Here is a 288,358-nt window from a genome sequence, read left to right as displayed (position 1 = left end):
TAGGGCATAGGTTCCTGTTTTTCAACAACATTACTGGCATCACCAGTAGGGCATAGGTTCTCATTTTCAACAACATTACTGGCATCACTAGTAGGGCATAGGTTCTCGTTTTCAACAACATTGCTGTCATCACTAGTAGGGCATAGGTTCTCGTGTTCAACATTACTGGCATCACTGGTAGGGCATAGGGTCTCGTTTCCAACATCATTACTGGCATCACAGGTAGGGTAACGGGTCTCACTAGGAGCAACATTACTGGCATCAATGGCATGGTCGAAAATGTTGCTGGTCCCATTTCTGGTAACACTAGGTATTATGGCAAATTCGTGGAAGTGATAGTGTGGTTTACCATGGCCTCGGGGGCAGGGTTGGCAAGGGGGTTCCCTCCGAGGTATACAGTGGTGGGTGGGGGGGATGGTGTATATTGGGTTCTATTGAAGACCCTGTTCATCTGATCGACCTGGTTAGCAGCAGGCTCACAATATTCTCATGGTTTCGAGGTATGGTGGGCCCATTAGTGCTTGGTAGGTGGTTGAGTTGGGTCATGATTTTATACAAGAAGCAGTAGTTATTGGTAACTACTTTTTAGGCTACTCTTGCAGTGTTGCAGAGAAAGGTTGTCAGATAGTAGCACAAGCCAAAAGAAGTGATCTGTTAAACAATCATCACAAAAAATCAGATAATAGTGCCATTAGATTTATCACGAAGTACAATAATCAAGCAGGAGCAATAATAACAATATTATCTAAACATTGGCTTTTACTATTGACTGATGAAGATTTTAATAAGGTGTCAGATACTTCTCCTCACATTAATTTCTCTAAAGCTCCTATCTTGAAGGATAAATAGCTCCTAGTCTACCACATATAGCATTAAGGCAAATTAATTGACTATCTCAAATTAAGACTCCGAATGGGTTTTATACATGTAATACTCGTATAATGTGTGATCACGCTATGGACTGTGATCAGTTGAAATATGAATATGAATTTTAAAAATTAAAGATTCAGTAGATCATATTCTGTTTAACATTCATTATCCGAGGGTTCATTTTCACCTGAATAGCCCACATCACTGTGATCAATGACCAACCATCCTTAAGAGTGATTATTCGCTTTCTTAATGAAATACGAAATTCTGGTGTTCTTTCTGCAACTTTTTTTCTGCCATTTCTATAGAACCCTTTATCCTTGTAATGGCAAGAGTTTCTAGATTGAATGAAGGCTCTGCCTTTTGAGTTGCTTATTGGTGTGCTATACCAATGTCACCTGCTCTCAAATGTGAGTTTCGGGCATGTCTTTTTGGGGCCAATTCATAGAATTCGGCGCACAAGTGGCGCACGCGGCTGGCGCACAGTGTGCGCGTGCGGTAGTCTGCGCCAGCCGCGTGCGCCGAAACACATTTCCGCGCACAGCGTATTCATGGATTCCAGCCACCAAAACCAGCCGTGGCGCACAGTGGCGCAGCGACCTTGCAGCAGCGCCAGTTACGCCCCCAAGAACGCCTTCCGCGCAGGGAAAAGCCATCAAAATCCCCAATCCAGCGCAAAGGGCTGCGCTAACCCTGTACCAGCACGGCAAGCGGGCTACGTGTATTACAGGGGTTCACGTGAAGTTTCACACGCGATTTCAGCAGGGTACATGGATTTCAGGGGTGCGCGGGAAGTACCACACGCGAATAGCCTGGGCGCGTGTATTTCAAGGGTGCGCGGGAATTTCCACACGCGAATAGCCTGGGCGCGTGTATTCCAGGGGTTCGCGGGAAGTTTCACACGCGATTTCAGCAGGGTACGTGTATTTCAGGGGTGCGCGGGAAGTTCCACACGCGAATAGCCTGGGCGCGTGTATTTCAGGGGTGCGCGGGAAGTTCCACACGCGAATAGCCTGGGCGCGTGTATTTCAGGGGTGCGCGGGAAGTTCCACACGCGAATAGCCTGGGCGCGTGTATTTCAGGGGTTCGCGGGAATTTCCACACGCGAATAGCCTGGGCGCGTGTATTCCAGGGGTTCGCGGGAAGTTTCACACGCGATTTCAGCAGGGTACATGTATTTCAGGGGTGCGCGGGAAGTTCCACACGCGAATAGCCTGGGCGCGTGTATTTCAGGGGTGCGCGGGAAGTTCCACACCCGAATAGCCTGGGCGCGTGTATTTCAGGGGTGCGCGGGAAGTTCCACACGCGAATAGCCTGGGCGCGTGTATTCCAGGGGTTCGCGGGAAGTTTCACACGCGATTTCAGCAGGGTACGTGTATTTCAGGGGTGCGCGGGAAGTTCCACACGCGAATAGCCTGGGCGCGTGTATTTCAGGGGTGCGCGGGAAGTTCCACACGCGAATAGCCTGGGCGCGTGTATTTCAGGGGTGCGCGGGAAGTTCCACACGCGAATAGCCTGGGCGCGTGTATTTCAGGGGTTCGCGGGAATTTCCACACGCGAATAGCCTGGGCGCGTGTATTCCAGGGGTTCGCGGGAAGTTTCACACGCGATTTCAGCAGGGTACATGTATTTCAGGGGTGCGCGGGAAGTTCCACACGCAAATAGCCTGGGCGCGTGTATTTCAGGGGTGCGCGTGAAGTTCCACACGCGAATAGCCTGGGCGCGTGTATTTCAGGGGTGCGCGGGAAGTTTTACACGCGATTTCAGCAGGGTACGTGTATTTCAGGGGTGCCGGGGAGTCCTACATGTGATTTGACAGTGTGGGTCCTCCCAGGTGTTCCCTGTACACCCTCCACGGCCCCTGCAGGCAGCCCACACCAAAGGGGACTACCCTGCATCCCTGGTCATGTCCCGCAGGCAGCCCACCCAACATGGGATGCCCCCCAGCAAAGGCACATGTCTCCTTGAACTAATGAACACCAACTCATGTCCCCCACCACCCCCACCCCCCAGCACTGTGGGGCACCTGCCAGCAGGCCCCCACCCATGTCCAACTCATGTCCCCCACCCCCCCCACCCCCCAGCACTGTGGGGCACCTGCCACCAGGCCCCCACCCATGTCCAACTCATGTCCCCCACCACCCCCACCCCCCAGCACTGTGGGGCACCTGCCAGCAGGCCCCCACCCATGTCCAACTCATGTCCCCCACCCCCCCCACCCCCCAGCACTGTGGGGCACCTGCCACCAGGCCCCCACCCATGTCCAACTCATGTCCCCCACCACCCCCACCCCCCAGCAGTGCAGGGGCACCCACCACCAGGCCCCCACCCATGTCTCCCACCACCCCCACCCCCCCAGTCACCAGGGGCAGCCTCCACCAGGCCCCCACCCATGTCTCCCACCACCCCCACCCCCCCCAGTCACCATGGCCAGCCTCCACCAGGTCCTCACAATCCCCAACACACATGCACGTCAGCGTGTAATACGAGGAAAGGGCCATGCGCGTAGTGGAAACTGCACGTCCGCGTGTAATACGAGGAAAGGGCCTATGCGCGTAAGTGACGTGACGCACGCAGGTGTTACCCTCATTGCACGTGATGACAGAACACACGTGGATTTCCACCAATCGCGTGTGAAAGTTCCCGGCACCCCGGAACACACGTACCCAGGCCACTTGCGTGTACGCACACTCCCCTCCAATCACACGCGATGACACTCGGACCGTATCCGAACACGGGAAACACGCGCACGGCAAAAGACGTGCACAGGCGTCAACGCGTCTGCCACACGAAGGCAGGCGGAAGCGTCCCCGCGCACAGCATAAAAGTGCGCGCAAACAACAAACGCGTATATACAGCTACGATGAATGCCCCATTTGTCGCTGCACTGATCGTGGGACACCGCAGGAGGAGGAGAATAGCCAGGGCACGCATTTTCGCACCACGGACAAGCCTTTTTGGGATGCCTGACGACCAGGTCTATGGCAGGTATAGGTTTCCACCCCATATCATCCTAGACCTGGTCAGGGAGTGGGAAGATGACCTCACATCCCCCACCCTTTGCTCCCAAGCATTGAGCCCCTTGGAGAAGGTGCTCAATGTCCTGCATTTTCTGGCCACTGGGTCATTTCAGCGGACCACTGCCATAGTGGGGGGGGTCTCACAGGCCACGCAGTCACGCTGCCTACACCAGGTACTGGCAATCATGACAGCGCGCCCCTCAGTCCGCAGGCACATATACATGCCCAGAACACCCGCAGAAAGGCAGGCCGTTGTCCTGGATTTTTTCAGGGTGGCACACTTCCCCAAAGTGCTCGGTGCCATAGATTGCACCCATGTGGCCCTACGTCCACCTAGGGCCATTGAGCACATCTACCGAAACCGCAAGCACTGGCATTCCATCAATGTACAGGTGGTATGTGATGCAAAGGGAATCATCACCTCTGTCTATGCAAACTACCCTGGCTCCACCCATGACAGTTTCATATACAGAATGTCCGCCCTGAGCCGGGCCCTGGAAGCTGGGCAGCATGGCGACACATGGCTCCTAGGTCAGTACAAATGCCCTTGCACATGCATGCAAGTCACACACAGACAAATATCCATACCCTAATTATCTCAACTATTATCATCTCCCCAGGGGACAGTGCCTACCCTCTGAGCAACCACATGATGACGCCAATCCGGAACCCCACCACACCACCCCAGGTAAGATACAACGCCGCCCATATTGCAACCAGGGGCATAGTGGAGCGCACATTCGGAGTGCTCAAGTCACGTTTCCGCTCCCTTGACCACTCTGGCGGGCAACTACTCTATGCACCACCAGTAGTGTGCAGGATCATTGTGGCAGCATGTGTCCTGCACAATGTTGCAACACGGCAGGGCGTCCCGGTGGACATGGTGGTGCCCCCACATCCCCAACCACAGGCGCTGCCCATGGGAGGGGACAGGGCACGTGGCGAGGAAGCCCGGACCCAGCTTGTGGCCACATTTTTCACCTAAACTCCCACCCCTGCGGAGTGCACACAGGCCTGGCACATACCAGGTGACAATCGATGATGACAAAGAGACAGTCAACTGTCACAACCTTACCACCCTGAGATAGTTGCCATGGAAGTGCCACATCGTCTGCATCCCTAGCTACTTAAACACAAGCTATCCTGTGTGACCAAAAGGCACACATATGACATATGACATGATATGGGCCATACACAAGTATTCCAAGGCGCAATGAGGCAGGGAGGGGGGAACAAGGGAACACAGAGAACGGTACTACTAGGCCAGGTGTCATTGGGATCGTGCAAGTGCAGGGGTAGGGGGAATGGGAAAAGTGCAAGGGGAAGGGTGGGGGGGAGTCCAGTACAGGGGAAGTAGCCCGAAAAAATAATACATAGGTCACCTGGTGGCAACTACAAAGGTGAGTGCAGTCAAGTGCTGGGAAGGGAGGGCTGTAGGGATAGAGAGACAGTACTGCAGTGCAGGGGTTGCCAGGGAGGCAGTGCAAGTGGAGAGTGGCTGGGCCAGGGACCAAGGTCGGTGAGAGTGGCCCAGTTGCAGCTCCTGTGCAGTTCCAGTGGAGAATTCTACAAGGGAGAGGCAGAGAGTAAGCAGAAGCAAAGAGGAAGGACATGAGGTGCATCCAGAACTGGAGATGATTCCCCTCAAGTTCAAGCCAGGCCGGAAGTCTGTTCCAGGGGGAGGGCCCTGCTGCGGAGAGAAATCTACCCCCAGCTAGTTGCTCTGAGAAGCGGATGACACGGACATGCAAGGTGTGCATCACACACACCTGCACACCAGGCCATGGCCATCACTGTCATGTCACACAAACCCTCCCAAACATCAACATGTCATGGCACGCAATACCCATACACCAATGCAGTAACGATAAGGTACACATTGCCATGTCCTAAATGCACAGTGGCATCGGACACTGCTGCCTGACCCGGAATCAGATGAAATGACAGACCAACAACCTCCCACCCAAAATAAGTCATTTCAAAATGCATTACAACAGTCGTAGACGTAATATCACAATGAATGCCTGTCTACATGCACATCATGCATTGCTAAATCAACACTGCAGCTCATGTGTGCAGTGTCCTACTCCTGCATCACACTGCTCAGCGCACAGCACAGTGAACAGCCATTGTGTGTGATGCACACCCTGAGCATCAAATCTAAGTGACAGACCACGTCAAACATCAAATCAGGCATGTACTGGATCCATGATCGGTCACAGAACATGTGCTGCCGGGACACAGTGGGCACCAGAAGGCAAACAGTGTACATGTGTATATGCAAGGGTGGGAGTACATGTAGTGCATCAGAGTGCAAGTGTGTGGTTCTGCAAGGACATGCACTCCACATATGCATGTGCACTCAAGTGACCATCAGTGTTCCCTACACATCACAAGTGAACATCCACCATGTGTACACCCCAGCATGTCAAACCTCAACTATCCCCTCGCACCTGAAAGGAAAACACAACACATGAACAGGCATTGATCAGCAGAACACAACATGTACATGGGATACCACCATTACTATGTCAGAGTTCCCATCACACTGCAGGGCAAGGCAACAATCAACAACAACCCCCCCCTCCCTCACAAATGACCATGACCCACTGAACAACTGCACCTGGGTCATGGAGCCCCCAAACCTCAATTCCACCTGGCCACAGGATCACCTTTACCCTTCGTCATCATCTCCCACCTTGTGTGTAAAAAGATGCCTGAACCCCCTGAATACACACTCATTTCCGAAACACAAAATCCAAGGCATAAAAACGAACCCAAACACCCTCCAGTAGATGACTTGACGTAGCAGTACCTCACAAAGGCCAAGTACTACCACAATGATGCAACAACCAAGGTAGCACAGCAAAACAATGTCACGACAGGATGTGAGACATGTGTGGTACATGACATCGGATGATGCACCATGAATGGATGTGTACTGTCACAGGTCCCCTGTACAGGCGCGGGAGTGCCACGAAACAACCACCCCCACCATGTCCCGGGTGCCTGCAAGGTCAAACTCACACAGGTCCCTGAGACCCTGGTGGGGAAGGAGGTTCAGGGATATGCAGTCGGGACAGGTGTTGACACACTGGATGACTGGAATGAGCGGCAGGAGAGGGGAGGTGGAATGACACATGAAACTAGGGAATGCACGAAAATGTACAACCTGCATGAACACATACACAATCCAAACAGACTTGGACATCATTGTCATGGCCTTCTGTAGTCCAGGCTCAGGAGTGGTACGAACCCACCACCCCCTCTAGGGTTTTGGCGCCTGCAAGTTCGGGGCTTACACAGGCATCCGCAACCCCAGTGGGGAAAGAGGGTCAGGGAACGTTGCTTGGATAGGCACGGGAAGCAGGAACACCGGGTAGAGGGTACAGGTTTCAAAATTGCATAGGATCACGGGTGATTAGGGAGAAAATAACATACCAAATAGAACCACACATACATCCATGCATCAGTACACTCCCCAGCAAGCCTATGCAGAGCAGTTTGTAAGAAAAACAACAAGACACTTAGCTCTGGTTTTGAGTGCTGGCCTCCTGCCTGCGCACTCTCAGGTCCGGTTACAGGAGCACTGCAATGCTGCAAAGAGAGACACAGTCAACAACCTGTACGTGCCAATTGCACAAAAACACAACACCAAACATGCCCCATAGCAACAGACTACTCTACAAACAGACAATCTGTGGTTGATGCTTCGTACCCATATATAACATCACCCCTGTGACGGGTCATACACAGTCAATGCAGTAAGGCAGCCGCTGCTGGGTGCGTGGAAAATGGAACACCAATGTGTCACAATTCACACAACATGCAATGTTCCCTGGGTAAGCAGACAGACCCATATTGCAAGCCATGACTACAGAGCAAGTTGTGTACCACCATGACCGAAACAAAGTTGGCAGTGCATTTATCATGAAGTACGTGGAAAAGACATGCACTGCACCCGAGTATGTCCCTTGCTGCATGTCCCTGTGAGCTGCCCCTTTCCATGTCTCGGAAGGCTACATGGTTGATACAAGTGGCTCAATGGACCTTGGTGTACCGGAGGGTATGTGCCACTGCCCCTGCATGTGTCCCAGACAACCCTACTATCAGCAGCCATCAGTCCACAAACACATCTGAGCTGCATTGTGTGCTTCAACACCAATATTCGTCTAAGCTCACCCTCAGTGCTGTGACTAAGCCTGCATGTGCAACTCGCCTGGTGCAAGCTGTGCTGTGTCGTGGCCCCCCTGTGATGCTCACCTTGCCTGGAGTTCCTTGGAACATGTCAGCAGTACTAGGATGTGGGTCTGCAATCACTGTGCCTCTGCTCCTGCACACATGTGCATGTGGGCACCAACAAACGGGTCCAGAATTCCGTCGTCCAATGGGACATGTCTGCTGGCAAAGGTGCTCTGGAGGCTCATCCCCCTGCAGAAAGGGCATGTAACACATGATTAATGCTTCAAAGTAATCTGTGTGTGTCTCATCAGGCATCTCATTACTGGACCATGTCAGAGAGTCACATCACAAATCACACCATCAGTCCGTCTTTCACCTACAAAGTGTGGAACACTATCTACAGCATGAATAGCAACACGCACATGTACAGGAAAGAAATGAAACATACTACGCAATGCATAGCAATCAATGTCCACATTAATCATGATACACCCCATCTAGCAAAAGCTGAACAGTGGACAATGACACCTAAATCATCCCCACTAGGGGTGTCAACACAAGTCACACAGCACCAGACATGCCACAGATATGACAGTCCAATGCCCTTGTGTAAAATGCTGTAACACCGAACCATCCTTGCGAGCCCATGGATAAGGGAGGCAGGAGTGGCATATGTGAGTCAAGGAACCCAAGCAGCAAACACATACACAAGACAACCATGAAGGGCCCAGCTGGAACAGACAGTGGATGCCTTCAAAAGCCACAAAGCACCGCACCGTCACATGAAAGCACAATAGACTAGCAATTTTAAACTAACTCAACTATTAACTAATTACACTAACTATGGAAAACCTACATTACCTATTTAAACTAACTATCAAACAGAAACTTAACTAACTAAACTAGAAGAAAAATCAAAAATGGCCACATACGACCCGGGGGGGAGGGGAGGCACCCAGGAGGGGGGAGGTACAGGGTGCTGCTCAACATCCACATGCGATGATGCTGAGCCAAAAAAAAATACCTCCATGGGCTCAACGCCTGCACAGCACGACCTATGTGGGAGATAGATGGTCGTCCGAGTCTGGCTCATCCTGGAAAGGAGGACGTGGCACAGTAGCCTGGCCACGCCTAGCCGCAGCTTGCCCCTCGTCGGCAGCAAGTCTGCCGGACGGGTGAGCCTGGTTCTGTGTGGCGATGTGACGTAGGTCTGCATGCAGAACCTCCCGTGATACACGTGCTTCCTCTTGCAAGGTAGCACATGTAACACGGAGTTCCTTCTGCAAGGCCTGGCTTGACAACCGCTGCACCTCCCGGCAAGCCTGTAGCTCAGCCGAGATGGTACACTCAAGCTGTGCAAACCGCTCCTCTGCTCGCTGCCTCTGGGACATCATAAGGACACCCAGAGTGGATCTGAGGGAAGCATACTCCTCCCTCAAGGCATCCATGTGCGCCTCTGCGTGAGCAGCAATTGCTTGACGCAGAGACGACATTTCAGCCTGGCGTGCCCTGTCTGAGGCCGCCATGCCCAGCCTGAGCGAGCGGGCCGTGGACCGTGCCGCCTGCTGCTGGAGAAGCACCTGCCTAGCAGGGGGGAGCACAGATCGGGCCACACGCTCCATGCTCTCAGCGATGTTCTCCATTGCTGCCCCCTGCCGTTCGGAATTGGCAGTCATGTCTTGCTCCCACTCAGTATACAGCGGTTGCGCGCGGCGACCGCGTTGCCGGGCTTGACCCCTGCGGGACCCAAGGACCGGGGGTCCTCGCTGTGTTGGCACCGCCTGCGGCTGCACGACTACATGCCCCCGTCGACGTGATGTCCCAGGCACATCAGTGACTGGTGTGGAGGGTGACCCTGCGTCCCGATCCACCACGGGCGGAGGAACCAAGACTGTCTGATCCCTCAGTGCAGGTGTCGCAGACAGAGGAGTGTCCACATCAGAATCACTCACCCCTGACACATGGACTTGATGGTCATCCAACTCAACATGGACGTCAGAGTCGTCATCAAGGCTGGACTCATAGGCAGCCAGAGACAAGATGGACTGCAGCACTTGGGGGTTTTCGTGGCCTACCACCCCACGACCCACACTAGTGCCGGGTTGATGTGGCGTTACCAACCCTGTGTCTGGCATGACAACACCATCCTCAGCCTCCATTGCGTCATCACCTGAAAAATAGAGGGGAAAAGGTCAATACACATGTCAGAAGCACACGACACACACACACACCGACAGCAAAGGCATCAGGCAGACATGTGACACACAACATATGACCTGGCATGCATGCTGGGTCTACTTTGAATAGCTTCTGTGATCAGACCTGTTGAAAGGTGGCAGTTTCCATGGAAGTGGGTCTATGCAGTGCAGAAAATGTGTACGCCACTCACTACCTACATGTACAAGCACTACATGGTGTGTGCCAGGAAATGTGAAGGCAGTGCAATGTCAAAATCAGACATCACGTGCATTGTGCATTCAATGTGTACCATGTCCAGTAGCCAAGCACCCCTCCACCCCAGTACCAAAGCAGGGATGCCTATCATGGTATCAAAAGGCTGACCATACACCTGTGTATTGACAGGCAGTGTTGACTGGCATCAACAGCTTCATGTGATTCAAATGACTACACTGCAAATGATGCTGGGACAGTGGGCAGGACACATGATGGAAACTCCGGAGGCCGCCCACGTGTGAAGAAGACACAACAAGAGTTGGACAGAGTCATTGGCCATTGAACAGGCTGAGGCCTGTGAGCCACACAGATTGTCAGAGCCTAAACATGTGTGCAACGCAAGACTGAGGCACAGTTGACATGGGAAGGCTGATGAGATGGCAGGCAATGTATGTAACCAAGGACTGATATTACAGTGATCATCCAGTCAAGGACACATAGGGGCATGCGTGCAATGCACATGGAGCATGAATGGGCACTCATGTCCCTGCGGGACATCTGACCCATGCACAGTACAAGTGAGATACCCTGCATCGAGTACTAAGGCTGTACGACATGGCATATGTCTGGCAGATTCTACGCTGGAAGTTAGCATCTACACAGGACACATGGACAAGAAACTACACATTGGCAAGATTGGATCAGACCAGTGCAAAGGTGGAACTGGGGTGCAGAGTGGCGGAGGAGGGGCAAGGGAGCATGCCTACATGGAGTCCCGCATGCAGGCAGAGGTGACATGCATGACGTTAGCATTGCATTAATTACACATCAGAACCATGTACACGTCACATGTAGCAGCAATCATGCACAACACATCCCACAAGTGAACCACACACGTCCTCAACAAACACGCATCAACACTCACTGGACTGGGCATCGAAGTCCAGCTTCTCTCCCACTCCTTCGACCAATTCAGGTGGTATGAACTCCGCAACGAGAGCCTCATGCGGAGTGAGTTCTTCCTCCTCTGGTGCAGGCCCACCGCCAGTCACCAGAGTCAAGTTGTAATTTGAGGCACGCTTGGCCTTAGTGCTGCGCTTGATGTCATTCCAACGCTTTTTGCACTCCTGCGCCGTGCGCACCTCATGGCCGAATGAACTGACATGTTCCGCAACATGCTTCCAGTGGGTGTCACGTTGGGCAGCCGTGGTCTGACTATTGGCACCCACTAGCATGTCACGGCTGTGTCCCCGCACGTAGTCCACGAGGAAGTCCAGTTCCTGCTTACAGAAAGGCTTCTTCCTCGACGTGCAGGAGGTCGTGGCTGTGTGTGGGGTCGCAGCCTGTGCTGCAGGTGCAACCTTCCTCCTCTTGGACTGTGGCGCAGACCCTGGCTGGCTAATGCCGCCCTGACCAGCATGGCCAGTGGGTTCGGTGGATTGAGCCAAGGGAGTGGCAGGTGGAGGGATGACCAGAAGCCTGACTTGTGTCAGTGGCAGCTGGGTGCCCACTAATGGACCCTGCGCAGCAACATCAGCTGTGGCAGGGTGCTTGGCCGCAACGGTCCTGGTTGGCAGGCTCACAACCGGGGTGCTGTTGGGTGCATCTGCCCCTGCACTTGCCAACACCCGGCTGTTCGGGGCAGCAGATGACATGACTGCCCCAGGGACACGTGTCTTGGTCTGAGCAGCCCAGCGTGCCCCTATGGTTTCCCCCCTGGCCTGTTGGAGATCTACCAAGGGCTCTTCAAGTGCCAACGCAGCCTGCGCTGGCAGACCCTGAGCCTGGGTGGCGGTGTCCACAGCTGCACCTGCAGCTACCACCACCCTTGGGCCCGTGGCAGTCGATGGAACGGACTGCCGGGTCATATGGGTGCCAGTGCCAGATGCAGGAGCTGCATCCCCCGGAACCACAGGAGGTGGTGGCATGGCTGCACCGACACATGGCACAACATTGTGCTCAAGTGGCGCACCCCTGCCTCTTCCCCCTCTGTGGCTGCCCTGGACACCCTGGAGTCCCCCTACTCCCTGGTCACCACGGCCACGTCCCCGACCACGCCCGCCACGAGGAGTACGCCCAGCTGAGGTGCCCCTCACCTTGGGTGGCCTCCCAACCATGGCACAGATGTAGTAGTGCTGGCACAGATGGAGTGGTGCCAATGGGAGGTGTTCACCACAATTGACCTGGGCAATTGGGGTGAAGGGGGTGGGAAGCAAGATGTTAACAGCCCCCCTGCACCTGCAAGGCTGTATGTGACCCCGGTGATGTGGTGACGGGTCACGCAACGCTCAGGCACCCCAAAACTGCAGTAAAACCGTGCACGCAACCCTGCAGCCTACGTGCGTGGATTGGACCTCCCGCAGTACGCGGTGGCACCCAGTAACACGAATAACGCGTACGCGTGGGACACGCAGGCTACTATGACATCAAAAATGGGTGCGATACACAGGGGCACCCGCAGTGGGAAAAAGAGCGTGTGTGACTCACCGTCTGACTAGCGCGATGCAGAAAAACACGCGTAGCCAATACCCCCGCCAAAAGAAGAGATACGTCCTTGAGAGCTGTGAAGTTGTGATGGCGCACGAAACAACAGGAAGCAGCAACACACGTCGGTCTCCACGAAAGGCACGTACAGCGAACTGCTGGGCCCGCTCACCTTTAACCCGTGCTGAGGGAAACGCACGCGCGCGTCACGTCACTTACGCGCATAGGCTCTTTCCTCGTATTACACGCGGACGTGCAGTTTCCATGCGCGCTTACGCGCATTGGCTTTCCTCGTATGCGCGCTTACGCGCATGGCCCTTTCCTCGTATTACACGCTGACGTGCATGTGTGTTGGGGATTGTGAGGACCTGGTGGAGGCTGCCCCTGGTGGCTGGGGGTGCAGGGTCACATGCAGTGGGGGGGAGTAGTGCAAGTTGACATGTGGGTTGGCTGGTGGGCATGGGCATGGTGGGTGGGGTGCCTGCATGACATGTGCTGGGTAGGCCCCTGTGGTGTGAGCCACCTGCAGGGGCCGTGGAGGGTGTAGAGGGTACACCTGGGAGGACCCACACGTGCAATTCAAGTGTGCTGCTCCCCGCGCACCCCTGTAATACACGTACCCTGTTGATATGCGCACACCTGTAATACACGTACCCTGATGGAATTGCGTGTGTAACTTCCCGCGCACCCCCGAGATACACATACCCCGCTCAATCGCGTGTGTCACTTCCCGCGCTCCCCAGAAATAAGCGTAGCCCGCTCCCCCAGGCCCGATCGCGTGAGGAACTTCACGCGCACCCCTGAAATACACGTAGTCCGCTCCCCCAGGCCCGATCGCGTGAGAAAGTTCACGCGAACCCCTGAAATACACGTAGTCCGCTCCCCCAGGCCCGATCGCGTGAGAAAGTTCACGCGAACCCCTGAAATACACGTAGCCCGCTCCCCCAGGCCCGATCGCGTGAGAAAGTTCACGCGAACCCCTGAAATACACGTAGCCCGCTCCCCCAGGCCCGATCGCGTGAGAAAGTTCACGCGAACCCCTGAAATACACGTAGCCCGCTCCCCCAGGCCCGATCACGTGAGAAAGTTCACACGAACCCCTGAAATACACGTAGCCCGCTCCCCCAGGCCCGATCGCGTGAGAAAGTTCACGCGCACCCCTGAAATACACGTAGCCCGCTCCCCCAGGCCCGATCGCGTGAGAAAGTTCACGCGAACCCCTGAAATACACGTAGCCCGCTCCCCCAGGCCCGATCGCGTGAGAAAGTTCACGCGAACCCCTGAAATACACGTAGCCCGCTCCCCCAGGCCCGATCGCGTGAGAAAGTTCACGCGAACCCCTGAAATACACGTAGCCCGCTCCCCCAGGCCCCGAACCCCTGAAATACACGTAGCCCGCTCCCCCAGGCCCGATCGCGTGAGAAAGTTCACGCGAACCCCTGAAATACACGTAGCCCGCTCCCCCAGGCCCGATCGCGTGAGAAAGTTCACGCGAACCCCTGAAATACACGTAGCCCGCTCCCCCAGGCCCGATCGCGTGAGGAAGTTCACGCGAACCCCTGAAATACACGTATCCCGCTCCCCCAGGCCCGATCGCGTGTGTAACTTCCCGCGCAACCCCAAAATACACGTGCCCCGCTCGCACAATTGCTTTATGTTGCCACTTTTGTAATGCGCAGGGACGCTACCGCCTGCCTTCGTGTGGCGGACGTGTATCGGCTTGTGCGTGTCTTTCACTGTGCGTGGCTTTGCCCTATTCGGTTCCATGAATACGTGTGGTTCGGGTGCGTGTGGGCGTTCCCTCTGCTTCCCTGCAGTACATCCCCAGTTACGCCCTTGTTTTCGCAAGTTGTTCCCCATTCCGCGCGTTACGCCCTGTGTTCCGCCCACTTTCTAGTGTATGCGCAGAGGTTGTGCGCTTTCACTGTGCGCGTCGCGCACGTCTTTCGGGATGTTGCAGTGACGTGTGCGCCATGCACGGGTTTGGCGCACATCCCGAGGAAGACACGCGCAGGGACTTCCATGTATCGCACGCGTGCGCGTGCGCCTCTTTTTTTCCGCTTGCGCCTGCTTGCGCCTCCTTGCGCCTGCTTGCGCGTAGATTTTCGGCGCACGTTTGTTCCATGAATCGGCCCCTTTATGTCTTTATAATATTTCATAGCTACCTTGGCTTGCACGTCTTTCTCAGGGAGTATTCCATTGTTGTTTTGTTTATATTGTGTATGTCGAATGCAAACTTGTCTGAACATCAGCTCTGATAACATTGGTTGGTTGTGCTATGGGGCACGTTGCTATAGTTTGTAGCAGCTGGTGCAATAGCTGCTGGTTGAGTATTTTGGTGATGCAAGCGACCTGTATGGATCTCTTCAGATTACTCATAAAACATTCTACAGTTCTATTTGATTATGGCCAAAGTGGCATGACACACTGATGTTAAAACCCTAAGTATTCAGCCAATAATTTGAAATCTTGACTTGTAAATGCTGGATCGTTGTCTTACTTAGTGAGTTTTGGCACTCCATAAGCAGACAATATTTTGTCGAGCACATGGATGACAGTAGAGGCAGCTGAGTAGGTTATAATTTGCAGTTGAGGATATCCAGAATAATCATCTATTACGACTAGGCTATATATTCGAAATGAGTGAGGTCAAAGAAATCAATCACAACCTTTTCCCCTATTGCTTGAGGCAGTGTAGTCATTTGCAGGGATTCAGGGAAAGTGCTTGGTGTGATGCGTTCTAGATCACACTGCTCTTGAGAGTGGGATCGATGATGGAACCCAGCTGGGAAAACATGATTTTTTCCTGAGAAGTCTTTGATAGACACTGCTCCTCTGTGTCTTTTGTGGACAATATCCACTACTTTCTACCGCAGCAATGATGTGAACTATCTTTATTGTTATTTAGCAGTATGGTAGAGGTAGCCAAGAAGAAGCATTTGCAGGCAATGTTGATCAATGCCTGACATTTCCTTTGCCAAACTCTTGGCATGTTTCCATTTGACTGATTTGAGGCACTTCATGATAGTGTGTAATGTGGGATCTTTTTCCATATGACGTTCAATGCCCTTTAGTGATAGCAGTTCTAATTTGCTTGTTCAACGATGTAAATGATATAGCTGTCAGTTACAGACACTGGGCCTCATCACGACCTCGGCGGTAACCCTTAAATCCGGCGGTAGCGCTATTACCGCCGGATTTAAGGGTCCGCCGAATCAGGGCTTCAGCGGATTCCAACCCAGCTCTGAGCTGGTGTGAAATCCGCCGAGAATTCGCGCTAATACCGCCAGCGGGAAATCCGCCGGCGGTATGAGCGCGAAATTTCCCCACTGTGCCCAATGGGGAATGGGGCATTCCCGAATGGGCTCAATGGGGAATGGGGACTTCCAAGTCCGCCCAACTCGTGATCCCGCACTATTAGCGCCGGGGGCTATGGCGGTCGCGCTAATAGCCCCCGCGCTAATAGCGCCAGCCCTACCGCCGAGGGCGTGATGAGGCAGACTGTCAGGTAACTTGGGGGTAAAGGGTAGCTAGACAGGAAATAACTAGATTGGCATCCTTCCCTGCTTTGTGTAATACATTGAATGTATAGTGCTCTAGGCTCAGTCTTGCTATTTGCAGAGGCATACACGCTTTGGGATTTCTTCAAATTTGTGAGAACTTGGTGATCAATTACAACTGTGAAATATCTTCAACATAAAAAAAACAGGTAAAGATGTTCACAAACTATGTGAAACCATGACTACTGCTCTTCAGAAGTACATGGTTGAGTAGTGAATAAAACTCAAACTCAGCCTCACACTACTACTAAACCAGCAGTGTTCCCCATAATAAAGTTAAAACAGGCCCAGTCCGACAGGTATATGTCCTTCATCTCTTTGAAGTTATTTGGCTCGATGACAGGCTTCAGTGTTCAGGAGGGATGGGAGCCAACCTATAAGCAGACCAAAAAATAGTACTGTGTACCAAAAAATAAAAGAGTGTCCAACCAAAGTTCTAGAAAAATAGGATACTTTAATTAAACTAACAATACACAGAAATAATACAAATATCAATGACCCACCCCTGTAAGAGAAAACAAAGAGAATGCAGGCTTTGGGATAATGGGGAACACAGAGTTTGTACAGGCAAACAGGCAAACAGTTTCTGATGCAAATTTTGCAATTCGAAGTATTATCTCAAAAAGGTGAGGAGTTGGGTCTTAAATATCACTAAGTACTTTTCAAGCAGGCCAACATTACAGAACCAGTATCTGCACCTTTATTGTTGCTTTACAGGCTCTTCTGTGAACCAGAGTTGAGTTGGGGACCATCAGTGAAGAGATCCGACATCAATGGCCTGGGGCCAAAGAAGCTGGAAACAAGGCAGGTGAGGTTAAATCAGGGATGCTAGAAGACTCAGCAGGTCTCAGATGCAGAGACATCTGAGCTTTGACTTCAACATCGAGTGAAACTCAGAGCCAGGGCTCACTTCCTTGGTTCTTTGGTTGTTGGGGGTCCCTGTCCTGGGTCTGCATGGCCAGGGTGAATCCTTTCTTCTGAACTTCCCAATCTAGGATGGTCTTAGAGACCACTGTCACAATCAGTGAGCTGGTTCCTGGGTATCAGTTGTCTAAACCGCAGTAGGCCTTGTCAATCCAGCAGAGCGTCCCAAATGTTCCTCAAGGATTGTTGTAGGAAAATGCTTGACCTTTTCTTGCAGGTCTCTGTCTTCACTTCTATGGCAGAGGGCTTTGGAACAGACTCCACTCTCAACCGAGTTCCAGGTGAAATCCTTCTTCAAATGTCAAAAACAGATTCAACTAAGAGAAGTCCTGCCCCCTCTTATATAGGCAAAAGTCCACAGTGGATTGGTTCCATTATGGCTTTCTGTAAGGGGTCCAATCCTGAATGCTCTCAGGATTCACCTTACCTTGTGGTGTTGTACCCAGAGTGCTTTGACTGTAGGAAATGGGGTGCTCTACCTAAATCCAAGTTGGTGTAACCCCTCACAAGCTGAACATTCCTCTCAAGGGCAACCCTATTCCACCCCCTTCCTCTGTCTGTTTACAACAAAGGGTCTCTGTGTTGTAATACTGTGGTGTGACTCTCCTTGGCTTGGCAGACCCTATCCCTTGAAGCACTGACCCTCTCCCTACCCCTTGAGGGCAGAAGCTGTCATCCTGGGAGATGACAATCCTTTCTTAGGAAAGACAAATGCTTCTGCTGGGCCCAAGCCCAGAAAATCTGTTTTGGGAGAATCAGAATCCTAGACAGTGAATATACAGAATGCCCTGGCCTGGAAGGTCACAATCAATCAAGCTGATAATAAAATTAAATCAATAGATTTTGGCCAATATTATTGTAGATTCCCAGAGATCCCCATGCCATAGCCAGACATAGCTTATTGTTAGATTTATCATCTGCCATCAAATCCTGGGACCCACAAGTATACGATTTAATTTAGGCTGTGGATTGCTCATAGTTGAAGGCAGATCCTGACATGCTGGGCTTTTGGTTCCAACAGTTACTGGCAGGAATGCACATGCCACTTTGTGACTGTCATATTATCAACCACACGGAAGCTGCTGAGAGGTGTAAGTAGACAAGCTCAGCAAGCTCGCTTGTGTGCATTATGCTTTTCTATTATGGAAGATTATGAAAGGGGGTATGGTTAGCTGAGCACATATTCAGAGAGTGTGCTAACTGCATATTATTATTACTAAAAAAGCTCAGTATGTTACACCCTGGTGAAGCCACAAATAAAGTACCTCTGACACCAGTCTACTCCCTAAAACCATTTTAGGGTCATATGGTTACTCACCCTTGGGATTGGGAGCCTTATGGGCAACCCAATACCATGTACCGAAGGCAAAAGGGGTTGTAATGGAAGGGGGACTTCAGTAGAAGTCCCTCTGTCCACCAAAAACAAGTGAGTGATAAAAATAAATAGATCTGAAAAAAGCAAAATATTGGGGGGTCCTAAACAGTATCCTTAGAATCCCCAAAAATAGGATTTGTTTCTTATATTCATCATGCCATAAGTCTTTAGATTAGAAAACCCACTAGAACTGAAAAAACAATAGTCACATTGAAAAAGGAGGGGACAAAAGTGAATGTGCCTCATTACGGGTCCAGCGGTAACCCTGTAGGTGCTACCGGTGGGTTGCCGCCAGACCCGTTATATTTTACCGGCACCTGACTTCCTGGTTCCACTGGCTCATTACGAGTCCAGAAGCCAGGGAAGTCAGGCGCCGGCAAATTGTAAGTCCCCATTCCCATAGAGTCCTATGGAACTCTATGGGAGTGGGGACATGGAAGCACCGGCACCGTTAGCAATGGTGCCAGTGCTTCCGTGAACAGTCTGCCTATAGTGGCCGCAGCGCCCGGCAGGGTCAGACCTGTCAGGCACAGTGGCCACGGCAGGCAGACTCTGAGTTTGCCAATCCAGAAACAAGGGTGCCGGTGAGCTTACCGGCACGCTTGTTTCTGGACCGGCAAGCTCATAATGAAGCCCAATGTGTCTCCAGAAGATAGTAACATTGGGAACACATGAGCTAAAATGGGCCAATTTGATTTTACTGTGCCAGCAGGGTGGGGTTCCAACAAATAAACAGCTCTTTCAGAGCCATTCCGCTTCTCTCACAGTATGGGTCTACAATCTAGCATTTGGTGGCTCCAAAAAGTACATGTGTGGGCACACGTTGCATTGCAACTTTTCTCTTATAGCACAATTTCTACCAGTAGGTGGCCTTTTTGTGCTTGGTACTGTAAAAGAGGTGGAAGGGGTGGAGTTGTTATGAAAATTAGAGAGACATGATGCAAAACCTGACATGGTAATGCATGCAGATCAGAAGTACGTGACCTCGTTGGCCAATCAGTTTCTAGGTGTTCTGAGGCTTGTGGGGTTTTTGTTGTCAGAGGGGAGACTGTGATTTTGTTATCCTGCTTGATCACTCGCTAATTAATTTTGCTCTGCCAGCTCAGAAGGGCCATGGTGGTAGGTAGAGTGGATAACAGGAAGAATCAGAACAAAATTCATAAGCAAACCACGTGCACATCTTCCAAAATCAGAGACACTCTCCTGACCTTCTTCACACTCCCTCCTCCTACATTTTACACTCTGCCTACTCTACTGTCATCCTCTGCCTCTATCTCCCACTTTAGTCACACTAATACTGACAAAGTTCTATCTCTACTGATGAAGACTACCCCTCTTGTGCCCCATCAGACCCTCTTGCTCCTCAGTTAGTCAAGCCTATTGCCCCTTTAGTCGCCTCTCACCTCAGTGATCTCAACTTGTCTTTCGACTCCGCTTGCTTTACCTCAGTTTAAAAATAAAAAAGCAGGGGCTGAACCAAACCTGCCTGCTAACATTTGTCCTGTCTCTCTCGTTCACACTACTCTAAAGTGCTCAAAAGGGTTGTGTTCAACCGACTTACCAATTTCTTAGGCATGCACATCCCTCGAGACCTCCTACAAGCAGGTTTCTGCTTCTGTCACTCTACGGAAACTGCTCTCATGAAGGTGTCCAACTTGATTGCCTCTGCTAAACACTCCAACCTATCCTCTATCCTAGTTCTCCTTGACCTGTATGCTGCCTTTGACACTGTTGATGGCTCTGATCTCATTAATACTCTCTTCCTTCTTGGGATGCATCGTTGAGCCCTTGCCTGGATTGAATCCTACCTTGCACCTACCTCATCAATTCTCTGTCTCCTGGAGAAATAATACCTCTCAACTCACTCGTCTCACCGTTGGTGTTCCACAAGGCTCTGTCTTGTGTCCGCTCAACTTTACAGTCTACACCTCTGCTCATGAGGCACTAATCTCCTCCTTTGGCTTCTTGTACCAACTCTTCATGGATGACACCCAAATCTTCTTCTCCTTTCCTGAACTCTCATCTAATGTCAATCAAAATTTCCAACTGCTTTTCTGCCATTAAATATTGGATGGCTTTCCACTCTCTGATGTTAAACTCTACCAAAATATGTGTGGTCTTCTCCCCTGCCAAAACCTCTCTCTTATCTCTTTCTCTGCTTATCCAGTTCCCACATGACACTCTCCACTACTCTTCTTCAGCTAGAAACCGCAGCATTTTCTATGATCTTTCTCAGACATTCTCTACTTTCCTCTCCAAAACTTGAACAGCAGCTCGCCTCAACCTTCTAAATATTAGGAAAATCATGCACCTCCTTCTTTTCAACACCGCCAAGTATCTCTTAACCACTCTTGTCTTCTCTAAACTGACTACTGTGCCAGCATCCTCTTGGGTCTCCCCAACAATGCTTTCTGTTCTCTCAACAAGATCATTAACTTCGCTACCGGGACTCTCTTTGAGCTCCCTCCCTTCGCACCTACTTCCTTGTAATTTGACCCAGCTGGATGGCTGGCTATGCAAAACAGGGTCAGATTAACATTTCTTTTCATTCACAAATCTATCCACGGTAAGGCACCACTGTATCTATCCTCCTCTATCCAACTCCACCACCCATCTTGTAATCTCTGCTCTACCTTCTCTACTACCCTTGTGACTCCTCACCCTCCCTGTGCTTGCTCTGGCTTCCATTCTTTCTTTCTTCTTGCTCAACTTGCATTTTATTTTACATTTATAAAGCGCTCACACAGCCCGCAGGCATCGAGGCGCTGTTACAGGAATTGTTTGTTTTTCTTAGTTGCTTGTCTTAGTTACGTATTTATAACACACTTAAACACCAAGAGGTTTCTAAGCGCGGACCCGGGGATCGAACCTGTTGTTGCTTCATGTCTTTTGCTTCCAAGACGCCACGCCGCTGCTGAGCTATCCTCCCAGGAAATGAAATTCACTTCCCCGGACATCTGAGAAACAGAAACAGTCCACACACATTTGTTTTAAACCAAATTTAAAGCCTATCTCCTCGCATCCGAGTTACCCTCTTAACCTCTTTCTCATCTGCCTGCTAGCTAACATTTTTCCCTCGCCTCTATAACCTGCCTCTGTCCCTCTCTTCCTCTGCTTCTATTCTAGCACTTCACCCATAATGGTTGCATCCCGAGCACAGCTGGCCGTACCACATACCTGCAGCATTAAAAAATGGCCAATGTTGGTTGTCCTTAATTTATGTATGCCCACTTATGTATTGTCCCCAGTAACTGTTCCATTTACTCCCCTCCACAACCTGATCAGAAAGTCCCTCAAACTCAGCCCATTGCAAGAAGCTCACTGCTTCTCATCAAATTTGATTTCCTATCTAGTGTATGTTCTTTTGTGATCAAAAGAGCATTGATCCTCCTGTATATGAATAAAGAAATAAATAATAAATACATCTAAAAATGTATTAAAACAATACTCTCATTATGAGGTCAGCAGACATTTCCCCAATGATTGCCATTGTAGTAATGATTGTAACTATGAACTACAGTTTTTGAAATCCTCCTGCAAGTTAGCAGCAATATAAGATGGTCTACATTCTTTTTCTTCTTTTTTAAATCTATTTTCACCCTCTTTTCATGAAAGGTTATTTATAACGGGCTTAATACATAGAAGTTTCTAAGCGTGGACCCGGGAATCGAACCTGTGTTGCTCTGTCTTGCTTCCAAGGTGAGCATGTTGCCCCTGAGCTATCCTCCCGAGAATATCCTCTTTTTAAAGACTGAAATAGATTGTATCAATTGGAAAGGGATGAGGACATTAGTATCACAGCCTCAAGCAATCCCCACAACATAATTCTTTACCATTATGTGGAGGGAAGTGCTTGTGCTCCCCTAATCATAAGGGAAAAACGTTCAAAAATTGTTGAGCTTTTACAATTAATTCCACTGCTTGGTTGGAGGTAAAATATGTTGTTATGGGATATTTGACCTCATAATCCAGTGGGATTAACGTCACAAGTTAATCAGAGGAACACTCCATGTGGTAAATACCCCTTATCTCATATTTGGCTGTCAGCAAAAACAGTCAGTGTTTGTAAATAGTGCCTGTTTTAGCCGAACTCATAATAAGGGCCCTAGTAGGAAATGTTGGAGGTTTTGTCTATTACCTAACTTGGCAGTATTTTAGTATCGTGGTATATTGGCAGTAAATTGGCACTATCTTATTTTGGTGGTAAATCAGTGAAGAGCATATTCATAACTCTGCCCTATATGATAAGACAAACTTCCCCATTTTATAACTCTGCCCTATACTAGGGTTGACTGTAGTCATCCACCCAGGCTTAGCACATTTAGAGGGAACCCGGTAAGATCATAAATGATTTCATAGATTGTGTATAAATTGTGCTAATGATTTATCTACATCATTAGCTTACGGCCTTGAAGGGCCCCATTCAGCCCAGGCATGCATGGCTGAATGCACTCGTACAACAAACCAGCTTTCTAACTTGTATATATATTTTTCCCTTTTGCCTCCTTTTTACCTCCGGCGGTACATGCTTTTCTTTACCACTGTGGTGTAGACACTAGAAAATCTTCTAATTACCTCCCCTAAGCCCAAGAGAAGTCAACAGTGATATAAAAGAAACATTACACCAAAACAAATTTCACCCACTTTTATGTGTGTGTATTTTAAGGACATGCTATTATTGCAATAAAATCAGAATTAATTTCACAACAAACCATTTGTTACATCTTACCAATATATTGCACTGCCATGGTTTTCTAAGAGACAAAGAAATAAACATGCATTGCACAACTTTTTCTTATTTTTGTTAGTTCAGACTGTGCTAAAGAAAACCACTCAATTATTCAATTGAAATTACTGATACATTTCCGTCTAAATGAACACAGATAATTTACAGTCATTCTGCACTCTCCTCAGTTCTACTTGACTTACATGAGAGTTCGAAGTGTCTGTGTCTTATCTGCACGGCTCCTTTTTCACTCCTCCCTGTCTGCGATTAAATGGTCCAATCACTGCACAGTCACTGGCACTTGCAAAAGCTGACCTTAGACCCCCAGCTGACTTCAATGGCAGAAATGCAGCCTTTGAATCCTCTCAGCAACCGTCCGCAAATAGCACCCAGCAGAAGAGCAGGAAAAGATTCCAGCCCTTCAGTTCACCCCCTATCAATCAAGACCAAAGCAGCCTCTTTTCTGACGTGTCTCAGCAACTCCTAGGCTCCTGATTCCACTGTCCAATCACTTACGAGAGCATGTATGTGTATCAACTTATTTTCTGCGCAGACAAAGAGCCCTCAGAACACAGAAAGACATCCATTAATTTTTTGGCAGTGCATATTTCTCCTCTATGGAGCGAAAAGAGAGAAAAAAAACAAGACAGAATTTCCTTCCGTGTTCCTACACAACATTATGATAGCTGAGTCTGATTCAGTGCCTCTTCTAAAAACTAACGCACCATTTTTAAAGGTTACCTGTGGCACTTCTAATCGCTTCTACTTGCTCACCAGACCATACTTTTGATCACTCATGGTATGAAATGTATACTACCTTTTGTGTCATCATGTTCCGTGCATCATCAATCTGTCTGTGTCCAATGTGTCTGCTAATATGCAAAATAACTGTACTTTTAAGATTATTACCTTACTTGCACGGTTTGTTTTATCTTCATTGCATCTAGTGTATTCAACTAGTCTCAACTCGCTCAAGTCTTCTCAGCTCATGCTTTGGGTGGCAAGGTTTCATTTGGTTGACATGCACAAACTGCTCTGTCACCGTCTCACCCTTCTTCTTGATAATTTTATACACTACCGGGGATATTTTATCCACAATTTCAAACAATCCTTGCCATGCCGCAAGAAATTTCTAATTTTTATGTTTCTTCTTCCCAGAGTGATATTTGTACAGCTGAACACCTATTTTGTAATCTTTTACAGATGTCTTTCTATCATAATAGGTCTTTGCACTTTCAGCAGCTCTTTCCAGATTCTGCTGTACACATGCAAATGCATGTTGCAAGTGCTTCCTCAATTCCTCTACATATTCGTGAACTGTGGCTGCACTCACAAGTGTTTGCTCGTGTGTCCTGTACAATAAATGTTGTGGCAGCACCATTTTTCTTCCTGTCAATACTTCATGAGGGCTCATGCCTGTTGCTTTAGCAGGAGTCGACCTTATGGCCATTAATCCCAACTGGAACCTGCCTCAGCCACAAACTTCTTTAGTATCTCTACTATCTATCTATTGCTTCTTTCTACATTCCCTGATGAAGATGCCCTATATGATATATGCAATTTCCTCTTTACTCACAATATCTGCCACAACTTGCTCATCAAGGCACTAGTGAAATGGCTTCCCCTGTCTTATTTTATCCTTTGGGGTAACCCGAACCTTGAAAATATATGATTTACCAACAATGTGGCTGCTGTTGGTGCACAAATGCACTCCACCCACTTCAACATTAGACATACCACAGTTAACAAATATCTATTTTCCCTGGCCAATTTTTTTACAGGCCCAACATAGGCGATTTGCAAATCTGACCGTGGAAGGGTTAAACCTCTTTTCATCAATGGAGCACTATGCATTGGTGAAGCAGGTTTAAATTGTGCACATACCAGCCACCTCCTGGTGTAAAGTTCCACATCTTCGGACATATGCGGCCAGTAAGCATAGTCCTTCAATATTTCTAAAGTTGTTTGTGAACCCCTGTGTCCTGCAGTTATTGCATAATGCGTGTGGTGTAGCATTAGCCCTCTGAATGAAAGAGGCACCACCCACTGTGTCTGATCTGTTACAGATTCTCTAATCATCAAACCACCCTTTAGCTTAATTCTCTTTTTGTTCTTTAACAGCACTCTCAGCTCTTCCTTTCCTTTGCAATCATCTTCAGATATAGGACTTTTTTCTGGATCTATCGATGCTTGTAAAGGATACCTAACACTAGGTCTTCTTTTTGTGCTTCAATCAGGTCTTGATCTGGTGTACATTAGCTCCATTGTACCACAGGCTATTCAAACTCCTTTGGAGATTTTTTAGCATGTAACTGCATCCACCTGTATTTCACCAATTAGGTGTTCAATGGGGAATAATTCTCCCATTACAGCCCCAATCATGGATAATTGATCTGCTTTGTAATTTCCCTCCTTATCCTCTCCTGGTGTCTTTAAATGACCACAAATTTTCCTCCAGTGTATTATTAAACCATTCTTTGACACAAATGTATCTATAGCTTGGATAATTTCCCCATGTTTGAGGGGCTTTTTGTTATATTTGAGCATACCCTTTGCCTTCCAGCCAGGTAAATACTCCACGAAACTGTTTCGTGCATAATCAGAATCAGTAACTAGGATAATGTCTTTGAATTTATTTTCAACTGCGGTAACAAGTGCCTTATACATGGCAGCTAACTCTGCTATTTGGCTACTCCTGGCTCCATTTCACATCCCTATACTAGGAATGTCTTCACAGTTTATACAGACATTTCCTATCCCTGCCACCAGTTGCTTTTCAGTATAATTTTCTATATGGTACGCACATCCATCTACATACACTGTTGGCAAATCTTTGCACACATTTTCATTAAAAGCTTTGTGTGGTGATTGTTCGAATTCATTCAAACTGGGCTCTATTCCTATTTCATCAAAAGTACATTCAGCTGCACAATCATGCAAATCTGTTATCCCCTGAGCAATTGGGCTCTTTTTATTCTGTCCATATCATACTTCCAGAGGGAATCCCTGAAATGCCAATGTCAAGGAAGTGATTCTGGACTGAGCTAGATTACCTGATCTAATCCTTTTACTTTGTAAAAATTGCAAAGGTTGATGATTTGTTTCAACAATCACTTTTTCTCCCTGAATAATAGGACAGAAATGCTGCAATGCCCATACAGTAGTCAGAAGAGCCTTTTCACATTCACTGAATTTAGTTTCAACTTGAGATAACGCCTTGTTTGCATAGGTGATAGTTTTATGATTTAAACCATACTTTTGAGATAACACAGCTGACATACACTGTTCAGTGAATCCTATTTCTCCAAAGAAATCTTGATTCTTTATGGGATAGGCTAAGCATGGCGCCTTCATAAGACATTCTTTCAATTTCTCCACTGCCTCAGACTGCTCTTTTTCCCATTTCCAAGGTACATCCTGCTTCAACAATTTAGTTAAGGGTTGAGTGATCTTGGCATAACTTCCTGTTATATCCTGTCATCCCTAGTAGGCTTTTTAGACCTTTCATGTTAGTAGGATTTTTCTATTTCTGTATTGTTTCCACCTTTTTCTTCTGTGGATTCAATCCATGCTCAGTCACCTCATGGCCTAAGAAGTTTACTTTCTTTTTGCACCATTGGGCCTTTTGTAAGCATACTTTGGCTCCTGCTTTCTGTAATTGGCCAAGTACATGTCTAATCTCATCAAAATGACATTTCAGACTTTCATTTTCAGAACAGTATCTACATAGACTATGGTTCCCCTTTCAGCCGCATCTGGGAGTGCTTTTCTCAATAATATGCCAAATCTGCTCCCACTATTAACATAGCCAAATGTTGTTCTGGACCATGCGTATTGCATTTTATCAAATGAAAATGCGAATAAGTTCTGGTTGTCTTCAGCCAATGGCACACACTAGTGCCCAGATGTAAGGTCTAATGTGGTTAACACTTTTGATCCATGAACCTGTGTGAGAACTTGATCAATAAATGGGAGCAGCCATCTAGACACTGGTACTCTTTTATTTAATTCCCTCAGGTCTGTACACAGACGCCATTGACCATTTGGTTTTAATACGCCCAAAAAGGGAGTGTTTGAGGTACCATGAATGGGTCTTATAATTCCTTTGGATTCTACATTTTTAATTATCTCTGCTAGTGACTCCAAGCATGCCAGTGGTAACCAATATTGACGCACACATACCGGATTTCTACCATATCCCTCTGGTAATGTGGCAACATGCAAATCATTTAGGCCGCAATCATATGCGTCCTTGGCAAAAACCTCCTTAAATTTCATAAATATTTGTTCAATTAATTTGTGTCCTCTTCACTACCACACGCATCTGCTGACAGAATCTGTTCCTCTACCATTTTTGAAAATTCAGGAAAATCTTCCAATGGAGGAACCTCTGTGCTTTCTTCTAGTCGTGTGGCTGTATCTCTTTGTAGAGTTGCTACCTTTAAGTATGTTAAGGATTGCAATCAGGCACACTCCCGGGTCTCGAATAGCATGTAATGATATGATATGATAGTTTATTTATATAGCGCCTATAAACAATGTGTTTCAAAGCACTTCAAGGCAAGGGAGGGAACAAAGGAAAATACAACAACATTTGTACAGGACATAAACAGTAAGGATGTGTGTGAAATTAACTATCGTACTTGGCCTGACAACATTTCAGATAGTGCAAGTGCTAAGACATAGATAAGGAAGGGAGGGGGAGAGTGGGAAGGAAATGTTAACAGACAGGCGACTACCGTACTAGGCCTGATGACATTTCTGGTAGAGCTATAGGAAAACAAAAGGTGAGGAAGAAAGGTGCAGAAAGGGAGGGGAGGAACAAAACAAGCGACTATTGTATTAGGCCTGACAACATTTCAGATAGTGCTGGGGGGGGGGGAACAGTAAGGGGATGGGAGCGAAAGACGAGGTTGCTATCATACTAGGTCCAGGGACAATTCTGATAGAGTAAATGCACAAAGGAAATACTTATGTATTATGTCTATAGGTTCAATATTCTGTGTGATATACCACTCATATCACACCCGTCTCAAAATACCCCCAGGCCACAGTGGACCAGGAATCAGGCTGATTTATAAAGGTAAATATTAATTTATTTATTTAATATTCATGTAAACACAAATTTGAATATATATATATGGGGCAGTAATCACTAAGTGGGGACAATACCATTCAGAAAATAAGTAAAGCAATTGAATTCACTTTGAAGCAGCACAGAAGATAAAACACAGGGAAAAGACATTTTTGGCTTGTGATAAGATGGCATTTAAGTTAAGATTCCTCCTGCCAAGTTCTTAATTCACAAATGAGCAATTCTACACAGATGTAAGTGAGCAGCAGGTATTCAGGATTGAAAGAACAATGTCTAGAGTTTAAATATAGTCTTCCCTCCCCAAACAAGAGAGAAAAAGTATTTTTGGAACTTTGACCCTTTTAATATGACAGTTGAAAATGGCTTTGTGAAAAAATGAAAAGTGTGCAAAAATGCCTAAATTGACACAAATTCCTATGGGAGCAATACTAAACAAGCTCTAACAAACATAAGCTACAATATAATCAACAGTTCACACTTTAGATCAGAATGGGAGTTAAGAAACACTTTGAATGGAAAAAGACACGTTTAAAACTTTTGCAAAATGTGAATTATTGGCAAAATTTCACTATGCGATTTTTACTATAAATACACTGTTCCAAAATTTGTTTTTGGTTGTGAATGTAGCTACAGGTCTTAGGTTTAACTGAGAGTTGAAATTAAGTCTCTAGCTATAAAATTGAAGAAGGTATGGAAGTTTTTAGTGAGAGGCGTTTTTGAAAAATAGGATAGAGAAAAGCAGCAGTTTGGTTCTGAAAATGACAGATTGGGTTTATTTAAACTATATTAATGACTATGAAAACTCTTCATGCATGATACTCTGGTTTCCGTTCTGTATGGGAATTACTTTATTTAATCCAAATCACTAATGGTCTATGGTTTCATGAAACAAAATGGGAAAAACCAGTGCAAGAATGGTTCTGACAATGTTAGGGTTCTGAAGTTAAAGATGGGATAGGTTGAGATTAGGATAGGACAATGCAAATATACCATGGGTCACTATGTTTCCTGTTGATACTTACAGTCCACTGTAAAATAAAATTGGACCGTCAGGGTCTGGTCATCATATTGTGTCTACTGGCAGCAGGGCACTTCTGGCGGGATTTGATCAGCTGTGCGGTTATGGTCAATTTGGCTGGCACCTAAGACTGGATTTGGATTGGATTGGCCCTTCTCAAATCAGGGCTAATTGTAGTTCTCCACAATTATACTTTCTGTCATGTGTGTCCAGTCATGGGTTAAATCCCCAGCCCGTTGTAGTATACTGCTTGTCTGCAAGTGTGTGGACACACATGACAGAAAGTATAATTGTGGAGAACTACAATTAGCCCTGATTTGAGAAAGACGGTGGATCTGTCGAAACACGTGTGATCAATCACAGAGGGCACTCTTATTTGAAGAAAAGAACAATTAAATCCATTAACATTGAAAAATTGAGAAAACGGCTACTTGTCTTTTTTCTCAAAGGTATATGGGCGCATGGGTAATATGTTTTAAGTAACCATCTGGAATCACTTTGTAAGTCAGAAAAAAGATGAAGAATTCTGGAACAAAGCACTGTGCGGAAATCAGGATTTGGTCAGGAAACAGTGTGTCTATGTGTGGTGAAGTTCCTATATTTATCCTGCCAAGAGACATCACAAAGTTTATGGTAGGGGCAGAATTTCAAAATACACCCGTACGGCTGTGAGTGGTCAAACTCCATCCATCTTCCTAGAGGGGTGAGGGCAGGAGCCCCCCCATGCCAGAAGCGGATCCTGTGCAGCAAGGCAAGCTGCTGCCTCAACGGAGAAGGGCCTGCCTGACCCTGTCTCCATACTGTGCCTGACTCGCGCATGCCGGGCGCTGCGCGGCACGACAACGAGGCTGAACCTCGTTATCACTCGATTTGCTTCGCCGGTAGGCGGAGTCGCCGGTGGCCAGCCACGAAGGCCACACAAAGGCCCTGTTTGGCGCCCAAGTCCTCCACTCCATCCATCTTCCTAGAGGGGTGAGGGCAGGAGCCCCCCCATGCCAGAAGCGGATCCTGTGCAGCAAGGCAAGCTGCTGCCTCAACGGAGAAGGGCCTGCCTGACACTGTCTCCATACTGTGCCTGACTCGCGCATGCCGGGCGCTGCGCGGCACGACAACGAGGCTGAACCTTGTTATCACTCGATTTGCTTCGCCGGTAGGCGGAGTCGCCGGTGGCCAGCCACGAAGGCCACACAAAGGCCCTGTTTGGCGCCCAAGTCCTCCACTCCATCCATCTTCCTAGAGGGGTGAGGGCAGGAGCAGCCCCATGCCAGAAGCGGATCCTGTGCAGCAAGGCAATCTGCTGCCTCAACGGAGAAGGGCCTGCCTGACCCTGTCTCCATACTGTGCCTGACTCGCGCATGCCGGGCGCTGCGCGGCACGACAACGAGGCTGAACCTCGTTATCACTCGATTTGCTTCGCCGGTAGGCGGAGTCGCAGGTGGCCAGCCACGAAGGCCACACAAAGGCCCTGTTTGGCACCCAAGTCCTCCACTCCATCCATCTTCCTAGAGGGGTGAGGGCAGGAGCCCCCCCATGCCAGAAGCGGATCCTGTGCAGCAAGGCAAGCTGCTGCCTCAACGGAGAAGGGCCTGCCTGACCCTGTCTCCATACTGTGCCTGACTCGCGCATGCCGGGCGCTGCGCGGCACGACAACGAGGCTGAACCTCGTTATCACTCGATTTGCTTCGCCGGTAGGCGGAGTCGCCGGTGGCCAGCCACGAAGGCCACACAAAGGCCCTGTTTGGCGCCCAAGTCCTCCACTCCATCCATCTTCCTAGAGGGGTGAGGGCAGGAGCCCCCCCATGCCAGAAGCGGATCCTGTGCAGCAAGGCAAGCTGCTGCCTCAACGGAGAAGGGCCTGCCTGACCCTGTCTCCATACTGTGCCTGACTCGCGCATGCCGGGCGCTGCGCGGCACGACAACGAGGCTGAACCTCGTTATCACTCGATTTGCTTCGCCGGTAGGCGGAGTCGCCGGTGGCCAGCCACGAAGGCCACACAAAGGCCCTGTTTGGCGCCTGTTCGGTGCATGTGAGGGAGGTGCGGTCTGCACCATTCTACCGCAGGAACTGTAACCTCTCCAATGATGGGCCTCCAACACTACGGTAAGCCTCTGGGCTCTACTATGCAATATTAACAGGAACATTCAAACGCAAAATGTCCTCATGTTGAACTCTGATTCGTCATTGCCACCACCATTGCTGACTAAGTGCCATTCTATAACCCCTGTCGCTCTGTACTGAGCTGAGCATAATTAACCTTGCCTACTATCCCGTTGCTTATAAGCACGAGACTCACCTCTCAAAAATGGCCACTATGCCTAGGTGCCCGTTTGCCAGCTGCCACCCAGGCCCTCCCATTAGGTGCCTCAGACTGCGTGCCCGCACGCTAGAGTCCACCCTCAGCACCCAGCCCACCCCCACTAGTACCCGAAATGAACGTCTATGCTCCCGTACTATGCCCCCCACTATAGGTGCAAACAGGGCCAGGATCATCCGCCCAACTGCCAAGCTCACAGCCACTATAGCTACCCACAATATAGTTGTCAATGAATCAGCTCACCCCATTCCAAATTATATTCATTCTATATCAAATGTGATCCCACATGTGTCCACCACTACCGAAAATGATGTCCCCAATGCAAAATCTGTGATATGCAATTCTTCTGCCCCCACCTTGAATGCTATTGTGCCAAATGTTATTCCACATGTGCCCACCACTACCGAAAATGATGTCCCCAATGCAAAATCTGTGATATGCAATTCTTCTGCCCCCACCTTGAATGCTATTGTGCCAAATGTTATTCCACATGTGCCCACCACTACCGTAAATGATGTCCCCAATGTAAAATCTGTGATATGCAATTCTTCTGCCCCCACCTTGAATGCTATTGTGTCAAATGTTATTCCACATGTGCCCACCACTACCGTAAATGATGTCCCCAATGCAAAATCTGTGATATGCAATTCTTCTGACCCCACCTTGAATGCTATTGTGCCAAATGTGATTCCACATGTGTCCACCACCACGGGAAAATCAGCACTGTGCAACTCTTCTACCACCCCAGGCGTAACCACGCCCACCCCTGCACCCACTCTCCCCGTGGACCCCCCCCTAGCCGTTACAGAACCCCATCTCAAATGCGCCATGATCAACGCTAGGTCAATCAATGCCCATGCTCTGGACATCCATGACCTCATCACCACCCATGACCTTGATCTACTCATGATCTCAGAAACCTGGCTTCACGAGGCCTCCGGCCCCGCGCTCTCCCTTGCACTGCCCTCTGGGTATTCCATCACTAGGCAGGATCGACTCTCTAAAGGGGGAGGTGTAGCAATCATTGCCAAAGACGCCCTCTCGATTAGAAAGGTAGAGAAATCCCTACACAACAACAGCGACTACCTCCAAATCAAAATCAACATCTCTCCCCATTGTACCATTACCATTCACACTGTCTACCGCCCTCCAGGCCCAACAGGAGACTTTCAAGCCTCTCTCACCCACCTCCTCTCCGACAACCTCAAAAAACACACAAAAGCCATTCTCCTTGGGGACGTCAACCTAGGCCTCCTGGACAGCAAGGACTCAGCAGCCAAATCCCTTGACTCAGCCCTCAGGGCACTAGGATACAAAAACACCATCTTCTGCCCAACTCACACCCAGGGCAGAACTCTCGACTGGATTGCACAGCATAACTGCCCACTCATCATCACTGGAAACTCTCCCACCCCCTGGTCCGACCACCACATCATCACCTTTAGCATCCCTACCACCAGCCCCTCCACTCCCGCACCACAACCCCTGCCTCCTTGCCTCGCAAGAAGCTCCCGTCAGCTCACTAAGGAAAGGATACTGCCCTTCCTCCAAGGCCCAGCCTTCAGACCACCTTTTTCCACAGACCCAGAAACCCTCGCAACAGCCTATGATGTTGCCATCAAAGCAGCTATCAACTCCATTGCACCACTCAAACCCCGGAAATCCAAACCAACTACCCACTCTAACTCCTGGTTCACCCCGGACCTTCTCATACTCCGCAATGAGAAAAAGGCTGCACTTACGCAATGGCTAACATCCCACTCCGACGAAGATAAGCTGATCTTTAAAACCCGCTCCACCATATACAAAAAGGCAATCACCCTAGCAAAGTCCAAATCCTTTGAATCCAGAATCTCAGAAGCCCAATCTAGCTCAAAAGAAATCTTCGCCATCTTCAGGGAGCTGGAGACACCCACCCCCGCCCCCCAGAACTTCACCAAAGACAAAGCCTGGTGCGACGAAATACAAACGGCCATGCAGACCAAATTGAAGACTCTCCAAAGCAAAATACTGGCTACCAAACTAGCCCTACCTAATACACACATCCCTGTCCCACCACCAGCCTCGGACCCCCCCCAACCTTTTTCCTTCAAACCCATACAAGAAAAAGATATCATCAACATAATGAGGAATATCAAACCCTCTAACTGTAAAGGGGATGCTTGCCCAGCCACCATCATCAAGGACTGTACTGAAGCGCTTGCTCCCTTCCTGACAGCCTTTGTCAATGCGTCCTTTGCCACAGGGAAAGTCCCCGCTTCCCTCAAGGAAGCCTGGGTCCGCCCTCTCTTAAAAAAACCAACTCTTGACCCAACATCCCCTAACAACTACAGACCTATCACCACTGTCCCTTTCCTCCTCAAAATATTGGACAAAGCAGCCTACCTGCAGGTCCAGCACTTCATTGAAGAGAACAAACTCCTGGGACGCCGTCAATCTGGCTTCCGCCCCAGACACGGGACGGATACCGCCTTACTTGACCTGAAAAACCAGATGGACGATGCCAGAGACATGGGCAAACCAACACTTCTCCTACTTCTTGACTTATCCGCGGCTTTCGATCTTGTTGATCACGACGTCCTTTGCCACCACCTCTCCTCCACTGCCAAGTTCTCCCCTGACGCCACTGCATGGATCACTTCCTTCCTACAAGACAGAACCATGCAAGTATTCTCGGACCTAGCCTCCGCCTCACCCTCCTTCATACTCTGCGGCGTGCCCCAAGGCTCCTGCCTTTCTCCCACCCTTTACAACATCTTCACACGGCTCCTCTTCCTCATCCTCGACGCTATGGGTATCTCATACACTAACTATGCTGACGATACCCAGATCCTCCTTACCCTCACTGGCAACTACGACACTGACTCCTTGACCCTTAACAACCTCTACAACACCATTCAAGCCTGGATGGCAGACAATGGACTATGCCTCAATTCCGATAAGACTGAACTCCTCCTGGTAGGCTCCACCGACACACTAAGAAATCTAGACTCCCAATTCAGTCACTTCACCATCGACACCATCAAAATACCTGTCTCTGACTCAGTCAAAACCCTTGGAGTCTATTTGGATTCCAACCTATCCATGGAGAGACAAGTCAATGCAATAGCCTCCTCAGCTGCATATCACGCTAAACTAATCAACGCAGTCAGGCCCTTTCTCTCCAAAGAGAACTGCACAAACATAGCCAGAGCCATCACTGGCTCCAGGCTAGACTACTGCAACGTACTCTTCCTAGGAACCTCCAACAAAAATCTGGAAAGGTTACAAGTCATACAGAACAGTGCTCTCCGTGCAGCCCAAGGCATTGCTAAAAGAGAACACATCTCGGAGGCCAGAAAACTAGCCCACTGGCTCCCAATTAAGGAAAGAATCGTCTTCAAAGCTCTTACACTGACCCACAAGTGCATTCACCTCACTGCTCCCGCTTACCTCTCCGAAAGGATCCACCCTGTCTCCTCCACAAGGCCAACCAGATCACCCTATACCAACATGCTCTATGTGCCACTAGTAAAAAGAGCCAGAGCGGGGGGTTCCAGCTTCCCATATCTTGCACCCACACACTGGAATGCCCTACCCCCCACTATCCGAGGTGAGGCCTCCCTCATCGCCTTCCGTAAAGCTATGAAAACCATCCTCTTCACATAAGGTCCCTCACATCAGCATGAATACTATACATTTTGACCCACTGCATAAGCTGGAATGTAATGACCAATCGCAGAAGCTGTAAGTATTGTATTATGTCTGTAATACTTATAATGTACCAACAACTGCTACCATTCCTGTACCTCTGTAACTAAGCTCTCACAAGTAACAGCGCCTCAATGCCCGTGGGCTGCTTGCGCGCTATATAAATCTAAATAAAATAAATAAATAAAAGGCACTTGCCTTGTTCTGGTTAGAAGTCAGAAAAGAGCTGTCATCTTTATGATGGGATTTAGGAACTCCCACATTGATTTGAACCACAATTTAACTTTTGCTATAATTATGCCCTTTCTTAAAATCGGACACATACATTGTATATTTGTTGAGTTATCCTTACCTCCAATTCCCATCTCTGTGAGAGCTGTCTTTGTCGTTCTCTGGAATTTTATCAATTTTAATCATAACAGTTTGGCCTAACAATTTTGAATTCAATACATATCTGGGTGATTATCACTAGAGCATGATTATACAATATTAGACTTGCAGCATTAATAATTTGCTACAATTAGGGTTTTCATGTAACTTTGGTTCCTTATGTAGTACAGGGTTCACTGACGTCTTCAAGGCAAGGGCATAAAATTAGATTTACAACTACCAATTTTTAGATTTGTCCTCCTTCATGGGGAAAAGTTAAAGGTTTTCAAAACGTAATCGCAAATAGGCATTTTAAACAACCGATATCTTTTCAGTTTTTTTTACTTTCATTCAACTGGTAACAGCTGTCACATTCCTTTGATCAGGGTGGGGTGAAGAGGGAAGTTTGCTGCCATTGTCCTTGGCTGAGCCAGAGACGAAAGTCTGATGAGTTCATTGTTGTCAATGTGCGAGAACCTCCAGCATCAATTAAGCCTTCCTGTAGCAGCCTAGTGTCAACATGAATTGTCATCTTTCCAAGGTTGGGCACTGTCAAATCAGAATTAACCAGTTAACTCCAAACTGGGTTACTTTAAGATTCACTAAACAGAGTTTATATGCGATGGAGACAATTGAAGGAATTAAGCCCTTCACAAAAATTGCTTTCACACAGGTGAATTTTGCAATGTGTTCATGGAAAAACACATTTAAACTGAGTCTTTTACATCAGAGTTTCCTTTGCAGCATACACATCTACTCAGCACCATTTCCGTCCTTGAGTGCTGGAAATTGTCTGTAGTCTGCAAATAAGTATAAACCCTTTGCTTGGAGTTTTCTCTGCACAGCTGAAATTATTATATGTTGCCCCTTTTAATCAAACTTTTCCTGTGGAACTGAAAGAAACTGTTGCTGGACTGGTTTTTCATGAAATACTTTCTTAGCTGCTGTCAGTCAGTGAGGCCCAGTTTCTCTGACCACACTGGATGATCTGTGATTTCAGCACACTTTTAATTTCAATGGTTCACTTAGAAAATGACTGAATTTAGCACCAAAACAGCACTTTGAAGGTTGCATTTGGTTGGGGAAGCTGCATTTTAAAAGGCATTTTTGGTTTTTAGCCCACTTCTGTGGCCTTGCTTCATGTTACATGTAACAGCACCCACTGGCATTCTCCTGCAGTGAGTTCTGTTTTTTACCCCAACTTTGACTGTGTGTGGCAGGGGTGTGCAGCCTTTTGTGATGGTGAACCATGCACAGTTTTGCAGATTTTTCTGTGCACAGGGTTTAGCGCTTTCATTTTTGGCTGATTCTTTCCCCATTGGCAAAGGGGTGTAGTGGGACGCATCAGCATGGGTAAAAGTATCCCTCAAAGCCCCCCCTACTTTGGCTTGACTTCCAGTCGTGGGAAAGTCAGACACTTGGGATTTTTCTTTCTGTCCATGTGAAGAAAATCTGGTTGCTTCTCCCGTCAGCGATTGATGTAACACGCTCTCCTCGCCGGTTCTGGTTGGGATGGGAAGATACTCCCGTCTTCTCCTCTGCTATCTTTTCCAGTGTGGAGCGACACTCCTGATCTCTTGGATTTTTCCTCCTGAGTCCCCGAGGAGGTCCTCCTTGGTGATTAGGTGGATTTAGTGCAATACTTGAAAACAGAACAAAACGTGGTTATAAGAAAATGTCCCACTACTGTTCCCAGGGGGTTTTCAGCAGTGGGATAGACACATGCATTCCATAACAATTGACAATATTTCCTGCATGTATTCAATGACAATTTTAACAATTTCCTCACATGTCATCAATGACAATTTAATAATTTCCCTAGGCATCTGGATTATCTCCCTCTCGGTGTCCGGTAGGCTCTTCTATTTGCCGCAAAGTATGCCTGGGATGGCAACTCTTTAGCTGGTTTATGTGGACCCACTTGCCTTCCCCTTCTGTCAAATTTCCCTTGGGGATGCGGATTTTGTAGGCAACTGGTGAGATTCTGTCCACAATTTCAAACGGTCCCCACCAGCTAGGCAGAAATTTGCGATCCTTGGCTTGGTTCCTTTGGAAATTGTACAAGTAGACCATTTCTCCTACTTGATATTCCTTTTTGGTTTTCTTAAGGTCATAGTGGGTCTTCATACTGTCTGCAGATCTTTCTAGATTCCGCTGAGCATACGCAAAAGCATGTTGAAGGTGTTTACTCAGATTCTCAACGTACTCATGAGTTGTGGAGGCATTTATCAAGGTCTGCTCCTGGGTTTTGTAGAGCAGATGCTAGGGTAACACCATCCTTCATCCAGTCATCAGCTCAAATGGAGACATTTTTGTTGCAGAAGAACGGGGAGATCTGATGGCCATCAGGAAAAGTGGCAATCGAATATCCCAACTTGGCCCAGAGTCTGCCACAAACTTTTTTAATATGCTCACAATGGTTTTATTGTACCTCTCAACTCCACCACTAGAGAACTGCCAGTACGCAATGTGTAATTTCCTTTTTACCCCAAGTACCTCCGACATCTTTGTCATCATTTTGCTGGTGAAGTGACTACCTCAGTCTGACTCAATCCTTTGGCGTAGTCCAAAATGTGAGCAGATGTGATTGATCATCAGGGCAGCTGCTGTTTCTGCCTTGCAATTTCCCTGCCGGGAGACATTCCACCCACTTAGTAAACAAGCATGTTACGGTTAACATGTACTTGTTCCCCCTAGAGGAGCGAATCACAGGCCCGATGAAATCGACTTGCAAATCTGACCAAGGCAGTGTCATCCCCTCTTTTGGAGGGAGCACGGTGTGTGAGTCATGTTGGCTGAAATTGTGCACACACAAGACACCCCTTCAAGTATTGGTTGAGGTCCTGCCCCATGTGTGGCCAGTATGCAACCTCTCACAAGATTTCTAATGTCATATGAAACCCCCAATGACCGGCCGTGGCCACCTCATGGGCGTGACTTAGCATCAGGCTTTGAAATGAGGTAGGGACCACCCACTGGTCCCAGCCAGATATGGATCTCCTTACCAAAAAACTGTCTTGGATTCGGAACATTTTTGGACATTTCATCAACACTCTGAGGTCCTCTTTACCAATGTAATCAGTATCCATCAGGGGGAAACTCTCAGGGTCCTCAATGTGTTGATAACATTTACCAATTATTGGATCCCCTTTTTGAACCGTGATTAAATCAGCATCTGGGGTCTCCTTACTCCACTGGGCAGTTGAGAGTTCATTGTGAGCATTTGTCTGGGACCTACTGATAGCAGTGACCTGGATGTCCCCAACAGGGACTTAATCTCAATTAGATCACCTTGGATGGCTCCGGTTTTGGCCAGCTGATCAGCTAAGTCATTTCCAGTTTTGTCTGGTCCCTCTACTTTAGAATGACCCTTGATCTTTTTCCAGTAGATGGTCATCCTACTAGAGGTGACCAGATCATCAATATTTTGTATTAATTTTCCATGTTTCAGTGGTTTGTTGTTAGCACATAGCATGCCTCTGGTTTTCCAATTAACCATGAGCTCCACGAACCAGTTAAGGACATAATCTGAATCAGTGATTATCGCCAGTTCGTAGAGTTGGTGTTGGACAGCAGTGAGGATGGCTTCATGCACATCCATCAGCTCTGCCACTTGACTACTATGGGGACCGATTTTGTACCCAGCAGAGGGTTCTGGACTTCATTCACCCAGGCATTCCCCACGCCGGCCACTAGCTCCTTTTCCCCATTGTTGTCAACATGGTAGGAGCACCCATCCACATAGACAGTGGGCATTCCCTCACACTTGTCTTCTTCATAGGCTTTGTGTGGGGAATTGAGATACGCCTCCATGTTGTCCTTGATTTTAAGACTTTCGTCCTCGAGACAGTTTTCTCTGGCACAATCATGCAAGTCAGCCAGACCTTGCACGAGGGGACTCTTCTTGTTTTGGCCATATCTGACCTGGTGTGGAGTCTCCACTATGATGTGTTCCCCCTGGATGAACGGACGGTAATTCTTCAATGCCACACCATTGCCAGGAGTGTCTTCTCACAATCGTTGAATTTTTCCTCCACAGAGGATAAAGTCTTACTCACATAGGAGATTACTTTATTGACCATGTCATGCTTTTGGTACAATATTGCGGTCAAGCATGTATTTGAGAACCCTGTCTCCAAGAATAACTCCTTGTTTTTGACAGGGTAAGCTAGTCAAGGAACTTTTGAGAGGCTTCTTTTGAGTTGTCCTACTGCCTCGGCTTGTTTTGGACCCCACTCCCACTTGACCTCCCGTTCAACAGATGGATCAGAGGCTTGTGATCTCTGCGTAATCCTCAATGAACTTTCTGCTATAATTAGTCAGTCCAAGGAGGCTCCTTAGCACACGCAGAGTTGTGGGCTCTTTTAGTTTCAGTAGGGTCTTTTAGTTTCAGGAGTTCTTCTACTTTCTTTTCTTGGGGACAGAAACCCTCAGGAGTTATCTCATGCCCCAAGAAATTGACATGGGTCCTGCACCACTGTGCCTTTTGGAAAGATAGTTTTTCTCCGGCAGCCCTCAACTGTGTCAGAACATAACGGATCTCCGCTATGTATTCCTCCACAGTTGAGCTTTTGATCAGAACATCATCTACATAGGCCAGGTTACCCCTTTCAGCCAAGTCGGGCATGGCCTTATGCAAGAAGATATTAAATTAATTGCCAGAGTTGATGTATCCAAAGGGAGTCCGGGTCCAAGTGTACTGCTGCCCCCGAAGGTAAAGGCCAGCTTTTATTGTTCCTCCCTACTGACAGGTATGGTCTAGTACCCATTGGTTAGGTCAATGGCAGTGTATACCTTTGACCCCTGGATCCGGGCCAACCCTTGGTAAATGTAGGGAAGAGGCCATCAGGAAGTGTGGACCCATTTGTTTAGCTCCCTCAGGTCAGCACAGAGTCTTCAATGGCCGTTTGGTTTAAAAATCCCCAGAACTGGATTATTGGAGGTGCTGTGCACTGGATGAATTAATCCACGGGACTCAAGGTTTTTAATTATTTCTGTGATGGACTACATGGATGTGAGAGGCAAGCGGTATTGCTTCACAAACACTGGAGTCATACCAGGGTCTGTGGGAGTTGTTGTATGGATTTCGGTGCGACCACAGTCATATGAGTCCACCGCAAAGAGATCCTGAAAATCTAAGATTTCACAGGCATCAGCTAGGTTGACTCTCTCTTCAACCATTAGCCTGAAGCCCGGAAAGATTTCTGGTTTGGCTTTCTCAGCGGCCTCCTCCAGTTGGGTGGAGCTGGGTGGAGAAGTCCCTGGTTAAAGTACTGACTTGCACTGATGGCTTTAGGTGGGGAAGGCAGTCCTAGTGGACTTGAAAGATCATCTCATCCCTCTTGAAGTCAAAGGTTGCCTCTTCCTTACCATAGGGGCAGGAAGTGTACACCAGGGAATTCCCCCCATGCTGGGTGAAGATCCTGTCTGGTGTTGTGTCATTGTCGCTATCGCTGTGAAAACAGTCATTGGGGATTGGTCCTATCAGTTAATTACCTAAATCTATGGAAAAATGTCGGTCATCAACCGCCATTCCAGTAGTGGTGCCTGCGCTCAGAGTGATACTGCTATGGTCGCTGTTATCACCACTATTTGAATGGTGCTGTGTTCTCTATTGACTAGTGGTGTTGGGTTTGCCCCCAACCCTTGCTGTTGGAGATGGGCGTTGAGGTGAACATATGCATCAGGGTTTTGCAGTTTCTATCCTCTTTTAATTTTTACTTTAAGTGGGAATAGCCGGGTCCGTTCTGGGATGGTGACTTCCTATCCAATCTGAACTTCAACGGCATATGGCAGCAGTTGAGTTGACCGAAATGCTTTCTCTGGATCATCAAAGTCCATGGGATTACCTGCTAATCAGGACCAGGCTTTGCAGTTTATCATGTCCAAACAAATGGCAAAGTGATTGAGAATGTCACTGACTAAATAAAATGCAGCAGGGACATCTTGCACAACCCAACAGTTATGTAGTATACTTTTGTTTCCTAGAGAAATTTTGAGCATACACCTGCTAGGCAGGAGATGTATAGAATTGGGAGTTTCCAGGTCCATGTACCATTTGTCTATAAATTTAAATGTGGGAATGGCTGGATCTTTTGGGAGTTTTTGGAACATGGCTTCGCTGATGAAGCTCTTACCGTTGTTCACGCACACTAGGGCGAGAGCAGAGTCCTTCCCCTCATTTAACTGGATAGGGATGAACAACTGTTCTCCAATCTTCTGAATGTCAGCTAAACTTTGAGCTGGATTCTCATAATTTTTTTGGACTATGGAAGTGGGATTTTCTGATTGTGAAGTGGTATAGAATTTCAGAGTATTTCCTTCCAGTGTGGAATGCCACTTGAGACTGGAAGGAAGGTTGATTTTCAGAAATAGAGAGGAATTCCCATCACCAGTTTGTTGTCCTACTGCAATTACTGTCATGTCAGGGATTTGGTTGTTTTGAAAGTAGAACTTAATTTTGTCAGGTTTTTGTTCAACCATGTGGCATGTGCCATATAAACTAACATGGTTGACACTATGTTTTAATTTTATTGGTTGGTTAGTCTGGGCCCAGAGGACCTTGTTTACACAGTCTATGAGGGGAGACAGTCTACGCAGGATGTCATTCCCCAGTAAACATGGTGTGCCCTCTGGAGTCACCACTATGACCGGGTGTTTCACCTTGTGACGCCCAATTTTAATTTCTAAATCCGTAGTTCCCTGGACAGGAATTTCATTCCCAGCGAAGTTCTGAAGTTGTCCAGGAAGAGGGGTGATAGGGATCTGGTATCTCTCCCCCCTTTCTGAATTCAGCTGATCAAAGGCTCTTTTTGACAGAAGGGTGGCTTGGGATCCAGTGTCTGCCAGTGCCAAAAATGTACATTGCCCTTGTACTTGGACCGGGGCATAAAATCTTCCCTCCTTCTCCTCAATCGGGCAAAGATAATGTGCATTTTGGGCCGGTGGTGGGTTAATTTCTTGACTCTTGATTCTGACATAGGGGTAGTTTGGGCAGGATTCTGTGTGAGCGCTTGGGGATCTGTAAGAAAAAATATGGCAGTTGGATATTGGCAGAGTTTTGGGCTCCCCCGGTTCTGATTCTGGGCCGCCCACCCTTTTTGGAGGCAGTCCCCAGAATAAGTTTGGGCAAGGTGGCTTTCTAGCTTATCATTCTGGGGTTCAATGATGGGTGATTGTAGCTCAGTCCCCACGTTTACCCAGTCTTGATTAGGATCTCTCGGGACCCATTTTTCTTTGGGAGGAATTCCAACATCCCTGAAGGAGAAGATCCTTTTCCAGAGTCCTCTGAGGACCCCTCTCCTTCAAATTGGAGGACACTAACCTCATCCACAAAATGGGTCTTTTTAGTTCCTTTATTTCTCCTACCTGCCCTCTGTTCCTAAGGTTGCAGACTTTCGGGGGCAGGAGATTTTGGTTCTAGTTCCTGGGTTTCCAGGGGCTTTTCACAAGTGGGGAAGGAAGCTTCCTCTAAGGCTTTGCACTCCCCTACCCCCTGTGCCTCCTCCTTTGGAACCAGTGGGTTATCGGGATTCTCTCCCTGTCATTGCTCTGGAGTACCAGACCCTAGATTTGTGGAGTCCTGAGTCGCCATGTTCATCTGAGGGTTCTGCTGAGCCCTCAACATGTGACCCAGATCCTGTGACAAGTTCTGGACCTGGCGCTCCAGTTGGAACACCTGCTCTGCGTGGATCACGGTAAGGATAACTGTCCCTTCTCCCAAAATACCCTTGGTTGGGATAGTTCTGGTAACCCTCCACCCTTAGCCTCCCCTCTCCCAGATTGGGCTGTCTGGGCTCAGGAAAGTGGGGAAAGAAAAGAGGGTTGTTTTGTGGGTTGAAATGTTCCAGGGGAAGAAGCTCAACCTGGCATTTGGGGGATTACTGCACTCCTGGGGAAAGTTAGGAGGGAAGTTTCCTGGGCGGTGCCTACCTGATTGGATCCCCCCTTGGGCTGGGGGAGTCCACACATAACCCAGGAGGGGTTTGTTGCCCTTGTAACGGGGGCTAATATAACCAGGGGAGTTAGGGGTCCCATTTGTGGGATTACCTCCCTGACTACCTGTTTGGGATTGGCCCAAGGGCCTTCTGATTCTTTGGTTAGAAGATGGATTCTGTACAGGAATATTTTTAGACCCCCCCATCTCCAGATCTAAAATGGGGGCAACCTTCACCTCCGCCACCTTAGCAGCAGCAGGTGTGTTGGCTGGTTTGGGTTTTTTTTTTTTTTTTTGTTCTGTACGGGTTTCTGCACTTCATAAATACGGGTCGACTGTTCAATGACCCAGTCCAGTGATCTCTTCTTGTGTAAGTCCCTCAACAGCTGGGTCATGATGTATTTAGGGAGTGCATGAAAGAAGGTGTTAATGAACTCCCTACTGTCTGTGCACACCCTCCTGGTGGTCTGCGCAAAGGTACATTTTAGTTCTTGCACACATTCTTGTGGGGCCTGATCCTCCCCACACTGCAGATTGTAGGCTGTCTTGCGGGCCTCTTGGGGGTTCCTATGGACAGGAAAATGTTTTAAGATGGCCGCCCTGTAGGTGGACCATCTTGAGTGGTTCTGATCCTCCAGCCCCGCTAAGAAAAGTATCCATCATATGTTCGTATAACTCAAGGTGTTCCCAGCATTTTTGTGATAGGGAGTTATAACACTCCTAATGGCCTTGATCTGTTTCAGGGGATCTTTTAATAGAGCCCTCTTAATTTTGTTGGCCTTTTTGGTCTTAGTCACCCGAGTCCACTCATCCTCTGACTCAGAGGCACTAGTACTGGAGGTGGCTATCTGATCCTCTAGGCTCTCCTTGATTCTGCAAGCTTGGAATGGCTTGCAGAATGTGGGGGCCTAGTTTATTGATGCCTGTGGCACTTAGAAGAGTCTTTGGACTCTCCTTTACTCCCAGTATTGGCTGAGTATCCCCCCCACTGGAAGAGGTCTTTAAGATAGTCTTTTTGGGTTTGGTTTTCTGGAGTTCCCCACCAATTTTGACAAACTCATTCTTTGGTAGGCGGTATTTTTGAGGATCCAATTCCCTGACTCTCCCCTCACAAGAGTCTTCCTGATCAGAGAGGCTAGACCTAATATTTGGGGGTCTGTACAGAGACACCCGTCCATCAATTTCTGGGATGCGGTGATCTGTAAGTCCCATGTTACCTATTCTGCTGAAGTCTACCATCCCCATGGCCCTTGGTTCATATGAGCCAGTGGACATGAAGCTGGCAGAGTCCATGATGCTGAAGGGGTTAGAGTCCCTGATTGCAGTGGTCCTGATGTTATGCTCAGGGGTTTCTCTGTCCCTCCCTACCTCTTCTCTTTCAACCCCTATTCCCTGATGATGTGCCACAATCTGACTCTTTTGCTCCTTTATTAAGGCCTTACTGGTCTCAATGATTTGCTCTTGCATGGATATCTGTTTGTGGAGCCTTTCATTCTTTTCACAGAGGGCCTCATTGTCTCTCTGCGCTTCCTACCTGGATTGGAAATACTGGGCCAATTTCTGCTGCAGGAGACTCACCTCCTGAGTTTTATCATTATTGGTCTGGGTGTTCTTTTCCAGAGCATCCTCCACCCGCCTGGTGCGCTCTAGTAACTTTTCATATTCGTTTTTTACCTCACGGAGCTCCTGGAGGGCCAGCTTTCCTTCCTCTAGCTTGGTTTTTAACTGGCTGACTTCCTGGCCTAAGGCATCCCTCGCCTGACTTAGAGTTCCCCTCTGTTCAGCCAGGTCACCCCTTTGTTTTTTAAATGCATGGGACTTTTGGCGCTCCTCATCAAATTCTGTTTGAGATTCTAAATCTTTAAGAATTAATTTATTGTTTTCCTCTTCCAAGGTTTCTATTTGATTTTGTAAGGTAACTACCTGCTCTGTACAGGCTCTATTAAACTGTACTTGTTGTGCCAGCTTTTTCTGACTCTGTTGTAAAGAGTCAACCCTTTCCTGACAGTCATCTTTCAGTGCCTGAACTTGGGTATCTTGCTCTGCCTTCTCTTGCTGTTGGAGAGCCAGATCTTCTTTTAGTTGTGTCAGATACTGCCTAGCTTCTGTCTCTGATTCTTGGCTCTTCAGTAGCCTTTGCTCTGCAGAGTCTAGATTAGTTTGGATTGTCTCGAGTGTTTCCACTTGCTTCTTTGCCAGAACTATGTTTTATGCATGCTTTTCCTATATTAGTCCTATGTGGAGGTATAGGTAGGCCGCTATTCTGGCAATTTTTGTCTGCTCCTCTTTAGCTTTTGGGGCCATATACAGTTCACTAAGAGCTTGGTGTAATGGGCCCTTATCCTACCATTTATCTAGGTTAATGGCAGTGACCTGTTCTTTGATTTCTTGTAGCCAGCTCTGCTCATTATGTTCTGGCCACTCATCCCTGACAAACAGTTTGTGTAGGGGGTGCTCCCTAGCCATATTAATTTCTACTGGGATCGCCATTTTGGAAATATCAATTTCCTTATGACTTATTTCAGGGTTAATTTACTTTTACAAACAGGCCTGATTTTTGGAGTATTTATTTTGAGAGGTGTTTGTACAGTGTAGCACAGTACACCAACCCAGAAAGGTGTCTGTACCCTGCAGGCTAGTATGCTGTGTTAGACTGTCACGGGTGGTAACTCGAACTCAGAATCACGACACAAGCCCCCAAAATCTGTTAAAGATTTCAATCAGGCACACACAGGGGTCTCGCCTAGCATGTAATGAACAAATGAAATACTTATTTATTATGTCTATAGGTTCAATATTATGAATGATGTACCACTCATATCACACCCATCTCAAAATACCCCCCAGGTCACAGGGGACCAGGAATCAGGCTGATTTATAAACGTAAATATGTATTTATTTATTTATTTAATATTCAAATCAAACACACATTTTGATGTATATATGGGGCAGCAATCACCAACTGGTGACAATACAATTCAGAAAATAAGTAAAGCAATTGAATTCACTTTGAAGCAGCACAGAAGTTAAAACACGGGGAAAAGACAGTTTTGGCTTGTGAAAAGATAGCGTTTAAGTTAAGATTCCCCCTGCCAAGTTCTTAATTCACAAATGAGCAATTCTACACAGATGTAAGTGAGCAGCAGGTATTCAGGAATTAAATAACAATGTCTAGAGTTTGACAATAGTCTTCCCTCCCCAAACAAGAGAGAAAAAGCATTTTTGGAACTTTGACACTTTTAAAATGACAGTTGAAAATGGCTTTGTGAAACAATGAAAAGGGTGCAAAAATGCGTAAATTGATACACAATTCTTATGGGAGCAATACTAAACAGGTTCTCACAAACATAAGCTACAATATAAGCAACAGTACACTCTTTAGAGTTAAGACACACTTTCAATGGAAAATGTGAATTTGCGGCAAAGTTTCACTATGTGATTTTTTATAGAAATGGGTCAAATACACTGTCCGCAATGTGGGTTTTGGTTGTGAATGTAGCGACAGGTATTAGGTTTAACTGAGAGGCTCTAGCTATAAAATTGAAGAAGTTATGGAAGTTTTTAGTGAGAGGCATTTTTGAAAAACAGGACAGAGAAAAGCAGAAATTTGGTTTTGAAAATGACAAATTGGGTTTATTTAAACTATATTAATGACTATGAAAACTCTTCATGTATGGTGATCTGGTTTCCGTTCTGTATGGGAATTACTTTATTTAATCCAAATCACTAATGGGTTATGGTTTAATGAAACAAAATGGGGAAAATCAGTGCAAGAATTGTTTTTGATTGTGAATGTAGCTACAGTCTTAGGTTTAACTGAGAGTTGAAATTAAGTCTCTAGCTATAAAATTTAAGAGGTTATGGAAGTGTTAGTGAGAGGCGTTTTTGAAAAATAGGACGGATAAAAGCAGAAATTCGGTTTTGAAAATGACAAATTGGGTTTATTTAAACTATATTAATGACTATGAAAACTCTTCACGTATGATACTCTGGTTTCCTTTCTGTATGGGAATTACTTTATTTAATCCAAATCACTAATGGGTTATCGTTTAATGAAACAAAATGGGAAAAATCAGTGCAAGAATGGTTCTGTCAATGTTAGGGTTCTGACGTTAAAGATGGGATAGGTTGAGATTAGGATATGACAATGCAAATATACAATGGGTCAGTATGATTCCTGTTGATACTCACAGACCACTGTAAAACAAAATTGGACTGTCAGGGTTCTGGTCATTGGATTGGGTCTACTGGCAGCAGGGCACTTCTGACGGGATTGGATCAGCTGTGCAGTTCTGGTCAATATGGCTGGCACGTCAGACTGGATTTCGATTGGATTGGCCCTTCTGGTCACTGGACCCGGTAGAAAAGTGGGATTGCGAGTTTCAGTAGGCAAGCCTTAATGGTAGCAAGCCAGACTGGATCAGAATTAATTTCCCTAAGGTTTGGGATGGTTGGATCTGGGCCTAGCTGAACAGAGTTCAGCAAATGATGGGCTTTGCTTTTGCCAAGTAATCTGGATCAGGACAAGATGAAGAAGTCAGGAACAAGATGAAGAATTCTGGAACAAAGTGCTGCGCGGAAGTCAGGATGTGGTCAGGAAGCAGTGTGTCTATGTGTGGTGAAGTTCCTATATTTATCCTGCAAAGTGACATCACAAATTTTATGGTAGGGGCAGAATTTCAAGCCACACCCCTAGGGCTGTGAGTGGTCAAAGGCACTTACCTTGTTCTGGTTGGAAGTCAGAAAAGAGCTGTCATCTTTATGATGGGATTTAGGGACTCCCACATTGATTTGAACCACAATTTAACGTTTGCAAAAATGCACATTTCTATAATTTCTATAATTATTCCCTCTACTAAAATCAGACATATACATTATATATTTGTTGAGTTATCTTTACGTCCAATTCCCATCTTTGTGAGAGCTGTCTTTGTCGTTCTTCACAAAAGAACAAATCAAGCTCTTCACAAAAATTGCTTTTACACAGGTGAATTTTGCAATTTCTTCATGGAAAAAACACATTTAAACTGAGTCTTTTACATCAGAGTTTCCTTTGTAGCATACACATCTACTCAGCATCATTTCTGTCCTTGAGTGCTGGAAATTTTCTGTAGTCTGGAAATAAGTATTCAGCCTTTGCTTGGAGTTTTCTCTGCAAAGCTGAAATTATTATATGTTGCCCCTTTTAATCACACGTTTCCCATGGAATTGAAAGAAACTGTTGCTGGACTGGTTTTTCATGAAATACCTTTCTTAGCTGCTGTCAGTCAGTGAAGGCTGGTTTCTCTGACCACACTGGATGCTCTGTGATTTCAGCACACTTTTAATTTCAATGGTTCTCTTGGAAAATGACTGAATTTAGCACCAAAACAGCACTTTGAAGGTTGCAATTGGTCGGAGAAGCTGCATTTTAAAAGGCATTTTCAGTTTTTAGCCCACTTCTGCAGCCTTGTTTCATGTTACATGCAACAGCACCCACTGGTATTCTCCTGCAGTGAGTTCTGTTTTTTACCCCAAATTTGACTGTGTGTGGCAGGTGTGTGCAGCCTTTTGTGATGGTGAACCATGCGCAGTTTTGCAGATTTATCCGCGCACAGGGGTTAGCGCATCCAATTTTGGCTGATTCTTTCCCCATTGGCAAAGGGGTGCAGTGGGGCGCATCAGCATGGGTAAAAATATCCCACACGTATTTTGGAATATCACCCTCCATTTCAATAGACTTATTCTCTGTTTTACCTTCACTTAAATAAAATAATATGCAATTCTCATGGTGACAGAACATTGCCTCATTGGAATAATAAGGATGCACAGATTGAATCTTGAATACCCCTTTAGGTTGACAGTATAACACTAAGGCACAGTACTAGGCCTTCATTTTGTCTCACACTGATCTGATTTTGTGGGGATCTCCCTTCATTGATACTCTTTACCAACTCTTTGGACATGATTGTGGCCTGTTCACCTGTGTCAATTATTGCAAACGTATTGCACTTTTCTTCCACAGTAATGGCAGCATAATACCTGTCCTCAACTTTTTCCAATATACACACAAAGTATGAATTTTTGCTGATTTCAGGACTCACTTTTCTCAGGCCCTTCTCACTTTTTGCCAAACACAGGGGCAAGAGAAAGGATATCTTTCCCTCCTTTTTGCCCACTTCACTTTGATAACCTTTGCCCATCTCCCCCTGTTCAGAAGCCATTTGGAGTGTAGCCACTGTTCGCCCCTCTGTTCAGGGACCATCAGTGTTCACACTGCATTTCTTTGATTGAATATCCTCACAACAACCATGTGTTGACTTGTTATTTTCTTGCTCTGAACATTTATTTATATCTTGTGTGGTTACTGTTCCTTCAGTCTCTTGGAATATGTGTGTCTCAAAGTACTCCTCAGGTGACTGGCTGGTACCCTCCTTTTTAATACTCATTTTTCCTGTTTGCATTTTATAGACGTTTTGAGTGTCTAGGGAGGATGTTTTAACAGTCAAACCGATTCCTCCATCAGTTGTTTTATAATGGCATGTGATGTCTTTTTTGAATCAGTCTTGTTGCTCTTTTGGAGTTTATTTTTTATTTTCTCCTCTCTCCTTTTTATTTGCACAAACTTCGATACCCTTGCCTTATTCTCATTTGTGGTCATCTTCATGTTTAAATCAGCAAGCAGTTTGGGACCGTTACACAAAACTGGTTCATGGAATCCTGTACCTTTATCATTGCAGGTGCCATTAGCATTTAGTCACTTATTATCGTAAGGTACCAGATCGCTCGTGCGACCTTCTTCCCCCTCATTTGATGGCAGGTTTTGAACTGCACAGAGCTTTTCTATTGGTTCAGACAACATTTTAACTTGGGCCTCAAGGCATTGAAATCTGTCAATTTCTCTAGAATCTTCTCTTTGTGGCCTAGGCCGGTACTGGTTATTTTCACCCGGATTGAATCTGTTCAGGTATCTTTCAGGAGATTGATTTCTATTCAAGCTGTTTCTGAACTCTTCATTTATGGGAGGTGGGGAGCGTGGTGTGACCATTCTTTGGTTGTGATCCACTGGTGGTGGTGATTGATTATAGTGGCGTGGGGCATAGTTCATGTTTTGTCTTTCATTTTGTGGGAACTGTCCCCTATGCTGATTTCCATTTTCAAGGAACCGATCCACATATCGTGGTCTGTCCTGATTGCCATATACCATGGTATTGGGGTCAAACCTGCTCTGTGCTCCCAATGCCTGGTAGGGACCATTGTTTCTTTGATCTTGATTTTGTCTCTCATTGTTATTTATGCCTGACATATCGGGCTGGTATCCCATCCTAGGACTGCCTCCTAGGTTCCTAGGACTAATGTAACTCTCTCTATTACTTGGATCATGTGACTGAAACATCAGTGTTTGGGATTGCTGCCTCTGTGGAGCGCCTTTCTGATCAGATGTCATATTATTTCTGGCCTGAGTTTGGGATGATTCATATGACATTTTTGCAGTTCTTCTCTCCATTACCATCGGTGAGGAGTCTTTAGATTTTGATTTTGTTTCTTTAATCCTATCTCCTTCTCCACTATGACAATATATGACTTCATATAGTTTAATGCCTTTCTCTACAATCCATTCCAGTGACTTCTTGCGATCAAACTCGCAAATTAACTGTGATATAATTTCTTTTTGTAAGCCATAAAAGTAGGCTGTCATAAACTTAGTTGAATTAGGACTAAAGCATGCATCAAAGCGAGAGAAGGCTCTTTTTAATTCTTGGAGAAATTGACGAGGTCATACATTTGGCTTTGCTATCATGGTACATGCGGCTTTCTTTCTTTGTATCCTGCAATGATTGATATGGGGAAAACTGATCTCTAAACTCTTTTTCAAATTCTACCCATGACATGTTTTCTTGTTCATTGAAACCACTGATAATGCTCGCAGTAGCAGAATCAAGAGTTAAATGAAAATACTGTCTATATTGTTCCCTGGGTATTTGTAGGGCTTTAAATATATCATGCACTGTTTCCAAGTGGTCCACTATACAACACTCACCTCCCTTTTTGAATGGCTTAATCAAGGTCTTCATTGATTTCATTGTTCTGTTGTTCACTCCTTTTCTTTCCTTTTGTATGGGACTGGTGGTAAACACCAGTGGGTGAGTCAAACCCCCCAAATGTGTTACAACCAGGCCCAGTCACCGGTATAGCCAATGGTACATTATTCCCTCATGTAGTAATGGGGCTAATCTCAATCCCATTGAATGTGGTGCCTTGTTGCTTTTCCTGAGATTTGAAGTTACATATTTGCTGTTCCAAATCTTTGCATTTCTCTATGGAGCCGGTCTGCCTCCTGGCACAGGTAAGTATTTTCATCATCCCTTTTATTTATCACGTCCTGCATTTCACTTATCTGCATTTGGCACTGATTAAATTCCTGTCCCTTTTGTCCCTCTCCTGGAATATCTTAACCATCTCTTGTTCAATAGCCTGGAGCTCACTTTCTTTCTCCATATTGTCCCTCTGGATAGTTTGCATCTCCAAAATGACATCATCTCTATCTTGTCTAATGTCGTTTACCAACCCTTTCAAGTGTTTTAGTTCTTGCTCACTGACTTCAAAATGCTTCCTTCTCTGAGACAGTTGTGTTTCTAATTCATTGCATTTTGATTGCATTTCTTTATGGCATAATTCTAATTCCGATTTTAGATTTTTCTCTTGCTCATCTGCTCTCTCTATATTGCTCCGTAATCTGTTAATTATCTCTGAATTATTTTCCTGCATCTTCAGAGACCGGTTTAAAAGAAACCAGGTCTTGGCACAAAGCCTTATTTAACAATCTTTTTCAAAATTGTTGTCTGCAGCTCTAAATAATCTCAAAAGGCAAGCTTGAATTATACTGTCCTCTTCAGAAATCTTATTCAATGGTTCTTTCTGCAATTCTCCAAAAATGCGGTCACGCCAAAGGATGGCATTGTCTGATGATCACACCCCATGTGCATATAACTTTGCCTCCAGGTATTTTACCAGTTCAGGAAATGTGGCATCAATTTGCTACATAATGATATAATGTGCAGCATGACAATTCCATACAGAATTAGTTCCCTTTAAATGCACGAATGGCTGTGTGGGACACACTTGCCATGCCCAGTAGCTGCTTTAAAGTCAGGTCCCACAGGGCCAACACACCAAATTATGTTGGAGGTTTTGTCTTTGGGCTATTACTTAACTTGGTGGTATTTTAGTATCGTGGTATACTGGCGGTAAATTGGCATTATGTAATTTTGGTGGTAAATCAGTGGTGAGCATATTCATAACTCTGCCCTAAATGATAAGACAAACCTTCCCCATTGTATAACATTGCCCTTTACTAGGGTTGACTGTAGGCATCCACCCAGGTTTAGCACATTTAGAGGGAACCCGGTAAGATCATAAATGATGTCATAGATTGTGGATAAATTGTGCTAATGATTTATCTACATCATTAGCGTATGCCCTGGAAGGGCCCCATTCAGCCCCGGCATGCATGGCTGAATGCGCTCATACAACACACCAGCTTTCTAGCTTGTATACATATGTTTCCCTTTTGCTTCTCATTCCGGCGGTAAATGTTTTTCTTGACCACTGTGGTGTAGACACTAGAAAATCTTCTAATTACCTCCCCTCAGCCCAAGAGAAGTCAACAGAGGTATAAAAGAAACATTATACCAAAACAATTGTCACCCACTTTTATGTGTGTGTATTTTAAGGACATGCTATTATTGCAATAAAATCAGAATTCATTTCACAACAAACCATTTGTTACATCTTACTAATAAATTGCACTGCCATGGTTTCCTAAGAGATAAAGAGATAAACATGCATTGCACAACTGTTTCTTATTTTTGTTAGTTCACACTGTGCTAAAGAATACCATGCAATAATTCAATTGAAATTACTGATATATTTCTGACTAACTGAACACAGATAATTTCCAGTCATTCCACGCTCTCCTCAGTTCTACTTGATTTACATGAGAGTTCGAAATATCTGTGTCTTATCTGTGCGGCTCCTTTTTCACTCCTGCCTGCGATTAAATGTTCCAAGCCCTGCACGTTTACTGGCACGCGCAAAAGCTGACCTTGCACCCCCAGCTGACTTCCATGCTAGGAATACAGCCTTTGAATCCCCTCGGCAACTGGCCGCAAACAGCACCCAGCAGAAGAGCAGCAAAAGAACCCAGCCCTTCAGTTCACCCCCTATTTATTAAAGCTGCCTTTCAATCAAGACCAAAGCTGCCTCTTTTCTGGCGTGTCTCAGCAACTCCTAGGCTCCTTATTCCACTGTCCAATCACTCACGAGAGCATATATGTGTATCAACTTATTTCCTGAGCAGACAAAGAGACCTCAGAACACAGAAAGACAGCCATTCATTTTTTCTACAGTGCATATTTCTCCTCTATGGAGCGAAAAGAGAGAAAAGAAAAACAAGACAGAATTTCCATCCATATTCAACAACATTGCATTGCAATGTTAATAAGGAGAACTAATCAGTTACTGGGGTGTCATTTAATAGGGAAATTAGTTAGTTGATATGCGTTATTTTTCTCAATGCAACTTTACACAGATGGAAATTCTCATAATTTCATATGTCTATAATGGACTTTGAATCCACTGTCTTTTTGTAAACATTTTGCTTTGCCATTGAAGGCCTAATTCACTTTTATAATGACTCCATGTGGCATTTCACCTGCTTTTCATAATTTACCATCTCTTCTCTGCATTTACACTAACCCCACTAAAAAAGTGTTTTCCTGTGATCCCACTTACCCATTTAACTGGCTCTTTTTATTGAAATCACTGTCATCTGCACTCATTTTGCTGGCTTCTTTTAAAGTGACTGCCATAGATCCCTACAGAAAGCAATAGGGAGACAAAACTAATGAGAGACAACATTTTGGCCAATCTGGCTTACTTTTGCGTTGCGTAGTGAAGTTGTCTAGCCTGTCACTCTGTCTAGGTGTGGTGGCAGAGCAGGGTTATGGTCGCAAGGTCAATGGGCAAACAGGAAGGAACCTTTACCAAGGCCCAGGCATAGCTGCCATGTGGGCCTTTGCTTTGCAAATGTAACCCCTAACACCAGCAGCAAGAATGATCTTGCGAAATCTGTGTGATGTTTTGGCATGGAGAGGCAAGACGGAGCTCAGAGTACCCATAAATTACAAATGATCACGTTGTTGTGTCCTTAATGCGGGACCAGTGTTACCATGTCACTTGGAACAGTGACCAAAAGGAGCAAAATTCCACTGAATTGAAAACAAAAGGTCCAGTGAACGGCTTCTACTCCACTCACATGTAGTCCGCTATCTGGCCTATGACAATATCCCTAGGCAATGATGTGATATGATATGGCATTTATAACGTGCCTTTACACAAGTGTTTCAAGGCGTGACGAGGCAAGGGAGGGGGAACAAGGGAAGACATACAGCGATCTTACTAGGCCAGGTGTCATTCAGATCATGCAAGTGCATGGGAAGGGGGAAGGGAAAGTGCGAGTGGGAAGGGAGAGGGGCACGTACATTACATGGGATAGTAGAATAAATAAGATAGTAAAATGGCCAGAAAGGTGGCAAGTACAAAAATGCAGACATAAGTGCTGGTAGGGGGACTGTAAGGGATACAGAAAACAGTCCCCAGCTGGAGGGGTTGCCAGAGAGGCAGTGCAGGTGTGCTACTGGCAGGGCCTGTGCCAGAGATCAGAAGGGTGGCCAGGTAACCAGTGCACTATCAGGCAGGAATTCAGCAGGGGAGGGGGGAGCGAAGGCAGAAGCAAAGAGGAAGGTTTTGATGTGCTTCTGGAACCAGAGATGGTTGTCCTCGATTTTCAGGGACGCAGGAAGGCTGTTCCAGAGGGAGGCCCCTGCAGAAGAGAGAGATCTACCACCAACTCATTGCTTGGAGAAGCAACTGACCCTGAGGGAGTTGGAGGCAGATGAGCGAAGAGCTCGAGAAGGAAGATATTTAGGAAGAGAGAGTTGAAGGCATTGCTGCCTCAGGCCCCAGAAGGCCTTGTGGACAATGCAGAGGGTTTTGAACGTAATCCTCGCAGCCACTGGGAGCCAGTGCAGAGATTTCAGTCCTGGAGAGATACGATCCCTGGGCTTGAGGCCAAGGACAAGTTTTGCAGTCCTGTTCTGGATAAGTTGCAGAGGGCAGAGAGTAGAGGCAGGCAGATTTAGATAGAGACTGTTACAACAGTCCAGCCTAGAGAGAACCAGGGCTCTGGAGACAATGAGCTTCTGGGGGAAGGAGAGGAAAGGAAGAATACCTCTGAGGAGGTGCAGCTGGTAGTGTGACTTCTTAGAGACATCAGAGATGTGAGGAGAGAAGGAAAGTGTGTAGTCGAAGATGACCCTGAAGTTTTTAGCCTTGCAGGTGGGAGCAGGATGAGGGCCAAGGGAGGCCAGCCAGAGAGCTGCAGGGAAGGAGGGAGTGGGTGTGCCAATGAGTAGAATCTCCGTCTTACTGGCATTAAGGCAGAGGTCATTGGCGGCAAACCACTCATGGATAGCAGACAGACAGTCAGAGATGAGGGAGGAGAGAAGGAGGCCAAGGGTAGCCTGAAAATGAGCTGGGTATCATCCGCATAGCATTGAAAATTGGGGAAGAGAGTGGCGATGTGGTGGGCAAGGAGTGCCAGGTATTGGTTGAACAGCCAGGGAGAGAGGTTAGACCCCTGGGGGACACCACAGGTAGAGAAAAAGATATTGTAGAGGAAGGAACCGAGTTGGACCTGAGAGGGTCGGTCAGCGAGGAAAGAGGTCAGCCATGCCAGATCCTGACCAGTGATACCCAGGTTATCACGGAGGCAGTTGAGCAGGATGGCATGGTTGACAGTGTTGAAGGCAGAAGAGAGATCAAGCAAGATGAGGATGCACGGGGTGTTAGAGTCAAGGTTGGAGAGCAGGTCTCCACGGATGTTCAGGAGAGCAGTTTCCATGCTTGCGGCAGCTCTGAAGCAAGACTGGTGGTCATGAAGACAACCACCAGATTCGGTGTGGAGATTAAGCTGGGAGATGGCCAGTTTCTCCAGGAGCTTGCCCAGGAAGGGAGTGATGGAGATTGGGCGATAGTTAGCCGGGCAGGAGGGGTCGGCAGAGGGTTTCTTAAGAAGATGGTGGACAAGGGAGTGCTTCAGGGGGGATGGGAAAACTCTGGTGGCGAAGGAGTGATTACAGAAGTCACCCAGGGCAGGAGCCTGGGAGTCGATGTGGTCCTTGATAGTTTTGGAGGAACAGGGGTGAACCTGTTTTGACGAGACTTTCATAGACCGGACTTGTCTAGAAACCTCATCTGCAGAGAAAAGGGGAAAGGCACAGAAGGCTGCAGGGGGGATGGCTGTAGAAGGGCCAGAGGAAGAGCAGGGAATAGAGGGAGGGAGGCAAGGTGCTCCATGCGCATGTGACACCTTCCACCAATGGGAGGAGTGCAGTGTAATCCTGAATTGGGTTGAGGGGGGAGAGGTAAATCGGGCTTCCGACTCAATACAAGGGACAAACAAACAGACATTTACAAATTCCACAGAATCCAAAATGCAAGGTCTGGAACCCAATCCTCATGCATGTGCACTTCCTCCCTGTGTTCTGGCTTTGAGCCTGTTTGTCATGATGGACAATATGATATGATATTTATAACACGCTTAATATCCAGAGGTTTCTAAGCGCGTACCCGGAATTCGAACCTGTGTTACTCAGTGTCGTCTTGCTTCCAAAGCGAGCAAGCTGCCGCTGATCTTTCCTCCCGAGACAAATATTGTATTCTATTCACATAACTGAAGAACAGACATACGGAAACAAGTAATCTAAAAGGGTGCACCAGGTGCTGGCAATTCCCACATTTCTACATTTTCTTTTCTATTTGTAGGTTGATGGGCGGGACAGGAATTGCCATGACCATGGGTGCGTATTGCCTGTCATGTTTTCTTGTTCAGATTGTACATTCCCACTATTGCCTGGTTTGGGGTAAATGTTATGAGGATATAGTGAGTGGTGGTAAAGAATCACGTCACATGTGCGTAGGTTCATTTGTGGATATTTGTGGTATGGATTTTGGCCATGGAAGAGAGGGGGAGGGTATATTGGCCATAAAGACTGACACTGAGCTGTCTTGGACTGTGATGTTTCATATTTAGGTTGCTTTTGTTTTTCAAAACTTTTTTGTTCTCTCTCGAGAAATGGGTGTAGGCAAAAAGTTAAAATTGTATTTCTGAGGAAATGTAAGTTCTCTTTCTGGTGCGAGGTCACTATCCTGGGGTATGTGCTTTGTGAAACCAGTGATTGACATACCAGTGCCAGGAGGTTGGCACCATCAGTGACACAGGCAGCTTTTAGTATCAGGGAGTGCCTATTGCTCCAGAAGGGGCGCCAAGATTCTGAACGATTAATGGGTGAGCCCTCACAGGGTGGTGAATGGTTTCAGTGAAGAATTAAGAATAATTCTGGTGGGGGGATTCTCTGCAGAAACAACAAAAATATCCAGTACATTTCATGATTCATGGGCAGTCATGCCTGGTGAATATTCTGAGTGGGGTGGCCTAAATATTTTCTCAAATTAGCATGAGCAACCGAGCATGATATGATATGATATGGCATTTATAACATGCCGATACACAAGTGCTTCAAGGCGCAACGAGGCAACGGAGGGGAACAGAAGGATGACAAAGACAACGATCTTACTAGGCCAAGTGACAATGAGATTGCGCAAGTGCAAGGGAGAGGGGAGGGTAAAACTGCCAGGGGAAAGGCAGGAAGGGCAAGTTCCAGACACAGGATCAAAAACAACAAGTAGTGTGGCCAGCAGGTGGCAAGTGTGAGGGTTAAAATTGCAGACAACTTGTGTCTAATGTCACAGTTTATTACACGGCACACACAAGCCTGGGATGTCCTTTCCCTGCAAAGAATGTGGCACACAATAAAACGCTTTTTATTATTTTAGTATACTACAGATTCGTTTTGAGTAGGCCCCCAACCCGTCTCACACCCAACCTCCACAAACACCCTATGTCACAATGGACTAGGAACCAGGCCGGTGTGTATCAATAAGATATTTAATAATTTATTATTTAATGTAATGTCAAGGGAAAATCAACCAATTACAACAGCCACTAATGTTGTAGCAGCCCAAAATGCAATAATCTCTACAAACAACCAGGTTAAGATATACTGTCAGAGTTATTTCCTTTTTTTAATGGCAGAACAGGAAATGCACAATTCAACACAATGATATCATTAGTGTTAAGCACTCCCCCTGCAACACTCAACCCCCCCCCCAAACATCAATAGGACTTGATTCCTTTGAACGGAAGGCAGTGCCAGGGAGTAAGAACACAGGGGGGAAATCGGTTTTGTTGTGGTGCCCACAGAAACAATATGGGGATCCAGCACCAATGGAAGAATGTTTTTTTTTAATTATTTCTTCCAACTGCTAGAAGAAAGAGATGGAAAAACAGAGAATTTGCTTGCTTATGTTTAGAAAGACAGGCAGAGCTTTGAGGGAATACTGATCACCACACAAGGAGAAAAACGATTTTTAGAATATACAGAATACACAAAACATGGGCAATGGTTAAGGAATGTAAATGAAAAATCTTCTGACCACACAATAGGGAAAGAGGAACAGAGTGGAACATTCTTTTTTGGGATGTTAAGCTTAATTTCGATAGAAAAGAAAATGCAAATGGAACTTGTTTTTTTACTGAGGCTGCAAATGACAGGTAGGTTCTGGGAAAGGGGTTACCTCACAAAAGGAAAGTTGGTTTTGGGTTAGGATAGCAAATGCAAAGGGAAACTGCAGTGGCAAATGGCAATTTGTTTAGCAGTGCACAATTTAAACACAGCAACCAAATAGTTTCTCAGATCACAATGGTATGAATTCTTTTGGGCAATACTTTATAACTATATCAATCAACAATAATACTGGGGAAAAGATGGCTGGTTTTGAATTCCTCCAATCCAGATCCCGTGAAATTCAATGGGGGAATTCATTGATTGACTTACAAAAATACCTAGGAAATACACAGACAAATGAGGGGGTTTTCAATGGGGATATGCTAACATACACAGGCAAACAAGAGATGCTTCTATGGGGAGATAACTGAACTACAGGGGAAAACAAAGGATTCATCAATGGGGAGATGACTAAAATGCACTGGCAATTGGGGGTTTTCAATGGGGAATTTTCAATGGGGGAACTATTGGATGCAATGCTACAAGAATGAAGGGCTTATGCAATTTCAGGACTGTTCAAGATTCAGGAAAGCCAGCTGCAGGGGTCTGGTCACTTCACTCTCAAAGATGGTAAGTTTCAGCAGTCTTCTCTCTGTCCTTCTTCTTCTGTCTCCCCAGTTTTTTTGTGTCCTGTCCTAGCGCAGTACCCCTTATATAGCAGAAATGGCATCACTAATTTTACAATCTAGGGCAAGTACCCTGCAATAATCGCTGCCACTAGGATTGGACAGTTACCCTCTCTCGCTCTCCGCCTCGAGTCAGGATTAGCTTAGGGGTTTGGAGCAATATCTCTCTTTTCCCATTTGTCATCATCCTTTTTCTCCTTTCAACTTTTTTGCAAAAACTAGTTATGTATCACAACTTCATAATTGTACTAGCAACTGCCATACTAAACATATTTTCTGTTTTAGCTGCTCATGGAGAATCAGATCAGCTGACTGCCAAATCCATATGATGTAGTATGGCCATGTGTCACATTTTTGTCGTTTTCATAAAATGTACAACAGTTATGAATATGTAAGATATCAAGCACATCCCTAATTTCATTTTCCTCCTTTTCACCAACTCTCACATTTTTAACGTGTTCAGATCAGCCAGAAACCTAGTCTAACTGGCTATTACAGTTCCCAGAGTCACAGGTAGATTCATTTTATGTTCCCAAAACTGCCTGGAAATTACATAAAAAATTGTATCAAAATGAAATCAATCAATCCACAGTATGGTTGCTGTGCAAACTGCCTAAATGAAATTAGTCTTTTAAATTAATTGTGTGTTCCTGTTCAGCAAATGGGAGGGCTACTTACTCCTGCACAGCCATCTGTCACCCTGGGCCAGCCTGTGACCAGAGGTTTTTCGGAATCTCTTTAAAGTTAGTGTGCGCTTTTTGAAATGGGTGCAACAAGGATTCACACCTTTTAGTCATTCTCCAGCCAAGGATGGCTTTCTTTTGAAGTCCCTGATTTACTAGTCAGCAGGTCTGGATCATACTGAATTTTGACGCCTTTGGCAGCACCAAATTTTATTGCGGGGGCATTAGATGGGAGATGTGATATCCAGCTTGAAGTGGAGTTTCCTTTGTGCAGTTTTTCCCACAGCCAGAAACAGGTTTTTCCTGAAGACTAAGGGCCTGATTCACAGAAGCGTTCTATAATGATGCAATACCATAGACAAACGCTCTATAAATCAGCCCCTATGTGTCTCTTCAAATGCCACTGGAGTTTTGTGGGTGAAACATAATATGCATTGCTTTTGCCAAACCACACATCATGTTTTGTTTCCCTGACATTTTTCTGTGAGCAGTGATATTTTTCCCATTTTGACTTCTTAAAGTCGTTTTTATTTGCAAACACTAATGTTGAAAAATCCTGTTTTCCATGTTACAGGATTCCTTGATTCCCCCTTCTTTTGTAAATCAAATTGCTGCTTGTCAATTGATAATGATAGGTATGGCCCTTTCCACGTGGCTCTTTAACTTTACCTGAAACAAAAGCAAAAGCCAGGCCGTTTTTGTTGCAGCGTTTAAATGCCTGCAATTCATGTGAAAAGCAAAAGTAAAATCCAGGCCGTTTCTGTTGCAGCTTTTAAATGTCTGCCATTCAGGTGAAAGGGAGTTCTGTTTGTGGCCTTTAAATGCACCCCACACTAATACGTGCAGTTAAGGGGACTGTAGGGTTTGCAGATACAGACTCAAGTGCAGGGGTTGCCAGGAGGGCAGTGCAGGTGTGCAACTGGGCGGGCAGGTATCTGGACCGAATTCAGAGGGTAGCCAGGTGACCAGTGCAGTAACAAACAGGATATCAGCAGGGGAGAGGAAGAGAGATGGCAGAAGCAAAGAGAAAGGTCTTGAGGTGCTTCTGGAACCAGAGATGGTTCTGCTCAAGTTTCAGAGAAGCAGGGAGGCTGTTCCAGAGGGATGTGCCTGCCGAAGAAAGAGATCTGCCCCCAACTCGCTGCTTGGAGAAGCGACTGCAGCCACTGGGAGCCAATGGAGTGATTTCAGGGCTGGAGAGATATGATCCCTGGGCTTGAAGTCAAGAGCAAGTCTCACTAGATCTCAGTCTTACTGGCATTAAGGCAGAGATCATTGGCGGCACACCAATCCTGGATGGCAGACAGAATATCCGGAATGAGAGAGGGAGAAGAGGAGGCAGAGGAGAGTCTGCACGCGAGCTGAGTGTCATCTGCATAACACAAAGTTGGAGCAGAGAGCAGCAATGCAGTGGGTGAGAGGTGCCAGGTATTGGTTGAACAGCCAGGGAGAAAGATTAGACCCCTGGGGAACACCACAGGTAGAGAGTGAGATAGAAGAGAGGAAGGACCCAAGTTCACCAAGAGCATAGCAAAGGAGCCCAGATTTTTTTTTTTAAATAATGTGTTGCTATTATGCATTTTGCAGCAGTTTGTGACAAAAAAGAGGTAAAAAGCCACACAATTTGCAGTTGGTTCTCCACGCTAATACATAAAGAAATCTAAGAAAGGCCATGTCACAAACAGTACAATAAATAAGAGCACTTTATATTATTTTTGTCAGGCTGCTGCGACATACTATCTATTCCAGTAATGGCCCCTTTAAAGCACATGCATGAGGCTGCTACCACAACCCATATGTTCCAGTAAGAGTCACTTTAAATCACATGCATGAAGCACTTCATGAAGCATTTCATGCATGTGATTTAAAGTGACCATGACGGACATAGATAGGACAACCTATCTATGCCAGTAATGGTCACTTTAAATCACATGCATGGGGTTGCTGACACACAACCTATGTCAGCAGTCTCTGTAATGGATTTAGAGTGACCACCTAATTTATATGGTTGTTCATTGTAATCCCCCTTGCAAAGATGATACTAAAACATCCACACACTCATACCCTCATACCCAGACACACGTGCAAACACACACACACACACACACACACACACACACACTAATTATATTCAAACACACACACTTACCTACAGTCTTCTCTTCTTTAGGCGGGCCAGGGCAAGGCCAGGACACACAGCACACTGGATAAAGGTAGGCATGTGTTGCCAGTCAACCCTGGAAAGTCTTAGATCGGTGGGACATGGCATTGACAATGTGGGTGCAGGTGCATCCCTGTGAGTGGCACGCTGCATTGCACATGTCGGCGTGCCACTCACAGGTTATTTTTTTAAATCAGGGCTGGCGCTCAGTCAGTAGCCCAGGTTTTGCACCGTGATTGGCCCTGAAGTAAGCATAGTGCTACGGGATGTACACCTAATGTGGCTAACGGTGGCAAAAACAAACTAGGGGCGGGGCTATAGCTGTACGAGTTAAGTGTTTACCTCTAACTTGAGACTTCCGGAGCTTTGCAAGTTCGAATCTTGACGGACCTGCCACAGCCCTTTACCCTGAGCATCATTAAACTGAGCAATATCAAATCATAGTATTGAAGGGCTTAAAAGTGAATCCAGAATGGAGCACTACAACAACATAATATTATTATTAGAATTCCAATCACCCTGTTCAGTACTGTATTTATACGACATTTAATTAATAGGTTAGTAACATGCCTACGTGTGATTTGACATTATTTTCAACGTTGCTAGATGGATATTCTGTGTAGCTATTTTCCTAAATTGTGTACCAGATGATTCATGGGTTCAAATCCAGATGCATATTGAATTTTAACCTGCACGGATCACACATTTGTTGTTCTACGTTTTGTATTACATACATATATTTCGTAGACTGGGTCTTTTGTGTGCCATTTCAGCTGCAGTTCCTTAGCTGTCTGATTTAATGTTTGCATATTGTTAGCCAAAGCAGGTGGTAAGCACCAATTACCTTTTCCAATTACTTTTTTGTGTTCTATACAATGCTTTTGCACGTACTTTTTTCGTTTTCTCCTTCTTTTGGGATATACATTGTTCAACAACTATTAATTATTGGATTTTCTAACCCCCTCTCTAAGCACAGTATTCAATGTTTTTTAGTGTGCATAATTTGACCAACTCTGTTTTTTTGCATGTGCTCTGTTTTACACAACTACATTATCAAAGGTGTTTTGTGTGAACAAATAATACCCACTAATTGTTCTCTTTCTTTGTTTTGAAGGGTGCTCTTCGGTAGCCCCGTTTCACAGCAGCCCGAAGGGTTTAACTTGTCTACAACTATCAAATATCCACTGCTTAACTTAACCACGGTTATGGCATTGACTCACTTGAAGAAAGAACACAAGAAGGAAATAAGACACCAATAGTTAGCACATTGACTAAGCACTCCCCCGAATAATCAATCAATCATTGGCTCTTTTTCAGAAATGTAGGCGACTTCTCGAGCCGTTGTTCTGCCGAGAGGTTGTATTTATGAAGTCTAACCGCTTGGGTGAAATGTGCAATATGCTTAGTTCGTGTGAACGACAATGAAGGCATCAGATCCACATAGTGCAGTTGTATAATTTTAGTTCAGTCAACAGCATGGAAGAACAAGCACTGGCAATGCCAACGGTTTGGGCTTTTGTGTAGGCATGGGAATGGCACTTGCCAGGCACAGCCATAGTGGTATAAAATACCTATTGGTGAAAGCAGGTACAAAATGGTGCGAGTACCTGGGCTCTAATAGCAGTGCCTAGTCAAAATGTTGCCTTTGACAATGCTTCTTTGAAACAGGCCTTCAGTGGCTTTTCCAATGCTTGTTTTAACAGGACTTCAGTGAAGGACACACAGAGTTCTTATAAGTCGAGTGGCTGAAGGCAGGCCTGGTAAGACATTTTTATTACACCAGTAGCGAGTTTACAGTTCCAATGAAGTCATTAGCCCCACAGAGTACTTTATTTCTACCACAATATGCAGAGCAGTCCCCAATTCCCACATGCACCCCTCATTTAATACTTGACATCATTTGACCGTTAGCGGCAACAGACGTCCTCGAGCAGTTATGTAGAAATATGTGAACCTGCATGTCGAAACTATATAAACAAATATGCAACCCGTAATTTGTGGCCAACGAATATTTTCATCAGTTTAACACAAATCTGTTTCATCGCCAGCTGACCACCTATTTTAAAATGTACGTCTATATGCAGGTGCCTATTTGTGTAAAACTGCAGCAGTGCACTAAATGCACAAGGTGGGATATACATGTTTTCTTATTGTTACTAATTGTGAACTTCAGGGAGAAATTGTGCATGAAAATAATGTAAAAAAGCAAGAGTATTATTTCAATTGACTATTACGTGAAAGTTGCTACTCATTGTGATCCCAGAACTCATATCCTCGCAGGTCTCTTTAGCTTGTACTAGGAGAACTGTAAACCACATAGATAGCTGGTGTACCAGCCTCCTTCCAAGTTTGTCAAGAGTTGCTACATTCTTCATCATGCTGCTGAGAAAATCATGTGTTTTACCAAATGCCATAAAAAACGAGCTTTGGCAAAGCCAACAGTTTTAGGCTTGCGTTGGATGGGATAGACATTTGCCAGGCACTGCCATAATGGTATTACATAGCCATAAGGAGGTACCAGCTGTAAAATAATGTTAGGACCTGGCCATATGATAGCAGTGTCTGGCAGGTGTCTACCAAATACTTACTATCAAACCAAATATTATATTTTTTCCAATGGTTTTTTTTAACAGGACTTTGGTACAAGGAACAGATGCAAGGAAACACATTCTGTTATAAATCAAGTGGCTGAAGGCTCTGTTGTTTAAGCCATGTGTATTAAAGCAGAAGTATATGTACATCTCCAATTAAGCCATTTGTTCTAAGAAGACTGCTTTGAAATAACACTGTCTGGCTACTTACAGCACAAAGTTTGATGTTAATGCGTAATAGAGCTAGCTCAATGATGGGTTTTTGGTAGTGAATGGTAAGTTGGGGGTGGGAATGGCTATAGGGATTAGCATGGCCATGGCTAATCAATGGGTGAGTAAATAAACAAACAATGTCCACAAGCTGTGTGTCCCTCCTCACATCCCATATCGCCCCTCTCATATTCCAAATCCATAATTTCGGCTTACAGGTGCTGCATGAGAACCACCTAATAGCCAAAACGAATCAGTGGGGTGGCAAATTAGCATAAGGACTGTACAATACCTCCGTAAGTGACATGGGAGGACACAGATACACAGCAACATAATACCAGTCCATTTTAGGATATAGGCGTGTACTTAGCTGAAGCGATTAATTCACTTGATTGGCAGTAGGACATGTTTCTATTGTGCTACGGAGTAATAATCTACTTGCAGTGTTAGATTCCTTTTCATAAATAAAGCTAGCTGGACACCATATGCCTGAAAAGGAGCAACTCAGATCTCTGCAAATTGTCTGCTACCTAAAAGATCTAAAGACATTCCAAAGAAGTCTGCAGGGTAGCCCCTGTTTTTAATCATTCTTAATTCCAACAATGCCCATTGCTGTTATTCCTGATGATAATAAACCTGCATTTCAACAGCAGTCAAACAAAAAGTCATTATACAAATGAAATATGCCTCTTTGAACCGTTCACTTAAAGGCATGGTTTAGTAAAAAATTGTATTGTCCCTACGGGTCGGCCATGTTTTTTTAAGCCTAAGTGGCTCGATTTTAGAAAACTTTCCTATGGACCTTACCCGAGTTTTCGTCCATTAAACGCACGCGAAAACAAGCACCAGGGAGCTGCCATTTTGTGATAATCCTATCATTTCCCCCATCGCCCTGGCTGACCTGCTTTTGCGGCACTAACTCATACCCCCGCGCCTGTCATCAGCAGACTCGTACTGCCCATTTCCCAACGCCAAAGCACGTCTTGTGTCAACATTCGCTGCGCTTCAGCTAATGATGTGTCGCCATGGAAATGGCAGGACGCCTCTTTCCTCAATAAGTATAAACAGACCGTTTCACAACACACAGCAGCAGATTCCCGATTCCATTCCTCTCTCTGTGTTACTTAGAGTATTCTGTGACTCGTTTCTGTGCTCTGGTCAGCTACCTTCGCCGCTTGCAGCCTGTGTGAACACCTGTACCATCTCAGTAAATTATTTTACTTTGTTTACCACACAATGGCTACAATAATGCCCTACATGTACGAGCCTGAGTATACAGAGGAGGAACTACTGGAACGGGAAGCACGTGAAAACGATGGGGATTCGGACAACAGTTGGCAGGACGAATCAACAGTTGAAGAGCCTGGGCCTAGTCGCATGGACGGCGTCTCCACCTGGTGCACATGCAATCGGTGCGAGCTAATGCCGACCGAGGAGGAGAACTGCTGCTGCCGAGAAAACTCGGGATGCCTGTCCTACATTTCGGAAGGCGAGCCACGACCGCAATGCATCACCGAGCTGCCAGACTTCAGGGCAGCCTGCCTCACACGGGCCGTGTTGAGGATAATGATGGTGCTTATGCACGAACTTCGCGCAACTGTTTGTCCTCGTAATCCGAGTAACGAGTAAGTATACTCTGCTTGTCATGCCACTCCTATTTCATGTTCTTCTACTATATCCAAAATTACATCTACATATCATTGTAACGCATGTAAGTCGTTCAATAGTGTGCATTGTCTAGATAGCATTTGTCCGTGTAGAATGCCATTAGTTACAAGAATTGTCATTGACAACAAACATTTATTAAACTTATCTTGGTCATTTAAAAACAGTTTGTTTCATTCCTTTTCACAGGTGGTACAGGCTGGTGGCCTATCGTTCCTTTACATGGTGGCTCCACGGGAGGCTTGGACACCACGTTCGAAGAGTGATACCCGCCTGTGCCGTTCGTGCCATAGAGAAACGTTCCCGAGTGACAGCGGTCAGTACAGGGGATTTTCTCTCGCTGTGCTGCAACCTGACCTGTATAATCTTTAAAGTCTTGTATTTTTGTGTCATGAAAATAAGATACAAAATAAAACACCACATATATTTTAACAACGGTTGTTTTGATTTTTTAAATGAATCAAGTGTGTCTCCATTCAAGGATGGACGTCAGACATCTGTGCTCCGAATGGGTGAAGGTCTGGTCGCTGTGAAGCAGGGTGGTCACTATCTATCTAAGCTAACATAACATATTCTCGATAATGCATGCACTAAATAATGCTTGTTCAAAGTCTTTCAGTAGGTTATGTCTCTATAAAAGTCACACATATATCTATACTAACAATTACCATTGGATTATACAGGCCTAAGGGTCTTGACCACTATAATACACCAGTTGAAGTGTGGGTCTGTGCTCACAAGAATCTCCGGTATGTGGCATTTGTTATTGATAAGCAACGATATACTATCAAAGGCGGTTCGCGCCAGTGGATGAGCGCTGGCATGGGGGGCTGTCAGGGGCGCGAAAGGCCAAGGTGCCAAACTGCATGTACACTTCAAAAGGTATCCCACGCCAAGGGGCCATCGGTCACATGGCCTCCTCAGACCCCGTGTCTCCAGCCAGGCCTCCCCTTGAAGCAGGCCGCCCCCCTGCAATCCACATAAGTGTGTCTCCATTCAGCAGTCTTCCTGTGCCTTATCTGCACGCCCCAGGCCCATCCATCCCACCCCCCTCTATCAAAGGCGGTTCACACCCGGGGATGAGCGCTGGCATGGGGGGCTGTGACGGGCGCAAACGGCCAAGGTGCCAAACTGCATGTATACTTCAAAAGGTATCCCACGCCAAGGGGCCATCGGTCACATGGCCTCCTCAGACCCCATGTCTCCAGCCAGGCCTCCCCTTGAAGCAGGCCGCCCCCCTGCAATCCACATAAGTGTGTATCCATTCAGCAGTCTTCCTGTGCCTTAACTGCATGCCCCAGGCCCATCCATCCCACCCCCCTCTATCAAAGGCGGTTCGCACCCGGGGATGAGCGCTGGCATGGGGGGCTGTGACGGGCACAAACTGCCAAGGTGCCAAACAGCATGTACACTTCAAAAGGTATCCCATGCCTAGGGGCCATAGCTCACATGGCCTCCTCAGACCCTGTGTCTCCAGCCAGGCCTCCCCTTCAAGCAGGCCGCCCCCCTGCAATCCATATAAGTGTGTCTCCATTCAGCAGTCTTCCTGTGCCTTATCTGCATGCCCCAGGCCCATCCATCCCACTCCCCTCTATCAAAGGCGGTTTGCACCCGGGGATGAGCGCTGGCATGGGGGGCTGTGACGGGCGCAAATGGCCAAGGTGCCAAACTGCATGTACACTTCAAAAGGTATCCCACGCCAAGGGGCCATCGGTCACATGGCCTCCTCAGACCCCGTGTCTCCAGCCAGGCCTCCTCTTCAAGCAGGCCGCCCCTCTGCAATCCACATAAGTGTGTCTCCATTCAGCAGTCTTCCTGTGCCTTATCTGCACGCCCCAGGCCCATCCATCCCACCCCCCTCTATCAAAGGCGGTTCGCACCCGGGGATGAGCGCTGGCATGGGGGGCTGTGAGGGTCGCAAACGGCCAAGGTGCCAAACATCATTTACACTTCAAAAGGTATCCCACACCCAGGGGCCATCGCTCACATGGCCTCCTCAGACCCCGTGTCCCCAGCCAGGCCTCCCCTTCAAGCAGGCCGCCCCCCTAAGACCACGACATACATACATCATTCATTCACAAACACACCCCTGTTTCTAATACTTTATAAACCACTTGATATGTCTCATGAGAACATCTTTGTGCTTTGCAAGTCAACTCCTGAACGTGTTACCTGGCAACCACTGAGATCTATGCTAATCTGCTCATCGTCGTGCTATCCGTGAACTTCTGTGACCGCTTAGAGCAAACCCATCAGTGTGCTACCTGTGGCCACCCACCTATTCTCCTGCAACATACTGCTCTGCTTGCTGAATCCAACTGTTTGTTGGTCAAGGTAAGGCCATGTATCCTAGTCATATTTCGCAGATTTTTAAATTTCTATCTATTTGCGAGTAGAGTACACAATAGTGCTATGTTCATTGGTCTCATTGCTATTGACTTGAGTTTCCATGCTATCAATAGATCTATTTATTTTCATCTGTGTCTATTGTCATCGAATTGCATCTTTCGGGGGTCCAGTCTATAATGTAAGCATGTTTCCTTCTCGTGCAAGACAGAACATCCAAGGGATGAGTCACATGTTCAGATTTTAGTCACATCATTTATACATTTCTGCAACCTATGCAAATACTAAGCCGCACATAATGAACTGGTATAGTTCCTGCGACCAAAACAAACCTTGCATTGATCATTGTATGATTCATTTACTTTTGTATCAAATCCTTATTCTTGAAGATGGTATAATAATGTCGATATTTACTTTTCAGATTTATCAACAATGCCTGCCTGTTCGATTAGCGGTTGCCCTTCGAAGACACATGCGAAATCTGAAGGCACTACAATGCATGTATTCCCGAAAACTGTTGATCGAATAAGATACGGTGGAGCTTAGCTGGAAGGGAGGAAAGTATAAATACCGTGTAGTGGTTAAGGACTCCATTCCTGTAGCATTATGGTTGGGTAATGGCCTTCCTGCTCCTAAAATAATTGAGTCTGTCACTAAAGTGAGAGCTCAGGAAGCAGCCAAAGAAGTAGCATATGAGGCTGTGGGCCATGGGGTTCTTAATGCTGGAGAGTGTGAGAGTCTATAGACCCAGGTAGTGCCTGGTCCAAATCACAAGCACATTGAGGTGCCTATTTCTATGCGAAAGGCCTCAATGGACACTCAAGTGCCTACTGCTGTAGCACAGGATCCTGCACTCTCAGAGTTTCCTACTAGTATAGAAAGGAACCAGAGATGGAGGACACAATAGCTTTAGACTGACTCTGGTAGATCTACGAATGCAGGCAGAGGAACAAGCAGAGGGTGTAGCCCATGGTTTGTTCGAGGTCTACTAGGAGAATGTTCTCCTGTAAAGTGACCACAAGAATTCTGAGGCATTTAATGGAGATTAGTTGTTTTCCAGTGCAATATGGGGTACCTTCTGGAGTTAGCTCATGACAGTCCATTGTCTACTGAATTATTAGTGACCAAGACAACTGACTGGTTGTCTGCCTTTTTTTACTGGCCTCAGATATGTGTAAAATCAAGAAATGTGTGCATTCCTGTCATAATTGCCAAGTTTCTGGTATGTCAGGGGGCAACAAAGGCCTCCCTATTTCCACTATCAGTGATTGAGTGTACTTTTTGGAGGTTATGGAAGGATACTATTAGTCTTTTGGATCCCCAAACCACCTCAGAGTATCTGTACATTTTGGTAGTGGAAGGCCTTGCCACACGGTACCATGAAGCAGTTCCCTGAAGGGGTATCAAAGCTACTCTGGCAGCCAAGGCTCTTATAGGGATATTCTTTCATGCAGGGCTCCCCAAAGAAGTCCTTTCTGACATGGGCTCCAACTTGATATCTGCATATATGAAGGTGCTGTGTGAGGAATATGAAGTTACTTATACATCTTCTACAACTTTGCTTCCGCAAATGAATTGACTTGTGGAGAGGTTTAACAAGTCCCAGAAATGTGGATTGGAAGAGCACCTGAGGAGAGAATTGGATGTTCTCCTGCCATGCCTGCTGTACATCTACAGAGAGTTTCTGCTGTAAGAAGTAGGATAAGTCCCTTGGAGTTTGGCCATCCTATAGGGGGCCTTGTAGGTCTGGTACAGGAACGATGGGAAAGTAACCCGGACATCCTAACTATGATATAGTGGGTTATTCACTTGGGTTAAGATCCCGAATGGCCCAGTGCATGAATCCATCTAGCAAAACTGTAAAGGATAGTCAGGAGTTTATGAAACACCAGCATGATCATAAGGCCATGGGACAAAGGATCCTCAGTGGACAGGTGGTCAAGGTACTGGAAACTGTTAAACCCAGTGGATGTCAGGACACGTGCACTTGACCCTATGTGGTTCTGAAGGAGATCAGTGAGGTTAGCTATCTTATTAATACATAGGCTGCAATTCAGACTCATAGGGTCTTTCATGTCAACTGGCTCAAACCACATTACAGCAGGAATGACTTGGCATTGGCACTGGTGACTGATGATAAGTCTGAAGAGGGGACTGATTCCTTTTCAGACTTGCATCATATAGTAGCCCCAAATCGATCCATAGAGGCGGTGGACATCTTCTCTTACCAGACAGAACAGCAATGGCAGGACTCCCAGCAGCTGTGCGCCACATTGCAGGTCTGGTCTCACTGACTCCAGGTCACACAGACTGGTGTGTACATGGCATTGACACAGGACACAGCAAGCCATTGAAAAACAGAATTCCCCAGATGTCTGACAAGGGGAGGGACACCATCAAGGAGTGTGGGATGTTTTTACCCATGCATCCAAGCCCTACCATAAAACTGTGCATTACTGGCATTGAAAACATCATGATGGCCAGAACTCCCCAGAAAGTGCACAGGGAAACATGAAGAATAGGCTGCCACCCATTTTTTCCTATGTTTGTGAGCACAGGAGGGCACTGCCTAAAACCACCATTGGGCTACACACAAAGTAGCCCGAAACCATTGGGAATGGCAATGCTGATTGCCAAAAGCAACCCAGAGCTGTTGGGAATTTGTTTTCTTGATGTCAAAAATTTGCTAAAATCATGGCTCACAAGACCACTCTAAAGATTCAACCTTCTTGTGGGGTGTTCCACATCACCACTCCACTGTAAGGATTCCCATCAAAACAATGTTAAGCAAGGATCATATACTATCAAGTAAAATCCCCTTTTTGAAATGGCGTTAATTCAAGACAACTCCTAAAAAATGGGTGCAGTACCGGCATTGGACACAAACCGGCGCTAGCGGTCTAAACTCTGACAGGAGAACTGTACTTCAGGAGTTGCAAAAGGATCCTGAGCCAGCTGGAAATTTCAAAGCCTTTTGGTTAATTAAAATTCTTAAACACCTGCTGTTCCCAGACGACAGGCTAATTCAATTAACAGTCCAAGAGGCTGGGAAACCTTCTCACCTCAGAACTCCACACAAGAAGGCAGGATATCACATGGCCCTGTTGATTGAGAGGGAGGGGTTTCTCCTCCAGCCTGCAGGACCCAACTCAATAGACTCTTTCCATTGAATAGGAAATGCTGATTTAGGTGTTTACTGTCAACACACTGCTCTGGGAGATGCCAGCAAAGAAGGCCATGTGACCATCTGACTCACCAAGCTTCTGGGGGCGGACCCAAACACTGAAGTGATGTGAATTGAAGGCAAATATATGTTTTATAAGAATACTGATAACTAATTGTAACCAGATGACAGAAATGTACAACTTTGGGATCTTTAAAATGACACATTCACTCCCAGTTCAAAACTAGGCTGGTCGCTCTGTGATGTTCTGAGGCAAAACCCCGCTAATTATTAATACTACAGACACTATGTTTATGCTAGAGACACAGTAAATTACTGGAATAGGTGTAGAGAGATGTGTACATTGTTAGGGAGAATTCTCTGTTTAGGCTGAGTTTCCTAACCTAGTGAGTCCCCCAGCAGCTTTGCTGGATTTCTGGAGTTTGTTTTTTTCCACCCTGCCAAGAGTGAGACTCTTTTTCTCCCACCCTTGGACATGAATGTGTGTAATTCCTTTTAATGTCAATGTGTTCTATGGGCTATGGGGTCATTTACTCCATAGGGTCTCATATGTTTTACTATGTGTGTTACAACGCACCCTCCGTGCCGTAGCACTGGGGCATCCTAGCGGACCTCCATCATAGACTCCATACCCGGGGACTGACTACTGTCTCCTCGGGCATGCAAAGTCACCATTGGCTTTACTAGACCTAAATTTACTAACAGAACTAGTACAAACCATCCTATTGTGGACGTACTAGTAGGGGTAATTCGATTACTCCTGGGTCTGTTATTCTAGGGGCACTGTCCCGTCCCCCCTCGTCGAGTTTTGGCTGGTGGCAGTGGAAACTACTTGTTATATTCGACCCCGAATATAACCCTATGGGATTCTTCCCATTGTTGGAGATTGATACTTTTCCTCGTTAATCTCTAACATACCACCAGTTTACTTATCTTAAATAAGTCTATCGGATGGTATTTTCTGCCAGAACTCGGTTTTTAAAATGGCGTCTGTGTTCGTCTCTGTGACTCCTAAACCAAAGGTTGAGCCCTTTGTTCCACCTTTGGCGGGCTTCTGTACAGAGACCCTCCAAAGTGGTGCCATTCTGTCTGGGTTACCACAGGGGTGTGGGAGGGGGTTTAGGCACCCTGGACTGAGTTGCCTTGCCAACTCCAGTCGCACTCTGGTGTGATTGGCCCAAGTGGTGAGCCACCCCGCTCACCACTTATCGTGTTTTGATTGACAGCTAGGCTGAATGAATGGGGGTTTTCTGCATAAAAGCAGGGCTTTTGGGACTGGATCTTCAGAAGTCGCCACAGGACCTAAGAATCCGATGAGGGTAAAGCTGAGCCGACCTGCAACGACGACACCTCCGGTGGAGCCCTGCGGAACCGACTCACCACTTCCCGACGACAGAGGAGATCTCCCTGCCGGAGAGTCTCTTCCCCTGACTGGTGGGAACAACCAGTCCCCTTTGCTTTTTCTTCGCTCCAGGACGCAGTGGTCGAATTGTCCGTGCAGAGCACCTCGGCAACCGGATAGCCACTACCCCTGTACCGCGACCAAAAGGTGGTGCCTTGTGACGGAGCACTCCGCGGCTGGTCTCTTCCCTGGTGGTGCACCGGACTTCACTTTTCTTCGACGACGAGACCCGACGTGCATCCACCACCAGGAACAACTGCCCCCGCCGGAGCTGTCTCTCCACAAACAAGGTACCGTGTCCGCCTGGCTTCCCTTTCTGCCGGATAGAGTGAGATGTCTTAATCCTCGCCTTTCCATTGGGTCGCCTCCAAGCTTTCTTTAACGTGCTGTTCTGAACTGGTCCAATCTTTCCATAACAATTTACGATACAGACTAGAAGCGCATTTCCACTGAGACACTTTTTGGGACATATCGCCTTGCCTCTCTCCGAGTGGGCCTGGCCTCTGAAATTTGTGATCTGCAGTAGACCCTGCCTTACTTGCCTTGCATTTGTCCGTAAATTATTGGTACATCTAAACAGAAGAATGTACCCTTGCTAGTAATTATTTTCATATTATTTCTTTTTTTTCCACTTGTTTCAAATAATAAATTAATATCTTTGAGAGGTTTCCGAATTATAGAAATCCTAAAGTGGGATCTGCCGCTGTTCTTATATAACCACCCAAATAGTAAAGTAGCTATGTGTTTCAAAGGACAAACATTACGGTGATGCTTCCAGTGTTTGAAAAATAAAATAAGAGGTGACTAATATAATTAAGGAAGAGTACAGGACAGTCACTTTCTACTTCCGAAGGTATCAAAAACATACATTTAAAGAAAACCTGAACACATAATCGGAAGTCAACAAAAATATAATCTCAGCCTAAAATAGAACAAAATACGAATACATCCACATGATACATTTAGGAGGCAACGTTTTTTGTAGAAAGAGATTACAATGTGCATAAGTGTTTTGACACAATTATATACAAAAACCAAAAAAAAAAAACTTTAGAACATTGGATTTATATTCATTTCTTTACATTATAATGACTAAATCATAAAGAAGAGTGCAAGTAGGACATATATGTGATACTGGTTCAGTAGATAAACAAGTATCATAGCCCAATTTCTAGGTATTGTTCAGTAATAGTCCCTTTTTGCAATTGTTAGTTTCAAGCAATTAATGCTGCAGGGTCTTTGGTACAAGATATCTTTTTTATCCTTGCCCTTGGTATTGGTACCAAGTTGATTTCATAACCTGCCTTATTTTTCTCTCCCATCCTAATGAATACTAGAGTGCCATCTAGGTTAAAGCATACACCTCTGTCTGCAAATACGTGATGCCGGTGAACCTAGACTTGTCGAACTATTGTTAGGGGGATTGATCTTTTTCTTCGTATAGTAATTGTGATTGAAGTTGTTTGCCGTATTAGTGCCAGAGTGTTTTCTATAGATGTGTTGTTATAAATAAATAGCTTAATATCTTTACACCGAAGCCCTGTTCCATGTTTGCTTGTTCTACTGTGTAGATTGCCCTATATTGTATACTCCACATACTGCCTAACTCTTCTTGAGGGAAGTCTGACTGCTCAGCCACAGCTACCAAGTGAATCTGTGTGGTACAGACTGCTACCAAGTGGGTTTACTGCCAAACACCTGTAGTCCTAAATCTTTTGCAGTGGTCCCAGAGGGAACTGCACAGGTTTCCGCCTAACACTGGTGCACAGCGGTGGGATTTGTATCGAGTATACAATTTAGAGTGCTTTTCGACACTTTAGGATAACTAACCACAATGCTTAGCACAAAAAAGCAACTTTCAAAAACATGTCTACTATGGAAGCTTACAATCGAGAATCCTTGTCAGGTGAAAATACTGAGAGTTTACGAGCTCTCTGTAGGCAAGAGAATCTTTCTGTAAGAGGCAAGAAGTTAGAACTGATAGCGAGATTGCTGGAAAACGAAAGTCTGGGTACTGGTTCAGAGGAACCAACTTCTCCAGCAGATGTAGATAACAGTGATGGTGTTGATCTAAATCGTAATTCTGACGATAGTGATGAAGAGGCTGAAGAGGAAGGAGAGGCTAACGAAACTGTCTCCCCTGCTCCTCTACCTGCCTTACCAGCTGTACCTACAGGGCCCATACCAGGTCCCACATGTAACCCTGCTTATTTTGAACTTGAAAAAATGAAGCTCGAATTAGAATACAAACGGTTCTTGGCTCAATCTGAAAGAAACCAAGAGCTCGAGTTCAGACGGATGAATGCCCAGGCTGAACATAAGCAAGCTGAGTTAAGGCTCAGGGAAATGGAACTTAATCACGAATTAGAGATGAAAAAGTTGTCTGTGTAAAATGCTTCTCTCTCCTCTGGTTCCTCTAGGAGCTCCAGTCCCAAAAGACCCCGGATGCCGAAGGAATTAGTGGGTATGTATAAACCGAGATTGGATGTGTTGGATTGGTTAAAACTGTTTGAGTACAATCATGGGCTCCAGGTCATCACCGGGAATGATTTACTTCCCTGGTTGTTCTCTAGGCTCCCCCCTATTGCGACTGTTGTGGTAATGGAGTTGGGGGAGGCGGATAAGACGGATTACGAAAGTGTGAAACTAGCTTTGATAGCTAGATTTGGGAAGACCCCTTCCCAGTATCTTAAGAGGTTTAGAACCCTCAAAAATCATGATGGTACCCCTTGGGCTACCTGGGTGAGTGAAGGGTTGAAAAACTTAGAGGGATGGATTAAGGGTTACAAAGTGAACACTTATGAGGGTATGAAGAATCTTTTTATGTTGGAGTCTATTTATGATGCCTATTCTCCTGAGCTCAGGCAGCACTTGGCTGATTCAAAGGAATTGGATTCCCGGAAGCTGGCTAAGGCTGCTGACTTATGGGTTGCCAACAGGGCTACTCATAAGGATTCTGGGGCAACTCAGAAAAAGGATGAGGGAAAACAGCCTAAAAAAGACTCAAAAGAGAATCCGAATAACTCAAATTCCAAAGAGGGCCCCAAACAAAACCAGAAGGGTAAGCCACAAGGAAAACCACAGCAGAATAGTGTGTCTTCTGGTGCCAAACCGGAAGGAGGCCAGAACAAGCCACCATTCCAAAAAGCATTTGGTAAGTGCTTTGTTTGTGGCTCTACTGACCACATGAAAGGAGATCCCAGATGTAAGGGTAAACCTTCAGGGTTCCAACTTGGAAAACCAACCAAAAAGCGCAAAATGTTGACATTTCTTAATCCAAGCTCTTAGAAACATCAGATTTGGAACAGAGACTACCTTATGTGATATATGATGTGTATATGTTATGTCAACCACTTTTGTATCTGGGAAATATGTTTAGTTATGAAAATGATTTTCTAAGGTAAAATCAAAGGGGACTGTTCTTTCTGTATGCCATAAAGATGACACCTGATGATTCACTCTGACACACAACTCTGTTCTCCAGTGAGAGCACAGAAAATTCTTCAACCTATCAGAACCCTTAGTGGGTTGGGCATAGAAGATAGCCTTCACATCCACTTCCCAAAAGACATAAAAAGAGTCACTGGAAGCCGATTTCTGCAGAGCATTTTGACGGACGACTTCACATCCAAACCTCAGAGATCCAGACTGACTCCAGATAGACTACAGAACTTTGAACCAAGAAGGCCTACTGCAAGCAAATGTATTCTCAGCAGGCCTCAAAATCATTTGCAAATTATTCAAACAGCCGGGCGGAGCTGTTTGATTCTGGCCTAGAACCCTGTGCCAGACCCAGAAAGCAGTGCTACATCCAGAATCCATTTGATCCAGACCAGCAGAACCAGAGATCTGTGCAGTGCCGAGGGCCAGACCAGACCGCTGTATCCAGAACCGCAGACCAGACCCAGACCGCTGTGAGCAGAACCGGTGCCTGATTGACCCGCCGAGCAGAGAGAACCGCAGCTAAACCTATTGACCAGATCCGTGACGAGGCCATTCCGTTTAAATTTATAGTGTGAGTATCTCCCCAGAACTGTGCAGAACCAATCTCTTAGTTTAAAATAATCTAATTCAAACTATTTTAACCTATTGAGAACTGCATCATAGGAATCGTGTGTTCATTCTGTCATTTCAAAGCTGCAAAAATGTCATCTGTCATTCTGAGCTTGACTTTTATTTTGAGAATCTACCTTCACAAAATTGTCCGTATATCTTGAACCGTTAGTGATAGAAGCGAGATTTGTTTTAAAGCTGAGATTCTAAGCTTTCCAACAAGCTCTAAACCGACTTGCCACTCGTTATAGTTCCTCCGTAATTGCGCTCGACGCACGCGACTAAATTGCAGCGATATTACATTTTGCTTCATTTCAGCCACGTGTAAAAATATTTGTCTTTTGCTTCCATTACGGAATTCCGTTTTCAACCTGATAACCATCCCTGAATCATTGATAGGGCTGGCCTGAACGGATTTAAAGTCTCTCTCACTCACCCTGAACCTCTAGAGGGAATTAAAAGCATCTTTAGCATATTTTTCACTTCATTGCCACCACATTAAAGTATTTTGGGCCTGTGTTTAAAAATCATCCCTGGTGCTCTCAGCTTGCTGGGGGGGAATTGGAACTTTGTACTGCATTTTTGTTGGTATTCTTGAAGACTGTGTGCTCCCCTTCCATTTCCTTATATTGCATAAAGGGGGGGGAGTGAATTGTCAAAAGAAAAAGTGATCACATTATCTCTTGTTGAAATCATATCAAATTATTTCTGTGTTGCATTCTGTCCCACCTTGCATTTCCTTGAACCATATAAAGCATTCTCTGCTACCTTAGTCCTCTGTTTTCCCCTTGTGACTGTCTTTTTTTAATATAAAGGTTTTGTAGCCTCTGTTCTTATTCATAAGTAACCAAGAACTGTGCTACTGTAGGATTACCTATTGCTGATTGCTGCTCATATTCACAAGTGTGCTATCAATTATCAATTTATTTATAAAAGTGTGATATATATATATTGTTCAATTTTTCAAATAAACCTTTTAATTTGCAAAACAAACCTACTTCTTGGCTCAGTGGGGTCAGGGGGATTCTAAGAGAGGGGTGTTATATAAGGGTTGTCATCCAGAGTAAACGAACTGGACATAAAAATACATCAATAAGGGTTTCCATCAGCTTTCCAGACTAGGCATTGACTTAGCTGTAGTGTTGAATTGAAGCCGTTAACCGAGTGGGGGGCTCGTCTGGTATTCTGGATTAGAACTACCGCTTGTGCAGCTTAATACAGTGTACTAACTGATAGGATCACCACGCTGTGCTACGCTGTGAAAACACCCCTCAAAAAGGAACACTCTCAAGAAACGGTCTGTTTTGCAAAATAAAATACTAACTTCGGTAAGTCAGGAAGGAAATCAAATTCCAGAATGACGACCTTGGTAGATATCAAAATAGCCAGATAACACCTCTTACCTAAGCTATTTGTGAGAGGTGAGTGGGTTCATCAGGACCAGGCGGGCTGGTTGCAGGCAATCGCACCCAAGATCACTGAAACAGGGTCAGATATATGGAAAGATCAGGGTCCCTTACATGTGGCCCTGAGTGAACTATATATGGCCCCTAAGGCCAAGAATGAGCACAACAAGATTGCCAGGGTAGTGGCATATTTATATTTATATATGGTAGCCATACAGGACAAATGTGCTGAAGGCCAAGATCTGGCAAATAGGCAACTGATGGCATTAGAGAAGGCCCAATCTGACCTGGTCTCTTCTGAGCAGAGGCTGCAGAGGAGCAAGGAGTCAGAAAATGATAGTAGGCAGTATATTATTAAAATAAAGGAGGATATGGATATCCTGCAACAGAAAAAGGCTGACCAGGATACCAGATTTCTGGCCTTGCAGAAGGAGTACCAAGAAGGTTTGGACTCCCTACTGCAGAGCCAAAAAAAGCTGGAGCAACAACTAGACTTTAACAGGGCATGCACAGAGCAGGTAGCCACCCTGCAAATCCGACTAGACAGAGAGAAAGAGGAAAGAAATACATTGATTTTGAAAGACCTGGATACCCAGGCAGAGTTTGATCAAGAACGCCAGAAAGCTGGTGCCTTTCAAAGGCAGAGGGACGACCTGGCGGCACAGATGCAGGCTCTTAGTCAGGAAAGGGACACCTTAGGCCAGGAAGTCTGCTAATTAAAATAAAAAATTGAAGGAAATCACCTGGCCCTCCAGGGGCTGGGTGACCTCCAAAAAGAGCATCAGAACTTGTTAGAGCACACCAGGAGGGTGGAAGATGCTCTGGCAAGAAAGGGGCAGGCCAGTAGGGATGGGACTCAGGAGGTAACCCTCTTGCAGCAAAGACTGGCCCAGTATTCCAGGACCAATTAGGAGGCACAGAGAGAGAATGAGGCTCTCTGTCAGCACAATGATAGGCTCCAGCAACAGGTAGCCACGCAGGAGAGACTGATAGAGTCTAGTAAGGCCTTAACTGAGGAACTGAAAGCGCAGACTCTTGCATTGCAACAGGGAGCAGTGGCTGATAGAGATGAAGTTCGCTTGGAAAGGGAAACACCTGAGCATAACCTCAGGAGCCCAAGTACCAGAGGCCTTCATCTCTCCCAGTCCTTGGACTCTGCCACACCCATGTCCCCTGGCGCACATGAGCACAGGGCCACAGGGAGGGCAGATTACTATCCAGCCAAAAGTATGGGCCAGTACCTCCCAGGAATGGATGGCCGGGCATCCGGGTATGGGCACCTAAGCACGGTGCAATTTAGTGGGGAACCCCAGGAGAATAGGCCCACTAAGGGCATCCTGAAAATCTCTGTCCAGTTAGGTCAGTGGGGGTGGGTACCCATCAAATCCCGGCAGCAAGGAGGGATCTGAAGACTCCTCTGAGCGGCCCAGGACACAGGAGACCAGGTCCCCACATTCTGCCAGCCATTCCCAGGCTCGCGGAATCCGGGAGAGCCTGGAATATCAGATGGGCACCTCTGGGAGCAGTGCTACTGAGTCAGAGGATGAATGGACCAGGGTTACCCGAACCAAAAAGGCCAATAAGGCAAAAAGGGCCTTGCTTAAGGACCCTTAAAGTAGATCAAGGCAATAAGGAGTGTCATCACCCCTTATCACAAGAACGCCAAGTATTCTGTTTGGGAACACTTGGAGCTTTATGAGCAAATGATTGAGACTTTCCATTTGAAAGACAGCAGTAGCTGCATTCAGTATGTAAAATAAATGGACATTCTCCCCAGAATACTCCAGTTTCTTTGCGGGGCTGGAGGACCAAAATCATTCAAGATGGTCCACCTACAGGGCGGCCATCTTGAAACATTTTTCTGTTCACAGAAATCCCCGAGAGGCTCGCAAGGCAGCCTACAATTTGCAATGTGGGGAGGATCAGGCCCCACAAGAATTTGTGCAGGAGTTAAAACGTGCTTTTGCGCAGACTACAAAAAGGGTACGCACGGACAGTAAAGAATTTGTTAATACATTTTTCCATGCCTTACCCAAATACATAATGACCCAGCTCGTGAGAGAGTTTCACGAGAAAATATCTTTAGACTGGGTCATTGAGCAAGCCACCCGCATCTATGAGGTGCAGAAACCGGTGGAAAATAAGAATCAGCCCAAAAACCCCAAAACCAACAGCACCCCTGCTGCTGCCAAGGTGGCAGAGGTAAAGGTTGCCCCTGTTTTAGATTTGGAGATGGGGGGCCTAAAAACCTGCCGGCACCAAATAATTCTAAGCACAGAAGGCCCTCGGGCCAGTCACAGACAGGGAGTCAAGGAGGTAGTCCCACAAATGGGGTCCCTCGCTCCCCTGACTATGTAAGTCCCCGCTATAAGGGAAACAGTCCAATCCTGGGCTATGTGTGGACTCCTCCGGCCCAAGGGGGGATCCAACCAAGCGCCCAACCCAGGGAACTTCCCTCCGCACTTCCCCCAGGAGGGCAGAAATTCACCAAATCCTGGGCAGAACTTGTTCCCCAGGTATCCACCCAACTTCCAGCCCCAAAATCATCCATCCATCTTTCCCCACTTTCCTGAGCTCAGACAACCTAATCCGGGAGAGGGGAGGCCAAGGGTGGAGGGGTACCCAAATCTTCCCAACCAGGGGTACTACCAGAGAATGGATAGCTACCCTTCCTGGGATCAGCCCAGGGGAGAAAATAGAACCCCGTATCAGCCTGAGCGGGTTTCCCAACTTGAGCGCCAGGTCCAAAATATGGCACGGGATCTGGGTCACATACTGAGGGCTCAACAGAAACCTCAGATGAGCATGCCACCGCAGAATGCCCCAAACTCTGGGCCTGGTGCTCCAGAACAATGACGGGGGCAGCAACCCGACAACCCACCGGTTCCCAGGGAGGAGGCACAAGGGGAAGGGGGTGTAAAGCCTTGGAGGAAGCTTCCTTCCCCACTTGTAAACAGCCCCTGGAAAACAAGGAACCGGAAACAAAATCTCCTACCCCTGGAAGTCTGCCACCCAAGGAGCAGAGAGGAGGTAGGAGAAACAAAGGACCCAAACAGACCCATTTTGTGGAGGAGGTACAGGTCTTCCAATTTGAGGGAGAGGGATCCTCAGAGGATCCTTGGAAAAGGATCTTCTCCTTCAGAGATGGGGGAATTCCTCCCAAGGAAAAATAAGTCCCAAGGGATTCCAATCCAGACTGGGTAGATGTGGGGATTGAGCTGTCGCCGCCCATCATTCTATCCCAGAACCAACAAGACCGAAAACCCCTGGTTCAAACCCATCCTGGTGACTTCCTCCAAAAAGGGGGGGGGGGCGGCCCAGAACCGGAACCAGGGGAACCCAAAACCGCATCCATAGACTGGGTAGATGTGGGGATTGAGCTGTCGCCGCCCATCATCCTATCCCAGAACCAACAATACCAAAAAACCCTGGTTCAAACCCATCCTGGTGACTGCCTCCAAAAAGGGGGGGGCGGCCCAGAACCGGAACCAGGGGAACCTAAAATCGAATCAATAGACTCGGTAGATGTGGGGATTGAGCTGTTTCCGCCCATCATTCTATCCCAGAACCAACAAGGACGAAAACCCCTGGTTCAAACCCATCCTGGTGACTGCCTCCAAAAAGGGGGGGGGCGGCCCAGAACTGGAACCAGGGGAACCCAAAACCGCATTAATAGACTGGGTAGATGTGGGGATTGAGCTGTCGCCGCCCATCATTCTATCCGAGAACCAACAATACCAAAATCCCATGGGTCAAACCCATCCTGATGACTGCCTCCAAAAAGGGGGGGGCGGCCCAGAACCGGAAACAGGGGAACCCAAAACCATTTCAAGTTGCCAACTTTTTCTTGCAGATTCCCATGACTCTCTACAGAATTCTGCCCAAATCTCTTCTCTCGCAATGTCCAAAACCAGAAAATTAGCCCACCAGTTGTCCAAAAATGTGCATTATCTGTGCCTCCTTGAGGAGAATGAGGGAAGATACTATTCCCTGGTACAAGTACAGGGGCAGGGTACAATTTTGGCACTGGTGGACACTGGATCCCAAGCTACGATTCTGTCCAAAAGGGCCTTTGATGAACTAAATGCAGGAAGGGGGGAGAAATACCAGATTCCTCTCACCTCTCTTCCTGGAAAACTGCAGAACTTTGACGGGAAACGAATTCCCGTCGAGGGGACTGCAGATTTGGACATCAAAATTGGGCGACATAAGGTGAAACACCCGGTCATAGTAGTGACTCCAGAGGGCACCCCTTGTTTACTAGGGAATGACCTCCTGAGAAGGTTGTCACCCCTAATTGATTGCGTAAACAAGGTCCTCTGGACCCAGACCAGCTTACCAATAAAATTAAAACAGAGCGTCAACCATGTTAGTTTAGACGGCACCTGCCACATGGTTGAACAAAAATCTGACCAAGTAGAATTTCACTTCCAGAACAACCAAATTCCAGACGTGACAGTGATAGCAGTAGGACAACAGACTGGTGATGGGGGGTGCTCTCTATTTCTGAAAATCAACCTTCCCTCCAGTTTAAGGTGGTACTCCACACTGGAAGGAAATAATCTGAAACTTTTTACTAATCCACAATCAGAAGCTCCCACTCCTATACCCCAGAAAGAGGTGAAATCAGCTCAGAGTCTGGCTGATGTTCAGCAAATTGGAGAGCAGTTGTTCATACCTGTTCAGTTAAATGATGGGAAGGACTCTGTTCTCGCCCGAGTGTGTGTGAACAACGGTAAGAGCTTCATCAGCGAAGCCATGTTCCGCCAACTCCCAAAAGATCCAGCCATTCCCACATTCAAACTGATAGACAAATGGGAAATGGATCTGGAAACACCCAATTCCAAACATCTCCTGCCAAGCAGGTGTATGCTCAAAATCTCCATTGGCAACAAGAGCATAGTCCATAATTGTTGGGTCGTGCGAGACGTCACTGCCGCCTTTTACTTAGACAGTGATATTGTCAATCGCTTTGCCATTAGTTTGGACCTAATAAACTTCAAAGCTTGGTCCCGATTAGCGGATAATCCCATGGGCTTTCATGATCCAGAAAAAGCATTTAGGTCAGCCCAATTGCGACCTTATGCAGTTGAAATTCAGGTTAAAGAGGAAGTCCCCATCCCAGAAAGGACCCGACAATTCTCCCTGGAAGTGAAAGTTAAAGAGGAAAAAAATTGAAAAACCCTGATGCTTATATTCATCTAAATGCTTCCCTCCAACAGCAAGGGTTAGGGGTAAACCCAACACCATTAGTCAACATAGAACATGACACCATTCCAATAGAGGTGGATAACAGCGACTTAAAGAGTATTACTCTAGCCGCAGGCACCATTATTGGAATGGCGGTTGATGACCGACATTTCTCCATTGATTTAGGAAATTAACTGTTAGGACCAATCCCCAAGGACTGTTTTGACAGTGACAGTGATGACAATACAACACCAGACAGGATCTTTACCCGGCATGGGGGGAACTTCCTGGTGTACACTTCCTGCCCTTATGGCAAGGAAGACGTGACTTGTGACTTCAGATGGAATGAGGTGATTTTCCAGGTCCATGAGGGCTGCCTTTCCCACCTGAAGCCTCCAGTCCAAATCAACACTCTGACCAGGGACTTCTCCACCCAGCTGGAGGAGGCCACTGAGATAGCAAAACCAGAAGTCTTTCCAGGCTTCAGGCAGATGGTGGAAGAGAGAATCAACCTAGCTGATGCCTGCGTGACTCTGGAACAGAAGCAAAAGTTGAAACAAGTTTTCATGGATTTCCAAGATCTCTTTGCGGTAGACTCATATGACTGTGGTCGCACCGACATCCACACAACAACAATTCCCACGGACCCTGGCATGACTCCAGTGTTTGTGAAGCAATATCGCTTGCCTCTCGCATCCATGGAGTCCCTTCCTGAAATAATTTAGAACCTTGAATCCCGGGGAATAATCGTTCCTGTACACAGCACCTTCAATAATCCGGTGCTGGGAATATTGAAGCCAAACGGCCAGTGGAGACTCTGTGCCGACCTTAGGGAGCTCAACAAACGGGTCCATACTTCCGATGGCCTCTGCCCTACATTGACCAAGGGCTGGCCCAGATTCAGGGGTCACAGGTATTCACTGCAATAGACCTGACCAATGGATACTGGACCGTGCCTGTCAGTAGGGAGGACCAATACAAACTGGCTATTACCTTTGGGGGCCAGCAGTACACATGGACCCGGACTCCCTTCAGATACCTCAACTCCGGCAATGAGTTCAACATTTTCCTAGATAAGGCCATGCCCGACCTGGGTGCGAGGGGTAACCTGGCTTATGTAGATGATGTCCTCATCAAAAGTTCATCTGTGGAAGAACACATAGCGGTGATCCGTTATGTTCTGACACAGTTGAGGGACGCCGGAGCAAAACTTTCCTTTCAGAAAGCACAGTGGTGTAGAACCCGTGTTAATTTCTTGGGGCATGAGATTACTCCTCAGGGTCTCTGTCCCCAAGAAAAGAAAGTGGAAGCACTTCAGAAACTGAAGGATCCCACAACTCTGCGGGAACTATGGAGACTCCTTGGACTGACTAATTACAGCAGAAAGTTCATTGAGGGCTACGCAGAGATCACTAGACCCCTGATTCATCTTTTAAAGGGGAGGTTCAAGTGGGAATGGGGTCCAGAACAATCCGAGGCAGTAAGACAACTCAAAAGAAGCCTCTCACAAGTGCCTTGCCTAGCTTACCCTGTCAGAAACAAGGAGTTCTTCCTGGAGACAGGGTTCTCTAATACGTGCTTGATGGCAGTATTAAACCAAAAGCATGACAAGGTCAATAAAGTAATCTCCTATGCGAGCAAAACTTTATCCTCTGTGGAGGAAAAATTCAATGATTGTGAGAAGGCACTCCTGGCAACGGTATGGGCATTGAAGAATTACCGCCCTTTCATCCAGGGGGAACACATCATAGTGAAGACTCCACACCAGCCTCTGCAATATCTCCAAAGTGACAGAATCCGGGCCGGAAATGTGAGTAATTCCCGAATTACTTCCTGGATCCTGTCAATGCAAGGCTTTCCTGTGGATGTCAGATATGGCCAAACAAGAAGAGTCCCCTCGCGCAAGGTCTGGCTGACTTGCATGATTGTGCCAGAGAAAACTGTCTCGAGGACGAAAGTCTGAAAATCAAGGACAACATGGAGGCATACCTTCATTCCCCACACAAAGTATTTGAAGAAGACAAGTGTGAGGGAATGCCCACTGCCTATGTGGATGGAACAATAACAATGTTGACAACAATGAGGAGAAAGAACTGGTGGCCGGCGTAGGGAATGCATGGGTGAATGAGTCCCCAGAACCCTCCGCTGGGTACAAAATTGGTCCCCGAAGTAGTCAGGTGGCAGAATTGATGGCTGTGCATCAGGCCATCCTCACTGCTGTCCAACATCAACTCCACGAGCTGGTCATAATCACAGATTCAGATTATGTACGGAACGGGTTCGTGGAGCACCTGGTTAATTGGAAAACCAGAGGCATGTTATGTGCTAATAACAAACCCCTGAAACATGGGAAATGAATCCAAAATATTGATGATCTGGTCACATTGAATGGGATGACCATCTATTGGAAGACGATGAAGGGTCATTCCAAAGTAGAGGGACCAGACAGAACTGGAAATTACTTAGCTGATCAGCTGGCCAAAACCGGGGCCATCCAAGGGGATCTAATAGAGATTGAGTCCCTGTTGGGGGAAATCCAGGTCACTGCTATCACTAGGTCCCAGACAAATGCTCACAATGATCTTTCAACTGCGCAATGGAGTAAGGAGACCCCAGATGCTGATTTGATTACGGCTCAAAAGGGGGATCCAATAATTGGTAAGTTTTACCAACACATTGAGGACCCTGAGAACTTTCCCCTGACGGATACCGATTACATTGGGATAGAGGACCTTAGAGTGTTGATGAAATGTCCAAAGATGTTCCGAATCCAAGACGGTTTGTTGGTAAGGAAATCCCAAGCTGGCCATGATCAGTGGGTGGTCCCTACCTCATTCCGAAGCCTGATGTTAAGTCACGCCCATGATGCGGCCACCGCCGGTCATAGGGGATTTCATACAACACTTGAAATCTTAAGAGAGTTTGCATACTGGCCACACATGGGGCAGGACCTCGACCAATACCTGAAGGGGTGTCTTGTGTGTGCACAATTTCAGCCGACATCCCTCACACACCGTGCGCCTCTCCAAAAGAGGGGAATAACACTGCCATGGTCAGATTTGCAAATCGACTTCATAGGCCCGTGATTCGCTCCTCTAGGGGAAACAAGTACATGTTGATGGTCACATGCTTGTTTACCAAGTGGGTGGAATGTCTCCCGGCCCCAAACTGCAAGGCAGAAACAGCAGCTGCCCTGATGATCAACCACATCTTTTTGCGTTTTGGTCTACCCCAAAGGATTGAGTCAAGCAGAGGCAGCCATTTTACCAGCGAAGTAATGACTAAGATGTGGGAGATACTGGGGGTGAAAAGGAAGCTACATATTGCTTACCGGCCAGCCTCTTCTGGTGCAGTAGAGAGATACAACAGAACCATTGTGAGCATATTAAAAAAGATTGTGGCAGATTCTGGGCCAAGTTGGGATATCTGATTACCTCTGGTCCTAATGGCCATCAGATCTACCCCTTCATCTGCAACCAAAATGTCACCATTTGAGTTGATGACTGGACGCAAGATGGTGCTTCCCCAGCATTTGCTCTTCAGGACCCAAGAGCAGAAGTTGATCGATGCCTCCACAACTCATGAGTATGTGGAGAATTTGAGGAAACACCTCCAACATGCTTTTGCCTATGATCAGCGGAATCTAGAAAGATCAGCCGAGAGTATGAAAATGCACTATGATTTGAAAACCACCAGGAAGGAATGTAATGTGGGAGACCGGGTCTATCTATACAATTTCCAAAGGAACCAGGCCAAACAGCGAAAGTTTTTGCCGAAATGGAAGGGACCCTTTGAAATTATAGACAAGATCTCCCTAGTTGCATACAAGATCTGCATCCCCAAAGGTAGTTGGGCGGAAGGGGAAGACAAGTGGGTCCATATAAATCAGTTAAAGTGTTGCCATCCCAGGCACACCCTACAGCAACGGGGGGAGTCCTCTGCAATACCAGAGGGGGCCGCTCCAGAGTAAGTCAGTTCCAACTCTAAAATATCCCACATATCAAAAAGATAGTAACGTAATGCAATGTTCCCTGTTATGTCCTGTTTTTAAAATAAGACTGCAAAATGTATCCTGATGTATAAAATGTATCTGTTCGCCACACCATTAATAGTGGTGGAAAAATGTCTAGGAATGTGTATTGCCGCTTTGCTTTATCATCCTAGGAGAGATGAAACCCGGAGACTCACCACGGAAGACGACCTGGAGACCGGGAGCAAAGATCAGAGGGGCCCGGGGTAGCGCCCAATACTCCCATCAGGACCGGCAAGGAGAACCGATCGATCCATCCTCATGGAGGAAAAGATGCTGAACTTTGTCATCTGTGGAATCGAAAGAAGATGAGGCGGACATCCCAGATCTTGCGAGTTCCGTCAGTGAAAGATCAGAATGGCCATCGCAAGATGGGGGGGTTTGTGGGATGTTTTTACCCATGCATCCAAGCCTTACCATAAAACTGTGCATTACTGGCATTGAAAACATCATGATGGCCAGAACTCCCCGGAAAGTGCACAGGGAAACATGAAGAATAGGCTGCCACCCATTTTTGCCTATGTTTGTGAGCACAGGAGGGCACTGCCTAAAACCACCATTGGGCTACACACACAGTAGCCTGAAACCATTGGGAATGGCAATGCTGATTGCCAAAAGCAACCCAGAGCTGTTGGGAATTTGTTTTCTTGATGTCAAAAATGTGCTAAAATCATGGCTCACAAGACCACTCCAAAGATTCAACCTTCTTGTGGGGTGTTCCACATCACTACTCTACTGTAAGGATTCCCATCAAAACAATGTTAAGCAAGGATCATATACTATCAAGTAAAATCCCCTTTTTGAAATGGAGTTAATTCAAGACAACTCCTAAAAAATGGGTGCAGTACCAGCATTGGACACAAACCGGTGCTAGCGGTCTAAACTCTGACAGGAGAACTGTACTTCAGGAGTTGCAAAAGGATCCTGAGCCAGCTGGAAACTTCAACGCCTTTTGGTTAATTAAAATTCTTAAACACCTGCTGTTCCCAGAAGACAGGCTGATTCAATTAACGGTCCAAGAGGCTGGGAAACCTTCTCACCTCAGAACTCCACACCAGAAGGCAGGATATCACATGGCCCTGTTGATTGAGAGGGAGGGTTTTCTCCTCCAGCCTGCAGGACCCAACACAATAGACTCTTTCCATTGAATAGGATATGCTGATTTAGGTATTTACTGTCATCACACTGCTCTGGGAGATGCCAGCAAAGAAGGCCATGTGACAATCTGACTCACCAAGCTTCTGGGGGCAGACCCAAACACTAAAGTGAAGTGAATTGAAGGCAAATATATGTTTTATAAGAATACTGATAACTAATTGTAACCAGATGACAGAAATGTACAACTTTGGGATCTTTAAAATGACCCATTCACTCCCAGTTCAAAACTAGGCTGGTCGCTCTGTGATGTTCTGAGGCAAAACCCCGCTAATTATTAATACTACAGACACTGTGTTTATGCTAGAGACACAGTAAATTACTGGAATAGGTGTAGAGAGATGGTGTACATCTGTGTAATTTTTGGTCAAATTCCAATATTGGAAAACCAACCAAAAGCCACAAAATGTTGTCATTTCTTAATCCAAGCTCTTAGAAACAACAGAGTTGGAACAGAGACTACCTTATGTGATATATGATGTGTGTATGTAATGTCAACCACTTGTGTATCTGGGAAATATGTTTAGTTATGAAAATGATTTTCTAAGGTAAAATCAAAGGGGAGTGTTATTTCTGTATGCCATAAAGATGACACCTGATGACTCACTCTGACACACAACTCTGTTCTCCAGTGAGAGCACAAAAAATTCTTCAACCTATCAGAACCCTTAGTCGGTTGGGCACACCCACTTCACAAAAGACATAAAAAGAGCCACTGGAAGCCAGACAGGAACATTCATTTTCCATTTCTGCAGAGCATTTTGACGGACGACTTCACATCCAGACTCCAGAACTCCAGAGATCCAGACTGACTCCAGATAGAATACAGAACTTTGAACCAAGAAGGCCTACTGCAAGCAAAAGTATTCTCAGCAGGCCTCAAAATCATTTGCAAATTATTCAAACAGCCGGGCGGAGCTGTTTGATTCTGGCCTAGAACCCTGTGCCAGACCCAGAAAGCAGTGCTACATCCAGAATCCATTTGATCCAGACCAGCAGAACCAGAGATCCGTGCAGTGCCGAGGGCCAGACCAGACCGCTGTATCCAGAACCGCAGACCAGACCCAGACCGCTGTGAGCAGAACCGGTGCCTGATTGACCCGCTGAGCAGAGAGAACTGCAGCTAAACCTATTGACCAGATCCGTGACAAGGCCATTCCGTTTAAATTTATAGTGTGAGTATCTCGTCAGAACTGTGCATCTCTTAGTTTAAAATAATCTAATTCAAACTATTTTAAGCTATTGAGAACTGCATCATAGGAATCATGTGTTCATTCTGTCATTTCAAAGCTGCAAAACTGTCATCTGTCATTCTGAGCTTGACTTTTATTTTGAGAATCTACCTTCACAAAATCGTCTGTATCTCTTGAACCGTTAGTGCCACTCCTTATAGTTCCTCCGTAATTGCGCTCGACGCACGCGACTAAATTGCCGCGATTTGACATTTTGCTTCATTTCAGCCAAGTGTAAAAATATTTGTCTTTTGCTTCCATTACGGAATTCCGTTTTCAACCTGATAACCATCCCTGAATCATTGATAGGGCTGGCCTGAACTGATTTAAAGTCTCTCTCACTCACCCTGAACCTCTAGAGGGAATTAAAAGCATCTTTAGCATATTTTTCACTTCATTGCCACCACATTAAAGTATTTTGGGCCTGTGTTTAAAATCCCTGGTGCTCTCAGCTTGCTGGGGGGGGGGGGAATTGGAACTTTGTATTGCATTTTTGTTGGTATTCTTGAAGACTGTGTGCTCTCCTTCCATTTTCTTATATTGCATAAAGGGGGGGGAGTGAATTGTCAAAAGAAAACGTGATCACATTATCTCTTGTTGAAATCATATCAAATTATTTCTGTGTTGCATTCTGTCCCACCTTGCATTTCCTTGAACCATATATAGCATTCTCTGCTACCTTAGTCCTCTGTTCTTATTCATAAGTAACCAAAAACTGTGCTACTGTAGGATTACCTATTGCTGATTACTGCTCATATTCACAAGTGTGCTATCAATTATCAATTTATTTATAAAAGTGTGATATATATATATTGTTTAATTTTTCAAATAAACCTTTTAATTTGCAAAACAAACCTACTTCTTGGCTCAGTGGGGTCAGGGGGATTCTAAGAGAGGGGTGTTATATAAGGGTTGTCATCCAGAGTAAACGAACTGGACATAAAAATACATCAATAAGGGTTTCCATCAGCATCCCAGACTAGGCATTCATTTAGCTGTAGTGTTGAATTGAAGCCGTTAACAGGAGGAAGTCTTCAAGATGTTGGACCTCTGGTTTTGTGAGCCATCCCATAGCCCATGGGCTGGTCCTGGGGTGCTGGTTCCAAAAAAGTCCAGCAATTGGAAAACTGAAGTTTACTTTCACATGGACTACAGATGGATAATTACTGTGACCAAGACATATTCACACCCCACACCTTGTGCAAAACAGATAATGTACAAGTTAGGCACTGCCAATTACATTAGTATTGTGGAGGAAAAATGCAGTTGATAACAAGGGTTTAAAGAATGTAGGTTGATGTGTTAATATAGGTGAATTTATAATGAAAGATGGAAAAGTATACCAAAGTAAGAGAACTAGGCCTTGGATCTGCATACAGACTGTATGTGGTTGGAGAGATTCCTTTTTTAATCATATGTGCTTGCTGTCAGAATGGAGGATCAAAACTTGGCCCTTCACAGAAGTATTTTACTAGCAGGCTAGCTTTCCGCAGCTTTGAAATGCATTTTGCAACATTGCTTTCCTTGCCAGGAGGATGTTTTTGTATTAACGGAAATTGCTTCAACTTACGAGTGACAAGAGTGTACACCTTAATTAATAAATACATTCACATCTGCATTGATATCTCTTAGAGGTGGCAGGATTGACCTTGGAAGACCAAGGCTTGTCACTCTCCTTATAGAAATCTATTTAACTAATTGGAAGGAGTAATGTTGTTGGAAGGGGCTAGGTTAAGACAGCTTCAGGATTGCTTGAGATTGTGTGCTGTCTGTTTCTGTGTTCATTCTATAGTGTTAATGTTAATGTTAATGTTGTTAATGTTAAAGGTTATTTGTACCGTGTACTATCACCAGTGCAGTGCAGTGGTCCCCTGGTGCTCTGGCAGCTCTGAAAAGGGGAAGGGAGGGGGAGTTAGTGGGAATAAGCAGGTAAAGTGCAAGAGAGCAGTGATGTGCTGTTGGCAGCCTCAGCCCGATGGGTCCGTTGGCTGGGCTTGGGGTGTTTTACGGTCGGTAGGCGTTGTGTGCTGTTGTGCGAGTCTATGTGTGGTTTGTTTTGTTGTTGCAGTGTAGTGAAGTTTGTGCTGATTGTTGTGTTGTAGGCTTGTGGTTGCGTTTGGTTAGAGATTGAGAGGTGTATGCAGAGGGGTGAAATTGTTAGTGCTGCTATTAATGATTTACTGAACTAACCTCACTCAAGATTCAAGTGTAGAGTTTGATTTCTTCCACAGATTTGGTGCCGTTAGCCACATTTCCATTGGCTCCATTGGCTCAGAGTGTGCCCCCAGACCACCTGTGTACAAGCTGTTTAAGCAACACCTCTACCCTACTGAAGAAGGTAAAATACTCTCTGTCTGATTCATGGAATTTGTGCGCCGAAAAACAGGGATCTGTGCGCCATTCTGCCCGCAAACCCCCATTTGTTAAACAGGGATTTGCAGGCAGAATGGCATACAAATCCCTGTTTTTCGGCGCACAAATTCCATGAATCAGCTTGTTTATCTCAATGGTGATCTCACTGAGTGGCGCACCTGTGTGTCAGGTAGCTTTTTTGCCAACTGGAGAAGAAACAGCTTTTATTCAGAGGAATGTTTGCTAAAAATGTTTATTTAATTAAATTAAAATTGTTCTTTGTTTGTTTTCAGTATTGTGTCTATCTCTGGGAACTATTATTCTGGGTCAGTTAAAGAGAGCGCTCTTAAAAACCCTCCATGGACAGGATACAGACAGATGTCATTATTAAAAGCACTTGCACCTATGCACAATGTTTAAGGGGTAAATTGTCAGTGTAGGGATTCAGTATTATTGTATGAACGATTTTTGAATGAATGTTAAGAAAAAGAGATCTGTAACACAATTCAAAATCACTGGGCAGCTTTTACCTCTCCTGCAAGTCCCAAAAGATGGTATAACTAGGAACATGGCTGTCCTGTAGGGCCACTGACAGAATATTATTCAGGTGCCAAAAAGTGACAGTATGAAAGAGTTTGGGTCTGTCTGGTTACTTGTTCCACACCTAACTCATATGTGTAGCAAAAGACCTGTTGCTTCGAAAAGTGCGGCTTTGGTGAAGACTTTCAATTCGACTCTCCCTCTCCTAGAAACAAAACCTGATATGGGTTATATGTGTTCCCTTATGTGAGTGTGTCTGTGTTTAACTCTCAACTTTTTCCTCTACCCTATATCTAGATCCCTACTGATATTGACATAAAGGGGGAATATACAGTATCTTGACACTGCTGCGTTGGTTATTGGTTATTGGAAATCTGATGTAATTTAGGATGAACTGCGTCTCAGCACTGCTGTGTGGAAAATGGTTACTGAGCGGTCAAGTTGTGAGTTGTGTCAGGTCTAGTGGTGTCTAAGCGCTATAGCGCAGGTCATGGCGAAAAGAGCAGCACAGACATTAAAGGTTAATTTTTGCCTACCCTTGCGGGAATGGGATCAGGTCATTCAAAGTAAATGGCACTTTCCCCCGAGGGAAGTCCAGCTCTTTTGATGGACACTAATTCTTCGACCAAGACGTACACTTTTCTGGATAATTTAAACTATTTTATATGTAGTGAGGCATAGTATAATTTATTGAGGAAGGTACATTTGCTCTTAAGAGGATTGTTTCCTTTAGACGAATTCTAGAGACGGTATGAGCGTAAGTTCACCAAAAGCAGTGGGAGTCCTTCTTTGACTGGTACAGGGAAGCCACTAAACGGCTTCCATGTACAAGATCAGATTTGTAAATGACAACATTCAGCCCTTCACAACTTGTGGCGAACTCTGAATGTTTTTAGAATTTTTTGAAAAGTTGAAATTGTTTTGCTGGGTTAGCGGCTGCACTTAGGTTCCAAATTCTGAGGCTGATCAGAATGTTGAGAAAACTGTAAAAAAAAAAAAAAGGAATGGGGGAACCCTTCTGTGTGCGCTCTGTTTGTTTTCGATAAGATTTATTTCATACTTTGTTGTAGATAGTGATCCAATTAACCTATCTTGGTTGAAAGTTAGACAAGACACCTTTTGTAGGTTAGCAGTGTCTTTATTTCCAAACCGTTGTTTTAAATTGTGTTCATAACAAAACATCCTCTACATGTGTTTTACTGTCATTGTCATGTTGACAGATCTTCAGGAGGGATAGTCCCATATTAGACTTCAGTTTATACACAGATTTGTGTTATAGCTTTTGTTATGACTTGGAAATTCGTAAATATGTCTTATTTTAAGGTTTGCTTCCTCTCTTAGATGCTTTTTGGTCAATACAAGGTATCTGCTTCCAGTTTGTAGGTGCCTTACTGTGAGGCTCCCACGTTTTTCTGACCCTTTTAGGCAAACCCCTAGACAGTTTAAAGAACTGAAAATAGAATTAATTCCGAGGTTAGTGCTAGTAATGGCGTATTAGAGCAATGACTAGCACCAATACCGGTACCGCCACCGACTTGGTGGTATGGGGACTTACCGGTCTATTCTGACCTTTGCCAGACCGGTAAGTCCCCATTTGAAAAGCCATTCCCCATTCCCATTTGAGCCCCCATTCGGCTCAATGTGAAGGGGGAAGGCGTCAATAACGGTACCGCAAATTGCGGTACCGTTATTGACCCCGGGTCCCATCCATAACGCCTGGTTTTACCAGGACTTAAGGGAGGGACCCGCAAAGGGACCTCGGAATAGGGTGCAAATGGATTACCGGCACCGGTGTCATTACCGGTGCCCGGTATCCCTTTGCGCCCAGGTCGTAATGACCCCCAATGAGTGAATTTAGCCATCCACAAGAACAGAAAAGTTTCCAATAGACTCTATCCTGCACTTCAAGTGGTTCTCACACCAAAAGAACCTCCAGGAGATATTTTAGAGTCCTGTATTCCTGCTATATTGACCCTTGAACCTGATACGTCAACCACAAGCATTTGCATCTGCCCCGGCATCTTCAATGGGTGGGCAGATTCATGGAGAGACCAGATTAATACCTCAGTGAACTGCCAAAATGTAGCCAGTCTACACCTATCAAATCACTGGGAGGCTCTGCATTACAATCAGTTTCATCCATTGATTTGCAATCTCTTAAGCACTATTCCTGCATTTAATGCATCCCCAAACTAATACAGCCCCTCAAACTGATGCTGTAGCACATCCTTTAAGATAGCTTCCTGGGTCAGGTAATGCAACAGCAACTGTGCTTGCACCATGGAGCTCAATCAAATGGTCTGTTTAACATTGTTCAAAGGTTTCTAAAATTTCTGAAGAGCCTGTTATGTTTCGAGGAGAGCTACAGGTTATTGTTTACTGTTACAGTACCACTTGGTCTGATCTCAATCAGTTATTGAAAGCTACCTTTCCCCCCAGCACTCTTACCTTGTATAAGCAGAAACACAATTGGCCATTCCAAGAACCCCTTAGGGAGGCATTGAAATATTTCACTGAGCCACGCCCTCTGAGGCTAGGGAGGTGAGCCCCCTCAGCAAAACCCTTCCTAGGGTTTTGGGAAAGCTGGACCTCACTGGGAGTGACTCTCATTGCCATAAAACACACCCTATACACTCCTTATATCTGAATACATGGTAATAAGAAACACTGAGAGCACATCTATGTGTTTGGCCCAAGCTAACACCAACAATACCTCTGTGTTTGGCTAAAGCTAACCCTGACCATACCTTTATGTGTTTAGCTCTATGTAATACTGCCAATACCTCTATGTGTTTAGCCCAAGGTAACACTGGCAATATCTCTATGTGCTTGGCTCAAGGTGACACTGACAGTGGGTCTCATTACGAGTTTGGAGGTAGCCATGCCTGTAATACAGTTAGGCTACCTCCAAACTTGCGAAAAAATCTGCACCCACGAATGGGCATTACCGGGTTATTCCGAGTTTGGCAGACCCAGTAATTGCCCATTCGCTGGTGCCGGTAATAAGGGACTCACCATCCCCATTCGGCCCCATAGGGCTCAATGGAAATGGAGAGGGTGGTAGCAACGGTACCGTTATTAACAGTACTGTTGCTACCATCAAGTTCTGCATATTATGGTGGTACGGTATCAACGGTGCCGGTAGCGATACCGGTGCCATTGTTGCCTATGCATAATGAGGCCCAGTACCTCTAAGGGCTTGGCTCAAACTAATGATGACAATACAGCTATGTGTTTGGCTGAAGGTAATGCTGGACTTTGTACCTGCTTGACAATCTGTCATGAAAAACACACCCCTTCTCTTTCCAGGAATGAGAATAAAGGGACACTGACCCTTGAATGGAGGAGAAGAATCCCAACGCAGAGACAAGTCTGGGGAGTAAGATCGTCAGCGAGGGAAGGAGCCGCACAAAGCAGTGGAGCCAGCTGCAGCACAGAAGGCATTGAATGCCAGAGTGAGACATGGGACATTCAAAGAGCAAAAGGGCAAAGCCAAAGATGCTGATGCTGTGTGGAGCGGGCAAGACCTGGAAGCGCGGCCATATCCAGGACATGGTGGGCCAGGGGCCTGCAATGCCCTGCCGAACCCAGGCACAAAGGGAGGACTGGGTCCTTGGCTCTCAAACGGAGAACCAGCGAAGAGCAAGAGAGAGCCGACCAGAGTGGAATGCAGAGACTGCCCACATTCCGCGGCAACGAGTGTCGAGCTGTGGACACCGCTGCAGTTGCTTGTGAGATGGAGACTCCCGGGAGCAAGCACCACAACACAGTAGGAATGCGGGTTGCCCAGGTTGGAGGGAGCAGGGAAGAAGAGAGAACAAGTGGGGAAGAGGGAAGGATAGCCCTAACACTATACAAGGATCCAAGGGACAAGAGAAGCCTGAAAGAACGAGATCAGTCAAGGGGGTGCAGCAACCTGAGAATCCCAAGCAGCATAAAACCCCAGAAGGGTCACAGGGACCCAAGAACACTAAGAGAATCAGAGGCCACAAAAGGGTCACAGGGACCCTAGCAAACTAAGTGTTATATTGGTTGAGGAGAAAACAAATGAGCCACAGGGGCTAAACTAGCAGAGTGACATAAACATTCCACGGGAGCACAAGAACACCACACAATTGGTCGAAGTGCGCAGAGATTGACCGAGATGGTGGAAAAGGATATGGGAATCATCTCTCTACATAAAAAAGATTGAAGATGTTGTGCTTGCAGGGTTATGGGGCTATTTTAGACTGAGAGAATCTCTATAGAACTTTTTTTTGATAGACTGACAAGAACTGCTTCCTGTTGAGGGGAACGTTTGTTAATCCTAACATTGGATCAAGACCCAGGATGGATTCTTGGAAAAGAGCAAGACACCTGTATGAAGTTCCAAGAGTGCAGGGCACTGCTTATATTTTCTTTACGTGGCTGTCAAGTTGTAGGCCCAGTTTAGTAGATAGGGTTTGAACCAAGGCCTATTTTTATTTTTGACTGTAGACAAAAATACAAGTTTGATAGGAAGGGAACTACCTTTTAGTAATAGGGTCATGTTGGCATTGTCCCTTTTATTTGAATAAAATTATCTTTCAACATGTCCTCGAGGCCTCCTCCTGGCTTGCCACAAGGGCTACTCCACACAATCCAAGAAATTTGCCCCAAGAAAATAGAGTGATTTTAGATCAATCTGTGCAAACTAAGTGAAGGGGAGAACCGTAACAACCTTTTTGAGAGCCTGAGTTATGTTTGGATCTTTTTTGGTGATCCCTTCACCACCAGCCACATTTTCTGGATTTGTACTGGCGCTGCAGCCCAGGATTGCTGAAGGCCGGCGAATCGGCCAGCACAGGAGTCAGCAAGACCGATGCAGCTCCCTCCCTTATTTTTATTGTCATTTCCAGCACCTCCACAGTCTGCTACATTTAATCCACAATAGGACAGCCAGTGGGCCAGTAATATTTCTGCACCACTGATTCCACTTTATCCTTATGCTCCTTATCTAAACAGTGTTGTTACGGGGAAAATAATGTCTTATTTAGTTGACACCAGATTGTCCTGCCTATGAATTTCCATGTGCCCCCTGTTCAGATGAACTGGTAAATGCAGTAGGTGTTGGGGTTGACTGATACTCCGTCTGGTTACATGCCATATGACTCTCAATTTGGGTCGTATCTCTGAGCATCAAGCATTTCTTTTGAGCCCTTCTGCATAACAACTAATTTATTTCAATTGTATTTATTGTGTAAAATGGATTGTATTATCTATTATTCCCCTGCTGGTATTTATTTAGATCTCCCGGTACATAGGGAATTACTAAAATGTGTTGCAAGGATGTATATGATCTGTCCGCAAATGTTTTGTTCACGGGCAGACTGTCTGCAGTAAAAACTTCTCGGGCAATTTTTGTGTCCCCCTCCATTGTTAAGGATGCGAGCGACACCCCCACAAACTCCGAGGTCGCAGATACCTGAACATGAGAAGCGGGGGAAACCCCTGCAACCCCAGCTCTTCATGTTCAAGTAAGTAGGTCAAAAGGAAAGAAGGTCAAAAGTTACACCTAAAAAGACCTAACGAACAAAAAGTAAACAAACAAATTGGGTAATTCCGTGTTGCAACTGTCTCCAAGTTCTAAAAAGGAACTTTAGCAGGACTCGGCTCTGCTTTGTTGAAACAGTGATTGTTAAGCCAAGTTGCTCTGCAATTGTGTCATTCATGCAAATGAGGCAGGATGCATATTAAATATGGAAACAGTATGCAGAAAGAGGCATTTATTCATTGGCTTGCAAAGAAAGTAAAAATGGCATCCCGCATCTACCCCACCTGACTGACCTAACTCTCCATCCAGCCTTTACCCTTGTAGAATACTGGCCCTCTGACATGAGGAAATTCTAGAACATCACTGCTAGGCCTTCAGGCACATTTATCCCACCTCCCGCCAAAGCAGTGAGCCCATTCATGAACGCATAGTCTATTCATATTGTTAATTTCTCTCTATAGTGTCATTTGACATCTTCAGGTCATTCAATCAGTTCCAGGGGCAATGGACCTCCACTGCATGAACACTTAAAGTCAAGAATAAGAAGTTCTATTGTCCGTACATGTTTTAGGTGACTTTCTCAGCCTTTCTCAGCCACATGGGTGCCGGTAACCTTGGCACTAGTTTCTGCTCAACAGCACCCATTGGACCTTTGGACCATCAGTGAGTGCATTTTCGTAAGTATTCATGGCGTGAACAAGCTATGGAAAACCAAGAACAGGAAAAATCTATAATAGCGACTAGGTGATATGGGCGATATGACATCACAGGGTAGGGGGCATTGTCATTTTGATTCATATTTGTGAGTCCACCTGCAAAGGAAATTCCTGCACTTCATCTTTTACTTAAATGTACATTTATTCAAAAATGGTTTACTCTTGCACTCCAAACCCAGTCAAACCTCTTCCATGTACCCCACAGGCCCCCTATATTGAAATAAGTGGAAGATGGTAAAAAGCCTGTCATTGGGTCACTGTTTAGGCAAGAAATTATTGGGCTTGTCAAAGAACCTGGGAAAGAAACGTATTGATTTGTGCAAGGCCTCTGTGCTGGTAATGCACTGGTTTTGCCCACTTTATCTGCTGTCCCCAATATGCGACTATTTTACCTTAAATCCCTGTCATTGCAACACACTTTACAATAGTGGATCTATATTCTGCAATATTTTCTATACCTATACATCCCGTGAGTCAGTATCTATTTCCCTTTACTTATAAATACTTACGTTTACCCAAGATATATCTGACAGTCTTTTATCAGTTTTGAACAGGATCTTGATTTGCTGGTGTTCCAATTGGGGCCATTTTAATCAATTATGTTGCCAACGTTTTTTGGGTGTCTCCCTCATTGGAAGCTTGCAGACAAGAAGACTCGTTCGATTTATTGACAGCTATTGCTCTCAAGGGACACAAAACCTGTAAAAAAAAGCTCCAACTGTGTCATACGTGATTCCATTAACTTGGTCAAAGTAACACTTCTGGATGGTGACACCTGTCTAAAGATAGAATTATTGATATTTTACACAGATCCTAAACCCGAAAACAAGATTTCTTGCAATGACTGATACTGTCGCTAGTTAATAATTGGCTATGCTTCAAGTATCCAACCCCTACAGAACCTCACTCATGATTCTCTTTCAGAACCCCTTTCCTGGTCATCTGAAAACAAAGAAGCTTGTGTCAGAATCAAGCAAGATTTGTCAAAGGAACCACCCTTAGTTCTACCAAATTATCTGATATCACTTTGTATTGTGATGAACATGAAGGCTTCACTCTGGGTGTGTTTACTCAAATGGATGGTGACAAGCACCACCTCTATACATATTACAGTGCTACATTAGATACTGCGGTTGCAGGTTTACATTCTTTTTTACGCACTGTGTCAGTAACACCTTTGTTAGTAGAAAAAGCTGACACTTTGGTTCAAGGGCACATATTCACTGCAATGATAATTCATGCTGTCCTAGCATTACTCCTGAAAGGCAAAACCCTGCAAACATCAAATTCAACCTTTAATAAATGTAGGAAACTGTTGATTGTTGCTGTTAATGTAACTGTCTACTAATGTAATAGTCTAAATCCTGCATCTTTGCTTACAATTCACTCAGATAGGGAGCCCTGTAATGGTTTACTGGTGACTGCAAATCTTATGACTTCCAGAATTGATTTAAAGCATGTACAACTTCAGAACCCTGAGATGATTCTGAGCATTGATTATCCTTGTTTATGGAAAAATCTGGGCAGAGTTTTGTCAGGTTATACTGTTGATAGGCAGATTAATACGCCACCCATAGCTACTGCCCCTCCATGGCACAATACCACCCAGGTGAGAAACGTTACTCACTGAGGCAATCGTACCACCCATATCCCAGACAGGTACAGCAGAACACAGGCATGATCTAAGCTAAAGATGGCAAGAATAAACAAACTTACAATGAAACAACACATGTGCATGCATTAGACTTGAAGCAAATGTGCACACAACACGAAGACGGGAAACAACAGGTCAAATATGCATTTATACAAGAAGAATATTAACATTGCATCCATAAGACATGAATAATACGAACATAAGCAATATATAAGCTGAATGCAACATGAACAACACGTGCATATAGGTCACTAACATAGAAACGCAACAGTAATGGGAAGCCATCTTTTCCAAAATGAAAGCCGTAGTACGCTTCTAAGTAAATGAAAGGGCCCAAGGCTTCACGAGAATTCAAAATGCTGAAATTACAGAAATACAGATCAATGCAGAGCTCAAACAGTAGCTATGCAGACCAAGCCAGGGTTACTGAGAAATTAAGGAGGGCCCAAACGTCTCAGAGAGAACACAAGATAACAATTGCCAAGGCACAAGCCATACATTCTTAGATTAATTAGACGAACAACCAGCCTTTGTAAGCCAGGTGCAGGATAATTATAAGCCCAAAGTCTCTATGGGGAATGGATCAAGAGAGTTCACAGTGGTAGAGAAAACCATAACACTCACACTAATATTAGCTAAAATCCCAATAAATGCAGGGTGAAGTAATTCCAAATGCTGTCTCATCACACGTGAGCCATAATTTAAGAACAGTGTCTATTCATTAGCAACAGACTCCTGGACACCTGCCTCACTCCTCACACATATATCCAGACATTAGACGCTGTACAAGGCTAACTACAGAGGAATCACCCTGGATCATGGCCTAGGAATCAGTGATGGTATCTTTTCTAATTGAAAGGAAAGCAGTCCGCAGACCTCTCTCCCCCTACTCCTGTCTGGCTAATGTCTTGATGACCTGTCAGTTGTCCAAGGCTGGTCAGTAGAAGGCCAACCAATCAAAAATCTCCAAGCTAGGTTGCCCAGTATGTGTTGGGTCAACCAATAAGGTAGAGTAGAGATTATGTGTATTCATTATTATCAATTTAGCGGTGGTCTCAGGAGGAGCCATCAGCTTGTGATTATCCAATTAGATGTATAACCCTTGTAGAACACACATGTATATAGTTATCCTTACTAAGCAATACTCTAACCCCGTAGGTTTTGGTAACTAAGATTGCAGTGTGGCATCAATTATGACGATTGTTCAAATTATAAATAGTTGTTTAGGTTTCAAGCTCTGAGAGTGAAAACATTTTGCTTGTATGCTGTCCCTGCTTTCTTTTGATATTAATAAAGCTGGTTTTTGCCTTTTACTTTGTCTGCTTCCATTATTAAGTCCGGACTTTCAGAATTTTGATCCTCTGTATAATTTTGTTTTTTTTTTCCAGGTCATCATTACAATACAGTGTGTACACAGCATGCGGTTTTGGAGGCATGCCAAGTGTTGGGGGAGAGGTGGCATCGTCCCACCCCCTTTCAGTATTCCCTCAGCAAGTACAGCACGTGTAAGCAAAAGGGGGGAGACACCTTCACCCCTTCATACATATTTGCACAATATAACATTGACCAGTATGCCAATAACTTAATGTATGCATATCTTTAAAAACTCCACTTTGTGTCCTGCCAACCACCATCTTTCACTAGGCCCAAATTCATTCCACTGAGATGTCAGCTCTCCCTTCCCCAGCACTGGGCACAGACAGCCCACGACACCTCCACCCCCTTTCAGCTCTGTGCAAGCCTTGTTCTCATGGAAGTCCAGCCATTTATTGTTGCTAATAGTTAGTATTGAGAACTGACAGAATGTGCTCGCTGCAGAATGTGATACCGGGGCAAGCTCCAAACCCTGTGCCCATCCATCTCCGCTGACCTACTTGTGCTGTTTCCACCCCCTCCCTGCCAGGCCATGGCCCACTGGCCCCCTGCCCTCCAGGGGGGGTAACTGCCTGCAGGACCCCTCCCCACAACCACACCAGATTGCCCACCATATACTTAATCCTGTGCAGCAGTATATTCTCCCCAACAATAACATCTGTCTGTATATTTGTTTGACCACCACCGTTATAGAGCTCCTCTTTCATACCAGAAGATACATGGAAATCAGGGGACTTTCTTTTTAGAATAGATAATGCTCCATTAGAGTGGAAAGAGAGGGAGAAGTAGAATGTGTATGGTATGATACAGTGGCTTCAGTGAGGGATGAGGAGTGTTGGAGCGATTTTGACGAGTCCATTGAGGAGGCTGTGGGAGGGATACAGCAAGTACAATGGACCACGCCACGGGTGACAGAGAAAGAAGAGGGACTGCAGGGGTACCTCTAGCTATAAGGGATATCAAAAGACTTCTAGTATCAGCAGAAGGCGACCAAGCAGACTCAGTGTGGGTGAAAGCAGGGTTTCCGGGTGTCACTGCAGGGAATGATACAGATGGATCATATTTTAACAATGTCGGTGCACAAGTATGGAATGCACTGCGAAGGACCTTCCCCGACACCCCCGATCTCCACTCAATGATGTAAGGCACTATGGGGGATGAGGAAGCTGCTGCACAGTTTATTCTTCGGGTGCAGGAGATGTGGTGGACGGAGACGGCCATGGCCTGGGACCAAGCCACCTCCGTATTTTGCTTTATCATTAAAAATGTATCATTAAAAGAGGCCTCCCGAAGGAGGTGAAGAAGGCCGTTGATAAAATAGCTGGGATAGAAGTTAAGGGGTGGCCAGAAATACAAAGCATCATAGTACACCATTGTAGGAGGATCAAAGAAAGGGAAAAGGAAATGGCCCTGAGGAGGTTAGCAGAAGAAGCAAAGTTGGTACAGAGCAAATTAGTGAAGGTTGCGGCAGTAACCGCAGTGTCGGCCCCAGAGCAGCATGGAGAAGAAAGGGAGGTGTCAGTGGTGATACAGGCTAGGGTGGCTGCAGCATGGGCAGATAATGGCCAGGAATAGTTGGGTGGAGAAGAATGGTACAATGGACCCCAATGGCAAGGAAGACCCGCCAGAGGGATAGGTGCGTTCTGAGTACAACAGGGAGGAGGAGGGCGATATGGAGGACAAGGACCAAGGGGGAGTGGACCGGGACCATGCTGGTCATGCGGGAGGTGGGGGTCATTTTGCAAGAGGATGTCGGATTAGGCCAGTGGCCAAGTACCAGAACAACCAAAGGTATGGCAACAAACAGCAGTATGGACACCCACACCCGGGTAGCCCGTATGGTCTGCCCATAGGAAATTATGAACCAGATGGGCAGCCCGATAGCAGACCTATACCAAGGTACAATATGTTTAGACACCCAATGCACTGTATGGACTCCCGCCCAACCCGCCAAAATCAATGAAACATACACATGCAAACCCATTTGTCACTACTGCTAATGGCGCGCCTGCACCCTATCACGGGGCATGTGTGCTCAATGAAAATATTTTCTCTTGCCCTGGAACAGATACTCACCCCGACTAGGACAGCCCACAGAGAGTCCTATTTACTACCTTATGCCCAGACGAGGAACCACTGGTGGTGGCAGAGATAGGGAATAAACAGTTCATCTTTATGGTGGACTCAGGGGCAGAAAAATCATGTTTATGTGAAGGTGATTTTCCGTTATCTGGCAAAACTCTTGAGACACAGGGATTCTCTGGGGCTGTGGTCACGGTTCCTTACACAGTAGATTTGGATGTCAGGATAGGGGGAAAAACAGTCTGAGCACATCTATTGTATCATAAGGAGTCCCCAATAAACTTATTGGGTCGGGACTTACTCAGTAAGATCAATATGACAAAAGCATTTACAGACAAGGGGATAGTGTGTTCCACCCCAGGAATGCGCACACTCTGAGCAATGTTACTAATGCACACTTTAGCAAATAAGACAACTGTGTGAGGAATACCCACAAATTCAGACATGTTTGTGTATGGGATACAAGTATTATCAAGAGCAGTACCCAAACTAACATGAAAAGAATGGAGAGTACCCTCTGATTTTGTTTTTCACCTTGTGGCCACACCCAAAATAGTGCCGGGTACAGTGATTTCTCTCAACCTACAAGGAGTACAGGTGTCAGCAAAGCGCATTGTAGCAGTTGGCATGGACCCACATGAGTGTGAGTGGCAAACAGTGTTGTGTATTGATCCAAATATCTCATTACGACAACTGACAGATGAAGAACTGTTCACTGACAATGACACTGATGGAGAGATTATATTAGAAATGTGCATGCTCTGTGATATAATGATTCAAAAGAGACGGGTAGTAAACCCCCTCATGGCCGCTGTCAGTGCACCGCCATCTTTCTGTGACGCAGTCTTACAACAGTGCCGCCATATTTGTGGACCACAAATGCCCATGATGTGGGGTTGCTGAGAGAAGTGACACCAGTAAAAATAAAAATAAAACCAGGTGCCATCTTGCCCAGGGTGAGACAATACCCTTTGTCCAAGGAAGCAGAGAAAGGTATAAAAAACACAATACACACACTATTGCAGCAATGTATCATTGTCCCCTCTAACTCCCCATGCAATACAGCCATTTATATGGTCAAGGAAGCAACAAGGGGGCGTGGCGTATGATCCAGGACCTGCGCCCCTAAATGATATTGACCAGAAGGAGTTCCCTCTTGTCCCTAACCTGGCCTCCATCTTGTGTAGCATCCCGAAACAGGCCACCCACGAATTGATTGAAAAATGCCTTTTTCTCAGTGCCCCTTGACCCAGAATCCCAATACCTCACTGCCTTCACAATATGGGGGAGGAGATATGAACACTGCCGGCTGTCACAGGGGTACTGCGAAACCCCAAGTATTTTTAATAGAATATTGCACGAAGATCTCAGCAATATTGATGCCCAAAGTACGGTCATTCAGTACATGGATGACCTCCTGGTATGTAGTGATGGGGAGGAAGCATGCAGAAAAGACTCCACCCTACTAACATTGCTGGCCCAGAAGGGTTCGAAGGTAAACAAAAGCAAATTACAGTATTGCCTGGCTGAGCTCCTGTACTTAGGCAAAGTGATCACAAAAGATGGCAAAAGAATAATCCCTGACAGAGCGGCAGGAGTACGTTTTATCCACGTTTTATCATTTTCTCTAGGTGCTCCGATGGTGAAGACAACGCCACTCACAACTGAAATAACTCAGATAGATAGCAGTAGGAATAGAATAAGTGCCACAAGGGCATATAATTATGACTGCGGCCTGTATTGTGTAGAAATTATGTTCAGCATCATTATGTTAGGCTTGGGGATTTATTGGGGAACATCTTTTATTATGGGAGACATAAAAGAAGGGGGTGGGGTGGGGAAAACTAATACGGGAAGGAGGAAGCTGAATATGGGATGGGGTCAAACTGATTTGGGATAACACATGCTGTCTAACCTCACTACTTTGCACAAGAACGTAACAAAGAAACTCCAGAGACTGCAATATTTGTATATAATGAGAATAAGAGTCTTTCTAAAGTTGAAATAGTTATGGTGCCAATGCCCACTTTGTTTATGCTACAAGATACAACTACAATCCAGAACAGGACTGCAAGACTTATCTTTGGCCTCAAGCCCTGGGATCGTATCTCTCCAGCTCTGAAATCCCTTCATTGGCTCCCAGTGGATGCAAGGATTACATTTAAAACCCTCTGTATTGTCCACAAAGTTTTCTGGGGCCTGAGTCCAAATTACCTTCAACTATCCCTCCGTAAATACCTCCCATCTCGAGCCCTTTGCTCCTCTTCCTCTAACTTCCTCAGGGTAAGTCATTTTCTAAAAAACGAGCCGGGATAGATCTCTGTCTTCGGCTGGGGCCTCCCTATGGAACAGCCTCCCTGCCACCTTGAAACTTGAGGAGAAACATCTCCGGTTCCAGAGACAGCTCAAGATCTTCCTCTTTGCTTTTTCCTTTGCCCCTTTCCACCCCTGCTGGTCTGCTTTCTCTTTTGGCACCGTGCACCTGGCCACCCTCTGTTCTCTGGGCCCAGGTACCTGCTGACCCTGCCACCCCCCTGCACTCCCTCTGGGCCACCCCCTGTACTGGGGTCTGTATCTGTACCCATACATTCCCTCGCTCTCTTTTCTTCTGCACTTATCAGATGCACTTTATCTGACTAACCATGCATTTTGCCACTTGCTGGCTGCACTACCACTGTTTGAGTGCCATATGTATTTATTTATTTTTACTTATTATTATTTATTCTGTTTTCTCCTCTGTTTCACACTTTCCAGTTCTCCCCCCTCCATGCACTTGCCCCCCTTTTTCCCTTCCTCATGCACTTGCGCGCTCTTAATGTCACAGGCCTAGTAAGATCGTTGTTTTTGTTCTCCCCTCTCTCTGCCTGGTCACGCTCTGAAACACTTGTGTATGAGCGCGAGATAAATCATATATCAATATCAATATCAATATCAAAAGCTACCTCACAACCCGATAATGTAAATTACCTCATGACTTACTCAATTGTATGATATGTTCCCTACTACTGCTTCAAATGTCTTATCGGAGCCCCCATATTGGCAACAAAACACTGATCCAATGTAAATATAGATACTGAATTATTCCCAATGTATCATCCACAACGCTTTAATGCACAAAGGTCACTCTGTACTACAGATAAGTCATGTAAAAGGTCTTTAACAAGACGCCAATCCCTTCTATTAAAAGGTAGAAAAACAAGACAAGTAAAACAGTCCAAGCAAAACTAATATGTGAAGGAGGAAGCTTAATATGGGATGGGGTAAAGCTGATTTTGGATACCACAATGCTGTCTAACCTTACTACTTTGCACAAGAACATAACCAAAGCAACTCCAGAGACTGTAATATTGGTATATAATGAAAATAAGAATGTTTCTAATGTAGAAATAGTTATGGGGCCAACACCACTTTATTTACACTACAAGTTACCTCACAACCTGATAATGTAAACTACCTCATGGCTTACTCAATTGTATGAAATGTTCCCTACTACTGCTTCAAATGTCTCATCGGATACCCCATTTTGGCAACAAAACAATGATCGCAATGTAAATATAGATACTGAATTATTCCCAATGTATCATCCACAACCCTTTAATGCACAAAGGGCACTCTGTACTACAGATAGGTTATGTAAAATGTCTTGAACTAGACGCCAATGCCTTCTATCAAAAGGTAGAAAAAGAAGGCAAGTAAAACAGTACAAGTATGACGCCTATCTTGGGTTAGGGTTGGACATGGTAGAAGACTTCCACCATCTGGACCAGTCTAACAAGTGGTACTCAGATATGAGTGCCACTGAAAGTCAGGCGACGAATGGTAGCTGCTATGTATGTTCACTGATACCTCATGCGCCAGGTACGCCTAATGTTTTAGTGCCTCAAGAAACTCAGTTAGTGGAAGTCCAGTGTCTCATTCATCTTGCACTATGTAGAATCAGGAGCACCATCCAGGCACACACTTTAAACATGCAACTGCTCATGCCAGATGTGAAAACATGCAAAAGGAAACCTGATGGTGCAATGTGTTTTAAAGAGCCATTCTTTCAAATCAAAGGAACAATGTTTGCAGAAAATAAATGGCAAGAAGCAACAGTGATGTGCAAAGCAGAAGTACTGTGTTGTTTGTCAGATAAGAGACTGCAATGGTTGAAAGACACATGTGCCCAGACATGAACCCAACACATCACCAAGCTGACATGGGTCACAGACCTCGAAAAACCGATCAAGATCCAACATGAAGGGCAATATGAACTGTGCTTTCTTGGGGAAGGAAAAGTACCCCTGTGGTCAAACACACATTGCAACAGAAACTCGTGATCCCAGATATGCGAAAAGGAACCTCTGCCCTAATGGACCACTACTGGGAGTGTGGCAAATAGGCATATTTGCACCTCCCGTCATCATGGAGGGGCTACAGTGCTCTGGCAATGCTGCACTCTGCACTGCTGGTGATTCCACAAGAGCATGTCCTGGGGTAAGGGGTGCCCAACAGACAGCCAATGGTACCCCCACCAATGAATGAAGCACTTCCCATCATATTATCTGAAGACAAACTGAAGGATCAAGTGTCATGCAAAAAGAGAGCATTCAACTAGCTCTCAAAAGACTCTTCTGACCTTTTGGCACAGATCCCCGATGAATATAAACTTTTCAACTCCGCTGAGGTATTCTTTGCATCACTGATTCCCAGTATCCAGACCCGAGCAAATGCCAAATGGCTCCAGATCGGGTGCTGGGAACTGATCCAGCTGGCAAACGACACTGAGGAGGGGTTCAATGTCATCAAGGAGGAACTAAGAGCACTGAGACTAATGACAATGCAGAACCGGTATGGGCTCGACCTCTTCAGAGCTATGGAGGGTGGTGTTTGCCAAAAGAATCGGGAGTGCATATTACACTTTCAAACCTTCTACAGATGCTGAGAATGGGACACTTTCACACGTAATAACAGCAGTGCATGAACTCGGAGTAAGAATGAAGAAAGAAGGAGGCGCGCAGCAGAACAATTGGTAGGGTGTAGCATTCGAGTGGATGCCATCGTGGCTTAGGACACTGATGACAATGCTGGTCCCCATCGGCGTCTTCCTCCTGCTGATTTTTTGTGTGTGCCAGTTTGGGGTTTGATGCTATGCTAAAGCAATTCCTAGTAGTGCGATGATGATGGTGACTATTGGGAGCCAAAATAGTAATGGTAAGGTGCCTCATGATACTAGAGGAGCCCAAGTACAAACAGGAGAAAGTGACAAGCCCAAATATCATATGGTGGCAATATACCAAAAAGGCTATAGTGGACAACCTGTACCACACTACAACCAAACAGCCCCAAGATCTTGAAAATCACAGGGAGATGTGGGTGGATTTAGACGGGGATGGGGATTGTATATACATGTCATGTACTCCTGAAGAGTATGCCCGCCGCAGGGAAAGCTTAAGAAATATGTGCAGAGCTTGGATGGCAATAAACGGTACCCCCGCCTGGGACGAGGCAGTAAGAGTTGCAGAGGAACGTAGACGTAATGGGACAAAGTATTTGTTACATTAGTAGTAATGAAAGGGGGGAATGCTGGGGGAGAGGTGGCATCATCCCACCCCCCTTCAGTATTCCCACAGCAAGTAGACGCGTGTAAGGAAAAAGGGGTGAGACACCTCCACCCCCTTCGTACATATTTTCACAGTATAACATTGACCAGTATAACCTAATGTGTGCATGTGTTGAGAAACTCCATTTTGTGTCCTGCAAACCACCATCTTTCACTAGGTCCAAATTCACTCCACTGAAATGTCAGCTCTCCCTTTTCCAGCACCACGCACAGACAGCCCACAGTGCCTCCACCCCCTTTCAGCTCTGCGCGAGCCTTGTTCTCATGGAAGTCCAGCCATTTATTGATGCAATTAGTTAGTATAGAGTATTAACAGAATGTGCTCGCTGCAAAGTGTGAGATTGGGGCAAGCTCCAAACCCTGTGCCCATACATTTCCGCTGACCTACTTGTGTCCTCTCCACCCACTCCCTGCCAGGCCATGGTCCACTGGCCCCCTGCCCTCCATTTCCTCCCCTATACTATCCAGTATGGCATAGGCCTTCCCCCAATCACTTGCCAAGCTTGTACCCTATTTTGAAACATCATGACTGATGATGTGTGTCTTTTTAAAATGTGCTGCCCGTGTATTGTTTGGCAGAGCGCTCTCGGGCAGCAGAGTTCTTTGCTCGCATTTCACATCTTATATAAATTTGTTTTACTTGCAATTATTCTCCTGGTCTCATTCCCTAGTGGGGTGTGTCCTTTATTTTCGTCTATCGGATGTTACGTGCATGTTGGGGAAGAGCCTTCACAAGTACCAAAAGTTCATTCTGCTCAGGTTGATTAATTGATTGCGTTCTTCCATGCCTGTGTATTGTCTAAAGGAAAATCTACCATGATTTACACTGATTTTGGCTATGCCCATGGCGTGGTTCACAACTTTGGCATATTGTAGGAGTAAAGTGGCTATCTGATGTCAGCGTGCATTCCTGTTTAAAATGATGTCTACACCTGAGCCCTGTTGGAAGTTCTTTTATTACCCTCTGAGCTGGCTATAGTGAAATGTAAATGACACAATGTGTCCCACACTGTGGTTGCTAATGGCAATTCCCTTGCCAACAATTCAACATGAAATGTGGCCCTAGAAGGCTCCTAGCTCCTAATAGTGTCCTTTTCTGTGTTTCAGAGGAACAGTCACTGATTTTAACTCTTTCTACTCTGGCTGTAGAACAGGACCTGGCACCAGTCTGACAAGGAGATTTGGTCCAACAATAACTGTAAGTTACATTCTGATACTCTTTGGCATACTCTAAATGTTACCTGGTAGTGCCCAGACTGCTTTCTTGTCAGATTGGGACATTCTGTGGCTCATTCTTGAGGAGGCGTCATGATAGTCATGCTCAATGGGTTCTGGTTTCCTCCTTACTTCACTACAATGGCCCAGAACTACTGCAGTAGTTATCTTGTTTGCTTGGACTATAAAAGGAGGAAAGCTGTAAAGATGTTGTGTTCTACAGTATCACAAGGTCCTTTTCTGAATATTCAGATAAACTTTATTCAACTTCCCAAATATCTTAGTTCCAAGTAATTCTTGGTAGTGGTGGACATGCTTTCAGGGAGGGAAGCGGACTGCCCTACCCACTCTGAAGAGTTGACTGTCACTTTTGCTAAAAGGCTTCTTGGAGTAATCGACAGTGACATAGTGTGATGCATCGTGGGATCACGTTACTTCTCCCCATGGGGGAACCCTAGCCTGTCAGGCTAGGGAGGTGAAGGGGCTACCCGATATTCCCCATAGGTCTGGTAAAAAGCAGGAGGACCTCACAGGCAGGGGCTTCCCTCATGGGGATGGTGACTCCTGTTCCATGGTGAAACTCCCTAAACCTCTTACCTTTGAGTCCCCAAAATCCCTAAAACCTGTAAGAAAAGTCTGACAGTACTGTGTATATTAATGTGACACACATTTTATTCCTGTAAAACGTAATTCAGTGTTTTATGGAAATACTGTGAAGAAGAAGACTACAGGAATTATGCAAACTATTCTTTCATATTTTACTGAGAAGAGGTGGCCGAGGAGGCCTGAAGAGTGCATCATCTATACAGACAAGGGACTATGACATTACACTGGGGAGGATCCAGCTACCGACCATGAAAAAAGACAAAAGACTGCATGTACGTGAACCAGGGAAACAAGAGAGACGCCAGCGTGAAGACGCACCTGCACAGGAAGTTAAGACCCGGCCACGAAGACGTGAGATGGAAAAGCAAGTTCTCAGTCGAGAGGGTGTGGCTGGAAGGTCAGAGGAAGCCTCTGGTGCTAGAAGGAGGGCCGACCAATTCTGAAGTGCTAATCCAGTGAATGGTGGTGTAACCTCAGTGAGGTGGACCAGTAGGCCCCTTAGCAATGCTGATACCGCTGAACTGGAGGCCCTGCAGAACCTAAGTGAGGTAGAGAGAAGCGGTGACAAACGGCAAATGCAGAAGAGCTGCCCCAACATCCCACGAAGAACCAGCGACATGGTGCCAGGAAGAAAGAGGTAATGGGAACCACAATAGACTTGGTAGGAGCTTGGGGGAGGATTACAAAAGCATCAGGAGGGATCCCCCTTGTCACAGTGGTTGGTGGAGAAGTGCCATGAGTGACATTGTCAGTTAGATGTGCATCAGGAGTGATCTCCTTCATCTCAGTAATACTTAAAAGGCAGATCCAACCATCGGGAGTGATCTCCCTCGTCTCCGGAATTGTGGTAAAGATAACCAAAGCCTCTGGTGTAATATTGCACGTCTCAGTAACTGTTGTAAAGTTGGCGAGAGTACGGCAGTGATCTCCCTCATTTGAGTAACTGTTGTAAAGTTGGCCAAGGCATTGGGAGTGATTTCCCTTGCCTCAAACATTGTTGCAAAGATGATCCATGCCTCTGGAGTGTTCCCCTTCATCTCAGAAATTGGTGCAAAGCCTACCAAAGCCTCGGAAGTGATCCCCCTTGTCTCAGTGATTCTGTCAAAGATAACCAAAGTCTCATGAGTAGTCTCCCTCACAACAATAATTATGGTTACAGCAAACAAAGTGAAGCAGGACCACTTAAATCAACTCTGGAAAAATCCTGGAGAGAAGTACAAAACTTAATAAGAACTGTTAATAAACATTGTGATCAAAAGGCAAGAGAAGGGAGTCATTCTTCTGGCCTTCAAATAGTTTTGTTGATTCAAATACTAGGGCAAAGGTTGCCAAATATATTGTCAAAGACACTTAACTATTGGTCCAGAAGAAGGGAGTCATCCTCCTGGTATTTCGTATCTTTGTGGAACATGAAATCTTAGTTAAGACTATTAAACACTATCCCCAAGGTGGATACCAGGGAACCAGGCGAAGGGAGTCATTATCATGGTGCTCTTTATGTTCTTTAACTATATAGTTGTAGAGCTAGAGTTAGGTAGTTATGGACAGAGGGCAGGGCCTTTTCATTTGGACAGCCACCCTGATGGTGAGCACCCAAGTTTTCCTTAGTTAGGCGGGGAATACCCTTTAGTATAGGGAGAGTTGTGCCTTTTTCATTATTGTTTAATAAAGAAGCATTCATATCATGCCACCCCTTTGTCGGACTCCTTCCTCCAGCACGCCACATATGGTGTCAGAAGTGGGATCAGGCCCAACTGATAAAAATCAGGGCACCCTTAGATTTAGTAAATGTAATGCTAATGCTTCTGATCCTACACTTACCACACCGGAGTCTATTGGACTCAACCTTTGCAGCAGTAGGGAGACCACTATTGTGGTTAATGAGCGAGAACATGTTCTTACTGGCTTGAAACTGGCCCCTTCCAGAAGGAACCTGCGTTTTCCTTGTTTCCAAGACTGGACTAGCATGAAAATATGGCCTGGATGTCATGGCTGGAGTAATAGATCCAGATTACTGGGGTGACATCTAGATCCTATCGCTTAATCATGGGAAACAGGCCTATCACATTAAGGTAGGGGAGAAGATTGCTCAGGGTATACTAGAGAATACAGTCATTCCCTTACCAGTAGAAGTACAAGAGCATTATCTTACAACAAGAGGTGATAAAGATTTTGGAAAAGCTAACCTATTGAGTACATAAAAATTAAAACCTCCCTCTGAAGATATGGAGCTTATGCCAGACCTTGCGTTTCCCCAACATAACGACTCGGTCTTGGCAGAAGCTTTCCAGAAAATCATTCTGGGTTGAAGGTACGGCAGAAGGAGGTCCCTTCTTTTTTTTGAAGAGTGGGTTCCTGCACTGAGGAAATATGACCCCTGAGAGAATAACCAGGACTCATAAAAGAGTCATTTTGGAAATGGCCCACTCTCACCTTACTGCAGCACATCTGGGTGTTGCGAAGACTCAGGGACAGGCTATCCCAAGGTTTCACTGGCCAGGAGTCCATGTGATGTGAAGAATTGTGTAGCCACATGTGCCATTTGCCAGAAGACTAGGCCCACTATTGTCACTTCTTGCCTTTTACAGCTATTGCCAATTATTGAGGTACCCTTTTCACGAACTCGGATGGACAAAATAGGTGTCCTGCAGCCCTCAAATTTAGGGAACAAATATGTTCTAGTTATACTTTATTATGCGACTTGCTATCCAGATGTTTTTCCCCAAAGAAATTACACCATGCAGCCAATCATAAAACATCTGATCCCTTGTTTGTCTAGAGTTGGAAATTCTAATGGATCAAGGTAGTACCTTCATTTCAAAACTAAGGGCTGAAATTAAAGAAGTTTTGCAAATTAAGACCTTGCATACTTATGTAAATCACCCGCAAAGGCACAGCCTGGTAGAAAGGTTTAACCAAACCCACAAAAATATTCTTAAAAAGCTGGTGTAGGCAGACAGATTTAACTGGGCCATTATGATCCTCTGGGCATTGTTTGCCATAAAAAAATCCCTCCAGTCCTCTTTAAGATTCTTGTGACAATTAACACAAGATTAAGTAAATGACTAACCTCTTTGTGTGCAGCAAGAAGCGAGGCAATTAAAGGCATCCCCTGAGACGCCGAATACCTCCACTCCTCGATTATAGAGGAGGGGAAATATGTGAAGCCCGAGGGAAACCCTCTGGGGAGAAAACCCTGCTGGTGCTGATGAAAGGTGGGATGAGAGGAGGACCGCCTTGTGATGTCGTATCTCCGACTAAGGTTGACTTGGCTTCTAAGATCGTCTGTCCACAAACTCGTTCTTCCGAGGGATTGCGGATAGAATGTTGGAAGACACAAAGAAGGAGTTAGATTTCACAACTCAGATTGCCGGATACTTGATTGGCAAGATGGAAAGGGAGAATACCTGAAAGATTCAAGTAGGAGTTCTACCCAAACCTGCATGGAAGGGCTTGGGTGGTGGCGAGAGTAGCTGGGAGAGTTCTCCGAGGCTTCTAATAAGTGTGAAGAAGAAAAAGAAAGTCCAAGAGAGGGTAAGCAGAAACTCATGAGAAAATAGAGCGCTTTGAGATTGCCTAGATAGCGTACTTAGGGAGCGTCCTGCATAACAGTAGCGATGCACTGACACCCGGGTTGGCAGCACCTAAAACCATGTCCAAAAGGGAAGTGTGATGACATCAGAGGACGCTGATGATCGGAACATGAAATCAGTGCATCGCGCCCTCGTGGTAAGGGCACCATCCTGGGAGAAGGAAGCACTGAATGAACCTGCAACCTCCAACGATGCCAAAGGAAATGGTCCTGCAAGCGGGTCATGACAGTTCTCCACTTTTTAACTTTTGTATGGATGAGAGCTAAGGGACATTTTAGATATGCTCTGTGAGACTTAGGAGGACAGAGAGGAGGCAGTTCTCCCTATGTCACAGACTGTTCAGCGTCTCAAGGAACATATGACTATCGCCCATGAAATAGTTATGAAACATCTGGGACAGGTGCAAGGAAAAAAAAAAGCTCATTATGGTCAGAAGAATGTTCACCGTTCCTTTTCTGTGGGACAGAAAGTCCTAGTTTTATTACCAACGTCTGAGCAGAAAATGATTTCAAAGTGGTTTGGCCCATATGAGGTATTGGAAAGAAAAGGGGCATGTAATTATCTGATTTCACAGCCTGATTGGAAATTAAACACAAATCTACCACATAAATCTCCTAAAGGAGTGGAAAGTAGATTAGATAGAAAACATCTCCATAACTATGGTCACACTACTTATAGATGAAAGCTTGGAGTCAACTTTAGTCTTGCCCAATTTAGCATCACAACAACAGGCAGACACTAAGGATTTGTTGTCCCAGTTTCAAGATGTTTTTAATGAAAATCCTGGGAGGGTAAAGGTTTTTCTCCACCACCTTCGAACTCCACCTGGACACGTGTCAAATTTAAAACCCTACAGCATCCCCAGAATTAGGAAGGAAACAATCCTCCAGGAGATAGAGAATATGTTGGAGGTGGATTTTATTGAGCCATCTGGAAGTCTCTGGTGCTCGCTATAGTCCTGGTTTCAAAACCTGATTGGTGGTGGAGGTTTTGTAATGATTTTTGCAAGGTGAATGCCATCTCCCAGTTTGACAATTATCATATGCATAGGATTGACTATCTTATTGACAAACTGGCATCAGCTAGATACATCTCCACTATCGATCTAACCAAGGGCTATTGGCAGGTCCAATTGAAACCCTACGACAAGGAAAAGCGGGCTTCTCTACTACTCGAGTGTTGTTCCAATTTAAGGTCCTCCCTTTTGGACTCCACAGGGCCCCAGCGACCTTTAAAAGACTGATGAATAAAGTATTGCAACCCTTTTCTCATTTTGTGGTGCATACTTAGAGGATATCGTAATCCACAGTCAAACTTGGGAGGAACATCTTTTTTGTCTATACGAGATAGTAGGGGGCCTATGGAAACCGGGACTGACTGCAAATCCCTGGAAATGCCATCTTGCACAGTCTGCAGTTCAGTACCTGGGGTTCTTTATAGGGAACGGTTTGGTACAGCCTCAAGTGGAAAATGTTAGAGCTGTTTAGGAAACATCCCCTCCAAAAACAAAAAGGGAACTCAGACCGTTTTGGGGGCTTGTTGGATATTACTGCTGGTTTATCTTGGGATTTTCTACCATCACTGCCATTTTCATAGATAAACTTAAAAATGTAGAATGGCAGAAATTAAAATGGGAAAAGCAAGATCAGTGTAGTTTCAATATGCTAAAATATATACTTTTCAGTAAGCCTGCCCTTAAAGTTCCCAATTTTAATAAGGAGTTTATTCTCAAGACTATTGCGTCCAAGATAGGTCTTGGGCAATTTTGTCACAAGAACATAAAGGAATAGACACCCTACACTGTATATCAGCAGAACACTTTTCTCTAAGGATACAACTATGCTACTATTGAATGGGAGGCCCTAGTGATAAAGTGGGCTATTTCTTATTTGAAAAATAATCTTACTAGTTGGAAATTTCGACTCATAACCAACCATTCCCCTTTATTTTGGCTAGGGTTTTGAAAAGGACCAAGCCGCGCATTATGTGTTCGTTTTTAGATCTCCAACCATATTGTTTTTCCATTGAGCATAGAAAAGGGAAGGAACAAGGGAATGTAGATTTATTGTCCAGGTTTCCTTTAGCTGAAGATGAGGGAGGCAATTCCTTTAGGGCAGGGGTATGTGACAAATTGTTGGATCACGTCACTTCTCCCAATGGGAGAGCCCTTCCCTGTGAGGCTTGGGAGTTGAGGTCACTACCCGATATTCCCCCAGGGGTGATAATAGGCTGGAGAACCTCACAGGGAACGACTTCCCTCAGGGGAATGGTGACTCCCGTTCCATGGTGAACACCCTAACCCTCTTACCTTTGAGTCCCCGAAATCCCCAAGACCTGTAAAAAGCCTCTGACAATACCACTGTCGGTTGTTGTGACACTCGTCCTTTTCTTCCTATAAAACCTAATTCAGTGGGCCTCATTACAAATCGCCCGGTATGGAAACAACGGTGGCGGTAAACCCGCCGCCACCGTTGTTTCCATGCCGGGCGATCACAACTCCTGCAGGCGGGAGGTGATGTTCCCGCCAGGTCTGACCTGGCGGGTTTAACGCCGCCCGCCTGCAGGCGGACGAGGAAACACCGGCAGCATTACGAGATGCTGCCGGTGTTTCCATGATCCCCATTCCCATTGAGTCCCATAGGATTAACACCATTCCGCCTCCGTGATTCCCGGAAAACCGGGGTTGTAATGCCCCGGTAATTCCGGGAATCACGGAGGCGGAATGGTAATATGAGTCCGGCGGTAACCAGGCCGTTTTACCGCCACGGTTACCGCCGGACTCGTAATGAGGCCCAGTGTCTTATGGAAATACTGTGATGAAGAAGATTACAGGAGTTATACAAACGACTCTTTCATGTGACTTCCAACGTACTGAGAAGAGGCGGCCCTGAGGAGGCCTGAAGAGTGCATTATCGATACAGACAAGGGTCTTTGACATTGTGCTGGGGAGGATTCAGCAACGGACCATAAAAATAGCAGACAACGGATTGCCTGAAAGAGAACCAGGGAAAACAGAGAAAAGCCAGCGAAAAGCAGACTCCTGCATGGGAAGTTAACACCCGGCCACTAAGAAGCAAGTCCTCAGTCGGAGGACGTGGCTAGAGGGTCGGAGGAAGCCTCTGGAGCTAGAAGCAGGCCCAACCAATGCCGAAGTGCTAATCCGGTGAACAGTGGCGTGACCTCGACGAGGTGGCCCGGTAGGTCCCTTAACAACGCTGATACCGTTGAACCAGAGGCCCAAAACTGTAATGACCCCCATTAACTTTCAGAAGTCTGCTGTAAAAAAACACTGGCAGGAAGTTCGAACTCAAAGGTTGATCGTAAGTCTTGAAAAACCTAGCTCGAAGAGATTTTAGGAGGATGTGTTTTGGGAAGGGAAGAACAGGAAATGGGATTAACATGGCCGTGCACAGTCAATGGGTAGGTAAATAACCAAGCAGCTCCTGCAAGCTTTTTATCCCTCCTCATATGCCAATTGTCGTTAGCTGTACTCCAATGCAATAGTTTCTGCTTAGAGGCAGCGCTAAAGCACCACCTAATAACCAACACTATAAACACGTGCCTCAAGTAAAAACAATACTCCCATTAGACCTCACTTTTTACAGAAAGGACCTATCATTCCAGACAGACCAGATAGCGAAAGGCTAGCTTCTAGCTTAAAGGCGCATACTTATAACCCCACAAGTAGAATGATGTAGCACAGAGATTAACCAGTCAGGCTGCACTAAACCCAGGGAAGGCTGCTGAAGATGGATACTGCGTTGCCCAAGAGAAACACACGGCCTCTGCTATTTTCTGAAATGGCCTCTCTGTCTCTCCACTAAACTATTTCAGCAATTCGGGGATGCTGGAATGCTCTTGAAGTGCAGGAATAGCCTACAATGGCTGCGATGGCTCCTCTACTCGTTATGGGGTCCCATTTGGCAGTAACCTTTAGCCACCGAAGTACGTGTGTGCATCAGATGGACTGAGGGCATTGGACGCGAAGCAATTGGCACACTCAGTGACCACTTCAAGCCCCGGAGTTGGCAGCATAATACCACACGTAGGGAAAAGTTCTATTAATAGCGCCATGTTTTCTGCTCCGGTTACTAAAATAACACTTGTATTTGCTCTGCTTTAGCTCACGTTTGCGTTCCGCGTGCCACATCCGCGAGGTCTGTGCACGCTCGGCCATTTCCCCCCCATTCGGGCCATGGAGTACTGGAGATGTCTGGGGTTTGTAATGATAACGCTCAACTGCAACGTGACCATTGTGGGTAAGGCTCGATTTTCATGTTTCATTCAACATATACGGCTGAATTCTGACCACTGACCACATTTCTCCTTTAGCGGGGCTTTCATTTCCTCCGGTGGTCCACCGGCCACGTGAATGTAGCTCTCTCTGACCCTTGATTTCAAAATATGACATTCATTGATGCTGTTAACATTCGAAATGGAATCAGGACATACTATATAACAGAGACATTGGGATTTGTCTGTGGGATTTTTACCTTAACGGGGTGTAAATATGAACGTGCAATTCATTGGCACTGCTGGGGGATGGATGTGTGATGCACACGTAACGGACATGTGATCGGCATATTAAAGCTGTCCAACAGGCTAACACATTTTAATGCCACGAATTCTGTCCCAGCTATGCTCTTAATCAATCAATAGAAAATTCGCTAATTTATGAACGAATCTCGAACGGACGGAGGAGTCGGTTAGTCATTTATACAGGAGAAATGTCTGCATTTTTAAGGGGCAATATTCCTGGTCGATAGTGCTTTCGCGGTCCTAATCCCTCACTAGCTGTAGGTAACGTGACGAGCCCTATGCTGTCTTTACAAGGAAGCTTAAATAGCAGACCCTCAATGATAGCAGAAAGATAGCTCAGCGCGTTAAGCCCGTGATGCTCTGAGTGCAACCTTCGGGTCTCCGGGCCGTATCTGCAAGAGATACCCTCCGACTTTTACCCTTCTGGCGTCGATAAAATGAGGACGACTGATCTGAGCGATGCTTCATAGTAAGAAAGCACATGAGAAATGACAGAGGTGCTCTAGCTACGTGTCTATTTCTTTGCTGCTTTAGAGGTCTCTTGTTTCTGTATAAAGTCCAATGTGTGCCAATTCCTTTTGTATTTTCTAATTCTGCACATGTCGTTAAATAAAACGCGCACTCCTTTTAATCTTGCAACACGCCCATTATTTCAAGATCTTTCCCCGCGATCTCAAACGTGCCCTCTCTAAGAAGTGCTTCTATTTTGTGCGAGTTCGGTTGGTGGAAGCAAATATTTCCCGTGGGAAATGACCCACGTGCCCTGCTTTAGCCAGGTGACAGCTGGGCGCGAGCGGTTGGGGGTGGGGTCCCCACTTAAGTCTCTGAAAACGAGACCACAGCTCTCGCATTGGGTATGAGACCCAGGACCAGGAGGAAGGGGGCGGAGAGACCACCATCGTGTAAGGCCTGGGTGGAAAGGACAATCCTACTTTTGGATATTAAGTGCTTGAATCGTCGTGGTTGTAAGAGACACTCTTATTCTGGGTGGAAAAGCAAGGAGTCGGCGTTCTGGTTTTCCGGTGTGTGTGTGTGCCCCTAGATGGTTGGAGGGATATGCTGTGGTGCTGCACAGGTGTTATACCCGTACATGTCTGCTAGTCTCAACCTTTTGTCTGCACAGGTGGCATGCCCTCCTATCAACAGGGGCGCCCGCTCATGAACCATGATACTCATTGGTGGGCAACATGTTAAGACACTTATAAGTAATAAATCGTCTGATTAAGTAAGAACAGGGCTTTAAAAGATATTGACGAGGACTTCCAACGGGGTTAGCCAGATTTGTCAAATTCAGTATCTTTTTTTTGGTTACTCAGCTTTTCCATGTTGGCCGCACTGTCCCAGTCTGCTGTTTTTACCTTTAATAGGCAGAGGTAAGTGGGACAATATTCAGCTGCAGGAGGCGGTAAACCAATATCATTTAAGTGGATCTGTACCATTTCCTGTATAAAGCGGATTTTAAGGGTTAGCTTTAGTACCAGACGCTATCAAATTCAGCAGGGAGCTGTTTCCAGTTTGAGCCCAGCTAAGCTTAACAACAACCTAGCTACGCTGTAGCAGCCAGAGCGCTCTCAGCGAAGTCACGCCCAGTTCGCATCTGAGAGCCTCAACTGGCACAGCCTGCCGGACACTTAAGATGGAACGCAACAGTTTCCTGTTCAGCACATCCAGCCACTTAAAATATTTTAATGGCAATGCCTCTATGCCATATAAGATTGCAGGGATAATGCTGACTTTATGCATCTCGAGGACGCCCTCTATGTCCTGCCCGCCCTTGCTAAGAATGAACTGATGGATAACTGACCATTTCCTAAATACTTTTTGCGTAATATATGTCTCATAAAAAATTAGATTAGGGCGAGGAGTAAAAGGCAACCCCAGATAGACACAAGTCTTCACAATTTCCAGGGGTTCCGCACCTATCTGCGATTGAAAACATGTCTTACTTCTGGATTGTACGCCCACGACCATCATTTTTGTTTTCTTATAGTTTAATCAGCATGTTATTATTAGCAGCATAAGTGTGTAATGCATGTAACGAGTGCTGCAGGCCTATGGGCGTATAATCCAGCACAATGGTGTCATCAGCAAAGGCCATCCAGGGTCTGCGCTCGCCGCCCCTGCGCCGTGGAAAATTGCGGCAAGTGCATAGAGTCTGGTCCATGTCAGAGATGTATAAATTAAAAAGAAGGGGTGCCAAAACCCACTCCTGCTTAAGTCCTCTGTTCGTAGAAATAGCACTGGTATTCTGACCAGTTTGGTCCATTCTAACTACCACTGAAGTGTCAGCGTACAAAGGCTTGATAAAATACACTAAACGAGGGTCAGTACCCCATTTAAAAGGTTTTTCCCAGAGGAAGTTACGTCAGACAATCGAAAGCATAGGCATATCCTACACAGCACACATAAGGTGACCTATTCTGGTTCTTTATGGTGTCCGTTATTATATAATGGAGTGCTAATATATTTAAATAGGTGCTGTTGCCCCTCCTAACACCAATCTGCAGTTTACCCAGGAGTCCTTGCTCACCCACTCAGGCCTGAAGCTTCCTAAGAAGAAGAAGAGAGCCGGAAATCTTCCTGCTTGAATCCAACATGGCCAACAGCCTATCGTTTGCTGGAGCCAAGCAGTCTCGCTTCTTGGTAACGGGGATGAGCACTGACTTGCACCAGCTAGCCGGGATATTGCCATTCATCAATATGTGGTGAAAGGAAAGAGTGAATGCCGTGCCCATAATACCGGATTGCCCCAGAGTACGGCATTAGCCAGGCCATCAGGCCCAGGTGCCTGTGGGGCTTTACATCTATTTAGAGCTAAGAGTACACCCTCATACTCAAAGCCCTGTGCAAAACCTGCCTTGTACCCGGAATGGTCCGCCAATGTCTTATCTACAGTTGCGTCGTAATACACATTTTTGACATGGCATAACCATTAAGACTCAGGCGAGGGATTCAACTCCAGAGGGGAAGCTTGAGTTAAATACTGCCGATAATACCCCAAGAACTTTTTATTAACATTGCGTCGCAGTATTGAAAGCAAGAAGCGCCAGTTGGCATTATTTACAGTATTCCTTTGGGTACGTAGCCAGTTCTTGTGATGCATACAAAGTTTATTACATATTCTTCCTTCATAGGGCAAGTTACTATTTCTCTGTGTACCACGTATAGCTCTGCGCAATTTCTTCTTCCTGTTTGCAATAAGGATAACAAACAGCCTCTTTTTGCGAGCTCACACACTCGGGCCGGGCAGACCACTTTCATTAAATCACTCAACATTCTTTGAATGTCCCAGTTATATCTAGCCAAGAATGAATCCATTTCCTCATTAAAATGGAAGAGCCAGCTGTTCTATTTCTTAACATTTTAGTCAGTCCACCGAACCTGATTGCCTTATGAGGTGATTGATGTAGAAAACTGATGACCGAGTTCATGGTCTAGGACCTTTTCTTTTTTTAAATTAGTCTTTATTTCATTTAGTATCACAACTATGAAAAGTAATGCACCTGGGGCGGATGGCCTGCCTGGTGAGTTTTACAAGGTGTACGTGCAGGAGCTGCTGCAGCCTCTGCTGGCCTTGTTTAACGAGGCATACGAACAGGGAGAACTCCCGTTGTCCTTCCGTGAGGCCATGATTGTCCCATTACTGAAACCAGGCAAAACGGCTGTTGAGTGTGGATCTTATAGACCTCTGTCCTTGCTAAACCAGGACAGCAAAATACTCACGGCAGTGCTGGCCAACAGGTTGAAAAAAGTGATTGGCAAGCTGATCCACCCGGATCAAACGGGATATATCCAAGGCAGGAATATCAGTGATAACCATAGGAGGCTGCACCATGTTATCGACCATACTAAGGATGACACGGGCGAGATGGCGGTAGTGTCGCTGGATGCGGTCAAGACCTTCGATTCAGTGAGATGGCCTTGGCTGAAAGCGGCCCTGCAGGGGTACGGCGTGGGCGCTGGTTATATCAGATGGGTCCAGTTGTTATATAGCAGCCCGGTGGCTAGGGTCAAGACTGGGGCCACAGTCTCGGATGCCTGGCAGCTTAGCAGGGGGACCAGGCAGGGATGCCCTTGGTCACCCATGTTATATATACTTGCGCTGGAACCGCTGGCGATATGCCTGCGGCAACAATACAGTGAGGTGGGCATTAACACTGCCAGCGGCAGCCACTTAACATCTCTCTATGCGGACGATATGCTGTTGTACCTTCGCTACCCGGAGGAGAACCTGCAGTACGTACTGGAAGTACTGGATCATTACGCTGTCCTCTCGGGCATATCAGTGAACCCAGGAAGTCTAGCCTGTTCCCTTTGGGCAGGTACAGGGACGTCCCGTTGGAGAGGCTGCCTGTGTTGCCAATACCATGGCGGACCGACACGTTTAGGTACCTGGGGGTAAATATTTACCACCGGACTGAGGCGGTGCACACGCATAACACAGAGAAAGCCATAGAGGGGGTCAATAACAGCATGACATTCTGGTCCAGATTGCCCCTGTCCATGATGGGGAGGGCAGCTTTGCTGAAAATGGTGGTCCTTCCCAGACTCCTGCACTTCTTCGTGAACGTCCCGTATTTGATCCCTAAAAGCCTATTTGTACGACTTCATAGTATGTGTAGGGGCTTCGTGTGGGGTAACTCCAGGAATAGGGTGGCCCTGTGGAAGCTTCAGAACCCGTACGAGAAGGGGGGTATAGGCTTGCCCAACTTCGAACTATATTATCTGGCGGGACAACTGTTGTATGTGGCCAGGTGGTTGTCTGATGAAGATTCGGCGGAATCTAGGTTGCTGCGTGATGATGCGGCCCCATATTTCCTGAGAGAGGTGGTGTGGCTACAAAGGAATAAACTGACGGGAAGAGGGTGGCTATTGAGGTTGGGATGGGAGGTCTGGCACAGAACATGGAAATTGATGGGGGAGTCAGAACCACTATCTTGGCAGGTCCCGCTGGTGGCCCTGTGCGAAAACGACACCCAACTGTTTCACTCTGTCCGCAGGCATTGGGAGCCGGTGGGCCTGGCCACGCTTGGGGACATATGGAGAGAGGGGGAGGCGCTGGACTTTCAAAAGTTGCAGGATGAGACGGGGGTGCACAGAGGCCAGTACATCACCCATGCTAGGCTAGTAAAACGTGTAAGAAAGAGATGGCCGGAGACGGCACTGGCAGATGATCCTGATGCCACCCTTGAAACTATGTATGATGTCTCAGAGGGTGGGCATGAAATATCACGAATATACAAACTCCTCAGAACGAAGGCTGGGAAAGCGTTGCCCCAACTGAGGCATGAATGGGAAGAGGAGATGGGTGAACTCATGACGGAGGGTCAGTGGAAGAGGGTCCTGGGATATCATAAAAAGGTGTCCAGAAATGCACGGCTCCAACAACTCCAGTTCTACATTACTCACAGGGCCTACCTGACTCCCCAGAGGATCGCACGTTTCGGAGGCTCGATTACTCAAAAATGCCCCAGGTGTGGGGAGGTGGAAGCTGGGTTGCTACATATGTTTTGGGCCTGCCCGGAAGTGTATAGATTTTGGGAGGAGGTCAAGATGAAGCTCGCAAGTGGGGGAGTGGTGTTGGACGTGGGATCTGCCTGGTCATGTATGCTTGGGATCTTCCCCAGGCCCAGACACTTTGGGCACCTGAGCAAGCTGAGGGACCTGGCATATGTTCTGGCCAAACGCAGGATTGCCATGAACTGGAAATCGGCTAGCAGGCCGAGAGTGGAACTATGGTGGGCGGACATTATGAGGTGGGCGGAGGCTGAATCCGTGGTCTGGTTTGAAGCGGTCACTAGAGGGGGCGAGGAGGAGATAGGGCCCTTGCTGGCCTGGCGACAATTGGTGGCCTCTATGACCAACCCACAACAGGGCTTGGACGACTCTGAGAATTCTGAAGATGTGCCTACGGACAATGTTTCTCCTGACGGTGCCCCGACTGAGGATACAAGGGAGCCGGCTCTGGCTTGATGGGGGGTGGGGGGAGTTTTCCCTTTTTTTTTTTCTTTTTCCTTTCTCGTATTTTCTTTTGTGGTTTCTGTAAATAATTAACAGTTGTATTGTGTTGTGTGTTGTTTGTTTTTCTAAAATATAAAATCAATAAAATATTTTAAAAAAAAAAAAAACTATGAAAAGTAAACAAAATGAATACTGTACAAAGCAAATATGCGCGGCTTTCGTTAAAACTGGCACTATTACTGGATGGTACCCAATCCATACATGACAACCCACCCGATTTAGGCGGGAGACTCCCGATTTGTAGGTGAAAAATATTGCTTTTTTCACAGTCTTCCCACTAAAATAACTTTAGCCCCAATGCATTCCTATGGGGAAATATGTGTATCCCGATTTCCCTGTGGAAATCTCCCTCCCGGTGCATCTGAATGTTGGCCTGTATGCACAATCTCCCATTCATAAATAAACCACAATTGACTTTCTTCTGCATCCTACTCTCAGGATTACTAATAATGGAGGTTCTTTTTGTCTTTGATTCAGTAAGGCGGCCAGGGTGTGTGGAGTGAAAAACTCTTTTTATAATAATCAGTTTTAGAAAGACCCCTATGAGATCGCTTGGAGTGGTTGTTTATTTAAATCAAACTGCCACACCCCCTGCCACATACATGTGCGTGCAGGGGCTGACAGTCGGTGGTCGGATGGGATCAAGGAAGTCAAAGACATCTGAGGAAACTGTACAGGTATGTATGTATGAATGTATGTGTGTATGTTTTTGTGTATGTATAGCGTGGAGTGGAGGCGGATGTAGAAAGGAGCGGGAGGGGCAGGGACAGGAAGGTGTGTCCAAGTGTGTTTGTGTGTGTTGGGAGTTCGAGGGGGTATATTTTTGTCTGGGGAAAGAAGGTGGCTGAGGTAGAAAAGAGGAGGTTCGGGTGGCGATACCTGATTAAAAATAAATCCCACTATCATTGGTGAGGGTGAGGGTTGGGGCAGTTTGGGGGATAGGCTGCCATTGGGCTTCATGGGGGTTTCATCCCACCAAAAATGTCATATTCTGCAATTGAAGGCCGCACAAAATCAGCCAAAGAATCAGTCTTTTTGTGTTCGCTCTTTAATGTGCAGAAATATATTTAATTGGTCAGGGCTAGTATCCTTATTTCAGTGAAAACTGTATTACTCTATTCAGTAGCAATGGAACCAAACGGTGGGATGTAGGGGGAGAAAAAAGCTGAAAAATCCAGGTCCCAGAAATACAGATAATGTAATTGCAGCCTGCAGTGGGTATAGTTTACCAGGCAAAATAGAAAAGTGGCGGTGTGCACTTTTAATTGATTCGGCCAGTACCAAAAACAGATACATTTTGACTTCATAGCACATTGAGTTGGAACCCAGGCTCCCACTCATGTTTCTCTCTTCCTTGAGTGCCTTGAAGTGATTTTGTGTCCATGATCACTTCAAGTGGGCACCCAATCAATAATCGCTGGTGTTCACCTACACAGGTTAGCATAGGCTCCACACAAACTCTGCATCAGGCAACGTCTTCTCTCATCGCCACATGGTATAATGCACCACCAAGATGGCTGGTGTCACACCGATTTACCAGTCAAAGGCCCCAGTAAGGCAAAGGGTGGGCATCCCCGAAGACTACCTTGAGTGAGTTTGCTTGCAGACTATTTGGACCTCAGCTCTGGGGTCCCGGAAAGCGGCCAGGGTCTGAGAAGCTTTGTCAGAACGCCACTCTTTTAGTCGGTCACTGATTCCACCACCAACGTTCAACTATCTGCTCACCTCAGGTAAATTGTTGTTTGCAGGAAGATTGTATATTGGAAAGAGCAAAACCTTTTTTTTCTTTTTATGAACCAAATATTGCTTGAGAAAACCTAACAACACACACATATATATATATATATATATATATATATATATATATATATATATATATATATATATATATATATATTGAAAAAAGAATGGGGAAAACAGCCGGACCTCCAGCACCCCAATAAAGGGGACCTGCACTCCAATCAATCTGCACGGTCCTCTGTGCTGTGCCAAATCTCGAAAAAACAGCCTGACTCGGTCGATTTCCTCAAAATGTCCAAAGGTCATTAATTATTAAACCATTTTCAAAATATAAAAAAAAGAAGAACGCTCGTATGGCGCGTTTCACAGCGTGCTCGCTGCTTGTTCACATACAAATGTTTGAAGCATCAAGGGTGATGTATATACTCATACACACTCTAAGTCTCTATGGTTTCCACTCCACTTTCTCCACATTGTGTGTGAGGTTTTAGACACAGATACTATGGCGGCCATTTTAAGCTGATTTCTAAACCACTAGTGGTATACTTATAAAACTCTTATATAAGCTTGATTATGATATGCTTTCTCACTAATAAGTGCAATCGGCCATTACAAAATATGCATATATTAATATCAGTAAAAAAACTTTGTTAAAGGGACGTTATGGTTCAAAGTAAAAACGAAAAAACCCTGAAATTCGGCAGTTATGGTAAGATAAGCAACCATAACTCGCGCCACTGTGCACTGCTAACACTAACACCCAGGACATCAAAGATGACATCACAAATGTAATTGATGACATCACTGATGACATCACATGGCTGCCTCTCCCTTTTTTCCTTTACTGACATATCTAAGCCACATAGTTTTCTTCAGTAACAGTCAGGAAGTAAAAATTGAAAAGGTACTATATTTGTAGACTTAGGGTCAAGTCATATCATATGAAACATATATATAGCGGAAGACACAGGCTTGAAAGAGAGCAATCCTTTCTGTGCATGAAGATAATCATTAGAGTTATCAGCACTTTCTCATAGTTTTTTTTTATTACTATACTTTCCCTGGATATGCTCATATTTGTATACATTGTACTCACACTCCTTTCCTTAGGGTTCACAGACATCATTTGATACACATACATACAGTAAGTAGCAGCTTTGAAACAGAACAGTCATTTCTCTGCATAAAGATAATCAGTCCAGTTATGAACTCTTTCTGCTACTACTTCTGCTTTTTTGCTTACTTCTCTGTCCCTGTACATACTCATATTTGTATATGTTGTTGTCTCTTTGTGTTTTTTCTGTATTAAGTGTAATTATGTATTAAGTGGGTTTTATTAGCTACTTATTACATGTTTCACAGTACGCAAAACTCTAATAAGAAAGCAGTTATCATTTCATTATTCTACATGGCAAGATTATGAATATTGCACCTTCATCATGTATACTGCACACACTGCCTAAGTTTCTGCATGAGTTGCTTAGTATACTGGATAGAACTTCATAATAGAATGCTATTTATATCAATGCATTGCTTAATGCACTAATTAGCTCATGATATTTATTCAAATGATCCTTGACACTTTTTGGTCAACATTATAAGAATCCCTCCTACAGAGTTTTCATGAAAAGTAAATGCACATGTGATGTCATCAGTGATGTCATCAATTACATTTGTGATGTCATCTTTGATGTCCTGGGTGTTAGTGTTAGCAGTGCACGGTGGCGCGAGTTATGGTTGCTTATCTTACCATAACTGCCGAATTTCAGGGGTTTTTGGTTTTTACTTTGAACCATAACGTCCCTTTAGCAACGTTTTTTTACTGAATCTGATCGGTTTTTAGTAGCGCAACTTAACCATAACATCCCTTTAACAAAGTTTTTTTACTGAATCTGATAGGTTTTTAGTAGTGCAAATTAACCATAACATCCCTTTAACAAAGTTTTTTTACTGAATCTGATAGGTTTTTAATAGCGCAACTTAACCATAACATCCCTTTAACAAAGTGTTTTTACTGAATTTCATAGGTTTTTAGTACCGCAACTTAACCATAACGTCCCTTTAACAAAGTTTTTTTTACTGAATATATATATATATACATATATATATATTCAGTGAAACAACTTTGTTAAAGGGACGTTGTGGTTCAAAGTAAAACCGAAAAACCCCTGAAATTCGGCAGTTATGGTAACATAAGCAACCATAACTCACGCCACCGTGCACTGCTAACACTAACACCCAGGACATCGAAGATGACATCACAAATGGGTCAATCGGGGTGCTGTCCGCGAAGCGAACACAGATATCACTAATTTTTTTGCCTTACATTTTGGTCATTTTGTAAAAAAAACTACTGGACGGATTTACACCAAATTTGCAAAAGCACGCTTTCAGGGCCAGGCCGCCGCTCCTGCCGCAAATTTGGTGTAAATCCGTCCAGCGGTTCGGACTGTAGCCGTGCGCAAAGTTTTTTCCCATTCAGTCTATGGGAAAAAAAAGTTTTGGGACCCCCCTATAACTTTTCCCCCCCTGGACGAATCCTCACCAACCTTTGCAAAAAAGTTCAGAGTGGGCCATATACTTTTTTTGCAAAGTTTGGTGAGGATTCGTCCAGGGGGAGCAAAGTTATAAGCCGCCCAAAAAGTGCTCTTCCTATGGAAACACCAACTTAACCATAACTACATGGCCGCTACCGCAGCCATGTAATATATCATGCATCAAGGCTATTTTCCTGAGGAGAAAATACACATTTTAAAATATTTATTTTTAGCTAAATGCATCTGAGCCAGGACAACAACAATTGTTATTTTCACAATAAAGTGCATAGTGCTTGATTCTTCAAAAAAGGCATGGCAGCCATTTTTTGTCATTATAATCATAAAGTGCTTAATGCATGAGGATAAAAACAGAGCTGCCCATATTTTTATAATGATTATAAAGTGCTTAGTGCATCTGAACCATAACAACAACAATTGCTATCATCACAATAAAGTGCATAGTGCTTGAAAAGTGCTTAGTTCCTTAGTAAGAGAATAGCAGCCATTTTTTTGTCATTATAATTATAAAGTGCTTAATGCACAAGGATAAAATTATAGCTGCCCATATTTTCATTCTGATTATAAAGTGCTCAATGCCTTCTTGAAAAATGTGCATCCTAAAATGCATCATGCATGATCATTGTAGCAGCCATAGCGATTGTTGCCAAAATGGGATGTTCTGTGCCAATCCTGTAATGCACTCTAAGCTTGAAAAATAAGCAATAGTTTCTAATTTCAGTTTGGTGGGAAGCATATCATGCTTATGTGAATGCCTTTCTATCCTATATATCATATGCCGCATGTTTGGGGCAAACTGAAAATAGACTGGGCGTGTAGAAGATATTCCAACAATAGTCTATATTTGTACTCAGGATCCCAGCTATCATCAGCATTACACATCTCAACCACATGGATATATGTCATGACTCTAAATTAACAACTGTAGACAAATCAAGTAAGAAACCAACACAAGACTGTGCTACCCCACCTAATCACCAATTTAAAAAAACTGAGAATAGCATACAGCCATCTCTGGAAATTCTACAGTGAAACTACAAAAATCCTATGAAGAAAAGTCTAACAATTTCATTAACATCAGTTTACTATTTGATGATAGGGCACCATTTTTTCCTTGTTTCTTAAACATGCTATTTGTAGACGCAAATAAAGACCTGTTTTGAGAAAAGATATGAAGAACAGCCACACTTGCTTCAGACTTATATGTTCGTTCAAGTTCCTAAAAACGTGTGCAATTCTTCATCCAAATTGTATCCCTTTGGCTTTTTCGTTTCAAAATCTAAAATGAATCTTGTTTCCATTTGTCGGAGTTCTAATTCTTAATTGCCCCTTCTAGGATTTTCTTTCACGTGATGTAGACCAAAAAATCTGAAACTTTCAATTTTCCCTCCACGGACTTCTTTAAAGTGTACTTCCATTGGGTATGAAACCTCAAAATTCTTGATTGCTCTCATGTGCTGTAGAACTCTCAGTTTTAACTTCCCAATGGTACTTCCAATGTACCATAACTTGCACGAGCATGTGAGGGCATATACTACAAATTCCGTGTTGCATGTCATTCTTGCTTTTAATTCCATTGTATGACCCAATACTGGATGTATATAAGTGGTGCTGTTCATGGCATGTTGACAGGCTTAACACTCTGAACACTTCAAGAAGCCGGAAATAGCAGTAGGATGGTTACTGCTTGCTAGTAGCAGCATATTGGGGCTAGTCGGTTTCCTATAGAGTTCAGTAATTATTTCATGTTTGTCTGATTTTACTACAACATCAAGAAAAATGATTGACTCTCGACTATGTGTTTCTGTGAAATGTAGTTTCAGATCGTTAATATTTAGAATTTTCACAAAATCAAGCCAATCTTTGTCATCTCCATTCCATAGGATAAACATATCATCAATAAATCTTAGCCAAAGGACCACCTGATCACTGTATTTGCTGTTGGTTTCAGTCCATACTGTTGTTTTTTCCCACCAGCCCATTGTTAAATTAGCGTACCATGGAGCAAAGCTAGTCCCCATGGGCATACCTGTCAACTGATTATAGAATTTATTGTTAAATAATAAGACATTGTTGGTTAAACATAAGTCTGTCATTTCCATAATCATTTGGCCATGTGAGAGATAATTATGTGATCTACTGTCCAAAAAATGTTTGCACACTGTTTTTCCATTGCAGTGCTCAATTGATGTGTATAGCGACACTACGTCTAGTGTTGCAAACATATAATCTTCCTCCATTACTCAGGAAATCCTGTGTGTTCCGTAGGTACGATGGTAAAGTAAACACCCAGGGCAGAAGGGTCTGATCAATATACTTGGACATGTTTTCCAAAGCTGCACCATTTAATGTAACAATCGGTCTACCAGGAGGATGTAAAAGATTTTTGTGCACCTTTGGCCGGAAGTAAATGGTTGGTATAGTGGGGTATTTATTAAATCAAAAATTACAATCATCTTCTTTGAGGATATCTAGGTCCAGCCATTTGTTAAGTAGACCCTTTACTTTCATTGTAATTTGTTCAGATGGATTAGTTAGTTCATAACAGCTGGTATATATATATATATATATATATATTCATAACACATTTAAATGACATTCTTTGGTGCCAATCATACCATCATTTAAGCCTGCACAGAGGCAACTCTCCAGCTGCAGGAGTTGCATACAGGCTCCAAGGATATTTTTTGGTTACCAGATGTTTACAAGGGAGTTACACGTGCATAGACGTAAACTTCACAGCAACGCAAATAGCCCCTTGCCCCCGCCCCCACCCTCTAAGAGAGGGATGTGATGGTTCGTGCTGGAAGTATGTTAATTTTCAAGCAGCTAAGCAGCAGGACAGCGTGATGCTTTTGGGAACCCAGTGGGCAAGATATTTCCGGAGCTCTCTGCAGCAGCAACTTTGAGAGAGGAATGGGGTTGTGTGAACAACATATTATCAATGCTATTTAGCAGAAAAGGGTACTATTTTACCATTCATACCTCACACAGATGACAGATCCCATTATGCCCAACTGACACGTCAATAGTAAGGCAACATAATACTACTATGTCCAGTCAGTACAGCAGTGCCAGATTCCTTTACACATAGTTAGGACGGCAACGCCATACAGGCATTCTGTATCTCATTGTGCCCAGTGTGCAGAGTAATGTGCAATAATATTATGCCAGGTTGCCACATCAGTGGCAATTTGTTTTGCCCATGCTGGAAAGCCGGGATAGGTTCTAGTATGCCTACTTAGTGCAGTTTTGCTAGATTACACCCCCCACAAGGCTTCATTACGTTCAATTAACACATTCCATTATTCCCATTTTTGTGCCCAGGTAGTACAGTGAGGCCGTACTCCATTATGTCCTCTTAGCACAGTAAGGCCAGATTCATAGATAGATTCCAGTATGCTCAGTCACCCTGGTAAGGACAGATTCTAGTGCACCCAATTAGCAAAGTAAAATCAGTGGCATGGTAAGGACAGGATTCAATATCCAGCTACCACAGCAAAGGCACATTGAATTAGCTACACATAATTTAGCTGTGCCATATTCCATTATGCACAGTTCTCATGAGAACACCAGATTCCATCATAACAGTTTAACGGAAGATGCAAGATTCCAGTGTGCCCAGATACAGCAACAGGGATAGATTCCATTATGCCAATGCAGCACAGGAAGGGCAGAGTTCAATGCCCCAGCTAGCATAGTGACCTCATATCAAAGTATGCAAAGTTAGTTCAGTAAGTTGGAATAGAATCCACTACACCTTGAATCCATCTGCCGCCTTACTTGGATTGTGCACTTCTTTCTTTCTTTCTTTCTTTCTTTCTTTCTTTCTTTCTTTCTTTCTTTCTTTCTTTCTTTCTTTCTTTCTTTCTTTCTTTCTTTCTTTCTTTCTTTCTCTCTCTCTCTTTGTTTCTCTCTTTCTCTCTTTCTTTCTTTCTTTCTTTCTTTCTTTCTTTCTTTCTTTCTTTCTTTCTTTCTTTCTTTCTTTCTTTCTTTCTTTCTTTCTTTCTTTCTTTCTTTCTTTTCCCCAGCCCTTGTTCCTCCTCCTGCTCCCTCTCTCAGCCCGCCCCCAATTGGGTACTGGCCCGTTGTTCCTGCTTGCCTGCATGTATAACGTAGTGCTTGGCTCAGCGTACTTCATCTGCTTGCCTGAAGCACAGGGTGAGGACCAATCGTTCTGCTCGTGTTTAGTAAGGTTGTATTAATCCATCTGACGACTTACTTGAATTGTGCATTTGATCTGCATTTTTCATCAGCCGCCTTGCGGCTTCTTTCTTTCTTTCTTCTTTCTTTCTTTCTTTCTTTCTTTCTTTCTTTCTTTCTTTCTTTCTTTCTTTCTTTCTTTCTTTCTCTCTTTCGCATTGCTGTTGTGTTTAAAAACAGGCCGTTTTCCCTCTTCTAGAAAAGTCGAATCTGGGAGTTTTGCAGTGCGCAGACTTCAACTTAAATGCCTGTTTTTAACTTGCTCTGTTTCTGCACACCCTATTTCTGGCTACTCTTGGTTACTGTTGGGTCTATTGGTTACTGCTGCTACCACTGCCCCCCCCTTTGGCTGTTGATCTCTGTTGTCCCCCCCCTTTGTCTTCCGTCCATGCTGTTTCATAAGTTCCCCTTGTGGTTTGTTACCTGCTTGGGCTTCCTACTGTGTGAACCCTCCCCTCCGCTGCATCCTGCGTTGCGGGGCCCTGGGCTGTGTTGCTTTTTCCTCTCTTTCCTTTTTCCTCCTTGCACCCTCTATGATGCTTTGAATTTCTCCCATCTCCTATCCCTCTCACTAAGTCGGGTAGGAAAAAGTTCAAAAAGGATATCCTGGTCTACAACCCAGGGCTGCCTTTCGCTGATACCTACATCAGACAGACTTTCACCGACATCCTCTTTGTCATTCCCTCTCCAGACCTATGGACCCTCATATGGTCTCGGGACCCCCCTTATGGTCTCTGTTCTCTCTCCTTTCCTCTCCACTCCCATTAATGGTGGTACCCGTTGGGAGGTCCTCTTGGCATCCTTCTACTCCTCCAAAGCCACCATCAATGTCTATCAAAATGGTACCATCATGGTCCAGGGCTCTCAGACCAATTTCCTCTTTCTGGATAGGCATCTTCCACATCCTATCAACTTCCTCCCTTCTTCTGCCACTCCTTCTACCTTCTCTCTGGCCACTTTGCCACCTCTTTCCTCCTTCTCTGTCTCTTCTCTGGCCACTATGCCACCTCTGGCTACTGCCTCAACATCCACCTGGATGCATCTGACTACTCGTCTGGGCTCTTCTGCAAATTGTGTGACTCTCTCTCCCTTTCCATTCTACCCTCTGGTCCGATACACTCTGCTGGACACACCTTGGATTTTGTCATCTCCTCAGACATCCCCCTCTCTAACCCTCTCTCTTGGACTGACCACTTTCTATTCTCCTCCCACTTGAAGCTTCCTGCCTCCCAGGCCAAGTCCACCCCAGCACTGCCTCCTTCCTTCTCGGTCATTCGGCCCATGATGCGAGTGACAGTTGCTGCCTTTGCTTCCACTTTCTCGGCTCCTCCTACTCCTACAGCTGACTCCTACTCTGACACAGCCCTCACCAACCTGCATCTTTCTATCTCCAACACTCTGGACATCCTTGCCGCTGTCATGAGTATCCGCCTGAAGCCTACCTCCAAGTGCAACTCTTGGTATGACTCCGACTTGGCCACCCTGAAACGTAAGTGCATGGTAGCTGAGCTGAAGTGGAGGGCACTGGGCGCCTCCTCTGACAAACCGGCCTGCCACCTGCTCCAAAGGAAATACGGCTCTCCATCCTCTCCAATAATAATTCATGCCCACGTCTCTGTGGCCTCTAACAACAAAGCTGAACTCTTTAAAATCTGCGAGGAGCTGGCCAAATTCTACTGCAGTGTACACCTTTCCTGTTCCCTCCCAGCCCCTCTGCTGGGCTCTGGCCTCTCATTTCACCACTAAAACATAGGACATCCTGACCTCACTTTCTGTTTCCTCCTGCTCTCTCTCTATCTCTCTCATGCCGCCTTTTGCTGCCTCTCCCCCTCCTGCCCTTCTTTCCTCCCTCTCTCTGATAACAACTGATGAAGTCCGATCTATGAAAGTGTCTTTTAAAACAGGTGCTCCCCTGCTCTTCCAGAACTATCAAGGACCACATTTCTTCCCTCACTTTTTGTAATCACTCTCTCGTCACTGTATCTTTCTCCTCTCTCCTCAAGCACTCCCTTGTGCACCCCTTCTAAAAAAGCCTTCTGCCAATCCTTCCTGTCCGACAAACTATCGCACAATCTCCTTCACTTCTTTCCTGGGCAAGCTCCTGGAAAAGCTGGCCATCTCTCAGCTACTCCCCACACTGAATCTGTTGGTTATCTACATGACCATCAGTCTGGCTTCAGAGCAGCCAGAGGCACGGAAACTGCTTTCTGAACACCCATAAATATCTGCTCTCCAACCTTGACTCCAGCTCTCCCACTGTCCTCATCCTCTTGGACCTCTCCTCTGCCTTTGATATGGTCAATCACGCCATGTTGATGAATCATTCCCTCGAGAATTTGGGCATCACAGATAAGGCTCTGGCGTGGCTGACCTCCTTCCTCTTGGAACGACCCTCCCAGGTCCTACTTGGGTCCTTTCTATCTACCATCTCTCTGTCCACTTGTGATGTCCCCCAGGGCTCTGGCCTCTCACCCTGGCTGTTCAAGGTCTATGTGACCCCTTTGGTCCACCTGATTTCCACCTTCTCTTCCAACTCCCAGTGTTATGCGGATGACACACAGTTCGTCTTTCAGGCTTCCTTCAACCTCCTCTCCTTCCTCGCTCATTCCTGCTCCACCTCCATTGATCTGTGCCTCAAGGCCAGTAAGACTGAGACCCCTGTTCCCGCTTTCCCTCTTGCACTCTGGCTGCCTTCCTTGGGCCCTCTATCCTTGCCCTCCTCGGATGCTAAACGTTTTGGGGGTCATCTTAGACTCCACTCTCTCCTTCGCTACTCAAATAACGGACTTTGCCAAGAAGGGCCACTTCAGGTGCACCTCCTCAGAGGTATTCTTCCTTTTCTCACCTTCCCCCAGAAGCTCACTATCTTCAGAGCTCTGGGTCTCTCCAGGCTGGACTATTGCAACAGCCTCTCTCAATCTACCTAACTCTACTCTCTGCCCCCTTCAACTAATCCAGAACAGTAAAGTCAAAAACATCACAGAGTCAAATCTCTGCACCAGCTTATGAAAGGTGTTTTAGTAACAAGGTTGTCCACATGGACTTATGGTTAATTTGTTAGAACAAAAAAAATATTCCAGATTGCGATATATTGTATTAATTGTTGCTTTAATAATGGTTTTCATATGGTTCATCAAGTAGATAAAAGGTCCTATTCATTTGTTGACATCTCCTGGTTTTCCTGTGTTTATCAAGTTGATTGATTTCCTCTCAAGTTTTTATGGTTGTCCTCAGTTTTGTTGGTTGCCCTCTTAATAATGTTTTTCATATGGCTTATCAAGTAGATAACAAGTCCTATTATTTTGTTCTAGTCTCTTGAGTTTCCTGTGTTTATCAAATTGATTGATTTTCTCTACACATGTTTTACCACTAATTTGAGGGGGCTCATCAGGAGGAATTGTCTCGATAGCTAAAGAGATAGAGCTTGTAAACTGTGGTTGCGTCTGTCAACAAATAAAAGCAAATATAAAACTATTATTTAGATATTTTGTATGATTAACTGATTAGGACCTTCAGAGATGCAAAAAGAATGCCAACTCGCCCACAATGGTTCTTGGTCGAAAAAATGTTGACAAATGTGGGGATTCTCCTGGTCAGGTTTCATGCCCTATATGCCATAATGATATTGCCACATTTCAGTTATAATGTAAAATTCATGAATATCCCTGAGGAAGGATATTGGGGTAGTGATAATATCTGAGAGAACAGCTCCTCTGCCAGAGAGAAGCCCAGTGGATAAATTCTATGGACACCTGTTTTTCCAGCCTCAATCAGGACAATGAACTTTACAACTTTTTATAACATTAAATTACTTACATTTGCAGCTGGTTAATCTAGGCTTAACCAAAATTAATCTCTGCTATACATAACCACAGTTACTAAAATGTACATCTCGTTAGTTCACTTGACCTTATTCAATTTGACTATAATAATTAATTGAATTCAAATCATGCATATTGAGATACTGGTGTTACTGTATACAATAATGCCATTAGTTAACACCAATGCAAATAATCACACTTTTCATTGATGTTAGAAATATATTTTGTTTCAAGACAAAAATAATTCTTTTTGCACAATATATATACTCTAGGTGAGCTAATTTACCCAGGAGATTTCTGGGAGTTAGTATTATTCCAATTTCCTGCCCACACAGAGTCATTTCAATATGGCCACCGCCTGCTTATCATTGATGACGTCATTGCACGCGTAACATGTGTGCAATAACTTGACACATGATTATTTATATTTGACAGCCAATTTTAGAGTGCTGTATCCACCAGGATCGGCATTCGAACCGTGAAAAACTGGAGAATTAGAATCCAGTGTTAAAGTGCTTATTAAGATAAGCTACATTGTTAATTATTTTTTGTTTTTTAAGGTATTATCACTACTCCAATAGCTTTCCTCAAGGATATCCTTGAATTGTATATTATAACTGAAATGTATCAGTATCAGTATCTCACATAGGGCTTTCAACCTGACCGGGAGAATCCCCCCATTTGTCAACATTTATTTGACCAAGAACCCTCGTGGGTGATTTGGCATTCTTTTTCATCTATAAAGCTCCTATTCAGTTAATCGTACAAAACATCTAAATAATAGTTTTATATTCGCTTTTCTTATTTGTTAACAGACACAACCACAGTTTACAGGCACTATCCCTTTAGCTATCAAGACAATTCCTCCTGATAAGCCACCTCATATTAGTGGTGAAACACGAGTAGAGGAAATCAATCAATTTGATAAACACAGGAAACCCAGCAGACTTGAACAAATGAATATAACATGTTAGCTACTTGATGAACCATATGAAAAACATTATTAAAGCAACAATTAATACAATATATCACAATCTGGAGTTTTTCTTTGTTCTAGCAAATAATCACAAACCCACGGGGACAAACTTGTTACTAAAAAATTCTTTCATAAACTGGCGCAGACATTTGACTCCATGATTTGTTTTACTTTGCTTACGGATATTGGGCAGACACAATAATAGGGGCAACAAAAAACAGCCATTGATCCTTAAAAATCTAGCTATCATTTTGCCAATGGTTTGAATTATGTCTGCGATCTATAGTTAATTAATCCAGAACAGGACTGCAAGACTTATCCTTGGCATCAAGTCCAGGGACGGCATCTCTCCAGCCCTGAAATCTCTGCACTGGCTCCCGGTGGCTGCAAGGATAAAGTTCAAGACCCTTTGCATAGTCCACAAGGCTGTCTGGGGATGGGGCCTGCACTATATCCAACTCTCTCTGCCCAGATACTAGCCTTCTAGAGCTCTTCTCTCAGATACCTCAAACTCTCTGAGGGTCAGACTTTTCTCCAAGCTGAGAGTGGGGGATAGATCTCTCAGCTCTGCAGGTGCCTCCCTCTGGAATGGCCCCTCCCTGCCACTCTCGAACTTGAGCTGAACAACCTGAAGTTCCGGAAGCTGCTCAAGACCTTCCTTTTCTCCTTTGCCTTCTCTCTCCCTCGTCCTTGCTAAACTGCTATCCTGTCTGCCTACCCTAACTGGTTACCAGGTACCCCCAGAGTCTCACAGGGTACCAGGCCCTTTCATGACCAGCCTTCCTGCACTGCCTGTGGGCCTACTGCACACCTAGGAAATGTATCTGTAATTCTTACTCCCCCCTGGCTTCCCTGCACTTACCCAGAGCTGTGGTGCCCAGGCTTCACTAACTCAGTACCTTGGTGCCCTGACTGCACGTTTCGCTTCCCTCTCCCCCGCAATCCCCCTATCCCTTTCCCCCTGCACTTTTGTTATCACACTTACATGATCTGAATGACACAAGGCCTAGTAGGATTGTTTGTCCTGTCTTCCCTCTGTACCCCCTTCCTTGTATTGTGGCGCCTAGAAACACTTGTGTACAGGCGCTGTTACACTCACCTGGTATCCACGGGGGCCCCACACGATACTGGATGGAGGTCTAAGCGCTATCCCGAAACCCTCCCTGCTTGGTTATGTGCCAGACGTTGGGTAGCGCCTTAGATTTTTATGCGTTGAACTCTCCGTCCTGCGTCTTTGTGCAGGGGCGCGTGGTTGGTGCGGGCGTTCCTTGGACCTAGTTGCTTCACTGGTCCATGTGCCCTTATGTCGGGTCCAGACCGGCTGTGACTCCGACTCTGCTTGCTGTCTTCCAGGTGAGTTATAATGCCTTTTCCGTCTTTATTCTGTCTCTTTCTTTCCCTTGGTTTTCTCTGTCTTCTCGGCGTCTTGCTCCACTGTGCGGTTCCCTAAAAATGTCTCTTTTTGTTTTCACAGGGATGGTTGCGATCTCAGAGTTTGTATTTGTATTTGTTTTATTTATATAGCGCAGACCAGGCCCAAGGGCAACCGGGCGCATATCTTGGCAGAAAATTACAAGTATAACATATCATCACAATGGTACCAACAGATTGTGAACAAAATATACAAAATATACAATTGACGTTACAAATCAGGGCAATAAGCAGAACAGTAGTGCCGGAACAAAGCAGAGCTAAGTCCCAGGTGGCCCGTCCAAAGTCAGAAGAGCGGTTGTTAGTGAGATGTAACTAGCCAAAGCTTGGCTTTGTGTTTGAATAGGTTAAATGACGGTAAGGTTCTGATAGTGAGTGGTACAGTGTTCCAAAGCTTGGCTGCCAGGACAGAGAGCTGGCACCCCCAGCTGTTTGAAGCTTGAATCTAGGGATTGCAAGACCGTGGGAATGTGCAGATCTAAGTACTCGCGTTGGTATATGTTGAGTAAATCGCGAGGCTAGATATGAGGGGGCCTAGTGGTTAACACATTTGTATGTAAGGGCCAGTGCTTTCAGGGAGATCCTTTGGGCGACTGAGAGCCAGTTGAGTTTCTTCCTGGTTTCTGAGATGTGGGCAGATCGGGGGATATTAAGAGCCGCTCTAATGGCATTATTTTGGGTAGTCTGAAGTTTGTTGAGATTACCCTGGTTAGTGCCTTGGTATAATGCATTGCAATAGTCCAATTTGGACATAACCAGGGTCCTGGACAGGGTAATGCAGTTCTGGGCGGTAAGGAATGGGCGGCAGGCTGAGATCATTTTGCAGGTGTAGGCAGACGCAGCAGCCACTGCATTAGTTTGTCGGGTGAGAGTCAGGGAGGCGTCCAGGTAGATACCCAGAGTTTTGGTATCTTTAGATACTTTAATTAGATTACCGTCAATGTTAAAGGAGCCGAACAGGGGACTCAGTTTGTTAAGTCTCAGTTGCGTGCCTAAGATGAGAAGCTCAGTCTTGTCATCGTTGAGGCACAGCTCATGCTGGGCCATCCATGCTTGTATGACAAGGTAAATGTCATTGAGGGCTTTGGAATCAACAATGTAGTCACCAGTAATGGGTATGAGTATCTGGGTGTCATCGGCGTAATTCGTGTAGGTGACGCCCAGATAGTCAGCACATCAAATAATGGTTTGGTGAAGACATTGTAGAGAGTAGGGGATACACAGGACCCTTGCGGACTCCACAAGGGACTGGTGTAGGGTCGGCCGATGCGGTAGGTGAGAAAACTCTCACGTGCCTGTTGTCGAGGAATGACCTAATCCAGTTGGATGCGTTGTCAGAGAAGTGAGCAGCCGACTTCAGGTGCCGACATAGTATTTGGTGGTTGACCAAGTCGAAGACAGCAGATAAGTCCAGTAGTAGTAGAAGGGCCAGTTTACCGTTGTCTTTAAGGTCCTCAATTTGAGTATTGAGGTCAAGAAGAGCTGTTTCAGTCCCGTGCTTTGGTCTGAAGCCAGATTGTCTTGAGCCGTGGAGGTTATTTTGTTTCTAAGTAGTTCTGAATCTGCAGGTATGCTGCTCTGTCAAGTATTTTAAGTAGGAACGGTACAGTAGTAGTAGGTCTGTAGTTAGTTCGGCAATGGCAAAGACCACGGTGAGTTATTGATGCGCGGAACGCTGCGCTGTTTATTGGTGTTAATTGCTAACCTGTGTTCTCTTCTCTTTGTACAGTTTGCAGTGATGTTCCGGAGTGATGAGTGATCGAAGCGCTGCTTGCCTAGGTAAGTGCTTTGTGAATGCTGACCTTGTTCCTTCTCCTTTGCAGGTGACGGTGAAACCCGGAGATGGGTGAGGTAAGAGAAGCACAGGGTGCTGCCAGGACTCGCTGCTTGCCCAGGTAAGAATTGTTATTAATGCTGTCCTTGTTTCTTTACCTTTGCAGGTTGTGGCGAACTCTGGAGATGGGCGAGGTAAGCGAAGCGCAGGATGGATTCAAGGCTGGTTACTTCACAGGTAAGTGTTCTTGCTTGCTAATGCTGTTCTTGTTCTTCCAGGTTATTAATGGAATCCGGATCTAGGGCTTCAGGATCGGGCCGCCGGAGAAGCAGATGAGCAGGAGCTGGACACAGTGAGCGTTACGCTGCAGGAGTGCAGAATAACTTGAAGCATGTTTTACTGTTTGAGTGTGGTTTAAATAGCCCAGTTAAAGTAGTTCCAGGCCAAGTAGTTCCAGGCCCAGCCACACCCAAAACACTAGACCGCATGGCTTGGTTCTAAAGAACTGAGCTGTGTAATAGGCCTCCATGTTGGATTAAGGTCCAAAACTGGTATTGCTTTATTCCTGATAATGAGCCTGGCGCCAAAGGCATCAGGACTGACTCCATGTATGTTTCTGATGGAGTTTTAAGGCCCTTGGGGCGAGTGTGAAGGGCTTTAGCCCCACTGCTGCCAGGGGGCTGTTATACCTGAGGGGGACAGGGGCATGGATCGTGACAGCCATGTTATAAATACCAAATCATATCATATAATACCTAGTTACATCAGCAAAGGCAGATGCCATTATTCCCAGTCTACACAGCAATGCCAAATTCCATGAGCAAAATTACAACAGTATTGCCAGATGACACAAGTATGGCAGTATTCTATGTTATATGTGGGGTTCTTATTAGGCACAGACATTCACCACTAAGGGGTTTGGCACTGTTGAAGGACAAGAACACATTAATTGAGCTCAGCCTGAGGACCCCCCCCCATAGAAACATGCATTTGGGTGTTTACTGCTGTTCTTTGCATTTTGCATTTAGAGGCACCACGGTGCAAGGAGGAGAGTGCAGCAAAGTTTCAAAGGAGGATGTGGTAAGTGGTGTGGTTGTGCAAGAGAATGAGAAGGAAGAGAATAGAGCAAGGGGAAAATGACTGAGAGAGGGTGCCATTGTTGATGAGCAAGACCAAATATGAGGGAGAAAGGTTGAGATTGAGAGGATAGAAAATAAAGTGAGAGTGTGAGACGAAGGATCAGAGAGGGTAGATAGTGAGGGTATGGTGGGTAGATGGGGTTAGAGAGAATGGGGGTAAGGTGGTTGGGGTGAAGAGACGGGGTAGGGTGGGGTAGAGAGAGAGTGGAAGGGTGGTTGGGTGATGGTAGAGAGAGCGGGGGTAGGGTGGGTGGGGGTATTGGAAGAGAGAGTTGGGGTAGGGTGGGTGGGGGTAGAGAGAGTGTGGTAGGGTGGGTGGGGGTAGAGAGAGTGGAGGGTTCAGTAGAAAGCCAGGGGGAAGGGTGGGTGGGGGTAGAGGGGTTATGGATTGGGTGGGTGCTTGTAGAAAGGGTATGGTGAGTTTGTACGGGTAAAAGAGAGTGGAGGTAGGGTGGGTAGGTGGTGTTACAGAGACTAGGGGTAACACGGGTTGGGGTAGAGAGAGTGGAGGTAGGGTGGGTGTAGAGAGAGTGGGTGTAGGGTGGGTTGTGGGGGTAGAGAGAGCAGGGGTTGGGTGGGTTGAGAGAGCAGGGTTAGGGTGGGTGGGTGATGGTAGAGAAAGTGGGGGTAGGGTGTGTGGGTGGGGTTAGAGTTATTGAGGGTAGGGTGGGTGGGGTACAGAGAGAGCAGGGGTAGGTTGGGGGTATTGGTAGCGAGAGTGGGTGCAGGGTGGGTGGGGTAGAGAGAGTGTTGCTGGGGTGGGCGGGGTAGGATGGGGGTTTCAGGATAGAGAGAATGAGGGTTTTGATATAAATACCAGTGGTGAGGTGGGTCGGGGTATAGATAGTGGAGGTATGGTGAGTAGGTGGGGTTAAAGAGAGTGGGGTTTTTGGTAGAGAGAGCAGGGGTAGGGTGGGTGGGAGTACAGCAGTTGGGGGAGGTGGGTGGGGTAGAGAGGGTGTGGGTTGGGTGGCTGATGGTAGACAGGGTATGGTGGGTGTGCAGGGGTAGAGAGAGTGGAGGCAAGGCGGGTAGGTGGGGTTAGAGAGAGTGGGGGTAATGTGCATGGGGTAGAGAGAGTGGGGGGTTAGAGTGGGTGGGTGTGTTGGGGTCGAGAGAGTGGGGGTTGGGTGGGGGTAAAGAGCTCAGGGTTAGGGTGGGTGGTTGATGGTAGAGAGAGTAGGTGTAGGGTGTGTGGGTAGAGAGAGTGTGGGCAGGGCGGCTGGGGAAGACAGAGTGCGGGTAGGGTGGGTAGGTGGGGTTAGAGAGAGTGGGGGTAAGGTGGGTGTCAAGAGAGTGGGGGTAGGGTGAGTGGGTGTAGGTAGAGAGTGTGGGGGTTGGGTGGGTGATGGTAGAGAGCGTGGGGGTATGGTACATGGGTGGGGGTAGATAGAGCAGGGGTTTCAGTAGAAATAGCAGGGGTGGGGTTGGTCAGGGTAGAGAGTGTGTGGGTTGGGTGGCGGTGGTAGACAGGGTATGGTGGGTTTGTAGGGGTCGAGAGAGTGGGGGTAGGGTGGGTAGGTGGGGTTAGAGAGAGTGGGGATAGGGTGAGTTGGAGCTAAGAGAGTGGCGGTAGGATGGGTGTGTAGGTGCAGAGAGAGTGGGGGTAGGGTGGGTGTAGGTAGCGAGTGCAGGGGTTCGGTGGGTAGGGTTAGAGAGAGCAGGGGTAGGATGGGTGATGGTAGAAAGAGCAGGGGTAGGGTACATGGTTGGGGGTAGAGGGAGCGGAGTACAGTGGGTATTTGGGGTTAGAGAGAGTGGGGGTTTCAGTAGAGAGAGCGAGGGTAGAGTCAGTGGGTGTAGAGAGGTTGAAGGTAGCTGGGTTAAAGTGCTGAGGTTGGGGTGGCTGAGTGATGGTAGAGCAGCCCAAAACCAACACAATTTCCAGCAAAAACAGGCTTAAATAGCCCAACGTGAAATCACTGCGCAGCTTGGAAATGGAAAATCAGGCTTACTTCTTAAAAAGCTGTTGTTTTCAGCAAATAATGTTAGAGAACTTCTCCGTGGGTAGTACAGCGGAGGGCTTTGGAAAAGAGATTTCAGCGAGTTGGGTATGCAATTCCGTTGGCACTGCTGGTTGCTATGCCAACCAGATAATCATAGTTCAGAACCCCATTTCTCATTTGACAGAACCAAAAAAGGTTTTAACATGGGAATTTATATTTATGTGTTTTACATATTTTACGAAATGTTAGCATTCTGGGTTTGGTTCTTAGGCATACAGGAAAAGCATTACAAAATGTGGAAGCTGAAAAAAAAACGGTCTCCGACCTTCACCTCCAAAAGGTGAAGGTCGGAGACTGCTCTTTTTCAGCTTCAGCTTCCAAATTTTTGTCCTCGGAAGACTCTCTTCTCCTAATTCACCTGCTTAGTTAAAATCGGGCTCTCCCAATGATAAGTAAGCCGGTGGGTTAGGGGAGAGTCAGCCGACAGCAGTAATTGCAGAGTCATTCTTATGAAGAAATGGTATTATAGTGATGTAAAGATTTTTGTAGTAAGCACATGGGATTAAACATACACATATATAAGTTTACATATTATAGAGTGACGCTAGTCGCCCTATAGTTTATGTGAAACCTATCTTTCATAGGAAATGAAACAATGTTATGGTGTAATAACTTGTGAGCCTTAGGATGGATCAGCGTGACATTTGTAATTTGGGGCATGGGCCGCACAGAACTGGAAAATATCATGTAAATCCATGTTACTATTTAAAAGATATAAAGGGTAAAAAAAAGAATGTGTTTTATACTTTTCCATTCAATTTCCTGTAGGGAAAATGTCAAATATTTGCTCAAGCATGAGCCCAAACCGCTGGATGGATTTCCGTCAAATAAAAAACAAGTCAGGCACAAAGCGCTCAAAGGAAATCCTTTGTTGGTTTGGCGTAAATCCATCCAGTTGTTTGTTTTTATAATTTGTCATAGAATGGGGTGTCCCTGTGCCTTGGAAATGTAGTTATATTTCCTAGTATACATTGATGGTGCCAAGTTTTTTTATTCCTGAAAATCTACCATTATGTGATTTGATAATCAAGTTCTTGAATCGATTTTTGAAATTGCCCTAACTTGCCCTATAAGGGGGGCGAGTAGGGCAGTTTTGAGGCACAGGAGCATATAGGTAGGGTAAGAAAGGAGGATTTGTTAAGGTTTGTTGCTTGGTGATAGTTTCTTTATTTTTCCCAAGTGTTTTTTCCGAGTTCGATAAAAATCATGAATGAAAACAACAGAGTAAATACTCCAAAACTATAATATATTGATATGTGGAAATCACTGTTATTGCAAATGAAGGGAGGAGTATTTTAAGTTAATTAAGAAAGCAATTGATTTTTTTAATATTGAAAAATCACAGGGTTTGCTGCCTAAATTGACCTAAAATGTGTGGGTGGTGAGTATTAGGGTGCTATTAGTGATTTGAGCGTGTGAAATGTGTTCAAAAAGCTTCTTACTCATTAAATACTTCAAAATAAAGTACCTAACAAAGAAATGAGGGAAACTGATTCATGTGACCTAACAGTGAAGTTCTCGATTTGCTCTTGACATCAGCAGGAAAGATATCTACATTATCGCACCTCCCTCTTCTTCGTTACAGTACCTCATTAGTAATCCTGCATGAACTCCAACATCCCTCTTACTCATCCCAGTACTGAATAGCACTCTTACCTATATAGCCCCACATCCTTCGTCCTTGCCCCTGTACCAAATAGTAATCTTACCGATATACCCCCACATCCCCCATCCTTGTGCCAGTACACAATGGTAATCTTATTACTATATATCCCCACATCCCTCTTCCTCATCACAGTCCCCCACAAACCCAAATCATTCTTCCTCATCACAGTCCCCCACTACCACTATGTTACACTTCCTCATCAAAGTATCCCACTACTACAAATTCAGTATTCCTCATCAGTCACCCACTACCACCACCCCACTCTTTCTCATCACATTCCCCCACTACCACCACTTCACTCTTCATTACAGTACCCCAATACCACCAGCTCAGTCTTTCTCTTCACAGCCCCCACTACCACCTCGTCACTCTTCCTTGTCACAGTACCCCACTACCACAATGTCACACTTCTGCATCACAGTCCTCCACTACTACCGTCTCATTCTTCCTCATCACATGCCCCACTACCACCACATCACTCTTTCTTGTCACAGTACCACATTACTACAACTCACTCTTCCACTTCACAGACCCCCACTACCACCACATCACTCTTCCTCTTCACAGTACTCCACTACCATCACATCACTCTTCCTATTCACAGTACCCACTACCACCATGTCACTCTTCTTTGTCACAGTATCTCACTACCACCATCTAATTTTTCCTCATCACAGTACCCAATACCACATCTCACTCTTCCTTGCCACAGTCCCCCTCTATCACCACCTCACTCTTCCTCTTCTCAGTCCCCCACTGCCACCATGTCACTCTTCCATGTCACAGTACTCCACTACCACAACATCACTCTTCTTCATCACAGTCCACCTCTAGCACCGTCTCATTCTTCCGCCTCACAGTACCCAAATACCACCCTGTCACTCTTTTAATGTCACAGTACCCCATTACCATAAACTTGCTCTTCCTCTTCACAGTCCCCACTACCCAACCCCCCTTCCTCGTCAAATTCCCCCAATACATCAAAAATACTGTCCATTTACAACCATGGTGTTCTTTAAAACAAGAGTTACTCTGTAATGAATATGCAAAGCCATGGTGAGAAGTATCTACATCACTCTGTTCTAAAAACAGTCCCCTAATCAAATTGGAGACATGCATGCTACAACCATGACTTTGCAACTGCCCATCAAAGAATACAACATACATAATAAGGGACCGTTTCTGAAGTCATCGGGTCTCATTACGAGGTTGGAGGTAGCCGTGCCAGTAAAACTGGCAAGGCTAACCTCAAACTCGCATCCGGGTCTGGCACCTGTGAATGGGCAATTACCAGGCTATTCCAGCCCATCCGGACCCAGTAATTGCCCTTTTGTGGGTGCCGGGCCCGGTAAATCCCCATTCCCATTGAGCCCCATGAGGCTCAATGGGAATGGGGACGTCGGATGCACCGGCACCGTTTGCAGCGGTGCCTGTGCATCCGACTTGCTGTGCTTGGGTGTGCCTGTCAGCCCACCAGGTCTGACCTGGCGGGCAGTGCAGCACCTGTGAGAACAGCTCGTAGTATGGTGGTACGGTAGCAACGGTGTCGGTAGCGCTACCGGCACTCTTGTTCCCTTACTGCCATACTTATAATGAGGCCCATTGTATCTTCATATATCATACTACTTACTGACAGTATAACAAATCAAAAGGTAGACCTTGACCATGCCAAATAGTGAAGGTTAGGGCAGGTGGCCTGCAAGGGCCAACAATGTTCAAAAACACTTTCATGTTGCGAAGATACATGGTTATCAGAGCTAGAGTAGCTAATGTATTGGACGGATAAAAGTTGTCACCGTTTTAGTGCCTGGGTTTGAAGCCAGCATGCATGTTTTGGACTATGGTGCCCATGATCTCACACCATTGCCTATGCTTGGTAGGGCTAGTGGAAGTTGTAATGTAAAGCCTTTGGAGATCTAAAGCTTGCAGACTCCCATTGTATTGAATCTGAAATTGTAGATTACTATATGCAATACCAACTTGCTGATGTTCCCCAACAATTATTTACAATGCTTGACAAACGCTTTCGGACCTTCTTCGGTGCTATCTCTTCAAATACAGTCCAAAATAATTGCCAATTGCTGATTATTACTATTAAGGTCTCAGAGGAGGTCATACCTGATTTCTCAAATGGTTTCATCACTGATGACAACTGATGTGCCCTTATTGTTGTCATTTGTGATGTCATGTCATTGGTGCGCTTAGGGGTGTGCTTAGGGGCTGCGCAATGAGGGTCTCATAGTTAAGGCACCTCTGCTTCCAACACCTGCTGAATTGCAGGGGTTTTGTGGCATTAAATCAGCTGTGTAATGTCATTTCAACTAAAGTTTTTTCACTGAGTGTGTGTGTGTATATATGGAGAGAACTCAAACATATGTCCGAACATTTCTATCAAATTGGGAAACTAAGGTAATTCTGGAGGAGGATTGTACATTTCTCTTTAAACCTCATTCCAAGAATTCCCACAATATATTGGTTCCATGTCATTTCATCCCGGGATGTTTTTTCGCAGGGTTTTTTGCCATGATTTTTTTAATGAAAAAACCCATCAAATAGTTTTAAATTTTTTTGGGGGGTTCCCCCCAACCTCCTCATTTTCTTTCATTTATATTTATTCCCAAACACCCACACCCCATATATATAATTAACTAACCCCCCTAAAAAATTTGATGGGTTTAAAAAAAGAAGAATTTGCAGCAAAAAAAACAGCGAAAAAACATCCCGCAATGAAAAGACATGGTACCAATATATTATCTCCCCAAACTACATAAACACATGAATAGACCTCCAGGTAGACCTATTGTGACCTTGGTGGGTTCACTACTTGAGAACCTGTCCAAGTACATTGACAAGGTTTTGTTTCCTTTTGTATCCTCTCTACTTTCTTATCTTAAGGACACAAAAGACTTTCTATAAAAGATTGATGATCTGCCATGGAAACCATAAATCATCCTGGCCACTACGGATGTGGTATCTCTTTACACATCCATTCAATATAATTTTGGGGTGAACGCCTGTGAGTATTTCCTAAACACACAGTTGTTGAATTATCTACCACACACAGAAATGATCTTGGCTATGATTATGATGTGCCTCACAAACAATGTGTTGCCATTTAATAATTAATTCTACAGTCAACTTGGAAGAACAGCAATGGGCACCATATTTTTCCCTGGGTATGCCAATCTAACAATGGGGTACTGTGAAAAACTTGAAGTATGGCGAGAAGAGAATGAAGGATAAAATTGTAATGTGTCTCTGCTATATTGATGACCTATTTATCATTTGGAGAGGGAGCAAGAAGGAATGGGTAGACTTTGTGAAATCACTGAATAACAACAACACATTTAATCTCAGGTTCACAGAAACACACAGCCAAAGATCCATAGTTTTCCTTGATGTTACTGTCATAGTAGAAGGTGAACGACTCGAGAGTGAATTGTACAGGAAGCCTACGGGTTCCAACACGCCTCTCCATGCAACAAGTGGTCATCCCAGCAACCTCATCTAGAGTGTCGCCTATGGGGAGTTCATTGGACTCCGGAAGGAACTGTTCAAGCATGGAGACTTTTGATAGGGATAGCAATGCTATCACTGTATCTGGCTTGCATCAACAAGCTTAACGGAAAAGGATCATCGAAAGAGCATACATCCAGGCTCGTATAGGTGACAGAAATACTCTATTGTCTGACAGCCAGTGCTCTAAAATAAAAAAAAAACAGCGAATGCGGTTACACGACTCATTTTGACTTTTGGTACCCATGTACTTCCTCTTGGAAACCTTTTGAAAAAACGATGGAAGATTCTTATGGTTGATAAAGATCTCAACCAGGCTTTAAATGAATATCCTGATATCAGCTTTCGCAAATGTAGGTCCTTCAGAGATACTTTGGTTAGCAGTTTCATGGAAGGTGAGAACAAAAGTGAAGGAAGCACGTGGTTGAGTAAATCTGCACAGTGTTTTCACAAATGCACGAGATGCAAAGTCTGTAAGTTTGCATATAACTGTGAAACATACTAACATCTGATATTGGGTCACTACATGAAGATCAGTAGTAAAATTACTTGTGACTCTGATTTTGTAGTGTATTTCCTTAAGTGTCCTTGAAACAAGTGGTACATCGGAAGAGCTAAATGAAAACTGAGAGTTCGCATTTTACAGCACATAAGAGCTATTAATAATCATGATCCAGCTTACCCGATTGGCAAAGCACTTTGAAGAAATGCATGAGGACAACTTGGATGGCTTTTCATTCATTGGTGTGCACAGAATTGTAATTGGATTCAGGGGAGGAGACAGGTTACGGCTATTACGCCAACAGGAAACTCAATACATTATCATTTTTTAAACCAAAAACCTGATGGGCCACAATGTGGATGAAGAATGGTGTACCTTTTTGAGTTAGCAAAATGTGTGCTTTTATGAACTTTCTGAAGACTCTCTTTTTAGATTAGGTTTCTTTTTTGGTTTTCAGCATTTCAATTTATGATATGTCATTGTGTTTTATTATATGTGATTCATGTTCTGTATCTCTATATACAATGACATTAATTAAGTTAGACATTGGGATATGGTTAAGTGATGAGGGCCACTTTCATTTCCATGCCACCATCTAGGGTTCTGGCTTGACAAAGTTCCTTTGTGATGTAATCTCTGATGTCCTGGGTTTTAATCTTAGCAGTGCACAGTGGTGGTACGAGTTATGGTTGCTTAGCTTACCATTGCTGGCAAATTTATGGGGGTTTTTGGTTTTATTTGCAAGCGTAACATCCCTTTAACAACGTTTTTCCACTGAAATTCATAGGTTTTTACCAGTGCACACTTAATTTGCCACAAATTCCTTATATTATTCTCACCCCCAATGTAGGAGCTGTAGCGTCCATGGACAGTGCAAATGTCTGTGGAAAACAGGTAGCATTTGCAAAGGCCAGAAGCACAGGGGTAAACACAAAATGCTCTTCAACTAACAAACACATATACATAAAACAACATTACTTATATTTATTACACCCAAATATACCCTTTTGTACAAAATCATCATTTGAAAATGTACCCATTATTTCTTCATTTAGCACACAATATAATGGAATGCACCAAGCACAAACCATAATTGTACACCTCATATTATCACTTCAGTACAACTTTTCATACAGACTCACATACAGCAGGTGCTCATTTCTAAACAACCTCTTACCAGAAAGTAAGTACACTGCATTTGTTTCTCTATTATTACCATTCATTATATAAACATTTCTTATAAGCAAAAAGCACCATTTTTTATTTTCACAGAATGGAAAAAACGCTTGAGTGGTTAGAAGAAAACTTCCCAAAAGAAGAAATCGGTGATGATAACATCTCTTATGGTAAACAATGCATCTTTCAATATAAAGAAATAATGTAATTATTCTGAAGACGTCAGATTACTCCAGAGAGGAAAACGCTGCTCCGCTTGGCTAATACAAAGATCAACAAAACCGAACTGATGCTTGGAGGAAACGATGATTCTCGTTTAAAGAGTAATAAGGAAAAACCTGATGTTGCAAGGCCCGAAGAGACACCAAACAGCGATTCCTATTGTAGACACAAGTATCCGACTTGTCAAAGTGAAAAACAAAAAAACTCTAATACTCGAACACACAGAAAAACATGTCACAGGACAGAAGAAACCAGACGAAGAGACAATTCCTTGGACAGGACAACCAGATCAAATCGAAGACTCTTTGTCTCGCATTCACAGCAAAATCATACGCGAACATCTGCTATCTTTACTCACAAGAGTCACTCGTCACGCACGCTGAAACTAGAACGACGTGACAGAACGGGAGAAAAATCGTCCTAAACAGAAGAGCAACTATGAAGCTCTTGGAAAAAATTCACAAAGGAGACCAAATTAGAAGTGTGGACATAAACATAGTGGAATTCGCACATAAAGCTAGGACAGGCAGCATCTTTCTGCATATCACGTCTCAAACAGTGAAAAAACTCTTGCTCTTGGCGGCAGGAGAACTGTCAAAAAGAGGGTATCTCCTAAGATAAACTACATAAGAAGAAAGAGGTCACAGGAGAGCCCATTCACACATAACAAAACCAGAATGCAATTATGAAACCAACGAAAAAGAAAGACGGAAACCGGCACAGAGAATTCCAATTGTGAAAGACACTCTTAGAACGAAGAAAAAATTCAACCACACACCAGAGAAAAATGAGCGAAAAAACGTAGATGAAAGAAGCCTAGTTCGAGAAATCACAAGTTCAAACTCGTCGTACACCAGAAGAGATAAAGAAAGAGCAAAGATCAGCGAAAGTTCTACCACCAAAGGGCGGTGGACAACAAACGAGGAGGCCTCAGGAAGCACATCAAATAGAAAACCAAGGGGTCCATTCCCCCGACTGGTCGCAAGGGAAAAAGAAACACGCAGTGAACGAGAAAAGCCTCTGACCCAGAATCACGCAGATAAGGTTGAAAAAGCTCCCAAAAAATGGGCATGGATTCCATCGGTACTGACACGCTATGTCAAGAAATAGCAATCAAATCGCCCCCCGGCGAGTACTGGAAGGGTCTCATCAAAGCAAACGCATGGTGTACAGAAGCAGGAGCAAAAGATCATTATTGGCTCATGGAACACCAGAGGCCACACCCATCTGACTCATCCTGGGGAGATAAATCTTGGCCGATTTTACCTAATAAGCTTGCAAGAGACCTGGCTGCTCTAACCGCCTAGCTTGGATGGCTACGAAGTCTTACTCTCTCCTGCTCTAAAAGGGGATAGAGGCCGACCTATATCAGGCCTTCTAACAGCTGTCAGGTCAGGGGGGACCTTGCAAATAGCCCACAACCTGAGATCATCCTTGGCAATCCAGGCAATACTGTTGAAATGGGCAAAAGACGAAACATCCCAGGAAAAGCCCAGTCACGACCTTATCCTCTTACTGAACATCTATTGGAACCCAAAACAAATGATTTTCTGAACACCGTGGAAAGAATATTAACAGACGTCGCTGGAACTTACGATGTGGATCACATCTTGATATGCGGCGACCTGAACGCGACTTGTCCTGTTTCTAAAGCTACAAAGACACTGCGAAACACCGCCAATTCACAATCAATAGCACAAGGACTTGCATGGTCTGAGTTAATGAAATCCCGGGACCTGTATAACTTGAACTCCCTAGAAACTGCTAGTCCCAAGATTCCAACATGGGAAAGTGAAGGTAAGGAAAGTACTATCGAGTACATCTTTGCCTCTAAAGAGCTATATTCAATAATCAAGAGCTTTATGGTAGTGAAAACCACCTGCAGTGATCACAACCTATTAACTGCGACATGGTCAGTAAGAACATACGCACCAGTGGTAATGTCATACAAGCTCGAAACAAATTCACAAGGGAATCGGCTGAAAATGACATCAGATGCCTTAATTGACATTACAGCAATTTACAATAGACAATCCAGTGCGAAAGTTGTCACTGAAAAACTGGACTACTGTCCACTTCTCATTCCCTACTTGTGCCCAATGCATAAGAGAAGACCGGAAAAAACTCATCTGCACAAACATAATGAAGAACTGAGGATAAATAAATCCTACTTAGGTAAAGTAACACGGCAGGCTAAATTAAACCCAACACAAACAAATCTTAAGTTGGCAACGACACAAAAAAAGGTTACAAAGCATGGCTCCAATCAGTTCGATGGGAACTGTATCAAGAAGATGCAGAGTCCATGTTAAGAGCAGTGTGTAAAAAGAACTCGCAAGACTTTTGGAAGCTAATAAAAAACAAATTGGCAGTCGCAGACAAGACCATTACCAACAGTGTCTCAGAAAAGAAATGGGTAGAATACTTTACCAAACTGTTCAAAGAACCAACGCCAATAGAAACTAAAGTGACAAAACGAGATGCATCGCAATGGATAACATGCTCTGAGCAGGTTATTCTGGAAAAGATCAGGAAGTTAAACAACTCTCGTGCACCTGGCCCAGACGGAATTTCTAACACTCACCTCAAACAGGATGCAAAAGCCTGGGCACCGTTAATAACGGAAATTTTCCGAAGATGCAGGATTACAAGATCCATTCCCGACAAGTGGAAAACAGCAAAAATCGTTCCTATTTACAAGAAGGGCTTGAGGAACGACCCAAAAAATTATAGGCCGATTGCACTTCTGGATGTGCTTGGGAAACTTTTCCGCTCCTTGGTGTTGGACGAACTCCAGACATGGCAGAAGGAGGCAAAAACAGCGGACCCATTACAATCAGGGTTCAAAATGAATTTAGGCACCTCTGTCAATATCATGCTGATTAGCATCTTGAAATCCAAAGTCTTTGAGGATCAACCTACAACTTTTATCGCCACGATTGATCTGGTCCAAGCTTTCGACCGTGTAAATAGAGGCAAATTATGGAAGAAACTGGAAAAACAAAACTGCCCATTATCTATCCTCGAACCCATGAAGGCCTTGCACAGCGACACTTCAATCAGAGTCCGGCTCAATGCAGCCGGCTCGCTGTCAACAACCATACAGACGGCCAGAGGAGTCAAGCAAGGCTGTCCCCTGGCGCCGGCACTGTATAAGGCATACATGGCGGACATAGTGGACGCAGAAAATGACACCCGCTCCTTTCCTCCCCAAATAGGTGAGTTGAAAGTGACTCGCCTGCTTTACGCGGATGACATCCTTTTACTGGACCAAACGCCCAACAGGCTCCAGAGACAACTGGATAGTCTTACCCGCTACTTAAAGAAAAACGACCTGGAATTAAATACTTCAAAGACCAATATAATGATCTTGGGAAAAGCATCTAGACCCTTCTAAACTCAGAAAAACTGGATACAGTAAAGAGTTTCACATACCTGGGGGTGAAATTATCTTGCAGCAGAATTGAAATAACGATGCAAGAACACCTGTTGTCTAAGGCAAAAACACTAGCAGCCCAAGCACTATCCCTGGAACGAAAATTCAGTAAATTTTCCAACTCTACCGATAATAAAATTCTTTAAAGCAAAAGCCACCCCAGCTTTGACCTATGGAGCAGAGGCAATGCCATATCTCCCGAAGATGCTGTGGGCAAAACTGGAAGGCACATTTTGGCGGAGGGTGCTTCGTTTGCCAAACTCCACCCCGGTAGCAAACATCCGACGCGAACTAAGTTTGCAATCATTGAAATCAGTGGTGGAGAGAAACAGTCTACTGTTTCTAGGAAAAATCTTAAGGCTCCCAGACCAAACATTTTGGACATCATTTTCAAAGAAATGAAGAGCAGCAAAAACCCTATGCTAACAATTTGGTATAACAGCCTTTTGGAACAAGCAGCACAAATTGGTTGCTCTGAATGGGAAATCGAACGTATTTCTAGGGAAAATAAAGAAGAAATTAAAGTTACAAGACTGGATCGATACACTAGAAAAAGTGGAAGAACACACAATCCCGACCCATCATACAACCAACACTCAAAAGCTGGACGAAGTAAGAATCTATCTAAAAAATTTCTCAGACAAAAGACTGCGAACAATCTTCCTGAGAGCACGCCTGAACATTCTGAAGACAAACGAGATTCTCTTTCTCAGGAAGCAATCGGAGAATAACAACTGCCCCTACTGTAAAAGGTTGGATACTGAAACACTACGACATCTACTTCTTCACTGCCCATGAACGAACAAACTCAGACAAACTTACCTCCACCCACACGGATTAAAGTATCAGACTGTCAGCGAAGAGGATTTGTGGAATAAGCTAATGAGCGGGGATTCAACCACCTTGACTATAGCGACTGCAAAATTTATGGACAGCTTGAAGTTGGAAGAAAAGACATCTGAGAACAAATAGGAAATTGTTCTCCTCTTTTAAGAAAAAAAAAGAATATCATGGAAGGTAGCAGGAAGCACAAATAAACCAAACAATTAAAGGAAACATGTGGGAAAAAAGAATGTAATTTATACAGAGCTCAGTGAAATAATATTTTCTTCCTTTCTTATAGTACCTACTTTACTTGGATAAAGTACACCATCAATGATTAATGAAGAATCACAACAACCCCATACACAATCTTAATCCCCCACTGTACATAATTAACTAATGATCGTGTGGGCAAAATTGGATACACTTAAAAATCATGTTATTAGAAATGTTCATTATCACTGTCCTTCTTGTACCTGTCTCCATTACCCCAGCAATCAACCCCATCAAATTCTCAAACTATAAATGAAAAACACTTTGATAAAACTTGACTCCCTCCCTCTCCTGACGATCATTGTATAGACATTCCAAATTCTCCCATTTATGTTTCCCATTCTGAAACCCCAGCCCATTCATAAATAAATTTATTTTGTATGCTATAAATATCTTGTATAGTGTTCTGTCCTCGTTTTTTTAAAACCCCAATTAATAGTCCGCAGACTATACGACTGTCTGGGGTGTCCATGCACAATACAGTTATCGTGCTGTGTCGGGACATCTCTGTTTTCGCATGACACACTTTTAATTAGTGCGCCCAATTGCAGACATCCATGCACATGCGCCCAATGGTGCCTGACCAATGGTGTCTGTGGCTGGCCGTCAGCTTCGTGTTTGTCCCCATACGTCATCATGTGACTGCACCCATGTGGTGTGAAGGCATGTCCGCGGACAGTGTTCATGACTGGGGACAATTTGAAACTGCATTTTCAGCCAATCTAGGATATGTTCCAAATTGAAGGTGTACCCTTCCAGAGCTTCTAGGCCCAATCTTAGTTGATCTGGCAACTTTTGACAATTTTCCAAGGCCTATTTTTGATTCAGTAATCCGCAGACAGGTGTGCGGTCTGTGGACAGCTCCTCTGAAGGAACACACCCATTACTTGTAGTCATACTCAATCTGGATATCCAGGACAGAACACCAAGAGAGACACCTGCTTTGGAGATCACCTTGGCAAATCTTCAATCCTGCATCAATGGCATCATGGCCATTCCTGCTCCCCAGCCACCACCACCACAAAGACCATCTGGAGGGCCTGGATAGGGGAACAGGCATGGAGATGCAGAAGAGGATGAAGAAGAAGAGCAAGATAAGGTTGAGAAAGTGCCTACGTCCAGCACCCGTAGTGAGTCCTGGGTATGGCAGTTTTTCACCACTGTTGCAGGGTGTACCAAAGGCTCAGGTACCCAAGGGATTCAGTAATCCGCAGACAGGTGTGCGGTCCGTGGACAGCTCCTCTGAAGGAACACACCCATTACTTGTAGTCATTCTCAATCTGGATATCCAGGACAGAACACCAAGAGAGACACCTGCTTTGGAGATCACCTTGGCAAATATTCAATCCTGCATCAATGGCATCATGGCCATTCCTGCTCCCCAGCCACCACCACCACAATGACCATCTGGAGGGCCTGGATAGGGGAACAGGCATGGAGATGCAGAAGAGGATGAAGAAGATGAGCAAGATAAGGTAGAGAAAGTGCCTAATCCAGCACCCGTAGTGAGTTCTGGGTATGGCAGTTTTTCACCATTGTTGCAGGGTGCACCAAAGGCTCAGGTAGCCAAGGTCAGATGCACTGTACTCAGTCACAGAAATCCTTGGCTGTACTCCTATGGGACCATGTCCATGTGCCACCACACCAAATCCCACCACCCGATACTCTGAGAAAAGCGGTACCTTTCTCAGGGAGAAGCAGGTTGATGGCCTCTACCCCATCTTCCTCGACCGCTACTGCCACCACACAGACTACTCCTGTGTGGCAAAGAATCCTGACGGCTGCCTCGCAGGCCATACAGAACGCTGTTGACCCTTAACTCTCTTGGGTCACAGTTCTATGTTTGTACTACGATGCACTAATCTGTAAGGTGGAGCAGTTTTGTAGTGCTTGTGTGGCTGCGGTCAAGGAGCACAAGAAACACTGTCCCCCATCTTAAATGTGAGGCCCGCTCTACATCTTCCCTTGTCCACCTGCCCCTGTGTCCCTGTGGTTTGTGCCGTTTCCTCTCCTTCCCTCCCCCACTTTACCTTGCCTCTCCTGAAAAAATGAAAAGAAAAGAAAATTACAAAATCACAACACAAAACAAAAAGCAGTTACTTTAGGAGCCAATTTTCACAGTAAAAAAATAGAACTGAAAAAATAATCACAAGAACCTTTCGCAGGCTGCATAGTCATCGGACATTGCAGTAGTCCATGGACACCTGAAAAATCCAGGTGTGGGAGAATTAAAATAATTTTTTTGTTTAAAAATGGTGGTTCTAAAAATAACCTTTTTTTCTCTTTTATGGCTAACATATATTTTTTTTTATTGTTTGATTTATGTACTCAACAAAAATTCTGCTGAACTTAGTTATTGTTTCTAACTTTCACAAATAGTGCTTCTAATTTTTGTTCTATTTTTCCTTTGTGTTTACTTCAACTATTAAAGAATACTTGAATCCATATTCTATACATTCACAAAAACTGCTTCAATGCATTTTGAATGTTTTCAAGAAAAATCTGATTGCCCCCATCATTGAGATGCACTCCATCTCTTCGAAAAAGGTTCACAATATCAAATTTAATATTTTCATTATAAAAAGATGTCATCCCAACGTCCTGAAAAAAAGCATATACAACTTTATGCACATTGCACCTTGCTTTCCTAATTTGTGGACAAGATAAATTCGAACACCTCCACATTTGTCTCTGAGCTATCCGTGGAAAAAGAATGTTGAATGTGGAAACAGTTCCATCAACTTTTCAACTGTATACTTGATTGCAAATTGTAATGAAATTCCGGTAACAAAGCCCAAACTGTTGCCTCCACAGTGCACTAAAATGATGTCTGGAGGCTTCAAGTTAACCATATTCTCATGAAACGGGAGGAATCCTGCCCACTTCATTTCTCGACCTCCATACCATGAAACTTGAAATTCATCAAATCCAAGAATGTCAGAAAATTCACAGTGCTCACAATACATCTTCAGCCAATGGATCCACAAGTCTCCCACGATCCAGACAGTCTGCTTCCTCAAAACCATGGCCATAGTCATCTTCACTGCACACAACAAGGATAACTCTTGCTGCCCAGACTTCCTGCACACCACACTCCACAGCCAGGAAACCTGATTGGCTGATCCCCTGATGTCTGCAGACATCCACGACTCTCCTTGGTCTGCACAGTCTTCTTTCCATGCCAGGCATCATCGAAAGACCTGGATGTAGCAGGTGCCGTCCGCTGACTACCACAGTGTCCATTGATGCCGTAGTACAGGGCAGTTCTTTTTCCCTTTTTACTTTGTGTTTGTAACACTTCCTTATTGGCTGCTTTCAAACAGTCACACATCCATCCACCAATCACAAGCTAACACTTAATGAGCACCTACATATTGGAATGCATCATATTGGCAAGTACACTTGTACTGATAACATAATAAACTTCCAAACAAGTGCCACTTAAACATGTTCTACAAATCTTTTCCATCTGCTTTTCTTTTCTTTTACAGACATGTTACACAAATATGCTTTTTTTTACTTTCATGAACATGCTCCTAAAAAGAAACATTTTTAAATGCTGTGCATTTTCCATTTTTCCTTCCATAAAAATGTCACATTTCCAACCTCACTCATTATATCCCTTACACTGCACTATTCTCCACCTGCTCACACATATATGTATACCACCAAAGTATCCGTGTACAACACTTCACCTTACATGTAAAGTACTCTTCTTTTCCAACCTCTAGTATAACACACTAAACACTGCTGCAACAACAATCCACCATTGCATTACAACTAGGTCACAGTTTCCCGATTCTTTACAAACACTGCAACACATTACAAATGCATTGCACCACAAACACAGCACTTCTTTCATTAAAAACAGCAGTACTCAAATAACCTAGACATGCACCTTTTTCTTACATCCATTTTTCCCTGTTCCTTCTAATGTCCGAAACAGCACTACTCATAATCCAATTGTTCTAACAACATAGTTAACCTACTTTAGTATACCACCCATAACACAACTTTATTAACTCTTTTTCCCTACAACTCCTCCTCCCTTGATCAATATCCTCTCTTACTAAAAGTACTTCACTATTACCACATATACCCACTAACTCTCTTTTACAATTACAGGAAAGAAGAACATTCCCGAAGAAAGCTACCGAAAAAAGAACACTCTTCACATCCTACAAAGTAAGTACATTAATATAGCATGTATCTCTCTATTATTGTAGCAATATACTTTCACTATTTATTAGCCTAGAGTATTCTTTTCAAATCAACATTTGTTTCACTCTTACTCATACATTGCAACATTCACACTCTTTCTATTCCCATTTTAACACCACCATTATAACGCCAACTGTTTTCCTCAAAACATAATAATGTCCCACCCTATTCAATCACACCACCGCCCTCTTACTCACTAACCCAAGCCCATCACCCCTGTACACACTCTTACTTTTACAACCTTCCCACCCAAACCTATCATCCTACTACACAATCACACAGCACTCTATGCATCTCTACGATCACACCCACACACCCATGCGCAGTACATGCATACACATTACACAACTTTCAAACCCAAACTTTTTTTTTCCAACAGACACAACAGAATACCTACTAAAAAGCAACTCAAGCCATATAGTCATCCACCGCTAAAATAATGTACAGAAAACATTAAACCAAAACAGCTAGTAACCTCACTCAACAAAACGAAACCAGCCACCACTAAAAAAGCACAGCCCCTCTTGCAAAAACTAAAAGTTATAAAAAAATGTACAAACAAAAACAGGCCTACTTTGAACCTAACACTATACCTATCAATGTTAATGTAGCTGCAGTAAAGCATTCCCAATTTTGTTCCACTGTACAATTCTTCACAATCTTATAAAAACAGCTCACAAAGTCACGATCTACCCATAAAAACTACTGCAGAAGACTAATCCTCGAAGCTCTAATTGACAGGGCATTTCTACTAAAGAGAAAGTTGTTTATATTGATTTTAAACAGAATGAAACCATTAACTAAATTAATTAATACATTACAAAAAGTACTTCTAAAAATGCATATTGTCAATATAGATACCTTTTAAAACTTCTGTGAAGGTGAATGGATTCACAAAAGCAGCACAGAACCATATTTCAACAAAGAGGGTTATAAACAAAAACAACAAAAAACAGTAATGGCTGAGGGTATGAAATGGTAGGAGACACCATTATGGCAAAAAAAATATGGCAAAAAAAACCTTTTAGAAAATACTTCCACAACAAACTTTCAACCAAATGTTCCTTTCACCCAAAACAAACTGCCCAGTGTACAAATGGACAAGCAGTTCAATGTATAATGTACGCCAACAATCCTTCACATCTTTACAACAATTCCTCAATCACTATGTGAAACTAAAAGACAAAAGTAGAATGAAAATTTTATAAACCATGGACTCTTGCCCAGTGGGTACCCACACTGGATTGTGAGGACATTCATTAGCCTGCATTTCAGGAACTGCTTGCAAAAGCACCTTCCACCACATTAGAGTGGTAGCAATACACCATTCAGCTATACATAATCTTGTACATAGACTGTACTATGCAAAAAGTCCTGCTTTAGAACTGCTAAATAACATTCTCCTACATGGAACAGCCAAAGAACTCCTTCGAGAAATACAGAAACATCCAAATTAAATATTTGGGAATTGAAGTTGACTTTAAAAATTCAGAAACTGCAGAAAACATTAGCGAAAACCTCACAAACGCTAACCTCCTTACAAAAACATACAAAAAAGAAATAGCTAAGTTTCACAAATGTATCTGCTGAAATACCAGACCAAGGGCCTCATCACGACTTTGGCGGTAACCCTTAAATCCGGCGGTCGCGCTATTACCGCCGGATTTAAGGGTCTGCCAAATCAGGACTTCGGCAGATTTCGCCTCTTGGCTGGGGGGAAATCTGCCGAAAATTTGCTCTCTTACCGCCGGCGGGAAATCCACCGGCGGTAAGACCGTGAATTTTCCCTATTGAGCCCAATGGGGAATGGGGCATTCCCGAATGGGCTCAATGGGGAATGGAGAATGACATTACCGCCGAACACGTGATCCGGTGCTATTAGCGCCGGGGAGTTTGGCGGTAGGGCTAATATCGCCGGCGGTAATACCACTGGCATTACCGCCAAAGTCGTGATCAGGCCCCAAGTATGTGTCTGTTGTCGCAGAACGTTTTATAAAAAGAGCACAAAAATAGTAGATATGGCCTACAAAATAGAGGATAATGAGAAATCCCAATGGTTCCAATTAGCTTCATATCCAACAACAGAAAATAAGTACAAAATGACTGACCCCTCAATAGTTTGCATGTACTGCAACACAAATCTTGACAGTAACCAAATGCCATGACGTGCTCTCACTAATAACTTAGAAATATTCCCACTTCCAATGGCTCTCCAACAACTTAACTTGTATGAGAGCATTATAATCCAAACAGTACACCAAGTTCAAGCTATAATACACCTTAAACTGAAAACAGTCAAATTGCCTCCATCTGAGTTGCTAAAAGGCATTTGTGGCAGAGTAGTATATTTGCCATTAGATCTTAAAGAAAATGTAGAAACTCTATGAGTACAACAGCCAATAGATCAATCTTTGATTGTACTAGTAAATGGTGCACCAACAAAAGACAACACAATTTGGCAACAACTAGTCGACACAAACAAAGTCAGACAAGCCATACAATATCTGAAAGAAACCAATGAATACTACAGAGATGTAAACATAGAGGAACACTTAAACCACCCAAATAATTCAAGATTCACCATCAGCTGGCCAATTTGAACGTGTCGATTCTGTTACTGCAGCCAACATTTTGGACCAATATACATTTCAACCAGTACACTCCAAAGACACCATAGAAGATGCATAAGCACATTTTTATAACATTGATCTAGTCCTTTGAAGTAGTTTTAATGCCCAATTTATCTAATATTTTAAAGAAGAAAATGTATGATTTACATTTTATACCTAATATATCCTATCTGAGTAATAAAGTAATCTATGCAACCTATAGTACGCAGGGATTCCGCCGAGATCACCTCCCTACCTATTTAAAAAAATTGTGCTCACATTATATTCGCAGAGTTATTATATACCTGCAATTCAATATCCATCCTTCCAGAGAGCATAATGGATTAAATTAGCACACAACAATAGGATTTGCTGCCTTTGTGGTTTGGAACTGAAATCAGTGCGCCATTTGCGTACATCATGTCCTGTGCTAAATAACTGTTACATGAAGAAATCTGGCAGGCTTGTCAAGTATATCAGTTCCATTGAAGGTAATCAATTTTGGAGTCTGATCTATGGGGCGGAATCCATTGTTTACACTTCAGCTGCTTGTTACGTATGGAAGGAAGCGCTATGTGCCATTACATTTAATTAGGATTGTTCAATGTCTGCAAACTGCTGCTTATTCATTTGCACTTTTGGCCATCTTTTTTTATGATGTCTTTTATAATCTGTGTATGGACTTTTTATTTGGTGATACATGATTCCTTATCACATGCTTCTGTACTTTGAATTGTGGTATATCTTATAATGTTTTACTTCTTTGTTTCTAATGATTTTATTGTGCAAAAGGATTGTATTAACTATATGCACGCAATAAAAAATAAAAAAGAAGATGCATTAGAAACATATCAAATGTTTCAAGCCAAAGGATCCCCAATGAGCATATGGGAGAAAAGTGTAGAAGCACATTCTTTTCCTTTATTCTTTCCTACAGGAAAAGGAGGAAGATATGATGAAAGAACCACACAAAGAACTGCATCAGAATATCACTTTTTACACTCTATACACATGTATTCTAAAGACCCCAGATTCAGACAAAATGTAGAATACTTTTTCCACCTCCTGTTTGAAAGTGAACTAACAACTCTGTTATTGAGTTGCACGGACATTAAAAACAGGCTCTAATTCTTTAAACATATCTGCTACACAACTAATTCAAAAGATAAAAGACAAAGATGAAGTTTTGCAGTCAAGCATCACAAATCTCTTGCCAAACATGCGTGGTACAAATAAATACTGTTCCGATGTCACACTGATGTACGCTGCATGCTAAGGAAACGTGGCCACCCACATGGTTTGTTACTTTAAGTTGTGCAGAATATGCATGGGATGACTTGCACAACTTCTTACACACTGCACACCAACATAAACATGGAATAGATATATAAAGACCATGAGAACTCTGTTCTCCTCACCCTGTCAATGTATCACCATCGCTTCATTTTCATGTAGCACTTCATCTGCAATAAAACTACACCTCGACTCTGAGAAGTGGAACACTTCTTTTGGAGAAAAGAATATCACTCCAGAGGAGCACCACACATCACATGCTTTTGTGGATAAAAGATGCTCCCAAATTTGGCAATGACAATGATGCCACTGTTTTACAGTTTATTGAAAAATACATTACCTGCGACATCACTTCAGAAACCACACATAGTGACCTACATACACAAATATTATGCTTTCAAAAACATAAGTGTGGCAAATACTGCTGATGTCTTCTGTTAGACACAGTGTAAAAGGCCAATTGCCTAAAAACACATACAATATTAAAAGGGACGAAGCACCCAAGTACATCAATGATTACATTGCAATCATTGTTCTCTTGTGGAATGCAAATATAGACATACAATACATTGGAGACTATTCCACTGCAGTTGCAAGATATATCACAGCCTATCCCACCAAAGCTGAGAAAACAGAGCTAAAAGACCTCTGTGGTGACATATTATCTGACAAAACACTGTCACAAAAACTGTACAGCTTCAGTATAAAAATGCTATCCCATAAGAATGCGGGTGTTATGAAGTTGCATCCCGTTTAACAGATACAGCCTTACATGGTAAATCCGAGCACATTGGGGCACATTCTGAGCCTGCCGGTCCAGAAACAACAGTGTCGGTAAGCTTACCGACACCGTTATTTCCGGACCGGCCCGTTGTTTCTGGACCGGCACATTATAGGTCTGCATGCCGGAGCCGCTGTGACTGACAGATCGGACTCTGTCAGGCACAGCGGCAACAGTATGCAGACCATCACACAGAAGCACTGGCACCGTTAACAACAGTGCCGGTGCTTCCATGTTCCCCATTCCCATAGAGCCCTATGGGACTCTATGGAAATGGGGAATTACAAGTTACTGGCGCCTGACTCTCCTGACCACCGGGGTTGTAATCCCCAGGTATTACCGGCAAGTCAGGTGCCGGCAAATATTTACAGGTTTGGCAGCAAACCGCTGGTAGTACCGGCATGGTTACTACCAGATCCATAATCAGGCCCATTCTCTGGCTAATTATAGAACAAGAGATGTACCCTTACTGTAGTTATGGTGACCACAGAAATACAAGGACAGGTCAAAACAATTATTTGGCCTGAGTTCTGAAACTGTTTATAAGTATAGAAAAGAGTTGCTCAATTCTAGCAATCACTAGAGTGGTTAACCACTGAATGCATATTGCCACCCACTCAGGGGGTTATTTCTAAACATGCAAATAAACAATGGATCATTGGTACAAGAAAAGAATATATGTATGAACAATAGAAAGATTAAATCAAATATTTTTACTGCTGAGTGTGATAACACAAGCAATTCGAAAAGTGCAAGGGTTACAAGTGCTTAAATACATTGAAAATAATCCACAGATTGTAAAACAAATAGAAAACAATTGGTACAAATAAATTACATATATCGAAGGTGAGATAAAACAACTGTCGGGGGGGAATTCTGCCGGGGTCGGCCGGGCCGTCCGCAGACCTCCGGGCAGGGAGGCCCCAACTCCTCCCGTGTATATCTCGGATCGAGACAGAGTATGAGGCACACACAAGGAGCAAGGCAACTTCTGTCGTTTATTATGCAAACGGCAGGGATGGGTCAAGGAGCGCACGCGTTCGTCCTGACACACACACAATAGTGGGGCTCGCAGGCCCTTTTTACTACATTATGACGCGCTACTTGCGTCATTCCAAAAAGTTACCAAAAGAACCTATCGCCACTCTTGATTGGTTGCTCGAGTGGTGGGGTTAGTATAGTACGCCTATAGAGAATGATATTAGTGGTTAAGGTGTAGTCAGGTGGTATATCTGGGTTGTCCCTACAATTAGATACATAAGAATTGTTACATGAAGACCCCTGAGGATTGGCTAACGTTACTGACGTCTGAGATAAGAACCTCATGTTCTGATTGGTGCATCCGTGAGCTCCCCAGCCTGGGACCACCGTTGTTCCCAGCACACGGTGCACCTGTGGTTGCAACAGTGTTTCAGTATGGGTACGTGCAGGCAATGTGAGGATTTATTCATAGGTGGGAGACTGACCGTTCCCACTGTAGCAGGTGTCCATTGAGCCTTTCAAGTGTGTCGGCCTGCGTCTCGTAGCGAGGTACCCAGACGCCTTTTCTCTCCTGGGTTTTGGCATCTCGTCAGGTTCGGCTTGGTCACGTGGGGAGGGACCGTGTTTGAGGCATAATTCTGCACAATTAATATTGTTTTTCCACTGTATGTCTGGTTTAATTTGCAGATATGATTTTAACATTGGTACGTGGAGTGCGAGGTTGCAACATCGTGCCTTTGAAGATTTGTTTCTTGACTGTGGGTTTGCAACAGTACGACCTTGGCTGGTTGCTCCACTGGGTTCTTTCTGCAGGCTCAGCAACCTGACTTTTGCTTTGTTAATGTCCACGGGAACTCTTGCTTGGGGCCTACTTGGGCCTGGTGCACGAGTAATCCATTTAGTGCATGGATGCTTTAGGTTATAGTGGCATACAGTTTCATGGCCAGTATCGTGTTTCCATTATATCTCTCATGATGGTAACGGGTTTCAAGAGAAGCGTGAGCAAGCGTTATAAATGAGCTCATGGTGCGTCTTGCGTTTCTGCATTCTGAAAGCCTATGTAAAAATAATAAAGATGCACGTCCGTGAATAAGCCTGTCGCCTACGTCAGAGCACTGAGTATGTTCTTCGTGTAGATTGGTGTGGAAATGTTCAGCGTGTATAATAGTTCAGCGGTGCTTCCCGTTATCTAGGTCGTCATGGCATCTCTAACGATGTGTAGATTTCAGTCTAGTTGGTCCGTGCCGCAGGTGTCGGCATGGCCAGTGCGGGCTGTTGGGCAGGCAGATGGACACATCCGTATGTTTCTGTACCAGGGTATTTGGTCATCTGGTAAATGGGCAAACTCTTCTCGTGGCGGGTGTCTGGGCCGCGACCCTCTAGGCCAAGCGCGAGAGGTGAAGGACGGGAGTCTGGTTTTCCATTCTCCCACTTCAGTCCCCCCTCTGGTCGACTTGTCGACCACAAACATATCCTTCTCGTTATCTCCTCTTACTCTCCATATCTTGGTTATCCCTCCGAGATGTCCATAATGGTTTACGTGATCTTCAAATGACCAATACATGTATTCGCATGTTCCTCCAGGAGTACAGTACACCCATCTTCCTATGTAGCTCCTAGGGTTCCTTGGGTTCTCGATCTTCACTGATGGTGGGTCTAGATGATTGGCGATGATTTGGGTGCGCAACTTCTCCCTTTCGTGTATTATCACACCTGTGTGCTGGCCGTCATCCGCTGGCATCAAGGGGTGCATTCCCACCATTTCCAGCAACTCATCAGTTGAGCGCGCCTTCCGGGCTTTCCAAAATCTAATTATTATCAGTGCAGCTCCAGCCAAAATAGCACATCCCACTATTATTTTCAGTCCATCTGACAGCCAAGATGGCATCCATGACCATAATAGTGAAAACCAGCTTTTATCCTTGTTTACGCCGTTACTTTCGTCCATCATTTTGGAGTGCATCTGGGCCAATTGTGAAACTGCTTCTGTTAGTGTACCATTGTCGGCATCGTTGGCAGGTATGAACGTGCAGCATGATTGTCCTATCTTTGCACAAACTCCTCCTTCCATTGCTGTGAGAAGGTCCAATACATATCTGTTCTGTAGTGCTACCATCCTTACAGCTCGCAGCTCCTCTTTAATTGCGTTAAACCCATTTACTGTCGAATTTATGGTCATCATTAGTTCCCATCTGGTTATTTGCAGCCATTTTGCGTTTGCGTATGCCTGCAGTCCCGGATGTATTATTGAGGAGAAGAACATTGCTGCTCTGCTGAATAGTCTGTGTTCTGGCGGTATTGAGGTTAGTTCCGTTTCCGACCTTCCCCACAGATAATTTCCTGTTAATGGCTCTCCTTGTCTTTTTCTCCTGTTTAGGACAGTATCATTGCTGTTGGTCCTGTTTTCTTGCTCCTTCTGGAGTGGTGCAGATCTCTTTCTTCTCCTGTCTCCTTCATCCATTTTCGGAAATTTCGCCACATCGACATGCTTCTTAGGTACCACTAGTGATGGTACATTGACGTGTACCATTGTGCACACACCACTCCACAGGGGAGGCAGTGTATGATATGCCTTTTCTCCGCAGGCCCAATAATGGTCCATTATTACTGCTGTTCCCGCTCCCCCCTCAGGTAACTCCATCACACTTGCACAATTGGTGTTATATCCCACGTCCACCTCTCCTTTATGCTGGTAACATACTTTGGGCGCAGTCAATGGTAATATAGTTATCGGGTCTTCATCTTCTTCTACCCACGTGAGCATTGGTACGTACTTGATCCATGTCGTCCAACATCGATGATTGTGTGTTTCGATGGTTGAGATAGTTTCTTTTGTTACCATGTTGCTGCCAACCACTCCTATCTCCCAGCTGGTACCCAGGAACACCTTTCCTGTTATCGTCAGTAATGGCCTCTCCCAGCATCCTTGTTTACCCGGAACTTCCGTGGCGTACCAATCACATGGTAGATACTGCAGTGTTACCTTCTTTGTTTCTCCTTTTTCAGGGCCACTTGTTATGTATCTGAATGCTTCAGCATGTAAACTGGTCTTGTGATAACTCAGATAGGTCTTGAGGAAGTTGTTTTCATATGGGTATGAGTCTCGTGTTTTCCATGTCATGTGCACTACTGTTCCTTGGAATCTTCCTTTCGTTTGGAACAGGGCCAAATATATTATGCACTGTGCTGTTTTTTCATCTATTTCTGTGGCAACAAATGTTCGTGAAGCGCTCATGGCGTATGGTATTAATGAGCAAACGTAACAGCTATCCTCAGTTGTCTGCTTACCAATGCGGGTCATGTGCTGGTACCATATGTTGTTTGTGACGTGTGCTGAATCTTGTACATAATTATCAATACCTTTATTGTCTGAGTATGTGCTGCGTTTAACTTTATTTCGCTTTTGTTCATTGTTACTGTTACCACCTGACGTAACACCTGTTGCAGCAGGGAGGTGGGGTACATTAGGTTTGGGTGCAGCAAAAAAACTCATAGCATAGCTGTACTGCCATACAGAGGCAGCCAAAACTCCGGTGATCATAAAAATCCCTATTATTTTTATTACATATGCTAACCTCACCGACATTTTGCTCTTACCTTGCTGCAGTCCTGGCAGCGTATTCTTGCGACGTTAAAGTTGCCCGCCTAAAAATTCTCAAAAAGTGCTTGTTATTAAATGTTAGTTTTGTTTCATTAAGCTCTCCCTATCAAATAGTCATTCAGTGCCCAGGTGAAGAGTTGCTCCCACGCTACTCTAAGTGATCGGTCTCTCAAGACCGGCAAGTATGGGCGGAGGTGGGGCATGTAATTTTCTATGGCCAGGAGGAAGGCCGTGTAGTATACACGTACCCTTTTCTTTTTTAAGTATGTTGGCCTTTTTATTTCGTATACAAATTGGTGTGACAATTCTTCTGGGTAACTATCGTCTGGCAGCACCATCTACGCCTGCACACTGAATTTGTTAGATAACTTTTCTTAACAATACAATATTACGCAGCTCCTGTATGTGCGAGAGAAAAAGAGAACATTCACGTGTTTACATGTGTATTGGTGCAAGCGAAGTCCTTAGTTTTTATTACAATTGTATTTAGTAGTCAATGGGGGGGGGGTTTGCTCAGATGGCGGGAGCAGTTTTACTCTTTGAACGTGTGACCATGGGGTGGGCAGTGTGGGGATCGCCCCCTTCTTCGTCCGTTATTCTCTCCGAGGGAACAATTGGGTCGTTGTCTGTGGTTGTGTTTTCTTCCGCTGCCGGGGATGTTGTTGGCGTTTTTCCAATGGACCTGTCGTTGGCGCTGGGGCGGGTCTGCAGTTTGTAGATTTTTACATCATGCAGGTGGTTCCACGCACGCTTATCCTTTAGTTTTACTGCTCTTGTTGATACGTCCTCTACTAAATGGGGGCCAGTGAACCTCTGCTGGTTCCACCTTCTATTAAAATTTCGAAGTAGTACGTGGTCACCTTTGGCAAGTTGGCACAAGTTCTCCTTTCCCAATTCTGTATTTTCTTCTATTTCTTGGTTGCTGGTGGACCCGCCCCGTGTGCGCTCGAGCTGTTGAGACACAAACACAACGCTAGTAATCAAAGAAGACACATATTGATACATTTCATCACCTAACACATTCGCAGAACTTTCTTGGTCGGTGAATGCCCTTGACGTTGGTGTTAGGGGAAGGCGCATTTGGCGTCCAGTAACCACCTCGTGTGGGGTGAGGTGGTGGTCGGACCCTGGCCTGTTTCTAAGTTCGAACAGTGCTAACGGAAGGCAATACAACCAACTTTTCTTTGTTGTTTGCTGTATTTTAGCAATTGCCTCCTTCAATAGGCCATTCAGGCGTTCACATACACCATTGGCCTGTGGGTGGTACGCACATGCAAATTTGTGTTTAATGTTCAGTAGGGATGTGATATGCTGGAACATTTCATTTGCGAAATGGGGTCCGTTGTCTGATCTTAACACCTCGCACACTCCCCACCTGGGGAATACCTCCCTTACTATAAATTTGGCTGCTCTAAACGCATCAGGGTGTGAACAGGGCCCTGCTTCGATCCACCTAGAAAATGGGCATACTACTACTATCATGTATCTATTGCCTTGACAAATGTTGATCATATCAACATAGTCAATGTGGAGGTGCCGAAAAGGTCCTTCTGGTCGGGGTATGGTACCTCTTATCACTTTTAAAGTATGACCGGCCGTGAACTGTTGACATGTAAGGCAATTGCTGATAAAATTTGACACATGGGATGTTAACTCGGGACAGAACCAATCTTCTCTAATTCGTGCTGCTATTATTTCTTTGCCTGTATGGGCAGGGTGATGTAATTGGTTCAAGGCGGTATTTAACAATGCCAATGGTATTACAACTTTCCCAGTGCCACCCTGGCGCCATAGTGCGTCGGTTGGTGACATTGTGCATCCTCTTTTCACCCATACTTCTTTTTCGGCCATTGGTGCAGCCGCTTGTAACTCCATAATCTGGGTGGCTGGGAGATGGGTGTACCCTTCTTTTATTAACATCTCCCTCGCTATTCCCCTCCCTCTCCCTCTCTGTGAGTCTGTGGGGTTCCATATCTCACCAAAATATGCAGCATATTTTGCATGTGCGTCTGCTGCTGCATTTCCTTTTGATATATAGTCTTCTCCATTGGTGTGTGCTGTGCATTTTACTAGGGCTAGTTCTTGGGGATCGTTTATTACTTCAATTAGTTCAGCCAACAAGAGGGCATGTTGTACTGGAGTGCCGTCAGCTCTCCTAAACCCTCTTCTTCTCCACTTTGATAGCCCTGAGTGGACAGTGGATGTAACATATGCACTGTCGGAATATATAGTAACTTTTTTATTAAAACTTTCCTTTAGTGCCAATATGAGTGCAACCAGTTCCGCCGCTTGAGCAGAGTAATGCTGTGGTAATTGTACACACTTAATAGCCACACACACTGGCGCTTCCATCATTTGTACTACTGCTGCCCCAGTCCTCCTTATCCCGTCTCCTTGATCAATAGTTGATGACCCATCAATAAACAAAAGCTCACCTCCCTCTAGTGCGTTTTCTTCAACTTTCCTAGTACATGAGTACATCTCAGTTACTTGGGTGCAGTCGTGGGCGTAATCTCCCTCTTCAATTACTTCTGCTAGGAACCTTGCAGGGTTAACCGTGCTACATCTAACAATTGCCAGTTCAGCTTTGGACAAAATAATCTCATAACCTGTTGCCCTCTGTGTCGTCAGTGTGGACTTAGGTTTATTCAATATCGCAAATAGTGCATGTTCTACAAATAGTGTAGTTGGACACCCCATAGTTATTGATGATGCTTTTTCTACTGCAAATGCAGCTGCAGCAAGACCTTGTTCGCAAGAGAATTGTCCTAACATTATTGGATCTAAGTGACCGCTGTAAAATGCTACTGGTTTATAGCCCATGCTAGTCTTTTGGGCCAATACTGCTTTCATTACTGCTGAGTCGCAATGTGAAAATATAAAAAATCGTCGCTCATAGTCTGGGGATGCTAGTACTGGAGCAGTTGATATTGCTTCTTTTAATTCATCAAATGCCTCCTTCATTTCCATAGTCCATCCCAACTTTTTCTCCCCTTTATTTGCTTCCTTCAAACCCTCAAGCAGGGGTCCTATGTAAGAGCTGTAATCAAATACCCATGCTCTACAGTAGTTGCACAGTCCCAGAAATTGCTGCAGTTCTCTTACAGTCTGTGGCACGGGAGTGCCTGATATTGCCTGTGCTCTTTGTGGTGCAATCCTTCTTCCATATTGTGATATCAGTTGGCCAATGTAAAGTACCTGTTCCTGACAGTATTGTATCTTTTCCATGTCTACCTTGTACCCCTTTTCAGCCAATATCGTCAACATTTTTAATGAGTCCTCTCTACATTTATCTTCATTTGTACTGCAAATTATTATGTCATCCACATACTGTAACACTGTGCTTTCCAACTCAACGTTACCCAAATCCATCTGTATTACCCTATTGAAAATTGAAGGTGATTCACAATATCCCTGTGGTAATCTGGTATGTTTCCACTTCCTATTTCGGTAAGTGAAGCTTGTCAAGTCTTGTGAGTCTGGGTGTAATGGTATTGAGAAAAAAGCATTTTTAAGGTCAATCACTGTAAACCGTGATGCTTCTGCTGGAATGCCACACAAAATTGTGGCCGGGTTTGCTGTTACTGGATACTCTGCTTCTACTATGTTGTTCAACGGTCTGAGGTCCTGTATGAACCGCCAAGACCCTCCTTTAGCCTTGCGCACCGGGTACACAGCTGTGTTGCATGGGGATTCTGAGGGGACCAATATGCCATTGTTTATAAGGGCTGTTATGGTTTCGTATATGCCCTCATCTGCCTCTCTTGACAATGGGTATTGTTTCACTCTTGGTAGTATGGCACCCTTTTTTAATTTTATCTTTACACCCCCTATGCTTTTAATGCATCCTACATCATAAGGGCTAATAGTCCATAATGATTTTGGCACCTTTGACATATCTTCTTTAAAAAATGGGACTGGTGTGCCAGCGGGTGCCTCAAGTGCCATTGCAATTTTCTGTGCCACTTGTTTGTGAGCCACTGTTAGCCACATTTCTACACTCATCATGAACACCATTTCATTTTCCTCCTTTTCTTCTGAAAACAACTCTTCATCTGACACCTGGGTCAGCCTACATCCTTCTGCTAGTGCTATCACCGCCCTCCATGCTCTCCCTTCTTTATCTTGGGCGTGCACAGCAACATAATCAGCTGTTGCAATAATGCTCTCAATGTCCACTGCAATGACCTTCCCTTCCAGTTCATTAGCTGGTGTTTCTGGTCGGAATAGATAGGCTGCTGGTCTCCTCCATATTTTCCCTCCTATCCCTGGCATCCATGCAAATGCCATGTCTGTTCCGTACTGGAATAGCTCGCCGTCTACTGGCTCCGCCCTGATCGCTATCTGTCCACAGTATGCTTGCAAAATCTGTCGTGCTGCAAGCATGTTAATCCCTGGAGTAGAGCAAATTATGCCATCCTCTGTAAAGGAGATCGTCATATTTAATCTGTTCATTATGTCCCTCCCCAGTATGTTTACTGGTGAGGCACTATAATACAAAAGTGGTACTGACAGATCGTAATCTCCAATAGATAGCGGAACGTTATCAGTAAATGGAACCAACCCTTTAGCCCCAGAAAACCCTTGTGTGTTCATGGCTTCGCCTGACATCTTAAACTTACCTTCCCTTATGCAAGACCGGGTCGCCCCGGTGTCAACAAGGAATGATAATTTTTTGTCACCTATCGTTACCTCTATGCGTGGCTCCTCCGCACTATTAGGTGTTACTGACAGGATGGGACACACCAAGGCCGTCTGTGGGCTGTCCTATTGGGGGTACAATGACTGGCCATTCCCTGTGTAAGGGTTGTGCCCCAACACCGTCACCCCACCCAATTGCGTTCGTTCAGGTTGTGGTGGTGGTTGTATTAACGCTGCACCAGTTACTTGTGGCAGGTATTGTTTTATTTGTTGTTGTGGTAGGGAATAGTGTTGGTCACTCCCTTGTGGTGACATCTGCTGTGGTTGTATGCCCTGCTGTTCTTGTGATGTCCTATGTTGTGCTTGTTCGTTCCATGCTGGTGTTCCTGGCCTGACCCTGCATGTACGTGACATGTGTCCTAATAGTCCGCAGCTCCAACACACGGGTGGTTCCCTGTTTTGCCATGGGAAGTTCCCTGTGTTGTCCTGGTATACTGGTTGCCCTGTCTGGTAGTTATTTCTGAGTCCCCCAGCCTGTTGTTGGGTATTATATCCGTATCCTCTTCCCCTCATAAACCCTCCTCTCCCTCTATTATAATTATAATACCCAGCTCCTTGCATTGGGTACCCTCCTCCCATGTTCTGTGCGTGTGATTGCAGAGGCAGCACTTGCTCTATTACCTCTTGTGGAGGCGCTATTTGAGCTGGATTTTGTGCAGCCACTACTTGCGTTGGGCTTTGGGCCATTGGTGTTGGCGCAGTTATTAGTGCCCCTTCCATGGTATATTTAGTAAGTTTTTTCTGTACTAATTTGGCCTCTTCTGTTTTCCTGTCCTCTTCCTTTTGTTTCATTTTTCCTTGCCATGTTCTACAGTGATGTACTATAGTCAGTTGTATTTCGGGCCATGGTTTTGCTTCCATCCCCACTACTTTCTTTAATTGTCTCTGAACTCCTTCTGGGAGCCCTTGTACTAGTATATGATAAAATATGGCTGGTGTTTTGTCCCATTGTTCTCTAGTTTCCATGCGCCACTTCTCTTGAATATCCTGGATATAATCAACAGGATCCTCGTTCTCACCCATCTTACGGGAAGTAATGGCTCCTATGTCTGATGTGTCTGGGTACTGCACTCTTAGTGCCTGCCATAGCGCATGTCTGCAGTTTGCAAATGGTGCTCCATCATGCGATGTGTTTGTTATTGTTACCCCATCGAATCCCGCTCTTTTCCAAATGTCATCCGCTCTATCCCCTAATATTGATATTAACAGGCCCTTAACATCTCCCACTGCTAGTTTCTGTCCTGCGGTGTGTTTTTCCATTTCATATATCCATTTACCCGCACCTCCACTTAATGATGGGAGCCTACATTTTATGTTTTCCTTATCCGTATGTTTCCAAGGTACATATTGTGGTCTAACCCCTCCTCTCTCCAGCAGTGGCATTACATTCTGTCTTGTGTCATCCTTTATGCTCCATGATGTTAACTCTTCACACCCCTCCTCTTCCCCCATTCCTTTTACTACTTCAAATCCTTCCTTACTACCTCTTCTCCTACCTCCCTCTTCTTCCTTTCCCCTTTTTTCATCCTTTCCTTTGTTCAATATTGTCACGTCTGTTTGCCTGTCTTGCCTGCGACTAGGGAGGTCCCTAAGCCGACATGCATAAGGTGTAACTTCGTCCATGAAGGGTGCGAGCTTTATTCTGTGCAGAGAGCGTGCAGTTGTTGAACATGTGGGGTGTGGCGTTAGAGAGCGTGATGGTGATGTGGGTGGCGTGTGTTGGTTGGTGAGCGTCGGTGGCGTGTGTTCGTTAGTTTGTGTTTCTCCCATTCTTTTCACTTCCTCCTTACTTCTCTCCAGCTCCTCCCATCTTCTACTCACCCATGGCGAATCTATGTTTGTTCTAGTGAGGTATAGCTTATCTAAGCTTTCCCTTTCACTCTTCCTTCCATCCTCACTACAAAAATCATTCATAAATTGCGCCCCCCACTCTGCCTTTTTTCCTTTTATTGTTACAGTTTTTAAGTCTATTAGGTCTCCCTCTTCCTTTCCGTTGTTACCACCTGTTCCCCTTAGTGCTGACGTTGTTGCTACCTCTCTATTTTTATATACTTCTCCCCATCTTTCACTCTCCCTCTTACTCTCTTCTCTCTCCCCTTCACTCCTCTCCTCCATCTCCCTACTATTTTCCTCTCTTTTCCTTTTTAATTCCTCCATTACTTCGTTGCTCATCTTTTCCAATATCCTTTCATCCTCTCTCCTCCTTTCCCATTTCACCCTTTCTCTTTCTACTATACTCTCTATTACCTTCCCCTCTTCATATTTTTTAGCTGTCTCTGATATTATCCTCCTCCTCCATATTTCCATTTCCTTTTCATTTTCTTCTTCTTCCTTCTTCTTCTCTCTCATCACTACTCTTGATACCCTTTCTGCTGCTGCTTTTACCCTTACAGCTTCCCTCTTTCTCTCCTCACTTTGCTCCCTTAATTTTTCCAATTCGTCCTTATCTTCTTTCCTTTTCCTCACTCTCTCTCTTTCCTCCCCCTCAAGTTGTTTTATCAGTTCATTCTGCTCATCCCTTAGTTTAGCTAATCTTTCCTCCAAAATCTCTTCCTTCTGCCGTAGCAGCTCCTCTCCCCTCATTTCACTCTCTCTTTCACTATCCTCGTTTGTTCTCTTTACCGCCTCCCTTTCCTCTCCAGTTAGTGATCCTCGTAATTTCAACAATATCTGTGCAGCTACCCACTCATCGTTTCCTATCTCTACAGTCTGCTCTTCTCTCCTCCCGTCCCCCATTGGTATCTTTCCATGAGCCACATATGGTGGAGGGCTGTATGCCGGGTTTGAGTATCCTTCAGCCGCCCTTAACTGTCCTTTTATTTCTCCTAATTCTCTTAAAGGGTACAACCCTCCCCCCTCTGTTTTCACTCCCGGTGTTAAGGGTATCTCATTGCTCGGTTCCTGTTTTATGTCAGCTAATTTATCAACCTTTCCTCCACCCAGTTTTTCATTCCCCATATTCTTTGTTCCTTCACTCTCCTTTTCCCCATCCGTTCCTTCTTTCTTAATCTCCTTTTCTTCCGGTGTTTCCCCCATAGTGAACATTCCATTTGGTCCTGGTCTAGACCCCTGGAACATCCTCCATAAGTTAAACACCTCCACATGGTTTGCCAACTTCTTCCCCTTGTATGTATTGTGCAGATGGTTTAATAGTGAATGTTGGGCATATGGGTCAAAGCTACCATTAGGCGGCCATGGTGTCAACATTTTGTTGTCCGTCCCCTGGGTCCACTCTATGCTGTACTTAATTAACTTCTCCCTATGTGGTGGCAGTGTGGTGCATATATGTTGTAGTGGGGTAGTGAGGGTATTCCCCCACCCTCCCAACCCTCTCCCGTCTGACATACTAGCGCACCCTTTCTTACCCTTCCCCTTGCTACCAGTTTGCAACATACAACCTTTTATTGCTTACCTTGCCCCGCAAGTGTGGGGACTTACGACAATCCTTTGACAAATTATGCAATGATAATAATCACACAAAAAAAAAAAAAAAAAATTATAAAACAAATATATTTATGATGTTATATTATATTCCTTCCCCTACGGCCCCCTGCGGCCGAAGCGCACGCAGCCCCCTGCAGCTGCGTACCCCTTACGACGATCTTACACAGTCGTCCTTTTTCCCCGTTCTCCTCCCACCTTTACACTTGCCGTGGCCGGCGTTCTCCGTGCGCAGCCACGCCCCCTTCCCCTTCTCCTCTTTGATCCACTCGTTTATCGTTTATCTCCGTGTCCGCTCCTTTATCATGTTTCTCTTCCCCACCAATGTCAAACCCAAAGCTTCTTGTGTTCACGATATCTTACTAAATCCCTACTGGTGACGTCACCTATTTCTTCGAACTACTGGTATATTCGTGTTATGTTCTTTAAATTCAAAATACACTTGCAATCTACCCCGCTAACCCTACAGCTGTCTTCCTGTCTCTCCTGGAACAAGGTAATCTCATCAATACTATAACCGGACTGCGCACGCTGCGTCGCCTCGCGTGTGATACGCCCCTCAACAGGAGGGCTTAACCAGCCAATTATCTTCCGTTTTGGGCAACTACGTAACTAGCCACCGCCCACAGGGAAACGTCATCTACCTATCGAGTTTCTTGCTCGAACAATAGGGAACCTCATCTACCTATCGAGTTTCTTGCTCGAACAATAGGGAACCTCATCTACCTATCGAGTTTCTTGCTCGAACAATAGGGAACCTCATCTACTCATTGAATGATAAATGTCAAATCGTAGGAAACCACACACACCCACCCTCACACGTAGTCGCGATTTAGGCCAATCAGTGTCTTTCGAGCGGCTGCACGTGATGTTTTCGTGCCCCGCCCCCCTCTTTCGCGTAACGTTAGCTTTTTGTTGCGAGCGTCTGCACGTGTTGTTCTCGTGCCCTGCCCCCCTCTTTCGCGTAACGTTAGCCGCCTTCTCTCGCACTCAATTCACTACCATTCATTCCATTATCATCACTCAATTAAACCTTCACCCCACCTTTTTACAATACCTCCCTCCTCCCTTATTTACTTCCGCCCCCTCCCTCACAATTTCGCATTGCTTGTTGTGCGTGTCATGCTCACCAAGTTCCCTCGATGCAGGGCCGCTCGACTGCGTGCACCCCTCCAAGCGGCTCGCCACCTCCCCTCGTCTGGACCACGTCTGGACACTCGCCGACCGCGGGCGGGATACTTCTCAACCGGCTCCCGAGGGCCAATATCCGGATTGCGCTGTCCGGTCCTCTCGCAGCTCCGCGATGGTCCTGTAGTCCTCAGAAGGGGGCAACGGCAGAGGGGGCCGCGCCGCCGGGCCTCCCCGCAACGGGAGTGCCTGGAAAAATAAAAATAAAAGTCGATCTTAAACAGATCTCAGCAGTGCCTCCAACTTGTCGGGGGGGAATTCTGCCGGGGTCGGCCGGGCCGTCCGCAGACCTCCGGGCAGGGAGGCCCCAACTCCTCCCGTGTATATCTCGGATCGAGACAGAGTATGAGGCACACACAAGGAGCAAGGCAACTTCTGTCGTTTATTATGCAAACGGCAGGGATGGGTCAAGGAGCGCACGCGTTCGTCCTGACACACACACAATAGTGGGGCTCGCAGGCCCTTTTTACTACATTATGACGCGCTACTTGCGTCATTCCAAAAAGTTACCAAAAGAACCTATCGCCACTCTTGATTGGTTGCTCGAGTGGTGGGGTTAGTATAGTACGCCTATAGAGAATGATATTAGTGGTTAAGGTGTAGTCAGGTGGTATATCTGGGTTGTCCCTACAATTAGATACATAAGAATTGTTACATGAAGACCCCTGAGGATTGGCTAACGTTACTGACGTCTGAGATAAGAACCTCATGTTCTGATTGGTGCATCCGTGAGCTCCCCAGCCTGGGACCACCGTTGTTCCCAGCACACGGTGCACCTGTGGTTGCAACAGTGTTTCAGTATGGGTACGTGCAGGCAATGTGAGGATTTATTCATAGGTGGGAGACTGACCGTTCCCACTGTAGCAGGTGTCCATTGAGCCTTTCAAGTGTGTCGGCCTGCGTCTCGTAGCGAGGTACCCAGACGCCTTTTCTCTCCTGGGTTTTGGCATCTCGTCAGGTTCGGCTTGGTCACGTGGGGAGGGACCGTGTTTGAGGCATAATTCTGCACAATTAATATTGTTTTTCCACTGTATGTCTGGTTTAATTTGCAGATATGATTTTAACATTGGTACGTGGAGTGCGAGGTTGCAACATCGTGCCTTTGAAGATTTGTTTCTTGACTGTGGGTTTGCAACAGTACGACCTTGGCTGGTTGCTCCACTGGGTTCTTTCTGCAGGCTCAGCAACCTGACTTTTGCTTTGTTAATGTCCACGGGAACTCTTGCTTGGGGCCTACTTGGGCCTGGTGCACGAGTAATCCATTTAGTGCATGGATGCTTTAGGTTATAGTGGCATACAGTTTCATGGCCAGTATCGTGTTTCCATTATATCTCTCATGATGGTAACGGGTTTCAAGAGAAGCGTGAGCAAGCGTTATAAATGAGCTCATGGTGCGTCTTGCGTTTCTGCATTCTGAAAGCCTATGTAAAAATAATAAAGATGCACGTCCGTGAATAAGCCTGTCGCCTACGTCAGAGCACTGAGTATGTTCTTCGTGTAGATTGGTGTGGAAATGTTCAGCGTGTATAATAGTTCAGCGGTGCTTCCCGTTATCTAGGTCGTCATGGCATCTCTAACGATGTGTAGATTTCAGTCTAGTTGGTCCGTGCCGCAGGTGTCGGCATGGCCAGTGCGGGCTGTTGGGCAGGCAGATGGACACATCCGTATGTTTCTGTACCAGGGTATTTGGTCATCTGGTAAATGGGCAAACTCTTCTCGTGGCGGGTGTCTGGGCCGCGACCCTCTAGGCCAAGCGCGAGAGGTGAAGGACGGGAGTCTGGTTTTCCATTCTCCCACTTCACAACTCAAAAAGGATAGTGCTTCAGATTCAAATTACTAACATATATTTTGCTATTATAAGAAAGGAAATGTAAGTACATGTGCAATTTGCTAATGAATTCATTGCATCATGAATCCCCTTATTTGGTACAGTAGTTCATCGTTGACATAACAAAAGTTGTTAGGTGGGGAAATCAATAAATTATTCAGGGTCTTTTGATGCAAGATATCTGATCAGTTGCTGGGTCCTTTGATGCAAGATATCTGATCAGTTGCCAAACCTTAGTCCAGCTTCATCCCGAAAAGAGTATTAAAGTCCTACCAAGAGGTAAAAACAATAGCCACAAAGGATCGCACCAGCCAGAAAAAATGTTAAAACAATTTCATTGACACATACTAACCAAACAGAAGTACTGCTTTGGAAAACATGTGTCTGCATGACATAGCCCAAAACTACTCCTACAAAAACAATGTCACACCAGATGAGACAACTAACAACTATTCAGTCTCAACTTGTGAAAGAAGCGTAGTAAAACTCACCAAAGCCAGCCTAATTAATCTTATAAAGTTATCATTTAAATCTCTGCAACAAAGAGAACTTTATTACATGGCCCTACTACAACATTTCAAACCATAGAGAAAAGAGGAAGAATTATTAGTTGACCATGATTAATTTGAAGCTGCATTCAATGCAAATGAAAACAGTATAAAAAAATGTCAATGTCAAACAATAGAAAGAAATGTTAGACAATGATGCCAACAAGAGGAGGAAATTGAGGCACTACTAGATAAAATCACTCCTGAGGGCAGTAAACCTTCACTTACAGGAAGCCAAGAATCACTTATTCTAAATGAAGTAGAAATAGCCATGAAGAAGTCTTGTCAGTGCTGAAATAACAGCTACAAGATTAACAACTCACCATTTATTGTCACACTCACCTGTGTCTCTGCATGCGCGATGGACGAGCCTCCCTTGACCCTGAATCTTCACTTACCCTGTTTCACCCGGAGAAATACCTGTCAAATACAAGGTGTACACTCAGACCTGAATTCACCTGATTCCCCTGGTCCCTTCCCTTCTCTTTACTGTGTGCTTTGATGTCCCCCTATGGGCTTAGCTTCATCTATAGTAGGGTATGCACTCCATCCTGCATTGGCAGGGGCGCGATTCACTCATGTGATTGGTGCCAATGTCTGTAGGCAGAGTTCATATGCCAAACACTGTTTTATGCCTTCACAGCGAGGCCGAGTGTTCAAAGCGCCAGTTTCTTTACCTACTAGAAAGTCCTTCCCACAAGTGAACATTTCGCGGAGAATGTTGAGTGTCCAAAATTACCCGTATTGTCTTTGTTTGCCGGTATTGTTGTAGGTGAGTAGCGCTGCGCGTAGAAGCTAGCTGCTGGTAGGTTTGCTCAGTCCCTTCAATTCGAGCACGCCTTGTAATTACTGTCCCTTTCCCTTGCAGGAGAAATGATGTGCTATAGCGCCTCAACTTTCGGTTTAGCGCTACGGGAGACTTGGTGGTTGGGTAAGTATACACTGAGGTTTTTGGTAAGTATACACCACGAGCGCAGTGAAATAAGTGTTCCCATTATTGGGGCGAGCACAATGAATAATGTCTCTTCTTTCTTTTGCAGGAGTTTGTGCACTCGTACAACTGACCTGGATTGCAGTGTCACGGGAAGATTCGGTGAGTATGCGCAGCGTTACTGATGTGCGTGTGTTAACGCAGTTCTTATTTATTCTTACAGGTGCCGGTGTAGAAATCCCCTCTTGACTGGAGATAGCTGCGGCATGGAGTAAGAACAGAGGTTCTTTCGGAGCAGATAAGCTGAAGCAGAATGATCTGGAGCGGGTAAGTAGAAGTAATATGAACCGGAGCAGGTAAGCAGAAGCAGGATGATCCGGAGCAGGTAAGCAGAAGCAGGATGATCCGGAGCAGGTAAGCAGAAGCTGGCTGATCCAGAGCACGGCAAGTGTGTTGCTGATACAGCTCACAGTAAGCAACACGAAGCACTGGAAGAATCTTGGGTGTGGCTTATATAGCCAGCCACACCCAAACACTAGAGAGCTCATGAATCATCATGCACTTCCTGTTTGGTAACAGGAAGTGGTAACCAGGAAGTTACTACAAACACTAAGAAGGAATTAAAGGAGGAATTTGCTATGGGTTCTTTGTGTGCCTATGCCAGGCCTGCCAAGCCTCCACCCAGCTTGCCCCAACTGCCTGCCTGATACCCATGACATTTATCTAGAAGTCACTGAAGAAATTGAACATGGTTTTAAACATGAAACTGAAACTTGTAGCTGTAAAACTTATAAACCCTTGCTCCTGTATATAAGTGGTGAAGCTTAGTCTAGTAAAACATTCATAATTTAAAAAATCCTCATATTTCTACAAGACTGAACAAACAACAACCTTTCAACTGTTGTGACAGCCCCCACAGGTTTAGCTGCCTACAACATAGGAGGTGTAACTTTACACTGACTATTGCTCCTCGCAGTTGAACACCAAAACAAATTAGAATACTACAAATTATCAGCAGAAGCTGCTACTGAAGTACACATAATTCTGAAGAAAATGAAAGCACTCCTGATAGATGAAGTAAGCATGCTTTCCAACCTCATGTGAGTTTTAATTCATCTCATAATGCAAGAAGTCTTAAAAACAGACTACGAAGAACTGTTTGGAGGAAAACACGTTATTGTTTTCAGAGACCTCCTACAGTTAATACCAGTAAACGTTTAGGACACAAGCAATGCTGTAACACACTCAGCAGCATTGGAAATGTAAATCTCTGGCAACATTTTACCTACAGGGAACTAACTGTAAACATGCATCATTTTGTAGATCTCACTGATGCTAACATTTTAGAAAGCATCAGAACTGGTCTACCTACTAAAGATGCAAAATCCATCTTAAAAACTAGACTAATCCATGAGCTGTGTGGACAAAGCACATCTGCCCCTGATGTCATGGAACAATTAACTCAACAAAATATAAAATGCATGATCTTAATGCTAGCCCTTGCAAGCTGTAGTCAATTCAATTATACAATGTTGAAAAAGGAAATGCAACCCATACTGCATATCAGCTTCACAGACAAATTGGAAGTGCACTGCATGACACTCCCTATGTGTCAACAAGCAGCAGCACGACTAAATAGCTTAGAAAAATGTATCTCCAACACAGCTGGATTAGAAAAAGTATTAACTTTGTGTCTAAACTGCAAAGTAATTCTAAAATGTACCCTTGACATAGAACAAGGTTTAGTCAGTGGAGAAATTGGTACAGTTGGTAGCTTCCAAACATATCCACATGACAACAACAATTAGTGTGTCAACATCCACTTTGACATCCACTTTGACAAACTTGTATTGACATGTACGTACTCAAAGAACAATTCTCTCTATCTCTTGCATATGCTATCACTATTCACAAATCGCAAGGTGTAACCATAGATCATGGATTGACATTGGCAGCACAGTCTATAAATAAGGTATGAGTTAAATAGCACTTTCACATCTACGTACAACTTTGATGCAAACAAAATCAATGTTGACATTCCTTGTATCCCAGAATATAACAGGCTATGTGCACTGTACTCCCCCATCTAGATGTGCACCCTGTTTCTCAAAAAAAGAAAACCTTTAGAAAGAAAAGTAATACAAACAAAACCTGTAGCACATCTCCCAACAATACTGCTGAAGAAACCAAGAACAACTGTTACTCCATCAAACAATACAACCACAAAAATGTCTAGTGCAAACACAACTTCCCATCCATCAGAAGGCAAAAAGATAAATGTCTCTTCTCAAAAAACAACTGCAGGCCCATCAAATGACACAGAGACATGACTCTCTGATCCATTTAAATTCAGCAACACAACTGGAGTAAATTGCTATGCAAATGTAGTATTCAATCTTCTCTTCTAATTGCCACCAATTATTTACAACATTTACTTGAATGGCTCAGACAGTTGTGTTTGTAAATGCTCATCCTGCATAGAAATGCCACAAATGATCCTGACAATACTTACAGTGTCTCAGATACAATGCAAGAATTGGGCTACTGTCCAGGAATGGTAAAATTCACCAAAAACACACAGGAAGATCCAAAAGAATTCCTATTGTACTTGCTACAAGTACTAGAAATTGAAAAATCCCTAAAAATGAAATCTTTCAGATTGCCCACAGCCACCTCAATATAATTAAAAAACATATGTTTTTCCTTTATTTGTATTTGGTTTAAAAAGAAGCCTTTACAAAATCCTTATAATACATCCATTAGTGCATATACATAGAGGAGAACAAAGTAAAAATAAGATAAAATTAAAATACATACAGCAAAGCGATCTCACGGCAATGCATCAAATGTTGATCATCTTACAACAATTCATCACAGTTAAAAAGAAACACGTTGTTTTGAAAAAAACATCAATTCATCAAATTCATAGTGTTAATGAAGCCTGCCACCGCTAAAGCCTTTTTAACAGAAGTAATATTAAGACATCTTTTCCAAACATAATCAAAATTCAATGAGCCTGATTTATGGACCCAACCAGATATTGTTGAAAAACATTTCATCCTAGTTATACATATCCATTCGCATTCTAAAACAAGATGTCACGTGGTTTCAGTAGAGCCTTGATTACAAAATCTGCTGATACAATACACCTTCAAATAACAAGATTTACCCAGAACCCCTGCCATACAAATGATGTCTGTGGACACTAAAATTTATGCAGACTCAGCTGTACCTGCAGGCCCTTTTTTCACCTATCAAAGCAGCTCCATATGAACTTTATTCCACTCACTCACCATTTCCAGGCCCTCTTTCGACCACCAAATGACCCACCCAAATGTGCTTTCCACACTTTTATGTCACTGAGCAATCTGGGGACAACGGTGGCTGTCTGCAAATCCAACATGGCACCCAATTCAAAATATCTGACGCATCTCACACTTTTCATTAACCAATCAACAGGCATGTTCAATGTCTGCAGAACTCGCGCCTCCCTATGATTTTTCCGGAGGCACCTGCGGACCCCAGATCAGGAAGTGAGTCAACAGACCAGACCCAGATATCACTCATTTATTTTTAACTACTTTTTGGCCATTTTTGACAAAAACTACTGGATGGATTTACACCAAATTTACAAAAGCACACTTTCGGGATCAAGCCGCCACTCCTCTCGTGAATTAGGTGAAAATCTGTCCAGCGGTTTGGGCTGTTGGCGTGAGCAAAACGTTTTTTCCGTTGCATCTGTGAAGATGTCTGCTATTTGATCAACATAACCATGTGTGCGACTTACATTGCTGTGCCCGTGCAGAACCACTGCCAGCAGGCGAGTCACGCTGTTCCTGAGTGTGTGATAGGAGCCACACTGCGGACTGACGAAAGCAGTAGACCAGTACGGTCTTGTTCATCGGAATAAGTCTGGCACAAATTAATGAACATCAAGGAAGGACGGTGTAAACATGGACCAGTCTCAGTTAGATGTAGGCATATTTAATGCTAAAACAACGGTGGCCATCTTACAACATGGTCTGCATGTGGACGACTGATGGCCAGATGGTGCGATACACGGAGATGGCAAGTCTGTATTTCCCTGAACACACATTAATGTGTGGTAATGTGATTGTGGTTGCAACAGCAAGTGCTGGTGTGATGTGCCACGCAGCCTAGATGGCAAGGACAGGTCTAGATGCCAGCTGGCCAAGTACATGAGTAACAAAGTGGTAATTATTAGTTGCAAAACTGGATGTATCAATTCTATCGCGTTCTCTTAGGCCTTTTGCAATGTTCGCCTCAATTCTTTAACCTTCACTTAGACATTTCACAATGTTTTAATCTGTGTTCATTATATTGCTTTCTCTTAAGCTTTTCACAATATTCGTCTCAATTCCGTGGCCTTCACTTAGGCATTTCACAGTGTTAGTATCTGTATTAATTATGTCTCTTTCTCTTAAGCTTTTCACAATGTACTGTATCTCTATTAATTATATTGTCCTCTCTTTTGGTGTCTTATAGCATTGGGATTGGCATGCTGCATTCGCCCTGAAGCGCTGCGGTAACCCATGTGCTCTCGCTGGGTTTACCATTGTTTCTTGGCATCTTTTGGCATTCATCGCGCTTCTCTGTCCTCTCTGTGTTTCACCCGCTGACCGACAATGCCTTTTGTGAGCCATTTTGTTCCCGCTTTGCTTCCCCTGGTGTCTGGAAGCTCCGGCTGCCTGTGACAGGGAAGTGGCAAACTTCTCCCAGCTTCTATTCACTGCACTCTGTGTCTGTCAGCTTCTGAGCTGAGTTCCACTCTCCACTCACCTCTGGTGTCACAAACAACCTCCGAGCATATCCGATGCAGTGACAGGCTCAGTCTCTCTTCTGCTGTTCACTCAGCTGTGTGCCTTTTAAATGTCCCGGTCTTACTTAGGAATTTCCATTGACTAGTACGTGGTGTTGGTTTGCCGTGTTTTAAATCCTCATTACTCCACTTACATCTTCCTCGTCTCAGTAATATACAATAAGCCATACAGGAGTGTGGCATACATCCTTGCGTGTTACTAGGATTTACCACTGAAGGGTTGTTGAAATCTAATATTCTCTTACTTCCCTGGAGTTTGTCTTCCGCTACATGGCCCTCCCACAGATAGTCTCCCCCAGGGTCAGTGTCAGGTAGCTTCTGCCTTTTTCTGTCCACGTAGGAGAAGCCTCCCCCCAGAGAGCCAGTGACTACCTTGCTAGATTCATCACAGTACATATGGGGAAGGACTGTGCAGAGGTGGGGAACATGAGGGGTGTGGGCTAGGTTGGGGAGCATGGGGGGTAGCCCAAAAACAGTGACAAATGGTCAACTAAGGTTGCTCAAACTGAGTTGACCAAACCTACCACGCAAGGCATAAAATAAGCAGTGTTGTGTAGCAATTTTCTATGCAATTCTGTAGGTTTCCTAATTAAATGGACACTTGTGTAGCACAGGTAGCTATGTAAATTACCATCTTCAAAGAAAGCATAGCTCACCTGGGATCCCTCTTGTGCCATTGGGGCTCCTTCGTCCATCTTTTATCTGTTCACTGCAGATTCAAAGATGCTAATGCGAGATGGTGCAGCAGTAATCATTTCCTCCTCTATTTAAATTGGCAAAAGCCTTGTGGGAGTGCTACGTAGGAAGCTTTCTCTCTTTTTCAAATATTTGCAAACTATGAGTAATTGGGACAGTATCTTTATTGAACTAAGCTAACAATCGCCTGTCTGGCAAACACCAGTAAGTGCTATTTTTTTTAAGACAGACCTGCAATTCTCTTCTTAAAAAGTTGTTACATAATGCATAATTGCATATTTGCTATTGCAAAATTTTACATTGCCTTCATTTTGTTCAGTGTTGTTTAAGTTAGTGCATCTAAATCTCATAGTGTAAACTATATTTCATTTTGTTAGGGAAAGTGCACCAAATTGACGAGTGAACACTTCTGAAAATGTATGACCACACAGCCAAATGCTTTTGATTGCAAACTAGTTCTGTGATTTGCTGGCTGAATACATCTGTGCAACTGGTGCTCAACCCATGAGTTGAGACCAAGGTTCTTCACATTCTATCTCATTACTTTATACCAGCTCCCCTGAAAATGAGATGACTGCAAAACTACAATAATCCACCTAGTTTTCCCAGTTCTCTGCCTGCTACGCCATCCACTCTGCATAGTGTCTTACATAATGAATACACAAAGCTAACAAGATGTTTACACAAATTAATGATCAATAGTTCCACACAGTCTGTACATATACAGATCTTGCACTACCATCACTGTAGCTGGCCTCCAGTGCTCGCTTTGCTCTACAATTGGGATTGTATTTATATCTTAGCACCTGGGGGGGGGGAAGCTGGCCTATCCTGAGGCTGGCATTGCAAGCAGAATCTGCAAGTAGCTGTCCACATTTCATGCTGGGCCGCTGGCTGCGCCTTTGCCCAGCCTTCACCCTGTTCTTGGAGGTGGTGCCCAGGCCAAGTCTCCACTGGAGTAGCACACCATGACCCCCAGCCCATTCACCTGCACACCTGTTTGTTCCAATTCTGGTCCTGGAAATACTTATTTCGAATCACGGGCATATGGGTCTTTGGGAATGATGGACTGAGACAACGTTGCAGTGAAATAAAGTATCCTTTAATTCAGGAAAAGCAAGCTTGACAGTTCAGCTTCAAGCAAATGAACAAAAACGAGTTCCTAATTTTTTTCTCCATATGGGAGCACTATCCTTCCTTTTCTGGGTTCAGGATAGACCTTAATAGGGTCACCGAAATCTCTGTTCTCCCTCCTCTCTGTTCGGGTCCTGCAAAAAACAGAATGAGAATGACACATTGTATCCAAATTGGCAGGCTTTATATTGTCGGATTTCTCCCTTATCCAATCAGTGTTGGTCTTGCCCATGTCTCTACATGCAGTGTTTCTAGCCCCACCCCCTTTTTTGCACTCCCCAGCCATGGGCACCACAGCCTGTTCCTGCCGGTATCCCACTCCACAGGAAAGCAGCCTTCCCACTCTCCTGCTCCTCACCAAGTGCTTGGGGCTGCAGCGTGGCATTCGCTAGGCTCACTGTCCCAACTTCCATAAAGAATGCGTGAAGTGAGGTAAGTTCGGGATTCTTCCTGCAACCATGGTGTGTGCCTCTAGGTTGCCTCAGTGACCAAGTGGTACATATTTTGATTCGCTTTCACGTTGCTTGATGATGAGAGCCGACAGACCTCTGAAACTGTTTCCTTTGGTATATCTCCATTGGCAGCCCGCTTCTCATAGGTACTCCCTGGTGTCTCTTCACACTCGGTATGCCTTTTCTGTTTTGCCTGGCGCTGTCGAGCTTTCGTTTTATTACAGCTACCTTTTTCAGGTTGCTGTAGTTGTGACATACAGGGTAATTTCTTTTTAAGGGAAGCATGGATTGTGCAAAGCCTTGTTCCCTTAAAAACAAACATAAAAAAGTATCAGTGATCAATTTCATTTTCATGGATGCGCAGGGTTGGAATGCTGTGCTTCGGCTTACCCGACTCTTGTTTGCGGACCGCTAGCATCTCTGTCCTCGCCATGAAAATTTCAATTAATGCCATATTGAAAACAGTTGATACCAATGGCAGGAAAGGGCCCTCATGTCCACCTGAAGTTGACAATTAGCATACCTGCCGCAAAATCATACTGAGTACTTAGTCTCAGACTAGGACTTTCCTTTAACATTGTGAACGTTTTTGTTTTCATTAAAGTTAACTCCTCCTTACACCGGTAATGATGGGTCAAACATACAATCTACAGGACACTGTCCCGTGCAGTGCAACACTGACTGCACCCAGCTGCACAGAGCCTTGCACTGAAAAAATAATTCATAGCCTTTTTATCATATCCATTTCCTAACCTTTAACATTTTCCAGACACTCCTCTCATTAATGTTTTACTGTAGCAGTAGACAAAAATGCTGTATTGTTGCTAATTTTATGTCATGGGTAAAATATAATGCAACGTGGCATTTAACATATTAGTATAAACATGGTAATCAGATAAGTTTGTTTGCTAATCAAGAAAATGTTTAATTAGCAAATTTTGCTAATCAATTTTTGAAAACTAATTTATGCATTGCCATCTTTAAAAATAGCACAATTTAATTACGTATAAGTAGATACGAATGCCTTCAGTTCCACTGACTTGGAGTGTTCAGTTAGTAAAGAGCAGATACAACTAAAGACTGTGCCCTGAATCCCTGTGACGCTTGCTTAGTTACGTAGATATGGTGGTCAAAGGCCACAGAGAGATGCAACAGTTTGAGGGGCCAAGAACCACATCCATCCACCTCCTCCCTCAATCGGTTTCAAATGGAGTATCCCATTTAGGGAATTTATTAGATTGTCAAGGCACTGTTCAGATGTTGAGGTGTTTGATTGAGAGAGCAAAATCGCAGCGATTAGCTTTAATCAACAAGCATATCCTAAGAAAATCATGAAAGAAGCATATATTAAGGCACGCTCATGCAATCGAGACCACCTCACTACTACCACTGTAGCTGAACAGACCACACAAGATTAATTTGATGGGTTTAGATGAATTCTGACATTTGGTTTGCAATCTAAAGAAATTCACCAAATTGGACGTCATTGGCACATTCTAAAATCTGACAAACATCTTTTCCCCATTCTGAGAAACCACCTGAGTATTACCTTTTGCACGTAGGTTTTGCTGAAGGATACACTTTTATCTAGCTTTTTTCAATGTGAGAGGGCCGATATTGGAACCAATTGGTTGAGATATTCAGGCAAAAGTTTCTTCAAATGCACTAAATGCAAGGCTTGTCAGTTTGCCATCAATTGGGCACATACACACATCCGTTCTTGGGACACTATGTGCATATCAGTTCCAAGATTATATGTGACACTGAATATGTTGTGTATGTATTATCATCTAAGCATAACAAATGATACGTGGGGAGTATCATATGCAAAGTGAGATTATGCATCTTGGAACACATTACAGCAATACAAAACACTGATTTTACTTACCCCATGGCCAAACATATTCACAAAGTACATGAGGGAAATATGCCAAGCTTTGGAAGTTTTGCATATATAAAATCGACAAATCACCCCTTAGAGGACACCAGGAACCTAGATTGTGACAACTGGAGACAAGATGCATCTTGGATTGTGAGACACAGACTCTTGGAACACATAATGTGGACAAGGAGTGACACACATTTTAGGGGACATAATGTATTCATTATAGTCTTGATTTTTTCCCCTTGTGCATTTTTACTAGATCTCTGTCTACATTTATTTTCATCGTGTATGCAATCAAATGCTTATTCAGTGTTGTCTGAGCTTGTGTTCTGACTCATGTTTCCATTCAGTCTTTTTAACTAATTTTATGTTTGACCCATTGTCACACTTGCATCCTTGTCTTACTTATAGTAGTTCTTATATTGATAATTTAGCGGTCCTGGTGATTCAAATACAATAGTTTTTTAAGCACTATTCATTTTTTTGCACATGCTTTTTACTAGAAGCACTTTAGATTACTAACTTGGCATGCACTTTGTATGCATTACTTACCTTACTTTAGGAAACAAAGGGGGCCAACAAGTCATATAGAGGACAATGTTTACATGCAGTTTTGCACATGCTTTTTTGCACAGATTTTGCGTTAGCACTTTATACTAGTATGCTCGGACATTATACCACATAGTTGAATATGTTTACATGCAACATTTTGCAAATGCTTTCTTTTATATAGATACCATGCCAGTATTTGATACCTATTATGAACCATTAGGTGACATTTTGCCTCCTTTTTGCAACATCCCATGGGTAACCTTGCAAACTTGAGCATTTCAAAGTTGATATTTTAATGTCTGTTTTGATGTGTGTCCCTGCACATGCTTTTCTAGGTACTGGCACTGTACCAATATGTTGTTATAAACAACTGTGTACTACTCATCTGCTGAACCTGGTTGTTAGATGAGCAATTTGGTCCATTCCAGCATTTCACTGTGAATTGCTATTTATTTATGGGCTGCTTTCTGGATACTTGTAAATGATGATACTAGATTGTGGAGAAGGTAGTTCTAGGCCTGACATGCGTCAGTAATAGTGCTGTCCAGGGTGGGACATCAGATGTTCTTTTTAAGGTATTAATTTGAAGCATTATGTTATGCTTATAGGCATTGTTCCAGTACCATACATGTCTATATGTTTAAAGATGGCCACTGTGCTACAAGTAAAGTGAACAGGCAACATTTGCCCATCACAGATACAGACAAGGGATGTAGCTGTTCCAACTGCAATACAGTTTGATATACGTTGATGAGTAGAACCAATTGATAGTGCGCTCTGATCCTGGCAGATAAGTAGGCGAGCTGTGCTACTAGGACCTGGGGGTTCTACTCTTAACCCCAAAGAATTGAATGAGATACTGGTGGGTAGGTTGTAGTAACTCGCGCTAGCCTTGAGGTTATAAATGAGATGATCATGTGTTAGGTCAACACAAGAAATTATTTATTCTTGAATGCTCGATAAAACACTTCAGCCAACATGTGTTTCAACTCTTGGTCTTTGTCAAGGCTAAGTTGGAGTCTTGGATTAGCCCTAATGATTTCATGTGGTAGTCCAGTTACTACATTGCTTAAAATGCATGACAGATCGATCCTGTTGGTGAAACAGTCAATTATGTGTGCTTCGGCAAAATTGGTAATATATTTTGGCAATAATTGCTGCATTATAACAACATCCTAATGGATACAGGTTACAGGAGCGTCCCACACATCTTTCTCGATTTTGCTCTTGTTCTCTATTTCTATCTTCTGTTCAGGCTTTCCTTTTCTAGGATACTCCTCTTCTCTGGTTAGACCTTCTTAGTCTGTTTGGATCTCAATATGAACATTCCAATCTTGAGGTTTGTGTCTTCTATTATCTTGTAGTATGTCAAGACTTTCTCCTTGACTGTCACGAGTACGAACACTTCTGTAATAATTCTCAGTCACGTCATTCAATGACAATGCTTTATCTCAACTGGGACGAGTATGAGTGTTCCAATAAGGATTCTCTTTCACTTCACTCATTGTCAGTGGTTTATCTTCACTGGGACAAGTATGAGTGTTCCAGTAATGATACTCTTTCACTTCACTCAATACCAATGCTTTATCTCGACTGCAATGAGTATGAGTGTTCCAGTAATGATTCTCTTTCACTTCACTCAATGTCAATGCTTTATCTCGACCGAGACGAGTATGAGCGTTCCAGTAATGATTCTCGTCTGTCCCCCTGCCGGGTATCCTGTTTTCCCCATTACCTGCTGTGTTCAGGGATAACTTCACTGGGTTTGCTCTTTTGACTGGGAGAAATCAGAGTTTCTTGATGACAATAACATATGTTAGCGTTTTCTTCATACATTTATTTACTCAGGGTATTTGAAGAGCTATGGTTGTAAGGTTTCTTAGGGAGTTCCTCACAGGAACGGGAGTCCTTGTGCCCAGAGGGTAGGATCTGCTGGTGAGGTCCCACATGCCTGGACCCGATGTTGCGAAGCGGGTTCACCTTCCTAGCCTCACATGGGGGGCGCCCCCTTGGGGAGAAGGGACACATTCTCGGGATTCATCACAACTGATACATAAGTATGATATGATTATGTGTGGTGCATTCATTTGCAATACTTACCAACTTATGAACTTTGAAATGAAAATATGTAACGTTTTACAAATGGTTTGAATTTCTTATATTAGTAAACAATTACAATATTTCATTGCAGGGAAAGTATCTGATTCTGGTTAAATCCATTTCAGGTATTTCAAACATAAGATGATAAGTAAATAAAAGTAAAACAAAATAAGAATATACAGAAGTAGGAACATGTTTAATATTAATGTTCACATTGAAATGTACAATTCTCACTGTAATAGCATTACACAAACACATTATTTTCTAAATGACAAGTTTAAAAAAAAATCACATACAAAAGAAAGTATGTGCCCGTGTGCATTGTGACAATATATAATCTAAGAATTCGAAGTTTGGTTAATATGAAAGAAATCAGTTACTTATGCTACATAATTGTATACCACATGTACATTTAAAGAAACATGGGCAGAATGCACTGTACCGTGTAAGTATGAAATATGTACACATATGTTGTCATATTTCAAAATGTAATTAATCAAAACAGTGACATCAGTGATGTCTTGCATGATGTAATTAGTGACACCACCAGTGATGGCATCAGTGATTTCATGTATGATGTAATTGGTGATGTCCCCAGTGATGTCATCAGTGATGTCATCTGCGATATCATTATTGTAGTCATACGCTGTGAAACCGGTGGTGCATAATTAAGGTAGATTTGCTCGAAATCCAATTGCTAAATTTCAGGGTTTTTGTTGCTTTAACTCCGATCACCTTAACTCTCTATTAACCAACGTTTTTCTTCACTGAATTACAAAGGTTTTGTTGCTATGTATTTTTGACCTTAAATCTGATCACCTTAACTCTCTCCTAACTAAGGGTTTGTCACTGAATTTCAAGGGTTTTGTTATACTGTAGTTTCATCAGGGCCCACTAGTCATGGCCTTCAGCCATGGCCAAGGTCCACGGCCTTCAGCAGTGGCCACTGTACATGTTGCACCAATAGGTTTGTTGGGGGCCCACTAGCCATGGCCTTCAGCCATGGCCAAGGTCCACGGCCTTCAGCAGTGGCCACTGTACATGTTGCACCAATAGGTTTGTTGGGGGCCCACAGGCCAAAGCCTTCAACCATGGCCATTGTCAATGGTCTTTGCCATGGCCACTGTACCTGTTGCACCAATAGGTTTCTTTGGGGCCCACTAGCCATGGCCTATAACTCTGGACACTGTACATGTTGTACGAATAGGTTTCTTTGGGGTCCGATAGACCTGGCCTTCGGCCATGACCAGTGGCCTTGGCTTTCAGCGGTGGCCAATGTACATGTTACACCAATAGGTTTCTTCTGAGACCACTAGCCATGTCTTTTGGTCATGGACACTGTACATGTTGCACCAATAGGTTTCTTCGTGGCCCACTAGCCATTGCCCTTGGTCATGATCAGTCGCCATGTTGCAGCAATAGGTTTCATTGGGCGCCACCAGCCATGGCCTTTGGCCGGTGGCCACTGCCTTTGGTCGGGGCCTCTGTACATGTAGCACCAATATGTTTCTTTGGGGCCCACCAGCCATGACCTTTGACACATAGACCCATTGCCCCCTGCCTGGGAGAAGTGATCACTGCAGGTGTAAAATTATTTTGTTTATTTCACTATCTCCCCATTTCCCATTCCCCCAATAATCCCCTGATAATGGCAACAAACTACACATAGAGCAGCATTGAACTACCCCTGCCTGTGGGATTCCCCTGGTATTCCCCCGATAATGCTTGAAAATCCTAAACTCTTCCCTGTCCTCACCGGCACTCGCCAAGTGCCCCCCACCTCTTTTTCATGGTCCCCCCACTGCCCTCAATTGCTCCTCTCCTCTCCTCCCTGGCCCACATTTTCTCCTCCAAGGTGCTGAATTTCAGGGGTTTTGTTGTGTTAAATCTGATCACCTTAACTCTCTTTTAACAAATGTTTTTTCTCTGAATTTCAAGGGTTTTGCTATACCTTGGTTTCCTCAGGGCCCACTAGCCATGGCTACCCGCTGTGGCTACTGTACATGTTGTGCCAATAGTTTTCTTTTGGGCCACGTAGCCATGGCATTGACTTAATTTCTTGACTGCTTTGGGGTAAATCCATCCTGTAGTTTTTAAAATATTTGACAGAGAAGGGGGTGCCCTCTGCTCCTTAAAACCTTTATAACGGCATTGGTACTTTTTACAGGCGAGAGGTTGAGCGAGGCTAATAACTTTCGACTTGCTGGATGGATTTGCATGACATTTTCTAAACCAAAGGTTTGTCAAGGGCCTCCCAAATTGGCAATTTTGGGAACAATTCATCAAAAAATTAAAAGGTTTTAAGAAAACATAGAAATGCTGTTTTCAGCCAACTCATATTCATTTTCGAATAGAGAAAAAGTGCAATTTTTTAACAGCTGTAACGTGACACCCGCTTGGCAGATTTTGACCAAATAAGAAGACATTTGGGCACAAAGCATTGGCTTAATATCCTTGACCATTTTGGGGTAAATCCATCTAGTAGGCTTTAAAATATTTGACACAGAACGGGTGCCCCTTCACCTTAAAACCTTTATATCGTTCTTGGTGCTTTGTAGCAGAGATGCTGCGAGTGGCTAATAAGCTTTGACTTGTGGAATGGATATGGATAACATTTTCTAAACCCAAGGGTTGACAAGGTCTCCCCTTAACTAGGCAATTTTGGGAACAATTCCGAAAAAAATGAAACAGTTTTAAGGAAACATAGAAACACAGTTTTCACCATACTCAAATTCATTTTCCATAGAGAAAAAGTGCAGAACAGCTGTAGCTGTGTCGTGATGGAGTAAGAAGGCTAACAAGATGGTATCATTTGGGCTATAGATTTTTACTAAAATAAAGAAAAGAACTTCTCTCCCTATTTCCTAGAGGGGCTTTCCCTACCTCAACCTAAAATAACTGGGGTGCTCGTTAGGATGTAAGTCAAAAACCAAAATATTGTCCTCTGTCCAAACCAACTACTCTAGCCCTACCACTAACAAATAAAGCAAGAAACAAAGGGTTCAAATAACTTCATATCCACGCCACCTGGAGAATGGCTCCCTTCTCCTGGTGAAGCAATGCAGTCTGAAGTTGGCTTAACAACAGTCTCTTGCATCAGGGTCTTATTTACAAAATTTGCTTAGACCAGGATAAAGAACTCCTTTCTCCTTGTCTATCTGGAAGAGCTCTGGATACTGTTCCTTGATAGTCCTTTGGACAAGTCTTTAGAAGTCTTGATACTTCCTTCCAAGGGTTTGTGAACAACAGAGTTAAGGCTTGATCAACTCTTCTTATTATTGCTGAGCTTTGTCAGGACTTTGTATATCTTGACTATTGGGGAGATTACTCCCTGACAGTTCTTGATCCTTTTGGTATCTTTCACATATGTTAGGTTTCCCACTGTGACAAGGGAGTTCACGCCTGAGGCACTCTTGAGATTTGTGGTTTCTCGTGTCACCACTGTGACAAGCGAGATCACTCCTGAGGAATACTTGACTCTTGGTACTTTGGGTATCACTACTGTGATGAGGGAGATCACTCCCGAGGAATACTTGACGCTTTGGCCTCCCTGGAACCTACCTGGCTTTCCCACAAATCATGTTACCTGTATCTTTATTGGGGAATGCTACCAGTTCTTCCTGGGATCTCAGGTCGCTGTTGGATCTGCACACACCCATGCACATCTTCCTGTTTCCCCTCTCTGGTCTGTGAAGCTCTGCAGAGCTGTTGCTGCACCGGTCTCAGCATTTATTATGACCACACGGTCCACCTCGGAGAGGCCATGCCAGCGCTGGATTCTTCCTGCTTCTACAGTGAGTTGGGTTCCATCCGGGTCTGTGATGTCATCAATGTGGTCATATGCTGTGCATATGAGTGACATGGCACTATGGGGAAGATCAATGGGAACACGCAGAATTTGGGCGGTCCTGAGTTTCCCAATGTTCTGAATTTTAAGGGTTTTGTTGCGTAAAGTTTACTCACCTTAATTGCACTTCAACTAAAGTTTTTTTTCCTTGAATTTCAAGGGTTTTGTTTGCTATAGTTTTTTCCAGGCCCACTGTATATTTTTATCAGTGCCACTCGCCATGCCCTTCTGCCATGACCAGTGTGCGTAGCCTTCATGGAGGGGCAATTGGCATTTTTCTGCCATTTCTTTTTCTGATAACCAAGGGTATACCCTCAGTTATCTCTCTCATCGTGGAGAAAAAAGATGGCGACTTTTCCATTTCTGAAAAGCCTCATGCCGCAATGCATCATGGGATATAGCTATATTTTTGGGAGACGGGGACAAATATTAAAAGAACTATTGGACAGAATAACCCCAAACCACAATCAATGCTTCATGCCCAAGTTGTTTTGGACCTGGTATAAATCTATCCAGCGGTTTGGGCTATGCGGTGGAGCAGAAATTGACCTTTTTTGTCTATTGAAAAATTAATGGGGAGTAGGATACTCCAGGTTCACTGACTCAGAGTGGTCAGTCGATAAGGAGCAGATACAACTAAAGACTGTGCCCTTTTAAGCCCTGTGACTCCAGCCTAGTTAGGTAGATATGGTGGTCAAAGGCCACAGAGAGAGGCAGCAGTTTCAGGGCCCCAGAACTGACTCCATCACCCTCAATTGGTGCACAATGGTTGAGGTAATCAAGGCAATGTTCCAATCTGCTCTATAACCAAATTATATCTGGTCTAGCACATTATTGTCCTCTCCAAATATTGGACCACAGTCCATTCCAGCTATTCAGTTAGCTAGGGTAATTGAGCGATGGGTCTGAAATGTATGGTAGTAGGTTCAAATACGCCTATTCGAATAAAGGACTTACTACAGCATGTTTTCACAGTGAGGAATTATACTGGTGGATTTCCCTGAAAACACAAGAGAAAATTACTTTGGCAAATTTAAATAGAAAACTTTCATGTGGGGAACGTCCGCATTTGAACAAAACAATAAGGCTAATATGCTGAACTTATGGGGAAAAGATGTGGATACAGTGGCATTGCCTTTGCGCCATAAATGGGGCCAATTCTTCTCTGATTTTGACAGTCTTCTGAAAGAAAAAAGGTGGGCAAATCTTCAATTTGGGATTGTAATAGAGCAATTTTGAAGATAGCGGATGATGGGTTGCTAACATCCTTGATAATTGAGAAAAGCTCTTTCGGTGCCTAGTTAACTCAGTATGGTGAAATTCCAGTATGCTCAGTTTGCGCATTAATATCAGATTTCAATGGACTAGTCAGCACAGTGAGGCTAGATTCCTTTATGCCCAGTTGGAATACTAAGGGCATCTTTCAGTAACCAAATTGTGTAGCAAGGGATGGTTCTAGTATACATAGTCATCACAGCAAGAGCAGTTTGCATAAGACTAGTTAACACAGAAGGGTATAATCCAGTATGTTCAGTTACCATAGCAAGGCCAGATTACAGTTAGCACAGTAACAACATATTCTACTATGTCCCAATAACACTGGTAGGGCAAATTCGAATAAGGGCAGGAAGCATAATAAGGCAAGCTTCCATAGGTCCAGTTAGCAATGTATGGGTAGATCCTAGCATTTCCAATTATCAGGCTAAAGACAGATTCCATTGTGTCAGTTAGTACAGTAAGGTCGAATTCCTAAGCATGTCTCTGTGATTGCATGCGCTATGGCGTCACTGCATCATACTCAATAGATGAGGTAATTTTGTTGTGGTGCAGTGGCGTAAGATGCCCCCACATGACAGTAGCAATGGGTTCTTTGCTGGCATAAATGCCTGGTAATATACAAAGGAACCACTTGGATCCCAACAATATTGCTTGGCTAATAGCAAGAATGTGAACTGGTAAGAGGAGACATGGCGATACACCTTTGTATTTTCACTTTTAATTTTGTAATCTCTTTGATGACTTTGCATATAGAATTTCATTAAATGGTTTCTTTGTATGCAGGTGTTTGATACTTGGAACATTATGAAAATTATCTGAAGCATATCAGAGTATCAGTGAGGATTATTTATTTTTTTTAGAATTATTTTTCATTAACTTTTCAATTTGGACTACCCATTGGTATTTTTGGTAATGTGTCCCCTTATCTTCTCTTTCAGGGAGAATGTTACATGTCATTATGTGGCTCTGTTACTCTATATGACCTCTAGAGTCAGGTACTTCATTAAAATTTGTTTTAATTGGGATGGAGGGGTGAACTTTGATAAATCTCAAATTAAATCCTACTATTAATTGTTCATTATATGAATATTACTTTTAGGCAGTGATGCTTCTGAAGATGGTCAGATAACTGAAAAACGTTAAGCTGGGATAACGTATTATGAGGTTTTGTTGAATTCGAACTTGAATTTAATCATAAATCTTTTGTCAAATGCATTGTCAAATCTGTTGTCAAATTTGAGTAACTTTTCAGTTGCTTGCTGTTGAATGTGCAATAATTCTTCTTCTCTACAATTTACTTTGTTTTCATAACATTTTAAAAGTAGTAAATTATAATTATCAGTCAATATCAATTTTATTGAGCTTTGATATATAGTTAGTACAGCAAGGCCATGTTGAAGTATAGCCAGTTACCGCAGTAAGGACAATTGCAGCATGGACAGGTAGCCGAGCACCCGCAGATTATGGTACGCCCAATTAGTATAGTAAGGCTAAAATTCACAGAGTGAATCTGCACAGTAAATGTAGAATCCAGTACAACAAATTAGCACATAAAAGGCAAATTATGGTGTACATAGTGAGCACAGTAATTACAGATTCCAGTTTTCTCAGTCAGAACGGAAAGGGCACATTACAACTGTGAGAAACCTGAAGGTGTCTCACCCGCTAGCCCCTGGAGATCTGCCATCCAGGTGGCCAGGACAAGGCCATCGCTATTGAATCCAGTTCCTGGGGGTGGACAAGTGGGGGAGGATCACATGGAAGGGGGATTTTTGGGGCGTGCAGGTGGGACACTGAAGGGTGAAACGCAGTACCCCCTTCCTTATAACACCTTTTTCCCCATCCTACCCGATAGGATATTTAGAAGCTCTAGCCCCCGCCCCCTTTTTCGAAACAAACACATTCTTACACTGTGAAAGACAACAGACTAACACCAGAGATGTTTACCTGACATCTCCTAACACAAGGGTCAGGCAGAGTCAGGCAATTGACAATAACTACACACACTTGACAGCCCTTTCCCTTACCCATAGGGATAAAAGGCGGAGCACGAGAACACACTTTGAGCAAGGCCAAACGCACAGAGTCAGCAATTCCAGGATGGCAGTTCAAACAGAGAAGGAAGTCGGTGAGACCCGAAAGGACGTCAAGAAGGGAAGTGCCCTTGCCCTTTTCAACCCAGACCCACCTAGCCTCTGTGAAGGAATCATAAGACTAGGGAACTACAGCTAACGTGTGGTGTATCAGATGTCAATGGTGCCCAAAGCCCTACCACACTGATAGCCAAGGTGGGGAGGCGCGCTTGCTACCGTGGTACGGTATTTGACTCCAGAGGCAAGAAACAACAACAGGTTCAGAACAGCCAGTGAGAGAGCTGACAGTAAACGAGACTGTGTTGAGCCCAAGGTTGCAAACAGCAACATTACATGAAATTGTGAACAAAGAACTTGTGTGTGTTTAAGCTTGAACGCAAGTCCAGTGAAGGACCAGCTGCAGAGTGGTCAAGCACCACATGGGCGCTCATTTGAAGGACTCTGGTTGGTCCCCTTTCTTTTGAATCTACAAGTACCAGGAGGCCCTAGGAGAGGTCGGCATGAGAAGTCGGAATGGTCATACAAGGGCAGAGTCAAACCCCTTGTACGATCAAAAGTCTCTGACACATTTTTAAGAGAAAGCTAAGGGAATGTGAGCCCCGCTGTCTGATGAACTGTGTTAGAATGGCTATGTGAACCTAATGGAGGGATGCCAAGAGGAAAGCTAAGGGGAGTGATTTTCACATTGTGATTAAGAAAGTGAACTATGTTTTTGGCAAATGTGAACCCAGCTGAGGGATGCCTCCGAATCGGGGTGAATCATAATACACCCGTGAATATTGTGTCGGCAAGAGTGAACCCGACCGAGGGATGTCCACAGTGAATGATTGATTAAAAAGACATTGAGACTCTCGAATGGTACAGGAGGTGGTATTTTGAAAGAAAGGCCATGTTGAACCTGACTGAGGGAGGCTATTGTTGAAAGAAGGATCAGAGCCCGGCAGTGGGAGGAACAGAGGAATCGCCCAACGTAAAAGATTACCAAAGGAACTTTTGTTTGTTTGTTGTTTAAGGTCCTTCAGGCCCTCTAAGGCAAGAGACTATTTGCATAAAAGTGACTTGGCCCCTGAAGGTCCTGATTTTGTTTACTGGAACTGTGCCCTTGTGCTGACGAAGCCCAGGAGTGTGCCATACTCAGGAGTCCAGCCTTGCCCTGTGCTGAAAATGTGGGGAAGGGAGACCCCAACTATACCACCCTGACTTATCATTTTGTGAACACTTATTTATTTTCTTGTGAACATTATCCCACACTATTTATGTATCATAGCAGTAAGGATTGGAAATAGTTTTTTTTTTGTATAGGCCCTTTTTATTTGACTAGACTCCACTTGGATGGTCTTATTATTATTTGATGCTCGTAGCTTGCTCCAATCTTAGATTTAGGTTTAGATCAGGCTATTATCTCACCCATTATACAGTTTAATAAACACCCTTGAAATGTGATCACTTGTGTCTCTCTTTACTGTTGCCACCATGACTTCCTTACATATGGTATCAGAGTGGGATATGATTCAGTGCCTCGATGCACCCGGGCTGTGTGCGCGCTATGTAAATGAAAATAAATAAATGATTCAAATGGTAAAAACTGAAAACCTATGCTAATAATTGTGGTACCCCCCAAAGGAGAAAATATAATAGTTGCTCTCCAAGACTCTGACCATGTTTCCACGTTGAAAGAGGGGTTATCCTCTCAATTACCTATTGCATTCAGTCAACAGGACCTATTCTTTAAGACTCAAGTCCTACTAGATACATTTTCTCTATCGTACTATAATATACAACCCTGGGACCGAATAATTGTAAAAGTCTGGCCGGTTCTTTCTTTCGTTAGACCTAGTGCACTGAATCTTCCTCCCTCTGAACATTTTTTTTCCAAGGGTTTCAGTCTTCATCAGCGGCTGGACCATCAGGATTACAAATCTATCTAGCCCAATCCACCCGTTCGACAGACTCAGAATCAGAGGACTCCGAAGATTTTGAAACTTTATCCGACGGAGTCGAGAGTTGTTTTTTCTCTGATTCAGAGACTTCAGGGGGAATTCTTACAATCCCAGAAGAAATGACTGATGTATCCAATATCATTGCCCAATTAGCACCCCATCAGATACAGGCCAAAAATGATTTCAAGAGAATTTAACTAAACTCATTGAATTGCAAGCAAGGGCTTCCCCACCCCAAGGCATACTTCAACCATATCTCGAAGGCAAAGATTTGGGATTTTTTTTTCTGAACTTTGAACGCCTGGCTTAACAACTAGGGTGGAAGGAAAACCTTAAAAGATGCTATTTGGGTCCTTTAATAAAAGGGGAACTCAAACTTCCTATCAGCTACTCAACCTGGCACAAGAAGCCTCCTTCATGTCCATCAAGGAACGTTTATTAAAAAGAGTAAGGCAAACCTGCCATTTTTATCCGCAGAAATTACCAGCCATTAGGTTGAACCCGGGAAAGAAATCCTTTAGAAATGGGTAATCTCAATATTCACAAAAGCCATTACCTTACAGGTCAATAAATGTCCAGCACAGATGTTTTTTTACTGTCATTTTTCCAATTTTTCCCCAAAACTATGGAAATTTTACCTATATAGTTGTTGCCTGATCTGCGCAAAGGATCCCTTCCTAAACTTGGAATTGTGTCTACTTTTCAGAAATGTATGCCTTTCTGCATTCCCATTTAGCTCTTCTAGCCTCCTCTTCCATTCCGTCCACGCATGTCCTATTGGGAAAAAAGGGGGAAAATCGCCTACCTCTCACAAAACTGATGATAACCTTATAAAAATATGTTTTTTTAAATTCTGCTCAACCTGTACTTGAAAGCGTGGAAAATGGAGAATTCAGAAAAGCAACCCATTTGTTCCTAGCTCTTACAAGGAAAAAAACACAGGCTTCTTTGTACATCATTTTATTGGCATTTTCTGAAAAAACACATTTGCTCTTTTCTTTGCTATTTCCTCTCACCATTCTAGAGCAAATTAGGATTCCCATGTGGCATTTCGATCACCTACATGTGGGAAGAAGAGGGGCCAAATTTTGCCAAGATATCTCTTGTAACAAAAGTGTTACAAGGCATTGAAAGCAACATATCGAAATCTCCAAAAAAAGGGCTCAGCACTGGGAGGGAAAACACTCAGCAGTTAAGGGGTTAAGGAAGCAGGTGCTGGGAGTAATGAGTGCCAGGGCTTTAAATGGGTCAGGGGGACTACAAGCTTCCTGCAGAAGCTTCTTTTCTTTCTATTATTGTGTAGATTCCCTAGATGAGTAGGAGGGTCTAGGGGTATTGCCGGTCTGGGGATGATATAGGTGTGACAGGCAAGAGGTGGGGAGTCAAAATAAACCACAGTGGAAACGCTCTAAGACCCCATGCAAAACAAACTGAGCCAACAAAAGAAGAGATGTGTAATACTTGGAGTGGAATATTTTGTAAATCCAAAGAAAATGATCAAGAAATATGCCAAACCTGTTCAAATGAAGAAAAAAAATATTTTCTTTTGAATATTTGTGCTTTAATCTAGTACATTAGATTGTATTAATGAATTCTATGAGATCTATTAAAATCTAGGAAAAATGAAAACAGAGAAAATGGCTGCCATGGAAAAGAGAGAAGGGACTACGTGCTGTAGTCCCTTCTTCCTTTCAATGGAGGCAGGCCGCAGATCGGGAGCTATTGCTCCGGGGACAGAAGTGTTCCCAGTGCTTCTGCTCCCAAAAGGATCTGAAAGGAGAAGGTAAGTGGGTGTTTGGTGGGAGGAAGCGAGGGAGGTATGGAAAGGGAAATCGGTGGATAAGGTGGTGAGGAGAGCATTTACCTTATTCCCCGGTGGGGGAGATGCTGGCTGCCAGCCCTGAGGAGGCTCAGGGCGGCAGGATTACCGTCCAGTAACGCTCCCATTCCGAGCCTCCTCATTGGCTGGGAGGCTGCCACACCCCCCGTCGTGTACTAATAAAATGTAATCCTTGGATGCAGCAAATGTTCCAAGCCTCAATGAAGCAGTGCAACCCCAGTAAAAATGTGTGCAGTAAGACTCCTATAACTCCCATAACTCTAATCTCAGTGAAGCTTTACAGGGTTTCTTTGGCCTGTGGTGCTTGTTTCTTACTCTGGGAGGCTAATGCCCCTCCTTCCTGTGTAGCCCGCCAAAGGAAGGAGGAGAAGAAGGGAGGCCATAGTCAGGACAGTGGCATGAGCCTAAGCCCATGGAAAACAGAACCTGAGGATTGAGAGGCGTGTGTGAGCTGGGGCGCAGCATTGGAGCAGGATCCTGGGAGAAAAAGCTGCCTGTGATGATCAACAAATCTCTGACAGCAACACAGAAGGAACACACAAAGCCAGCATCAGTTCTGTCCCATTGCTGACTCCCCTAGACGTGCCATGCCAATTTCAAGGACTGCAGCAGTAGTGAGACCCAGCCCCATGAAATCTGAAGATCAGGCCCACAATTTTGCGCAATCCACAGCGTGCAGTGTGTTGCGGCTCAAAGTGTCAGCAGGGCACCTCTCATGCTATTGTCGTGACTGCATGCCATTTGTACAGCTCTATTGATTTCGAGGAAGATAAGGCCCACCATTTCAGAATGTGCCTCTGTCCCTGATGAAGATGTGGTGAAACAACACTCATACGTCAAAACCGGTTGGTGCTATTATAGTTTTTGAATTGTGATTGTGTTCCATTCGATAACAACTTAGTTCTACTCCAAGACAGAAAAAAGAAAAAAGAAAAAATACACATGTTGTTGAATACTGTAATTTATTGGTGTTGAGATGAAATGATTTGTATTTTTATTCAGTGTTTTGTATAAATATGAATGTTGAATTGTTGATGGATGATTGCATTAGGATAGATTTCCTGATTGATGCATGTGAATGAGCTGTTGTTACCCCTTTTGTGTCCTTTTATAGTTGTGATTTTACCTGCATTAAATTGTTGCTCCTTTTGATTCATTCATGATTTATTCTTCAAATAATTTTGTATCACTCCCTCCAAAAAATGTTTGATACTTTTCTTATAAATTACGTCCTCTGGATCTTCTTTTCAGAATATCTATGCCAGAGTTGTCCAACTATAATCCATGAGGGCCAGGATCCTGATGGGCTTTCAGGATAACCCTCATTAATATTCCTAATGAAGAATTTGCATACATTTATAATTATTGTATGCAAATGTATCTCAAGAATTTTAATGAGAGGTATCCTGAAAACCCAACATGAATCTGGCCCTGGAGGCCTCAAGTTGGACAACCCTGATCTATGCAGTACAGTGTAGCCACATCCTCTCTGGATTTAGTAAAATATAGCTCTGCGTTCAGCAGAGTAGATCCCCAGGCACCCCTGGATGTAGAACTTTGGGTACTCCTGCAACAGTTGCTCACACCCACACTTAAAGAGATGCAACCAGATCGAAGTGGATTTACATACCATCCTGATCATAAACCTGTTTAAAACAAAGGTGGGTTTTATAATGCGCTTAGGCATTCTTCATTGCACCAATGAACAAATATGAACAAATCTTCACAGGGCACAGCTGTCTGGGGGTCCCCCCAGAACCCTGTCAGAAGTGCATGACATATATGAATCGTTCTGCAACTATCAACGTTGCACAACAGGCACCCAGGTTTCATGGTAACACTGGCAGTGTTGTATTCTAATAATATGCTATTTATGTATGCATTGAGTACTTTAAAAAAAAACACATTATGTTGTGAGAAGGATTACCTCCTCTCCAACCTCCCCCAAAAATCTACTTTCTTTTTTTAAGTACCCAATGTTTGAATCGCCTATCACTAGAATGAAACACTGCCAGTGCTGCCATGAGCAGCGTGTGTTGGTTGTGCAAAATATCTGTGTCATGCGCTTATGACAGGTATCTGGCGGGAAAGCGCCCACCTCGGTGTCCTGTGAAATTGGAACAGCCAGAAGTTAGCTTTAAGACTTCTCTGTAAATAGACGACAGTGGTGACACGCTGAGTTTGCGGACGTCAGCAGTGGTAGCCCTCACACGAGCTGAGATTCAAACCAGGACTTAGAAAAGTGACAGCCCAATCTGCAAAGAAAGGCATCCTGTCAGAGAGGTGGCAGAGGGCGCACAGAAAACTCGCTGCACTAACTTTAAGATCTGGACACATTGAGATGCATATATGTGAAGCATTTTTTGTTTTTAAAATGTTTTGTTTTTTCTGCTGAATATCTTACAGTAAGCCCAGGGCTATACGATTTGGAATCAAGAGAAAGAACAGAACTGTGCAAGCATTCACCCTGCACCATTTTCTTGATGTCTTCATTCCATTCACTGCTTTAACCTCAACGAGTGTGGCAATAAAATCCATTCCAACACTGTGACACTCCATTGCTCAGCAGCAGAGATAAATGAGCAACAGAGGCAAAGGCCAGACCCATGTTTGTGCACGGCGCAAAGATGGGTTATAAAGTAAATTGGACTTGCATATGCCGAGGCTGCCGGAGCAAGGTTTCTGTCGGGGCACGCTGAGAGCTTTTGCAGGCATGGAGAAGTAATGTACATCGCTCCACAAGGATTCCATGAGTGTACATTGTTTCCATTCCTAGGGAGCAATGTCCTCTCCAGCACATCTGCAAATTGGATTCAAGGTTTAGAATAATAGCGTCCAAGATTTTTTACTTTTCATTCTTTTCGTGAGCAAGCAGGGCTTGGCTTGTGTGTTCGGCTGGCAGCAGCTTGTGTAAAGTTTAGCCAGTCACTAGACCGTTACCGTTGCATTCGGCCACCACAGAGGATCCCCGACGCGAGATGTACAGCATTCCTTTGATATGTGCAAGGACTGAGGCTGAAAACCTTCAGGTGCTAATTTTATATGAGCCCATAATTCAGCGGTAGGGAACCATTACGTGTAAGTAGTACCCGGGGGTACCTTTATTCTCCATGTTAAATTTTGATAGGTGGTCCACCCCCCCATTTCTGGTCTTAGTACTGCCCCTTTTCCTTAGTCCCGCCCCCTTTTCATATAAATGTGATTGACCCCAACATTTTTGATTGACCCCAAAATGTTTAATTGACCCCCAATAATTTTTTATATAAATTTGATAAGATCCCTGGTAATTTTGATATCACTTTTATATAATTTCTATATATTTTGTATACATTTTGATATCAATTTTCTATACGTTTTATATATTTATAATATACATTTGTATATAAATATACATTTTTATGTACATGTTTGTATACATTTTGACATAGATTTTAAACTAATTTGGATAATTTAATATACATTTTGATATACATTTGTATATAAATTCTATATATGGAATAAATAGATGCCACAAGCACACCCCTGACCTTCGATGGCAGCCAGAAATAAACCTATTTGAATGCGCCTTATATGCGAAGTGTGTTTCCCAGTGCCATTCCAAAAACCCAAACCGTCAGCTTTGGCAATGCATGGCCCTGAAACAAAGGGCTGGTGTAGAGGCTGTATGTAACCTGTTTTCTGATAGCTTGCTGATTCTACACCAGCCCTCCACAGCTTTCAGATGCCCCCATACTGTTTACAGAGACCCAGAGCCACTCAAGACCTACCAGCCTTTCAGCAGACAGATACAAATGACAGAGCTCATCTGTTGGTTGCCGCAAAGATATCAGAGGACTGGAGTTACTGTAAGGCGGAGCTGGGGTTTTGCTCATGACATCTGGAAGGACAGAAAGCATTGGCTCATAATGTATGTGCCAGCATTTGTGCCTTCTGTAGATGTCAGCAGAGAACTCACATGGGTATTGATAAAAATGCCTTGCAATTTTAGCTCTGATGAGTCAACTCTGCATGACAGACATGTCAATCTTGAGTGACTGGGCTAATTTTATTTTCTGATACAATGATTAAGGGAGCCAGCTATTTTATAATCTATGCTGCCAATCATGCACTTTTTGCAGAGTAAGCAACATAATACGCAGATTGGTGTACAGGCATTGCGCTTCTGGGACAGGAAGCAGAGAGGAGAGGTCTGGGGGTGCATGTATCTACCCCTTAAAATGGTCACTTCTGACAGAGGAGGGTGATGCCTGTGACCCGTGTGGATCCTGTACCTGGAGTTACATTTCTGACAATGGGGGCAGCATTGGAGAAAACACTGTTGGATACTCCTGCTGTGCGGCTGATTGATTGAAGTTGATTGCAGGCCTGTGATGAGGCTTTGCTGTGCTATCTTGGAGTTAATTGTATCTGTCACAGCTCAGGGGCACAGGGACAGAGTATGGCCCCCTGGTGAGCCCTTGGGAGCTCTGATTGCAAGACATCGCTGTGATTACTAACCAGATTAACAGCTGCCAACCCTTGTTGGCGAAGATTAAAAAGGTGAGCTGTTGTTTATTTTCAAACTAAACATGTATATGATTTTGGGTTATTCCAAAACCAGTATTGGTCTGTCGGTCTTTAACTATTAAACTGTTGAATCTGGGCTTGAATTAAATGTGGGACCTTTGTTTAAAATGCTAAGACTAGTTATGTACAGTCTTGATTCAACAAATATACTGCCTAATTTCAGAGTTGTCCATTTGAATATAATAGGCCAAAAGATTTAAAAGAATATTGTACCCAGAATGTATAGATATATAAATTTGCACAAATCGGGAGATAGACTAAAATGTGCCCTTGAAATAGAGACACTTTGTACTCAAAGTTGTAAGTCCTGGGCTAGGCTGCATATCTGGCTGACTGAAAACTGTATTTTGCTAGAGAAAATAAAGGCTTGTTTATTTACACTTATATTTTCTCTCCACTCTATCCGATTCCTCACAGCATATCAAGCTTCCCTTTTAGATAATGCGTTTACATGGCTTTCTCAGTGTCCAATAGGGGAGTGATGACATTTTTTCAAGTGTTGTTTGAATATTCTAGTGTTCTTTGGTGTTTATTTTGGCACATTATTATTATTATTATTATTATTATTATTATTATTATTATTATTATTATTATTATTATTGTATTTACTGAGCACTGACCTATCTTTGAGAAGAAACAGAGTGCTTTGTAGAGGTACACAACAAAACAGATACATAACAGAGCGTTTTACAGAGGAATTCAACAGTACAGAAGTACAATGGTGGGTAGGATACAGAGGGGCACAAAATGTGTGGTACAGCTGTACTTGGTGGTGGGGAGGAGAGGCCAGGGCAGCATCTAGCGAGTCAGGTGGCGCAAGGGGTGACATGATGGCCTTGGTGTTTAGAAGGAGAGATTCCTTGACGAGGTTGATCTTGAGTTCTTTTCTGAATTGTAGGAGCATGGGTGTGAGTCTGATGCTGATGGCGAGGAGGAACCATAGTCTTGGGGCACAGGCAATGAAAGTTTGTTTTCTGGTACTTTCCTTTTTCAGTGGTAGATTTAAAGTCTACATGTGTCCTGGCTTCTGGTGATATGCTGTCCGCTGCAGATGCTAAGTTTCTCTGCGACTATCAGAAATGTGGATTTGTATATATGTTGCACAATGTCACTGCTTTTTATAAACGTATGGCATGCAGAAATGATCTCTTTTACATAAATAGCAGCTTTTTAAAATGCAAGTCCCTGAGAATATTAATCTTTACACATCCTAATATATATATGTAATTTCTTATCATTAAACAAAACATTGTCAATGATCTGAATTTACACAAAGACAGGGAATTGCTGAAGCTAAATCTACACATTCAGCTGTGAATTTAATGTACAAATGTCCACTACATCAACAAGGGAGAGACTGCAATTTCCCCCGATTAAAGTATTGCAACTGTGTCAATAGGGCAGACTCTCTTGCAAATCCTGATTCAGTCACAAGTCTCTTTTGCATCCTAAATGAGTGCCAGAATATTTTAATCAATTCTACGAGTGGTGTTTCATGTATAGAGGTTAAGAGCAGTTGCAGCCGAAAGCCTATTTTGATGTATTAACCAGCACAAAAATATAATGGGTATATTTACAATTTAGACTTTTAGACTCAGGGCCTGATCTACACACAAAGGAGTCTTCCCCATATTGTGAACAAGTAATATCGGAGCCCCCCCCCATTGATTTTTTATTCTTCAGTCCGAATTATTTTGATTAAGGGAAAGCTGGTTATTGCTGTTATTAAAAAAAGACTGGAACTAGGACAGTTAAAGTAGCCTATAACATACTGCACTGATGAAACGTTTACACAGTTTGAGGTTGCCCAGTAACCATGGAGGTTTTGGTATAAAGGTAAAAAGCTTTTGTGACTCGAGAACAATGTTGAAAGGGGAATAACTGTTAGTGCTTCATGATATGCTATTTTTGTCTTTGTATTTTTTATATTATTTCTCTTTTAATACTGTGTAACTTTTGAATTTTACAACTGAAGGTTTTGATCTTTTATAGTTTACTAGTGTGCTATTTTTGAATAAAGTCAGCAGCCATTTAAGGTTGACCCGCTGATTGGAGTTGCAATAAAACACTTAACTTTCTCGGCTGCATGACAAACAATAATCAAACACACACATGCATACATGCACACACACACTAACACACACATTCAAACAAGCACACAAACACTACTGTGCAAGGCATGCAAATGTAAGTGCTGCACCATAGAAAACACATTTACAATACAATACTATGAGGTGTGGAGTAGGCACACTGATTGCGAACCAGTGGGTGAGGTGGCCTTTCCCTTTATTAATTAACACATGCTCACAGCCGATCACTTGATCTTTGCTCAACACTAGAACACGGTCATCATCAGCACCTCCTTTGTAAGCAGAAACAACTAGTCCCTGCCAAACACTTTTACTGCCCCTCTACGACCATATTCACTCCTTTGTGAAACATTTTAGGAAGACCAGTTGTTGTGGATACAACAGTTCAAGACCATAGCACCATGATACAGACAAGCAGCAGACAACAAAGAAAGCTGTATGTTGGAAGATTTAGGGGTGTGAGAAATCCTGAGAATATACTGTGTGGAATTTTCAGGGGCATTTTCATATTTTTCGAAATTTCAACCACTCATATAAATAATTATTTTATTTTTTTGCCGAAAGTATTGCAAAATCACAAAGTTGCACATATTTCAGTTTCACGATGTGCATTATTCAGATTTAGCATGATGCAGTTCACCGCTCAACATTCTTTTGTTTTCCATGAATTGGAAAAAGCTAAACGTAAGATAAAAAATTGTCAATATCGCCTCCCAATTTCTGTAGTTGGAGGCTGCACATAAATATGCAAAAGACATAGTATTTTAGCACAGCAGGAATTGAATTTGTAAGGCTGCAGATTGTGGGACATAGAAATGCTTAGCAATCCATGCCACACTTATATACCTCCATGTACAGACTTCTAGCACAACAGACTCTCGTTTGCAAGCATTTGGAGCATTACCAGATTCCAGTGGCCCTTTGTGAATCAAAAATCGACTTGGCTCAGACACAGGCCCCCCGACTCAGCTGGCCCCGGGCAAAAGCCAATAAACCATTCTGATAAGACAATGGGTTACCCGCTCCAACTACCGTTGGTGAAGCACAAAAACATTCCCATTCAGTGACACACTCGCCACATCCCCAGCGTCTGACAGTCATGCAATCCAACGATTGGCCTCAAAGGGCAAGCATATATCCACAGTGTCCGCATATGGTGGTTGCCGGGTGGTACAATCCTTATACAAAGTGTCTGCCGGTGGCGCAATCACGCTGTTAGAGTTCAAGGTGTGTCTAAAATAAAAAGAGAATAGAGAATTAGAATAGGACATCTTTCACACAGCACCAATCTAGTAAAAAATGAGTTTTATTTTCAAACATTAGCGGATGCTGTGTTTTGTTTTCCATGGACCCTTGTTAAACATAATGAATGCAGTTTTAAAAAATCCGACATTTCAATTAGTTTGTGCAAAAGAACCCTGGCTAGACAGCTTGATCAAAATGTGACAGCTTTGTATCTGCTTCAGCAATATGGCTTTAAAAGCTGTATAACTCCCCCCCATTCATTGTGTATCACAGACATACCTTTAAATGCTTTAATGAATCATCCGGCAAATGGTGGCCCCAGCCCTGCAAAACAATGTTCAGAATGAAAACTGTGGTGGCCACCATGACATCCTGTAGTGCCGGTTAGGGGGTGCCAACACTACTTCCTACAGATTTCCATGCTTATGGCCTTGATAGTGTTGGTGCCTCAGATGCATGAACCCTTGGGATAACAAAACAATGGGTGCCATCGTGGGTCCTTGGGCCCCCGTTTAGGTGTCCATTTGTCGAGACATTCCAAGGTACCTGGTACCAAGGTTCATTCAATAACCAGAAAAGCCACTCTGCAGCATCGGGGTGCCCCATCCGTTCATCCTTGCTGCGGACTACAATGCTCCCATCCCCCTTGCTGAATCTAAAGAAAATCTCCACTGCATTAGGGTCCCAGCCACCCCGTCGATGACCCTTGTTGGCGGCCATGAACTAAGGATGCCCCTTTCCGAATCGGAGAAAACATGCAAGGCAATCCTTGGAGCCCCAAAACAGCCAGAATGTGTTGAATCAGATGCAGAAGACTCCATGTTCACTACGTCTGAAGGTTGCAGGTTTCCTCAATCCATTTCTTCAGGGTTTGCCTATTGCACGACACTTCTATTGGAATACATGGTGTCTCGAAAAGTACAAAGAAAATATAGAATCAGAATAGGACATCTTTTACACAATGACAATTACCACATTGTGATATTTAAATACATTTTTAAAATACGTTTTATTTTCAAACATTAATGGACACTGTGTTATGGTTACCTTTGCCCAATGGCAAACGCAATAAAAAAAATACATTTCAAGCACTTTGTGTGAAAGAATCCCGGCTACACCGCTTAATCAAAATGTGTGATGTGATCTTTGACAAATACTCGAATCCCATCATCCATTGCCTACCAAAATTGGGAGTTCACAAAACCCTGCATCTTTCATACATAGCAACCCGGGTAAGAATCAGTCTGTGATTAATGATCAAGCTGCCACATTAAATATTTGGACTTTGTTTTCTCCTTATTGCTTTAGTAATTACCTGATATATTCCAGTTGATGGCTCCTCTCATACTTTCTGTCCTTCTTCTCACTCTCAGAACGTTTCCAATCTACCTTATCCTCTTATTCATACGTATTCAAATTCATCTTTCTCAAATGCTCTATGGAATGCATGTTCTCTCTGCAATAAGACACATTCTGTTGCTTAGCTGTTTTTCCATCTTAATGTACTGTTTCTTTGCCTTACTGAAAATTGCCTTTATTCTTTTAATCCTGTTTCTGTCGCCGCTCTCTCTAGTTCAAACTTTAGGTTCTTCCACTCTCCACGTATTTCTGGCCAGGGAGGTGACATTGGCATTATTTTCCACTCCGCTTGAACTCTCTCCTCTCACTGTCCTAATTTGCCTTCATTTACCTAGTTTGAATATCAATATAGTTCTTTCAAATCCCCCATCTCTGAACCTCTTTGTACTCTATCATCCCCCTGGACCTCGCTCATCCTTTTGCAAAGACATTGATGCATTACTTAGTCATTTGCTTCCAATTGTCGTGCCGTTCATCTTACTTGCCGTTTTTCAAATATCCTCTCAATCTCCTATGCAAATGTGCTGTCACAACTTGGTCATTTCAGGTCAAACCAGTCGAAATCTGACAAAACCTGTTGGTAAGTGCAAGTAAATCCATAGTGCTCTATTGAATTCCCAGAAATCCATTTCATGAGGTTATTGTTATTGCTGCACAGCAAACGTGTTTAAATCTTTTTCGATTAAGATGAAATCTGACAAGACTAAGGGCTGATTCTCATGTAGTTGCAGTGAGCATGCTACACAGCATGCTTCACTGCGCCTTTTCTTGACGCCCAGGTACCACGGTTATTCGCAAGTGGGCATGGGCGTCATCGCAGTGCACAACAGTGCACTGCCTGCACTCCGCTTGTTTCTGTGGAGAACAGGCAGATTGCAAAATCTCTGCAGCATTTTAGTAAATTAACGAGGAAATATACTGTTCAAGTAAAGGGCAAAATTAACATCAATAAATGCCCGGTCAGATAGCACAGTGAGTAGAGCGCTCACTTTGACATCCGTGCAGAGCCTGCTGACACAGTTTCGAATCCTGGCAGGGCCAAACTCTTCCTTCCTATGTTGATATATGAGCACCACACATCGTGGGTAATAATAAGCAGCGCTCACATGCCTGAGGGTTCGTAGTGCTATATAAATGCAAATTATTATTATTATTCTGCAGGCATCAGAAGCAGAAGGAGAGAAGTGCAGTCTGCTTCATTGGAGTGCACATTTAACATATGGGGATGGTGGTGTGACTTATGTCAAATTAAACACTGATCACACTACAAACACAAAGGTACCTTCAAAATCACTAAAAACATACACACCTCCAATTTAAATCTTTACAAGAAGGAAACAGTGTGGCACTCCTCCATAACAGCGATGCCAAAGTGGTGCTGTACTGTTGCGCCACTTTGTGCCGTGTGCGAAACTGGAGGAGTGCCACAGGAATCGGCATGCAAAACGCTGCATACCGAAAGTGCTGGTTGGTAGGTTGCTTTATCGCCCATCCTACCAACCGGCACATACATTCTGAAAGTGGTGCATTCGTTCCGACTTCGGGAACAATGCGCCACCTTCAGAATAGGTATTTAGAGGGTAATTCATAGAATTCAGCGCACAAGTGGCGCACGCGGCTGGCGCACAGTGTGCGCGTGCGAATCCCTGCGTCAGCCGCGTGCGAATCCCTGCGCCAGCCGCGTGAGCTAAAATCCATTTCTGCGCACAGCGAATTCATGGATTCCAGCTACCAAAACCAGCCGTGGCGCACAGTGGCGCAGTGACCCTGCAGCAGCTCCAGTTACGCCCCCAAGAACGCCTCTCGCGCAGGGAAAAGCCATCAAAATCCCCAATCCAGCGCAAAGGGCTGCGCTAACCCTGTACCAGCACAGCAAGCGGGCTACGTGTATCACTGGGGTGCGCGGGAAGTTCCACACACGATTTCAGCAGGGTATGCGTATTTCAAGGGTGCGCGGGAAGTTCCACACGCGATTCCATCAGGGTACGTGTATGTCAGGGGTGCGCGGGAAGTTCCACACGCGATTTCAGCAGGGTACGTGTATTTCAGGGGTGCGCGGGAAGTTCCACACGCGATTTCAGCAAGGTACGTATATTTCAGGGGTGCGCGGGAAGTTCCACACGCGATTGGCCCCGTGAGAGCAGGGTACGCGTATTTCAGGGGTGCGTGGGAAGTTCCACACGCGATTCCATCAGGGTACGTTTATTTCAGGGGTGCGCGGGAAGTTCCACACGCGATTTCAGCAGGGTACGTGTATTTCAGGGGTGTGCGGGAAGTTCCACACGCGATTCCATCAGGGTACGTGTATTTCAGGGGTGCGCGGGAAGTTCCACACGCAATTGGCCCCGTGCGAGCAGGGTACGCGTATTTCAGGGGCGCGCAGGAAGTTCCACACGCGATTCCATCAGGGTACGTGTATTTCAGGGGTGCGCGGGAAGTTCCACACGCAATTTCAGCAGGGTACGTGTATTTCAGGGGTGCGCGGGAAGTTCCACACGCGATTTCAGCAGGGTACGTGTATTTCAGGGGTGCGCGGGAAGTTCCACACGCGATTGGCCCCGTGCGAGCAGGGTATGCGTATTTCAGGGGTGCGTGGGAAGTTCCACACGCGATTCCATCAGGGTACGTGTATTTCAGGGGTGCGCGGGAAGTTCCACATGCAATTTCAGCAGGGTACGTGTATTTCAGGGTGCGCGGGAAGTTCCACACTCGATTTCAGCAGGGTACATGTATTTCAGGGGTGCGCGAGAAGTTCCACACGCGATTGGCCCCGTGCGAGCAGGGTACGCGTATTTCAGGGGTGCGCGGGAAGTTCCACACGCGATTCCATCAGGGTACGTGTATTTCAGGGGTGCGCGGGAAGTTCCACACGTGATTTCAGCAGGGTACGTGTATTTCAGGGGTGCGCGGGAAGTTCCACATGCGATTTCAGCAGGGTACGTGTATTTCAGGGGTGCGCGGGAAGTTCCACATGCGATTGGCCCCGTGCGAGCAGGGTACACGTATTTCAGGGGTGCGCGGGAAGTTCCACACATGATTGGCCCCGTGTGAGCAGGGTACGCGTATTTCAGGGGTGCGCGGGAAGTTCCACACGCAATTCCATCAGGGTACATGTATTTCAGGGGTGCGCGGGAAGTTCCACACGCGATTTCAGCAGGGTACGTGTATTTCAGGGGTGCGCGGGAAGTTCCACACGTGATTGGCCCCGTGCGAGCAGGGTGCGCATATTTCAGGGGTGCGCGGGAAGTTCCACATGCGATTCCATCAGGGTACGTGTATTTCAGGGGTGCGTGGGAAGTTCCACACGCGATTTCAGCAGGGTACGTGTATTTCAGGGGTGCGCGGGAAGTTCCACACACGATTTCAGCAGGGTACGTGTATTTCAGGGGTGCACGGGAAGTTCCACACGCGATTTCAGCAGGCTACGTGTATTTCAGGGGTGCGTGGGAAGATCCACACGTGATTGGCCCCGTGCGAGCAGGGTACGTGTATTTCAGGGGTGCGCGGGAAGTTCCACACGCGATTCCATCAGGGTACGTGTATTTCAGGGGTGCGCGGGAAGTTCCACACGCGATTTCAGCAGGGTACGTGTATTTCAGGGGTGCGCGGGAAGTTCCACACGCAATTTCAGCAGGGTACGTGTATTTCAGGGGTCCTGGGGAGTACTACACGTGAATTGGCCGTGTGGGTTCTCCCAGGTGTTCGCTCTACCACCTCCACGGCCCCTGCAGGCAGCCCACACCACGGGGGACTACCCTGCACCCCTGCTCATGTCCCGCAGGCAGCCCATCCACCATGGGCATGCCCCCCAGCCAAGCCACATGTCACCTTGCACTACTGATCAACAATGCATGTCTCCCAGCACCCCCACCCCCCAGCAGTCAGGGGCACCCTCCACCAGGCCCCCACTCCTGTCTCCCTGCACCCCCACCACCCAGCAGTCAGGGGCATCCTCCACCAGGCCCCCACCCCTGTCTCCCTGCACCCCACGCCCCAGCAGTCAGGGGCACCCTCCACCAGGCCCCCACTCCTGTCTCCCTGCACCCCCACCCCCCAGCAGTCAGGGGCTCCCTCCACGAGGCCCCCACTCCTGTCTCCCTGCACCCCCACCCCCCAGCACTGTGGGGCACCTGCCAGCAGGCCCCCACTCATGTCCAACTCATGTTCCCCTGTACCCCCACCCCAGCACTGTGGGGCACCTGCCAGCAGGCCCCCAATCATGTCCAACTCATGTTCCCCTGCACCCCCACCCCCCAGCACTGTGGGGCACCTGCCAGCAGGCCCCCACTCATGTCCAACTCATGTTCCCCTGCACCCCAACCCCCCAGCACTGTGGGGCACCTGCCAGCAGGCCCCCACTCATGTCCAACTCATGTTCCCCTGCACCCCCATCCCCCAGCACTGTGGGGCACCTGCCAGCAGGCCCCCACTCATGTCCAACTCATGTTCCCCAGCAAACATGTCATCACAATCTAGGTCCCTGGTCCCTATGGTCAGCCTCCAAATGCAAAACACCCACCCGAGTATTGAATCCACCCACTTAGAAATGGCAATAACATGATAGAACACCAATTGCAAGTTTGAAAACAAACACATGTCCCTCACATACACCCAATGGATGTCAGTGAATCTCAAAACCCATATCATGATATGCATGAAACCAATGAGATGATACCACACATTGAAGTTTGATCAAAAAATATGTATTAAAGGAAACATGAATTGAATCAAAAATAAACATGGGAATGTAAAAAAAGTAAAAAGAAGCATGTCCGTGAAAAAATGCAAAACCAAAAATCCGAATCCAAAGGAATGGTGTCCAAAATCACAGTCCACAAAAGAAAATCCAATGGGAAATTATAATTGAAAGCCATTGCTCCATGGGTAAATTTTAAAAAGAAAATCCAACAGTGAACTATGTACAGGTGAACAAGCCAGGGTCCATGATCCCAACAAAAGAAATGAAACCTATCTAACAACACTACCTAATAAAAAATAACTATATACAAAAATGTGGCCCATTGTCCAAAAGGTCCAAAGAAAATGCAAAAACAAAGGAAACCTAACACTAACTACATAACTATCCTAGCAGCGGGCTAGTCCAACGGCTCACTGGATGTTGTCATGGGCCAGGGCATCATCGAACTCCTGTTCAATGGCTTGGAGGCGGGCATGTTCCCTGGCCCCGAGGTCTCGCAGGGATAAGGCAGTGTCCAGCTCCAACTCCCTGCGAAGACCCTCGAGGCACTCAGCCCGCCTCAGCGCCCTCCGCATGGAGTTCTCCGCCCTGACCATTGTGAGCTGTTCCTCCTCTGCCTGCTGCCCCTCCGCACCTATCTGCTGGCCCAACCGCTCCCACACGGAAGCCACTCCCATTCCAGGGTTCTCCTGCCCTCTGGCCGATGCCTGCACCCCTGATGTTGATGGACCTGAGCCATGATGCCTCCCACGTCGAGCCTGCCGCTGCCTCCGACGCAACTGCCTGTGCCAGCACGACGGCATCCAGGCTGATGGAATCCACCGACGCCGTTGTGCACGAGCCCTGCCTGATGATGCCATCACATCCTCCATCTGCTGGGGTCCAGTTGCTGGTGTGTCCACCCCTGCTGCACCTCCGACTCCCGACTGTGGCAGGGATGGGATCCCCACCGAGCCGGCTGCATTGGTCGGGGCATGTCCACAGGGGGTCCTGGTGGCATCTGGGCCGGAAGACGGCATGGAGAACGACTGGTGCATAGTCTCCACAGAGGAGGAGAGGGTCGCCAGATTGGCCGACACATGTAGGAAACCCCCGACCATGGCCGACCCCAACTGGGCCACGTCGGCACGGTGCTCTCCATGATGACGTGCATGCTCCTCCCGGGAAGCACGCACCTCATCACGAATTGCACCTGTGCGCAAGCGACACCAATCAGGACCTTCTCCATACGGCCAGAGGTCCCCTCGTCCGCAGGTGGAGGGGAGTCAGATGACATGGACATCCCCCCTACCTGTGGACGGGCCTGGGATGGGGCATCCCTGCTGGTGCATGGTGGTGCAGTCACAGTGTCAGGGACAGTGACATGCACAGGCCCCTCCACGGTGACCTGTGCTGCCTCCTGCCCCTGCCCCTGGACTGCAACACTTACACCAGCAGGGATGCCCCCACCAGGCCCCATGTGCGCCTCAGTAGCGGCCTCCTCCTCCTCTGTGGAAACCACCAACCTGGATGGCTCCACCCCATCTTCCGCCGTTGCAAGCCCCTGTGGGGGCTCACCCACCCCTTCCGCTGCAGCCGTGGGGGCATCCCCGCCGCTTTGCTCCACAGAGCCGTCTCCGCCCTCTTCTTCACGTGGCGCTGTGTAAAGGGAGACATAGAACACAAGCATCAGGGTACTCTACAATGGTCCCCTAGACAGGAAGCAATAGCAGATGAGTGGCACTGTCAAAGATCACTTCCATCATGTCCCTCCACAACACATGGCTGAGTGCAGGTAAAACACATGTACATGGCATCAGCACCCATCCCTCACCCCCACCCATGTCCAGGAACAGAGACTGGCATGCTTTCATGTGGCCATTCCGCATAGGGCAACCCATGTTGCATTTGAACACATGCACCAATCGTGTGGTTCACACATTACTGGTCTGACATGCATGACGTCCCTGCACACACACATGCATACATGGCCTATGTCACACATACAGGCAAGTATCAGACAACCAGCACACTGCGACATGCCCTGTCTCACACAGCAATGCTTGGCCACTTACCGCTCAACTCCAGACGGGTCTGCCTCTCAAGGATCTGGGCGTGGAGCGCTGGGTCTATGCGTTCCAGGACCCTCATCTGGATGGTACTCATGCGGCCCCGGCCCCCCTCCACGGGGCGCCGGGCCTTCAAGAGGGTCCTGGACCTGCAGTCATCCCAGCGCTTCTTGACATGTTGGTAGTCGCGGACTGCCACCCCCTCCGCGTTGATAGCAGTCATGATGTCCGTCCAGATCCGAGTCCGTCCTTCCTTGTTGGCGCGCTTACTTCCAAAGAGGGCATCATACTGCCCCAGGACTTGCTCCACCAGGACACCTCTCTGGCCGGGGGTTGCCAGTGGTGCCAGATGTTTCAGTGCCCGACATGGCAACCCCAGAGGCAGGAGTGGGTGGGCAACTGGGTCCTGGGGCTGGGCTTTGGAGCGCTGGTATCCCAGTCGGGAGTCTTCTGTTCCAGCAGGCATGGACACAGCAAATGGACCCCTGCAGATGGCTGATGTGCAGGCACCAAATGGCAGGGCACGGTGGCAGCAGGCAGGCAGGCAGCAGCAGATGGCTCGTGGGAGGCTGCTCGGGGCTCTGGGGGCAGTAATTCGGCCTTTTGGGCAGGAGCATGGTCTTCCGTGTGCTTACGCATGGCCAGCTTGATACGGAGTGATTTGGCACGTGAAAATCTTGCACGTCTGCGTGTAAATCGAGGAAAGGCCCTTAGCGCGTAAGCGCGTCAGCACGCATACGCGATTTCATTGGACCATGGCCCTTAGTGCATAAGCGCGTCTGTGACGTTTCGCGCCCGGGCGTTTCCCTGGCAGGGCTTGTAGATCCCACGTGCCTTTACATTGCTCTGTACGTGCTTTTCGTGGGGTGCGGTGCGTGTGTTTTGCAGCCGTTGGGGTTCACACGCTATTACTTTACAGCGGGTGTTGGCTATGCGTTCTTCTACACGCAAGGCAGACGGTGAGTGGTAGCCCGCTCCCCCAGGCCTGATCGCGTGAAAAACTTCACGCGAACCCCCGTAATACACATAGCCCGCTCCCCCAGGCCCGATCGCGTGAAAAACTTCACGCGAACCCCTGTGATACACGTAGCCCACTCCCCCAGGCCCAATCGCGTGAAAAACTTCACGCGAACCCCCGTGATACACGTAGCCCGCTCCCCCAGGCCCGATCGCGTGAAAAACTTCACGCGAACCCCTGTAATACACGTAGCCCACTCCCCCAGGCCCGATCGCATGAAAAACTTCACGCGAACCCCCGTGATACACGTAGCCCGCTCCCCCAGACCCGATCGCGTGAAAAACTTCACGCGAACCCCAGGCACAATAGCAGTATGGGACATTCATCATTACTGTATTTTGCTGCTTTCGTGATGCGCAGGGACGCTACCGCCTGTCTTCGTGTGGCGGAAGTGTTTAGGCCTGTGCGTGTCTTTGGCCGTGCGCGGCTTTGCCCTATTCGATTCCATGAATACGTGTGGTTTGCGTGCGTGTGGGCGTTCCGTCTGCTTCCCAGCAGTACATCCCAGTTAGGCCCTTATTTTCGTGCGTTGTTCCCCATTCCGCGCGTTACGCCCCGTGTTCCACCCCCTTTTTGGTGTGTGCGCCGAGGTTGTGCGCTTTCAACTGTGCGCGTCGCGCACGCCGTTCGGGATGTTTCAGTGACGTGTGCGCCATGCACGGGTTTGGCGCACATCCCGAGGAAAACACGCACAGGGACTTCCATGAATCGCAAGTGTGCGCGTGCGCCTGTTTTTTCGTGCTTGCGCCTGCTTGCGCATAGATTTTCGGCGCACGTTTGTTCCATGAATCGGCCCCGTAATGTCATGTGTTGGATTATGCAGTGGAGTAACTTGCTGAAAATGTTGGGGGGGAGGACATGAAATCTGAAGAAAAGGTGCCCCAGCCAAATGAAAGGGGACAAAATGGTGTGCCGTCTGCCTTGCGTGTAGAAGAACGCGTAGCCAACACCCGCTGTGAAGTAATAGCGTGTGAACCCCAACGGCTGCAAAACACACTCACCGCACCCCACAAAAAGCACGTACAGAGCAATGTAAAGGCATGTGGGATCTACAAGCCCTGCCAGGGAAACACCCGTGCGCGAAACGTCACAGACGCGCTTACGCACTAAGGGCCTTTGGTCCAATGAAATCGCGTATGCGTGCTGACGCGCTTACGCACTAAGGGCCTTTCCTCGATTTACACGCAGATGTGCAAGATTTTCACGTGCCAAATCACTCCGTATCAAGCTGGCCACGCGTAAGCACACGGAAGACCACGCTCCTGCCCAAAAGGCTGAATTACTGCCCCCCAGAACCCCGAGCAGCCTCCCACGAGCCATCTGCTGCTGCCTGCCTGCCTGCCTGCCTGCTGCCACCGTGCCCTGCCATTTGGTGCCTGCACATCAGCCATCTGCAGGGGTCCATTTGCTGTGTCCACCCCTGCTGGAACAGAAGACTCCCGACTGGGATACCATCGCTCCACAGCCCAGCCCCAGGACCCAGTTGCCCACCCACTCCTGCCTCTGGGGTTGCCATGTCGGGAACTGAAACATCTGGCACCACTGGCAACCCTCGGCCAGAGAGGCAGAGGGACACCAGCTTCACTGCCACCGAAGTTGGTGTCCTGGTGGAGCAAGTCGTGGGGCAGTATGATGCCCTCTTCGGAAGTAAGCGCGCCAACAAGGAAGGATGGACTCGGATCTGGACGGACATCATGACTGCCATCAACGCGGAGGGGGTGGCAGTCCGCGACTACCAACATGTCAAGAAGCGCTGGGATGACTGCAGGTCCAGGACCCTCTTGACGGCCCGGCGCCTCGTGGAGGGGGGCCGGGGCCGCAGGAGTACCAACCAGATGAGAGTCCTGGAACGCGTAGGCCCAGCGCTCCACGGCCAGATCCTTGAGAGGCAGACCCGTCTGGAGTTGAGCGGTAAGTGGCCAAGCATTGCTGTGTGAGACAGGGCATGTCACAGTGTGCTGGTTGTCTGATACTTGCCTGTATGTGTGACATAGGCCATGTATGCATGTGTGTGTGCAGGGACGTCATGCATGTGAGACCAGTAATGTGTGAACCACACGGTTGGTGCATGTGTTCAAATGCAACATGGGTTGCCCTATGCGGAACGGCCACATGAAAGCATGCCAGTCTCTGTTCCTGGACATGGGTGGGGGTGAGGGATGGGTGCTGATGCCATGTACATGTATGCTGTCCATGTCTGTGTGTCTGACCTGTGTGTCTGTGACTTGTGAATGCCAGGGATGCATGACACATGTCTGTCGCAATGTTCAGGTTCACTGATGCAGCCTAGTCATCCTTGTATCCACTGTGTCTGTGGTGTACGAGGCCAGATGGATGAAACTAGGGTGAAGTGTGTGCATGTGATAGGCATGGCCCATGATGCATGTGAGTCCCAAAACAACATTGTATGTTTCAAGAATCCCTTGGACATGTATGCTAATGTCCATAGCATGCGTCATGCCTGTTACCGCATGTGTATTACCTGCACTGAGCCATGTGTTGTGGAGGGACATGATGGAAGTGATCTTTGACAGTGCCACTCATCTGCTATTGCTTCCTGTCTAGGGGACCATTGTAGAGTACCCTGATGCTTGTGTTCTATGTTTCCCTCTACACAGCGCCACATGAAGAAGAGGGCGGAGACGGCTCTGTGGAGCAAATCGGCGGGGATGCCCCCAAGGCTGCAGCAGAAGGGGTGGGTGAGCCCCCACAGGGGCTTGCAACGGCAGAAGACGGGGTGGAGCCATCCAGGTTGGTGGTTTCCACAGAGGAGGAGGAGGCCGCTACTGAGGCGCACATGGGGCCTGGTGGGGGCATCCCTGCTGGTGCAAGTGTTGCAGTCCAGGGGCAGGGGCAGGCGGCAGCACAGGTCGCCGTGGAGGGGCCTGTGCATGTCACTGTCCCTGACACTGTGACTTCACCACCATGCACCAGCAGGGATGCCCCATCCCAGGCCCGTCCGCAGGTTGGGGGGATGTCCATGTCATCTGACTCCCCTCCACCTGCGGACGAGGGGACCCCTGGCCGTATGGAGAAGGTCCTGATTGGTGTCGCGTTGCGCACAGGTGCAATTAGTGATGAGGTGCGTGCTTCCCGGGAGGAGCATGCACGTCATCACGGAGAGCACCGTGCCGATGTGGCCCAGTTGGGATCGGCCATGGTCGGGGGTTTCCTACATGTGTCGGCCAATCTGGCGACCCTCTCCTCCTCTGTGGAGACTATGCACCAGTCGTTCTCCATGCCGTCTTCCGGCCCAGATGCCACCAGGGCCCCCTGTGGACCTGCCCCGACCAATGCAGCCGGCATGGTGGGGATCCCATCCCTGCCACAGTTGGGAGTCGGAGGTCCAGCAGGGGTGGACACACCAGCAACTGGACCCCAGCTGATGGAGGACGTGACGGCACCATCGGGCAGGGCACGTGCACGACGGCGTCGGTGGATTCCATCAGCCTGGATGCCGTCGTGCTGGCACAGGCAGTTGCGTCGGAGGCAGCGGCAGGCTCGACGTGGGAGGCATCATGGCTCGGGGCCATCAACATCAGGGGTGCAGGCATCGGCCGGAGGGCAGGAGAACCCTGGAATGGGAGTGGCTTCCGTGTGGGAGCAGTTGGGCCTGCAGATAGGTGCGGAGCGGCAGCGGGCAGAGGAGGAACAGCTCACAATGGTCAGGGCGGAGAACTCCATGCGGAGGGCGCTGAGGCGGGCTGAGTGCCTCGAGGGTCTTCGCAGGGAGTTGGAGCTGGACACTGCCTTATCCCTGCGAGACCTCGGGGCCATGGAACATGCCCGCCTCCAAGCCATTTAACAGGAGTTCGATGATGCCCTGGCCCATGACAACATCCAGTGAGCCGTTGGACTAGCCCGCTGCCATGTAAATAGTTATGTAGTTAGTGTTAGGTTTCCTTTGTTTTTGCATTTTCTTTGGACCTTTTGGACAATGGGCCACATTTTTGTATATAGTTATTTTTTATTAGGTAGTGTTGTTAGATAGGTTTCATTTCTTTTGTTGGGATCATGGACCCTGGCTTGTTCACCTGTACATAGTTCACTGTTGGATTTTCTTTTCTTTTTAAAATTTACCCATGGAGCAATGGCTTTCAATCATAATTTCCCATTGGATTTTCTTTTGTGGACTGTGACTTTGGACACCATTCCTTTGGATTCTGATTTTTGGTTTTGCATTTTTTCACGGACATGCTTCTTTTTACTTTTTTTACATTCCCATTTCTGTTAGTTTATTTTTGATTCAATTCATGTTTCCTTTAATACATATTTGTTGATCAAACTTCAATGTGTGGTATCATCTCATTGGTTTCATGCATATCATGATATGGGTTTTGAGATTCACTGACACCCATTGGGTTTATGTGAGGGACATGTGTTCGTTTCCAAACTTGCAATTGGTGTTCTATCATGTTATTGCCATTTCTAAGTTGGTGGATGCAATACTCGGGTGGGTGTTTTGCATTTGGAGGCTGACCATAGGGACCAGGGATCTAGATTGTGATGACATGTTGGCTGGGGAACATGAGTTGGACATGAGTGGGGGCCTGCTGGCAGGTGCCCCACAGTGCTGGGGGGTGGGGGTGCAGGGGAACATGAGTTGGACATGAGTGGGGGCCTGCTGGCAGGTGCCCCACAGTGCTGGGGGTGGGGGTGCAGGGGAACATGAGTTGGAAATGAGTGGGGGCCTGCTGGCAGGTGCCCCACAGTGCTGGGGGGTGGGGGTGCAGGGGAACATGTGTTGGACATGAGTGGGGGCCTGCTGGCAGGTGCCCCACAGTGCTGGGGGGTGGAGGTGCAGGGGAACATGAGTTGGACATGAGTGGGGGCCTGCTGGCAGGTGCCCCACAGTGCTGGGGGGTGGGGGTGCAGGGGAACATGAGTTGGACATGAGTGGGGCCTGCTGGCAGGTGCCCCACAGTGCTGGGGGTGGGGGTGCAGGGGAACATGAGTTGGACATGAGTGGGGGCCTGCTGGCAGGTGCCCCACAGTGCTGGGGGGTGGGGGTGCAGGGAGACAGGAGTGGGGGCCTGGTGGAGGGTGCCCCTGACTGCTGGGGGGTGGGGGTGCAGGGAGACAGGAGTGGGGGCCTGGTGGAGGTTGCCCCTGACTGCTGGGGGGTGGGGTGCAGGGAGACAGGAGTGGGGGCCTGGTGGAGGATGCCCCTGACTGCTGGGCAGTGGGGGTGCAGGGAGACAGGAGTGGGGGCCTGGTGGAGGGTGCCCCTGACTGCTGGGGGGTGGGGGTGCTGGGAGACATGCATTGTTGATCAGTAGTGCAAGGTGACATGTGGCTTGGCTGGGGGGCATGCCCATGGTGGATGGGCTGCCTGCGGGACATGAGCAGGGGTGCAGGGTAGTCCCCCCTGGTGTGGGCTGCCTGTAGGGGCCGTGGAGGTTGTAGAGCGAACACCTGGGAGGACCCACATGGCCAATTCACGTGTAGCACTCCCCAGGACCCCTGAAATACACGTACCCTGCTGAAATTGCGTGTGGAACTTCCTGCGCACCCCTGAAATACACGTACCCTGCTGAAATCGCGTGTGGAACTTCCCACGCACCCCTGAAATACACGTACCCTGATGGAATCGTGTGTGGAACTTCCCGCGCACCCCTGAAATATGCGTACCCTGCTCTCACGGAGCCAATCGCGTGTGGAACTTCCCACGCACCCCTGAACTACACATACCCTGCTGAAATCGCATGTGGAACTTCCCGCGCACCCCTGAAATACACGTACCCTGCTGAAATCGCGTGTGGAACTTCCCGCGCACCCCTGAAACACACGTACCCTGGTGGAATCGCGTGTGGAACTTCCTGCGCACCCCTGAAATACGCGTACCCTGCTCGCACGGGGCCAATCGCGTGTGGAACTTCCCGCGCACCCCTGAAATACACATACCCTGCTGAAATCGCGTGTGGAACTTCCCGCGCACCCCTGAAATACACGTACCCTGATGGAATCGCGTGTGGAACTTCCCGCGCACCCCTGAAATACGCGTACCCTGTTCGCACGGGGCCAATCGCGTGTGGAACTTCCCGCGCACCCTTGAAATACGCGTAACCTGCTCGCACGGGCCAATCGCGTGTGGAACTTCCCGCGCACCCCTGAAATACACGAACCCTGCTGAAATCGCGTGTGGAACTTCCCACGCACCCCTGAAATACACGTACCCTGCTGAAATCGCGTGTGGAACTTCCTGCGCACCCCTGAAATACACGTACACTGATGGAATCGCGTGTGGAACTTCCCGCGCACCCCTGAAATACACGTACCCTGCTCGCACGGGGCCAATCGCGTGTGGAACTTCCCGCGCACCCCTGAAATACACATACCCTGCTGAAATCGCGTGTGGAACTTGCCGCGCACCCCTGAAATACACGTACCCTGCTGAAATCGCGTGTGGAACTTCCCGCGCACCCCTGAAATACACGTACCCTGATGGAATTGCGTGTGGAACTTCCCGTGCACCCCTGAAATACGCATACCCTGCTCGCACGGGGCCAATCGCGTGTGGAACTTCCCGCGCACCCCTGAAATACACGTACCCTGCTGAAATCACGTGCGGAACTTCCTGCGCACCCCTGAAATACACGTACTCTGATGGAATCGCGTGTGGAACTTCCCGCGCACCCCTGAAATACACGTACCCTGCTGAAATCGCGTGTGGAACTTCCCACACACCCCTGAAATACACATACCCTGATGGAATCGCGTGTGGAACTTCCCGCGCACCCCTGAAATACGCGTACCCTGCTGAAATCGCGTGTGGAACTTACCGCGCACCCCAGTGATACACGTAGCCCGCTTGCCGTGCTGGTACAGGGTTAGCGCAGCCCTTTGCGCTGGATTAGGGATTTTGATGGCTTTTCCCTGCGCGAGAGGCGTTCTTGGTGGCGTAACTGGCGCTGCTGCAGGGTCGCTGCGCCACTGTGCACCACGGCTGGTTTTGGTAGCTGGAATCCATGAATTCGCTGTGCGCGGAAATGGATTTTAGCGCATGCGGCTGGCGCAGGGATTCGCACGCGCACACTGTGCGCCAGCCGCGTGCGCAACTTGTGCGCTGAATTCTATGAATTACCCTCTACATGTTGTTGCCGTCGGGGGTTGTGTAAAAACAGAAATTCTGACTGGATGAATGTATATATGACTATAAAAATTCTATGGAGATGAAAAAAAGGATTATAAAAAGTGACTGCACGCTTATTTGGGGGAAGAGAAAAAAGACACAAGGTATTTTTCAGTTGTATTTTCTTTGGGTGCTTTTCACTGCAATCTGTGCTGAAGGATGTATTGAATGAAAAGAGGGGCCTGCATTCGCGCAGGAGGATTTAAAGCTGGCTTCCACCGTCGAACATTTTACAAAATAAAAGGACATCTGCGTTCAATCCGGGACAGGCCTAACGAATACCGCTGACTTCCATCGAACTGCAAAAGAGGGGGTGTGGGAGTGTCGTGGGGAGGTTAATACATACTTCTGGCTGCTGTGTGTGTCAATGCTACATGTATTCAACATTGAACAGGCCAAACAAAAGGCAATCAACCTATTATGCAAGTATTTAGTTCAGTCCATGGGAGAACATCGATTATTATTTCACACTGTGCAAATCATTTCAGGGACGAGGTTGTGTATTTGGCACTGCGTCTATAATCTGCCTTTGTGAATTTATCCTTGTGAACATTGCATTGAAGGATTTGAGACAAAAATGTGGTGTTTGATGTTTTTCTCTCTGATTATATATTAGAAGCCTGTTTTTTTTTAATAGGAACTAATGCACTAATGCACTGCATGACATTTGAATGTGAATATGGATGGCTCAATGACCATTGTACATTCAAACTACGATGCTGTAGGTTTAATTTCAATGAAGAGAATGTTTGATGAGGTGTGATTACCTGGTTTAATGAAAGCACAAAACACGTGTCAAACTTTATTTTATGTTGCTCTAAGAGCCTCAGAATAGAAACATGATTGAAGTAACACAATAGGGATTTATGTTACATGAAAACAAACCATTATATGCCCAAAATGCCTAAATGTAATTTACTTGGTTGCCCATACAGGGAGCTCAGCCAAGGGAACAATGAAGGTGTGAGGAAAGTCATGCAAGGACACTCAGATGCCTTATCAAGTATTTATAACAACGAAACAATCAATTAATGTAAATGTTTGCATTGAACATTTTCTTTCAGGATACTGAGGGTATTGACTGCGTGATATTTTAAAAAATATTTCTAGATTGTTCTTCTCTCGCTACAGCAGGCATTGAATAATAATATGTATTTTTGATTGTTTTAATTATTCCTGTAATGTGATAAATGTCCTAGTACCACAGCAGGTTAAAAACATGCCAAACATGTGAATAAGCTGACAAATGAATATTAGAATTTGTATTGTTCTAATTGGCATAAAATAATTAATTGATTTGAACATTGATTGGACTGATATATATATATATATATATATATATATATATATATATATATATATATATATATGGTTCTAAACATATTAAAATATTTCAAATGAGGGTGATAGAATTCTGAAATAAATATCAGAATGTTTGTTATTTTAACTAAGCATCTGAGAATTAATTAGAAAATAGAAATCACATTTTTCAATTTTTTTATTTTTTTCTATCTCTATTTACATTTTTAGACGTTCTATAATTATGTAAATATTTAAAACCAGAGAATTAAATTACAAAATAAATTCCACAACTTTATTTATTTTAATTAAGGATCAGGGTATCAATTAGAAGATAATAACCGCATTTTTTATTTTTTATTCTGTGGTTTTTAATGTTTTTAATTTTAAATCATTTCAAAATGACTGAAATGACCATATAAAATGTAAGGAAATATTTAGAAAGCATCTCTATCATGACTTGTGCCACTGCTGGCCCTCCGCTGCACTCCGCAATTTCCACAGGAGCACCTACCATCTGGGGCATCAATGTGATTTGTCACATGATTTCAGCTACCTACCTACTCAGTCAGGCCAGGACACTCTCCTGACCAATGGCTTGCCACTTGGCCACACCTACATATTGGCAAGAGTGCAGCCGGAGGTGAAAACCTTTCCAGTGTGACTTGTGACAATGCTGGCCCTCCCCTGCACCCCCCTGCAGTTGCCATAGTGCTCCCTACCATCTGCGGAATCCAGGAGAAATATCACATATCCCTCATTGCCCTTATATTGTGCTCCACTTGGGGGTCCTAGCGCTGGGCGGCCTTTTTAAAGGGTACTTTTTCTAAGGGCTCTGACTTTACCATGTTTGCTCCCTTGCATATCTGTGCAAAACTTTTGTGGTTCATTACACCCTGTCTCTATCTCATTTACTCACATGTACCATCTCACCCATATCATGGCAGCATCGACCTTGCTTCTCCCATTTCCCATCTGCATTCCCTCCTTTTCCTTTTTGGTTGTCATCCTCATTGCTGTGACATCCCAGTTCATATATACTCTAGACTCTCTGCCTCCTTCCCCTCCCACTGCTGAATCCCCTCAAACCTTATCTACCCTCCTCTAGCTTCCTTGCCTTCTTCTCCCATTTCGATCACACTCTGGAATGCCCACTCTGTCTGCAACAAAGCCCATTCATCCCTCAATCTTTTCCATAGAATAAAACTGCACTTACTCTGTCACCACTCTTGCTTTTCTTTCTTTGTCAGGTAACAACTTTGTTCACTTCCCTCAACTCACCGGTAAAGGTGGAGGCATCAGGATCTTATTTCATTCTTCCTGGACTCTCACTCCCCCACTCATCCACCTTCCTGCTTTTGCATCTATTAAATATCTATTCTCTGACACAATTTCCATTTCCTTCTTTATTCTCTATTGCCCTTCTGGCCTACTTTTGGCCTTCATTGAAGACCTTGACTCCCTTCTAGCTTTTCTCCTTCCCCTACCGTTCTCTCTCTTCCTTCTTGGAGATTTTAATTTCCATCTTGCTTGTACTAATTTCTCCTCTGCTTTTCTATCTCTCTTTGACTCCTTTCATCTTATCGAACTTCCCTGTCCCCCCTCACACATCTCTGGCCCCTCTCTTGACCTGATATTCTCTTCCTTTTCATAAGACTCATCAGTCTCAGCGTATCCCATCTACTTCTCTGATCACTCTCTCCTCTCATTCTGTACCTCCCTTCCGTCCACTCCTAACTCATTCCCTTCTACTCTGTCATTCTCATGGCATGATCTTCAATCCTTTAACTCCTCACACGTCATCTCCACACTTTCCTTTTCACTCTCTCCTATTACATCCTTTGATTCTGTTCCTATAGACAAGGCAGCTTCTGCTTCACTTCTCTTCCTTCCACTCTTGACCTTCTTCACCACTCTCACTTTTTTCCTTCCATCTCATAAACCCTCCAACGGTGACTAACCCCTTCTCTCAACTCACTTAGTTCTTCCCTTTGCAAGACTGAACATTGCTGGAAAAAGATCTACTTCTGACCTCAATACCCTCTCTGATCTCCACTTCTCCTAGGACTCTCTTCTTCTCTCTGCTAAAAAACAATACTTCCCTACTCTGAAGCTATCCCTCTCTCATCATCTGCATTCTCTGGTGATTTTGGTTGTCTTTTTCACCAACAAAGTCTTGTCCTTACGCTCACCCTTTTCCACCCACACTTCTTTATCAAGACCTTCATCACATACAACTTTTCCATCCTGTCTGCCCCTCAACTTTCTTCTTTTTCTCCCTTACTCACTGTGACACTGCCAACATCCTAACACGTGCACATTATACTGCCTCCCCCTTGATCCTATTCCCTCTTCTCTGATTCCCTCTATTTATCCTCAATTACTCACCTAGCTCTCCTCACATTTAAATCTCCCCCTCTACCTTCCCTTACTGATTCAAACATGCCATCATTATCCCTATATTAAAAGCACTGTTTTACCGTGCACTTCCCACTAACTTCTGTCCTATCTCTCTTCCCCCTTTTGTATCTAAGCTTCTGGAAAGGATTGTCTATTCCCAAGTCTCCTCCTCTCAATTCATCTTTACTCCCCTTCAGTCTGGCTCCACATTATTTGCCGACACTTGGAGACTCTGAAGTCACTTTCAAGGTGGGATTTAAACCGTTATTGGGCAACCACTCGAACTGAAAATTTGATAGTCAAGATACTTCTACTAGCCCTGATTGAAAAAGGCAAAGTAACTTCCAAAACACGTGTCTCACGAAAGGGCATTAAAATACAATCATTTCCCCAAACTCAAGCTCGTGTTGAGTACTTATTAATGGCGCTGCCTACCATGTGAAGAAGGTTTTTTTTGCTCTTTCTTTTTACGTTGTGATGATGTCTCATGCTTTACGTTAGAAGGGGAGTTTGGGGAGAACTTGGGGGATAATTGCCACCACATACTATGTGATGTTGGGCTCAGAGGAGAAGTAGTGAGAGTCCCCCCGGTTTTCTAGCCTTGCTTCAACCAATATCATTTGCTGTGCTATGGGGAATCTCCCCATACTAAAAATCATCCACTGGATCACATAGTTGACAACCTGCCCATACATTGTGTATTGGACCTGTGCTAGTGGGCCCTGCAGGGAGGACCACAACCACGTGGTCACACTATGCGCAGCTTCCTATCTTCTCAGAGTGGTTTAATGCAATGAAGACATCATGTACCCTTCCTTTGATAAAGGATCAAGTATCTGATGGACTGTCTGTGCAGCATGGAAACGCCACACAAGTGAACGCTACTGCGCAGACAAGACCATGTGCTGCAGTAGAGGCTGTTGTACAGTGCAAGATAGCCCTCCCCCTTCATAATGGTTGGCCTGTGGATCTGTGTTTCTAATGAGGGCTCGAAAAGGTGCTGCAGAGAAATCACTTGCAAATTTGGGATATCAATACGGATGCAGAGCTGACCGCCCAGCACAGCTGATAGTTTGTCATACCTGGATGCTGGGGCCAAGCTTGCAACCCAATAAATGTGATGCCGATGTCACTGTAGTGTGGATGGTGTTGGGAGAGATACAGCAGAGTCAGGTAGATGTGAGGAATAACAGGAGAGTAGAGTAAGCAAGACAAAAGTGTAGATGCAGGGTCAGCAGGAGAGCAGAGTGTGCAGCAAATAACAGAGGAGGCAGGGAGACTAGTTAAGCATAGTGAGGGGAGATGAACATCAGAGGTAAGGTAAGAGAGCATGCTGGTGTGCACAAGGAGAAATGAAAGATCAGAGTTAACCTGTGAGAGGGATAGGAAAGGAGGTGAGAGGTTTTTGGAGTGGAGAAGAAGGATCGATCCTTTCTCTTGTTTCCTGCATTGCGCTTTGAAACAACCATACTAGTTGCTTGAATTATATCTGTGCTTGATCTTCTGATCACCAAATGTGACATTTCATCCAGAGTTCTTCTATTTTGTGAGATGACCTTGTTAGTGTTTTTTGACAAATCTTCTAGTCAGACATTTCCCTGATGAAGGACCCAGATAGGTCCAAAATGCAAGGCCTTTCGTTGTCTGCTTCACTAAAATTGAAGATTTTATGTCAACATTTAATTGATTTGTTTTGCATTGTGATCTCTTGTTGAGAGAATATCTGTGTATTTATAATAATGACCCTCATACCTCAAAGATACTATAGCAGTGATCAATGTATTGAAAGATTTTCCTTTTGATCGATTAGAAAACCTTTTAGGTAACTTTGACTTCAAAGCTTTATATAGTAACATACCACAAGATGACGCTATTGGGTGCATAAATTAGCTTACCACTCATACAGTGCTTCCATATGGGGCCTCTTCTCCTTTCATTGTATTATTTATGACCACCACACTGGAGAGGAATTATTTTGAATTTGGGAAATGATATTACCAGCAAATAAAAGATACTGCGATGAGTGCAGTATTTGCACTCTGTATGGCAATATCATACATTGCTGCTTTTGAAGTGAAACATATCTTCACATCTGCCAATGAATGTGGGTCTAATATTGCCATTTAGCGGAGGAAGTGATGATGTAATTATACTATGGAAAGGCGACCTTATCTCTGGTGGATAATCTTTCGAATGGCTTAACTCCTTTAATCATAACATTCAGTTTACTTTTACAGACAGTGCTGACAGTATCAATTTCTTGGATTTCCGTGTCACTCAGCATGAAGGGAAGCTTTTTGGGTCTTTGTTTATGAAACCTATGGACAGCCAAATCTTATTGCACTATTTGAGTTACCATTTTAGAGCTCTTCGGGATAATCTCCCATTTGGCAAATATCTAAGAATAAGGAGACATTGTGCGTCCATAGAAGAGTAAAATCATCATGCGTCTGATTTAGATGACTGACTTTGAGTGTGTGGATACCCTAGCAAGTTAATAAAAGCCTCACACAAAAGCGCAAGATATACAGACAGAGCACAATTGCTCAATCAGGCAAAGAAAACCACAACCACATTTACCTCTCACGTTAACATAAATGGACACATTATACATAGGTATTGGTTGATCCTAAGACAATTATCAAAAGAGTTGGATGTGCCCAAGTTTGCAATCAAAAGAGGATGCAACAAAAGAAACATGTTGTTCCAGTCTCACTATACCAACCTGAGTGTGAAGGGTTTACAAATGAGAAGGACCAATATGGTCACTTCTCGTGAGGCTCTTGTGCAGCTTACGCTGTGACTTGTTCCATCAATAAATAAGTTCATACATGGATCGAGCAGTTGGATTGAAAATTAAGATAGTTAACCAATTGCAATATCATGGCAATTATTTAATTGAATACCCTTGCCATTTAAGAATCATGCGCCAGGCCTAAAGAGCTGTTAAGACTTGAATTTTAGAACACAGGTTCAGAATAAGATACCAAAACATCAATGTTCCTCTAGTTGAACACTTCATGGAACATGATCATAAACAAGATGAATTCAAGTGGTGGGTCCTAGAAGCTTTACATTCTGACGTCTCTCTAATATGATCAGCCGCATAATTAACCATAGTGAACTACTCTGGATATAAAGTTTAAGCACAGACACCACAGGACTGAATGAATTCATCAGTTGGCCTGCGTTAACTATTTTAACTTAGTTAATATAGTGAGCATTGCAGTGCTTACAAGGTACGGCTATTCTCAATGTAATTGTCCATTTAATTAAATTGAAAAACCAACCTTTGTGAATAGATGGCCATTTTAAAATTAACCCAGGCAATACTCTAGTATGTTTAATCCTGAGCTCAAGGAGATTATCAATAAATAATTATTGTCCTGTTACTCAACCATTTCCCTTAATGAAAACAGCGGTTGAGATGGCTGCAGTTTTTACTATATGTTGATTTATTGGCTTCTTGTTAGTAGTAGTTTGTTCAGTACACAGCGCTGATATGCCAGGATTTGTTTAAGATGTTACAGCCAGAGTTTGCATGCATGAATGGCCAGTTGCATGGCCATTGAGACATCATGGGCCTCATTACGACCCAGGCGGTAAGTTACCGCCTGGGCCTTGACTTTACCACCATGGCGTAAACTACGTTTACGCCATGGTGGTTGGCGGACTTACCGCCCCATTCCGAGGTCGGCGGGGCGGTAAGTCCCCAATCCCCATTTACCCTTCCCCATTCCCATTTTTGCCCCATAGGGCATAATGGGAGTGGGGAAGGCGTTAATTACGCCACCGTAAATTACGGTGGCGTAATTAACTCCATGGTCCCTTAGCGCCATGGATTTTAACACCTGCTAAAAGCAGGTGTTAAAAGCGCCATGGCGCTAAGGGACCTCGTAATTGGCGGTAAGGGGTCGGCGCAGCTAACGCTGGCGTAAACCCCTTACCGCCAGGGTCGTAATGAGGCCCCATGTGTTTCCTTGTACTGCACAGTAGTATATTACATACATCACTACATTAACATTTAATGAGTTGAGGCTGCAGCAACAGCAGTTAATATGGCTGTCCTATTTACCACAGTCATCCTAAAAAGCGTCTACCAGGGAGTTGACAGCTAACTTACCATGGAAGCTCGAGCATTCAAAACCGTGCTTGCCTGTGTCTATTGTATCATAGCAAGGGGGCAGTTACACATTCAGAAAGGTCCTTTCAGTGCAACACGAGCATTGAGGCCTGTGCCGTAAATTGAGTGCCTCCAACTTTGGTTGTGCTTTTTTGGCAGGTAACCTCCTACCATCATATGGAGTTAGTGAGTGGCTACATTAAACTCATGTAGGTCAGGTGTTTCCAAATATCGCAACCCAGCATAATGTGTTGTTAGTGTCTCAACATGGCAGATTGGACAACATGGGCAATTTTCTAATGGTGAGTGAGTATTCACATTTTCTACATCAAACTTACCTCCTGCTCTAAACAACAATTAAAAAATATATGGACATATTATTTCTATTATTTCTATTATTCTTTCATTTTATTTACTGCAGGGATTTTTGGAAATTAGCACATTCAATTTGAGTTACCTTATGTTGAAGGTTGAACTTAGAACACCTCTAACATCTGCACTAAGGAGCAATTTGTTTTTTGATATAGTGACTTTTTATCACTTTTTACTGAGTACTCCTCAGGAGTATTGGCTGACTGAATAATTCTGGGAGATATCACACTGACATGTTTGGTCCTGTCAAGGGTATTATTTAATTAATGGGTGCACTGAAACATTGTAAATGTTGATCAAAGAACTTATCAAGTTACCGGATTGGCAACATGCGGTGCTAATAGAATTCATACCCGATCTGACCTGCCGGATCGAATGTTATCGGCCCGGGGATCCTTGTTTAAAGCCCTCACTACACTTGGGCCTTTCATTCGGGCAACTGGCTGATAACACCCGATCTGGCCTGCTGGATTGGGTATGAATGCTTAATTAAAATACTGGTAGTCACTTCCAATGAGGAAATTATCTCAACATTTAATTGCTTGTGCTCCAGCCCATGCCACATACATATTCAGACAGGGATCTCTTAACATGGACTACGGCAATGAGCTGGACCACAGTCTCCAACTCGCTGGACTACTACAATGGAAAGAATGAGACATAGAAATAGTTCTTCTCCTCTGGATTGGCACAAAGAGCTAACATGTTATTGTGGACCTTGTGGGTGCTTTACATCACACAGTACAATCATTTCGGTTTTTGCTTGTTCTCAGCAGAGGAATTCCTATATTGTTGACTAATTTGTCATCATTTGGGGTTTGTCCGTAAGTGAGAAGGATGATTCAGATGTGAAGAATATGCTCGGTATGCCTTTGAGGCAGGTCTATCTCAATGATGATACCCAAAAAGCAAGAAACATATCTTCAGTTGCTGTTGGTACTCTTGCTCATAGGAGAGTTGCCTGGCATTTTGGACTGAACTGCCTTTACGTCAATTCATTTTATTTTATTTGTAGAGAACCTTCAACACAGGACTGAACATACAAATAGGTGGTACAGATATTAGCAGTATACGTCAATGTGATATGCTAGTTCATGATGCGGGGCTTGAGGAAGATTTGCTTCGGTAGAAAAAGGTGAAGTAAGGTGGGAATTAACAAGGAAGTGAAATATAGCAAAGGAGATGCTGCAAAGAGAGCAAAAAAAGGGGAGTTCCATAATACAGGGGCTAAGAGAGGTGGAACATAAACACAGAGCACATGGAGGATGAAGAACAGAAAGAACAAGGTGTGAGGAATAGAGAGAATAAGAGGGGGGAATGGAGAGTGTTAAAAGAGTACAGCAAACACTATGAACGGTGTTAAAGATAGCAATACTGGGGGGGGGGGCAGTGAAACAAAGCAAGAGCAAGTCAGACATGAGAATGAGGTGGTAAGTGAGACAGGAGATGAACAACTGAATTAAAGATAGATTGGTATGGAACAAGACCAGAGGCAGGAAGCCTTAAAAATGGCACAAGCAATAGTAAAGACATGAATAGACAAAAGTACAAATGTGTGTCTTTCTAGCTTTAAAGGTAAAGACAAGACACATCGTACAAATGTTAGAGTTACAAATTACAGGTGCAAGCTAGTATCAGCGTGATCAGATGAATATGCAAGTGGATAAACTCTCCTGGTTCGGCACAGAGACCTCCTACATGACTGATGGGGTTTCAGCAGACAGAATAGGCGTTTTATCAGTAGAGGACTTCTTCTCACATTGTTGTTTGATGTTTCAATGTCCATTGCTCTTTACATATGATTTGTCCAAGATTGCAGGGGTTATGTTGTTAGCAGCAGTTTTCTGCTCACTGTCAAATTCACAATCTTTGGATGAGCGTTCTGTGTCATCATCCATTAAAGCTCCTGCTCTTACCGAAGCATCCTCCTTGGTCACCTTCTTAGGTATTATTCGATTGAATATAATACTTTCCATTACATAATTCTAATTCAAAATGGCTTCACCCAGAAATAAATATCATGTGATTAATTTTAAACAGAAAAAGATCAAATGCATTACTGAAAACAAAATTACTTAATGCATATGAGCTTTTGTATTTATGCTGCCATGTGAACGGGTAATATAATGCACTGTGCAACTTGTATTTTAGTATTTCATAAGGCAATTATAGAATGTGTTTCACAAACCACATGAGGTATTAAGTTATATATTTTAACAGACACAAATATTGTCGACTTCTCATTATGAGTAAATACGATGTAAATAGCACATTTCTTTGACATGGAAAGAAAAAAATTTGCTTTAGCATCCTGTGAATCTAAGCTGTGGACTTTGGCTCACCCAAACTGTTTGTGCAAGTGTCTTGAGAACAAGAATGCACAGACCCCATTACATTAACTTTCATCAATGCATGAAAGATTTAAAGGCACATCTGCATTTTCTTGAAGAACAAAGACCTTGCACCAAATTACCAAGAAAAGATACTGTCTGCATGCTTTATGTTGGATTCATCTCAATACCAGGTACTTGTATTTTTAAGATAATAGGAAGTTCCATAGGTTCAGTGTATGGAGGATCAACAAAATGCATTCTTAATAGCAGATGCTTCAAACATACCCTGGCCTCTGACCATGGAAGAGCAACCAGGATGCATGCAGAATTTGTGTCTGTTCTTTTAAGAGGCTTATTAAAATGAACTTGTTTCAGCTGAATTTATCAACTTTTCAATACAAATTCAAACATTTTACACTAGATATTAAAAGTTAATGTATTTTACATATTTACACATTTCTAACAAAATAAAACTTAACTAAGATTAACATGAGGTCATATAAAGGATAATACAAATAAGAAGATTGATTAACATGTTGCGAAAAGAAGTTCATCTTTGTTGGTTGATATTGAACACATTGGTCATTTAGAAATCTATTTGTGGATCTTTTCAAACTGTTGCATAGCATTTGATTACCAGGATGTTTATAGTGTAATCCATTACAGTGATGTCAGTGGAATAATTAATCTATCTCATAGCTAAATACAAGTGTGACAACCAGACACTTTGCTACAACCGTAAGTGCATTTAAAGGGCGCCCAAGATAATTAATTAAATCGTTGATACATCAAGTGATTTACATCGGTCCTGTGGACAAGCTATAGAACACCTTCTCTGTGTAGTAACTTATGTAAATGAGTTCATTAAGAACTGTTATGCTAATAGGTAATGAATTATTGTGAACTTGCCATCCAACTGAATTCAATTATTTATCTATTACAGTGTTGATCACAGTGCATAGTCACTAAGAAAAAGAACCACGAAAGGCACACTACATTAGATAATTAAACTAGTCAATTATTGTTCAGTGACAATGAGTTCAAGTGATTTGCAGTGGCTATTCTAATGCTAGTGCTAGGAGTACATTAAATAAGTTGCCATCTAAGGTCGGGCCCAGTTCACTAAGGTAATTATAATGTTTGGAAAATAATTTATTGCGTGCTGATGATAATTTGGGACATTGGCTTATTAGGTGACGCAATGCTTCCTTGCAGTTATGGTTATGGCAAAAGTGACAGATATTCATCTCTTCAGCTATCATTTTTCTCTCGGCTAATAAACTCCAACCGGGCCATTGGTTTAATCTTAGGCGCAGAATCGCTTATCTGTATAGTGGTCAGGGATGTGTGCAGAGGGATGGCTCCATTACTCTGAATTTCTTTTCGCCAAATGGATGTTCTGCAAAGTGTTTATAATGAAGACATGTTCTACTTGTCTTTATCCAATCTGCAAGGTATATTTTAGTTTTTGCTCTATTTGGATGATTAATTAGTACCTCAATAGTGACATCAGCATTAGCCAACACTTGGTAGACACTCACTTGCCATTTTCTCACAAACTTATGATCTGCACGGAAGATGTAATTAGATCATGTTTTTAATAAGATGTCTAGATCAGTGAATACGAGACATTTCCTCAATAGAGCACAAAGACGCCACTGATATAAAGCATTCAAGCATATGAGTCCCAATTCATATCTTAGCCCCGCTGCCGGTGTGCATTGTGGAAGTTTCAAAACTTGCTTGCAATATTTCCCTTCAAGTCTGTTGAAGAATACTTCAGGCAGTATTTCTACTTTTTCTAGGCCATATAGTAGTACGGGGTGACTTTTTGATTTTATTTGACTTAATGAACATTTCTCGTATCTACTTAATATGATCTTAGTTTGAGAAATGGCTGTAATTAGTATCTGCTCTAAGTTCACAAGATGTCCTTTGCTATGGGGATCACTGCTAATGGTCATCCCTAAATACGTATACTGCTGGACCCTCTCTATGTTTACATTTTTCATGGTCCAAGAGAATGTGTTCCGAGATGTTTGCTTATGCATAGAGACTAAGATTCTGGTTTTCTGTAGGTGTGCTGTTGGCTGATTATCTTCGATATACTTAGTCAGAGAATCGATACGTTTTTGGAGGCCAATTGGTGTTTTAGAGATGAGAACCAAATCGTCAGCATACAATAGAGTAGAGATTGCTTTGCCGTTTAATTTAGGGGAGTCAGCAATGATGTGCTCAAAAGCCTCCTTTATACAATGAATAAAGAAATTGAATAAGGCTGAAGCAAGGATACCCCCTTGCTTCAGCCCTCTGAAGATACAGATGGAAGAAGACAAGAGCCCACCAGTAGTTAGTCTGGTTTGTACATAGGTGTTACAGTGTAAGGCATTGATAATGTCATATAAGCTAGGTGGGCAGCCAGCGTTACGCAGTTTGTTCATGAGAAGCATTTGGAAGACAGAATGAAATGCAGAATGAAAATCTACGGATGTGAAATAAATCAGTTGTTTTGTGATCTGTGAGTGGGCTTTAATTGCATTAAGACACATTAGGTTAATTTCTGTTGCCATACCTGCTAAGAAAGCATTTTGATTGGGGTCGCGTTTTAGATTTTGCAGAGTCCATGCATTGAAGTCACGAAGAACTAAGCAGGCAAAAGTTTTGCCTGGGGCATCTAACAATGCTACGGGCCTGTAATTAGCTGCTAGGGAGCAGTCACTCTTTTAAATAGCAGGACAATCACGGATCTACACCAGAAGCTGGGTATTGTGCAACTCATGATTACATCCTGAAAAATGTTATTTAGGATGGTGGACCACTTCTTTGGGTGCGCCTTAAACATTATGTTAATCAGGCTGCCTGGGCCAGGTGCTCTAGTCCCACTAGCTCTTTTGATAAGATCTTCTATTAGATCTTCTGAGGAAAGTAGGTCCTATGATTTGGACAATTGTGAAGGGCACATAGCATAAGTGTTGGTAGAGTCTGCGTAGAGGCTATTGTAATGCATCAGCCACTGTTGTTCTGTGACTCCATTCAACTGGGTGATGTAACAGTTGGTATGCTTAGTGTGGTTCAATACATTTCATATCTGGGTCGTGTTTTTGTTTGCCAATGATGTTAACATAGATTCACTATCCTGCAGGAGCAAAAGAGCCTTTCTTCCACGGATCCAATTTCTATATCTACATTTAGCTGTTTTTAGTGAACTCGATCTATCAATCAGTGGTAGTTTGCTGATAGATTTCTTTTCAAGCCAAAGTTAGCCTTCCTTTGTTTTAATTCAGGATCAAATTGTTGATAATAGTTAAGGATTAGTTGGCTCAAAGACAAGCTGGAAACTTTGAATAAGTTAAAAGCTACCGTGTAGGCAATACTGTGTGCTCCAGATTGTTGTTGGACAATTTTGTTATTTAGCACAAATAATTTGTCTTCTGTCCATCGAAAGCGTGTTCTTGCATTGTTAAGTGTGAGTGAGGATTTCAGTCATTGAGTGGGAGTTCTGGCATTTGTGTTATCCCAGGTCCAAGAGGCCGTGAGCATGTGATGATCGCTTTGGGATTGTTCTACGATTTCAAATGTGTCTGCAACAGTAAATAGTTCATCATCTAAGTATATATAGTCAATTGTGCTATTTGAGGAGCCTCGGCTCCAGGTTTTATACGGAGGGATATCACCTGGTAGTGTGCCATTGGACATTCTGAAGCCTCTTTCTTTCATTAGCTTAATCCATCTCCCAGCTGGGGTGTCAATCTTCTGTTTCCTGATAGTAAGGCAATGTAGATTTAGATCTCCCACAATAATGGTGGCAGAGATGTCAGGAGTGACAAGTGTAGTGTCTAGGAGAGATATTTGCGCCTTGTAGAAGCTATCATCAGATATTCCAGCTGGATTTTTGTATATGTTTGAAGTGCTATTTGTTGATGGTAATATGTGATTTTAACTGGTTGTAGAAAATTATTCAGGGCGGCCCATGGCTGAATTGATAGTTCTGTGCTTTTTTTAAAACCTACTAGGAGACCTGAAGTAGGTCTCCCCAGAGTAGAGAATTTTGCTGGTAGTAACACGATCTCATGATCATTCCACATGGGGGTTACCGTTAGCCATGTTTCTTGAAAGACTATAATGTTGAATCTTTCAATATGCTTATCTCTAGAGCATTACAGATGAGCGTGACCACGGGTGTTCCAGCTGGCCAAGCTCAATCTTCTGTTATTCTTGATCACTGGCAGTTATGCATTCGTATCTGGGCATATGGTTATTGGAAGGGTCTCTTCCTGTGCAAATTTAGTGCACTTAGTCATCGCGATCTGTCTGTTGCCTTACTTAGAGTGTTAACTTCTCTCTTATCAGGATCTTGGGCTACAATGAAGCCCATCCTGAATAAATCCATCTTAGCCTTCCAGATTGTGTTCAATATGACCCCCGAGGGGATCCAAAGTCTGGCAATTGATAAATCAGTGTCACTTAAAAATTCTACCTGCTCAACATCCACGGATGTGATGCCTTCCAATGCAGGAACGTCGCTAAATAGGTTCATAATACACAATCTACATAGATCAAATGTAGAATAAAGTGATGCACAGCATTTGATAATCAAAGCATGGGATTTAAGATGGGGCTTATTTTGGCCATGGTGGAGTCGCATCTATTCTCATTGAGGTGACTTTCAAGAGCCACATGCTGCCTTGACCGTGAGGTTGTCTAATATTTGCATCTATCTGCTGAGTTCTACAGCACAGTGATTCAGTGAGAAGCGATCTTTCCGTGGGTGTTCCATCTAATGCATTTGTTTTTGATCCATAACTTCAATGGGAGGGGACTGGCTAGCTTTAAAATAAGAATTTAGATATAGCTCTACTGCTCTTTTAATTTCAGCATTTTCCTGCACATCAGTTGTTTTGTTAAATGAAGACTGTGTTTTGTCCTCATTGCGTTTGTTTCGTTCTAGATGTACAATTAGTTCTGATGGATCAGCTTTTGTTTCTTACTCTATTATTGCAATGAGGTCATTGAGTGGAGCATGTGTTAAAGAGCAATCGCTATTTTTTGGTGAGCCTACTTTTTGGGAGTTAGAAATATTCTTTGATTATTTTGCATCCACGAACATGTCGTTCATGGTCAGTTTCTGAAAGGAACTAATGGCACAAATGAATTGCTTGGAGCTTTTTGTGGCAGCCAATTGTGCAGTCTTCAGATTTCTAGTTTTGAACTCTTGTTTTAAAGACATCAGATATTGACAGCAGACTATTGATACCTGGAACTATTGATAACAGGGACTATTGATACCAGGGGCAAACAACATATGTAATTATAAAGCTAAATCGTACAGTAAAATGTGCTGCAAAAAACAAGATGTATTAAAAAGTGACAAGTGGGAAATATATTTATTTTTATTATAACTTTGTACCCATTGGGCTAAATCAAAAATTGGAGCTAGATCTGAATTCAGTAGACCATCAGAGACATATCAAAGAGGATATATTAAAATGTACACGTTATTAAAACATTTTCATATTGTAACAACTATGTTATGTGTACAGTTACAGAAACATAAATGTTGTCTCTGGATTCAGAACATTCTTTGAAATCTGAATATAGAACTGTTGTTAATGGCACAGGTTCAATTGAAAGAAAAATAAACATTCCAGTCCAATTTTAATTTCACATTCCTGAGGTAAGGGCTTCCTCATAGCTAAAGCTGCCTCTTATGACACAGAGAATACATTGGGCCAACGGAAGCTCCCAAACCAAAATAGTGACATTATCAAACTTGATCTACATTTACTAAATGTATTAGTGTTTCCTTTGAAAACAAATATCAGTGAAACAAAGAGAATACTAAGTTCATACAAGAACTTAATTGACTAATAATACAGATGGTTCTTACATCAGAACAAATAATTTTACTTTTTAAGTATGATATTTTCAATTACAGTAATTGTTGTCCACAAATTAAACAAAGGGAATAATTGATGATTCATAGTTTCTTTGTCACAAACACACATATGGGTCATTTTAAACGAATGGCAATTGCACTGGAGGGAACTGCCTCCATTTGTTTTTCTGTGCAAATGGTCGCATCTATGTAATTTTAACCTTTTCCACCATCTATTGGAAAAGTAACATGTAAAACGCACGTGAAGTTGCCTTTACTGATTACTTTTCCACAACGTTTGTGAAAAGGTGTAAATGTTTACCACAAATGTTTTGGCATATTGTTTACATTTTGCTTCTGCACCTGTTTTGCAAATGTGGAATATTGCATGGAAGGTATCTGACTGCATATATGTGCCAAAGTTGGCTGCCCGCTCCATGCAATTACCACTTATTATATCATGGCTTGCACAATATTCTGTGCCCTGGATTTAAAATACTGAGGGGCTCATTTTCAAACAAGTGTTGACTGCACACAGCGGAGAGCCTACATTTTCACATCTGTGCAGATCGGACCCATCCTTACAATATTCATCAATTCCATTAAATAGTGGCACCAGGCGAAATCGCCTTTGCTTCTTTCTTTTCTACTACGTTTCATGGCTGTAGGTGAAATTATATTTGCAAGCCACACAGTTCAGGACAGGCAGGCAAGTATATTGCCTAAACATTCACTCTTCTTATAACCTAAAGGCACCCCGGCTACCTGGAATCATCATCCATTTGACTTTCAGCTAGATAAGAAATCTCATCCACAACATGCACATGTAGTTTCATGCATAGTTACGTTGATATTTAGCAAATTTATGTTATTTATTTATAATGCAAAGTCATGTTCAATGCAGTGTAACAAGGTGTCTTCCCGGGCATGGGAACAACATAGAAATTGGTTTAATTTTGTCTTTAATTGATTCATCCCTGTGCCTTTTAGTGCCAATTTTAAAGTGCACAAATGAGTTCAGAGTTTGGTCGTGCAGAGATTGTCATTGTTGTTTGGATTCTACTATAAGGACAGTCTCAATGTCATTGGTGATCCATATGTCTGAGCTGGAGCATTGTTTTCAACACTGGCCTGGTTCTGATGCTGAACCTTTCAGGTTCATTGAGTACCCAACCATGTATCTAGGAAGTACTCGTAATTCTGACAGAACCGAACTGGATGTAACTGCTTATCGAGAAAGTGTTGACCAACGAGCAATTGCCTGCTCAGGTAGACACAGGGATGGCGGACTGTAGATCTGCAATCACTTGGCCCAGTAAAGCACCTAGACTTTTATCACTAGAATAGCCACTATCCTTTGCAGCTCCTGCAATGCCTAGACCTAGACGCTCAAGACTCTGAAGCGTATGGAAGCTAAGAGCCTGGTACAGCAGTTTTGCGAAACTCAACACTGAATTTATTGTTAAACCAGAGAGAGGTACGGCCATGCTTGGCGAAACAAAATTGAGTAAACACTAGAGCGAGAGGTTCCTGGAGAACTAAAGCACCAAACCTAATAGGGAGGAAAAGTTGATTGGGCAGGCACAGGAAGGTAATCAGGAACAGGGGACCTCTTCCAACTGCACGGATACTCACACATACCCACCATATGCTGACTCTCTTCTCTGTACCAGCAAACAATAGAATCCGGCTATCCCACATGATTCATTAGGGCCCAGCTGCACACATAATGATACATCACCATGCACACCTCAACGATCTTTAGAACACGGCTAGCTCCATGAAATAGATTGGCCTAGCTGCACACATAATCTCATACACAAGCACCACCTCGGCTAGAAGGCAGCTTCTGAAGGCAATTCTGCTTAGCTGCACACATACTGCTGGTATCACACTTCCCCCACAATACTCCTAGCATTAGAATGAAGCTACCCACCACAAGATTTCGGTCTAGCTGCACACATACTGAGTGCACACACGCACTACTTACCACCCTACTTTCTCCACTGACCTGTACTACGGTCCCCAAGGGCATTCAACCCACAGCGCGTTGAGATCATACCAGGGGTGAGAGGTGCTATACAAATACCCAATAATAATAACATAACTGTTAAAGTCATTGGGCCTCATTGCGGGTCTGGCGGTCCGAAAATAACAGTGGCAGTAAACCCTCCACCACTGTTAATTCCGGACCACCCGATCTCGAGTCCTGCAGGCGGGAGGTGGCGTTCCCGCCAGGTCTGACCTGGCGGGTTTAACACTGCCCGCCTGCAGGTCGGACGTGGAAACACCAGCACCATCACGAGATGGTGCCGGTGTTTCCACTTCCCCATGGGGATTTACCGAATTCTGCCTCTGGAATTCCCGGGACACCAGGGTCGTAATGCCCTGGTAATTCCGGGAGTCACAGAGGCGGAATGGTAATACGAGTCCGGCGGTAACCGAGCAGGAAAAAACAGCTGGTTGCCGCCGGACTCGTAATGAGGCCCATTCATTCAACTCGTTCATTTCGTTAGTTGTGTTAGCTTACTCGACGCAGGGTCTTTTTGCAAGGAGGTGATGGAGAAGGAGGGGAAAGAGGGATGACGGGCTGAAGTTTCAAAGCAGTGATATGGACATGATGTGTTTCTTTGCAATAACGGAATATTTCGCCCTATTGTTTAAGGGTGTGGCAAAAACAGTATTAGATGGATGCTCAACAGGAAGTAAGAATTGAAGATGAATGATAGGCATATTCATCAAATCAGAGTCTGTCTGATGATGTCATTTAAAGTTCAGACAAACATTTTGTTGGATGAATGCTCTACAGGAAGGTAACAGCAAACCAAACAACTGTTTGTCCATCAATGAATCCGAAAGCTCACATGGCACAGGAATATTTTAGCACAGTTGGCGTTTCAAACTTTCAGTGTACACTATAAAAAGGAGAGAACTTCCATTTTGGAAGGGTTCAGGCTCACAAAGTTGACCGCTGTTCTAGCTTCTGTGCATGTAAACAGGGTATGAAGTGACTTTGGAGAGACTGAGAGAAAGGAGGGACAGCATTTCAAAGCCAGGGCGAGTTTACAGGAAACACAGGAATAAATGACAGAAATCAAAAGAGCAAGTGATAGAAGCCTATTGCTGTTGCTTCTGCTTCTGGGGAGACTCAGAAGAACATAGCATGTTGTAATGAAAATACAATAGCAAGCATACACATATTTGAGTGGAGGAGTCACAGTTAACTACGCTTCTGTAGGTAGACTACATCATTGTATTTGAGCTTTGCGTCCAATTAACTTTGTTTCATTCGGCTACATTATAAACCACATGACTGTCCTATGTATCTCTAAATAGGTGTAGGTAGGTTGATTGCTAGTGTACCATATTTAGTGACTTTTCCTTCTATTTTTTAAATGCTTACAGGCACTGGAACTTTGAGGCGCTTCTTTTGATGTAGATGGATTATCTGGCAGAGCGCACTAGTGACTTTTCCTTCTATTTTTTAAATGTTTACAGGCACTGGAACTTTGAGGCGCTTCTTTTGATGTAGATGGATTATCTGGCAGAGCGCACCATGCCTGAAGTCTGTTGTCTGCTTTGGTAGATTTTGGTCATCATCTGAATGGGATAGATGATGTTACAGGAATCTGGGATGATCCTGGATTTCAGTGTCATCATTCATGCCATGCAGATAATACAAATGCATCAGTAACGGTGACTATCATGTAAAACAAGCATTGACAAAGCCAATAGTGTTGGCGTTTACTGCTGTTCTTTGGATTTTGCATTAATAGGCACTAGGGTGCAAGAAGGAACGTGAAAAGTTTCAAAGGAGGATGCGATAAGAGGTGCAGGTGTACAAGAGAATGAGTAGAAGAATAGAGTAAGGGATTAAGCCATTTGGAGAGGGTGCCGTTAATGATGAGCAAGAAGAAATATGAGCGAGAAACGGTGGGAGTGCGAGGGCAAGAAATAAAGTGGGAGTGTGAGAGGAAGGATGAGAGGGGGCAGAGAGAGGGGATAGTGTTGATGGGTGGGGAACTAGAGGGGTCTGGGTGAGTGGGGCAAGACAGGGTGGTGCATGGGTGGGGGTAAAGAGAGAGGGGGTAGGGTTGAGTAGAGGGGGGTAGGGCGGGTGTAGAGTGAGGGGTGGAGTAGAGTGTGGGGGCAGGGTGGGTGTCGACAGTGGGTGGGGTAGATGGAGTGGGGTGGGGTAGGCAAAGCTAGAGAGAGTCAGGTGGGGTGGGTGGTGGTAGATTGAGTGGGGATAGGGTGGGTGGGCTGAGGTAGATGGAGTGGCATGCCTGGTGGTAGAGAGCGCATGGTGTTGTGGGTGAGTGGGGTAGAGAAATTGGGGTTTAGGTTGGTGGTACAGAATCCAGGGGAAAGGTAGGTGGGGTTAGAGAGAGAGGGGGGAGGGTAGGTGGGCATGGTTAGAGACCCTGGACATTGGAAGAGAGAACATGGGTAGGAACATGTAGGTAGATGGGGTAGAAAGAGTGGGTGTAGGGTAGGGTAGAGATAGTGGGAGTAGCATGGGTCTCTGGGGTGGAGAGAGTGTGGCTAGAAGGGGAGGAGGTAGTTAGACTTGGGGGTAGAGAGTGCAGGTGAGTGCAGGCAGAGAGAGGGGGTGGCGTGGGTGAGTCGGTGGCGGTAGAGATTGGGGCAAGGTGTGTAGAGAGAGTGGGGGTTGGGTGGACAGTGGTAGTTGGTTGGGGCAGAAAACATGAAGAACAAAGCAGCCTCGGGAGGTTATTTCAAAAGAAGCCCACAAAAGCTGAATCAAAACCCAGCCAGCACATGTAATGTAATAGGGTGGGTGGGTGGAGGTAGAGAGAATGGGTGTGGGTTGGGTGGTTGGTGATAGAGAGGCAGCCTCAGTAGAACTAAAAGAAAACATATCGGCTGTCAAACGTAGCCCAAAATAGCCCAACCCGCACTCCCCACACACATCTGTAATTTCCAACACACACCCAGGGTTTTAGTAGCCAAATTGTGTGGGGGCAAATAGCCCAAAATCACCCAATATTGCAACCTTACAAATCACTGTGCAGCTGGGAAGTGGAAAGCCAAGCACCTCACCTGCTTCTTACAAAGCTGATGATTGGAGCAAACATTGTTAGGGAACTCCACATTGGGTAGTACGGCGGTGGATTTTGGAAAAATAAACTTTAGTGATTTGGCATTTTCATGCAATGGCATTACTGTTTGCTATGCCAACCAGAAATTCTCAGTTCAGAACCCCCTTCCCTCACTCCTATATAGCAATGGTTTCAGCATTTTGTGGCACAAGTGACGCAACACTTCACCAATTGTAGGGATCACCGCTCAGTGCAGTCAATCCCATCCAAACTGGCACAAATAAGATAAAACGTGGAGAGTTTATTTATGCCTATTTATCTTCATTCAGGCCATTTTGCATTAGCACCAAAAATACGGCCGTAAGTACTTTGGTGCCTTCATTTTCAAATTAAGTGTTATACTTTCCGGAATCCTTACAGTTTTAAAGAACAGGGAGATTTTATTTTGACCAGGAGCTAATTCTATAATTCAGAATAATGTCTACAACAAAATAGAGGTGCTACATGTTCCTGTTTGAAAGTAGACTCCTACATCCACTTATTTTACCCCACGTGTGCTTTCTTTCACATTACTGCAGATGATACTCAGATTCTCCTCCCACTTTCCGGGGATTACGAAGAGGATTTGTCCTTGGTGAACAGGGTGTATCTCATCATCCAGGCATGGATGGCTATTCATGGTCTATGCCTGAATGATGAAAAAACAGAACTCATCATACTGGGCACACATGCTAATAAAAAAAAACTAGGACCGAATTACACATCATTCATCATCGATGGTAATGTTATCAGGGTGGCCAAAGAGGTGAAAACACTCGGGTTCTACCTTGACTCCACCGTATCCTTTACTAAACAAGTTAACATACACATGTAAGCTGATTAGAACGGGCAAACCCTTTCTATCAGATGATATTTGCATTACCCTAGCCAGAGCCTTGATTTTATCTAGGCTCGACTACTGTAATGCACTATATATTGGCGCTAACAAAGCTATCACCCAAAAAATCCAGATTCTTCAAAACAATGCCCTTAGAGCGTCAGTAGGTGGGTCTAAAAGGTCTCACAGCTCTGCCATAAGGCGCCAAAACAACTGGCTTTCCACTCTCAACAAAATCAACTTAAAAATAGCCTCCTTGACACATAAGGCATTGAACAACGCTGCCCCCAGTTGCCTTGTAAACAGAGTCCAAAGAAGAATCTCCACTAGACCCACAAGACTTACCAATGCCAACTGCATTAACATTCCTAGATTTAGACTAACCAAGATCGGGGGAAACAGCTTACAGGTCAAAGCGGCCCAACATTGGAACTCCTTACCACACCATCTCAGGGCGGATCAATCCTACCCTAGGTTCAGACTTAGCTATATCAACTGGCTCAAAGCAAATGATAACTAATTAAGAAGATACCCATGTATATATTTGCCATTTCTGCCTATTTTTGTATAGCACACCTATGTACCCAGTTATGCCTATTCTATGCACGACTATGTACGTTTTTCTGTGTATAACTATGTAACCTGTTAACTAAGCTTTGCATTGTCTGTACTGCTTGCGCCCTGATACCCCTGGGTCCGGTGCGCATCATATAAATGAATAAACTAAACTAAACTAATTACACTATAGAGAATACAGAGCCCCAATTAAGCCTAAATAATAAAGCCATTGCTTGTGCTTAAATTAGGACTAACAGTATGCGTTCTTTACTTTTAGGAAAAATCTGGTTTACGTCAATGATTATCCTCAGGACAACAGTGATTGTCTTAGCCGGATACCCACTCTATCAGGACGAGCAGGAAAGGTTTGTCTGCAACACGCTACAGCCGGGATGTTCCAACGTGTGCTACGACATTTTCTCTCCTGTGTCCCACTTTCGCTTCTGGCTGGCACAGCTGCTTTGTGTGCTACTGCCGATTGCTCTCTTTGAGGTGTACGTGCTCAGCGAAGCAGCTGCCCAACACCTGACATCAGGGATTTCAGCCTCCAAAATGGATTCCTCTCCCCTGACTGCGTCTCACGTGACCTCCAAAATGGAGACATGGGAAGTGCCGGATTTCTCTGTTGCATATTTAGTTCAACTCCTCGTCCGAATTCTTGCCGAGGCTGGATTCAGTGCCGGGCAGTATTACCTGTTTGGGTTCTCTGTCCCGAAAACCTTCAGTTGTTTTGAGTCCCCTTGCACTGGTAGCATTGCATGTTACATCTCAAGACCCACTGAAAAATCGCTCATGATGGTTTTCATGTGGTTGGTCAGCGGTGGTTCCTTGCTTCTTAGTGTGGTTGACCTGATCTGTGTAATACTTAAAAGGGTAAATCTTGGAAGTAAAAGACGTAAGTTGCTAATGGTGGAAGGTGACTTTGGAAAAGATGGCCACTGTTCCAATATACTAGCGCAAGCCCCCTGCCCAGAGTCCCCCGTTCATGGCAAAAATAATCCCCAGCCCTCCCAATACCATGGTGTCAGAAGAAAGAAAGACGATCCAACCCATGCCTATTCTCCATCTTTTCGATCTGATGAGGATGAAACCATGTCTCTCGAGTTTGGAGGATCCGCAAAGGATACTGCACGGTCAAACATAAATTCAAATAGCAACAAGAACGCATATTCACTTCAGGTCAGCTTCACTCCGACAGGGGGCAGCATGAATGCCCTGTGCATGGCTGACAAACCTTCAGTCCTCACTAACAGGCAACCCAGATTCAGAAAGGATACATTTTGCAAAACTGGTGAGAACAGAAGTTCCGTCTCTCCGCTTTACGACACCAAATATTCAAGGCATGTCTCTTTGGAAGATATCACCCCATCCATGAACTTAAATTCCACAACATCTGCTCACATCACATCACAAATATCTGAGTGGGTGTGAAACATTGTGTTAAATTCAATGAGATTTCACTTAAGAAGACTTTTTTTGCAGGAAGCTGTCATACAAACAGCCATGGGCAGAATGGCTTCCTTTCCAATATTTTAACCAGTCCCATGAGAATATAAATGTAAATGTTGTCACTGTTTTTGAACATGAGTTTCATTTTTCTGTGAAACAACCGAACAAAGCACCTGTGGCATGGACTCGAATATTATAATTACATACTGTAATATTAAGATACATGGGCAGTTCCTAATGTTTTTACTAAAGTGGCATGCAGTTTTGAAAAAATTGAAACTGTAGGATATAACTCCCCAAAAATGTTATATATGGGATTTTTTTCTGTAAAATGTCGATGAAACTGTGTAAAAGAAAAACAAAAAGAACACATTTCCTACAAACAGATCCAATTGCCATTCTTCTGTTTTCACTTAGTAATCCCTGAATGTAAGAAACCCCCCATTACAATATAAATAGAAAGGTGGGAACATATATATTGGTGGGTGGAGTTAAAGGGTTTTTGATGTGAAAGAAACTGTACTTTTTTGTTTTTTTTCCTGTAATGAATATGTCCTTATTTGCTGTCAACTGACGATGCCACGGAAGCGATATTTACCTACACACCTACCTCTGTTGTACTGTGCACCCCCTTTTTCTTCTTGTACACCACTCGCCAGCTTTCTAGCTAGGTTTGGGCTTTATGAATACCCTCCAAGCATTCTACATACATATCGCCCAGCTTCTACTAGCAAATCAATCTGAAAATGATATATTTATTTATATATATATATATATATATATATATATATATATATTTCACAAATTAGTACGATTACATGTAATTATGTACCTTTCTTCTGAAAACAAAACGGTCCCCCTTTTGACATGCCTTGTTTTTCCTCACTGCTAGTGGTACCAGCCTTCTTGCAGTGACATTCTGTCATGTGCATCTCAGGTATGTATGTGGAGCAGTACATGTTTCAGCTTCGTGTCATGTAATGTTACCTCTTTTTTTGTAAGTGGCAATTGTTTTTGCATTCCTGATTCACTAATCACCTCTCTCATCAGGATTTTACATATAGTTTCAACATTAAATATACTTCTTTGTTTTATTTATATGATTGTTTCACATCTAAACAGATGGAGTGGAATAACGTTTCTGCAACAGCCTTGACTCACACGAACTTCATGAGTTTCCATCAGATGGGCCTCATTACGGGTTTGGCGGTAGCCATGCCGCTATTGGCGGCATGGCTGCCTCCAAAACCGGATCCGGGTTCCCTGAATGGGGAATTACCGGGCCATTCCGAGTTTGGAGGGCCCGGTAATTCCTCCCTCAGGGAACCCGAGCCTGGACCTTCCCCCATTTCCATTCGAGCCCCCATAGGGCTCAATGGGAATGGGAGAGGGAGCTAACAACAGGCCGATTATGACCGGCCGTTGTTAGCTCCCTGGTCCCCTCGCGGGACCAGGTAAGGACGCCTGGTTTTACCAGGCGTCCTTACCAGGTCCCGCGAGGGGACCTTGTAATCAGGTGAAATGGGAATAACGGGTCCGCACCCATTAGCGGACCCCGTTAACCCATTCCGTCTGACTCGTAATGAGGCCCAATGATTGACAAGTTTGTCTGATGTTTGACCACAAGGTTTGAAGAAAGACACATTGCTGTACCCTCTATTCAGTCGCAGGCAGCTTTTACAGAAGATGGAGGTGGTTGCTGGAAGCAGGCTTAGGAAATTTAGGAAAGGGTTAAGGGACTGGTGTGCATTTACAGTAGTTGAGTAGAAATAAGGTAGGGAGAGGTAGTGGGTGACTGAGAACCCAGCCAAAGAGTTGGGTTTGCATATATAGTGCTGTGTGGTGCTTTCAGTGCTTTGGTGGGAGCAATCAACCCATCTGTTTCACAGTGCACAGCCATCCACTAAGGGTCTTGTGTTTTTTTCCCCTGGACAAAGCTGCCAACTAAAGTTCTCATTTTTTTTCACCCGTTACAGACCCTGACTAAAGTGTTCAAGGTTTCCCATAGAGCATTTCCTGAAGTTCTCCGGATCTCCCCCAGACTGCTCCCACTCTTGTGAGTAGGGAGTCTCCCTGTGAGGCTAGAGCCCCTCCCCATAACTGCCTCATTCCTTCCCCCCTGGCTATTGCCCTATGGGCGAAAGGGTGGTGAAGTGTCATGATCCTCTTTGGGTTGCCTGGGTGGTGAAGTGTCATGATCCTCTTTGGGTTGCCTGCTTCTGCTACATGGTCCAGCTCCATTGGCTAATGAATTGCCCACAATAAAAAAAAATATCTGCCTCATGCCTCATAATGTAGTATGGGGGGAAACCCCAAAGATGGAGTTGCCAGTGATGCACCGCTTGTTGGGGCAGTGCTGGCAACAGGGCCCTTATTCTGGCCAGAGTTTCCAGTGCCACTGGCACAAATTTGGTAAGCTGGACTGGTGCAGGCTTTTTGGTATATCGTTCCGGATGTTGGCACCATGCTGCACCATGGCCCTGGAAAGTGCTAGAACGCTCTTTCACCACCGCAGGAGGTGGCAATGGCGGCATCCAGGTGTTTAGCCGCCTCCACTAAGGCATTACCAACGTTTACGTTTTCCTTCCCACTAGCAACACCAGCATTCTTGACAGTGATATTGTATCATGTGTATCTCAGGTGTGTATATGGCACATGTGAGGAGTCAGAATTGCAAGGCGGACAACTTGATAAAGGTTTTTCACAAGTAGCCATTTTATTAACTCAAAAGGGTGTGAAAAACGCCTTGCTATCCCTAACCTAAAGAGGATTTCCCTGCCTATCAAACCAAGACTAATGGAAAACAATCTAGCAAAGGGAATCTGCCCCTCACACTTATACATACATAGCAAATATAAAAAAGGTGCAAATATGGCAATGCAAGTTTAACATAAATAACAGTTGTATTCAACATGAACCTTATAACTTCATATCCTTGTCCCCTAGGTTAGAATTCCCCTTCCCAGGATTTCTAATCAGTGTTCTCCACAAGGAAAATTCCACTTTTTTCTCTATTGTCAAGTTTTGCTCACAATGTTCTTCTTGGATCAAAAAGTCTTTCACTCTATACTTGAGAAGATTCCACCAAATTAAAAGAAAAGTATTAGCCTTTAAACAATTAGTCAACACTAAAGGTACTCCTTCTTAGAACATGAAAAGTTCAACACTTCTGGTTTTACAACAATGGGCCTCATTACACGGTATGCGGTAACCATGGCGCTGTTAGCGCCATGGTTGCCACCGGTATTTTACTGTGTCCGCTTTGGTGGATGGCGGAATTACCTCCCTACTCCAAGGTGAGCGGGGGTGGTAATTCCCCATTCACCAAGGCACTTCCCCATTCCCATTTTTGACCCCATAGGGCTCAATGGGAATGGGCAAGGAGCTAATTACGGTACCGCAAATTGCGGTACCGTAATTAGCACCAAGGTCCCTTTGCGGGCCCGTTCCTTAATGGCTGGTAAAACCAGCTGTTGAGGTTGGGTCCCGCAAAGGGACCTCGTAGTAAGGCGGTAAGGGTTTACCAGTACCGGTGCCCTTACCGGTACCGGTAAACCCTTACCGCATTCCGTGTAATGAGGCCCAATGTCTTTAGGCCTCATTACGACCCTGGGGCTAATGGGTTAACGGCGCCGTAAAAGGCTGCGGCGCCGTTAACCCATTAGTAGGGACCCGCAAAGGGACCTTGGTGCTAAGTACGGTACCGCAATTTGCAGTACCGTACTTAGCGCCTTCCCCATTCCCATTGAGCCCTATGGGGCAAAAATGGAAATGGGTAAGGGCCATGGAGGAAGGGGGGATTACTGCCCCGCCAACCTTGTAATGGGGTGGTAATTCCCCCTCTCTCCATGGCGGAGTCAGTAAGTTACCGGCATGGACCATGGTGCTATTAGCACCATGGCTTTCCACCTGGGTCGTAATGAGGCCTGGGCCTCATTACAAGGTATGCCGGTAAGGCAAAAACGATGCCGGTGTGGTAATACCGGCATCGTTTACCGTCCCGTTGCATTCCGACTCGCAAACCCGGTATTAGCGACACACTAAACAACGGTGCCGCTAATAGCGGCATAGGCGCGTACACGCGCACCTTCAGGGAGCCAATACCGGCATGCCGGTAATAGGGGTAATTCCAACCCACGCATACATGCAAATACCGGCATCGCGAAGCCGGTAATCATGGCCTGCACGATGCCGGCCATACAGGCATCTCAGACCACCCGCAAACAGCAAGCAGGATACAAGGCAGCTGCCACAGGTGCACACAATCCCCACAGGTGAAGTCAATGGAGGCTGTGCCAGTATAAATTGAGCACACCCACACACCACAACCCCCCCTACAGGTGTAGGCAATGTAGAGTGGCCCAGTACAAAAGGAGCACACCTACACACCACACCCCTTCCTACACAAAAATGCTAGCAGTTGCAATCATGGCACTGGAGGACATGCCTATACTGCTACAACTACAGCAACAACAACAACTACATTAGCAACAACAACAACTACAGAAACAACAACAGGCAGCACAGAGGAGACGCAGGAGGAGAAGGAGGGTGAGACAGGGCCAGCAATTACCACCAGCACAGCCACCAGTGCCTCGTAGGCAGCAACCAATCCCTCGCACCTGACCCAGCCCATTCAACCTAACCCCTGAGCAGATCCACACCCTGTACCGGTTGGACCGTGACACCATCACCACCATAGTGGACATGATACAGAACGACATTGCCAGCCACATAGGAATACGCACTGCCATCCCCCCACTACTAAAGGTGGTGTCTGTGCTACACTTCCTGGCCACATGCACCTACCAACACACAGTGGGCCAGCTGCATGGCATTTCACAACCACTATTTTCACGCATGCTGAACCAAGTGCTGGATGCCCTCCTGAAGCACGCAAGCACCCACATATCCCTACCACGGACTGCCCAGGAGATAGCCGAAACCAAAGTAGGCTTCCATGCACTGGCAGGCATACCCAATTGTGTCGGTGCCATTGACTGCACCCATGTGGAATTGGTAGTCCCCCATGCCATAGAGGCGGTGGACCGCAATCGCAAGCAATACTACTCCATCAATGTGCAAATGGTATGTGACTCCAGGAAGATCATCACCCATTGCTGCGCCCAATTTCCTGGATCAACACATGATGCTATGTTACTGGGTGATTCCATGCTACCCCATCACATGGAGCAACATGCCGGACCACGTGCCTGGCTGCTTGGTGAGTTGCACAACCGTCCATGGCAGTGCTTTGGGGTACTGATGTGTGGGGATGCATAAGGGGGGGGAATACTGCACCTGGGTGGGAATAGCCGGTGATCGGAGAATGCATGCAGTGCCAAAGACTCCTGACCTGAACCAGTCAAACGGTACATGACACTTCACTGGGCCACATATCACAAATAATGCATATCGATGAGAACAAGTAAGAGGCACAACCAGGCCACCATGGTGATGGCAAGCAATGCATGAATGAACAGGATGGCAAGTGTGGCAATGTGGGCAATGTGACCATGCATAGTAAATAATGAACAGCATGATTTGGAGTCAAAACATTGTTGCACTACCACAGCATATCTGCCTCAGCATGCATGATTACACCCTGCATCATCTATTGAACGCCATCCAGACTACCACACCTCATGACAGTATAGATTGCACCTAGATAACATTTTTTCATGCTTACAGGGACATGTGCATGCTCACACCAAATAGCTGCCGCCATGACTGTGCTCCCTGAATGTGGCAGTTCAGAGTGACACACACCTATTTGAATCTGCTTGCAGGTGATGGAGGATATCCCTTCAGGCCGTGGCTACTCACCCCTGTGCGTAACCCGCAGAACAGCCATGAGGAGGAGTACAAACGTGTGCACACCCGTACCCGTGTTGTGATTGAGCAGACCTTTGGCCTGTTGAAGGGGCGGTTCCGCTGCCTCAGCAAGTCTGGTGGGGCACTCCTATATAGGCCTGAGAAGGTGGCAAAGATCACCACGGCCTGTGTCATGCTGCACAACATGTGCTTCCGGAGAAATGTAACACTGCCACCTGACATTGACATGCATGGCCCGGGTGAGGATGGAGACGGAGGTGAAGTAGCCCCCCTGCAAGTACGTGATGCACGGGATGGCCATGATGTACGCCAAGCACTGATTCACGAATACTTCTGAAACACAGGGACTATGAAAGACTTGTGTCAGTGGGACACTGGGCCAATGTGGACATGCACACAGGGAATGTTGGGAGTTGGGCACTGAACACCGTACCACATTAAATGGATGCACACAAAAATAACAATGTCCAGCCATGTATTTTTCTTATCACAACGTGTGTATTATTTACAACAGCAAAAATGTGCCCACTCCCCCCCAGACACCCCCAACAAACTCCCTGACTCCCTCCAACAAACTCCCTGACCCCCCCAACAAACACCAACACCCCCAATAGACTCCACAAGATGCACCCCTTCACCCCCAACCTTGTGTCCCACTACCATTGTCCCCCCACACTACTTCCGGGACTTCTTCGTGTCCAGAGGCGGCATTTCAGTGTGCCTTGCACTCCTACGTGTGTGGCGCACTGGGCTGGTGGGGACAGATGAAGCTGGTGTGGAGGCAATAGGTGATTCGCTGGCAGGTTCCACACCTCCTGCAAGCTGTCGCCGCTGCATATGAAGCAGCATTGAGGTCAGCACCTGTGTCACCGCCCCCAGGCAGTCCCTCATTAGCCGAGCTGATGCATTGACAGCGGCTGTGTTTGCTTCGATGGCCGCTGTGGTCCCTGCAATTGCTGTGGCAATACCCCGCCTGGTTTCCTCCCCGTCCGTTATGTACCGGCGGAGTAGGTCTAACATGGCCTCCTGCTGGGCCTCCACCATCGACAATCGTTTCTCCAGGGTTCTGGAGGGGGCTGGGGTGTTGGGTTGTGCAGTCACGTGGATGGCATTTCCGGGACTGGACTCCTCAGAGGTGGGTAGGTCACAGTCACGGAGGCAGGGATCAACTTCACTGCAAGTGGGTGACTGCAGGTGTTGGGGCGAGGGGTTGGGCACGTGGCTCAGGGTGGCCGGGCATGTCACCTCGGTGTCTCCCTCAGGCTCCACACTGGCATCAAGTTCTTCCCCAGTGGAGGCGGGTGCTTCCACGGACTCCCCTTGGACAGGTGTGGGTGTGGCCTGCTTGTCTCCAGCGGAGGTGGTGGTTGCCCTCTTCTTACGGTGTGAGGTGGATGCCCTCACAGTTGTCTCCTGGGTTGCTTCTTCCTCACCAGTGACTGGGGGGGGGTAGAAGAGATGCAGGGTATCAGTGATGGTGTGACATGGCAGTGGCGGTGCTGTTCATTATTCATTTGATCATGCTTTCATGTCTTACAGGTGTGTCACGCAGGGTATTTAGAGAGGGCATGTAAGCATTCACTGCATGGCAGGTGGCATGCCTTTGATTTTGGGTTTGTGTGAAGTATCACATGGGGAAGCTCCAGGTGTGTTGGCTGTGTGTTGGTTAAGGGATGGGCACTCAGCATGCATTTCAGTGTGGCAGCGTTTTGCCCGCCATCTGAATTTGGGTATGGTCATGTGGGTGTTGGGACATGCATTGCCTTGCCTAGACTCTCTACCACTTCACTTGTGCTACTTCATGGTCTCCCCTACAGGGATCTGCAGGGTCACTCACCTCCTTCTGCGGTTGATGCCGCACCCGTCTCCATCTCGCATAATCCCTCGATGGACTCAGGACTGATGAATCTGCTGGCCGTCTCCTCCCAGGGCATCAATTTGGCAGGGGGGTGGGCATCCCCGCCTGTGGCCATGGCCTCCCTCCGATTGGTGGCCATGATATTGCGTACCCTCAACCGGAGGTCATCCCACCGCTTCCTGCAGTCCCTTACACTGCGTGGGGTGGGTCCTACGGCTGATACCCTGTGGGCTACCTCCTGCCAGATTTGCCGCTTTTGTTGCTGCACTTCCCACTTCTTGTCGTGGGATTGTTCTGTGTCTGCATGTGCAGCTAGAGTGTCCGCTAATATGGTGAGCTCTGCGTCTGAGTAACGCTGTTTACGCAGCCGGGGGGTGGTCTTCCTGGTAGCCTTTGACATCCTCTATGGATTTCCACTGTGCTCTCCGAGTATCGGCTAGTGGTTATGGAGGATGACAATGGATTGTGTTTTTAAAGATGGCCGCCGGCCCATTTCCCGTTCCTGCGCGATGACGTAATTTCCGGGTCCGTTTTTTTGACGAACACGGTATTACCATGCCGGTATTACCATGCCGGTATTTAGGGGTTGGTATGAGGTGGTACCGCTATGGGTGGGGCCCGCGATGCCGGTATAGGGGGGTTGGAGGCCCTTTAGCGGCATGGCAGTATTGCCACTACCGGCATGGGGGGAGGCGCGTGCTCGCGCACTCGTAATCACCCGCTATTAGCGGGTTCATACGAGCACGGACCCGCTCATTCCGGCATGCCGGTAATGAACCCGGTTTTACCGGGCAACTCGTAATGAGGCCCAGAGTCTCTCTCACTCTCTCACGGGACAGTCTGCTAATCTACCGCATCCCGCTGCGCGACCTCTGAAAGTCAGAGTTTCCACTCTGAAGACCCTCCCAGGACCAAACTCTGCCTGAACAACAGCAGCGGTCCCATCTTCTTCTGCTTTCGGAAACTGCTGCTCACAACTTCCAATGCTGCTCCACCTCAAACTGTTCCTCTTAGCCTGCACCTGAGTGGGTCTTAAATGCCTGTCAATCCCTCTCAGGTGTGGGTCATTGGAATCAACTAACTGCACACTGCAGTTTTGTGCCTCTGATCACTCCTTCCTCATCCCAGTACTTCGGGAATTATGAGACTTGAAGTCCCCAATGTTCTGCTTTCTTTTTATTCCACAAATACAATCTTCCTTTTACACTAGTTTATTCCTTTTACTGAACATACCTTTAGCAAGGGATTCGGAAGAGATTAATGATGGGTCCAGATTTAAAGGAGAAGTACTTTTATTGGCAGTTAAGGCCGCAAAGCTTTGCTTTCCATGTGATTTCTTCTCATGTTGATCATAATGAGTTCTACTACCGCCAAAGAAGGTAGATTTAAGAAGAGAAGCCTTACTCTGACAGCAAGCCATTAAACATTCTGGCATTAAATGATTCTCCCTTTCAACAGAAGACAAATACTGCGGTTCTCCCAACTGATTTGCTTCACTTCCCTGGGGCCCTTCTCCTCCCAGGTGATCCATCTGCCTTATGCCGCCCCCATGGTTAGGATCAGCTAGTGGATGCCTTGCCCTGGCCACCTGGGAGGAGACTTTAGGCAGGGACTTTGTGAGGACTCCATAGGATTCATCACACAGAGTACATGGGCAGATTATGGAAGAGTCAAACTTGCCTGATTTTGCTAGAAGGGAGCAGCAGAGATTCCAGGAGGTGGGTGTCAGACTAGTCTTAAACAAAGCAGATGGGATAGGTGCCATCAGGTGACACCTGAAAGAAAGGGTAGTGAGAAGCAAAGCAGGGATTCACTGGCACCGTCTTTGGGTGAGTCAAGCTCACCTGATTTTGCAGATTTGTGGAGGTAATTGACAGACTTGTGACTGTCTTTGTCTTGAAGGGAGTGGATGACATATGTGCCAACAGGTAACACGTAGGAGGAGGAGTAGGAGGAGCAGGGGATCCATAAGGTCAGTTTGTGGGTGGGTCACACTCCCCTGATTTTTCTGAGGGGGAGCAGCAGAGATCTAGGGAGGAGGGTGATATAACCAAGCCAGTGAGTGCACAACACATTTGGACCAACATTTCTGCACCCAAATGAGCCAGAGGCAGTGGGGGACATGCTGCTAATTGTCTTTTCACTACTGCAGCAGCACTTCATGTGTGCACTGGGGAGCCCAGAATTGCATGTGATGAATTGAAGTGATCATTCAACTCACGTTCCACCCCCACCCCTCACCAGCAGCTCTAGGGTGCATGCACCACCATGTTGAACATCCACCAAGACCAAAAGAGGAGAATGCAAATTTAGTTTTGTCCACTATTTCAGTAGAAGAAGGGTGAGGTGTGTAGATTCTATCTACCAAAGATCGGGAAGGAACAAGACATGGAGAGGTTGAATGGTGGGAGGAGTTTGATACTCCCAGCTCTATCTCTATTGCCCCAATACACTGATATGTCAGATACTAACGGTGATGATATGATGGATGAAGATCAAGACAAAGATTAGGATCCATCAGAGTCTAGACAGGAATGAGCATTGCTACTGGAAAACAGTGATGTTGAGGCTGATGATGTGAATTACGCCACAGATGCAGTGGTAGTAATAGTAACAGACGCTTGCCCCCACCTGTGTATAGTCTCTTTGAGAAGCAGCCTTCCATTTGGAGATCAGAAAGCCCACCACTTCTTAATATGGCACCTATATCACCACCATCACCAGCACCATCACGCCCCCATGAGCCCAACTAGTGTGCTAGCCAACAACGAAAGTCAAAAGTGTGGCAGTACTTCACACAGAAAACATCAACCAAATGTGACCACACTCTGCCAAAAAGCGGTGTGTTGAGGTAAGGCAGGGACCCACTTGTGTACCACATCTACCTTGTCCCATATGCTGCAGCACCAAGCACAGCCATGGTAAGAAGTCAAATGGTCTGAGGTGCATCCCTCCCCATATCATCAGACATGCAGCATACCTCCATCAGTCTTACATCTGAAAATACTATAGCTGTTTCAGTGCTTGCGATTGGGACAGCAGGTTCTACCCATGTTTGCCCTGTAGTGCTTAGCAGTGATACCTCAATGTGTCCAGCTAGTGTTGTGGAAGCATTTGAATGTGGCCTATAATATCACAAGTCAGTCGTCCCTCAGAACCCTGGTTTGACAAAGTGCTCAAATCGTTGATGCTTGAGCACAGGCAAGCAGAGCGCAAGTGGAGAAATACCTACCTTGAGTCTACCACTTGTTGCTGTGTCAAGCACCTGTAATATACCATAAGCCATTTTGGCTGTTAAATGCATCTTCTTTTCTGCTAGAGTAGAATCTGCTGTCAATCCGCCCAGGGAACTGTTCTAGCTTGTCCGCTCTGTCCTTCCTCCCTACTTTTCAGACCGGGGTGTCTCCTACTCAGGAGCTCTGTGACTCTCTTTCTCACTTTTTCACCCACAAAATTCTTTCTATCCAAGACAACATAGTGAGGACTGGTCTACAGTTTCCTCTCATCGTGAGCCAGCTTGCTCCTGGTCAACTTTTCCTCTATTCTCTCCTGATGATATAGTAATTGCCACTTTAAAGCTGAAATCGGCATCCCCACTAACCCTATCCTTTTGGCTACTCTTAAAGACAACTTGCCTTGTATCTCGTTGTGAGTAGCACAGGCAGTGAATCACCCCTGTCAGTCGCTTTGGCAAACCCCTTGCTAAAAAATACCCTCACTTGACCCCTCTTTCCCTGCTAATTTCCATCCTATATCTCTACTTCCCTTTCTAATGAAATCTGGTTTCCACCCTGGTCGGGGCACAGAGAGCTTACTGTTCTCCGTTGTTGATGGCAGAGCCCATCTCTTGGATCAGAGTGGAGTGGGGGCAACAATACTGTTAGATCTTTCAGCTACCTTTAATATCATCGACCACTCCATACTGCTTGATTGCCTGGTCAGGGCAGGCATAACCGGGCAGGTCTTCTCTTTGGTTGCATCTTATCTGTCTGGTTGCACCCAATCTCTCTCTCTTGTTCCATTTCACTCTTCTACCTCTCTCTGCAGTGGGGTCCACCAGGGCTCCGCCTTGTCTCCTACCCTTAACAATGTGTACATCCAGACGTTGGTTAAGCTTATCCACTCCCACGGCCTACGATGCTACTCTTATGCTGATGATACTCAGTTTATTATGTGGCTTGATCGTTCTCAGCCCAATAATGAGTCTCAGCCAGAGGGGCTGACTCGAGGACATGGGTTGCTGGATGGGCGACAACCAGTTGAATATGAACAGGGACAAGACTCAGGTCCTGGTGGTTGGCCCCCACTCTGTCACTTCTCTTTGGGCCACCACTTACTGGCCTCCCTTTCTGGGCCCTTTACCTGCACCCTCTTCTGTGGCGAAGGATCTAGGAGTTCAGCTTTCATCCTCTCTACAGAAGCCCAGGTTTCTTCTGTCTGCCAATCTTGCTACTTTAAACTCAGGGTGTTGCATAAGGTGCTGGCTTTTATACCGACTCAGTTCCATGCCCCTGTTGTTGCCTCTCGTATTGAGCTCTGCAGATTTCTGCAACTCTCTCTTGCTGGCACAGCCCCTGTTTCTGCTGTGCCGTCTTCAGGTGCTGCAAAACACAGTGGCCAGAACTGTGGCCCGGACACCTCTGTCTATGCACATCTCTCCTGTTCTACGTGGGCTGCACTAGCTCCCTATTAATTGTAGGGTACAATTTAAGTCCCTCTGCATTGTGCATAGGGCTTTCTAAGGATTGGGGGCTGAGCACTTCCAGGCCAGATTCCGCCCTTATGTGCCCAAACAAACTCTGCAATCTCAAGCCTCTATCATCATCCAAGTCCCTCGCATGAAGTTGGCAAATATGGGTGGCCTTCTCTGTAGGTGCAGCCAAGCTTTGGAATTCACTCCCTCTGCCCCTCCGAGCTACTCCTGACCACTTTTCTTTCCGATACCAGCTTAAAACTCTGCTCTTCAATAAATCAAGCTGTTTGCCTGCTCTTGTCTCTGGTAGTTTGCGCCATGATGCCCTTGGGTGAAACTTCATGCTTAAAATAATTGCTAACATAACATAACAAGTCCCATGACAGATAGAACTTGCTTGATGCAAACCTGGTTATAATATTGGCAATAGACTTACTCTTTTTTTGGAAAACCAGGAATTCTGACAGCTCTTTGGAAAAGCTGATCACTGTTGGGAAGTCCTCAGCTGATGTTCTCTTGCAGAGCAATACCAGAATTGTACAATGAGGTTATGGTGAATTCTTCACCAATCCATGGGACACAAATTCCACTTCACCAGGGACATGTTGAACAGTGGTCATAGCAATGACTATGTGCCCATCACAGCACACCAGGTAGACATTGGCTGATGTTTTTCTCTGGCAGAGAAGTACCAGAATTGTACAATGAGGTTATGGTGAATACTTCACCAATCCATGGGACACAAAGTCCACTTCACCAGGGACAGGTTGAACAGGGGTCAGAGCAATGACTATGTGGCTGTCATAGCACACTAGGTAGACTTTCCATCCTCCTCTAACAGCTAAGAACGGACCCAATGTAATTCAGGGGAGCAGCAGGTGTATGCAGTTCAGCACTAGTCAATGTTGTGCATGCAAGGGTTTCAGGACAGAAGCCACAGTGGAGTTGATATCTGGGAGAAGGCGGAGAAGGTCAAGAAACAGTGGCTAAAGCCTTGTAGTTTGCATTTGGGCAGTGGATTAAATATCTTTGCTGCATTACAGGACTGCATGGCAAGACAATGCATGTCCCTTGCTTTCCACATGTCCTTCAATTTGTGGCGACATGCTTTATCAGCAAGTATGAATTATGGAAAAGAATGGTCACTGTGGCCCAGAGGTCAGCTCCTATTTCAGCCGGGCTTACCATGCCAAAAGTGCACTGTGGTAAGTGAGTTTGTGTCACAAGTAACCACTAAATAACCTGAAGACCTGAGTGGCCACCTGTTAGAACTCTACTTTTGCATGTGTTGGACAGGTCAGGTGAGCAGTGCAATGCCATCACAGATTACAGCAACACTCACAGCAGAGCTATTGAAGGGCCATTTTAACACTCTGTCAGTGGAAGGTACTGTCTAATGTCTGATCTGGGCTATGACCTTTGACAAGGCCAACAAGTGGGTTAGTCTTGACAATGCATCCCTGAGTGATCTTCTACCTCTGGTGTACCTCTGTGAACTCAACTTGACCACCATGGTGAGGGCCTGTGCCTTGGCAGGTGATGCTGATGTGACTTAGCTGGTGAGGGGATCTGTTTTCAAGCTTGCACGGTCCATGTGTAGTTGGTTTTAAAGTTAATATTGAGTAGCTACTCCGCCACCTCCAACTCTCTCTCCCTAAATACCTCCATACTAGAGCCCTTCGGTCTTCTAGCTCCAACTCTCTGCAGATCAGATATTTTTCCAAGCAGAGAGTGGGGGGTAGATCTCTCTCTTCTGCTTGTGCCTCCCTCTGGAATGGTCTCGTTGCCTATCTCAGGCTTGAGCCGGATCTCCTTCAGTTCTGGATGCTTATCAAGACCCTACTTTTCTCTTCCTCCTTCCCTCTTCCCCCTGCCATGCTAATGTCCCCCTCTGCCGCATTTTGACTGGCTGCCTGGTTCCTTCTGAGTCACACAGGGCGCCAGGCCCTCCTCACCCAGTATACCCCAGCACTTGGTTCTCCCCTGACCCCCCTCTAACCTGCACTTGCCTTACTGGGCTCCTTCCCCCTGTGCTAGCCTGGCAGGGCCTACACCTCTATTGAGACCGATCCAGCCCCATCCTCGCACTTAGCATGTGGACCCTCAGTTCCTGCACTGACCGGCACTTCCCCCCTCTGTCTCCCGCCCCACAGCACTTGCATGCTCTCCACTCTTCCCTTCCCACTTTAGCATAAACACACTCTGCTCTGACTGGCATGCCCCTCAAGCTCCCCCATACCGCTTGTTACTGCACTTGCACAATCCAAATGTTACAAATTGTAGTGGGACCATTTTTTGTTAGTCTTCATCCCTATTCCCCCCTTCTTTTGTCGTGTGGTGCCTTGAAGCACCATTTGCTGTATAGATGCATTATACATACGCAATAAATAAAATAAATAGCTGCTGGCTTCCTCTAGGATCCAGGTTTTAAAGTAAAAATCGCCACTTCTCATCCACATGTCTTGACGAAGGAGGATTTGCAGCAAGCATCACAAGGAGGAGACACTGCGCAAATGTTCAACAATGCTTTGCTGCAGCTCTTGCACCATCAATTGGAGAATGAAAGCAGGCAAAAGAAAGAATACCAACCAGCCCAAATGTGTCCAAATACATAGGCAATGTCAAGCTCAAGATTGACGGAATGAATGTGCAGTACATCATTGACACCTATTGAAAGCTTTGTGAGCAGTGTTGGCGTAGAATCTGTGGGACACCTTCCTCATGGACCTAGGCATCTTGAATACAGACGGATCATCAACAGGAACAGGTAGCGAACCATCAGCCGCACAGATGCTTGATGCCTACTTGACACTACACTAATGGGAAAGGATGATGACCCATTATAGTATTCGTAGAGCAAGTGCTCAGTCTGTTCTTGTGCAGGTAGCTGTTGAATTGCTAAACTGCCCCCACAAGTGTGCAGTTTGAGGGTGTTTTTAGTGTGACCAGGACTCTTATCTTTAACTGCAGGAGAAGTCTTGCAGTGCCTCATGTTGAATAATTTACATTTATAAAAAATGAACAGTCACTTCATTGTGAAAGACTGTGAATTTGAAGCTACTGATAGCCAACCTACCATCTCAGATGATGATGTAATCAGGTACTTGTTAGACACTGAAAAATTGTGCATGTGGTTGGGAAATTAATATCTGTGGTAGTGACTGGGAGGTCATACTTAAACAGCCTTGTTTCAGAGTGGACCAGGCAAGTAATTGGAGATTGGTTGAAATTTGTGATAATATTGTCACTGGGTTGGTGCTGCCTATGTCTGTGCTTGGTGGCTCCCCAGGCTGGAGAGAGCTTGAAGTCAATTATCAAAGAAACACTCCAAAACACTGTTTGACAGGCGCTCCAGTATAGATTTATTTGTTCTATCTTCAAAACTGTCCTCTACACGTGTTTCACCACTTTTAAATGCAGTGGCTAGCAGCTAGCAGTTCGGAACCCTGACCTGAATGTTTAGCAATCGAGGAGCTACGGACATTTAGGGAATGCCTCACCAACCAATTAGAAGTAAATACTTGTGAAGATTGATAGAAACAAACCCCACAGGAAATCTACCCTTAAATCTTCATAACTTCAATAATCAAAACACATTTGAGTAAAAACAAAGATCTTATTAAATACATGCACACCTCCTGATGAGCTACTGCATTTAAAAGTGGTGAAACACGTGTAGAGGACAACTTTTGAAGATAGAACAAATAAATCTATACTGGAGCGCCTGTCAAACAGTGTTTTGGAGTGTTTCTTTGTAGTGACTGGGAGGTCCTGACCAGTTCCTGTCTTGCACGTGTGAGCAATATTTTTTCATTCTTGTATTTGTCTCATCGTGATTACACCACTTGTCAAGGTTTATATGTTCTCTCACAGGGTGTAGCCTCCTGATAAGGTTCCTAGGACTCCTCATAGGCATAGCTACTCACTACAGTTCTCAGGTTATCCCCTGAGGTGCATCCAGCCATTACAACTTTGGGGTTTATTCACAGGGCACATATGTGCACTAAGGTTTTCAGTTTCTCCTATAGGGCGCAGCCACCCATGAAAGTTGTTGGGACTTTTTGCACAGCACAGACACCCACTAAGGTTCTCATGAACGCTCACATGGTGCCAACGCCCACCAAAGTTGTCACTTTTTTTTTTTACAGGGCACAGGCACCCACAAGGAATCAAGTTTTCATACAGGCCACCTGCACCCTGCAAGGTTCTCAGGTATTTTCATAAGGCTGAGCTGACCATTAAAGTGCTCAGGTCTTTTGCATGGCACAGCCACCCACTGAGGTTCCCAGGTCCTCCCACAGGGAACAACCAACCTTTATGGTTCTTAGTTTTTCTTTAAAAGGCACTGCCACCCTGTATGGTTATCAGGTGTTTTCACTGGGGAAAGCTGCTACTAAAGCTCTCAGGTTCTTTCAATGGGTTCAGACACCCACTGAAGTTATTTTTCTATCCCACAAAACATTTTGAAAAGTTCTCCATCCCTCCCACAGACATTTACTGCTCCCGCGGGTGAGGTGTCAACCTCTGAAGCCAGTGCCTCTCGTATCACAGTCTCATTCCTTCCCCTTGTACAATGCCCTACAGGAGGGAAGGGTAGTGAAGCACACCGTGTCTCCTCAGGTTGCCTGCCTCCCCTTAGCTAATGGACTACCTGTGACAAAAGGCAGAAACTGCCTCCATGTCTCAAATCTTTGTAGAGGGGGTTGGGCCCAAAGACAGCACAGGCAGTGGTGCGCTGTTTGTTGGGGCAGTGCCAGCAACAGGAACCTGCTACTGGTTACAGTTTCTGGTGGCACTGGCACCTATTGGCAGGATGCACTGGTGCAGGGCTTTACAGCATGCACAATGTCAACGTTATGGTTCACTATAGCACTGGGAAGCTCTAGGGCCCTTTCTATCCTCGTCATCACTACTGGAGGGGCAGTGGTTGTAGCCAGGTTGCTACCAGCCTCCACTGAGACATTGGCTTTGATCTGTTCAGTAGGTGGAGCTTCTTGTGCCACTGGCCAATATGGTTCTGCATGGCAAAGCCATTGCCTCTTCCTTCCTGACCCTGCTTGACCCTGGGCCCATCCCCTTTAATGTGCAGAATACCTCAGGCTCCTCTCCTCTTGTGGCAGGGGAAATAGTCATACGCCCAGGATTGTGTGGGCTGTGTTGGGTGATACAGGATTCCACATCGTGAACTACTGTTGTGCCCGTTTTGTCCTCTCTGCATGCTAGGTGCAAGAAACGACTCCTCCACCACCTTCTTGACTCTCTCCCCCACCTGGTCCTGCTCCCCCCCCATCAGGTAGGTCCACCACCCGCTGCAGCACCTCCATAGGCTGATCCTCCCTCTGAATCACCTCCTGATGGACTTCCCCTGCTCTTCAGCAGCACTGCCCAGGGTGCTTGTTGTGGCCACCCCATCTTCTAACACATTTCCATTTAATGAACGTGCCCTCCTGCTCCTCTACAGGCTCTGCCTCCCTCGCAAGTGGCCCCGATGCACCCAGCTTTTGAGCTACTAAGTGGACACTTCTCTGTGGCCCAGAATTCTCCGTCCACTCCTTGGGCGAAGCCTCCCCAATGCTGCTTGACCACGGCCCGCTAACATGCGCACACTAAGAGGAAGAGGTTTTAACCTCCCCATCCATCATGGGGTAAGTCTCATCCTGCAAGGAAAATGGAGCTCCTCCACCTCACATGCAAGCTTCTCCCCCTTCCCATTCCGGTGTCTCGGGAGCACCATGGTACCTCATATTGCAATTGGGAAATCTGAATGAGAGCCATGTGCGAGCAAACCACTGGAACAGGGGCACAGGAAGTAGAGGGACAGACGTTATTAATCCAGAACAGTAGAGAGTGGAGGGGATACAATGCCATGTATACCAAATATGAATCGCTGCATATGCAACACCATGCTGTAATTACTATAATGAACTGAAGACTTCCCATTATTCCCAATTCACTACCTAATTAGAGACCATCGTGCTTACAAATTTGTCATTTGCCAAGTGGTCCCTCAAGCATTCAACCAATCTCACTGGTGGACCTCACAGGCCACCCCGTACTGCCTTGACAAAGACCCTTCCTTCGGTCGGAACACGTGTTGGCTGTTCTGTTCAGTAATGTTGCTGACTGCCTTTTTAATAATTGTTAACTGCGACCTGTTAGACGCACAGGCCCCATTAGGCTGATGTCATAATACATTTGAAAATGTGGAATGAACCAGCACCAACTGTCTTCTTTGAAAATCGCTGAATGTGCAAAGTTGCCTCTGTTTTTTCTTTACTTGTTTTTAAGTGTATTTTTATGGGGAATGTTACTAGGAATACTGCTGTATATACCAATGAAATTGCTGTGAATAGTCTCTGCAAGAAATGTGTTGTTGCTTGTTCTTCTGATCTTCTGTAATGCTTGTATGGCACATTGCCTGAATAAAGCTTATGATGATGATGACGACATGGTGAGTGTTCCTGAACAAATCATCTTATCACACTGTCCTTTCTAGAACTTTGCTGTCTTTAGTGAAAAGGCTTGCCTTCTCGCATTATGGTTGCATTATTTAACCCTTTCCCATGTATTGATTTCTATGAATGCCATGTCAGGGGCCATAGACAGGAGAGAGCCGACCAAATGTCACAAACCTGTGTCAAGCTTGTTTTGAGGTCTGCTTACTTTACATTCAAAATATATATACTTGTATGTTTAGAATTTCAAATGTTCCTCACATAATGAATAACTATTGCCTGGTCATTGACGATCAATGAACACGAGCAGGCAAACCTTTTGTAGAGTTTCCCTTGCTCTGTGTATTCAAATCTTTGAAATCTAGTACTACAACTCAGATGAGAATTCACGAGTTTCACATCAATTATACATCCATGTATACATACTTTTATAAGAATTTTTTTTAATGTGCCTATGCTCGTTTATCATAAGATTTATTTACTGTTATACAAAACAGGACATTATTTTAGCTCTTGAAAGTCAAACATCCATAAATAAAAGCACCTTGCTGTATGACATGAACTGGAAATGTGTGTATTCAATGCCAACATTACAGCCTGGTCTGAAATACCAACATTACTACTTGACTATAGTGTGAGTTCTTGGGCATCTCATTTACTCTTATAGTGCATAACCTGTTTACATTGCCAGTCCCCAAAAATTATTTCAAAATTGTCAATACCTTAGTGTGATTTAGTTCTCATGATATGCTCTTCCAAAAAGCCTCACCCATGGTTTAACTGGTTATAGTCACCATTTCCCATTCTCCAGTGCTGGGGTGAGTTTGTGATTTCTTAAGGCACTGAATTTGTACATTTTCTTACTGCACTGGCGCCTCAGCGTATGCGCTTCCACTTCCCCTCCCACTGTCTCCTCTTTATGGATGCTGGCCTTCCCTATTACCTCCCACCCACTGTGCTCCATTTGGCCATCTGTCACGACCTACAGCAAAGGTTCCTCTTTCTCTGCCCCCAGTACCATTTCCCATTCTTCAGTGCTGGGGTGAGTTTGTGCCTGCTTAAGGCATTGAATTTGTACATTTTCTTACTGTATTGGTGCCTGAGTGCGTGTGCTTCCACTCCCCCTCCCAATGTCTCCTCTTCATGGTTGCTGGCCACCCCTCCTCCCTCTCGGCCACCGTGCTCCCATTGGCCATCTTGGCCCTCTTAGACATCCAGCGCAGGCAGTCCTGCAATGGCAGCCCCCTCTGCGAGGGACCCAAAGGCAAAGGATGGCTCCCAAAAGAAGCTCCAGATAGTGCCTGCCGGTGTGAGCCAGGGGAAGCAAGAAGCCGCAGTCAAGGGGGGGCATCAATCACTGCACCCCACTTAATTGACCTACCCCTATAATTACTGCACAGTTCATAAAGTATATTGAACTTCATTGCCTGGCCATATCTCTACTTTTCCTTTGTACATTACTGTTTGTGTTGAAACTCGGCTTTTTCCCATCTTTTAGGATAGTCAAATAATGGTGGTTTTGCATTGCTGCTGTGTTTTGCATTGCTGCTGTGTCAATAACTAGCCCTTTATTTCCTTTTTTAGGAAAGTCGAATCTGGGTTTGCATTGTATTAACTGTGGTACTGCTAATTGTGTCTCATTGGGCTCTCTCCCACTCTCTAGGTCAACAACCCACTAGGGATTCCTTTGTACTGTTGGGAGTACCTGTCTGCTCCCTCTGTCTTCCCTACTGTATGCCCCCTGTGCTGTGAGGCAAGCACTGGGCTGTGCATCTCTCCTCTCTCATTCGCTCCCTCCTTCTCCTGTTTCCTCCTTGCACTCTTTTTGGTGCTTTCTGTCTACCCCATGTTCTCTAACTGCTACTCTATCTCCTATCCTATCCCTCTCACTATGTCGGGAAGGGATAAGCTTAACAGGGACATCCTGGTCTCCAACCCAGGACACCCTATCACTGATACCTACATCAGTGCTTCCTTCTGACAGACTCTCACCGACATTCTCTTGGTCGTTCCCTCTCCAGACCTATGGACCCCTCATATGGTCTCTGTTCTCTCTCCCTTCTCCTACTCTCCTGAACTGGATGGACCCCAGCCGGCCCATAAGATTGGGGGTCTCCAAACAGCCCTTTAAGATGAGCAGCAGCACCCTTGAGATAGATGGGGAAGCAGATTCGTACTCTTGCACCAGATAATAATGACAACTCAATAGTTTGGCAAAGGGAGTCTGTTTAATGACAAGTACAAAAAACAGGGAGTTCAATGAACATCAGCAACCGCTTAAACACCAACTAATTTCAGAAAAAACACAACATTTATATCAAAAACTCGCCATCATTGACGCATAATCTTACAAAACCTAACATGCAACTTGATTGGTTATAGGAAGGTAACTTTAACATAGGTACTATATCTGTATATGGTAACGGGGAGAGGGGATTGGATAATCAATGTCAGGTCGGGCAACTAAGCCCTTCCTTCAAACTGGCCACTATAAACGTCACTAAAAGTACGATATTGGCTATACTCTCTATAGGACCCTAGATTACACAGTCCACTATGTTTGGGTTGGCATCAATCCCATTTATACTTTTCCACTTACGCTTAGCAGCATGCAGAATAATCAGCCAGGTGCAGGGAGTAAGTCTGCACCCGAGCTTCCCTGCAATTATGTCACAATCATTCTTCACCTCAATGGTTGTGTGTCAATTACTGCTTGTTAGTTTGGCCTTGAGTCTGGTTCTTGGTCTGAGAAAGTTAAGGAGTATGGGTACGACAGGGCTCCATGCGTAGGTGGGGAAGTCTCATCCCTTTCTGCCTGCCTTGCCACGTGATTAGGACCCCGTGAAATCGGCCTCTTCTTCATGCTATTTCATGTATTTGATTTAATTCTGCCAGTCGTCTATCATCTGTGGCCTATCTTGACTTTTCAGAACAAGAGACTATGTTCCATTTCTCCTTAATTAAATCCATTGCTAGCCTGATATGACCTTTGCTTCTTTGCATGGTTGCCTTCAGCTGGGTTTCTCTCCGTCTTAATTATTGATTTGTTTGCTGCGGCACTCTCCTCTTGAGACCTTTACTAACCTCTGTTCAATTCTGCTCATGTGCGTAGTAGATTTTCACTCATCTATAAAGTGCTTTTGAGGTAGATATATGAATAGTTGGCGCTTGCCGCAATCTATTTTACTACTAAGCATAAGCAAGCTTCACGATTTCTTTGCTTCTTGCAGTTTCCTGCATCTGTACACGTTTAAACTAACTGAATATCTTCATTGTGCAAATGGCATAGGTTTCTTCATCTTGACATCAACTGTTTCACTTTAGGCTCAAGATGTCACTTATCCATCGTATTCCGTCTCTTTGTCAGCATTCTTAGAACATTATATCTTCTATATGTGCGTCAGTCCGAGTTTCTCATGACGTCACCATTTGTCTTCTTTTAGTATCTTCTTGGCTTCTTCAGGTATTTAATTCTGACAAACATCCTTTTGTCTTGTCTGTAGATATGGTCTTCTCAATGGATACCTTACTTTCCAGGTTTTCTTAGGTGTCGGTATTTCAATAGGTGCTGTTATTTCGATAGGCCCTGGGCAGAGCCCAACTACGGCTCTCTGCTGGTTTATCTGTTCTCCATACGTCACATATTTTGGTGTGAACGTTCCTGGCACTTCAAAAGGGGTGGCTGGAGTGCAGATGATAGCTGGCACTTCCTCTACACTCCCATTAATGGTAGCACTCGGTGGGAGGTCCTCCTGACCTCTTCCACTCCTACAAGACCATTATTAATGTCTATCTGAATGACACGGTTTTGGTCCAGGGCCCTCAGCCCAATCTTTTTCTTTTCGATAGGCATTTCCCGCGCCTTATCAACTTCGTTCCTTCTCCTGCTACTCCTACTAGCACCACTATGGCTCCTCCGCCTCCTCCTTCTTCCACTATCTCTCAGGCACACTTCTCCTCCTCTCGTGTTACTATGCCACCTCTTTCTACCTCCTCTGCCTACTCTCGGGCCCCTCTACCACTTCTGCAGGGCGTACCTCAAAACTGCACCCCACCATGGATGTCTTTCAAATGTGGCAACCTGCTCCATGTTGCTACTCTCAACTCTTGCTCTGCTGTCAAACACTCTTCTGACATCTGCCACCTCCTTGAAGAACTTGACCTGGATGTCCTTGCTCTCACTGAGACATGGTTCACGGCCAGCTCTGTCACAAGTTTTGACACTCTCCTCCCTGATGGCTACAAGATACTCTCCGTACCCAGAACCAACCTCTCTGGAGGTGGAGTAGCCCTGATCTTTCCGGAGTGGGTCCCTGCTTCAGTCATTCCTACGCAGGCCTATGCCTCCTATGAATGCCTGGTCTGCAGGATCTCTATCTCTTCTAGCCTCTCACTGACAGTGCCACCATCTACAGGCCATCTGGCCCGGTCACCCTCTTCCTCTCAGGGTGGGTTGACCTTTCCTCTTCTCTCCTTGCCTCTACTTCTCCTCCTCTGAGACCTCAACATCCACCTGGATGCTTCTAATCCCTCTTCAGGGCTCTTGCATTACCTCTACAACACTCTCTCCTTCTATTCTACCCTTTGGACTGACACACTCTGCCGGGCATACCTTGGATGTTCTCATCTCCTCAGACATCCCCCTCTCGGACCCTCTCACCATTCCTCTCTCTTGGACTGACCACTTTCTGCTCTCCTCTCACCTGAAGCTCTGTCTACCCCAGGCTAATCCCATCCCATCACTGCCACCTACCTTTGCCGTTATATTCTCTGCTCCTCCTACACATTGGGCTGACTAACTCTCTGACACAGCCCTCTCTAACCTACACCTTTCTATCTCCAACACTCTGGACGTCATTGCCCCTGTCATAAGAATACATCTGAAGCCTACCTTCAAGTGCAACTCTTGGTATAACTGCAACCTTGCTGCCCTGAAACGCACATGCAGGGAGGCTGAGAGAAAGTGGAGGGCATTGGGCACATCCTCTGACAAACTGGCCTGCCACCTGCTCCAAAGGCAATACAGACTCTCTGTCCTGTCCAAGAAGATAGTACACATCCAAGCCTGTGTCTCTGCAGCCTCTAACAACACGGTCAAACTCTTTAAAATCTGCAAGGAGCTGGCCAATCCTTCTGCAGTCTCCACCTTTCCTCTTCCCTCACAGACACTCTGTACAGCTCTGGCTTCTCACTTCATCACTAAAACTCAGGACATCCTCTTCTCTCTCTCTCTTCTTCCTCTCCCTCTCGCGGCCCCCCTCTGGCCATCTCTCCCTATCCCCGTCCTTTCTCCTCTTTCTCTCTCTGACTACACCTGGCGAGGTTTCTAGACAAATCCGATCTATGAAAATGTCATCCAACCAGGTGCTCCCCTGTTCCTCCAGAACCATCAAGGAGCACATTGACACCCTCGCTCCAGCCTTGCCCGGTTTCTGCAATCTCTCTTTTGCCACTGGAACTTTCCCCTCTCTCCTCAAGCACTGGCTTGTTCACCCCTCCTTAAAAAGCCTTCTGCTGATCCTACCTGTCTGGCAAACTATTTCCCAATCTCTATCACTCCTTTCCTGGGCAAACTACTGGGAAAGCTGGCCACCTCCCATCTTACTCTCCATACTGAATCTGTTGGTTGTCTCCATGACCATCAGTCTGACTTCAGAGCAGCCAGAGGCATGGACACTGCTCTCCTGAACACCCGTGAAGATCTGCTCACTAATCCCGATTCAAGCCTTCCTTCTGTCCTCATCCTCCTTGACCTTTCTTCTGCTTTTGACATGGTCAACCCTGCCATCCTGATCAATCTACTCTGTGAGAACCTGGGCATCATGGAGCAGGCCCTGGGGTGGTTGTCCTCCTTCCTCCTGGACCATCCCTTCCAGGTTCAACTTGGGTCTTTCTCTCATCACCTCTTTCTCCACATGTGGTGTTCCCACGTGCTCTAACCTCTCACCCTGGTTCTTCAATGTCTACATGGCCACAGACCTGACATCAAAGGAGCACAATTAAGCGTATCCCAACAGAAGAAATTATTAGAGCCTGCAGAAACTGCAGTGAAATAGAGATCTTCAACTTAGAAAGTACTACAATTGAAAAAAAGATTATTACAAAAGGGCTATTCACAAAGCCAAATCCAAAGTGGCTAGCGAATATTGTATGGATTTGTTAACTCCTAAGATACACTATAAGGAAGGACCCATTGAGATCATCAGAATGATTATGAAGTTTATGCAAGAGAGTAAAATTGTGCATAAGATCATTTTATTATTATTATTATTATTATTATTATTATTATTATTATTATTATTATTATTATTATTTATTATTGCTAAGGTGTTGATTTGTTTGGTTGTTTGTTTTGTTTGTTTGTTTTATTTATTTATATTGCACACCAAACCCAAGGGTATTAGGGCGCAAAGGCATAAAGAGGGTTGTTAAAGCTTATGTTACATTAGTACACAGGAATACGTTCAGCTATGGTTACAGTGCTGAATGCATGAGCAACAAGCAGAGCGACAGTTATACAGGGTAAGTATGCACTGCTGTATGACATGTATATACAATAAATGCAGAGAATTACTGTGGATCACATATAGTACATATATATACAAAAATACTGGAGGTTACCAGTGGTGTATGGTCAGATGTCATGTTCCTTTATCCAGTGAATGAGGTTGGATCTGAATTGTAGGTAGGGTAGATCTTCCTTTAAAGCAGGGGGTAGGGAGTTCCAATATTGTGCTGCTTTAACAGGGAAACTGCTCCCACCAGATTTAGTGCGTTTAAATCTGGGTACTGATAGAAGGTTAGAGTTGACTTTTCTTTGAGGATAGGTGGCTACTTGTCTAGTAAATTTAGCTGTGAGGTAAAGTGGGGCTGCTTGGTTAAGACATTTGTGTGTCAAAGATGCCATTTTAAGGAGTATGTTATCTTTCGTAGAAAGTAAGTTGACAGATCTCCTAAGGTCAGATATGTGGGCATTTTTAGGAAATCTTAGTGCAGCTCTTAGGGCATTGTTTTGAAGGGTCTGGATCGTGGACGTGATGTATTTATTGCTACCTGCATAGAGGGCGTTGCAATAGTCCAATTTCAACAGGATCAGGGCTCTTGCTAGAGTAATGCAGTTGTTGGAGGATAGGAAGGGTTTAGCTGCTCTGATTAACTTGTAAGTGTAGGATGTGGCTGAGGCCATGGCATTTACTTGTTTACCGAAGGTAAGCGTAGAATCTATGTAAAAGCCAAGAGTTTTGACTACCTTGGCCACTGTGATGATGTTGTTGTCAATTATGAAGGATGAGTAGCTCGGGCCTATTTTATTAATATTGGATGGGGAGCCTAGAATGAGAAGTTCTGTTATTGAGCAGAGACTTTGCATTGAGAAGCAACGGAGTGCTTTACAATCAAAGCACACAACAAACCTTAACAAACATTGGCACATACTAAAAATGGGCAGTGACCTTAAGAAGTAAATTATATCCAAGCCATATATAGTGCACACTAAAGCACCTAAACTTAGGTCTAAATCAAGACAAGTTTTTATGAAATACTAATCAGATTTAATCCACACACACACATACTTAGTGGTAAACACCTTAAGGGCTTTTTCTAGTGCGGATCATACAACATGTATATATATATGCCATGAACAATGCAAAAAACCTTTACAACTGGAACACAGGAGATGATCAACATCATGGAACACATCGACTATAGAAGGAAATTTGTAGTATATATTATAACGTGTATATGCAAAAAAAGTATGTGGGGAGCGCCATTAGAGAACTTAGAACGAGAATAAGAGAACATTTGCATAGGATTGGGATTCAAGATTGTAGTTTACCCCTTGTACACCATTGGCAACAAGAACACCAAATGGACTCAAAACAGAACATCAGTGAACATCAAACTGTGAAAGCCAACATTAGAGTGGGGAACCACGAAGAACAATTGAGACACATGGAAGCAAAGACAATTTGCAGGCTTCCTACCGCCATGAATGGTTTAAATAGTGAACATGAAATTAATGTTTTCTTATGAATAATGGTTCTAATTTACATGTTTATATGATTGTACCGAAGTGGATACATTTGTTATCTTAAATATGTGAATTTTATGCTGCGATATTATTAGTACAATGTTTTATATTATGACAAGAAGCACCTCACTTGCAGTGACTAGGGATAATAAGCAATACTACATTGTGTCTATTATTAAACCATGATTATCAGTACTGTAATATTTTGAGATTAAATGAGAAACCAGGACTACATATCTATTATTTAAATTACTCACAGGCCTACCCACATTATATTATTCAATATGGCATATTGACATCCAAGTCAGCTTTGTTTTTCATCGTTCATCCAATTTTCCTTGGATGTATTGGAGGCCCTAACATAGACTTGATTTCAATTTAACCTCACCTGACTAACTAATCAGAGAGAAACATATACTTTCTTAAATGGTACTAGATAAGAATTGTCACACCCAATCTTGGGTAAACAACAATAAAAACATTGCTTGTTACATATAACGTCACAGACGTCATTATGTTAGACTCTTGTTATAACAATATAAACTGAATCCAAGATAACGTTATTTGTGAACACGGAGAATGTCATGGAGATGGAAGAATTGCTTCCCTAGGAATCCAATTTCATTGGGAAACATAAGTAAGCGTTATTGTGAGCTCTACTGACAAAGCTTTATGTTTACACAGTCTCCCCCACCATGACAAGTATGTAAATTAAAAATCTATTTAGATGAGATATTATTCCTGAAAGCAAACAAAATAATCACCTGACTTCTCCTGAAGTAACAGCAGAAAACCTGCTATCAAGCACATTTTATTTTGAAACTGCAGGGATGCACATTCAGCATCCCATCTAGGCAAAAAGATTTAAGCTGAGAAAGATTCTATTGGCGTGGACCACAGTGCGAGCAGGGCGGGTTTGGCATGGCAGAAGGTGCACGTATTACTTGTAGTTAGCTTTGCACACATTAGATACCCACATACAGCAACACAGAAGTAGTAACAACTATATTAATGTTGTGGTTGCATTGGTCATAGATAGGGCAGTGTATAGGGCCTGTGTGTGGTAGTTGTAGACAATGTAATGTTTTTTAGTGAGGTGCGATGAAAGAGCTGAAGTAGGTGTAAGATAGAGTCTGAAAGGTAATGTGGAAGGACTAAGGTTAGAGTCTTAACATGACAGAAGTGCCACCATATTGGGTTTTGAGGCCTAATAAGCAAATAACAGAATAGAGCGAAGGCCTTGTTGTGGAGCTGCGGCTCTGTTTTGCCCAGTCTCAAGACAAACCCCCTTACCGTTCCACAGGAGATAAGCCAAGGTCAGAGACACCGAGACACCCGTGGTGCACAGATAAACGCTAATTGTATCCATCTGCATGACAGGAACATGGTGGGAACAGAATGTTAGTTGTAGGGAGGTGTGATGAATCCTGCAGAGTCATCACTGATCCCCAGCCTAACGACTCCACCCATGTGGCATGAGGAAGGCAGCCGCTACCTGATCCTGATCCTGTGGGTGGTATTCTGAGGGTGGATCACATTGGACGAGATGGCTGTCAGGGGAGAGTGGTGACTCCAACAGGAGAGAAGCGGCATTCTTCTCTTTCTTGCATGGAAGATAACTTAATTCCAGAGTTTTTAATGGCATTTTGTCATTATTCAGAAACATTTAATTATAAAATTCTGAAAACTGGTTTGCTCAAACAAAACCCTATTCACTCTTCATGTGTACATGGTAAATCTAGAACATATCCAACATCTGATGTTTATTGTGATTGTAATTTAAATGCAACTGTTCTACAATGTAATTTAACATCAGTTGAAACTTCCTTGGACTCTAAGTCCCAGAAAGCCTCAGGTACTTAGACAAGGAAGAGGAGCAAGGGGTTAATGTGGAGGAAATATGACACCAAGCTTAACGTGCAGTCTAGTTGTCATAATCAAGTCAGCTGCAAGGGACATTTAAACCGGAAAATCTCCTGCAGCTGACAGATCGGAGAAGGAGAGAGGAGAAATGTTCAGTCAAATTGGCCAATTTGGATATCTAGGAACTCAACCCCCTTTCTTGACGCAAACACTCTGTATACCTGACATGTCCCAACACAAGGGTCAGGTAGAGTTACGCATTTGCTAATAACTACACACACCTTACTTCCCTTTCGCTGCCCCATAGGGATAAAAGGCGAGCACAAGCGCACACAGAGAGAAAGGCAAACGTATAAGGAAGCAGCTATTCCAGGACGCCGTTCAAACGGAGGAGAAAGGCGGCAGGATCTGAAAGGATGACAAGGAGGGAATTTCCCTTGCCCTTTTCAACCCAGATCCGCAGGAAACATAAGACCAGGAATCACAGTTGGTGAATAGTGCAAAGGATGTCAGCAGAACATGGGACCCTTCCGCACTAATAGCCAGGGTGGGGAGAAGCGGTTGCCATTGTGGTACCGTCCTTGAATCCAGAGGCAAGAGATGCCAACAGAGTTTGGCCCAGTTGGTGAGTCGGAAATAGCTGATAATAGACCAAACTGTGTTGGGCTCAAGGTTGCGAAGAGCAACATTGTATGAAGAAAGAAGACTAAAGTACAAAGGGCTTTTGTGAGAAAAGTTGGTATCAGAGTTAGAGTGGTCTGGCGCCACGTGGGCCCTCATTCGAGGGACTCTGACTGGTGCCTGCTCCTGAACAAGGACAATGTGTTGACTTGGGAAATTGAAGAGGTCCTGCAGTGGGTTATATTGAATCCTGTGCATAATCAAATGTCTTTGGTTGTTGTAGAAACATCAAGTACCAAGAAGCCTTAGGGGAGGCCGGTGTTAGGTGTCAAAGTGGTCCTACGAGGGTCAAGCCAAACCCCTTGTACAATCGAAAGTCTTTGGCACGTTGTGGAGGCAAATGGGAACCTGACTGAGGGATGCCAAGAGAAAGCTAACCAAAGTCAACTGTATAAATGAGGTAAGTATGAACCTGACTGAGGGATGCCTGAAAATTAGGGTAAACAATAACCCATCCGAGAACATTGTGGTGATAGAATTGTGTGAAGCCTGACTGGAAGCTTTTTGGGAAACCCAGACTAGGGGCTTGAGGGAAAGCCTGACTGGGGGCTAAGACCCAGACTTAGGTAAGGGAAGAACCTGCATTGTCTAGAATGACTTTCTGATGAACTATGCTAAGATGGTAATGTGAACCCGGCTGAGGGATACCTGGAGAAAGTAAAGGGGAGTGAATCCTGCATTGTGATAAAGCAAAATGAACTGTGTATTTTGGCAAATGTGAACCCGATTGTCACGACCCTTATCCCAGACCCCCACTGGCAAGTCCACTTGCCAGGTAAGGTCAGGGTTCAGGGCTCCTTTAAGGCCTTGGAGGCCTTGCATCCACTCCCAAGACTCTCTTGGAGTCAGTCCTGGCACCTCTGGCGCCAGGTTTATATTCATTGTGGAGAACATGTTTGAAGAAGGACTACTTTTCATTGGGCCTGCAGTTAACATGGAGGCATTCGCATAGCTTGGTTCCTAAGAACTAAGCTATGCGGTATAGTGTTTTGGGTGTGGTGGCCTGGGACTACTGTACCTGGACTACTTTGCTGGGAGGCTATTTAAACCACACCCAAGCAACAGAGCACGCTTCGCGTTACTTTGCAGACTGCAACGTAACGCTGACCGTGTCCTGTGATTCCCGCGAGCCTCAGAGCAACGAGCCTGCAGAGGAGACAAAAGGAACATCATTAATAGAATCTTACCTGCAATCTCCATCCTGTCATCCGCTCTCCAGTCAACACCTTCTTCTAGGCACCGCATACCTACCGGAACGAAGCAACCTGAAAAGGAAAAGGAGAAACACAACATTAGAAAAGGCATACTCCGGCATTGCTTAAGCCACAAACATCACAAGAAGCTTACCTGGCTTGTCACCTCCTGGCCGGCATCGTTCCGGAGTTCCACAACCGCTGGAGAAGGACAGCGCGACCTGTAAGGAAGAGAGGAGACACAGGTTAGCAAAGGCAAGACAAAGCAGCACAGCGCATAGCGCATTACTTACCACATTGCAGCGCACATCTCGCGCCATCATTTGCCGGCGGTGCTCAAACCAACCAACACGCCACGCCGAATCTCCCGCACGCCTAGGGAGAAAGAAAGGACATTATTAATCACAAAAGAAAGGCAGGCAAGAACAAACAGTGCTATACAAAAACTGCTGCAATAAGACCTACCTTAAAGACACTTGAACGGGCATGCACCAGTGAAGTAACTCGGTCACCCACGCCCACTGAAGACTACGCACCTCTGTTAAGAAAGCGGGACGGAGAGCATGCCTTATACCACAACAAGGCCAGACTTCCTCCGAAGACACCATCCGGAAATCGGGGAGAAGGTTCCGGCAACCAACCAGGGCTGAGTGGCATCCCCGTGGATACCAGCTGAGCGTAACACCGGTTGAGGGATGACTGTGAATTCGGGTGAACAGTAATACACCCGTGAACATTGTGATGACAAGTGTGAACCCGACTGAGGGATGTCCACAGTGATGGTTTGTCTGAACCCAACTGAGGGAGGCTGACATTGAGAGAAGTATCGGAGCCTGGCTGAGGGGGATCCAAGGGTGAAAAGTAATTGCCTGATGTGAAGATCATTAAACAGAACTTTCGTTTTGTTGTTTATGACACATCAGGCTGGGACTTTGCATGAGAGAGACTTGGGCACAGATGGCCCTGATATTGAAGAAAGGAACTGTAAGCTTGTGCCAGAGAAACACAAGAGTGTGCTGTGCTCAAGAGTCCCACCTTGTCCCATGCTACAAACATGGGGAAGGGAGATCCGGGCATAACATCTGACTTTTTCATTTGTGAACACATCTTTCTTTTATTGTGAACATTATCCCACGCTAGTTTGTAGCATAGAGGTAAGGATTGGCAATCGTTTTTTTTAGGATAGGCCCTTTTTATTTGACTAGACTCCACCAGGACTGTATTATTATTATTAGATGGTCGTAGCTTGCTCCCATCTTAGATTTAGGATTGGATAAGTCATTTATCCCACCCATTTTACAGATTAATAAACACCCTTGTACTTTGATCACTTGTGTCTGTCTTACTTTGACACCATGCCTTCCTTACTGCGCAGAGCAGGAAGCAAGTCTGGAGGTAGAGGCCGACTCATGGAGAAGAGCTGTGGAGGGAGCAGGGAATATCGGCTGGGAGCAGTGTGGAGGTCTTTGGGACTGGAGAAGAGGAACTCCAGTGAAGTTAAGGTGAACGCTGCACAGCAGGGCCAAGGGAGACACAGTGGTTCTGTCGGCGAAGGACTCAGGAGCTGATGCATTAACCAAGCGAGACTCTGCCAAGAAGGGGAGGCTTGCCCGGTGAAAACAGCAGCAGCATGGTGAACCAGTGAGTCAACCTAAACGAGTAGGGGGCCCGGGACATGTGAACGGTTTAAAGAGTATTTGGGAAGTATTTTTGAATACCGACCAAATAGAACTAAAATGAGAAGGCACATATGGTACAATTCTCCTGATATGAGATGTCAG

General features: G+C 45.1%; 1 protein-coding gene across 1 annotated transcript; it reads left to right on the top strand.

Annotated features, from left to right (window-relative positions):
- Positions 1-121,000: 121,000 nt before the first annotated feature.
- On the top strand, positions 121,001-256,353 carry GJD4 (gap junction protein delta 4). Its single transcript, XM_069646742.1, has 2 exons — positions 121,001-121,125; positions 254,799-256,353. The coding sequence occupies exons 1-2, from the start codon at positions 121,062-121,064 to the stop codon at positions 255,950-255,952; spliced, it is 1,218 nt and encodes a 405-aa protein (XP_069502843.1). The 5' UTR covers positions 121,001-121,061; the 3' UTR covers positions 255,953-256,353.
- The last annotated feature ends 32,005 nt before the right edge of the window (positions 256,354-288,358 follow it).

The sequence above is a fragment of the Ambystoma mexicanum genome, chromosome 2q, assembly GCF_040938575.1.
Source record: "Ambystoma mexicanum isolate Mex_15411 chromosome 2q, UKY_AmexF1_1, whole genome shotgun sequence".
Taxonomy (NCBI): Eukaryota; Metazoa; Chordata; class Amphibia; order Caudata; family Ambystomatidae; genus Ambystoma; species Ambystoma mexicanum.
Note: the sequence above shows the minus strand (reverse complement) of the source record. Positions and strands in the feature narration are given on the sequence as shown.

Excerpts from the sequence above, each read along its gene's own strand:
- GJD4 (XM_069646742.1), top strand. The coding sequence starts at position 121,062 with ATGGAGTACTGGAGATGTCTGGGGTTTGTAATGATAACGCTCAACTGC. Across the intron at positions 121,126-254,798 it reads CTGCAACGTGACCATTGTGG|GAAAAATCTGGTTTACGTCA; the intron begins GTAAGGCTCGAT and ends CTTTACTTTTAG.